The sequence below is a fragment of the Tachypleus tridentatus genome, chromosome 9, assembly GCF_004210375.1.
Source record: "Tachypleus tridentatus isolate NWPU-2018 chromosome 9, ASM421037v1, whole genome shotgun sequence".
Classification (NCBI taxonomy): Eukaryota; Metazoa; Arthropoda; class Merostomata; order Xiphosura; family Limulidae; genus Tachypleus; species Tachypleus tridentatus.
In genome coordinates, this window is record NC_134833.1 from 119,402,694 (window position 1) to 119,691,051 (window position 288,358).

The 288,358-nt window shown below is 33.9% G+C and overlaps 4 protein-coding genes across 10 annotated transcripts; 1 reads left to right on the top strand and 3 right to left on the bottom strand.

Annotated features, from left to right (window-relative positions):
* The first annotated feature begins 4,158 nt into the window (after nt 1-4,158).
* Nucleotides 4,159-22,973, top strand: LOC143226192 (small ribosomal subunit protein uS15). The gene is made up of 6 exons (XM_076456835.1): nt 4,159-4,284; nt 10,174-10,222; nt 11,500-11,578; nt 22,057-22,226; nt 22,522-22,622; nt 22,889-22,973. The coding sequence occupies exons 1-6, from the start codon at nt 4,262-4,264 to the stop codon at nt 22,920-22,922; spliced, it is 456 nt and encodes a 151-aa protein (XP_076312950.1). The 5' UTR covers nt 4,159-4,261; the 3' UTR covers nt 22,923-22,973.
* A 4,039-nt stretch (nt 22,974-27,012) lies between these two features.
* Nucleotides 27,013-167,485, bottom strand: LOC143226193 (MOB kinase activator 2-like). 7 transcript variants are annotated; one of them, XM_076456842.1, is made up of 7 exons: nt 78,023-78,444; nt 77,638-77,742; nt 47,627-47,790; nt 44,932-45,028; nt 44,693-44,817; nt 34,456-36,206; nt 27,013-27,300 (listed from the first exon to the last, which is right to left on the bottom strand). In XM_076456842.1, the coding sequence occupies exons 3-6, from the start codon at nt 47,688-47,690 to the stop codon at nt 35,632-35,634; spliced, it is 861 nt and encodes a 286-aa protein (XP_076312957.1). In that variant the 5' UTR covers nt 47,691-47,790; nt 77,638-77,742; nt 78,023-78,444; the 3' UTR covers nt 27,013-27,300; nt 34,456-35,631. The 7 variants fall into 7 exon arrangements, with proteins under 7 accessions (XP_076312957.1, XP_076312952.1, XP_076312956.1 ...); XM_076456837.1 differs by lacking the exons at nt 77,638-77,742; nt 78,023-78,444 and adding an exon at nt 49,081-49,779 and having other exon boundaries at nt 34,456-34,545; nt 35,262-36,206; XM_076456841.1 differs by lacking the exons at nt 77,638-77,742; nt 78,023-78,444 and adding an exon at nt 167,112-167,485.
* Nucleotides 167,486-180,629: 13,144 nt separating this feature from the next.
* LOC143226195 (armadillo repeat-containing protein 8-like) lies at nt 180,630-225,749 on the bottom strand. Its single transcript, XM_076456844.1, is given in 18 exon segments — nt 180,630-181,247; nt 186,243-186,336; nt 187,441-187,513; nt 192,290-192,481; nt 193,108-193,158; nt 193,160-193,351; nt 194,193-194,444; nt 197,415-197,510; nt 198,223-198,447; nt 198,730-198,790; nt 204,452-204,542; nt 204,870-204,945; nt 209,839-209,919; nt 211,710-211,903; nt 213,590-213,732; nt 217,781-217,852; nt 219,187-219,260; nt 225,594-225,749. Coding segments are annotated over 18 exon segments (2,025 nt in total). The 5' UTR covers nt 225,621-225,749; the 3' UTR covers nt 180,630-181,216.
* A 13,362-nt stretch (nt 225,750-239,111) lies between these two features.
* LOC143226196 (uncharacterized) lies at nt 239,112-277,559 on the bottom strand. The gene is made up of 10 exons (XM_076456845.1): nt 277,233-277,559; nt 273,775-273,869; nt 262,787-262,955; nt 261,242-261,353; nt 252,352-252,494; nt 251,147-251,285; nt 246,955-247,096; nt 246,081-246,186; nt 245,596-245,697; nt 239,112-241,808 (listed from the first exon to the last, which is right to left on the bottom strand). Exons 1-10 carry the CDS (start codon nt 277,417-277,419, stop codon nt 239,245-239,247), a joined length of 3,759 nt encoding a protein of 1,252 aa, XP_076312960.1. The 5' UTR covers nt 277,420-277,559; the 3' UTR covers nt 239,112-239,244.
* Between the last annotated feature and the right edge of the window lie 10,799 nt (nt 277,560-288,358).

Below are 288,358 nucleotides of genomic sequence, written 5' to 3' on the forward strand. Positions count from 1 at the left end.
ATGAATGTGTGTAAGGTATGTAAGTACAAATTATTGTAACAAAAAATAAATTATTAGTGATATGCTGGAAATATTCCAGAATGTTTGTCATTTGAATCTAAGTGATATATACAGGCTAGTTTCATCAGGGTTATTATATATCATACTTATTACCGACCTTGTATATTACACGTTTTTGTTATTTCGCACAAAGCTACTCGAGGGCTATCTGTGCTAGCCGTCCCTAATTTAGCAGTGTAAGATTAGAGGGAAGGCAGCTAGTCATCACCACCCACCGCCAACTCTTGGGCTACTCTTTTACCAACGAAAAGTGGGATTGACCGTCACATTATACGCCCCCACGGCTGGGAGGGCGAGCATGTTCAGCACGACGATAGCGCGAACCCGCGATCCTCGGATTACGAGTAGCACGCCTTACGCGCTTGGCCATGCCAGGCCTGTATATTACACACATATATTCAAGGTATTTTGCGAATGGAGCATTTCTACTTTTGATCACAGTAAATAAGAGTGAAGAAATGCTTATCTAAGCATTTTATGTTGAATTAAAGTAATAGCAATTCATGGCAGAGTTGTAAAAATTTAATAATAACATTTCCAAACAGAATTTTTGTTTCTAAAATTACATGAAATGTGTTTGTTTCGTGTTTGCTTTTGTTAGCTGGTACGTATTCCGTTTCTTGCGGTAACTGTTTAACAACTCACATGTATACACTTACAAGTGAAATAAAAGTTATGAAATTTTAAAGCTTTGTGGATGTTTTGTACTATAAAGAGAACAGAAATAGATTTTTATAGATATTATAGAGATTTTTGGAGACGCATAACTTTCTGGTAGTCATTCATGCCATGAGAGAATGTGATGTCACTTCAGCTCTCTACGGTAAAAACATATTAAAAGTTTTGCAAGTTTTTCAAGATGAATTCTGACCTATAGGAATGAATACAAGCATGTTACAGGAACGACGTTGCAAAAGAAGACATCACTGCTGTAAGAGAAGCAATACTTTTCAACCTATATAATGTGCACCAATACTCGTCTTTAGATGAGTGCAGATATTCTGTTTACAACAGAGTGAAGTGCAAAACTATCTTTTAAAACTAAAGTTGACCTGGTTACTTTGCCATCATCAAGCGCTGCTGTTCAACAGTTTGCCAAAGATTCCAGTCCTCAGTAAACAAAGTATACATACACATATATATAGGTAGTTTTGGAGCGAAAGTTCAGTGAAGTCAGATAGAGTTCAGTAGGAAAGACAACGAAATAAAACGCAAAGTTACCTACGAGTCATTAGCCGCATTAGGCGATACTTTAAAGTGAAGGTCACAGCTTAACAGAAATAAAGATATTAATTTGTCTTGTCAAAAAGTGCTATAAAGTAATTGAACCAGTGTGTATAAACTTCGGCGAAAAGAATACAATTATTTGAAGTTCACGATACAACTGTGGTAACCCACGGGTAGCCTAAGTGAATTATTCACTAATTTGTATTGTGAAGAAAGAAGATAAATAAAAATAGTTCATCTTGTCAATTGAATTCTAAAGTGAGAGAATCAACCCAACTGGACTTTTGGCAAAAAATATACTCTTCAAAAAAAAAAACGCAAAAAGCAAAATTTCAGACATATTGTTAACATGTTTAATCCGGGTAGTTCTGTATGACATGTGTGAAACTTTGCACATTCACTGCTGAACATCCAAAGTCTGCAAAGGCGAAGTCCACGCTCACTAGTTAACGTTTAACGTCACTCAACGTCAATAACGAGTATGCCCCCCGTGTGCATCAATAACTGCTTGGCATCTCCTGCCCATGGAAGCGATGATATGACGAATCACATCCTGTGAAATGGCTGTCCACTCAGCCTGCAAAGCTGCTGCAAGCTGAGGTAGAGTCTACGGTTAAGGTTGTCGCCGTCGCAGACGTCGGTCCAACTCGTTCCAAAGATGTTCGATGTGGTCTAAATCTGGTGATCTGAAGGGCCAGGGAAGAACGTTGATGTTGTGGTGTCTCAAGAAGATAGTGGTGAGTCGGGCTGTGTGAAGGCGGGCGTTGTCATGTTGAAAAACGTCGTTGATGTTCACCATGATGGGTTGCACATGGGGCCTAAGAATCACGTCGACGGTTGCGTACGGTCTGATCGGAAATCCTACGTAGCCATGGTATGGTTGAGGCAGTAAACGTTGCAGTGGTGGTCCTATCCCGAAGGTGACGTAACCGGATGTTGCGATCTTGTGCGGGCATGTTCACACGAGGTCTGCCAGATCGTGGACGGTCACAAGTTGATCCATGTTGTTGGTGACGATTCCATAGCCTTGTGATGGTGCTTGGGTGGACATTCACAGCTCTGGCAACATCTGATCGAGATTCGCCTGCTTCCAAGCGACCAATTGTTGTTGCGTTGTGCTTCAGTCAGTCTTGGCGTAACTGTATTGCGTGTCGGTGGTTTAACCATGAGCTATGGAAACCGAGAACCCGTCACGTTTATAGGGATTTTGCACATGTTGCACTTGCAGAACATGCAGAACTCTGAAAAAAATTTATTGGACACGAATGCGTTTTGGCGAAAAATCCAATGTTTTCATCCATTTTCAATGTGCACAACTTTTATTGTCATTTTGGTCTGACAATCAGTGCCTTAACACGTGTAACATCACATACTCTGAGCTTGTAACGTTATTACATATATTTCTCTTTCAAATAACAAAAATATCCCTTTTGCGTTTCTTTTTTTTTTGAAGAGTATATAAATATTTGAAGTTTTAGTTACAACTGTGATATTCTGTAGAGTAAAGAATTGTTGACTTGTTTTTAATACATAATCTTAAAACAAGTGGAATGTGTGTTGTCCGTTTATTGTTGATATTTATTGTCAACAAATCACATAAATCTACTGTAGAATAATTCAAGAGCAAATATACATACAATTCTGATAACAATCTTGACGAGATTATTATGCCTGCACTAAAAACAGAGTTGACGACGAGATAGGAGAACTTCTTGTAAGAATGCAGAAATACTCCACAGTACTACACAGTAATAATTGCACAAATTTAAAACTTGTTGTTATTCCTCTAAATATAAATAATGAATCCTTTTTTCTTTTATCATTCTTTGGAAGTATTTATATTTTAAATAATACTTTCTACAATAACTGAGTAAGGTAACACGTTATGCTTGTATATTAATAGGTAGGCAAACAATGATTTATAAGTATAAGAAATAGTTTTACTGATGGTGAAACATAGTAAATATTTCGATAAAACAAGTAACTCTTCCTTGTGCTTATAAATCATTATTTGCTCACCTATTATTCTACAATAATATTGTGGAAAACTTCACCCTTTGCCTTATTTTGTTCAGTTAATTGGTTTATGCTTCCTTTCATAATGGTGTTGGATAATTTTAATTGCGAAAATGTTATATTTCATAGATTAAATGCAATGTGATCGTAAGTGTTAAAATTATTTGCTTATTATTAAGATATTCACTAATCATATTAAAGTTCGAATTTGAGGAAGGAATTTTCTAATAATAAAGCTGATTTCTTTGAATTAGAGGAAATATACTGAACAAGTTGATGTAAAAATTTTATATGTAAAAATATTGTGTCTTAGAATAGAACAAAGTACACATATAAAAACAGAGATACGTACATCTCTCATTTCCTTATAGTCTAGGCAAAGTACACATATAAAAACAGAGATACGTACATCTCTCATTTCCTTATAGTCTAGGCAAAGTACATATATAAAAACAGAGATACGTACATCTCTCATTTCCTTATAGTCTAGGCAAAGTTCACTTATAAAGAATTAAATGAATTAATTCTTTATAACCATGCGAATAGGCAAGAGGCAAAACCCTGGAGCCCTCCAGTGTTACATTATTACCCATTTCTTTTATTTTGCCAAAGGTTTAAATTAAATTAAACACAAAGCTATATCATAGGTTATCTGAACTCTGTCCATCACGGGCATCGAAACCCGACAGTTAGTATTAAATTTCGCAAAATAAAATAACATAGCAAGTGAAACACACAAAGAAACGTGTAAGAGAAAAGTTTCAAAGTATAACATTAATATTTTAAATTCATAATTATAAATAGTTTTATTATACTTTTTCTGTGAGAAAAATACGATGAATTTAAAGAAAAAGCAAACATCATTGTAAAATAAGTAGTAATTTTCATGACGGTTTTCTTTTAATCTGGCTATAAGTTGTATGGTGTCTCTTCACAACGTGGCTAGAAAGGTGTTAAGATGGGTCGTATGCATGCTCCTGGGTAAGTTGAGAAAAATATGATTTTTTAACACGTGTATATTTCGTTTTTTTTATTGTACTTTTCTTATTTTTTGTTCTATTTTTTAAATGTAATTTTGTGGGAAAGCTATAACTACATAAAAGAATTTCACATGTTATACAAAATGCCACAGTAGAACATGGTGGTGAAAATGGCCGCCATTTTAATTCACTGAAATGTAACTTAACGTTAGGCTTAGAAATAAGACATGAACACATCGAGGTTATCCTCTATTTAATTACGCTTCAACATAAAATATAACCCTTCACATCAATTATTTATTCATCCAACGAAAGCACTAAACTGTCCCAAGTATTTTAAATCAATATGTATATTGATTTTAACTCTATCCTTATCTGTAGGATTTAGATGTTTTTCTTTTTTTTACGTTTTAATTTTTTCTAATGTGAAATTAAATACTTCAAACATCCATACTATTTTTACCACATTGTCAGTTATACTTGTATAAATATGCTGTCTTAACGAGAACGAGCTAAACATATTGCTCTCTTTAGAGGATAAATATTTTCAAATTTGGAACTGTGGACCTTTATCTTAGGACACTCAGTGTGAAGTTAACTGAAACCTCAGACATGTTATTGCAGATCTTACTTTGGTATTCCTTAAAATTTAGATTCTGGAAATCAAACCGACTTGGAATCAGACAAGCCAGATTAACCCTTTTGCTTTGGGCTCAGTATACAATACATGAGTTCATCTACACGTTTGCACCTTAAGTATTTGCACTATAACTTTTGATACAGTATGTGTATCTTAACAAAATTTGGTAAATGTTTTATAATGATTACAAGTTTTTTAAACAAAAAAAACATTTTTAATGAAATATTTCTATTAAATATTTGTTTGTGAAAATAGTGTTTCGTTACTAGTCTGAATGCAAAGTGATTTTATGTTAGGACTAAGAAAACTATTCTTCGTCTCAGAAATCTCAAATATTATTTGCATAATCTCTAAAACCTAAATACATTTCAAACGTTTGTTTTGAGTAAAACTATATTTTGTTGTTTCCTATACCCTTACTGTGTGGGGTGGCACAACCAGATCACTATCAATAAAAATTATGAAATAAATAATTTTTATGCTTTTTTCATGCTAGAATGACTACATATTATAGCACGAAAATACAAATATTTAGTCTGAGTAGCTTAAACCTCATAACACATTTTTTTATTATTATTATTATATTTACCTTCCAGTCATACCTAGGTAATATTACATGACTTGCATTGATGCAGTGCCCCTGCACTTGTTATGTATCCAATAATATGACTGACCTTTAGTCTTCCCTGTGTTGGCTGTGTTTCAATGGATTTGTATTTTGTAATATACAGTCACATTTCATTTATTATACATTATATATATGTATATAGGTTATCACTATTTAGAAATTACTTATTAAACTTGTTTTTCTTAAAATGTAGAACAATAAATCTAGAAGTGAAGCAAACATTATCTCTTTTTCAGTACAACCCTTTGACTCGGTTGCTGCTGGACATGGGTTGCTAAGTCTTAAAATTTTACATGTGTAGGATGTCAAACAAATTATTTTTTTTTAGGTTTGATATGTATTGTATATATTAAAAAATTACATCCAAATGAACAAAATTATGAGGAAGTACTGTGTTAAAACAGTAAATTCCAACCTCTGAGTCAATATAATATAACCATAAAATTTTCAAGTCATAAACCAAAACACATAAACATGAAATAAAATATGCTTCATATTGTAAAGGAAGGATCCTAGGGTATAAGCTACAATGTGTAATTATAAAATGTATCTTGGGTTTTGGAAGTGACTGTGGACGTAGGACCCACATTTTGGTGGGAATACACTGTTTATCAGTCTCACATAAGAAAATTAGAAATTTGGAGAGCAAGATGAGGATGCTCAAGCCCACAAAGTCCCACATCTGTATCACCCTTCACTCCCTTCAAACAGCTGTGGGAAGGTGACTGCTCTCCAAAGTTAAAATAAGATTAAGATACATAAAACGATGAAAAATAATAAATAAAAATGAAAATAAGGCACTACCATTTGGGGATAAGTAAGATAAAACGTACCTCTTGAAGTTAGCATTCCTGTCCCCAGTATGTTCAAGGCACTGATTAACATGACACAGTAAAGTGGTAGTTTGCTGTGACTGCCATGCTTTTAAATGCAGTTTAAGGTGTATATCTGCATTGTATATAACACAACATTGTATACCATTAAAATATTTAATCTTTGTTTTAAATTCTTTAATAGAGCAATATTGTTATCCTTTTGTAAAACTGGAAAAATGAAAATATAGTTCCAAAAACATAAAAGTTAAGTTTCTGTGTTTATAATAATTTTATATTTTACAATAAATAGGTCTTTAAACAAGTGATAGGAGTTCCAATTGGAGCTAACCATTCAACTTGTGTAGCAAATTTATATTAATATTTCTATGAAAATATATTTATTGTAAAGTATGCAAATTCAGATATTTTTACTTTAACCTACAGATATATATTTAATTAGCATAAATAATTCTGAAATATATAATGTTACTGACACCATTTATCCAACAGAATTATAAGTTGAAAATACTTTAATTTCTAATACAGATGTGCATTATTTAGATTTAGAAGTTAAAGTAATTGATAAAAAGGATATCAGTATAAATATTTTTTATAAAAAAAAATTTGATTTTCCAATTTATGGTTTACCCTCCTTATATAGTAATATGCCATATCCATCTATTATACGAGGGCTGTTCAAAAAATACGCAGACTATTTGAGTTGCGAGGCTCCAATTGGTTCCAGGGGAATCCGCTAGGTTCGCACAGATTAGCTGATTACGACACCATTTCCGATTGCAGATATCTTCATTTGTGTATTAGCTACGCGGTTTTAAGTGAAGTGCGATTTTTTCGTTTGGCAGATTTCAGAATGAATGACCTGAAGGAGCAACGACTTGCTGTGAAATTTTGTGTTAAACTTGGAAAATCTGCGACTGAAACTTTTGCTATGCTTAACTCGGCTTATGGTGATGTTGCTATGAAGCGTACGGCATGTTTCAAGTGGCATGGACGTTTTAAGGATGGTTGACAGTCCATTCAAGATGATAAGCGTCCTGGACGTCCTTCCACTTCAACTGACGACCCACACGTCGACAAAATCAACACCCTGGTGCGGGCAAATCGACGTTTGACTGTCAGGGAGCTTGCTGAGGAGTGTGGGATATCAGTTGGATCTTGTTACGAGATTTTGACCAAAAAATTGAAGATGCATTACGTTGCTGCGAAATTCAGCCCTCAGAACTCGTGAGTTTTTGGCCAAACACTCGATCATTGTTCTTCCCACCCCCCTACTCACCTGACCTTGCTCCTTGTGATTTTTTCTTGTTCCCCAAACTCAAAAGACCCTTGAAAGGAAGAAGATTTGAGACGATTCCTGAGATTAAGGCAAATGCGACGAAGGAGTTGGAGGACATTACAAAAGAAGCGTACCAGGACTGTTTCAACAAGTGGAAACACCATTGGGATAAGTGTGTGCATTGGGGAGGAGAGTACTTTGAAGGGGTCCCAGACCTGTAACTTTTAAATAAAGTACATTTTGTTTTATGATGTCAGTCCGCGTATTTTTTGAACAGACCTCGTAAACATTATAACTTTGCAGCTATTCAGATATTGTAAAATTTGTAATGAATTACAATATCTTATAATTTTGATACACTGATATGAAAATTAATAGCTAATGGATTTAATAAAGAAATTTTAGATAAAATTAATTGTCACTAGTAGGCAAAAGCTCCATTTTATAGATGTCTTTTTCTGGGAGAGTTAGGCTTAGCAGTTCTCTTTCACAGACTGTTTTCAGATAGGTGTTAATACATAAGGAAACAAACTTTTTTTCCCTTTTGTTTTATTTTGTCTACTGAAACATGAGTTCATAAATGTGCACTTTAAAAACATGCAAGGAACACTGTGAGGGATTGGAATTTTAGCTTTTAATTTGAATACAGCCTTCCTAAATTATCATGAATGTGGTGTAATTATGAAATAATTTTTTTTAAAAGCTGTAAGGCACTATTACACAAGTTTCTTTTGTCAGCTAAATTTTACAGTTATGGCTAAATGCTAAGAGTAAAAAAATTGTAGGTTGTGAAAACTTTAAAAATATAAAATGTTTTTAACTTGCGTATTTTTACAGTATAACTTTATTATTCAAAATGAGCTGACAAGTGGTGCAAAATTATTTGTTTTTGTTATAGAAGGAATATTTTTAAAATATTTGTACATGCTGGAATATTTTAATGATGTGGGTAAATAGTATTGGCCTCTTTCATGCAGTGTTGTAGCTAAAATAATACTATTATAAATATACTTGGAAGTGGTAAGGTGCTCCATTAAATAAAACTTAAATATTTCTTCAGCTTTCCATCTGTACACAGTTTTCGTTATTAGGAATTTTAAGAGAACTTGAAAATTAAGGGCAGTGTTTTACATATTATTGTGTACACAACTTTTCTCTCTAGGTTTATAACTGGCCCCTGGGTAATAAATGTTATTTATATTCTTCCATTTTTTTAAATCCACATTAATTTATTATTGACTATATAATGGAGGTTTTGTCATAACTCTTTAATGTATCTTAAAACTAAATGTTATTGGCAATGGTGCACAAAAAGAGATTCTCTTTATAGACTATGTGCACAGCAGGTATGGTAATTGACATTTATGGAAAGTGTTTTTGTATTGTTTCCAAATGCTGTCTAAATTATTGAAGCAATGACAAAAAGGTTTGTAATTGGTATGCAAAAGCTTAATGGCATATCAAATTACTCTTTAGTGCAGCTGAGTAAGAATACTCTTTCAGATTAAGAGCCAACTGGGGGAGGAGAATAGGTACAAACATCAAGTCACCAATGTGTGTTTGTTAGTGAACACTTTGCCTTTTCCATGTTCCTGGTTTAATTTATTTTTGCAATGAAATTTCAGACAACAATTACTCTGTAAACTGCACACGTCAAGGAAACACACAACACTGATATTCTTGTGTGTGGACTGTGTGATCTATACTGTAAATCATTGTTATAGTTAGGCTTTGTACATTCTGATGTTGATAATTTTGTTATCCCTACCTGCATTTGAAGTTGTAATTAGTTAATATTCCATGTCTTTTTCTTAATTAAATCATGGATATGTAACAATGAAAAACCTTTTGTTTTCTTCTAATTTGGAAAAAAAACAAATTGTTACATGTAAGGACATGGTAAGTAAACTGCATACTACTTTATAAAATTTAAAACCATTTAATGTCATAAAATGTATTCTGTCTGGAGACAAAAACTGAGAGAAATTATGATAATTATCAAGATTCTATTTACTGTATGATCAAATGATATATAGCAATAACTTGTTAGTACTTTGTTTTCCTACCACCTGCTTTGCTCAGTACCTTAGATTTTCAGTCTCAATTATTTTGCTCTTACTTCCACCTCTGAATATATCAAAACCACCTAATTGATTAGTCATAATGTTTATAATTTTTCAAATCTGTTATTAAAATCCTTATTTAATAAAAATGTGATAAATTTAGGCAGGCTGAGTATTGTTTCAAAATTTTATTTTTTCTGCTTTATAATTGTTAATTTTTTAATTGGATAATATGTCTGTTCAGGTAAAGGATTCAGTATGTGTGTACAAAAGCTATTCACAAAGTTGGTATGTGTGAAACATCCACTCTTATTTCTAATTGTGCACATGAGGAGCAGTTTTTGTGTTTTAGATAATACCTGTAATTTTCTTTCAATGATGTATACCTTTAAATGATTTAATGTATATTTTGTTTTAAATTTAATATCTTAATTGAATTTTTTTCAGAAAGGGTATATCCCAGTCAGCAGTTCCTTATAGACGCAGTGTCCCAACGGTAAGTTATAATTTTAAATTCTCATAACAGAAGATCATGTCTTAGAATAAAACGTTCTTGCAGTTTGTTTTTTATTTGATGTTGTTACTTTGTACTTGAAAGTGCATTAACATGATTTAACCAACTTGGGAATTTATAAACTTAAAAAAAACAAAAACCCGCCACCAAAAGTGAAGTACGTTGGTGCTGCCGAAGATTTATTAATTTTGTATGTAACAAAACTTGATAAAACAGTGCTATACTGAACAATGTTTAAAAAAGTTTTCATTCTGAGGAGATTAAAGAGAAAATTTTTATTTAGATACAGGGTGTCTAAAAGGAATATACCAAAAATGAAATTGAATAACTTGTTTGATATAACACAAATTGGATATAAAAAGAAATAACAGCTTATAATGTTTATTATGCTTGTTTGTTTGATGGACTGTTACCATAAATTCATACCTATACATGCTACAAGAGCTTGATTTCATGACTCCAAAGAAACTCTTGGCTTGTTACAAATAACTATCTTCCAACATGGTGGAGCACTATCCCAATTTATTCAAATTCCTAAATTTATGGTTAAACCAAACTATTCCAGTGTTCTATTACTATGAAATGACTATCAAATTGCCTTCTTGTTCACCTAATTTCACCCCTTTAAATTTTCATCTTTGGAACTTCTCTTGAAAATAAAATTCTCTCATAACAAACCAAAATACCTTGAAGTATTGAAACACAATTCATGAGGCTATCTTATCCATCCCTACTGATGTGTTGAAAAATGTATTCTTAGAATTTAAACTCAATTAAATTAATTATAGTGAATGATGAAAGACATATAGAAGTCCATTAATTATTAAAACTAAACTTGCAAATCTACTACTTGTATATTTATTCTGTTTTTGTTGTTATCTCAAATAACAGTGAAGTTATTCAACTTTATATTTGGACACCCTTGATATAGTGCAAGACATTAAAAGCATTGAACATTGATAGATTTAACATTTGTGATAAAAAAGCATAACTAGTTTTCGTTACTTTTTTTTTTCTTATACTAAATTGTAATACTCCATTTCAAATTAGAGATGTGTGAAAATAGTATTTCAGGACTACCATTTATTCTTCCATTCAATACCAGTGTATTGGGATTAGTTGGTTTCGACTTGTATGTGTTCCTTCAGATCTGTTGCAATCATTTTTCTTTATTATTATTTAAGCCTACTAGTAAATAAAGACCTAGTTGACCCTTCCTTGTTGTTTGATTTTCAGTTTTGGGGATTTCTTTTTTTCAGTGGTTAAAGTTAACTCCAGATGATGTAAAGGAACAAATTTGTAAATTGGCTAAGAAAGGTTTGACTCCATCTCAGATTGGTAAGTTTCTAAAGATACTTTTATTGATCAAATTGACTCTGTACAGTGGTCAGTTCAGAATAATAATTGTTGTACAAGGTGTATATCAAAGTTGACAATTAAATTTAAATACATCTAACTTTTAAAATAGTTAAGCCTAATAAAGCTAAAAAAAAGTTCTTTATGAATGACTTCATTGAATAAGAAGATTAAAGTTTTTTTTGGTAAAATGCTTAATTAAAAGTTTTCATCATCTGTAGATTATACACAAAATTGCAGAAGTGCTTCAAACATATAATACTTGAATTACATTGAGTAATTTGAAGTTCAATCTTGCAATAAGAACTGCAGAAAATGTTAAATTATTAAAGTTTAATAGAAACTCTGCAAGTCAACCACTTTTGGGACTGAGCTCAAATGTTTTCTTAGGAATCAAAATGTTACATTTGAGCATTGCTGAGGAATTTTATCTTTTTAATTGGCTTTTGAAGTTGGGAATACATGATTCCAGTTATGACCAGTGAAAGTGAACTCAGTGCATGGGTTATATAAATATATAAAAAAACAATTAAAAAAGAAATATAATCTTTCTGATAGCTTTCCCTCAGGTTATTGTAATTATTCATTATTTCTATCCTTTCTCTCTCATGAGAGATGGTGTGATTGCAGAAACTGTAAACTGATCATTTCCATCTTCCTTCATTGGCACCACTTATGTGCACATTTCATTTCGTGTTTCCACTAAGCCATCTTTTTATATAATCCCTTTTTTATATACTATATTCATACATGTATTATGAATAATTACAGAAGTACATTTTTATTCTCATTAATTTTTATTTCATTTGTAGTGTAATTTGTTGAAAAGTAAAGGCATGCTTGAACATGTACAATGAACAAAATTTAAAGTAATTTGTTCTTGAATGTTTATATATATATATATGTATGTATGTCACAAAAAAAATCCCATAGAAATGGGTTTTTACAAATTTCCATGGCACTTAAATTCAGTTTAGTTCCTTTGCAGTGTAAGTAGATTTCATGGACAATCCCCAGTCAATGTCATTTCTCTCCCCTCGGTGTAGATTCCTGTACGTGGTGAGGGGACCTCCCAGGGAAGGTTCTGTTCTATCTGGTTACCTTCTCTGGGATCTAAACATCCACCCACGTGTTTGCTGTGCGTGGCGACCCGTGAAGGGGAGGAGAGGATCCTGGTGGTTGAGGGGTCCAACCCTAACACACCACTTTGGCCTCAATTCCTGTAGGCAGGCGACCTTGAGTGGCCCCTTGGGTCAATCGGCTGGTCCACTTGGGCTAGAGTCAACCAAGTACCAGTGTTGGAAGTTCTCAATGGGTGTTGTGGACATTGTGCCTGAAGCTGGTGTTTGGGTATAGTGCTCACGAAACCCTGGCGTTGCTGCATTGTCCTTGCATGACTTTGTAGTGCATCCCCTTGTAGGGCTCCATGGTGGGTGGGGTCATTGGGTACTGAAATTTTTCCTTTTTCCTATGGATCCTCAAAATAATTTGAAAAAAATTGTAAAAAAAAATGTAAAGGGTAAGTGACCACGTCTTGAATACTCAGAACAGCAATCTTCAACATCAGTACACACGTACCTCATTTTCTTACATTACATTCTCTTTCGGAAAAACCTTTAGGGCAAATGTCCCCTTTTTTTATTCAAAAGGGACTAGAAGGACTTGCTGGTTCTCCAAAGTCAGTAAAGAAACTTTGATCTGGTGACATATTGGTTGAAACATCCACATCCCAACACAGTGAACTCCTCTTGAATTCAAAAGCAATTGGGGATATACCTATTGAGTTTACACCCCATGATACCTTGAATTCTTCACAAGGAGTTATTGTTGAAAGGGATTTGAAGAACGTTCCCGAGTCAGAGATTCTCGCTGGTCTCTCCACTCAAGGAGTTTCTGCAGTGAGGCGCATCTCCACTCGCAAAGATGGAGTTACACTGCCAACAAATACCCTCGTTTTAACATTTACTTCACCACGTGCACCAGCCACCATCAATACAGGTTATCTCATTTGCAGGGTTCAGCCATACATACCAAACCCTCTTCGATGTTTCCAATGTCAGAGATTCGGCCACTGAAAGACATCTTGTCGTGGTTCCCTGACATGTGCTCGTTGTGGAGGCAAGGATTACGATGCCTATGACTGTGACATGAACCCACATTGCGTAAACTGCAATGGTTCTCACCCCTCTTACTTTTATTCTTGCTCAAAATGGTTGGAGGAAAAAGAGGTGCAGCGTTTGAAAACGACACATAACATTAGTTATCCTGAGGCTCGGAAATTGCTATCCACAACTCCATCTCGGACATATGCTGCTGCACTTCATTCCATAACTACAGTGGGAGTGCAGACAGATTTCTCTCTGCCTCCAAGAGAATCGTTTTCAAAACAAATGAAAAGCCTTTTGACCTCCGTGGTTAAAAAGGTTGATCAATCGACTTCCACACCCATCTCTGTTCCTCCCATACCATCCAACAAACCTCAAGATCCACGTCCTTCAGTTTCAAATACAGGCATTTCTTCTGATACATCTTTTTCTCCCACCACAAGAGACAAAACAATTATTCGTTCACGTCCTCAGTCACTGGATTCCCCTTCCAATAACAAAAACCTGCCCACCCGACCCAGAGCAGGATTCATGGAGGTTGATAGACCTCCTCCGACTAAAGACAGTAAATAAAAAAGACGTGGTCGTAAACCGAAGGGTTCTCCAGCCACTTCACCTACCTGTTCTTAAAAACGGGCACCTTGATACAATGGAACTGTCGACGTTTACGTTCTAATCCGGATGATATCAAAAAGCTGATTGCTTCCTACCATCCTGTTTGTCTTTCTTTACAAGAAACATTTCTCAAAACTGCTGATACTGTCTCCATTCGGCAGTTTTCTCTGTACAGAAATGACAGGTTGTGTGATGGTCGAGTACATGGAGGGTGGCACTGTTGGTTGATCAACACGTGCCCACCCTGTCTTTGTCACTCCACCCTTGGAGGCTATAGCCATCCGTGTTTTCTTGGGTCATACCATCACTGTTTGTTCTCTGTACCTGTCCCCTGGAGAGACATATGATCAATCAGATCTTGATGCTCTCGTTGAACAATTGCCATCTCCATTTCTAATACTAGGGATTTTAATGGACATCATCCCCTCTGGGAAGTGCTATTATTGATGGGAGGGCGATCTGTAGAGCAGATGCTCTCTGATCACAATCTTTCTCTTTTCAATACTGGTTCTTCCACTTACTTTCATGCAACTAGTCAGTCCTTTACCGCTATTGATCTCTCAGTTTGCTCCCCTTCATTATTCTCCCATTTTTCATGGAGGGTTGACAGTAATCCACTAGGCAGTGATCATTTTCCGATTCTTTTGAGAGAGACTGGCCGTGGTCGATGCCACCCTACCAGCGTGCCCGGTGGAAGCTGGATCAGGCAGACTGGTCCACTTTCACTGCTCTCGCAGAACTTGATCCTGCCATCATGAATCAGCCATCAATAGAGCGACTGTGTAGCAGCGGTAACTGACTGTATTACACATGCAGCTGCTCAGTGTATTCCTAAAACCTCGACACGTTTTCCACGATATCCTCGTCCGTGGTGGAATCCTGCTTGCCACTTAGCACGGAAGGCTCAAAAGCGGTCCTGGGATACTTTTCGTAGATATCCCACACTTTCAAACCAGGTTGCTTTCCAGCGGGCCGTGCACATGCTAGGTGGGTAAGGCGTCAAAGCCAGAAGGAATCTTGGATTAAGTTCACAACCAGCATATCTTCTACCACCACTTCCAAGATCATATGGGACAGGATTCGAAAGGTTAATGGGCACTACAATTCTGTCCTTCTCTCGATCTTACTCTCTGATGGTCAGGAGGTGACTGATGTTCGGAACATCGCTAACACTCTAGGTGAAAGCTTTTGCGGGTATCTAGCACTTCTGCTTGTTCCTCCACCTTCCTGGCCATCAAGACTCGGGCAGAGCGATCACCTCTTTCCTTTCGAACTGACTGTTTCTTTGACTATAATTATCCCTTTACCCTGGTGGAACTAAAAATGGCCCTTCATCGGTCTGCCAGTACATCTGTTGGACCTGGTGATATTCATTATGACATGCTGCACCATCTATCTCCTGCTTCTCTCGATGTCCTTCTAATTGTTTTCAACCAGATCTGGCAGGAGAATGTTTTTCCTGATGCCTGGTGCCAGGCTATTATTTTACCTTTCTCTAAGCCAGGGAAAGATCCCAAGATTCCTTCAAACTACCGTCCAATTGCTTTGACGAGCTGTCTCTGTAAGACATCAGAAAGGATGGTTAATGCTCGTCTTGTTTGGTTCCTTGAATCAAACAACCTCCTCTCACCCACCCAGTGTGGGTTCCGTCGACAGCACTCCACCACAGACCACGTAATTCGACTTGAAACATCTATCAGAGAAGCCTTTCTCAACCGCCAACATCTTGTTTCAATATTCTTTGACATTGAGAAGGCTTACGACACAACATGGAGGTATGGCATTTTGCGAGACCTCCATACATATGGGTTACGTGGCCATTTACCCATGTTTATTAAAAAAAAAATTTGATGGACAGGAGATTCCAGGTTCTTGTGGGTTCGACACTTTCCGTTCTTTTGTACAGGAACTTGGAGTCCCTCAGGGCTGTGTATTGAGTGTCACACTCTTCAGTATAAAGATATATGCCATCACTGAACAACTCCCTCTCACTGTTGTGAATGGGCTGTATGTCGACGACTTTCACATCTCATGTCAGTCGTCAAACATCAAATATATTGAGCAGAACTACAAACTGCCCTCAATTGTGTACTGAAGTGGACTCTGGCGAACAGCTTTAATTTTTCTCTCTCTAAAACTGTTGCACTCACTTTTGCCGCCGACGGGTATTCACTCTGATTCTGAACTTCATATTGGTGAAGTTTGCTGCCAGTGGTCCCTGAGACCAAGTTCTTGGGGCTTATCTTTAATCGTAAACTGACCTTTATACCACACTTAAAGCAGCTTCGGGTCAAATGCACAAGAGCACTGAACATTTTCCGTGTCCTCTCTACTTCCAGTTGGGGCAGATTGCTGTTCAATGTTAAAGGTATATCGTGCTCTTATTAGATCAAAACTTCGATTATGGATCAATGGTCTATGGCTCTGCCAGACCCTCGGCCTTAAAGATGCTGGACCCCATTCATCACCAAGGACTTCAACTCTGCTCTGGGGCTTTCTTCACCTCTCCAGTTCAAAGCTGATACATTGAATCTCATGAACCTTCTCTGCACCTTTGCAGTTTGCTACTATCTTTACTATATATTTTGAAACTTCATTCCTTACCAAAGCATCCCACCTGGAAATATGTTTTCCTTCCTTAATGGGCAGTACTTTTCAGAACAGACGATCTGTCATTGCTCCTTTTGGCCTTCACATCCAGGCATAATTGGATTAATTGGGTCTGTCCTGGATAACATTGCAGATTCCACAGGTCGGCCCATCCCACCATGGCTTATTACAGCCCCCAAATGTGACCTTTCTTTCAGTCACCTAAAAAAGGCAGATACTCCAGATTGGAAGTGCTGTCTTTTATTCAATGAATATCTTTCAAACAATCATTCAGTTCCCATTTATACTGATGGTTCCAAATCAGGTAATTCAATGGGCTCTGCTATGGTTTGCTATGGGTCAGTAGTTGCGTGCAGAATCCCTTCTGCAGCTTCTGTGTTCACTGCTGAACCGTATGCCATATCTCTTGCCCTGGATCATATTGCAGCTGAGCAGTACTCCAACTGCACTATTTATACTGATTTGCTTAGTTCTATAGCCTTGGAATCGCTACATGTTAGCTCACATCCTATTCTTGCTGATATTCGAAACCGACTGGCCCATTTCTCATTAGCAGCTACTTCAATCTAGTTTTTCTGGATACCAGGCCATGTTGGTATTCGTGGGAACGAGCTTGCAGACATGGCAGCTAAATATGTCTGCTTCAGCGCCATCACTCATATGCCTATTCCGTACATGGACTATGGTGTTGTCTTCAAGGCTCGGCTCCCTGCCAGCTGGCAATCTACTTGGAGTGAGCAATGCGACAACAAACTTTTTCAAATCAAACCCAAAATTGGACTTTGGCATCTAGCTTCCGTAGGTTCGAAGGAGGAAGTTGTTCTCACTAGGCTACGCATTGATCACAGTTTTTTAACTCATCATTTTCTTTTATCTGGAACTGATGCACCAATGTGTAGTTTGTGTAACACTCAAATCACTATCAGCCACGTTTTACTTTCTTGCCATCATTACAATTCTCAATACAGGGTCAGTCTGTAACATTGGACAGAGTTATTGGTGATGGTGACTCTGTCCACCTTGATAATGTTTTTAATTTTTTAATGGCCATTAACCTTTTTAATCTCATATAAGTGTTGCATATTTATTCATTACACCTTTTTAATTGTGGTTCCTTTTTTATTGTTTTAATCTCTCATTCAATTTGACATTGGACAATGGCCAGAACATTAAATAACTCGACACCAGGACTGGAAAGTCCAACTTCAGGTGACTAACGCTACTGTTTTAACTACTCGTTAGTCGTCCTGGCGAGTTGTTATTATACTTTTGCTGCATGTTATTTCACACTTTTACTACTTAACTTTTTAGTACTGGCCATATTGACTCATAACCCGGAACCAGGACTGGAAAGACCAACTTCAGGTGACTGACGGTGGTTCTTGAACTTACCTGTTAGTCTTCTGGCAGGTTATGATCATTACCTTTTTGCTAGAGTAAATACCTTACAACTTCTTATACTCTGCCTTCTATCTTAACATTGTAGACTAGGTGTCAACATTGGCTTTATACTTTTTTGTTTTACCTTCATTTCCATTTATGTCTATTACTACATTTATTTATTTATTTTTTTACATTTTAACCGAATGTCTGGTGCAGATAGCCTCGCTGTTTTGTGCCATAAAACACTAAATCAATCAATCAATCAGTCATTTCTCTATCCAAAAATATTGTAAATTATCAGTATATTTTGCTATATTATGCATTATGATGTCAATTGAATATATAAATTGTTAAAAACACAGAAAATGATGTTCAGCTGATCTTTCTGTGCAAAGGTGGTATGGGTGCCTCACCTTGTCTGCTGACTGGGTCCCTAGCTGAGGGATTGTTTATACTTATATTTCCTACTCACAATCCCAGAAGTCTGCTAGCATGCCTGGTGTCTGGCAGTTGATCCGAACCCAGAGAGTTGTTTCGTTTTGCTATAAGGGGAAGATGTTTTGCCATAAATAGAAGGAATTTAATCTTTACTGTCAATTACAATTGATCTTCCATTAACTTTAGTTGCTTTCCATGGTGAAAGGATTAAGGCAGTAGATTATAACAGCTGAAAATTTTAGTTTTAACAGAAACAAGCTTGCAAAGATTCTTCAGTGTTTGTCAGTGATTCTGGCTTGTACACTCAGGGCTTACCCTGGACTAAATTTTTCTGTAGCCAGGCTATTAGCCAAAGAATTTTTTTGGTAGCCAATTTTAGACAGTGTTTTAGCCAGATAGGTTTGATCCGTATCCAACCCTCCAGCCAGTCACATACGATAAGACAGTCAAAGAATAAATGACAACTAAGTTCTTATCATACATTTTATTTCAATGAATTTATCATTTATCAAATTTATTATAAAACAACAGTTTCACAGTTACAAAGTTCAATGTTTTTCACACACAAATCATTACAATAATGACATGGGAAGATGAGTCACTAAATTAAAAGTAAGTGTTATTACATGCTGCTTAACAGGGGTCTCTCTAGACTTGCAAACCAGGGAGAAGTTTTGCTCTAATTTTCCAAATTATGGAAAAGTTTACAGTCAATAGCATTCTTTTCTTCTATAATATAATCTGTATAAGATGATTTTTCCTTGAGCTAATTAACATTTAGTTTTTTTACAAGTACATGTTTATTATAGTACTAATCCACTAACCGCTTTTAATTAAACTTACCAGCCAAGCCATGCACCATTAGATAACATAATTACACTTGTGAAAGCCATCACAATCGTCGTGGTCGTCATTTAATTATAGTGCTGCTAATCAACCACATATATATGAGTTATTCGTGTCAAGCTGTTAGGTCGCTGTTGATTGAACAATTTTTCACACGTTTGTTGATCCTGACCATGACCTTGCATGAATGCAGACTGGTTATTGATTTTTTATCTGCTTACCTCATACTTGCATTAAAAAAACATTGATGTAGTGAACCAGTCTTGCATTTTGTAAACAAACAGTGTTTTGCCGGTATATTCGCCAATTACAATTTTTCTTTGCCAATAAACAAAAATAATAGCCATTGGCGAATATGGTCAGCGACAGCGTGAGCCCTGACACTGGTAAGATATTAATAGCTTAAAAACAAGTATTACTTACTAAGATTCACACACTGCTCATATACTGACAATGATGTGTTGAAAGAGGAACTTGAAAAAAATGGGGTGATCTAGAACCCTTTGTTCTGCTTATATGCTTTCTCAGTGTTGACTTTAAGCCCTCTAATTTGGTAAATGATTCAATCAAAAAGAATGTTCTAAAGATATTTGTGTACAAATAAATGAAGGAAAGAAACTCTAAGACAGTAATCATCCAATAATAAAAGGGTAATGAATGGAGTGTGAAAGACGAGAGTAATTCCCCAGTGGTATTTTTCTGGAGGCTTGCTTTCACCCACCAAACTACAAAATGTTAATTGTATGAGGATGTTGTTGGTTTTCAACACAAAATTTGTTAAATAAAAAAGTTACACAAAGAACAGGACTAAAATGTACTGATCTTTATGGGAGTTCCTCACTTGTAAGAGGCAGTCATTAGTAGAGGTTCTACTCTGTACTGTGATATACTACTATTTTTTGAGCTTTGCAAGTGTATGTAACATTTTTAAATATTAGTTTATATAGAACATTTTACTACCTGATGCATTGCAGTAGAAAACACTTTGCCTTGAGCTTTTTTTCTGTTAGTTAAATGTTAACATGTGTCACATACATCTTTTAATATGCATTTTAATAAAACTTTTTGTTAACTTGTAGAACTAACTCAAACCACTGAAGATAACATTTTTAAATATAGCTTGATCTTTTGATGTAAGTTTGTACATTTAGTTAATCATACTTACAATCCTGAAATAGAACTTCTCAACTTTTTTGCTTGGTGCTTATTAGGTATCTTGAATGAAATATGTAATCTTAATATGTAGAAGCAGTCACACTAACAATTGAGAAATTCTGAATAGCAGCTCCTTAGCTAAACATAATTTTTCTCTATTATGTTTTTGGTTATTATAGAAACTAGAGATTTAGTTTATGATTTGAAGAAAACAAATTACTTTTTTAGTGTTGTTATGGATTATAAATATTAACCCTGTTGTGACAGGTTATGGATCAAAGGCCATCTCATGGCATCTGTTCACTTGCATTCAAAATTTTATTGAACTATAATTAGTGAATCAGAAACAGTGGCCCCCACTCACCTCTTTCCAATTTTGGAAACTGTCCCTTGTATAACTTTTATAGTGACTTGTGAATAACTAGTCGGAAGCTTAAAGCTTAGAATATCCCAGTAATGATTTTCTCAGCCATTTTCAAATATAATGGCATCTTCTTTTTCTTTCAAGACAAATTTTCATGCTGGTAAGTTGAGTCTAGCCTGTTTGAGATTTCATATTTTTTTAAAAAACAGCTTAGTTATCAAACTTGATAAGCTATAATGGAATTCTTTGGTATCAATGAAATAATTTATGATTGTTTGGTTATTTTAGTGTGTGTGTATCTATGTATACAAAACATAAAAACAAATTTCATTTCACATCCTCTACATATGAAATTTTGTAAGGCTTTAGCAAGCTACAACATGCAACAACTGAGTACATATGTTGTAACTAGAAGATATAATTGTTTGGTTTGTTTCATTATTTACTGTTCTATGTTTTAAGAAATTGTTTGTAAATAGTAATCTATATCCATATACAATTTATAATAGTTGAAATGTGACTGTATTTTACCAAATACTAATCCAACTAAAACAGCCAAGAAATGTCAGTTTTATATTATTGGATACAGTAAATGAATGCATGTGCACCCACATCATTGTAAATTTTGTATTATTAGCTGGGCACAGCTGAAAGATCAATATAATAATAAAAAACATCAGCCTACATTAATATATAATGTTATGAGACTTAGGCTATTTAGTGTAAACATTTATATTTTTGTTTTATAATCTCTAGTTCTAGAGCAAAAAAGGCATAATTTATATTCATTTCTTAATTTAATGTGGTGGTTACCAGATCGGTCAAATTGATTGAACATATATGGAGATTCATAAGTGGAAATCACATAAAATATTTAAAATCTTTTATTAAATTTATAATTAAAAGTCTTTTAAATATGTATAATCACATCTTTAACATTCTAGGTGTGATCCTAAGGGATTCCCATGGAGTTGCCCAAGTACGATGGGTCACTGGAAACAAGATCCTGAGGATTCTGAAAGCTAAAGGCCTGGCTCCAGACTATCCTGAAGACTTGTATTACTTGATTAAAAAGGCTGTTGCTATACGTAAGCACTTGGAGAGGAACAGGAAGGTAAGTACATTCTTAAATATGGGTATTTCTTCAAGATTCTAGGATACAAAACTTAATAATGGTGTTATCAGTTACTTTTCATTGTTTAGTAAGTTTACAACTGTTTTTTGAATTTAAAGCATTAGTTATAATTTTATATTATATTAAATAAAATATGTTTAAATAACTTAATTGTTGTACTCTGTAATAGTTAAAACATTCAGTGCTTTACAACATGATTAAGTTTAAACGTGTCAAATTTATCAATGATAAAATGTTTTATTTTTAACTAATTTTTTATTCATGTATAATTTAGGACAAAGATTCCAAATTTAGACTGATTTTGGTTGAAAGTCGAATTCACAGATTGGCTCGTTACTACAAAAGCAGGAGAATCCTCCCTCCCAACTGGAAGTAGTAAGTAGAATCTTTATTTACTTTCATAAAGTGATATGAAACCAAGAAAACAAACTCTTTATATGAGTAGTTAACAGTTAATATTTTTGTGAACACTGTACAGTTTTACCAACAGATATGTCACTTATTACCTTCTGGTATTTTTAATTCTGTTTGTTGTGCATATAACACTGTCTTTTAGTTTAAATTCCCTTTCAAAAAACTTATATAAAAACATTTTTGAATGCCAGCTGTTTAGAATGATCATTTTTCTTTGTTTTTTTCAGTGAATCATCTACTGCATCAGCTATGGTGGCCTAAAATAAACATGTGTATACTTCTCAAAGTCAAATAAAAAAATCTTTTGACTGATTTGGTATTTCATGAACACAAAGTTAAACTGAGAACAACTGGAAAGTTTGAAAATTTAGAGGAAGTGTTTTATTAATTATAAAATATTTAGCATGGGCTACAAGTAGTTTTGGGGTAAATATCTTTGAATTTTGTTCTTTACCTAATCAGTTACATAGAATGATAATGATGCTAATCATAAAATTTAAATTTGAGGGATTTATAACATTAAAATGGGGTTTCAGTACCCAAGGTGGGAAGACCACAGCTCGGCCAGTGTATAGCTTTATGCTTAACAATAAAAACACGTATCACACACTGTTATTATTTTCTGGTATTTAAATTAATATTAATAAGGGCAGGAATAAAATTATATAATCATTTTGGCACAGTAAAATTAGGTAAGACATATGTGAAGAACTTATGTTGCATATGTACATGTTATACACTCAGTAGGTAATGTGAATGTGTTGCCAATCAGTAATATCAATTTGGAGAAAACGTGTAGGTTTCTCTTTTCTTTTGTCAAGTCAACTATAATTTCAAAATGCCTAACTGGTTGCACAAACCTCCTGTGATGGCTACACAGCTTATCCTTTTAATTTTTACTTGAGAATGTTACAGACCAAGTTATTGAAATAAATTTTAGTACCAAGACCAAAGATTTAACATGATTTTCTGTTTCTCTTTTATACTTTTATTAAATCTAAAATAGTATTTCAGATATAAAGAATTTACGATTAAGAGACAGCTATTGGAGGGAGGTCTTTCTCAGAAGATATACAATCAAATAAGAGAACTCTTAATGCTGACAAAAAACATTCAGCTTCTAGAACTGAAATATTTGTAGTTTTGTTGGTTTTCAACACAATATTAAAATGCTGCTTCAGATTTACACTATAATAAAGGAGGCAAATATTCATTCAACATTTCTGTACTTTAAGCTGTGGGTGCATTATAATAGTGACTGTCAATCCCACTATTCATTGGTAAAAAAGTAGCCCAAGAGTTGGCAGTGGGTGGTGATGACTAGCTGCCTTCCCTCTAGTCTTACACTACTAAAGTAGGGACGACTAGCACAGATAGCCCTCGAGAAATAATTAAGACAGAAGCTTTTAAACTTGGTGAATAATTACTTTAATGGCACGAACTTTGAATTGCAAATCTTACACAAGTACTTTAAGTTAATATCGAGAGAATTGAATTCCGATGTATTAACTTTGATGTTATAGCAAATTTACTTACAAGTAAAAATCATCCTTAAGTTGATCAAACCTAAGTTGCGATAGAAAAGAAGTCTGGCACCATAATTAACGTATCTATTTGTTGTAAAACGCAAAGGGGTACAATTTGCCTGCATTGTGCCTATCCTCTGGATTGAACAACGAATTTCACGGTCACATGTTGCTGTATTTGTCGGTGAGCCATAGAGTGGATATTAATATAATGGCCAAACTTCAAATTGCACAACATAATCCATGGTTTAAATATATATTCGAAATAATTATTGTAGAAATATTTCCCAGAACTAATGGCAGTCGAACTTGGAACAATCATGAAATTTTAAATTCAATAATTTCTAAAGTGCCTGTTGACAAGAGGTGAGCAAAAACGACACAATAAAAATTAAAAATGGGAAAGATAAACGTTAAAGTGAAAACTGGTCTCTTGTTTCATGTAACGTTTTTGCCAAACGATTGTGTTTGACTGAAATTCATTTACATTGAGTAATTTTTATTAACAGCAGAAACTATAAATTCTCATTTTCACTATGAATTATCTTCTAAGCAATTTGTTCTTGAAAAAATAAATGAACTTAAGTGTTGTACACGTTACAACTTACCGATACTTGTATTTATTAGTTTAATCTATTCTACACTGTTATTTTAGCCCTTGTTTGGCGATTTAAATTATATCATGCAGTAACTTGATATATTATTTTACTGTTATATCACTAAAGTCTTATTTTACAGATGAGTGAATCTTACTATAAACATCCATTACGTGTGTTAATATCCACCGCCTAACCGGCTCAATTATGATGACGTTAAGTAAATACTAGTCGACGTTATACGTGGTCTCTTGTTTTAGGAATTTTACTCAAAAAGGATGATAAAAAACACATCGAAATATGATAGTTTTGTTGTTTTTTGTAAACTTCTAGCAAAGCTACACGAGGGCTATGTGCGCTGGCCGTCCCTAATTTAGCAGTGTAAGAATAGAGGGAAGGCAGTCATCATCACCCAACTCTTGGACTACTATTTTACCAACGAAGAGTGGGATTGACCGTTAGATTTTAACACCCACATGGCTGAAATGGCGAGCATTTTAAAGTTGATGATGTAGATTATGGAAAGTAAAAGATGATATCCAGTTGGAGCCATTCTGTGAGCCGCGGCTAAGTCGTTTTCCATTACAGGTACACTACCGATTTTCCGGCCCCTTGGCCCCAAAGCCTTGCCGGATTATCACGGAGGTCACATAATAATAATAATTCAACAATATACCTCTGACCCACTAATACCCCCTCGTGTGTCTCTAAAGCACCATAAACTACTTGAAACTTAAAAAAATAATTAAATGCGAATTAAATGATTGACATACACTAATACAGCATAACTGAAAAAGGTTTATTAACACTCCTACGAAAAGACGTTTCTAGTCCTGATTTCTCCAAGCCCGTTCCCCTGGCTGTGGTTTCGCTAGATAGTAGATAGGGACAGTGGGAATCTCGTTAATCCATTCATTAATGGATTTAAATGGTAATTTCATTTAAATACAAAATTATTAGCCTAATATTAATAACCTTTCAAGTTGCTCTGGGGCCTATTAGGCCCCACTTTTCGTAGGAGTGTTAATTACCGTTCTTACAAAGTGTGTTGTAGTAGTACCGTTTCCAAAGTGGCAAATTTTAGTTTTTTACTGATATTCTACAGCTAGTCACAAAGGCCTGTCAGGATTACTGTATGTTTCATCAAGGTTTTGTAATGTTGCAAGGGAAACATCCGGGAGAGCCCAACTGCTCTGACATACATTCTTCTTGACTGTAGTTTTAAAAATTTCATCCAAGCGAATTTGTTTTATGTGCTTCTATCTTTCGCTGTGTAATTTTGCATACAGCAAAGGCAGAGTCATTAGCTCTTGTTCCTTCATGAGATACGTTGCTGTAGGCCACTGATTATTTCATTTGTCAACTCAATTAACTTGTCCATAGGAAGTCTTTCATCTACATCACTTTTATTGTTTTATCGGGATTTAGAAGAATATCCATAATTTCAGTTAGGTGTTTCTTTGTCAATATTCATCCACTCGGCCAGACTTTCTTCATCAAGCTTACTTGCTATACCCTTGGAAGCAGGTCTCATAAAACGTTTTGCATACTCAAACACCTTTGATATATTAAATCCTGTAAAGTCAGTAAGTGGCCCATCCGGAAAGAGCGCGCGCCCCATGCAATGCAATTTTTGAACGATCACTGAACTAGTCTGACGGTTGCGAGAATTTCAAGTGCTTTCTCCTAATGTTTTTTTCCGGATTAAAGGAGGTGCCGAACCCATCAGTTGCTGGTAACTCGGTGGCGTAGCTGTACAACCTTTGAGCTCGTATTTCTGTGTCATCTCTTGACCAATTTGAGACCTAATTACATTTTATTCAGTCGGTCAAATCCTTTCGATTTATGATTTGAACACGCTCAAGATTTCAAATATTAATTCGCTCTAATCCTCCCTAAGATTATTTAAATTTAAGGTAAGTTTGTAGAGATCTTGACGAGTAATAAAATTAAATCGGGTGAACACCCGCCCCACACTTGGTACACTGTATTGCTGGAGCACAAAAATTCATATTGACGATGACGGTAAACAGTTCTTATGTTAACGGCCAAGAAATCAGATTCACGAATGATGGTACGTGTTTAATAAAAACGGATCTGCATTCCTGGTATAGATAAAAAAATATATAATTGGAAAAAATTAAAGAATGGTAAATTTACTACATAATAGAATTTAAAGGCAATAAATAAAAAGTGTGTGAAAAATAAAACAAAACTCGGGCACTTGTATAATTTCTCTAAATATTTTTATTTTTTCGGTGACTAGCATGTCCTGAAATCTTTATACAAGACAAATACAGTAAATTGCAACCAGTGCTAGAATACAGATACAGCCAGATATAACACCTGAACTAAAACAGGAAGCGTTAACGGTTGACAAAATACTGGTACATTTGTATAACAACTTCAATAATCAAATATTGTTTCAGGTACCAAAACAGAAAAGCTGTGAATTATAAAACATTTCGAACTCTTTTTCAAGGTGATAAACAGAAGTGTGGTCATCGATATCGCCCTCTGTACAAAAAATTAAGAAGTGGTGCTTGTTTAATTTCACATTACAAAAGCTTACATATTATGTTTCAACAGACATTAAACGTACCATACAAATATACAAGGTTGAGTACGTTATATTAATTGAATACGCAAGTCACGCGACAACCACAGCCCACATCAAGTGACAATGCAGCGGAATGTATCAGAGATACATTCTGACACTGTTTGGGGTTGAGTAGGTGATTTGATAACACCGAAATTTTCTTTATTTTTGTGAAGATAATATTCCCTTGTTACACAAAATATTTGCACATTCATATTATAAACTATGCTCAGATTGGAGAATTAAGTTATCAAAGAAATGATGTGCGAAATGACGTTTGAAAACAAAGGAATATGGGTCAAAACAACGCACCAGAACCATCCAAAAAGGGACTTGCAACAAATTTAACATCGTGATAAGCTTCACAGAAAATTTTTTGTAAGCAATTAATACTCATTTTCAACGTAAAGTTGATCAAAGTATTCATTAACCATTGAGGTCCTCATCTCTTCATACTCAAAGGACCTGCAATCAGTTGTACTTCAAGTCATCTATTTATAGGTGAGAATACACGAACACAAAGTTCAGTAGCAAAAACCACTCGTATATCCCAGGCAACAATACACAATATAATAAAGAATCTCTATCTGAAAACGCGATAAATCATGTATACAAGTTGCTTCTACAAATTATGAAATCAACAACCAAGTACTTCAAGCAGCTGAAGAATGAAATGAATATTATGATATTCTATACGAGGACACACGGGTTAGGTCATTAGGATGCAGCAAACATGAATTTGGTTGATTGGAGTATTGAAATAGGTTTATCGTCGTTCTCGTGAACTAAGATGCCTCATGAAAAGCATGCAGTGAGGTATGGTTTGCCTTAAGCATGACATCCTTACGAGCGAGCCTTTTATAATGAAAATAAGTTGCAGTAATATTATCAAGATATATATGGTTGTTAGAGCAGTGGGGCATATAATTTTAAGGGGTATAAGTTGATCAAATTAGCACTTATTACATATAATTAAAGCGTTGTTACGTAGCTAAAATTCAGGAGTTACGAGAGTGATATACATCACTAACGTGTGAGTAATATGTACATATTACCTGTGTAATATTCATGTGTTTGTGTATTTTTCTTACAGCAAAGTCATATCGGACTATCTGCTGTGTCCACCAAGGAGAATCGAACCCCTTATTTTAGCGTGGTAAATCCAGAGACTTTGCGCTGTCCCATCGGGGGACTGTAATATTTGTAAACTTAAACTTATATATGTATAATAAAAAAGTAAAGCTTTTTTCGTTATGCCACTAGGGAACTCCACGTTACCGATTAGAGCATGATCGAACATGACGACCTGCACTATTACGGCGTGGTCAAGCTCCAAAACCGTTTTAATATAATGTACTCAACCTCTGTATGCATTCACGGTTGTTTACAAATTCAGTTTTTTTCGAAATTTGTCTCTGTATATGCTACATAGATTTGCTTCAATTTTGACCTACATTTAAGAACTGCAATAATATCCATCTTCAACAAAGAACAGTCTTTATAAAGTATGTCTTCTACAGTTAGTTAACTTCATATTAAACTAACACATTGAACCAGTAACAGAAATTACAGCCTGTACAGACAAGTCATTCAAGCTATTTATATATAGCTATATATATGGACATTCAGTACTTTTACACTTAACAAAATATCCTCTTATTCAACAAAGATAACTACGTTGCAAAATAAATATTCACTATAAATTTGACCTTCAGGCATCATCAGTTATACCTACCTTTAACACAAACTACGTACCCACATACATTACGTAGTTTCTGGTGATCTAATTCAAGCTTTCTAACAAGTGGTCTTTATACGGTGAAAATAAACAAAAATTACTAAGGTATATTTCTTATTTGACAAATATTACTCAAGGCCTAGAGAAAAAGTGACTAGTTATTTAGGTCACTCTTCTTTGTCAGTCGGTTTATAACACAAAAGGAGCTGTTTTCGAATTGTATCAGGGGAGCTAACTCGTAAAAAAATTCTTTCTGGTGTTAGCATCTATACAAAATCAGACTGGGAGTTAAGATTTTAGTTGCAAGTTTTCAGAAACTAACTACGGAAGAACAGATTACTAGAACAGATGCAAGTACAGAAAAGCAAGGCTTAAGAGTACTGATCCGTTACACAGTCACAGCTGGAGAATGGAATCTCAGTAAATTACAGCACATACGAAACGTCGCATAGTCTTTCTAAACGTATCTGATCTATCATTTAATAATCAAATGAGCAAGAAATGTGACCCACTATGGCAAAAGTTATGAAATGGGCCTAAGTACTGTCACAGTTAAAGGGTTTTTGTTTTGTTTTTTACTTTGGTTAATCTAGTACTGGATATCGTTGTCTTTTCAAGGCGCTTCTCAAGCCACTGAAAGAAGCGTTCTGGTGGTTACATCCCTTGTTACTGACAGAAGAAAGAGAAGTCAGTATGTACGATATGTTGGTGTAACATCAACTGACATTCAAATTTTAATATTAACTTAATAACGTGATTTCTTTATGTACAAGCTAATAGTCAACTATCTATACAAGAAATAACTATCTCTAACAACGCCATCAATGTACACTTCTTTGTGATAAGGCTCTTATGGTTTCTTCATTATCAAGGCAACTTTACCTGGTAAGCATTCTGAAATTAGGTTTACCTTACACCACACTTTAGATTAAGTCCATTATTAAGTTTTACCAGGATGAAAATGTTTACTCTCTTACATAGAACACCTTCTTAAATATGTACATACATCTACAACATACTGGCTCCAGAGACATATTCACATACACAAATACAATCAGTTCGGTTATACAGTTCCTAAATAATAATCACCAGCTTAATAATTTGTTTACAAAATAAAACCTTCTACTTTTAACATTTTCAGGGCCTACTGATATTAGTATTTTACTTATCAAAAGTTACATGAATCACAGTAGTATAGTTTGTAAATAAAAATGTTAACTTAGATTAAACTATGCATCAAAGTTGAAATTGAAGGTGCATTTATACAAGTGCTTTGCTCATTTCCTTTATTTCACTATTTCTCAACTATAATATTTGTTGTATTACAAATAAGAAATTTCTAATTAATTGTTTCTTTGAGTGACACAAGTCCAGTAAACTCTAAGTTTTTTTTGTTTTGTTTTTTACATGAAGACTGGTGTAATTCTGACCATAATAACCTATTTAGGTGCAGGAATGTGAAGGTAATTATACTAGTAATCACAGCAAGAAATGAGAACAACTTGCATCCTCCAAGCAGATTATTAAAACATAAGGTTTTGATCCATGCTGCCTTTTACAAGAATGTGACAGTACAAAAATCTCTCAATACATAATAGCCAGAACAGTCAAGTAATAAAACAAAACTACAGTAGCTACATATTTATAACAGAACACAGTAGCAAAAGAGCTGATGAAATCCCAATCTTTTCAGGATGTGAGACATTAAGGACAGACTTTAACGACAAAACCCACATTCAGTATCACTACAAAATAAATCATTAATTCATTTCTATTGAACTTTGATTTTTAAAAGTACTGGAAGTTACTAAAATAACTTTAGAAGAGTGTTAACTTAGAAACCCTTTCTAAAATATAAGTCAACATTTAATTCATAAAAATCTAACACTGACAACACTTCCACAAAAATGAAATGCCAAAATAAAAATTAACATTCACAGCTAATATTTTTAAAATAAAACTTCCAGGATAGAGAATTTCAAGTCCATTAAAAAAAAACATTGTATTATAAAAAAAATCCTATAACCTTGTCTAGAACTAAGCATTAGAAGTTACAAATAGTACATATTTATTGGAGAAAATTTTCAATAAGAAACAGAGAAAAGCATGTGGTTCATTCAAAATTGCAGTATGTGTTCATGATATGAAGAACACACATCCATCAGCAGTCTATATTACAGGTTCATAGCAAAACCCTTACCTACTGTACATGAAACTCTAAGCTAACATATGAACTAAACACAGTAAACTTTCATTTTTAGAATAAATATTTGTCTAACACCATTCTTACCTTCTGGATTAAACACAAACACTTTACAAGAAAATGTTCTTTACACTTTAAAAAAAAAGTCTATATAGCAATTTGGTTTCTTTCACAAAACCAGTAATTTAAAAACTGTATGTTGCAGCAAGTTGTAAGAATTTCACCAGATGACAAATAATTCAGATCATAAAAGCAAACTAGAAAAATCTGTGTTGCATATGGCAACAGAAATGTCATGTTAATCAAGGTAAGTGGGTTAGGGTGTCATAAGTGAAAGAAAAGTTTGAAAAATGTAGTAGTAAACTATTCAGAGCATGTACACGATTACCATAAACAAACACAAGGTTTATATGGTAGATCTGTTCCTTTCAATGAACTATGTAGGGCCTGTACAAAGACACTACTCATTACCATAAACAAACACAAGGTTTATATGGTAGATCTGTTCCTTTCATGAACTATCTAACAAACACAAGGTTTATATGGTAGATCTGTTCCTTTCAATGAACTATCTAGGGCCTGTACAAAGACACTACTCCTTACCATAAACAAACACAAGGTTTATATGGTAGATCTGTTCCTTTCAATGAACTATGTAGGGCCTGTACAAAGACACTACTCATTACCATAAACAAACACAAGGTTTATATGGTAGATCTGTTCCTTTCAATGAACTATGTAGGGCCTGTACAAAGACACTACTCATTACCATAGACAAACACAAGGTCTATACAGTAGATCTGTTCCTTTCAATGAACTATGTAGGGCCTGTACAAAGACACTACTCATTACCATAACTGTTCCTTTCAAACTATGTACAAGGTCTATACAGTAGATCTGTTCCTTTCAAAACAAACACAAGGTTTATATGGTAGATCTGTTCCTGAACTATGTAGGGCCTGTACAAAGACACTACTCATTACCATAGACAAACACAAGGTCTATACAGTAGATCTGTTCCTTTCAATGAACTATCTAACTACTCCTTACCATAAACAAACACAAGGTTTATATGGTAGATCTGTTCCTTTCAATGAACTATGTAGGGCCTGTACAAAGACACTACTCATTACCATAGACAAACAAAGGTTTATACAATGTAGGTCTATACAGTAGATCTGTTCCTTTCAATGAACTATGTAGGGCCTGTACAAAGACACTACTCATTACCATAAACAAACTATACAGTAGGTCTATCCTTACCATAAACAAACACAAGGTCTATACAGTAGATCTGTTCCTTTCACTGAACTATCTAGGGCCTGTACAAAGACACTACTCCTTACCATAAACAATCACAAGGTCTATACAGTAGATCTGTTCCTTTCAATGAACTATGTAGGGCCTGTACAAAGACACTACTCATTACCATAGACAAACACAAGGTCTATACAGTAGATCTGTTCCTTTCAATGAACTATGTAGGGCCTGTACAAAGACACTACTCATTACCATAGACAAACACAAGGTCTATACAGTAGATCTGTTCCTTTCAATGAACTATGTAGGGCCTGTACAAAGACACTACTCCTGAAACAAACACAAGGTACCATAGACAAACACAAGGTCTATACAGTAGATCTGTTCCTTTCAATGAACTATGTAGGGCCTGTACAAAGACACTACTCATTACCATAGACAAACACAAGGTCTATACAGTAGATCTGTTCCTTTCAATGAACTATGTAGGGCCTGTACAAAGACACTACTCCTTACCATAGACAAACACAAGGTCTATACAGTAGATCTGTTCCTTTCAATGAACTATGTAGGGCCTGTACAAAGACACTACTCCTTACCATAGACAAACACAAGGTCTATACAGTAGATCTGTTCCTTTCAATGAACTATGTAGGGCCTGTACAAAGACACTACTCATTACCATAGACAAACACAAGGTCTATACAGTATCTGTTCCTTTCAATGAACTATGTAGGGCCTGTACAAAGACACTACTCCTTACCATAGACAAACACAAGGTCTATACAGTAGATCTGTTCCTTTCAATGAACTATGTAGGGCCTGTACAAAGACACTACTCCTTACCACAGACAAACACAAGGTCTATACAGTGTACAAAGACACTACTCATTACCATAGACAAACACAAGGTCTATACAGTAGATCTGTTCCTTTCAATGAACTATGTAGGGCCTGTACAAAGACACTACTCATTACCATAGACAAACACAAGGTCTATACAGTAGATCTGTTCCTTTCAATGAACTATGTAGGGCCTGTACAAAGACACTACTTCTTACCACAGACAAACACAAGGTCTATACACAAAGACACTACTCATTACCATAGACAAACACAAGGTCTATACAGTAGATCTGTTCCTTTCAATGAACTATGTAGGGCCTGTACAAAGACACTACTCCTTACCACAGACAAACACAAGGTCTATACAGTAGATCTGTTACTTTCATTGAACTATCTAGGGCCTGTACAAAGACACTACTCATTACCATAGACAAACACAAGGTCTATACAGTAGATCTGTTCCTTTCATTGAACTATCTAGGCCCTGTACAAAGACACTACTCACTACCATAAAGAAACACAGTCTATATAGTAAATCCATTCCTTTCAATGAACTATGTAGGGCCTGTAAAAAGACTACTCCTTAATGTAAACAAACACAAGGTCTGTACAGCAGATCCATTCCTTTCAATGAACTACTTAAAGCCTGTACAAAGGTCTATACAGTAAATCTGTTCCTTTCAGTAGAATGCCCAGGACCTATAGAACATAGCTGTTCTATACTATAAACAAACAAAAAGATCTATAGAATAAGTCTGTTCCTTTTAATAAACTACCAGAATTCTGCTTCTCACAGTAAACAAATATATGGGTTATGAAAAAAAAAAGAGACGTTTTTAAAGAAAACTGGCTTTATGAAGAACTTCTCCTTGATAGCAATTAAGTTTTCTTTTTAAAAGTGGATCTGCTACACACACTGATATGTACACATTAATAGAAACTTGTATATAGTACACTTTACAAATGGCAAGTTATTGAAGTGATATATTATAATTAAAGCTATAATTTTACGTCATAACTGTCTACCTTTTCTCTTAAGCATCTGCCACACTTTCAATCACTGGAAGTTTGATATTTGAAATTTCTTATTTGCATATATGATGTATACTTCATGTTCTAAATAGTGAATAAAAACTGCTGTAAGAAAGCATTAACTAGTATCTTACCAAACTAACATTTCTTACAGCTTATTTAAATTTGTTTTCATATATGCGATTATAGTTACACTAAGTCTAATAACAGACAGTCAATTATAATGTAATGCTCACTGAAGTGAATAATCAGGACAAGAGCTACTTGTTAAAATTTCCAATTACATTTTTTTCTTATACTTTTGACTGATTTTGTCACCTAATCTAGAATTTAATAACCTGTAACACTTCCTGAAATTATATATTTTATTAACCAATTATTTTTCTTTAAAAGGATAAAAGATGAAAAATTTTATTATAAAGTTCTATTCATTAATTGTGCCACTAATTCATTTTCTTAACTACCTACAGCTCAGAAATAGCCAAAGTATGAAGTCCTTTAACACTATTTTTAATTAAAATAATTCAAAACAATAAAATTTCATTCATAAAGACCAAATGGACCATTCTAAAATATATTAATGCAAAGTTCGAGGAAAATTTCTAAAAACCCTAGTTTTCAAATCTAAAACCATTTCAATTGTTTATTATCACAAACAGAAAGGTATGATATAATTAAAAGAAAAAAATTTTCCATTAAAACAAGTATTTTTAGCAGTTGTAAACTAGAATTTTTTAAAAATCTTAACAGGTTTACAGAAGGGTGGAATTGACCCTAATAAATACTATAAACTGGCTCACCCAAATAATCTAAATACTTCACTGCTTCAAACTACAACAGCTTAGTTTTAAATCTGTCAAGTGATGAGTTTGTCACCCAGTTCTCCCAATGCTGTCTCCTGTGATGAAGCTAAACTATCTAGCTTCTAGGTGCAAAATTGATTTGTTAAAGAGCTCCCTGCAATGGGAATGATACAAAACACCAAACTACTAGCACATGTATCTGTCTCCAGATGTAGGTTTCAGTAAAGATTGTTAAGTGTTGACAAACAGTTACTGAAGCATGATCATTTACACTTCATAAAAAAACATGCTTCTGAAACCTGTTCATGGAACTTTTGATGTTGTGATCATCACCACTGCAGTAAGAGTAGGTCCAATAAGGTACTGACTACTGGAACTTGACTGGTGAAGACCCACAAGAAGCTGTGAAGGAAGAACTACCAGTAAATATTGTTGTGTCCATTGCACAAGAATTAGTGTTTGAAGGTCCTCCTGAACTAGCTCGCGTGTGTAAGGCTGTTATAGTTGATGATATAAAGGGAGTAGATACCGATTGGGAAACAATACAAGGAGATGCAGATCTTTTATTTCCTTCTTTAATAAATAAATCATTATCTGGAGCTCCTGCCTCGGCCGAATTTTCCATCACAAGATGCTTGCTTCCATCTGTGTTAATTTCTTTTCCAGTGTCATTCTGTTCATCAGTTTCTCTCTTCTCATTTTCTGAGGGGTAGAGTTTCAATGCAACAGCTAAATCTTGAAGCACTTCAGTCTCTTTTTCATCTACCAGACAAAACTTTTGGTTGAAGATCATAAAGTGAGAAAAGAGAGTGTTCAGGTGAGCATGCAGATTAAGAAGCACTACTTCCTTGATATGAGCCTGGTAAATATGGGCTATCACATGGAACAATAACCTGTGAATTTTCTTCACTATGGATTCAAAAGAAGTTGGAAACTCCTTATCTGAAAGAGAACTTATGACTTAAAACACAACATAATAAACAACTGAAGTTTAACAATGAAAATACACTTAATTAGATACCGAAACAAAATCTTTATGATATATATTAAAACATTATTGTATGGTATTTTTGATAATATTTCTGAAAACTGATGCGAGCTTAAACAATGTTGGAATATGAGTAATATAAAATTATGTGAGCGTTATCACAAAACACTTAGTATTTTACCTGAAAAGAAATGGCACTGCTGAATTTGTTTATTCAATACACACTTCAGATTAAGTCATCAAGCTATTCTAAACTTGTGAATGTTCCTTGCATCAGTTCAACTCATAAAAACAAAGTTCTCATTGGTAATAGATATACTGCATTATATAACATCATGTGATACTTAATGGTTTGTGAACTTTCAGAGCCATCTAGTAGTAGAGCCTTTAAGTTCTTCAACATATGAAGGGTAAACAAATTTGTTAGTAAAGTGTGTGTTTTTCTTATAGCAAAGCCACATTGGGCTATCTGCTCCACCCACCGAAGGGAATCAAACCCCTGATTTTAGCATTGTAAATCTGGAGACATACCTCCGTACTAGCGGGGGGCTGTTAGTAAAGATTCTGAAATTAAATTTTGTATTCTGACAACAGACTTGAAAACATGTTTTATTTAAACCTGTAGATAAACTCTTCTTAATGCTAAACATAACTTTTTATTTTGTAATTTTTCCAAGTTATTCCATAGTTTTTGAACTAAGTTGCATCTGACTAGTTAATCCCTACTTACTGATCCTGAGTAATCATGTTTTGAATTGTTAACTAAAACAGTATTTACTAGCCATAAAGAACAAGGTTTCTAAATTGGATTCCAATAATTCCAAACAATAATGTAATTAAATGAAAATTCAGTGTGTAGAAAAAAACAGTAACGTAACTGTGAACCTAGTGCTTAGAACCAAACAATTATGTAAATTAAATCAACTTATTTTCATGTAACATGGAAATTTCTGTAAGTCTGCTGATGTCATCTCTTATTTTTCTAATTAGATACATAATAAAGTGGAAAAAAAAAGCATTAATATCCAAAATATATTTTGGACTTGCTCATAACACATCATAATTTGACATTCATGTTTCATTACCCTTTCAATCTTGTTGAAACATTTAAAAGACTGACTGTACTGAAGAAAAACTGATATAGTAAAATACATTTAGATTTGTCTGCATTTTACAACTACAAAATTCAAAAAGAAATTCTACAAGACATTCTGAGAAGAATATTCTGTTAAACATGGATAAGATACTACTTTAATTATAGCAAAAGTAATTAAAAGAAATATGAGATCATTTTGGAATTAAAAAAAAATCTAGGTTGAGGAAATCAATATATTAACAACAGTACAAGATTTTGCAAATAAGCAATGATCCACCACTTATAAAGGAAACAAAGTAGCACAATTAATGAGATTTTAAAATCCATTTTAACCACCAATAAAGTAACTCAAAATAATTTAGGTGTTTGAATAATGTTAGAGCTCGTACCTAAATCAGTATTTCACAATATATATCAGGCCAAGTACATGATGATCATATGTATTACAGACTCTCCTTTCAATTTTACTTTTGGTGAAATTGGAAGTAAAATCTGTAACACACGTTAACTAGAACAATACCTATTTCAGTTAAAGATAGACAAAGTATAAACAACACAGTGAACAGAGAAAATAGACTAAGTGTTTCTTGTGCTGAGATAATATATGGTTCCTAAAATTTACACGTAGAGCATTCCAGTAAGAGAAATGTTTAAATAATGGCACTTACAATCACAAACTATCTAGCATTTTGGTTAATGTTTTTTCATGGACATATGAATAATGAATTCAACATAAAAGATAGTATAGAAATTCAAACTTCATTATAAAATTTGAAGTTTAATAACTACAGTGGTATCTCAGTTCTCGAACAATTCGATTTTCAAACATTGTTTGAGAAAAAAATGTCTCAGTTGTTGAAAATAAACTCGGTTCCCAAACCCCTGAAATAACCCGACTGAAGACCCTTCGACCATTTTCGACCTACGCCAAGCTTGCCAAAACATTTTACCCGCACCTGTCGCTAAAATCTGCTGTGAATGTTCTCTTTTTTCTTTGTTTTTTTTTTTCTTCTAAATATTCTGATTAAATAAGCCACCATGGGGTCAAAGAAGGATAATGAAAGCAGCAAACTAAAAAGAAAAGTTGTTAGAGCCACAATAGAGGTGAAGAAAGATCTCATAGCAAAGTATGAGTGGTGTTCATGCATCTGATCTTGCTACACAGTTTGGTATGGCAAAGTCTACAGTCTGCACCATACTGAAAAATAAAGAGGTCATCAAAGGAGCTGATGTTGCAAAAGGAGTGACAGTGCTTACAAAACAAAGATCACAAACAAAGGAAGAGGTAGAAAACTGTTGTTGATTTGGGTAAACAAAAAACAGCTGGTGATAGTATTTCTGAGACCATCATTTGTGAGAAAGCAAAGCAGTTGCATGCTGACCTTCTGAAAAACACTCCTGGAATGAGTGCTGATACAAATGATGCCTTTAAGGCTAATAGGGGATCATTGAAAAATTTTGGAAGAGAAGTGGCATACATAGTGTGGTGAGACATGGGGAGGGTGCCAGTTCTAACAAAGTCGATACTGATAACTTTGTTAGGGAATTTAAGGACTATGTAGAAGCTGAGGGTTTTATTACCCAACAAGTGTTCAACTGTGATGAGACAGGCCTCTTTTGGAAGAAAATGCCAAAGAGGACCTACATCACCAAGGAGGAGAAGTCACTGCTAGGACACAAGCCAATGAAGGACAGGCTAACTCTATTGTTATGTAGTAATGCAAGTGGGGACTTAAGCCTTTGCTTGTGTACCATTCTGAGAACCTGAGGATTTTAAGAAAAATAATGTCCTGAAAAGTAAACTAAATGTCATGTGGAGGGCTAATAGTAAAGCATGGGTAACCAGCATGGAGTGGGCCCATGAAGTGTTTACCCCAAGTGTAGAGAATTACCTCATGGAAAAACAGTTGCCACTCAAGGCCCTTCTTGTGATGGACAATGCACCTGCTCACCCACCAGACTTGGAGGATGGGTTGGTGGAGGAGTACAGTTTCATTACAGTGAAGCTCTTGCAACCTAACATGACTCCTCTCATTCAGCCCATGGACCAGCAGGTCATATCGAACTTTAAGAAACTCTACATCAAAGCACTGTTTCAAAGTTGCTTTGAAGTGACCTCTGACACAAAGTTAACTCTCAGAGTTCTGGAAAAATCACTTTAATTTCCTCCATTGCTTGAGGATCATAGACAAAGCCTGGGGAGAAGTGTCTCTGAGGACCATGAACTCAGTTTGGAAGAAATTGTGGCCAGACTCAGTAGTAGATAGAGACTTTGAGGCTGAGCCTGTTGTTGAGGATATTGTCTCACTAGGCAAGTGTATGGGCTTGAATGTGAGTGGTGATGATGTGGAAGAGTTGATGGAAGACCACAACACTGAGCTCACCATGGAAGAACTCCAAGACCTTCAGAAGGAGCAGCAACAGAAGGCAACTAAGGAAGTGTCTTCAGATGAGAAGGAGGGAAGGGAGGATGTTCCTAGTTCACTAATCAAGGAAATTTGTGGAAAATGGGGAGAGTTACACTGCTTTGTGGAAAAATTTCACCCTGACAAAGCTGTAGCAAACCGCAGCATAAACCTTTTCAATGACAATGCCATATCTTACTTCACAAACATTTTAAAATGCATGCAGAAACAAACCTTATCAGACAAGATTTTAGTGAGAAATAGGTCCAGTGAGTCTCAAGCAGGTTGAAGCAGTGTAACAAAACAGAAGAGAAAGAACCCTAGAAGGAGAGTTACCTGACATTTTAAGGTGACTCCCCTTCCAAACAATAATAACCCTCCTACTCTCCACGTTCCTCACCACCTTTCACTTACGCCATCAGCTCACTTCAGCACAGGTAAAGTACAGTTAAATTTTCATTTATTGTTTTTTTATTGTGTTTATAGTTTTTGTGGTTGACTTTATGCATGTAAGTATACAGGTATAAATAAGCAATATTTTTACTTAAAATGCTTCATAATGCGTAATTTTTGGAGGTCTGCAACGGATTAATTTAATTTACAGTATTTCTTATGGAAGAAATTTATTCGGTTTTCGAACAGCCTTCTGGAACGGATTAAGTTTGAGAACCGAGGTACCACTGTATTTACAAAGCCAGCTTTTATGTGAAGCATCTTTACGCTAACAACCTATCAAAAAAGACTACTGATATATGCTCAGAAAGATGGTTTCTTCTGGCATAGTAAACAACTTTCCTAAAACATTTTCTAAGTTGGCATTAGGAATCACATTGGGTGTTTAATGGAACATTTTATGATCACACTGATAGTGTTATAATACAGGATGTAAATTTTTACTTGTTGTAGTTAAATTTGTACTTTGAGTTTTTGTGAAGTACAATGATTAAATAAATGTTCTTTAGAATTTTAATTTAAGCCATTTTATTGTAGAAGATATATTGAAGATCCATCTACTATTGTTCAAACACAGCCATGGAGACATTTTTCCAGTCTTTGAATATTAAACATTCAAATATAAAATCTGCTGTTAAATATGAACAAAAGTCTAGCTTGCCATTCTTGAATATTCTTGTTAATAATTGAAGAGGTACTTTAGAAATAGACGTGCATTATAAACCAACTTTTTCAAGTAAATTTAGTTAAAATGCTTTATAATTATAATAATAAAATTATAGGTAATTATCACAAATTACATTATGAAGTATACTGTATGAAAGTTTTTGAAATGAAAGGAGTTTGGTAAGACTTGCACTGAGAGCAATATCAATGAGTTTTTAAATTCTTATCACCCCTAAAGTCTTAAAGTCTGATGTACCAAAGAAACCAGAAGTGATATATTACCATATATAGGACAATTGTAATATAAAAAATAGCTTTCATATAAAACAGAGCCACACACTAACATTAAATGTATTTTTAAGTTTAATATGAGAATTAAAACAATAAATTCAAAGGTGTACCATCTAGAAAAACAAAGCCCTTTTTGTAAATCTAAAAATGCATATACCCTTTAAAAAACAACAACTTCATTTCAAATATGTAACTCCTAAAAATAAGAAATAATTTGTTATCTGCAGATTTGTGTTCTCTACTCGTATGGAGGAATAGGCTAATACAAGGTGGCTCTCAATCTGCATAAGATAGCTTATTCCTGAGTAAGAACATTACAATAATGAGCTGAACTGGTAATGAGAAGCAGTTTAATATTTGTTAAACTTAAGTCTGGATACAATCAACAAAATTCAGCACTAAAACTGCTCTTAAAAGTTTCAGTAAAATTTTAATTTTACTATATTTCAAGTTTAATTTGTCATAAATTTCTATCTGTCACAAAATGTGTTTGATTATATTCTTTGTCCAAGATTAATGATGGGCTGTGGAAATTCAACAAACACTTTTAACCATAAAATTAACTATGGTATGTATATACATGCTTTTTGAACACATTTTATTCATCAAGTTGCTTGTGGGTCCATGACTTTGTCCATATATAATAATGTAGGATTTAAAATACTACAATTATTCCCACTAACTACTGATGAATAAAAAGTGAATAATGACAAGTACATTCTTTAGACATGGAAACCAAAGTAAGTATATTTGGAAGAAATCAGGAGTGAAAAAGTATACCAAATTTATTCTCTGTCGGTTACAGAAAGGTGTTAAAACAATGTGATGAGCTTACTGTGACCTCCAACAACAATCTTGTAGTAATAAATATGGCAACTGAAGAAACACAAAGGAGGAAAACATTTAAAATGACAGATCTTAAATCTGTTGAGAGGAGACTTTGGAAGTAGATCAACAATGGAGTAGGTTACCAAATGTATAAAATGTTCAACAACAAATCAAAACATTGCAGACAGAATGAAAAACTAGAAAAAAATGTAATAGTATCACAAAGATCATAAGCAAGTGTAGACAAAGAAGTAATAACAGCTTAATTATCAATAATATGTATCAACTTTAACAGAAATAAGGAATGTGAGGGAAAGTTTAGAATAGTGCATAAGAGACATAAAAGGATAATGAACAAAAGAAAATATTGAGACAGAAGTGATAAGAGATGTTGATGACGTCAGTTCTTAGATTTCTGGAAATATGTAACAACAACAATGGAAGGATTGGAGATTAACAAAGTGAAAGGTGTGGACAGAATGCAAGCAGAGATAAAACTCTGGGAGAAGAAAGAGTATAAGAATGAAACAGTGGCAAATGAAATGTTAAAACCTGGAATAATAAGAAAAGCAAGGAAATTGTGGTACTTATCTCCAGTACTTTTCAAAATTTAGGAAGAGCCAATGGTTATAGAAGCATGGGTAGAACTGGAAAGAAATCTGTTGTTAAAGGTGGAGACATGTGCACATCACAAAGCTCTAGTGGTTAAAGTTTTGATGAAAATTTGAATAAGGTGGGAAAATATATTGGAATGAAACTTAATGTTTAGAAAATGAAGGTATCTAAAAGAAGTGGAAACAAGTAGAAAACTCACACCAAATAAATAACAGTTGGAAGAAGCGAGTCAGTTTATGTATTTGAGAAGTGAAATCATGTTTAGCAAAAAGGAAAAGACAGCTGACCAAGTAAACGAATAAAAGAAATTGTCACGAGTATTTTGTTAGTGTGGCAATGTATGGACCAAAGACACTTACACCAAGATATTAACACACTGGTTCCCAAGCCTAATTTGCTGATACTTTCCAGGTGTACACTAGTCATTTTACAATTACTTTTTTAGGAAGAGTGTGTATATATAATCATTGTGTTCCAGGTAATAAGTGGGCTCTTACAAAGAAAACAGAGCATGACTCAACACTGGGTTGTGTTGATCTTACTGGAAGATTATCACAACCAACTGGTGGGCCATATGGGAACCATGTTAAAATATTAAAGCTCTCTGAATACAAGTTTGGGGATAAATGGTAAAAACATCAGAACTAAATGTGATACATAATGAGTAATGATCGAGATGGCAGAGAACAGGGGAAAATTGATAAGTATAACCTGGAAAAGACAAAAGATAAGAATGGAACACACCACTATTCGAAAAGATACTTTCATGAAAGAGATCCTGGCAGGAAGGATTCATGAAGAGGACAGCAGAGGATAGAAGCTGAGAAGGGGCTGCTGCTATATTAGATCAAAGTTATAATAATCAAAATCTATTTAAATATACTGCAATTAGTTACTGAGGTTGTATGAAAACTTTATAAACATTTCTACTGATTACTATCAAATGAGCCTTTTACAAAAACTTGTAGTTTCAATTTGTGGCAATTATGTTGAAATTAATCACTGTCCTTCCAAACTATATTTGTATACACAAGTACAATGCTCAGTCTTATGTTTACAATACTAGCTTAATTAATTAAAACATTCTCTTCTGAATAGTTAAATAAACCTTAATAAAAGCAAATCTTGATCAATACAATTTACCTCTGAGAAGATATTACAAACTAAGTTTATGCACACAATGGTTTTCTAATTTAATCAGTTTCTGATGACAGAAAGGTGACCACAAACTGACATTTGTAAACATAAATACATTAGGTTAACCAAATTAATTTTAATTTGAAAATGTTTTTTCCCCCTCAGAGTAAAATTAAGTTGGTAACTTTAAAATACACTGACTAAGATTTGATCTTTGAGACTTATCACATTACCCTTATCAAAAATACCCTCTGAACACTAAAACAATGTTTACTGCAAAGTTGAGCTGAAAACCATTACACAAATTTGTAACTCCTATACATAATGAAAACAATGCATTCATTTACAATAACAATACATATTAATAAAACAAACCTTTCAGTAACATGTGTTTATAAACAAAATTCTTTAACCACAGTGTTTATAACAGGTCAGCTATACAATGTTAAAAGCAAACAAAACTGAGAAGTATATGTATAAAGACTACCCAACTTTTAATTAAGAATAAACTTTTACTGGAGTAGCTGATGCCATATCTTCTCACAATAAACTACTAGTGAATATCAGGCACAAGACAAGAAAAAGCACTTGTATAGTTTTTATATACTACTGATAAACATTCAATGTAAAATATAGAGAACACAAAGAAGTGCAAATTAACACTTTCACATCAAAGCAGCTATACATTGTTCTCATGTTCCAAACCAGAGAGTGCTGTTGCACCACCAGCACACCTATTTCCAACACCCTTGTGTAGAACAATCAGTTTGTTTGTACATACTTATGGTATATAACATTACCAAATTAAGCCAATCTGAAGCATAGTTATGGAGCTAGATGCAAGAATGACATATCTGATGGGGCAGCATTTCTCTCGGTTAGAAAATAGAAATAGGTAAACAAGAATCTCACTATTTGCTTTATCAAGAACAATGTGAAGTTAACTTACCGAACTTTGTAGGAAACACAGATTCATCATTCACAGTTTTCTGTGTAAATGTCATCACATAATCTACATACTGTGGAGCTGCAACTTTACATTTCTTCCCTTTCTCATCAAACCACAGATACTGTCTGGTATTTAAAATAAAACAGTTGATACAAATTTTGCAAGTAAAGATTTATGTTCAGAAATTATAAAAACATAATTAGTAAAAAGAAAAATAGAAAAAATAGAAAAACACCTACCTATTGCAAGGACCAATCATGTCTGGACAACCTGACATTGTACAGAATTCTGATACTGTCCCATAGATTAAGTTGACATGGTCAAAAAATGCTAATGCTAAAAAAAACAAAAACAACAACACCATAACTTAACATTGTTCTCATTTCTCACACACATACATCTACTGAAGCATTTAAATATTACAACCAGATGAAACAAAAAACATTAATATTATCTTACAAGACAAAACTTTTACAGTAAATAAGAATATTTTTAAAGCTGTAACTTGTATTAAAATAATACTTATAAAACCAACAACTAAATTCAAAAGAAAACCATTAATTATTATTAGCAGTGGTGGTAATTTACACGGGTTTAGGTAAGGATTTTTGAGACTGCCTAGGTTTGTGGATAAAGCAGATTTTAACATAATATAATCTTAACTAGAATAACTTATCAGTAGCTAAGACAATGCACTAAATTGTAAACTTCAATTGTATAAAATAATCACTCAAATCCAGTATGGAACAAGTTCACTGATATTAAATACCTGCAACTGTTACTAAAGACAGTCTTCAAATATGAGATTTCAAAAGTACACTAAAGATGTCCAGTTATAGCCTATTAATCTGACACTTTATATACTTATATTTTAATTTTTAACTAGTAAAACAAGCTTATGCAATCCACTTCGTTTTATAAATTAGATTTTAACAAATAAAACAGTTTATAGGTATAGAAACTCAGAAAAACAGTGTTTGGCTTGAGCAATTTTGCATCAATTTGAATCCTCTAAAATCCACTCACTCTTTCTTTCAGTGGTTGACAATACAAACTAAAACCATAATATCAGGTGTTCTCTGAAAAAACAACAACAACAGTGTTAGAATTAATGGTAGAGATGGTTTAGAACTGTGAACTTCTGTAACAACATATTCTTACAGGCACTATAGGTATGTAATGGTGTCAATAAATCCCCTTGGCCCACTTCCAAGATAACTCATTAAAAGTACAAAAAAATTTAATGAACTGAAAAATGTGGTTGTTTGTTTAATTTTTTGTGAAGCTAGTCAAAGACTATTTCTACTAGCTGACCCTAATTTTGAAGTGATAGACTAGAAGGAAGACAGTTCATGTAGTCAACAGTAGCCACTGTCAACTCTGAAACCACTCTTTTCAAAGTGAGTAACAGGTTTTGACCATTGTTTACATAATACATCTCAAAGTGTGTGATATGGTTGTTTACTTTTTTGAGGTAAAGCGACATGAACATAGAAATCTTAGAACTAGAGTGTGCCATAGTAACCAGTGTTGTTCTTGCCCTGAAAAATACCACATTTCTTTCCTATTTTTCTTATGAGAAACAGAGAAAGTATTACTTGGTTCAAAGTAATGTTTTTCTTTAATATTCTCTTGCACTATCTCAAATATGATATTGCCTAATTTGCCTGCTAGGGTTTGTAAAAATTGATACTTGTTTCTTGGTTATCAAAGTCTAAATTTCTTGTTTGAAATTTATTGCCATAAAGCTTTCTTCTTTTAATGCATTGTTCCACATGCAAGTAGCAATACAAACTCTAATACTGATGAATCATCAGCACAAAGTTAAACCAAACAAACCAAATGCAATTGATTACAAGTGTACTCTGAGACTGGATAAACACATTACTTATATTCATTGCTGATTTAATTTTTAGTTGTGATATACTTAGGCAAAATGCTGTGAACAGTGGCTAATAATAATAAAAATTACTAGTTAAATACAGTTCACAGTTACATTAAAATATTTTAAAAGCAGTTGAATTTTATTTTTTTGTCATTCAAAACATTATCATAAAATATCAAAAGATCTTTTTGTTTCCTCGTTACATCTGGGGGTGGGATGGGATATATGAATATAAATTGAAACTGGTAACTAGTAACAGTTTACTTGAAGAAAATCTTTTATCAGGGGATGCAACATTTAGAGCAAACATACCATACCTGGTATATAAAGATTTTGCAATTTGTTTTTTCACTGTAATAATGTATTTCAAATAATTTATTACCAGAAGTTAAACTTTTGGTTTTTGGATTTCATGCAAAGCTACATAAGGGCTATCTGCAAGTTAGCAGTGTAAGACTAGAGAAAAGAGAGATAATCATCACCACCTACCACCAACTGTTGGACCACTCTTTTATCAACGAATAGTGATATTGACCATCACATTATAATGCCTCCATGGCTGCATGTTGGTGTGATGGGGAATCACACCTGCAACCCTCAGATTACAAGTAAAGCACCCTACCTTGGCTACGCTGGTTAAACTGAGATGTGGAATAACCGTGAATAGAGTTTCACCTCTTGAAGGTTCAAGCTAATAGTGTAACTGTTTTCTAGATAGGAGGTTCCTCTTTCAAAATCCCAATTTAACCACTGTTTATTACTTTGACCAAATGTTAAAGACCTTGAGATCTAATTATTAGATTACAATATCTTTCTTTTATCACGTTACTTCCCCTAGATTATAATGAACAACCTACTAGTTTAATTTACACCTACTGCATTAAGCATTATTTATAAATAATATAGGTCTGAGTTCGTAACATTTTGGGCATTTTAAGCAAACGAAATTACGTAAGGAAATATGTCAAAACTAAATATCAAAGGAAAAGCTCGAAATCCATTCTGTGATACTCTTTCTTTTCAACTCAATTCTCTACTGAAAAACTTACTGTGAGACGCCAACCATTCAGTGTAATCTAACCCTGACGGAAGTTCGACTACTTCTCGTAACATGTTTTCTTCGACTGTACATTCAAGTACTGCGGGCTCCAGATATAGCTTCGACTCTTCTTGAGAGGGCGCCACTGCATCTTTATCTTTGCGACGAGTTTTCCTATCAAAACAAATTTTGATAATATTGAAGATAGCAAACAGTTTATGTTATGCAACTATATTTGATTAAAAATACATTGTCACCAATCACAAGGTTAAATATGTATTACTTTCTGACCATAAAAGAGGTAGGTCGAAATATTATATCTAATATTTGTGAAAAATATAATATTATGTTTGACTGCGAATGGCCTGTTGGTTTGTAGTGTTTCGTTAGCTTTAGAGGTTTAACAACGAAAAAGTATCTCCCACTGGCAATTTTTACGAACAAATAAATACTCGATAGATAGTTCATGGAAATACAGAATTAAAATTACGTCTGACTTTACTGTTTTTCAAATATTTCCCTTACTTTTGTTGTCTCCCACCACAACTAATGGGATCTGTTCGAAATTTAAATCAATGGTATCTCACACACACACACACACACTTCATATGACCAGCATCACTACTGAAACACTACAGTACAGCAAGGTTCATAAAAGGCATGAGGGATGACTTCGTGTGGGCAGCTAAAGCAGCTAAGTGTGTTAATCCGTCGAAACTAGAAATATCTCACAGAAATTAACAATTTCTTTCACCCTCGAGCTTTAGTGTGCGCTTGTTTCTCTTCCAAATAACTCCTCTGGGAACAAAACCCCTCAAAACATTCATTATCCTAACTACCCCAACCCCCTTAATGAACCTGTAGATACGAATTACCTTACTTTCACTGCAAACAACATATTAAAAAAAAAACTATTTTAAAATTTGAATATAATTTTCCATATTTGATTTTCAATACTTCACGCGAAATTTTCAGTGTGTTAAATGTTCCTGCGAAACCAGTTTAGGAAACCCAAAAAAAGTAGTTGTATTAACACTAGAAGGAATAAATAAACCGACCATATTACTACAAAAATCTGTGTAATTCACTGTCTACAAACATTTTGTAAATAATACAGTATACTACCACAGACTTATTCCAGTGATTAAGTTATTTAGGTGCAATATATGCACCAAAACTACCAAAAGTTCTTCGTTTTCTTAATAAATATATATTTGTTGTTTAATTTCGCTTTAGTATCATGCCTTCGTATCAGGTTTCCTCAAAACTAGTCTTAAAAAGAGACAGGATAACATAACTAACGCTATCGATTCATACCAAAATTTGTTATTTTCATCGATATAATATAACCAAAAGAGAAAACAAATCCGCTTTATATGGTCTACGTTACAATGTTTATTATCGAAACTTGTTGTAGTTTGAGTGACTATCATATTCTTCTGAATAATTAAAAAAGTCATTTACCTTGAGCACAGAACGACGAAAGCAAACTCAACGGATCTTGCCAGCAATCGAAATACGTCCATGGTTTCCAAGGCGCATGCATTGCAATTTTGCACTCAAAACATTGTTGTTATAAATACACGTATGTTTTATCACACAGCCTCGCAGTTTACCAAAACACGACTCAATTAAGAATTTCGCGAAAGAAAAATAATATATCGAAGTGACGTCAGATAGACCCCGAATAGCTTCGTGCGAAGTTAGAAAAACAAAATAATACAAAACTACTAAAATATAACTGGTTTCAAAAAAACTTGCAACTATAAGTACCTGTCCATTATGAGCACACACTACGGTGATATCAGCCTTGCGCTGTTAGCTTCAGAAGCTTAAACTATTCCAGCAAGTTTGCAGATTTCATGTTGTTATGTTTATTAAATTTCAAACACTGTTAGTCAACTTACATTGTTATGGAAAGATGTGCAAATATTTAATACAGGCACACTAGAATAAACGGCCAAATGTTTCGTACTGTTACTTTGTCGGTTTTGATATAACAGTCCACAAAAAAACTGATTTTGTTATGGTCCACTGTGAATACACAATAAGTATTATTTACGTCCTGAACTTTTTTTGCTAACGTTTCTAACGACAGTACGTTCAACTACGCAATAGATTTTAAAAGTCACACAAACGCACTTTTACCGTCGCACGTTGTTTTAAAGTATCTGAAACAAGATGAAATATTTTGGATGCTATTTCCTTTAAAACAGTTACTGAAATATTTTGAGCAATTCAAGTTTTATTTTAAACCGTGCCACAAATAATAATACATTCACAACATATTCCTCTAAGCCTAAAGTGGCGGGAAATGACTTTTGTTGATTAGTATAGAAATTCTATTCTCGTCACCAGTTTATTTTCTTTTTCAGAAACACTTTAGGCTGTCATATAACGATAAATTATCCTCTCACCAGTAGTTGATGAAAATAACTTTTTTATTTGATCTTCGACTTCTCAAATGTTAGTAAGTCAAGCTGTACTTATTTCAAAGTTCCAGTAACATCATACATCCTACACACGTTTCAAAGTATATAGAAGCACAAGAAAGTAAAAATAAAAAATCGAGATACCGCTAAGTCTCAGAAATCTGTGAAATAACTGAAGCTTGATCCATCTAACACTGTTTTAATAGTTATTATTTTACTCGCTTTTGAACAAGTGGTCTAAGGTAATTGGCGTTATATAGTGACACTGCGGCGTAACTCAGACTAAATTAATGAACTTTCCCAAGCATATAATAGCAAACCATTACTGAACTTGCCGGGTTATAAAACTTTAAGAAAAAAAGTCCTTGTGTTCGAACTTCTCCCGAGATAGTACTCCAGAGGTAACTTTCATCACGGTTCTTTAGTTGACGAATTCACTTTTCATAAGTAGACGGATGGCAGAATTAAAAAAACAGTTTAAATAAGTCTCGAGAATGGAAACTCTTTAGTCCTAATAGAGTGCATAATACATAGCCATATTATCAACAGATGGTGATGAAGACACGTAGATATAAACCTAGAGAACTGTACATTTGGGATTATATATAACAAATGAGAAAATACGAACACTTGTAATACAGTCAGTGTCACTCCTAAAACTGCAGAAGAAAAACGAACTAGAAAGTACGACCGCTTTCACTGTAAAATAACATGGAATGCAAATTTTGAAATATGCTTGCCTTCAAATCACTGTACGATAAATGTAAGAAAGGAATACTCTAGCATTATTCAATGTTAAGCCAAATCAATATGGTATGGAAGTACTTGAAATACGGTAGCTTTCACTGCAGAGTCAAACCCTTATGGACAGGGATACTTGAAATACGGTAGACTCCAGGATAAAGGTTGAGTGTTATCAGGTACTGTAAAGAACAACTGTTGTAAACAGAATTAACTCTTTCAACATTTTTAGAAAATGTGCCGTTTCTAAATAAACTTCATAACATACGTTTGCTTCACTGACGGACTGTGACACTATATGTTATAAGTCGAGTTATCTGTTGAAGTAACAGGCACATAGCACAGGTATGGACTTGTCAGAGTAAACCTTGTAGCCAGCGATGCAACAACGAGTTTCCGTTTTTCACAAAGGCTACATGTACGCGCGTACAATGAGGATGAAACAACTAGCAGTTTGATAGAAGGAAACCACTCCACCTGTGGCAACTGTAACACACATGAATAACACGAGGAAATACACACTCACATACATATACCAATAGAAAAATACTAGTAACTTCGGTTTTCCTGAGATGGCACCACATTATTTCGTACATTTATACACAAAAATATGGATGAAAATAATGGTTTTCAAATTTTATGGATTTCAATAACTGTGTTTAAGATATGGTATTGTGAGGACTTCTTTCCACTGATTTCCCAGAGATTCCACGTTTTTTATTATTATTATTACATAAATAAAACTGCGCAAAAATAAGAAAAAAGTGCCCTTATAATGCAATATCAATAACTTCAAATTATATTCCATGTGTTTAAAATATGAGGTTTAAACAAAGTTTATTTATATTTATTTCTGTGGACAACAATATTATAATCAAATGTGTTGTTGCGGTTACTGAAAATAAACAAGTAACGACAGAAATCTAACTTTAACCTTCGTTTTGGGAGGCAACAAGAAAGAACATGAAACATTGAAGTCACCTTATGTATGAAACCTTTCTACTTAAAACTGACCGTTGGATATTCAGAAATTTCGGTTACCTTCGATTTGAAGAGCTTATCACTACTTAAAAAAACAACATCAACAGGTGGAATTTCACACCTGTAATCTTCGATCATGACCGCCTGTCTTCAACTCTTCCCAAGTGTAACAAGTTACAATGTCCAGAAGATTGGCTTTAGTCCCTCTAATCGTCTTACCTATTGGAGTCTAGGAACACAGAACTGAATTGTATATAGTCATTGGTATTCTGACTGAATCGATTACAATAAAAAAAAATGTCGACTTCGAACCTAATTTTGGCGGGAAAGGTTATCTATAACTTTTATTATTTGTTTATGTAGATTTTTACTGACAGAAAACCTCTTGGTCTTTACATTGAGGAAAAATCAATTATTTTTGACGTAATAAGGTGTCCAAGTATTTGCCAGTGAATTACCATTATTTGTAAAGTAAATTTACGCTAGTTCGAATGCAATGCTTTGTCGTCGAGTTTCTAAGATTCAAATAAATATATTCCTCATTTATAAGCAAAATAAAAGACAGTTACTTAAACTAGTCCATTAAAGTACAGCTAAAAAGAACTAATCCTCTAGAAATATCACACAACCAATGATCCTTTTACGTCTTGTAAGTTCTGATGGTGTTAAATGGAAATAAAAGGTTGTTACTTATAAATAGGTGTATTTCTACTTATATTTGATTCTAAAGTAAAACTTGTATAAAAAAAAAAAACAAACAAGAGGAAATCCTCAATAGCCGCAGCTGTAATTAGATCTCAAATCGGTCAAGCCATGGAGCTATGTGATAAAAATTTGTACTTGAAAATAATAGCAACGAAAAAACCAAAGCTACTACAGTTATCTTCAACTGTTTCTAATTTTGAATAACTGATCAAAGGGAAGTCAGCCAATCAGAAACATTTGTTTGGTTTTATTTTTGAATTTCGTAGTAAGCTACTCAAGGGCTATCTGCGCTCAGAAACGCCTTACTACCCACACTAAGAAACTGCATACTACTCGTGCATCTCACCTACAGCATAAAATCTGGGGAATATTTTGTGGTCACAAAACTGGAATTCAGGCTCGCCAGCTCAGAAATCTCGAGTTCTACCACATAACATTCAAATAACAAAACTCGCATTAAACGAGTGGGTTGGGCCTGGCATGGCCAAGTGTGTTAAGGCGTGCGACTCGTAATCTAAGGTTCGCATCCCCGTCGCGCCAAACATGCTCGCCCATTTCAGCCGTGGGGGCGTTATAATGTGACGGTCAATCCCACTATTCGTTGGTAAAAGAGTAGCCCAAGAGTTGGCGGTGGGTGGTGATGACCAAGTGCCTTCCCTCTAGTCTTACACTGCTAAATTAGGGACGGCTAGCGCAGATAGCCATTCGAGTAGCTTTGTGCGAAATTCAAAAACAAAAACAAACCAGTGGGTTGAAACACCAAATAAAAAACTGTTTTGACATTATTGCCTAGGCTAATTATGAATTACAGTTAAGGCTTAAAATGCCTTAATAAATGGAATATTAATAGAAGTGAATGAATAAAAACATTATTATTATTATATGTCCCTGCTTATCATTTCCGGTTTAAAAAGTAAATAAATACTTGGTATCTGTAACCAAGTTTCGTCTGATTAAGAACTTTGTTAGAATTCGAAAGTTTGCACCGGTGATGGATTTAGTAGAAAGGTGGACGTTTTAGTATATACTTGTTTTCATTTTTCATTGTATTAATCTTAGTCATCGAGTGAACATACTATGTAATAGTACAGTGATTGTGCAGTATTAGAAATTCTGTTTTCCGATATAGTATTTCTACATCTAAGAGGTTTTATAGTTCTATTGCTGTGGAAACGAAACAAAAACACATAAGGGAGCCTAAAGTTTTACCACTATAATACGCTTACAGTTTCCAGATAAAACATTCCTTTATAAACAATAAACTGCAAAGTATAATTAACACAAATGCAAAGAGAAAAACATTTCATTCATAATACAATGTAACAATGTTAATGGAATCATTCCTATATAAAAACAAATGCGCGCTAAATATGCTTAATAACAATAAAACAAGAGAACAGCAATAAATACCAGAGTAACCATGGGGTAAAATCAAAATTTTAGAAAGCTGCATCAATTGTTTTGAATTTTCGCGCAAAGCCACACGATGGCTATCTGCGCTAGCCGTCCCCAGTTTACCAGTGTAAGACTACAGGGAAGGCAGCTCGTCATAACCAGCCACCGCCAACTCTTGGGCTACTATTTTATCAATCAATAGTAGGATTCTCATAATAACGCCCCTGCGGCTCAAAGAGTGAGCATGTTTTGGTACAACGGAAATTCAAACTAGCAACCCTTAGATTACAAGTCGAGCGCCTTAACCACCTGACCATGCCGGGCCCTCGCAGTATTGATAATATTATATTGAAATACCCAAACGTCTACCGAAATTAACTCAACATGAACCACGACCCATGGGTAATACACACATAGCAACGCATAGCCTCATTACATTCTTTTTTATTCTAATATTATTTACTCAAACTTGGAAATGTTGAGATAGAAGGCCGTGCTCAATAACTGGTTTAATAACTTCAGCCCCACCCCTCAAAGTACACGTTTAAAACTCATCCGCCTATTTAGAAACAAATGAAACATTATCGATTTTAATAAAAGAATGACGTCTTTTCCGACGTCACTAGAAAGACATGGAGCGTGGCCACGGACGATTTCGTGAAAACCTCGTTATATTGTATCCACTCATGAACATACAACATGCATCTAATTCACCTTACACAGACGAAAGCCTGATATCAGGATGTTGGACTCGTACGCTCAAGCAATTAAGCTTGTGATGGGTTTGGGAGATGATTGAACTCCTAAAATAGACCCTTTCATACGCATTTAAAATCCGTAACGTAAAATTAAAAGACATTAATTGAAATACGTTTTGAAATTCACTGAAGTATTTCCCCACAATTAGTTTTCTTAGTAATACTCACGTAATTAATTTTAATACTTTTGAAAAAAAGTGCTAATTATAAAAAGACAATTATTTTAACTTATTTTATTAAAAATAATTGACACTTTGTACTTTGTATTCATCTAGCTTTCAGACGAAGTCCGCTATATACGCAGTACATTACTAACATCTATTCTTACCTGTCTCGGAAAACTGTTTTTCTTACTATAAAATATTTTAATACATTATGAAAAAAAAAAAGAGGGAAAACCACAGATAACCTTAATAATTCGTACTGAAAGGTATTATTCATATATACAGATACTGTTGCAACGACCCCAAGGAGTAATAAATTTATTGCCTTTTCTTTTTTGAAAAATATTACTTCGTAATTATGAAGTGATAGAGATATTAATCCTATTCTTTCTTAATTTTGTTTGTTTTGAATTTCGTGCAAAGCTACTCAAAGGCTATCTGCGCTTCTCAAGTTTGATTTTACCTTAGTTGTGGGAACAAAATGGAAAAGTTATTTTGACCCCAATAAATAAACTTCAATAAGTTTTTGCATTTTAATTTCATATAGACCCAATAAATCATACTATTATTTTGAACTTAATTTTTGTTTATTATTTTCTTGGTTTATCAAATTTTAAAATCCGTATTTTTTTATTTTATTTTTTTTACCTGTGAAATAAAAACGATTTATTTATTGGAAGAACGTGATCGTTGATCCGAGGAACAAGCGCAGATAGCCCTCGAGTAGCTTTGCGCGAAATTCAAAACAAATAAACCCGAGGAATGAAAAACAGAACTGACCCTGTTTTAAACAACTTTAATTGTCCTATAGTAACAAAGGGCAAATAAAAATTTATTTTTACTTTCTCCAAGCTGTTACTTAAAACTGAATTACGTGTGTTGAATTTATTTGATTTATTAAAATAATAAAGGGAAGAATGTTGTTTTCTTCCCCTCAGTGACACTTGATTATTGTAATGTAACTATGATCTTGATAAAAGCATATTTTAACACAGCCCAGGAAAATTATAAACAATATATTACGTTTTATTTTTTAATGGGTATATGAGGATTCGCAGTTTGTTTTCCGTTTTTTGTCTTTAATTCTGACCAAGGCATATTTTTTACGATTGTGCTTTCTCCAAACTTTGTTAGTCCTTCGCCATGGTTAGACCGTTAGGTTTTCACCCCTGGTCGTACAGGTTCATAAATCCAAAGGTAATGCGCTACTGTAGGCGAAAAAGTAAAAGTTTACCGTTCGTAAATTATTGACTGGTTTTGCTTGTCTCATAATACGAGTTCAAAAATGGGCGAAACAAAAGTCACCAAAATTTGATTGAAATTAGTTTTTTATTATACTACAAATGATGATAACTATAAAGAGAAATTTGTCCTTATCTTTTAACAAAAATGAACTATAAGCACCGTTTCCTACCTTTAAAGCACGTGCTATATGACGTTGAACGGAAAACTGCTACTTTGTAAAATTACACCTGCTTGATAAATACGACCGCTATCCTACTGTGACACATACACAGGGTTAGTAGGTTCAAATAACTAATTGCTACGAAGATTTCATGTTTCGAAACTAACTGTTACAACCTCTGTGATGTCGAGAGACATACTACTGTATGTAGACTTAAACAACATTTATATATGTATAAACACACACAGACAAAGCACGTACGAATAAAACCAAAGCTTTCTTAATACTACAAACATATTTGTAAAAGATAAAAGTATCCGCCACTACTATAGAAAAAAGACAAAAAAAAAAACAAACAATCCACTCATCTACCACAGAAAAACATGAAATGCAATATACACTGGAAGCCTACTTCCCGGGGTATTCGTAATGCAAGAACAGTGTTGTTCAACATGCAGTATAAAATTTCCATGTTTTATGGATCTGGAGTTAAATGTTCAAGCCTATGCTCGCATGAAACAGAAACAAACCACCTATATGTACAAAATTCGGTTTATAAAACCACAACCCAAATAATATCTTTCATTCTAGCAATTCTCACACAATTCTTCATGCTATTTTTAAATTAAGACAAAAATATAAAGTTAATAAGTCTATCACAACTGATTAATGTTTTGTTCGATTACAGTGTCGCGGCACCTCGTGGAAGTTGTGTAAACTTCATATTTTGAGAGAATGTTTAATTTTTACTGGACAATAATCACCCTCATATCTTGTTGATAGATAGATGCACTTTCCACACTAATAAAAATATTTTTATGTACAATCTCTAAATGTTGAATTTTCTTCTTGGTACTAAAATAAATTTTAGAAATAGTACAAAACATTTACCATTTCTTTTTCTAGCAGAACACTTTCTATGATACCTTTCAATTACTGAATTATAAGACTCATTTTTAAGATGATTAAAAGCTTTTCACATAGTAAAGTGAACATCTGTGATACGTTTATTATATATTTACCTTAATCTAATATTACTCGTCCAAGGATTAGAATACCCGGCAAAAAACAGGACTAAAAGTTAGATTGGTTGTTTGTGTAACGTTACATCATCATACGGATTATAATATATTTAAACAAAGTTTTATTTAATGGGCCTATACAAGTTTCACAAATGAATAACATTTTATCTCGACAGAACGCCGGTTACGAAGCGGCATATCGATCGATACCAGTGTTCATCGTCTGTGCATATAACACGAAAAGTCTTGATAAAAACACTAAGATGTATCAGCCTATGGCCCGGCATGGCCAGGTGGGGTAAGGCATTCGACTCGTAATCTAAGGGTCGCGGGCTCGGATTCCCGTCGGACCAGACATGCTCGCCCTTTCAGCCGTGGGGGCATTATAATGTAACGGCCAATTCCACTATTCGTTGGTAAAAGAGTAGTCCAAGAGTTGACGGTGGGTGGTGACGACTAGCTGCCTTCCCTCTACACAGCCTTACACAGCTAAATTAGGGACGGCTAGCGCAGATAGCCCTCGAATAGCTTTGCGCATAATTCAAAAACAAACATCAGCCTATTACAGTTAGTTAAAGATTAAGTGTTATGCAATTTCACAGAAACAACATACAAGCATTGTATACCATACGGATCGAAGGTGGTCTGATATAATTGTACACGTAAGTTAACTAGATGCTTATATTGAACAGATTTCACTGGTCCCAGAATTAAATTCCCCGATAAAAAGTAAAAAGGGTTGATAGATATTGTCTATTAAAAGAGCAATCAAGTAAATCGAAATGTTATCTTCATTGCCAGTTCACAGACATTATTTCAATAACTTTCAACTGTTAACTAGCTGATATGTCTTTTGAACAAGAAAAAAAAAAAATGGTCAGTTAACAATATAGCAAGTTTTACATTTTTTCGTGTACGTGTATGAGATAGAGTAGCAGTACAAAACCAACAATAAGGCGGAAACCTTATTTTGCATACATAACATGGTTTGACTGGATTAACAAATAGCGCCATCTTACCAAGCACAGAAACAATGCCAGACAAATTTTATATCTCTTATATGGTTGACCTAGTTTGGCTAACATTTCTTCTAAAGCAGCTCTTTTTCGGAGATGGAAAAAGTACCACACAAGTTTGACAATCCCTTATGTCCAAACCACTCACAGATAACGGAAAAAAAAAAAACAAACCAAAACAACACGTTCTACTGGAAGATTAAATTCTTGGGACACAATAGAAATAACTGTAACCAGCAAGTGTCGAATAGAAGTTTCCATTGGTAAAACACTATTTGTTATATGTTATATGCTCCTTGCGTTTTCCTTGTAGAAGAAACAAAATGAAGAATTATTGAGAATTATGCTTTGAAAGCAAGAAAACGACACGCTTGTTAGATGCAATGTTACGTTAGGAAAAATTACTACAACTGCTTTCCTTTCCGTAATTTTTACTGATTTCAATGAATGGACTGCAATTAGGTAAGCTAGAAACAGATACTATTAGTATTGCGGCAATTAATACATCCACACTATAAAAAAAATTTAAAAGTATATAATACAGAACAATGAAAATGTCTTCCGTTGTATTGTACTAACGAATTAACGCACGTTTAATGTTTTGCGAAATCGATCTCTTAAAAAAAGTTTGCTCGCGAGATGACCACATACTCAATAATTAGCAAAAGTGTTTTGGTATTAAATTTTACCCATGTTTTTTAGTCATTAATTCATAATATTAGATGTTGAAAGCTCTTTTACCAAGAAAATATAAATAATTAGCAATTTAGCTTTGCAAGTTCAACGCATTATATTCATAAACATGTTTGTTTTGTTTTTACGAACTTTGCGCAAAACTACACAATGGCTATCTGCGCTAAGCGTACTAAATCTAGCAGTATAAGACTAGAGGAAAGGCAGTTAATTACCCCCCTCACTGCCAATGCTTGGGTTGCTCTTTTACTCACGAATAGTGGGGTTGACTGTAACATTATAATGCCCCTACGGCTGAAAGGTACAAGCATATTTGGTGTTACGAAGATTCGAACCCGCGACCCTCGGATTACGAGTCGAGCGCCAGAACCATCTGGCCATGCCTTGCCTCTCAAACATAGCTTTAATCAAGTTGGAGCTGCGATTTCTCACTTCGGATTTTAAATTGTCTTATGTTCTGATACAAATATTTTGAGGGTGTTATTATTAGAAGCAGATATGTGTATCCATACTGAGAAATCATAGCTCTAATCAAGTTGGCACACCAAACATGCTCGCCTTTTCAGCCGTGGGGGCGTTATAATGTGACGGTCAATCCCACTATTCGTTGGTAAAAGAGTAACCCAAGAGTTGGCGGTGGGTGATGATGACTAGCTGCCTTTCCTCTAGTCTTACACTGCTAAATTAGGGACGGCTAGCGCAGATAGCCCTCGTATAGCTTTGCGCGAAATTCAAAACAAAACAAACCAAACTAATCAAGTTAGAAGATTATTTCCTCGGTCATGAAGCCAGATGTTTAAAAGGATAGTCAATTTAAAAGAAAGAACAAAGAAAACATCTGCTCACACACAATCTGAAAATGTACAACAAAGAAATGTGCAATAAAAAACGGGATAATGAAACTAGACCTTCCGTGAAAACATGCAGGCGTTGTAAGGATAACAAAGCACAACGGAGGGAAAGAAGAAAAGAGAACGCGAACCCAATTATAGACAAATAGAAAAAACATGAACACACACACTCGATAAATCTGAACTGACAATAACGAGCGACATGAAGAAACAACTCGCACATTGCAATGAACAAATTATTGTTTCAAATAAAATATTCTGTAAATTATACAATGCAAAATGCTGGGCCGTAACCGAGTTATTTAAAATTCAAATTATTAATTTTTTACTTCTTCAGATTCTAGTCTCTTGTTACTACCAACATTACTTTTCCTCTATTGCTTTCTATATGTATCTTTAAAGAAATACACGTATATGTAGTGCCATCTGGCGTAACCCCTTCATTATTATTGAGCTTTAATATAAACGTCATCTATTTACGATACAGAAAGCAATACCTAATTAAGCAATGGATTTCTTTAATTACGAACGTTACATTTATTCACAAATACAGTTTAGCTCATACCTTCTGCACCAAAACACTATGTACAAACAAAATTTACGATACAAACACGTCCAACTGCTTTTTGCAATTTTTTACGCAGCCACTTTTTACAATTGACCCAAGAAAAACTTTCCTCGTATAGTGATAATTGACATAGAAAGTGACGTCATTTCAGCAGGAAAAAAATAACGTCACAGATGTACATTTTCAGGCAATTTTACAGTCGTAAAGTTTCAAGTCTATGTCTTTATTGTCCAAACAGGAGGTCATAATGATTCACTTTTCTTCAATAACGCTGTTCTAATTTGTTCTGGAAGTATAAATGACCAGTTTATCTTTCTGTAGCTAAGCCTCGAATCACTGTTACAGTCTTGCAGGTACATCCGAAGTCTACTGAGCTATTAAAGTTGCAGGTGATTATCATAAAGGGCAATGAACTCGTTACCTGCTTCACGTACATTTTGGTATTATACAACAGGGTTGCGAGCAAACTAGAGAGAGACAAATAACTTCTATATTTTAATCAAGGTTCAGTTAACACTACACCTACTGTTGTCCTTTATCAGTAGTAAAATTATGTTTAACTTTCTAAATTGTAAAAACTTCCGTAACCACACGAGAAAACCTGACGATAGATCCCTGAAAGAAGTAGAGTATATGTCGATTTTTTTTGTCAAGTTATTACAAGAATCCCAAAGAATAGGAGAGTAAAGAATAAGGAAAACACAGAGACTGAACAAGAAATTAGGATAATGAAAAGAGAAATATGAACTACACCAAAATTAACCGGATGTTCCAATTACAAAATGGGAAAACTAGGATAACGTAGTGGGAAAGACAAACAAAACCATGTTAAACAGTTAATGGTTAACACACTAATACCCAATATCAGATCTACGTGAGAGTTTAATATGTTAAAACACTAACACCAAACATTATATCTAACTTAAAACAGTTAATCTGTTAAAACGCTAACATCAAACATTATATCTAATTTAAACAGTTACTATTCACGACACATTTACTGTAAAGTCACTCAGTTAAAACATTAACATTTGATTACACATGTCACAGTTATTTAACTCTACCGGCTTTTTAAACTACGTTGTAAACTATTTACGCACCAAGTTGTTAAGAGATTCCACACGTTTGGTGTATTATTAGAAACCCTCTAACAAACAGCCAAAGACAAATACCACCTGTATTACAGTCGAACGTACTCATTACTGCTGGGGTGTCCTAGGTTTATAGAACATTGAAAATGTGTGATTTCAGGCTGTACCAAACAAAAGACATTAAATAAACAGTTGTGTTGTGAACTTCATCGAACAGCATAAAATTAAACATGTAATCACTGGATGAAGATGTTAACCTTTGACTGCATATCTAACAGTAGCCAGCAGTTTGGAAATGCAGTGAAACTAATAACAAATGAAAAACGCCACTCAGAACAATAAAAATTACAGTCTTACTAGGTTACACCCATTAGGGCTTTCGTGAATCTATTCTGTACCATTCTGGTATTGTTACCGCTTTCAAAGAGTCAAACACATTGTTTTCAACTCGGAAACAGTACATGCAGGATAAAATATATAACTGTCGAAAAAATAACAAAAAACACTGTTTATAGGAGCTATAGAGCAGATATCGTGTGTTTATTTATACTCTGATAAGCTGGTGTTGACACTTAGCCCTTTTAAGCAGAGAGAGCGAAATGTTGTCCACTTAAGATCACACAGTTTCAGTTTTTAGAAGATTCAGCACCAGTGTACGTGAAGCGTTCCTAGGAAGTTCGACAACCGTCTTTTCAACATTATTCCAGCATTTAACTCGCGACTTTTTCAATAACAAAAATTATACAAAAACACCAACAAGTCCTTTAAGGTTTTGAAGAGTATTTCAGGCAGTCCTATTATGCTAGTTTATAAAAAAAACAACAAAAAAACAAATAAAAACCTAGGAGTTCCCTTCTTTTCCTTACACAGGAATTCAAAGGATACTTATTTTACCTACCAAATTACGTTAAGGAATTACCAGGTTAAACACGTATTTGCATGCACCGCCCACACATTTCTCTTTCCAAGCTCTTAGAGCGAGATTTGCATGAAATAAGGGGAAGGTAAATAATATCCAGATACGAATGCAAATACACTTACCCTGCTGTCCTGGCCCTGGCCTGAAAGAAAATGGAAACGTTAGGAAACAGTTTCATAGTCACAGCTTCAGACAAGTCTCATAAGAGTGATCGAAATACCGTTGGTCACGAACAGCATTTTGCATGACGTCTACCCCGCATGAGAAGTTAAAGCTCTGTCGACTCTATGAAGTTCACGTGCACATACACACACCCCTTACGTGACACCACGTCACAAAACTCACGCATGACAGTCCACAGTTTTTGTTTGTTTATGGTTTTTATAAAAAAACAAAAACAAACCTGAACTACTGAACACCACATGACTCTTCTTTAACTTAGTTTACGGCTGAGGTACGCTGGACAAAAAGAACAAGTGACTTACGACTATGACATAGTTACTCGAGGAATACGGAGGATAACCTGTACTTTAAACTTTTTTTTTTATCTCTTTTGATCCTATCTCAATGTTTAAAGACCGAGTTAATCGTATTCTGTTAACGCAATGACGAGCAGCTATGGATGCGAGCGTGGCAAACATGTTTAACTTTAGCACGTATATACTTCGTTTATAGCGAACTTCAGACCACTCGACAGTGTAATGTTGATATGTATAAGCCTATGACTAGAAGTTATATCGCAAACTTTCTGCGAGAAAAGGCATTCGTATAACGAAATAATGAGATGCAAAGAACGTGAATCATCAATATTAAGATAAATGAAGTTTAGCGCATCCTCACGATGATGCAAAACCATCTAAACAGCACCCAACCCCACAGTAGTACAGTTAGTAATTTGAGAACACTGTTTAGTAATAAAGTAACACGATTTTCTATAAATTAATATAGAAACTGCTCACAGTAGTGAATATAAAAGTATTCTAGTCTAATATAAAGTTCGAACATTGAACATTTATGAAACGTTAGAACTTCAGTACATTTGCTTTTTCGTCGGAATTTGTTTTCGCTTCTCAGTATGTTTTAACTCGCTTTATCTTTACATGCAGTAGTATAAGCAAAAGTGGCAAAAGCCTGGCGCCGATAAGAAGGATTAAGATATCAGAATTTTAAATATGTGCAAGGTCCATTAGAAACTGTGGCGCTCCGTGTGTTGGTGGATGGGTGGATCAAACTGGTGTGAATTTAACGAAACGTTATGGATAAACTGGTTAAAACAACAACAACGTTCGTGTAACGATTATGGTAAAAACTGTTAATAAGGGTTTGGCTTCATCTGGTGGGTAAAAATGTTACTACAAAAAGTCACAAATGAGATTGATTTAGCGTAATGTTGTGGATTATTCCAACTAAAAACCGCAGCTTCATAATGATGAAAAATGTCATTCACAACTATGCAATCATGTAGCGAGTAAAAGTGTTTTATCACAGCAAAGCGAATTTGGGCTATCTGCTGTGTCCACCGAAGGGAATAGAACCCTTAATTTCAGCGTTGTAAATCCATAGACTTACCTCAGGCTGTTCCAGCTGGGTGACTGTTGTGAGTAAACCCACGTGAATAATCACTTAGTCAAACGTTGCACAATTTAGCACAGTGATTAAATAACGAAAAAAACGTACACTCTACTGGCACATGCATATAAATTATCTCACTGACCAGTCTGTAATTACATCAAAATTAAGATATCTTAATAACTTAGCATAAACTCAAACTGAAAACCAACCTTATCAATGACTGATGAAGATATTATTTGGCACGGGGAAAATCAATACAACTTTAACTTTATACATACGCCTCCATTTGCTAAGTGAAACAGTGATGTTTTCGTTCGAATCCCCACTCCCACCTATAGGTACGGTTTCCTTAACAGTGTGAACAAAATGTATATTTATTTTTATCAATGGTAAAACGTTTCCTGTACGTATTATAACTCACCAATGGCCCAAAGTGCAGAGGGCGATTAAAACTACGACCAGAATAAAATATACGTCCAAGTATATTACAAACAGAGTACGTTAACTGTCAAACATACAAGGTTGCTTTAATACGTTACTGTTGTGATATCTGTTTCACGCACTCGTGAGTAATAATATTTTTAAGATAAGTTATGTTGTGATTCAAACGATGCCACAACTACTGTTTGCTGTGTCAGTTGGCTATATCAGTGTAATTACTGGTACCACTACTACTGTTTGCTGTGTTAGTCGGCTATATCATTTAGTGTAATTACTGGTACAACTACTACTGTTTGCTGTGTTAGTCGGCTATATCATTTAGTGTAATTACTAGTACCACTACTACTGTTTGCTGTGTTAGTTGGCTATATCATTTAGTGTAATTACTGGTACCGCTACTACTGTTTGCTGTGTTAGTTGGCCATATCACTTAGTGTAATTACTGGTACCACTACTACTGTTTGCTGTGTTAGTTGGCCATATCACTTAGTGTAATTACTGGTACCACTACTACTGTTTGCTGTGTTAGTTGGCCATATCACTTAATGTAATTACTGGTACCACTACTACTGTTTGCTGTGTTAGTTGGCCATATCACTTAATGTAATTACTGGTACCACTACTACTGTTTGCTGTGTTAGTTGGCCATATCACTTAATGTAATTACTGGTACCACTACTACTGTTTGCTGTGTTAGTTGGCCATATCACTTAGTGTAATTACTGGTACCACTACTACTGTTTGCTGTGTTAGTTGCCATATCACTTAATGTAATTACTGGTACCACTACTACTGTTTGCTGTGTTAGTTGGCCATATCACTTAATGTAATTACTGGTACCACTACTACTGTTTGCTGTGTTAGTTGGCCATATCACTTAATGTAATTACTGGTACCACTACTACTGTTTGCTGTGTTAGTTGGCCATATCACTTAATGTAATTACTGGTACCACTACTACTGTTTGCTGTGTTAGTTGGCCATATCACTTAGTGTAATTACTGGTACCACTATACTGTTTGCTGTGTTAGTTGGCTATATCATTTAGTGTAATTACTGGTAATATCAACAGTTTAAAGAAAATAAAAGATTTTTTTCTCTCAAGATTAATATGAGCTATTTATTGCCAATATACTTGAGGAGAGCCACTCAATCACATAAAATTAACTACAGTAGTTCAATAGTCAGACGGGTTAAAGTTTCAGAACAAACAGTTGAAAGTTTCTTCTCTAAACTGAGCAAAAACGTGACCAAACCAGATATTCTTTAACAGAAATTGACATATATCGATCTTCGAGTACCATGTCTAGGCTTTCGCCCCAGTCAATACAAACAATATGAATATTATGTCACATCATATTAAGTTACCGATGATAGCTAGTGACTGCTTTCACAAATCACAGAAGTTTTACTCTCGACCCCTCGAGCGTACTAAAGAATGATAGAAACCTTGAAACTGTAATCTAAAAATGTAATAACAAACACCGTAAATACAAGAGGAACCTCTTTTATTATTATTATTATTATTATTATTATAGAACGTTTTCAAACTGTATAGATTTTTCCAATCAAAATGTTAGAAAACGAAAACTTCTGCACATGTGTGGAAGTGGGTGGGGAACTACGACTTCGAAACAGCAAAACAGAAATAGCATTTGAAATAATAGTGTTTTAAACATTGGAATTTTGGATATAAAACTGTCCAACGTTCCAGAAATTAATTATACTACTATGCTGTTAAAGAAATGAATTACGTTTCTGAATGTGTGAGAGAAAGAAAACTGGTAAGTATATTATATAGCCCGGTTTCTGAATGTATGAGAGAAAGAAAACTGGTAAGTATATTATATAGCCCGGTTTCTGAATGTATGAGAGAAAGAAAACTAGTAAGTATATTATATAGCCCGGTTTCTGAATGTATGAGAGAAAGAAAACTAGTAAGTATATTATATAGCCCGGTTTCTGAATGTATGAGAGAAAGAAAACTAGTAAGTATATTATATAGCCCGGTTTCTGAATGTATGAGAGAAAGAAAACTGGTAAGTATATTATATAGCCCGGTTTCTGAATGTATGAGAGAAAGAAAACTGGTAAGTATATTATATAGCCCGGTTTCTGAATGTATGAGAGAAAGAAAACTGGTAAGTATATTATATAGCCAGTTTCTGAATGTATGAGAGAAAGAAAACTAGTAAGTATATTATATAGCCCGGTTTCTGAATGTATGAGAGAAAGAAAACTAGTAAGTATATTATATAGCCCGTCTTCTGTTTTCATTAATTGGCGTTTTTAATGTACAATGTATTCATCATCAGACTATGTTTAGTAAATGTATTTGCATACAACTGTATTATTAATTGAAAAGCTACTTAATGGACTATCTGAGCTCTGTGTGTGTGCGTATGTTATAATCTCAGATTTGCTTCTGAGCCACTGAGGACGGAGTCTCAGTGGGGGGAAGACTTCAACGTGCGTTTTTTTAGTATTTAGAGACAAAAATAATTTTATTTATAAAAGTAAATTATCTTTGTTGAGACAAGACAGGTTTGTTTTTCAACTGAGCTTATCCTCATGTCACAGTCGCCGACTTCGAGTACTACTAACAAATTGATACAGTAACAGCTTACGTCGGTGAGAAATGTTGCAGAAGAATTGTTATCAGTATCTCTCTAGTCCGAGCCATTTTCAACAACGTTTGGTTCAATGCTCAATAAAACCACAACCGGAAGAAAGTCCGTCCATCGACCACTGACCATAACATTTCTTCCTATAAAGCTACGTCACGCCATTCGCTGCTGAGAGCAAAGAAAATAAATACTAACCCCCTCTGTTCTGCTTGATTAACAAAGCATATACTGCTTACCTACGTTTATACAAAGAAGGAAGAAATCTGATAAGGGTGGGCACTATTAAAAGGTGCAGAAACTGGAGGAGTCGTATCAGTGATTTTGAAAGCCCACGTTGTGATCGTATACAATACAAATAAAAAATACAGATTTTATTACAAATAAAATTATCCGTACACGATGACGAAAATAAAATTAAAATGTACATAAAAGTGAAGAAATTTATCCTGTTTATGTGTTTATTATTATTATTAAACAACGAGTTAAGCTTAAATATTTTAATCTTCGTTATTATTCAACATCAGCGCGACTACTTGATGCTATTATCTACCATTTGTCGGCCTGCTTCGAGAAAAAACAAATAGAGCAGTTCTTCAAATTACAGGTAAAGTAGCCATATTGTGTAGGTTCTCACGATTTGCTTTGCTTCGAATATTCACACAAAAGTACATGGAGACAACATGTGCTAACCTTACATTATTTGGAGACACTAATCAAATTGTGGGATTTAACCGTCACACTTTTAACGCACCCACGACCTCAAAGTGCGCAATTATTATTATTTTAATACTCTTGCCAATCTACAACAAAAAAGTTTAGTATATTGCGCCTAATCCTTTGTAGGATACTAGATAAGATACTACGAAGTTCGGAGGGGAAAGTCGATTTGTTTCTTCTACGTTTAACCTAACCTAAAAACAACAAAAAAGATAAACGTTGTCATTGTTCATTTAAAACAACAAACTTAAGTACAGGGTCAAACAGGAATTACCCACCAATAACAAGTGAATACTAGATGGCTAACATGTAAGCACTCAATGCTTTATACATTATACAATAGGTGTTTTAAGGAGCCAACCCCTGTATTACGTATGGAGTGAAAATCGTATCAGCTAACTCGCACATTAATCTTTTGCTCATAGTTGAGTGTAGAAAAACTTCAGCAAACAAAGTTGGAGATAAACTACTTACTTAAACTACAAATCCCTATCTACAATTATAGTCAACATTATATCAAATATATTGTGTCAGAGCATTAAGTTGTGGAATTGAATGCAAAGGTGATATATTTGTTTAAACTACTGGTTACAAGGCTCCCTAATAACGCATGAACTACATACAACAAAGTTGTGGACACACAATCTTTGTATTTAAACAGTCCAGAAAACACGTTTCAAAAGCCGATGGATATGGACCTCCTGAGTAATGTCGGAGTTAAAAGGAGTTCATGGTACAATAGCAAAAAGGACATGGTACCAGGAAAACAAGTTTTGTTTAATAACTATAACAAAAGATAATATTCGTAATATGTTTTTGGTAGTTTGGAGACGGCATTTCGAACTAATCCGATGAGGTTACACACTGGTCATGACTAACAGTACTGTTTTATTACAAACCGAATCAGTAGCCGTGCTTCATAAAAATAATGGCATTGTCTTCGAGTCATAACACTTGGAAGAGCATGGAACTAACTTTAAAATGTAAAAAAGAAAACAAAATCTACATTTTATCAATTTTTCAAAAGTTATAAATTGAATAATAACAAGAGATTGATTTGGTTTGTTTTGAATTTCGCACAAAGCTACACGAGGGCTATCTGCGCTGGTCGTCCCTAATTTAGTAGTGTAAGACTAGAGAGAAGGCAGCTGGTCGTCACTATCTATCACCAACTCTTGGGCTACTCTTTTACCAACGAATAATGGGATTGACCGTTACATTATAACGTCCCCACGGCTGAAAGGGCATGTTTGGTGTGACGGGGATTTGAACCTGCGACCCTCGGATTACGCACGAATCGAGTGTCTTAACCACCTGGCCGTTCCGGTCCAAAAGGGGTTGGTGTCAGATAACGTTATATATTAAAGCAGCAACTTTCGGACTTTGATACACATATCTATCTACCTTTTACATTAATATACGTCATACCAATGAAAAGATGTTTTAACTTTTAAATTTATAACTTAGCATGGCCTAATGATGAGGGGCTCGAATTCCAATATGCAGGTCGTGGGATCGAATTTAGTCACAGAACATTTTCAACTTTTCACACGTCGTAAAAAAGTGGCCAAAAAGTAAACTTTTGCATGAAAACTAAACTGTCAATATTTCAAAACAAAAACATATCAGATTTTCTTGAGAATGTCTTGAAAATTCAAAATTAAAATACAAATCAAAACCGTATAATACAAATATAACTTCTAACAATAACCAGTACTAAATCCAATCTACGATACCAACTAAGAAACAGTCCTTCTCGGAACTTTCTTGGAGATAGCAACAGATCAGAAATTGAAACGTAGGATAAATTAAAAACAGATTATTAATAAATAAATAAAAAAGACAAGTATATCATGACAGTGATTAATATCTGATCACCATGTTCTTACCGTAAGGAAATATAAGGTACTGTCACAAATTGAATAACTCTTTTTCTAGTACGTTTATTAAATTGATGTACGGTTGAAAACAAGTTCAGCGAAATACCCAGTCTCTCTTTTAAGTAATTCATGAAAATAGTTCTGAACTTCAGACAGACAGAACAGATTTTTGAACTTCAAATAATTGCAGCTGCCTTATGACAGAAAAGACGAGGACATTTTGCCTTTATTATTTTCATAAGCTGCGCAAAATGCGATCCAGAGATATAAATGACGTTACTTGAAGTACCAGTTACCAACAAAATCAATATTTATTATACGGATAAAAGGACTAATGGGCTTTGATGCGAAATGCGGAAAATAAAACTTATAAATTATGCTAAAACAAGAGAAAGTATCCAAACGATAAATTCTTTAACGTTCCTTGGATGTGGAACTATAATTGTTGTTTTTGTTTTTGGAATTTCGCACAAAGCTTCTCGAGGGCTATCAGTGCTAGCCGTCCCTAATTTAGCAGTGTAAGACTAGAGGGAAGGCAGCCAGTCATCACCACCCACCGCCAACTCTTGGGCTATTCTTTTACCAACGAATAGTGGGATTGACCGTAACATTATACGCCCCCACGGCTGGGAGGGCGAGCATGTTTAGCGCGACGCGGGCGCGAACCCGCGACCCTCGGATTACGAGTCGCACGCCTTACGCGCTTGGCCATGCATGAAACTATAAACACCTCTCTTCAACCACACATCTTCTAACAATAAAAAGAAGACTCTTAATACAACACTTTTAGAGTAATGATTGGTTAAAGAACGAACAAATAAAGTAGAATGTCATATGTATGGAGTTATTATACTGTGCTTACAGGCATGTTAAGAATCTACGCGTGCTTATCACATACTGTAATATACAACTACATTCATATTTTGTGCACAATGGTTAAAATAAAATTTGTATCTTGGAAGTACGTTACTGGTGTTTTGTCCAAACGTTATGAAATGTTGTTGCACTGACATCTTTAGATTTCAATCAACAATAATCTCATCTCTCACAAAAGTGTTAATGAATTAAATGTTACACCTAACATTGTTACTAGTCGTAAATAACACGCTAAAATTCTGGAGTCCCTTGCAAAACATGTACACTGTGAAAGCAGTGTAATTTTTATTAAAATTTGATAAAAACGGTGTGGACTTCTGTCTGTGTGTATGTATAATATATTTACACAATTCTTATGTCAACACATACATACGCCGTCGAAATGTCATAAAGATTTCTCGCAGAGGTTTAATACATTACTTATAAACCAAAAATCAATCTATTGTTGAAGAAGCAAACAATAACAGATACGCAATTATAAAAACAATAAACTTCTCTGTGCGTTAATTGTAGATATAATACTAAAATATAGTCAAGTTTAAAATACCAATTCTCAAGTAATATATCACGATGTCTTTGTTGTTGTTATTTACTTGGGGGTGAGGGGCAAATATGTTACAGGTCAGGGAAGTGAACGAGATTATCAAAAATGGCATAATTCATCTACATCTAAACAGGCACGTGGACTCAGATTTACACACATTCACACACACAGTTAACCTTTCAAATCACGCGTACTCTACAAGAAATGACGTGAAATTGGTTTACTTTCGGTTTCCTTCTGACAACAAACATACTAAGCTGTTAGGAAGAAAATCACCAAAACGGTCATTTTGACATACATGGGTAAAATAAACACATACGTACCGGTCCCAAAACCCACCCATCCCGCTGTAGTTAAGGTTAATAAAACATTAGAAACACGTGCTCTATTTTATTTTTTTTTAACGAATGTATACAGAGATATCACGCCACTGGAAGAGCTAAGCTGTCCCACCAACACTACATTCAGTACACGTACCTTTCGTATATTTTTGACCCCTACTCAGGCTTTATTACACTGGAGGGTCTGTGGTCCTGAGCAGGATGTAGGCGAGGGTGGTGCAGGTGTGCAAGGACATGAACATAAGTGCCATCGCATTTGCAAACTTCATCTTTAACACACTATACACGTACAGCACAAATAAATCTGTGCACGTGTAGTCAAACAAATTGGACAAGGTTTGATATATAGATACAAAGAGCCAACCACGCGAATTTCGTTGCATACATACAATCTTAATTGGCTGACCGAAACATCTGCTATTCTAACATTAAAAACGTATGATAGAATTTCTTTGCATAATTTAGTTCCGACAAAACTAAGAAAGTTTTGAGTCCTATTTTTATTTTCATACGGCTTAATACGTAAATTTGTTATAGTATCTGAAAGTTTAATTTGTTGGTATGGCAGCTTCATAAATCAAAATGTTAAACAAATTATTTTACAAATAAATAAATAACAAAACAATCTAGGAAATCGACACCAAAATAAACTACACGTTTTATATATATATATATATATCTATGTAACTTAATGACACTGAAATGGATATGCAGTTCTCTTGAGCCTGGTGCGATAAATGACAATTTCCTGGGCTAAAAATAATGAAATTATAGCTACAAATCTGATCCACTTCTTTACGCTCACAAATTCTGAGAAATATTAAGTTGTCATATAAAGAAGGAGATATATTAAAATGTTTGTATAATTCACGTTTTACAGTCAACTAGCACAAGAGTTCCTGTACGTCTCAAAACGATCACGAGCTCTGTTCAGTGTCGAGAACATTTATATAAACAGCTCGAAGGACGTTAATATGACGTCACGTATTCACACAAATTCCTCTTCACATTTCTTTTTACAGCGGTCTTATTGAAGCCAACTCTAGACTACAGGATATGGTGTCTGTTTATGGAGAGCAAATAGGTTAATGAAGTTATGTTCACCTTCAACCGACTCGCCTACCTTGGTGGAATTATCGTGGCCTAATACGTGAATTCTGTCCATGAAAGTTAAGTGTCCAAACATTGATAATATTGTTGATAGCGTTACCACGAGCAACTAGGTAATCTATGTAAACACAGCTGTTTTCCTGATAATTTTAAGGTATCGCTCAGTGTTTTAGATTCAAATACGAAGTTGTGTGTGTTTTTAACAGGAATTTCACTTTAGATATTTTAAAATTCTAATGTAACACGCACTATACTTTCTGTTAAGGAAATCGATGTTACGAATTTTGTACGAAATGGAAAATTACCGAAAACTTTTAACAGCAACATATGAATACCTAACCTATACAGAAACCAGTGTGTCACGTCACGCTTTATTTCTCAAAATAGGTGTGACAAAATCCAAAATACATCAATTCAGATAGTCTGTTTGTTTTGAATTTCGCGCAAAGCTACACGAGGGCTATCTGCGCTAGCTGTCCCTAATTTAGCAGTGTAAGAGTAGAGGGAATTTATTTTTGCTATTAGTAATCCTAGCTAATAATGTATGCAATAATGTCTTATTTGTGAAAATCAGGTTAATATTATTTCAGTTTCAAAAATCTTCAATCTTGGAATATGTTAAAGATACAATAACGTGCTCACACTGCAGTCACATAAAATAAACGATCTGTCTCGTACGTTTTATAAATGAATAGTAGCTGCCTTTGTTTCGGTTCGGGAAGAACACCTATATTGGCCCGTCTCTTAGCAACAGTTGAGTCAAAATGAACGGTAGTTAGTGTGGAGTTAATGTCTGCAACCAGGACCTAAAGCATCGTGACGTGACTACTGATTACCCTGCAGTTGTGAAGAACCTTTATTCTTACAAAGGTAGACATAGTTACGTTTGTGTTAATATAATTTATTTTATGAAGTTTGTAACAGTGTAAGTACCACAAAGTGATCAATGTTCGAGAATAATTAAAGACTAGAAGGCATTTAAGATGAAAATGAAAAAAAGTACCGTCTTGTCTCGTGGTGCCTCCTGGCGCATAACAGATTCTGCCGTTACTATTCTTGTAGTGAAAATCACACAATGGGATATCTGCACTCTGCGCACTGCGGGAATCAAATCCCATATTTTCTTGTATGTCTCTAATCCCACCGGGAGACCAATACGTATTGTGTGTTTAAGTTTAGTTAAATCTGTAAAGTGATTTATTGTTAAGAACATTACATATGGCGCCTAATGTTTACTAAAAAAGACTCAGTTTTTGGTCATAGCGCATACGTTCATAAAAACAACACATCAAAATTAGTAGCGATAAAATTAAAACAGAGCCACAAGAAAAGGTAAATAAACGTAGTTTCAAAACAACAATATACATTTTTACCTGAGCATTTATTTTGTTTTTTGTTTTTTTAATTTCGCACAAAGCTATTCGAGGGCTATCTGTGCTAGCCGTCCCTAATTTAGCAGTGTAAGACTAGAGGGAAGGCAGCTAGTCATCACCACCCACCGCCAACTCTTGGGCTACTCTTTACCAACGAATAGTGGGATTGACCGTCACATTATAACGCCCCCACGGCTGAAAGGGCGAGCATGTTTGGCGCGACGGGGATGCGAACCCGCGACCCTCAGATTACGAGGTTGCACGCCTTAACACGCTTGGCCATGCCGGGCCGCCAGAGCATTTAAAACAAGTTTTGTCTCTTAAGATACAGTTTAAATTCTGAAAATTAATGAAGCATTGAAAACGAATATAAGTTTTAGGCATAGCCACTCCTAATTTAAAACTGGTGAGAAAATGGAAGGCCACCAGTCATTGGCCCGTCGTTTCAATGGGAACTCTCAAACGGATGGCATAATGGAATATCGAAGTTATCAAATCGGAAGTACGAAACATTTCTACAAACATTAATTTATTCACAACCCAGCAATTAACGATAATAACCAACTGTTTTATTGTTTGCAATACTAAAAAAGACCATGCAAAGTTTATTAAAATAATGTATACATCACAAAGTCCCACCAATCACGGTGCAAAATCAAAAGTACGCTCTTAAGTATTTTTGATTCACACAATAATATGAACTGTTAATTGATTAAACAAAGGTAGACTACACCCTATACTCGATGGTGTGTATAACATGAACTGACGACAGACGGCTTTCTTGTGATCACAACGGGTGTGGATTTCTTTTAACTGTAAAGCGTAAGTATGGCACTTTGACAATATGAGCGATAAAGACTAAAAAACGTGAAATAGATGGATAAAGGATTTTTTTCATTATGTGACAGGTGTGGTTTATGTAAACATCACACTAGGGGTGCCATTATATTTGTATTTAAAATGACAAAACATAGTGGTCAGGATTTTGTTACCATAACAGATTAAAGACGAATGACAACAAGTACTAAACACACACACGTCAGGATAAGTACCAACACACATTTCCCTTTCATCACCCCAGCTTTTAAAGAACCAACCAATCACGGACATATCTTTAAAGCTCGAATGATAAACGTTTAAAAAGTATGTACTCCCTAAAGACAGGTGCTATTCCGCCTCATTAGGTGGCGTTTATAAAAGTAATTACATTAATTACAGCGGGTAGGATTTCAACAAAAGTATTACAGTTTTCCAGAAAGTACTAAATGGACCATTTCTTTCTGTAGCTCACACTGCGTGTAACAGAAAATTGTGAAATAATTACGTTAGAAGTACTAAATTATTATAATAAAACTCAGACTGTTAAAAATTTAAATTAACTAAAATAATATCAAACAACAATGGTATGTACAACGTTAACTCTAAGACAGGGTCTGCTTTTTGGTGGCGTTCATTCGATTATCTATTGCCATTCAATAATGCTACGGAAAAAAAAATGTTCGTTGTTTATAACAAAGCAAGTTCGTCCTAAAACAAGAAGTCGGAAATCCATTATTTTTTAACACTCCTACGAAAAGACGTTTCTAGTCCTGATTTCTCCAAGCCCGTTCCCCTGGCTGTGGTTTTGCTAGATAGTAGATAGGGACAGTGGGAATCTCGTTAATCCATTCATTAATGGATTTAAATGGCAATTTCATTTAAATACAAAATTATTAGCCAAATATTAATAGCCTTTCAAGTTGCTCTGGGGCCTATTAGGCCCCACTTTTCGTAGGAATTTTAACTATGCTATACAAAAGACCAGTTGTCGCCAGTACAAAAACACAAACAAATAGCAATTACAGGCGAGATGTAATCGTGATATACGTTGATTCTTTACAAATCCAAGAATGACTTAGAAAGTAAAACAACTATTTCCCAAGGTAAAGAGCGCGCTCTCAATCAGTCCTGACTAATTCGGAAATAATGTGGTTAATATTATCACAGTTTTGGTATAATACCTTTCTGGAAGTGTTTTTACATAATAATACTCATACCTGGAATAGGTTATTGTTTATATCAAATTACATCCCATAGAAAATATTAATTACAGATGAAATTCTGAAATTAAAATTTCAAATAAGTTGCATTAAAAACAGCTGTTTAAGTGTCGATAACAAACAAAAATGAACAAATGTTATTTCTTTGTTAAAGAAGAAAGAAATTGTCCATGTTATACGATATTTTGAAAACAAAACATTTAGTATATATAATACTATGGACCGTAGAAAAAAGCGAGTGTCGATAAAAACATACTTTAAGTTTTATAGCTTCAAGCTTCTTTTTAAGTATTCAACCGACTAATGAGTAACGCTTCCCTCCTGACACACGTGTCTTAGTTTTGCTCAACAGGGTTGGCATATTAAGTCTTAAACAAGATCTATGACGTCAATACAGAACTATTACAGGTTGAAACTGAAAAGCATCCTGTTCTCCTTAATTAAAGTGGGACAAAAAATCAAATCTTCCTGTATGAAACAATCATTTTAATATTGGTACTATTGCTAGGTTTAAAAAGAATGCAACTCGATGAAATATACCTGACTAAAATAGGTAAACGTCCGCACACTCAAGTTTAAAATAAGTGCTCATGTTGAGTTCAAAAACGAGCGATACTGCCATACATGCAAACAATGGCAACAAACCGGTTTTGTTCAACGACTGGAAAAAACAATGTTATGAAGTAACAAAGACAATAGTCAAAACTGAAAAATGTACAAGTTAAAGCACGATTTATTTTTTTCTTAATTCAACATTTATAACTCCTCGTAAATACTTCTATCAAAATAAGGTAAAATTTTCAAAATAAACTTGATACTGATTATTCATATAGTGTGAAGAACAAACTAGCAGTATTCATGATAGAAAATTAAAATACTGTCAAATTTGATTGGTTACTACATTTCAAAGTGGTTGTCTTTAGTCTCCGTTTTTTCCTTCTCTTTTTTCTCGTCTACCACTTATAATATTGGTATGCCATTGAATTTTAGGTTATTATAATCATACACATAATCATAGCAAATAAATAACACTAATATACGAACAAATAAATATTATCTCCACAATCCACATATCTATTACGATGTTTAGATACAGTCTCAACAATTGCAATATAATAACCAAGTTTCCTGCTTTAAGTATTAACCAAGTTTTCTGATAAGACTGAATATAATCAGTACAAAAGTTCAGGTTTAAAATTATTTTCAAATAATTAATGCTTACGTTAAGTTCGGTCACGAAAAACGTTGGCTTACGTCGTACCCTAAGTAAATGGTTTAACTATAACCGTCTTACCTTAAACTACTTCATTCTACAACAGAAGACTCACATTTCCTGCTTAAAGTTAAAAGAAAAATGTATAGAACTTTCCAATCCGACACAGAATTGTTAAGCTATGTAATGTATTTCACGGTTCAGGTGTTCTACTTACTTATGAATTTAAAATTAATAAAATAGTTTATTACCATCCAGTAATCTTACACTTTACAGGAAGAGTTCCACTTGATTCACATACTGGTGAATAAATACGCTTACGAACCCAGTATTGATGTTACTCAGTTTAATTACTTTAATTTTAAAGCTATTCTATGACGAACAGTTTTAATTATTCAACAAACCCCAAATTGTTTAAAGGCAATTTTCGACCTAAAATGATTTAGAAAAACAACAATTAAAGAAGTTAAAATGTGATAATTATCTCAACACTGATAACAGTACACGTGAATTTAAATTTTTTTTTTGCCTTCCGTCAATGAATTACCTCAGCTCTTTCCATAGTCTTATTAAAATAAATTAAACGTTTTAATTCATTTTCTTATAAGTTGTAACCAAACCGGAAGTTTTCTCTGTCAACTCACCAACTTTACTGCAAAGACAAAAGACGAACATAAAAATATGCCCAAAAGTTTAGGTAACAACTCGAAAACGTAAATCCAACTCAACAAACTTTCTAATAGAGACAGACTGTCGACGGTGAGTAAATATTAGTGGATATTGATTAACGTGGTAATTTGTCGTCGGTGGGTAAATATTTGTGGGCGTTTACAGACAGGATATTTCAAAATTCAAGTGTATTTCTCTATTGTTTCATGACTGTCTCTCAAAACAGAAAGAAAGAAAATAAAAATAATGCAGAAAGTACTTACCATACAAAATTGAGAACAAACATTCCGTTGAAAAAATGTTTCATGAAGTTAGCTTAAGTACAGAAATTAAGCACCCACGAAGGGGGTGAGCTACTTTTTTGCCAAACTTCCAAAGCCAGTAAAGGCGATGTCCAATATTTATTATGTAGAACGCAATTGAGTACAGCCTGATTTAAAATATTTTGGTTAATCGATCTTTTACGACTGTTGATATTCCTCAATAGACTCGGTTAGTCTCTTCTCATGTGAACGACAAAAAAATTACTTCACTTCAATCAAGATTTAAATCTGTAAATAACAGTGATGGTTACACAAACCAAAACCTCTTACGGTCTTGAGTCACTCTATTCGTTTAACCGTTTTATCAAGCCTTGTTTCTGGAGGAAGTCTCCACTAGCCTCTGACGTCATTGAGACGAAGTAAAATCAAGAGCTCGAGCCAAAACGTGGTTGTACAATAAGCAATCAGGTGATGTGAGTGTGCCAGCGGCAAAATGGGCGGTCTGGACGAGTCTATGAATCATCACTTGAAAGGGAGGCAGGTATGGTTATCGTCAAATCGTAAAGTAAAACGGGGTTGATTTAACAAAGTTCTATTATTGAATTACCAAAAAGACAAGTTATCTTTGAGCATCAGTTTCCTTCAGTAAGTTACTGTATAACTATTAAACTTTATAAAACTCAGCATCGGTTTTTCAAACCTTAAATCTTTAACCGAATGCAAAATTTCTTACACAAATCTAAATGAAATTTCAGATAGCCTCAAGTTGCACATTCATCCAACCTTAGTATCTCACACTTGAATAATAATAAAACCGTTTTATAATAAATATACTAACATCTTCATCACCTAACGCTTTTTTAACAAGTTCAATTCGTTGTTAACTACTTTTCAATGTGACAGGATTCACATCCACTACGGTATTATGTGGAATTATTCACACTTTACTATTCAGAGTTAAAATTATAATTCAATCCACAGCCATCATTACGTATAGTTGCTTTCACTACCACATTTTACCACTGCACAAAGAAACAGGTTTTACACCTACTACAGCATCAGGTGGTAGGCTTCACAGTTACTACAGTAATGCATACGCATACCTGTTAGTTACTACTTTCTTTACTTAAAAAGGTGAATGTTTTAACTTTGAGAACTTTCGATGGTTCTTAAAAACACACATTTCTTTCTACTTTGTGTAGTTATAATTAAATTTTAGTCAAGTTCCTTTCGTAGTAGTGACATTTGTTTCAGCTTATTCGCTTATGGCGTGAGTTTTTTCTTGGGAAAGTGATTGCTGTAAACCAGAACAAGAATCTTTCACACTGATGACTCAGATTGTATCTTCCAGATATATCATCCATTATCGTCTATTAAGAGCTACATACGATAAACTTCGGACGATGTTCAAGAGCCGCAAGACATGAACAAATATTACATACATTTTTTATTGTTACAAGTCATGCCCACTAAAACTAACATTGTCATCACTGGCTTGTACGATTACCGATTCTCCAGCACAATTCCTTTGTAATCCTTGCTGATACGAAATTTCTTTAATTCCCGACTCAAATCCAACATTAAAATTAGGATTTAAATTCTTTAATATATTTACTCACCATGAACATTAAACTTACATTTAAATCCAGTGGACTCTCAGTTTATACCCAGTAAATAGTCATAAAGCTTGAAAATGTTTTAATTTTACTTTTATATTAATTTTGATGCAGAAAGGAGCTCAGCCAACATATTTCCGAAAGCCGCACATTATATGTCAAAGAGCCGCAGTTTGGCCACCTCTGTTCTATTAGAACTATCCTCAGTAATGGGGGTAGTGTAGGAGCGCAAGGAGAAACAGCGTTATAGAACATTGTATACAATGCTATGTTCTCTTGGTCTTAACAGAGTTCTTCACAAGTTTTAATCTTAATTACAGGCCTAACTCTGGAACAGAGAGTGATTTTTAGCGAGATATATTCAGTAAAGGTAGGGTCTATCACCATGTTTTGTCATTTCTTTGACTGACTTAAAGAAATATTACTTTTGTATTTCGCTATTTCTTTATGTTTGATCTCTATCTTCAAATTTAGATAAATTACATAACACATTTATTTGTGGGAACTACTTGAAAGGTGTGCGTAAGAATACTTCACTACTTCTTCAAGCGGCAATTTTCAAACCTTCTTACACTTTATACAATGCAAAATTTGTGGAATCGAACTTATTACCTCACATGTGTTAGTGGCATAAATAAAGATTACCGGAAAAGAAAACCATACTTCATTGTAATCATAAAATGTACATTCGAACGGAACGTGGCAAAATTAAAAAAAAAAATCAAATAGAAAGTATTGACAAGTAATGAAACACACTGTGCCAAATAACGAAACTTACAATCTTGACTTAATTATCGACCATTAGAATTAAGTAACAAGATGAAGTTCAGCCTCTGACGAAAATGTTGGTACATCCTACATGTCTACTATTTTGTTAACATAAAACGAGGAAGAATAGCAAGCTTGGGAAAGGAAAAAGTAGATGTTAGTATTAGGGATTATTTTGTTCTTGCTCTAAGTCACCAGTAAGAGATTGCTTTGTTTTTCCCTCACTCCACATTCTGATTTCAGTTTTACTATAAATTAGTATTGTCACATAGTATATTTAGCCTATATCCCGGGCCGAAATACAAATCTTAAAGTTTAACATTTCATTGAAAGTTTGCATTTCATTTAAAGATTCAATAATAAAGCATATGATCACACAAATAAATGTATGAAGTACACACCTGTCTAAATTTAGCACAAAACTTGTCTTGAATACTAACGGGATTTCTGATGATGTTTGTAAAGCCTAAATATATCAGTTTTTCGCTTGCTGTAAAATACAGTTGTCTTCAAGGTTCTAAACACACAATGCAGCTTTTAAACTTTGACAACCTGAAGCCTTACGGCAAAAGATACGTCTACTTTCTTTTTATTGGTTCGAGAGGTTTGGGTTTTTTGAATATCGCGTAAAGCTACACGAGAACTATCTCCGCTAGCCATCCCTAATTTAGCAGTGTAAGACTAGAAAGAAGGCAGCTAGTCATCACCACTCACCGTCAACTCTTGGGCTACTCTTTTATCAACGAACAGTGGGATTGGCCGTCACATTAAAACGCCCTAACGGTTGAAAAGGCAATCATGTTTGGTGTGACGGGGATTCGAACCCGCGACCTTCATATTATGAGTCGAGTGTCTTAACCACCTGGCCATGCCGGGCGTTTATTGGTTCGAACAAGTTGTATTTAATGAGCGTGTTTTTACTTTGCTGCAAGGAGCTTTTATCTGCAAAGTTTTACTTCGATGTCACGCATACATTGCAACGACTTTGACGACCAAACAATATTGATGTGATTCATTACTAAGGCTTGCACCCGGTTAAAAATAACCGATTAACAATCGGTTAAGACTTGTTACTGCTTAACCGTTAATCGATCTCGATAATCGCAAATAATCGGCTAAGCTAGTTGTATGAGCGATAATGGCAGATCGAGTCACTCGATGGTAAAAAAAAAAATATTGCCCTGCGTTACGTACATAATTATATATTTCTTTTTCGAAGTATTTTCAGGCATTTTATGTGGCATTTTAGTTTACATTGGGAGAATTTGGTGTGCAATATACCAATTATATCATAAAATATTATTGATAGGGGAAAACTTCGAAAACTACGCTGTTGCTACGTCGTGATTAATTATTCTATTATTTACGTCATAATTACTTCTTTTATAATTATTTCTTTTATAACATTATGGCATTATATTATTAAATATACTCAAGGAATGTTCTAAATTGATAAAAATGGTTGTCACCTTCTGAAAGCATTGTAAAAATGACTTTGAAGTGGGGTTCCAAAGGGGATTATTTTCACTAAAAGTCGTAAAAATGTGTGAATCAGATGACGTAGATATATTCTTGCGCAAGTAATTTGGCTCGGGTTTAATCGATAGCTTCTATGATATTGCGCATTGTCACCAAATTTTGAACAGACGGAACTAAATAAATAGCGTTTACCACTGAACTATATTTTTTTTACCACAAAAATGGGGAAAGGTTCTAAAAAAAGGAAATCTAATGTTTGGGAACACTTCGATAAAAATACTGCTGGTGCTAAATGTAAAATATGTACTAAAGAGTTGAAATGTATTGGTGGGTCAACTTTTGTTTTACCATCTACGTGTGATGCATGGTATTGACCCTAACACTGAGGGCACTGTTCAACGACCATTGGATGCTTTCATCAAGAAACCTGACATTGATGAAGAGATTGCGAAGTTAGCTAGTCTGGATGGGCTGAGCTTTAAACAGATTGCATCTAGCCACTTTATACAAGAAAGCCTCAAGAAAAAGAAATATGATAAACCTGTACCAACCAGTGTTTCAGGCGTGAAAAAAAATAGTAGCGAATTATGCTTTACAGAAAAAGCAAGAATTACGCAGTTATTTTCAAGCCCAGGTTGAGTCTGGTGCTAGATATTCCTTGACCATTGATGAATATACGTCAATTCAAAACAGACGTTACATCAATATCAATGTTCATAGTGATGAAAAGCACTGGTCTCTAGGATTAACAAAAATCTGTGGATCTTTAACAAGTGCTAGAACAATATAAATTGTATCCAGGAAACTTGAAGATTTTGGTCTATGCCTCAACCATCATATTGTCGGATGTACAACAGATGGGGCTTCAGTCATGGTCAAATTTGGAAATGATATTAGCCCCTTTCACCAGCAATGTGTCGCACACACTATACACTTGGCAGTTTGTGATGTATTATATGCAAAAAGGAAGGAGGTCAAGGAACATGAGGGTGAGAAAGAAGATGAGAATTTAGAAGCTGCAAGTGACAATGAAACAGAGAGTGATAATGAAGATGTTGAAAGCTGTTTTACTTTTGAACAAATAAAGGATATTGATGATTCAGATGGTAAGATTCAGAAAAATTTTCAACAAGTGATTGACAAAGTCAGAAATATATGCAAACTCTTTAGAAAGTCACCATTAAAAAACGAAAAATTGCAGGACTTCATTAAAGGTGAATTTGGAAAAGAACTGAAATTGTCTCTTGACTGTAAAACAAGATGGGACAGTATATTGATAATAATAGAAAGATTTGTGAAGGTTATTGGATGGGGTAGAATAATTTCTTTTGTTTCATACATTAAGAAAAAATCAAAACATTCGTTAAGTACAATAGTTTATTTCAATCTGAGACGGGTAAGAATGTTTGTCAAGAAGCACAATATTTCAGACCATGAGGAAAGTATAGTTTTGTTTTTTTTAAATTCTTAACTATCATTTTTAGTTGATTGTTCCTTGGTTTAGAATTTTTGCGCAAAAAAAAAAACAATGGGTTATCTGCGCATAGTTTTTCTTATAATTTGGAGATGACAGACTAGATGGAAAGTATAAAGTCAACATTATACACCATCAACTCTTGGGGTACTGTTGTGTCACGTGACCGTCGCTCTTAAGCGCAACAACGGCCCAAAGTGTGGAGTGCGTTTTTGTGACAACGGGTCACAATCATCTAAATTCAATTTCACTAATTATGACACCAATATAACATCAGTATGGCTCGTAAGGGGTGAAAAAGAAAGTAAATGATTATATCAGAAAAACACGTAGGTTCAAGAAAATTTGATAGAAAGTGATAAAAACCCAATAATCCGAGCACTTTCAAAAGGTGGACCTTTCTTCTTCAGGAACAAAGATTTTGGAACTTAATAAACTCCCACTACAATGGTGCACACTCCGCCAAACGTTGTTGTGAAGAAGGGAGTCAAAGGTTTGTAAACGCACCAGCACTGAAAAGGAAACCCTTGTAACTTTCTTCACTGTAAGCGCCACTGGGAATTCTCTGCTTCCCCCTGTAACGATTTATTTTCGTATTCATTTTAACCAGCAAGATACACAAGGTTCACCCTCAGGGACATCCAAATTAGCATATACAGTGGTCTGTGGCTTCAGAAAGTTTCGCTGAAGTCATGAAAACTTCATTCATCCTTCACAGATTACAAAAGAGAGACCATCACTTCTGAGATAAGAGTCATGACAGCCACCTGTCAACTGAAGTGACTGAATCAATCAAACAAAATAAAGTGACAATTCTCATCTTTTCCTCATACTCTAGCAACAAGATGCAACTTCTTGGTGTGGAAATTTATAAATCATTAAAAACCTACTACATCCAGGTCGTAGATCTTTGGATAAATACAATCATGGGAAATCCTTAACATTGTAGGTAGTTACAGGTTGAGTTGATATTCCCTATCATTATAAAATGACCTCAACAAATATCACTGCAGGCTTCTGGAAAATAGGAATATTTCCACTTCATTCTGAAACATGCTGTACACTGTAGTAACTAATTAGAACATCTGATAATTCTTCAGATGCAGCTGTTCTCTCAATCATCCTGGAACTCCCTCCATATCCAGTCAGAAGCTGAATCTTCAATCGATCAACAAACTTCCAGCTCCACCATTGCACAGCATGCTTTTCCTTCTAATCACGTGATTAACCAGAAGAAAATTAAGGAACCGATTCCTGAAGATGGGTTTAAAAGCCCAATAGAATTCAAAAGATACCCAAAAGCCGAAGAGTAGAGAATAAAGAAGCCTGATTCAGAGGGAAAAGTAGGATTGCAGCTGAAACCCCGGAAAACCAAATATCACACACACACACACACACACACAAAACTGAAATAAGCTGCACGTGAGACAAAGAAACCTTACAGGAGACTATTCAGGAAGTACGACAGAAAATATCAAAAGAACACGGAACAAGTAGATGAGGAGGAAAAGGCATTTTCCACCCCAAATCCCAGTTGTCTGTTTTATGTGGTTCTAAATTTCTCTTGTGTATTCATTTTATAAAAATAAATTTGCTTGAATAGAGGCCAAGTAGTGGTCGAAGTATTTATTTATATTGAGCTATTTAATGTTCAAAACCACGAAGTTATGACGAAAAACAACTTTCGTGTCTCATTGTACCCCCCTCTGCCCCCTACTCAGGAGCGATAGTAACAATAAAAGTTTAAGTGGAATCAATCAATTATAAATATGCAATTTAGCAGTATAAAGAAAATGGATTAGAATGAAAGTAAGTGGTTGGTTCATTTACATTTCTCTTGCAGCATTTCTAACGTCAGCTGTGAAGACCTGACTCCTTGCAGGACCATTATACCAAACTACTTCGACAAAACATTTACCTACTAAGTACGAATAAAATGTTGGGTTTCAACATTCATGTTTCACATTTGTAACAGGGAAAGAATGAAACTATCTGGAAGGTAAATGAAGAAAACATTATAAAACAGTCGTATGGGAATGACATAAATGAACACTTATTTTCAAGATATTTTTCATGTATCAATACTTCACACTCACCCATAAATATGTGTTTTCAGACTTTTTCTTTAGCGTTGTTTTCTACTCTATGCATCTTTTAAAATATTATTAAAATTACTGTTGTGAAACTATGTTTTAATATTTTAATTTATAAATTGTGTATTGTTTGTTAGAGGGAGTTCTGCCACGTCATGGTAATGACGTGTGACGCCTAGAAAATTCCCGAGTGTCTGCATCTGATTTGATGTTTTAATTTTTCTCGAGACTTAGGGAAACACAAATATTATAGTGAAACCACGTAGACGTTAATCAGGAAGTTGGCTGGGCAGTAAGGTGATTCAGTGTGCACGTGTTTCTGTTGTAGATACGAGAGGGAAAATTAGCCAGTAACTGTTCAGTTAATTTGTAAGTTAGGCATAGATCTTTGTTTCCTTTAATTCGTAAAACCACGTAACCATAAAGTTTTTATTTGAAGAAATAAAGCATGGTTAAGGCGCTTGACTCGCAATCTGATGGTCACGGATTCAAACCCCCGTCCCACCAATGGTGCTCGTACTTTTATCAGTTGGAGAGTTATATGTGACGGTCAAATCCTATTATTCGTTGGTAAAAAAATAGCTCAAGAGTTGGCGGTGGGTGGTGATAACTAACTGCCTTCCCTCTAGTCTTTCACTGCTAAATTAGGGGACGGCTAGCGCAGATAGCTCTCGTGTAACTTTGCACGAAATAAAAAAACATTAAGTGGACTAAATGTTGCATTATTTGTACAAAATAACCAAAAAGATTGCGCCGAGCGATACTTACCGTCACACCGTTAAAATATGTACACTTGACTTTGTAAAATTTAATATTCATAAGGTAATTTATACATTCGTATATTAACCAACTAGTTGCACACTCAGCAAGTTAAGTCGTGACCCAAACGGCATTTTTGTTGACACAAAAACTTGGTAGTCTCTATCTTTAGCAAATTGCTGCAATTCATCACATACTAAAGCTATTTACAGAAAAAAATTATTATAAGCACACTAACAAAACAGAATTTAAAAGTCATTGCATAACAAATAAGCAAGAAGTCAATGATGTTGAGCATTTATTTGTGTGTTGCTTCAACTGCAGTTAAAAATTTGTGTTTGTACGTTTTGTATGTGTTTTAACATGTTTAACACTACTGTCGAAACCACTTTCCCATCAATATGCTAATAAAGTACAATGTTCATATTTGTGAAGAACATTATGAACATTAAACACATTTCTTATTGCGTTATTTCAGAACAGTGTTTATTTCATTTAATTAATCCTTACTTCGTCTAAACACCTAGGAGATAAAATATCAACTACACTGAATCCGTGATAAAATAATCCTTAGAATACTCATAAAACAACTCCAACGTATACCAAGAAAACCCCTCATAGACGCGGAGAACTGTCTTATAAAAACATTTCTCGACAGGGTATATTACCTTTTATTTACTTCAACTAAAATAAATTATATATATAAATGAAAGTAAAAAACATTACGCCTTGACGAGAGTGAATTATCTTCTATATGTCGAATAACAACTACTGATAGTAAATACATATATACACACAAGTCATATCCCAGCCGACCTGAAGAGCTCTAATAAGTGAAAGGCCTAGAAGATATGTTGGTTGACATATGAACAGTCTTCTTTACTTTTATTCCCAAGTTTTTATTAATAAAATAAAATGGAACCTCAGGACTAATGATTAGTAGTGTTAAAAATAATTCTAATTTATTATATAACTTCCAATATAATTTATACACACAATTAAAATTAAAATACCAAAAGTATAAGACAATTTAACAACTTATCTATGCCACAGTATACTGTCTCATTAACTAATTACCACTAACGTTTTTTCTTAACTTCTTTATCTCACGGGTTTAATCGTGTATAAAAGAAAAACTGAATGTGGACTTTGGTGATGTCATCAACGAGACATAAGAGTGTACTCTCTGCAAGACAAAAATAAAGTTGTGTAAAAATTCCACATTATACACGAAGACAGGTAAGTCGCAATAGGCAAGAAACTAGAAAAGGTGCAAATTAAAATCAAACTTTCGAAAAGCGAACAAACGAAGTTTTACCACCACCACCATCCCTTCTAGTTTCACTTTTTTAGCTTCTTACTAGGTTAGAGTTATACCTAAAAGATAACAGTGCTGCTCAACGCCGTTTGAAGATAATGTTATCATATGTCTTTCCCACGGGAAAGTGAAAACCTGACAAAGTTCCTTCCAGTGGCCACTAAGTGGATTTAATATACAATTTTATAGTTTCACCCAATTCCCAGTGACTCCTCTGCTGTTTTAAGCCAAGCACAATACGTACAAATAGTCCTTGAGATTATCTATTTTCGCTCCACCTCACGAACTGATTACATTACATTGAATAACGATAATCCTACACAACACTCCAAACACTTTGGATGACCTGTATAAACTCAAAGTCGCGGAAAGTAAATGGATAATATCACGTAACTGATGTATGTGTGAAGGTTAACATACACGTGCCTCCCTCTAACCAAGGAAACTTGATCAGTATGTCTGATATAGAAACTGGTAATACTATCAGGCTATGGGTAGCTACTTTGCACTTCCTATAAAATCATATATATATATACACACACACACACACACACACACACGAGTGGTATTAATAAATAAATGTAAACTGATGCATGCGATATCCTACTTTTACGATAAGTCGGCTTGCAATATTATCACTGAAAGTCAAGTAGAAGTAACATTGCTTACAAGGCAGTTTGCACGAAAACCATTAAACGGCAACTGGGAGAAAATTAAACATGGTGGTAATGTTGTTTGGAGCTAGTTATTTCTACCTTTTGTGATTGGGAAGTCTGTCCATGCACATTAATCAGCAACTTTATGTAGTGCACGTTGTTCGTTTTTTTCTTTTCTAAGTATTAAGGAGTATCTACCAATTATTGAACAAAGTGACGCAATCATGTTTGGGACAGCCGGAGCTAATGTTTTTTTTAATCTATCACCCAGTTTCTATGACAATCGAACATTTACATGTCTCGAGACCAAACCGGTGTTTCTCACACGCCAGTAAGGTTACTTCCTTCTTTTAAAACAACGTAAAGTATCTGACGATTGCTCTTTATTATGTGTGTTTCGTTCTCGTTCATATTAATAAGTACGCATTACACACAGTGGCTGGCAATATCCGAGTTTTTATAAAGATTATTTCTATATTAACGACCAATGGTGAATCCAGGGGGAGAGCCCACGACACCCGAGCCCCCCCACACACATTTTTTGGCGACAATAATAAATGTGTATTTACAAATACCCATTTTATGTATTTGCAGACTCATCATGCCCATCTTTGGTTTGCATTCATTTGGTAACTTCATTCTTCCAGCCGTATGCAAATACATGCTGAACAGAGGAAGAGAAAGCTAGTGAAGCCAATACAACTCCTTTTAAATCGATTATGGATCTGCCACTGACGACCTCTGACAATAAATAACCTACTTTACGATGCTTGACTTTATGAATGATTTCAATGGAATCTGGGTGTGATGACGTAACCAGTGATATTATATCAAAGATTTATTTGAGCAAAATATTTCCTACTAAAGCAAGAATAAACTCTCTTGTCATTTCATTTTATATGGAATCCAAAATGCTGTTAGTTGCTGAAATATCCTTTCGTTAAATACGGTATTCAAGTATTTCATTCGAAATCAATTTATCACTTTTTTCGAATATTAAATGCTGTTATTTGTAGACGACATATTTTGTCTTATCTGTAAAACACTAAATAGCTAAACTTTGTAAGAAAGGTAAAATTGCCAAGGTAAAAGACTGTACAAACACGAAAAAAAAAAAAGATCAACAGTCAATCATATCTTTCATTAAAAACCAAATAACACTTTGTAATTACACCCAAACTATTGCTTTGTCTTTCGCAATCACATTGTTATTATTCACAGTGCTGCTGTCACCTTGCATGTGTAGGCTCATACAACCTAAGTAAAAACGTAATTATAAGAAATCATAATTATTGCAAAGTTTCTATTTGCTTGTTTGTAATTTCCACATGTGCAATAACGTATCCATCAGGTGATCACAAGTTTTCGTTCATGAACTGTTTCAGCATGTGCAACAATGCTGCTACTCACATTTATTGATATATTGTTACACGAGCTAATAATATTGTCAAGGTTATTTATTTCCATATTTAACATGGACGACACTATTGCCACCTAGCGGAAGCGTGTTTTAAACTTGATAATTTTATATACCATTACACAAACAGTAACGACAAGATGTAGTGTAACTTCTGCTTGATGGATATTCTTATACAAAACACACACATTAACATGCTACTTTTTGAAACTTCACAATAGAACTTTATGTAATTATTTTTTAAAGACTTCACTCTGTCTTAACTGTGGGAATTCACGTCTTACTTATTAATATAAAAACAGTTCGCGCTCCAGTGTAGAAAACCATTCTGGGCGTTATAGCTTTTAAGATTCTGCTATTGTTACTTCATAGTTCACTGCACACTAGCACTAAACAGTTTCTTATATTCGGCTGAGTTATTACTATTAATTCACACTACTACTTTACACAGTAGAAAACCAGAAAGTGTATTTACATACGGGTACGGTCAATGGTACAAGATAAACATACTCGTACAATACTGAATAAATATAGCATCATGGTTATAAACCATGAAATGTCAGTTATTTAAAAATACTAACAAGGCAACAAAACGAGTATGTGTTTCTTAAGCACAACAACCACAACAGGTCCTATTGATCAATGTTAAGACAAAGCTAGTACGACCACATATTATTCAGCACATAGTAAACAGGCGTAATACAAACAATAGCCGGAAACATCCAGTAATTTGGAGACACGATTCTGGGCACCTCAATAACCACTTTTTCTGGTTGTTACTTTCTAACTTCAAGCACGATAACAAACACAAAACTTTACGTTTAAAATGTAATTGAATATTAAAGTAAGACGTAAATGTTTTGAAGTATGCTTAATATTATTCAATTAAGATAATGGAAATATAAGTTTAAATAAACTTAACTGTGTAACACAACGATTTCATAACACAGCTGTCCAAACTAAACGGGCCTTCCAGTGTCTCAGTGATATGTCTGTGGATTTACAACGCTAAAATCCGGGTTTCGGGTGGTGGACAGAGCACAGATAGCCCACTGTGTCGTTTTGTGCTTAATTCAAAACACCACCACCACCAAAACTAAACGGAGTTATAGAAAAAGTTGCAATTTAACAATATAAAGCGTTTTTTGTGAATTTTTATCAAAAAATTGTTAAAAGAAAATACGTTAGTCATCATTTACTTTATTTGAAAACAAACAAACAAAAGTTTAAAGTAGAGAAATAGCTCACCGAGTGGTTTAATTTAGATGGAATATTTTTTCCATGACACAAGACTTGTTTATTTTTTGTTTATAATTTTCCGTATTAGTACACATACAAGTGTATTAAAATCATCCAACTTAAGATGAATCATCAACACTGCTGTGTTTCTACAACTTACATAAATGGCCTTCAAAATTCAAAGTACAACATACATGAATTTTATTACTTCCTACATACGAAATTATATTTTTCCCCAAGATGTATATTTTAAAGAACTGCATAAAAAGGCAATACGACTAGAATACCTTGCGGGCGTTGTGACTGTCACATTTCTGCATCTGAATACTGTAAACTTCACGTTTTAGAATGTATTTACAATTTCGAAGCGACTAAAACGACACCATGTTTTAAAGAGGAGAGAATCAAATGGATTTTTATGAGTCAAAATAAAAGGTTTAACTTATATCTTTCTTTACATTGTGGTGATAAAATTTTCTTTTTTCCCCAAGAATAAAAATTGTAATAAGCGCAGAATTTATTTACCAGTAACTTTCAGTCTCGAGGGGTAAGTGTATTTTTCATTTGGCAAACATTTCCGACTTAGTAGTTTCAAGAAAAATAATGATCCAGAAATTTTGTATTACACAATAAATAGATGAAACAGACCGTAAATTCTTGGAATAACTGAAAAAGAAACAAATAAAACAAACTTTCATTAAACTTATTTATAACTAAACAATAGGACAAATAAACGTATACAGGCGAAATATTTATAGCTTCCTTATTTGAAGAGAATAGAACATGGCCTACATCTGTTTACACTGACCACAATTCAAGAACCGAAAAAGGCGTTGACAGCTTTAATGAGCAATTTCTTGCTATACTCGAGTGTGCATCCATTTACTGAATATTCCTATAAAAAACACTTGTAAATTTACAATAGCTGATTACCAGAACAATGTGGAATCTGCACTATGTAGTGCAACAGGTACCAACAATACAAACTTACAGAAACCTCTGTGCGTTTCCAACTGTTGAGTGCTCCAAGACGAACATTATTACTAACAAAGGACAAGCTTTGTGAATAAGGACTACACTTCCAACTTCACAAAGCAATACCGTAAACATAAAACATGATTACTTCAACATGCTTAAAAAAACTGCCAGTATATTCTAGAAATAGTACAACAAGATGAAACAAATAACAAGGTAACGTACGTTATATATAGAAATCGCAAATATTTTTACCGTAAATCCATTAAATATATATTTTATCTCAAAAGGTACAGAAAATTTATATTTTAATATAATGGAAAGAAATGACGAAACATTATACAATAATATATATATAAACTATTTATTTATATATATAAACTACTCGCGAATTAGTCATTTTGAGAACGCATTTAGAAAAATATTTTGAAGTTGTTCTATTGATGCGATTATTTTAATGTAAATTATTCATGAATACGATGTTAACTGTTCACGTGTAACCATGGCAACGCATGTTTATTGCTGAGCTTTGCGGAACAAGTCGTGCATTTAATCTTACTTCTTGACAGCTGTATCATTCCCCTAACCACTAAAATTTATACTTTTAGATTTGACAATATAAATTCCTGATTTTTGTTTTAGCGATTCAATAATGACCTATTATTATCCTTGTCGCATGGCATTCTCTAAATACCACGAAATTCTAAACTTTAACACCACGATTCTAGATGTTTAAGATGTTACATTTTTTTTTTTTTTTGCCATAGGTAATTCTCCAAGTATCAATAATAAATTCTAAGCCTGGACAATTAAAATTCCCGATTGGACAGGGCATGATTCTTTAAGCATTTAAAACGTATTCCTAACAACAACAACAAAAAAACTTGGATTCTTAATTGCAAAGAATCCATTCTTACGTGATATATATTACGCACAATGCAATGAAAAACCAGGCCGAAGTTCTAGGAATGGAGAACCATAATTAATGTTTCACTATACGTGTTGTAATTACCGCTGATGCACTATATCTGCAGCTACCGTTGTTACCAAAATTATCTTTATATCAACTTAATGGTTTGACATTACTACCTTTCTAGAATACTATCAATTTCTGTTGCAACATTTTTCCTGTTACAAGCAGTAAAGTCCGCCAATAGGAACTCTGTCGTGGCTGTAAAACGGGACGCCTAGTACAGAATGTTAAAAAATAATTTATGTTCAAACAAATAAAACAGTAGTTTATGATCTAACTTATAATAATAACTTATTCTACACATTACAACGATAAACAATGTTATAATAAAAAATACTGGAGTTCAAATTCTGATGCGAATTCACTTCTTTAGGTGAACATTATTTTAAGAAACATACTTGTAAGGGTTACAATAAAGTAATTTTGATTTCCAAGTATAGACGAGTAATAGCTTGTTTTGTTATCAACACCAGCTACTACAACAAACGTCTTTCAATCTATTATGTTTACAACAGTACCCACCAGAGTGCAAGTACTGCCTAGTCACGTGATGTCATTGTCCTTTGCATGCAGTAAATCACTTAATCTATCTGGTTCACCATAGTTCAAACTTACATTGTATTGCGATGTAAGAAGCTCTTGATTTACAGCGTGTAGGGTCACGAAAACACACTTCTGACCAACTGTGTATTCCTGAAACACGCACGAGAAAAATTCTTAAAGAAAAACAGTCCGACACGCTGCAGTGGAAGAGGCGTCACAGCTTTGTCATATATTCAGTTCAGAATTTCTTGTTTTCAATACATTCTGTTCCAGAAGTTCCAGATGTATGAAGAAAGTATCACAGTTCAAAAATACGACGTTCACAGAGCTCATTCGCATAGTAATTTCTACTTTCATGCGAAATTTATTTATCGATAACGTTCAGTCTCGAGGAGCGAGTTCATATATTTCATTTGACATAAGTTTCCGACTTAGTAGTTTCAAGAAAAATGATGATCAGAAATTTTGTACTTATGAATAAGTAAAGACAAGCTAACTAAAGTCAATGAAGAACCTACACAGTTATTAACTTCTGATAATTAAATCATATAATGTTTTTAGTTAATGTTTGCGCTGTGTTTCACTTCCAGAAAATCATGCACTATTACATGAAATAAATCTTTTGAACAAACTTGATCCTTGACCAATATCCATCTTCGGCAATCAATAACCATAGCAACGATTTAATATATCCTGAGATGAGTGTTTACCTCACACACAATATGCATTTCAACTATAATATATCTTATGTGCTTTGCGACCTACAGTTTACTGCGTGTTGAATAATGAAGCCTGTGTGACCTCCAATTCCTACAGAAACCCAGTACTTATTCCTAGAGATGGTGTTCCCAAACTTGGAACTCGAGAAAATCCGCAAAATACAAACGGTATTTATAAATTTATTAGTCAGGGGATTTAGGGGCTCAAACTGTTCTGGGGATTTATGTACTAAGAAAGTTTGGGAATCCATGCCCTAGAGGGCACGACTTACACTAATATTGTAATAAAAACAATCTCTGACTCAGACAGATAATACACGAATTACAATGTAACACCGTCCAAAAAGACCCCGAGGTGGTATCCTTATTGTAAGTTCTATGTTTACTGAAGTAAGTCCCTATGCAATGTACCATTACGGCAACTTTATAGAATACGGTTACATTTGTTCTTAGTTTTAGTGCTTTAAACAGACTGAATAAAAAGTGCTCTTCACGTTAACTGGAAAAACCTTTTTCTTCAATGTATTTTAGTAACATTTCAAAATGATTGGTAAAGTTTTCAGAAATAACTATTAAATGATTCTACTTTTCTTAATGTTTCCAAGCCCTTCAACATTGTATCAAATATTTTTCAACAACACTGACCACCGATTTGTTTTTGTTTTTTAATTTCGCGCAAAGCTACTCGAGAGCTATCTGCGCTAACAGCCCCTAATTTAGCAGCGTAAGACTAGAGGGAAGGCAGGTAGTCATTACCACCCGCTGCCAACTCTTAGACTACTCTTTTGCCAACGAATAGTGGGATTGACCGTCACATTATAACGCTCCCACGGCTGAAAGAGAGAGCATGTTTGGTGCGACGGAGATTCGAATTACATCTGCTAGTAACGTAATTACTTTAAGATTACGTTAAAACCCGCGACCCTCAGATTACGAGTCCAACGCCTTAACCCACCTGGCCATGTCGGGCCTGACCACTGATTTATCGCTCTATCTTTAGAAAAGTTTAAACCCAAAGAAGATTTATATTTCATCTTAACATATAAATATACAGGGCGTTCGGAAAGTCACTGTGCACTTATATATTTATTAACAGACATGTTTCAATATAGAATACAGGAGGTAAATATGAATGACAATTATAAACAATGTTGAAAGTGACCCCCGTTGGCATCAATACAGGCCTGAATCCTTTTTATTTTGTTTCTAAACACCGCTATCAGTTGCTGGCTTGAAATAGACTGGATAAAATATGATTACAAAACTGCACAGTGACTTTCCGAACACCCTGTATTATCATACTCATAAAACTAAAATCTTTGGAAGGCTGAGAGCTACGTGTGTAAACTCAAGAGTGGAATATAACTTACCTAACCCACAGTTCCCTTCACACAAGTGTGAAATTGACGTTTCGGTATTACCAACTACAAATACTGTATAGTTAAGCATTAAACAACTTACAAAACACTAGGCAAATATAATTTAAAAACCTAGATTAAAAATGTACAACTGATACCAATAATCGAAACGTACAGTCGACCTGCGAATATTGGTTTTAACATAAGCAGTTTTAATATAGTTTCAAACTTTGGTGCTTCAAAAGAATGTTTAATGTTATATATCTAGACTTTTACTAGTTTTTGGTTTAGAATGAAAAACCTGCCTGAATGTCATTTTAGAAACAAGTGTTCATACCTTATTTTACATATATTCTGCATTTAATTTTCAAGACAAGGTTTAATAGCACCGATTTCTTGTTACTGTACGTACCATATAAATTTCTCCGTACCACTTAAGCATACACAAGAGTTACTTGTGAACCATACTACGAGAAACACGGTCCAGTTGCCTCCATATTAAAGACGGCTTTATTGGTGAAAACAAATACCGGATGTAATAAAAATTTGTTCTTCGATGAGCAACAATTGATTCTTACAAAACAAAAATTCTTTTTCGCGAGGATGAACGTGACCTAGTTGCAACAATAACGAAGTTACTATAGCAACCTCTTTGGATGTGGAAACTGAATGTCGTTTTTGTTTCTTTTTAATATATAGGTCGATAGACGCTCCAATAAAAATATAATGAATTTGAATAACATTTTGTTTCAAATTATTCTTGAGACACCACCAAGTTTATATAGCTTACTGAATAACTCATAATTAACATAACTTTGATGGACGTTATCAAAGTTGATTTTTTATCTTTTCTTCTAACGTTCGTTAGAGCTGGTTTTTATTAATATGTAGGGTTACCGCTCATTAGCATCAATGCAATAAATAAGTATGTTTTCGAGTTATATTAAAGCTTAATTAATGTTAATAAATATCTTATTCATTATCAACGTATGATAATTGCAATTTGTATCGTTCATAAAACATATCAAACGTACCAGCCAAAGAAAATAAACTTTGCTTTAACTAAAATAGCAGAGAAACAAAGTAGAAGATGAACAAATTATAACAATTCTTTGAAATTTATGTAAAAGTAAACGGTTGCTTGTGGTTTTTTCTCACAATTATGAATTAAATTCACCAGGGTTGCACAAGAAATGCAGTAATCTTTGCAGAATTCATAACATAACTAGCAGTATGTTCAACAGATGGCAGCACCATGCCAACAAATATAATTTGGCTTAGATAAAATCTAAACAAAATTACTAACTTTTGTGCTTTGTATTAGTTGGAATATGTAATTTCTTAAAATCCACTTGATATATGACATTTTAATGGGTCAGAGACGTAGAAATGAATCTGGGAAGAACTTTAATATCACCTAGTTCTGGTTTATGTCATGATTTTAGACAGTTAAAACCCAGACTGTGGATAAAAAGACTCGGGTGTTTGAGGCATGATGCCATTTAATCCGCTTCGCATATTTAGCTGTGAGTGAGTTATAAAAGTGACTGTGACCACAAATATTCAGTTCAAAAACATATGACTGTACGGCAAGTTCTGATGGCTAGTTTTCTTACTCATCGGTAGCTTAGAATTATGGACGACTTGGGCCATGTTTGAACCAGAAATGTAACCCACGCGCACCGTTTCGTGACAAAAGAAATATATTTTTAATGAAAACTCATGAAAGTTACTTGGTGGAACGACATCCTGCTAAAATTACATACAGTGTTTACAGTTACTTATACTCAGTGATGCACTCTAACAAGTACCTGTGTGGTAAACTAGAAAATACAGTTAAGAGGAAGGAACAAGGAGCGAAGAAATAACCACAGAGAAATCTTGGGGTGGGGGTGAAGTCTTGGTGAAATATATTAATTTTGTTGTTGCTTACTTTGGTTTAAAATATGTTTATTGGTTTATATGGGGTTTTGAGTCCGTTTTACCGCACGATATAGTAACTCACGTTAATTTAGATATGTGAATAATGTTGTGACACTTCGACGAACTCATTATTCGTCATTATACAGCGGACCGACTGTTTAATGATTGTGTATATATGTTAAAAACTTTTTATTAGAGGTCTGCTGGTCCAAGCTATGCTCATGAGCCTTTAATAGGGGAAACTGCAGACCACAGAGAGTATGACCAGTCAACTGATATAGTGGGGCTCCACGTCACAGACTTTTTGAATTTCACCTCTGGTGAAAAAGGAATCTTTAACTGGTGTATATACGATGTTCCTAGGTAGTTGTATAACTCATTTGTAATATCTTATATTTTATATATTTTTTTTACATCTTAGAGCTGGGAATGTTTTCATCAAGAAACACTGAATTACTTAAAACTCAAATATTTATCAATAATAAACTATAATATTTAACACAGTCGCAATGAATTATAATTTTTTTTTACTGCCGTCTTAAATATACAATTTACAGCTTTTTATATTTTATTGACAATGAATAATTTCAAGTAATAGTAGGAGAGAGAGGGCACGAGAAAAAGATATTGGGTGTGGCTGAGCAGTTACGTAAAAAAACAAAAACAGTTGGACAAGGCCTAGAACCAACTGCTTCAAGACTTATTCTGCCTAATTGTTATCGCTTTTGTTTGTTTGTTTTTAAACTTGCAAAGGGCATTTCGAGTTACTCCCTCCCTCGGAAGGAGACGATGGTACTGCAACCAGGTCCGTGCGCGTGTTTCTGCCTGTGTTTCCGCGCGAATATGCCGAAACCTAATACACGAAAACGTATACACGATGAAAAGTTAGAATGGGACAAACCTCCCCAAATTTGGTCAGAATCAGGATTCAAATTCTGGATCACTCTTTGTAATTGGGAGAAGGGACATTCTCGCGATTTCGTGTTAATACCTCTGTAAAGTGTTGAGACTTCTCACCATACTATAAAACATTATCCACTGATTACTCTAGATGTGAGAATAAGCTTCTGAGTTTTCGAAGGTGAAATTGGGCGTTATCCAATATAAACGCGTGTAACCTCGAAGAGCAGCAGCGGAGTTAGGATATGGAACTTCACCGATTGCTGGTTTACATTAGTAGTTAGTTTTCATCTCTGGAATTATGATGTCGATATGAGTATCAAAGGAAAGGTAACATTTTCTCACATGAGTATAATCAAGATTGATGATTTTGTGTATTTTGCATTGTGTAATAACAAACCTTGCACTCTAAAAAACAACAAATGAATTATCATTTATAAGACCTAATAACTCAAGAGTCACATTCAATATATGCCCTACACCTATTACAAACCTTTTCACTTCCACCTATTATTCTCAATAGTGATGTGATAGTCCAGCAGTTACCGACTTTTATTAAACCTTTTAAAACATTTGCTCCATTTATCCTTGTTCCGTCAGTGATTCGGCTGTAAACCTTAAAGATTCGTACATAAATATTCGGGAGTTCGATCTCTGTAGATCCTCCTTGTGCAGCTTTGTGCTTAACAAACAATAGTTTTTTCACCGGTATTTCCGTAAGAATTATTGCTTAGAACACCACACACTACTGCATGTCACAAGATGTCAGGTAGTGTTAATGCTTAGAACACCATACATTCCTGGAAGTAACAATACGTCAGTAGTGCTACTACTAAGAAAACCATACACTGTTGGATGTAACAACACACCAGCAGTGTTACTGTTTAATAGACCAGAAACTCCTACATGTAACAACGTGTCAGCAATGATGCTGTTTAGAAGACACGAAACTTCTAGATGTAATAACACGTCAGCAGTGTTACTTTTTATAAGAGCAGAAACTTCCGCAAGTAACAGCACGTTGGTATTGTTACTATTTAAAGGATGAGAAATACCTAAATGTAATGACACGTCTGTAATGTTACAATTTATGGAATCAGGAACTCCTAATATATGTCATTACAACTCGTAATATGTATAACATTTCTTCATTCCATATATAATACAGTTAATGTTCTTGTGTTATAAGCATGGGCTAACGACTTTGAAAGCTCTTTACGGGTGGCAAACAATACATGCGTTACAAGCACAAACCTCTTACGTAAAGCAGTCTCGTTAAGCTGTATTTTTAAACAACCTATTAGCCATTTCCTCTTCAGTCTGTATGATGGTCAGAACGTTTACCGGAATATTTTTTATCTTGGCCTTTTCTTGAATTTGTATTAGCTTGCAACAAAAAGTCTTTGTACAAGAAACTTATTGATTTCCAATACGTTTCTTACAGATCTCCAAGCCCAGATAAACAGTTTGTTTTAATTTTTTTGCGCGAAGCTACACAAGCGCTAACAGTGCATTGTCATTCCTAATTCTGAACTGATAGAGGATAAGCAACTAGTCAATAGGACTAGCCGCCAACACTATTAATATGACCGAACAGTGGCATTCAACACTTACTACTATAGCGCAATCAAGACTCCAAAGTGCGGAGACCATTTTTACGTCAAAGGGATGTAAGACCACGAATCGTCGGATTCTCAGGTAGGAACGCTAACTACTGGATCATATAGGTTATACATTATACTTAAATTTGTTCATATATATGGTGTAAAACCATCAAATAATCAGTTAGATTTTTTTTTTACATAAATCATTGCAAATTAAACAATTGGGGGGGGGAGACAGCATGGTAAAAAAGGGGAAGGTTCCGTTTTACAATTCCCCCTAAAGTTAAATGATTCTTCTCTATTCATTGACTGCACAAGTCGAAACATTAAATTTTATTAACCCTTCAACTGCAGTTGACATCATGATCTGTCTGTCTGTCTCTGGTATTTGGATATATATAATTTTTTATACCCAGGAGGGTCAGGTACACCGAGACCTCTTCCTCCTTGACATCATGATGAAAGCATGTTGCGCATAATTTGAATGTCCCGCCGCAAAAATTCGCGAATCTTTATGCATAGGGTGGTACGTAGATTTACAAAAGCCCCAAAAGAAGGGTTAATGTGTGTGACAAGTGTAAAGTTTAGAACTTTAAAAATCGAAGCTCATGAAAAATACGCATTTCCTTACGTATTTTACACTGTAACACAAGTAAATTTACTTTTTCTCAAGATCATAAACTAGTTCTTCTAGACTTTATTTTTGAATCAAAATAATGCAAAAAATATTCAAGTAAATTTACTTTTTCATGCTAATAAACTGATCCTTCACGAATTTCTTTTTGGATCAAATTAACTCAGAAAATACGTTAAATTTGATATTCGTCATAACTGGTTCATCATTTTAAAGGTTAAAAATTCTGCAATAGTTACTACAGAGAAAAACTTGAATAAAGTCCAGAAATATATATTATGTGCACAACTCCACGTGTCATGTTGCACGTTTTACCAAACTCAACACCACACCTACATTTACTATTTAATCACTTGCCGGTTTGGTTATTTCTTCTACATAAGCGTGTGAAAATACGGGAAAACAGAAAATCATTAGAAATAAGGTGGAGTTTATTAAAGACGTGAACAGCTCAGTTACCCTGTACACTGGGATAAAGTATATCAAATAATAATCATATCTACACAATCTGGTCATCAGGAATTACAGGTACAATTTTAACGGTCAAATCCCGCTATTCGATCAGAAAGAGTATCCCAAGGGTTAGAGGAGGCTGTTGTGGAATAGGTTACGCGCATTCCCTCTAATTAGGCATATTAATGCGCATATGGCCATTATGTAGCTGTGCATAGTTTTTACGCATGTCTTTATCCTACACATGATAGTTATGGATATATTTATACAGTCATATCTCAACTCAGAATACTATATTCTCTGTAGTCAATCATGTTCCAAGTGTTATAACCACCGATATTTTGTCAATGGAAATAACACTATGTAACAGAAATTTTGTTCATGGGTAGTATGTGTTATTTCTTAATTGCGTATGTTGTAAAAGTACGGAAAATGGTCATTATTCCCTTCAAACTTTGCTTTTATGACCCGGATAATGAAATTTAGAAAGTAACATATTTTCTATGTAAAAATGGTGAAATTTGCACATTTTCACTTACATTAGGTCTGAATAAAACAACATGTATTAATCAAGATTTACATGTGTTTATACTAAAGTTATACACAAATGAACAAAAATGTTTAGAAGTGAGTAGTTTTTCGAGATTTGCGACTGTAATGTAAATCACTTTCATGCATCAGCCCTCAAATATGGCCCCGGCTTGGCCAGGTGGGTTAAGGCGTTCGACGCGTAATCTCAGGGTCGCGGGTTCGAATCCCTATCGCACCAAACATGCTCGCCATTTCAGCCATGAGTTGGCAGTGGGTGGTGATGACTAGCTGCCTTCCCTCTAGTCTTACACTGCTAAATTAGAGACGGCTATCACAGATAGCCCTCGAGTAGCTTTGCGCAAAATTAAAAAAACAAACAAACCCCCAAATATAGTCTCCCATCATGTTTTCGTCATACGCTCCCAGGTCACAAAAGTAAAGTTTGAAGAGAAGAATAGGACTTTTCCATTTACTTTAGGCATAAGCAACTGGGAAATAACACTTCCTGCCCAGAAATAAATAAAAAGCAAAAATTTTGTTACACAGTGTAATCTATCGACATTACTCAAATAACAAATACTACATTACAAGTATACTCTAGTTCCAACTCCATTATTCAACGAAAACACATTTAACAACAAAATCTTGCTTCCTTTAATCGTCAAATAACATACACCTGAAACCCTCAAGTTGATAATATTTCAACTAGCACCTCACCTAAGTGAAATACGCATAGCATTACAATTAAATGAATCGATACAACAATTCCACATTTATTATGAGCTTCACCATAATATACAATTAATTTCTGAGGGCAATTTCATACATACATATGATTACCTTAGGGAGCATGTAATTGCATACGAGCACTTTTAGTCCTGGCGGCCATTATGTAAAATTGGTTAGATTAATATGTTTAAGAAACAACACTATTTGAAACTGTGCTGAATTAACAAATTATAATGACAGAAATGTCTACTGAATGCCTACTAAATTTAGTTCTTCAAATATAATCTACAAAGTAAGATGACTAGAGTTCTGATGCAATAAATTTGCTGTTTGACAAACAGGTTTAATTTACATGATATTAAGATTAAAAATAACAACAACAAAGAAACGATATTCTAATCAAGCCATAACACAGTATGCATGTGCTTTTAGTAAAGCAAGGAAAGTATATGAACATTTATCTTTTCACATCCGGAGTCTGTAGATTCTGGACTGTTATATATACATTTGTACCAAGAGCTACAGACCATGGACGTCTTGACAATTTCCGCTAAAACCTGTTTCAGTTACTAACATACCAAATACAAATACTTACTGCTATAAAGCGATACTTTAATTATCTAACTGAATCAAAACACGTTGGGAAGAACAGATAAGTGCACGTTTCTACTTCTATAACACTAGTAATACTGTGACAAAGTTACTTGTACGTTAAAGTTTGCATTCTGTCTCTGTTTAATGATACGTTAATTTCTGCTTAGCTCAGCGTACAAGCTTCATTGGTATTACCAATAACATTCCCAGGAATATATTTTTTTTCACATACACACACATGCATGTTAACATGCAAGTGATCAGAAACAACGAGTAAAAAATCACCTCTCAACATGCTGGTTTCTTCGCAAGGTTTCAGTTCACATACACTTACTTGGCTTTATGAGTTTAGCGTCCTTCGATTTGCATAACTGAATTCCACGTGCAACACAGAATATACTCTAGCTGCGGCTCGAGCAATATACTAATCTTTAAATTTGGGTGTAATTTATAAAGTTTGAAGTGTCTACCTTGTGTGTTACAATACTCTTGGAATTAGGACAACACATTTTGAAAGGCAGTTTTATGTCGCAGTATTAACTGAATCGTTTGTATACAGTACAGATTACACACCTAAAGCGAAGGGAATAGATCGACTGAGTCTCTATTGTATTTAATACTCTTCGACATAAAAATTCAGTAAACAGAAAAAAAATCCCCTTACAATCATGTTTTATCGTATAACACAGTCGTGAAACAGAGGACCCAACAATAAAGGGGCAACGTAGATGGGCATAATGTGTGTGTGTGTGTGTTATAAAAGCCTCAGATTCTATGCTTGACGGTTTTATAAGAAAATCAGTTAAAGTGAAGAATTTGCATGAATGTATTTACAGCGTTTTAAAATGAACGAATAAATAGAATGAGAAGTAGATACGACGAAAAAGAGTGTTAGAAGGTTTGTTTGTTTGTTTTGAATTTCGCACAAAGCTACTCGAGGGCTATCTGCGCTAGCCGTCCCTAATTAAGCAGTGTAAGACTAGAGGAAAGGCAGCTAGTCATCACCACCCACCGCCAACTGTTGGGCTACTCTTTTACCAACGAATAGTGGGATTGACCGTCATATTATAACGCCCGCGACCCTCGGATTACGAGTCGAACGCCTTAACCCACCTGGCTATGCCGGGTCGGGCCCGAAAATTAGAAGGAATGGAAAAAGGTGAAAACACTGCGAAAACTGAGGCATCCTAAACATAGAAATAAACTTGCAAAAACAAGTTTCAAAGACTAGGAAGGCAGAAAGAAATTAGAAAAAATATCATAAAACAACAAGAATAAAAAAACTCGACACTTAAAATCTGATACTTACTACACTGTAAACAGACAGGACAAAAATTCAATCTATTCTTACCAGTATTTGATTGTGTTTTTAAACAAAATATTTTGTGGTTACTTTGAATATCATAAACCCATCCCGGAACGTATGTAAACGTAGCGTCGTAAAAAAAACAAAAACGAACATTCTACAATACTATTAATACGTCGTAACTGTAATAAATAGTTTATTATAAAGTACAATGCTACACAATGGGCTGTCTGTGCTGTGCTGATTGAATGTGTCGAAACACGATTTTTTTTGACATTATAAGCCCCCAGCTTTATCTTTAAGGCGCTGGGTAAGTTAAAAAGTAATAAACAAAATAAACACGACAATCATTCAGGCAGTTGGTCAACCATCCAAGTATGAACCAGGCTTGATACTGGGTGTTTTTCGAACGTAACCCGGATAAAATAAGGTAAACATTTTCAGTTCTGTGAAAACAAGCAAAATTTAATATATTTTACGATGACGAAGCCTCAACTTATGGATGGGAAAGTATAATATGCAGGTGACACTGATGGGTGGGAAAGTATAATATGCAGGTGACACTGATGGGTGGGAAAGTATAATATGCAGGTGACACTGATGGGTGGGAAGTATAATATACAGGTGACACTGATGGGTGGGAAAGTATAATATACAGGTGACAAGAAGAATGTCAGAAAAAAATTAAAAAATTGTCGACAAGTTAAAAGTGACAAAAGTATTCATTCTCTCAATATTTCGTACTTTGATAAAAAAAAAAAGTGTTCATCATTAGGAAGAAAGCAACCACGGGCAGTGAAATATACTTATTAAAATCCTCAGTCTGCGAGGACTTACACTACATAATAAACAGTAATTGTTGAAAACGTTATCACTTCATTGTATTTATGTTGTTTTTTTCCTGTTATAGTCATGATTTTAACCTGCTTTCATGGACGTATATAAAAACTTTTCCGAGATGTGGGGACAAAGTTGTGTAGTCCTGTTAAGTAAAAAATATATAAAAATATATTAAATGAATAGAAAAATAATTATGTTTCTTATTTTCACGAGGGGGAGGGGCTTGCTCTACCTGCATTTCGTCTGTGCTACATAATATGTAGCTATGATAGTAAAGGTGAAACTAATTCTTCTTTTCCTTTCTTGAAGCTGTGGTAAACGATTACTCAACTAACAATATGAAAACCCTGAGAGTTACTACTCATTTATTATATAATTCTTAAAGTTGGTGATAAATGTGAAGTTTTTGTTGGCTTGTTTGTTACGAAGGCAGTTAGAAAACATTTAGTTGTCAATATAAAATGTGGAATTCTACAAATTAACCTTCAAGCCTCTATAAAGCAGAGGTAAAAACGCTACTGTTTAATTAAAAATTAATGAATATTTTTAACTGCAATATATTTATACGATAAAGGGTAATAAAAGAATTTATGGCTCATAATATAAAGTAGTTTACGGAGTTTACGACAGGGGAATGTGACTTCCAAGTCTTGGAAATGATCCCCTTGTGTTCAAATATTCTCACAAAACCAACCCATTCCCCTACCTTATCCAGAAAAAAGCAGCATTGGGAACTAATGACGATGTGGAGATAATAAACTTAACACTAACAAACTAGTCATAACTGTAAAACTATTACCCAAAGCATTAAACAGTCTCCTAGTGTCAAAACAGTGTGATTAAAAACACAGAGATGCGTGAAAGAAATAACTTTACATGTTACACCCTACGTTTCTGGAAATGTGCTGTACTAATGATTAGCTGCAAGAGCAAACACGTCCTACAGAATTATATGCAAATTAACCATTATACTTGATGTATTTATACACACACACACGAACAGCTTCGTGGAACATAACGACCAGACGAATAAAAGTACTGAACTGTATGTGTGAAAGAAGTTTATATCCTAAAGAGTAAAAATTATGTAATCTAACAAATGCCACACGTGACACAATATTAGAATCAAATAATTGAAATAATATATTTAAAAATATATTACGAGCAGATACAAGTGCTATGCTCCACAGTGCATCTTATCTAAACTTGATTCAACTGAATTATTTGAATCTACATACTATAAAAATGGCATACGGGAGTTTTTACACACATTAACCATGCGATAACTGATGTCTTTACGTTCTTTCATTAATAAAATACTTTATTTACGATTTTAAACTGACTTCCTCGTCTCTGTAGATATTAAAACCGTTCTGAGTTTCTTTTAATATTCAAAAAAGCAATGTGATCGGATGAAACACAATCAAGTTTTCACTTCTGATTGTATTGTATAACTTTTCTTTCAAAGCAACTTCACAGCTGAAGATACTTTATGTTCACTACTTTTAACTTAATTAACAGTTTACCATGAAAACTTTAATTTTATTAGTGCAACTAGAAAAAACAACAACTGATAATTCATAATGTTCACGTGTTCCACAAACTTCACAGTGCAATACGCACACTTTTTCCATCAAGTTTTTCGATTCTATAAAATTTTAAATTCTGAAAATAAAAAACACAACATAAGAATGTTCACTGTCTTCTTCCATTTGACCAACTTTAAGCTTCCCACACAAAAGAAGCATAAGAAAAAGTGCTTGTCTGTTAATCACAAAGTTACAAAATATGTTTTATCCCCAATGGTATCGAACCCAAATTTATAGTGTTATAATTCAAGTTTACCGCCGAACCACTATGGAGCGAAACAAGAGTTCACAATTCAGAATTTCCATATATTGTATTTATATTCTGATTTCTGCAAAGTTAACATTTTCCTTGAATTTGTATAAAATGATAACTTGCATTGATCTATGTTATATAGTACTGTGTAAAAGCGTTAGGTAAACAGAATATTTTGTAATTCTTTACACTTTATGAGGCTAATTCTTCTATGTAATTATAGAATGTAGATTTCAACACTATGGTAATACTTCACTGATCCCTATCGATAATTGAATGAGCCAGGGTTAGAATACTTGTATGTTCTGTTTCATTGAACATACTGATAAAATTTAGGATTTGAAACAACTGTCATGATACCCTATATAGTGTCTTAACTATATAGAAAGAAGCTAGCATATGGTACCGGTGTACACTAGAAGAAATCAATTTAATAGCACTCCACAACCAAACCTTGATATAAACAGTGTTTAACACTATATATATGTGTGTGTGTGTGTGTGTGTGTGTTATAATGTCACAAACAAAAAAGCGTAGGGAACTGTTAATACAGCACAGAAATGCGCCCCAAAGACTGTCAAATACACTCTAGATTCTGAGAATGAGACAGGTAAATTTGAAAATAAGAAAGGAACAGGCAGAACACCTACACACTGATCTTCGTCTATGCAGTATTTAGGACAGAAGGAAGATGGTCGTTTATCTCGTGCTTTAAATCAGTTGTAAAGTTATCAAGTGACAGAAAAATACCCAGATCTACAGCATCAAGAAAACTCAACAAGAATGGAACATTTGGTAATGTAACAGTTTAAAAATATTTACTTCAATCCCTAAATATTGTAAAGAGAAAAAAAATTATATAAAGTGCGAAAACTGGACTGTTGATGATTGGAAAAGGGTGATATAGAAGATTGAGTCCAAGTTTGAATTATTTAATTCAAAGCTCAGGTTGTTCACCGGCACAAGAGGTAAAAGATTCAGTACATAACATGAAGCATGGCAGAGGTAATGGTGGTGGTGGTGTTTTCTGAGACGACAGGAAATATTACAAAAATAGATTGAATAATGGACTAACACAAGTACCATCAGATACTGATCCATCATGGTATACCGAATGGTTTGTGTATTATTGGTAAGGGGTTCTACTATCAAGAAGATAATGACCCCAACCACTCATCCAACCTATGCAGAAATTACTCAGTTAAGAAATAAGCTGCTGGAATAATTAAAATGATGTTATGGCCCCCACAGAACCCCAGTCTCAACCCAACTGAGCAGCTCTGAAATTTGATAGATCAAAAACTTTATAAATCAAAAGTTACTTCCAAAGAAACTTTATGGAAGTGACATTTGGAGTAAAATCCCAAAGGACACTTTGATTAACTATATTGCAACAATGCCTGAAAGACTGTTTGCAGTTATTAAAATACAACTGTTTGCTGAACTCAAGCATTTCCACTGAATATTTGATGTACTAAATCTGAAGATTAATAAAACTTTGATGTTTCACCTGTGATTTTCCTTCCATTGTTCTTTATAAGTAACGTGAATTCTAACTGTTGACTTTGTCCTAACACTTTTGCACAGCACTGTATATATACATTTCAAGTATATGTTGACTCAACAAGTTATGGAATTCTTGTAACAGGTAGTAAACAGGCAGAGGTATAGTGTTAAATTTATGAATGAGAGAAGACAGCTAGTCAACAGCGGACCAATAGCATCGAAGTGCGCTTGGCGTTTCTGTAGTATGAGGGCGCAAATGTGTTATATGAATAAACAGTGATTTGTTTCATTAGATAAACAAGCTCTGTTTTCCCCATTTATTTATTTTTCTCGATCAATGGTCATTCGGTAAATATTGTCATATAAATCTTAATGACAAAACACGATGCCGTGTCTTCGTTTACGGCGTAAACCAATGTCACGTTACTACAATAACTTGAAAATGACTAAGCGTACAAGAGGCTTCATACAACAATTTTCAAATAACATAAAAACTAAGTTGAAACTAGTATACGACTAATTAAAAGGAAGTAAAAACATGAGGAATAACAAACGAACATTAAAGTAGTTCTGTAATAAATTCAATAAAAGAAATAGACTTGTGTACTTTATATTTCGTGTAGTTGATCACAAAGCTATGTTGTAGGGATCGAACCTCAAATTTAGGATTATAAGCTGCAAATTTTCCACCGAGTTAGTAAGAATGGGACTACATTTTAACTATCAGCCGTTTGTTTTGTATAAGATACAGGTACATTTATCATAAATTATTTGTTATTAAGCACAATGGGTTATCTGTACTGTTCCAAGAACGAGTATCGAAAACGAATTTTTAACGTTTAAGCTCTCAAACATACCGCTGAGTTGTTGAAAGCTTTATTATGTATTAGAAATAAAATTTTAATTCAAATATATAAATATAAGATTAAGAAAATAAATAAAACAACAATAAAAAGTTTGTTTGTAATTAAGCATAAAGCTGAGCAATGGGCTAACTGTGCTCTGCCCATCACGGGTATCGAAATGCGGCTTTTAGAGAAGACATACCGTTGTGCCACAAGGTGGCAAAAATAGAGATCGCCCTGAAATAAGTATTTCCTAGACGTTTTGGTTTGGGTTTGAATTTCGCGCAAAGCTACACGAGGGTTATCTGCGCTAGCCGTCCCTATTTAGCAGTATAAGACTAGAGAGAAAGCAGCTAGTCATCACCATCCACCGCCAACTCTTGGGCTACTCTTTTACCAACGAATAGTGGGATTGACAGTTACATTATAGCCCCATACGGCTGAAAGTGCGAGTATGTTTGGTGTGACGCGTATTCGAGACCGCGACTTTAACCACCTGGCCATGCCGGGCCTTCCTAGACGTCTTGCAAAATCGTTGTTCAAAATGTCGCCATACTCAGTTTCTTATACAATAAAAGAAAGACACTTTTGCTGATACTTTTGTTCATTAAATACATTTATTCAATTGCCTTTATATTGTTGATAACGTGAAAGTACTATCTTCACTTAAAACGACGCAGATAACCTAGTTGCTTGGCGCCATAAAACGCCAAATCAACCATCCAACCATAACTTACATGAATGATTTTAATCTTTTTTTTTTTTTGCCTGTTTTCAGATATTTGCGCTAACCATCCCTAATCTTCAACTGTTTGCTTTTATTTTAGCGTAAAACTATACAACAGGCTAACTGCGCTCTAGCTACCACGTGGAATCGAACCCAGGATTTTACCGTTGTATGTTCCTGAACCTACCGCTAACATGTTGGGAGACAATTCTGAACTGACAGAATAGAAGAAAGGCAGCTAGTCAACAATACTCATTTAAGACGCTCTTGTGCGAAAGAACAATGGGAGATCTGTTATCACAATAACAAACTCATGACGAGCATGTTTGGTGTGATGGGGATTCGAACCCGTGACCCTCGGATTACGGGTCGAGTGCTTTAACCACCTGGCCATTCCATGCAGCATGCTTGATGTGACGAGGATTCGAATCTACACTTCTCAAACTGCGAGATATGGCGGGTCTTGCGGACTGAACTCGTACGGAAAACATTAATTACATCCCATATGAATATTTTTTTAAAATTAATTTACCTTAGCTCTATGGCTTACTTAGAATTTACTAATGGCTAAAGAAACACTTATGAACAGGCTTAATAAATAGATCTACCTGTTCCTCCTCGTAGTTCCTTTTTATTATTAATGACCATCATTATAACGTAACGGGAGGGTTGAGGGAGCTGATTTATATTGGAGAAGAGGTACTTTATTAAACTATGTGACGTTTCTGTTTTTCCATATATATATATATTCAGAAATAACAATTATAATAAAAGGTCAAGCACCAATTCAAAACCTATAATTTCATCTTTATCTACAATGCAACTGCTACTGTTTGTTTATCTGTTTTGAATTAAGCACAAAGTTATACAATGGGCTATCTGTGCTCTGCCCACCACGGGTATCGAAACCCGGTTTTTAGTGTATAAGTCCGCAGATATACCACTGTGCAACTGGGGTGCACAAACGCTACTGATATTACCATTTGATTCTAATCGATCTTGAGATATGAAAAATTTTTGAAGAAGCGCATCAACAGCTAATCATTCCATTTACACTGAAAATTTCACAACCCACTTAACTTTCTAAAACAATTTCCAGTTACAATGAGTAAAGCTACCTGTTAACAAGTTATCGCTGTATATATTCATTTACATTTCTCTAAATTTTAAATGTATTTATGCAGAAGTAATTAACTCTCCTATTAATTGTTTTCACATTAATAAAACCTGATTTAAAAACTTAAATAATTAACGGCTTTGTCATACTTCGATTCCTAATGAATTTACAAAACTCAGGTTAACAATCCCAATGGAATAATATATACAATACACAGCTTGTGAATTACTAGCTCATTCAAACCCCAGTAGTTCAAAGCAGTCGCACGAACCTAATGCTTAGTATTAAAGTGTTTAAAAAGTTTCTATTATACTTCATCAAATCGTATCTAACGAACTCAAGTAAGTCCATCAGTTATGATTTTAACTATAAATATCACAAAATACTCCTAATGTTTATCCATATTAACAAGATATAATAGTTCACATTCAGTTAAAAATACCTTTCAAGAAAGACGAAATCAATTTAAACTACGATTTACAATGTAGTTAACAGAGGATTTAAAATTCGCATTCATTAGATTTAATTAATGAATTATTTACCATATTTTCAAACGTCCACCAAGCTTTCGTTAGATCATACTATCTTTGAGATAACTAGGTCAGAAGTGAACCTTTACATTACATATATGTTCAGAAGAAAGTTGGATAAGCCACTGGAACAATATTACCAGAAAAGAACAACAAAAACACGTTTACAGCTTTTTGGTGCGCGTCAAAATAAAACGCCACTTTCTATTATTATGAAGCCACAGTTTCCTAACGTTGAGAATACAAGCCTATACAACGGTATTACGAATATTATGTTTTCCACCAGTTATGACACTAAATTTTGCCGGGAAATGTGCTACTCAATAGATTTTTTTTTTGTACTTATTCGGCATTAAAAGATGTTATACGTCAGCATATAAACTGAAGCGCTTTATGTCGAACTAGCTCACAAGTTATCGTACGGCATAATATTTAAAAAGATTTTTAAACACACAACATTAGTAATACCTTTTTCGTGTTTTAAAGTTGTCAGATGTTCAATAAAACATCAAAATTGTTCCAATTCGAAAGGTCAATGGTAATCTCAAAATGTGAAAAAGTTTTTAATTAATAATTTAATACAAACCTATGAATAGGTAGCGAAAAAGGTTTTACAGATGTTCCACTAGTGATAAACCCACACCTTGTTCCAAGTATAGCAACAGAGCAGTTAGTGTGATCCAAATTAACAATGAAAAAAGAGGCTTTGTTTATAATTTTATTCTGACAGCTGGAGATTAACGATGGGTTTCCAGCTTTACGTAAATGCAGTCCCTCTGTGGGTCAGCAATAATTTCACGGACTTACAATGACAAAATTTAGGGTTAAACTCTCTTCGGTGGACAGAATGTTGACGGACAGAAAATGGCAAAATATAGTTAAAAGCAGATAAGTAGATATATCTGCAGATTCGAATTTGCATTTTAGTGTGTTACTGGATTTCGGGGTAATTTTTACTATAATTAATAATATATATTCGCGAACATATCAAAACTTGACTGTAACGATAAATAAATACACCAATAAAAGCACACCATTCAACTAGATTAGACTACAGGAAAAAATTACCTGCCTTTTTACGAAACATCTTTCACTGAGAACATTCGGAGTAGATTCAGAGGCGTAGCTAGGGTTTTCAGCGCCTGGGGACAAAGTTTTCGCGCCCCCTCGTTACACAATTTTCCTAATTATGTAACATCAATTTGGCCCCCCCAAATGCTGTCCCCCCCCGGAAAGCCACTGAGTAGATTTACCCTGTCTTTTAACCAAGATTAATCCTGGACAAGTCTATATTTGAAATGTTTCAGGACCTCACTTCTACCTCTTCATTTATTGCTCCTTTTTACGATTTTTTTTTTATTTTTATTAAAACCGAGGGAAGATGTTAAAAAATAAATCCTATTTAAGCGTTTTGAGAAAAAATAAATCAAGATAACTTAATGAGGCATTCAAAGCAATTAATTACCAGGTTCACGTCCTATCACAGGGCCGACGATACATATCAGTGTTAATCTGACAAGAGTAAAACGGTCATTCCAGATGTAGATCAGTCGATGAAATACACACATTTTCGAGATTACGTTTTCTTCAAGTGTTTGGTCACAATCCAATAGGCAGCGTGCGTATGTGACAAAAAAAAAAAGTGAATTTCTTGTACTTGGACTCAAAAAAATCCATTCCCGAATCCATTTCTTGGTAATAAACGGATAATTTTGTTTAGAATAAGGATAAACCTATACCAAAATCCTACTCTCTACCTAATCTCTAAAATTCCCATTTATCCACACTAATCATTCTTTTACCCACATCCAATATAACCCATTAAGAAAACAAGAATACTGTGTAAATACCAGTGAACCCATGGGCCAATGACCCATATTTACAGAACAGATATAATGTAAACTTAATGCTTAAAATAGTATTTCGAACTTTTTTTTCTAGTTTTATTATATTTGCTGCTACCTTGTAAATTTAATTTCTTTAATCTAGTTACGAACGCTAATTAGCAGGCCTACTTGTTTGAGTGCTCTAATGTAAATCACTGCAAATTTTGGGGTCCGTCATAAGGAAATCTCCACAAAAGAGTTTTCGCGAAATACCCATGTTCCCTAAGGGGTTGTGTGACAAATTTACCTTTGTGTAAACTTCGTGGATGAGACACTTTGTTTGGCCCCATTTAGAAGTTGATGAGACAAATCCGGAAGAAGGGATTTTCAGGAAATATCCGGGTTTCTTTTTTTTAAGAAGTGGGGTGAAAACTTTCACCTTTGTGCAAATCTCGAGAGCGAAACGACTCGTCTGGTACCGTTAAGAAGGCAGTATGACTAGCAGTTTAGGAGTAACAAACACATCCACACCAAACGTGGATTCAACACGTGTTACATGTACTCTAGGTTAATCGATATCACTGATCACGTTGTCTTTCCTTTCCTAATGTTTTAAACCAATGGCGTTTTATTAGCATATAGGATAAACACATACTCGTACACGTGCGAATAAACAAGTTAATATTATGCAGAAATAAGCAAAATATTTTAATATAAACAAGTGGCGTGACATCTCTAAAAAAAGCACTCTGTGGTAGAGTTTTAATAAACAAGGTTTTATTTCGGCTATCTGCACTAACCGTTCCTAATTTAGCAGCGGAAGGCAGTTAGTCATCACCACTCACCGCCAACTCTTGGGATACTCTTTTACCAACGAATAATGAGATTGACCGTCACACTATAATGCCCTCACAACTGAAAGAGCGAGCATGTTTCGTGTAACGGAGATTCGAACCCGCGACCCTCGGATTAAGAGTCGAGTGCCTTAACCACCTGGCCATACCAGGCCTAAAACAGTTTCAATAATTCCTACATTAAAACTTATAATGGGGTTAACTCTATGAATATACACGATAATTCAAGAAAAATTATTTAACAGTACTCAAGTTCAAAATGAAACAAACAACGACTGATTCTTAAGGATGTACAAAAGTTAAACTTCAAGCCATACAGTTTTATATAAACTACTGGGAAAAATTCTTCCTTAAAGAAATATAAAACATTTATAGTCGCCACACCAAGCATAACAAAAACTACACATTTACGACAACACAACACGCTTGCTGCAGTGAGTTCACGTGGCAAATTAGCACATAAACAAATACGAAACGTTTCCAGTCGCAATACCACACAACACTTTTAAAGAAAATTTGAGTGTGCTTTAAATCTAATTTAAATAACTAATGTATTTCTTATGTTTTGAAATCTTGGTTTATTATTATTTGATTGTCTATGGATCATCTCTCTCTCTTTTATATATATATCTATCAATCTTTTCTTTTTCACATGAAGTACATGTTTTTTACATATATATTTCGATTTTGTCAAATATTATACTTATTTTACGGATTAGTGGAATTACGTTAGCTGAGTGTATGTGTTTTTATTATAGCAAAAGCACATCGGGCTATCTGCTGTGTTCACCAAGGGGAATCGAACCCACTGATTTTAGCTTTGTAAATCCGTAGACTTACCAGTGTCCCACCGGGGGAGTACGTTATCTGAAGTGGAGTATTAAAGCTGGGAATGAGTGCAAAATGTAATATTACAATTTAACTGTTTATTAAATGGTACGTTACGTTGTAATAAATCTGCACGGTTATACACCTTTACAGTGTATTGACCATATGGCCTATCGTGTGATATAACATAGTAAAACTAACTGCTTCTCTAAGTAGCAAGACTAGAATTTATTATATCAGCATGTAAATACAGTATATACCAATAACAAATGTCCGTCGTTCTGTCTGGTGTCAGAAACTGCTGTAAACTACAAGTTTAGGGAAAATGGCCGTTAGTTATAGAACTTGTTCCATTGAATATGCTGTTTGTATCAGGTCATCCCTCAAGTAATGTCCGATTTTAGGTTCAGAAAAAGAGAAAGAATTTCAAACGCTTTTGATGTTATTTAATGATGTATGTTGCATTATTATTAATTACTTTCTGCCAACGATTCAAAACTTCTGAATGCCACTTCTATAATATTATTGGGGTTTGGAGGGAAACAACGTAGAGACGGTAGTTTTGACATTTTCATGTGTTCCAAGTTCTTTTCCATCAAGATAGTTCTGCAAACTTCGTAATGGAATGTAATCAGATGGAACAAGGTTTGAAGAATAAGGAGGATGTGGAAGTTTTTTAAGTCCAGCTTCTCAGTCTTTACAGATGTGATTCTTGATGTATGGGGCCGTACATTATCCTGGTGTAACACAACACCTTTACGATTGACCAAAATAGGCCTCTTTTCTTTCAGTACAACATTCACGCGCTCGAAATGTTGACAACAGAAGTCTGATGTAATAGTTAAATTGAGTGTCAGCAACTCTAAGTGGATCACACCAACAATATTTCACCAAACAATTAACAAGACTTTCCTTGGGTGGAGGTCCATTTTGGGCTGTGTTTTAACCAGTTTACTTGCACTGAGCCATTGTCTACGGCGCTTAACATTTTTATAAAATATCCATTTTTCATCTCCAGTCACTAACCTGTCTAAAAAAAGGTGAGTTACGTTAAAGAAAGTGCAGAGAAGTGCAAATGTCCACCCTTGCTCTAAGGTTGGCTTCTGTCAAATCATGAGTGACCCATTTTTTAAGTTGCAGATGATGGTGAACTGTTGAATGGGTTGAATTGAGCTTCTGTGCTAGTTCTTCAACTGTTACAGCACAATCTCCATTAAGTACAACCAACAGCAAGTCATCATTACACTCAACAGGACGACCTGAACGTGGTGCATCACTTAGGCTGTAGTCACCTGATATGAACTTTTGAAACCACCTTCGACATTTTATTTCATTGAGTAACTCTGCACCATAAACAACTTGAATGTTTCTTGCAGTTTCTGCTGAACTATTGCCTTTTTTAAACTCATGAACCATTATATGCCTAATGTGCTCCTCAGACACATCATCTTCATAAGGGTTTATTTGTTAGTTTGGTTAGTTTCTTTTATTTGTGTGAACATTTTTATACGTGTCCTACTACATATTTTAGTCATTAAAGATTTCTACAAAGACAGATATTATAATCCACTTTCTGTATTAAAGTTTTGGACATTAGTTACGGGATGACCTGATACATACGAGTGTTCCTATAAAAACCTTTTTACGCATGCTTCACTTGTTTGCCCCATTATGCTATTATATGACAATTAGTTGTCTTTATTTGAATTGGCCTACTTTTAAGCAACAAATTTTTAAATAAAAATGGCTAAATCCTCTTAATAGATCGCATTTATCTTTAACCACACAAAAAATACATAAAAAAGCTCTTAAATAAAAATATTACCGGTACTAGTATTAACACGACACACAATTGTCATACAAAACTGAAGATATAATTAATTACGTTAGTTGGCCCTAAGAGCTTCTCCTATCAAGTTAAACGTATATTGAAACTTGAATGTAGATCAAAACTTTTATTTTGAGAATTGATAGACAAACCAGCCGTTGAAAAATAAAGTTGTGTATGATTGCACACGTTCTACTTACTTACAATGTTGTTAGGTTCAACAAAAAGGTGGCTGAAAACGTAGAGACATACCAAATTCTAATGTATCAGAACATGCCTTACATTATTTGTGGCATTATTTATTAACAAATAAATAAATATAGGGAACATAGAAACCTGCAAAGAGGGCCCGTTAAAAAACAATAACAAACAAACAAACAAACAAGACTGGAAATACTTTAGATGTTATTTACCCAAACTACAAACCCCTATTCGGCTTCGAGCTGTTACCTAGAAATACACTTGGAGTTAAAATAGGGATTTGTAATTTCGAGAAATAATGTCTACAGTATCTTCAGCATTTTTTGCTTCATTTTTTTTACGATCCCATATTTGAAGGTTTTCAAATTCCCAATTTTTTATTTATTTGATTTGCCGGTTCTTTTTTTTACGCTCAACTATGTGCAAAAGAATACTTGATATGGCAGCTAACTTTATACATCGTAATAATAACAAACACAGCTAGCCCTTCATGATTTACTGCAGCTATTAACTATTTGACTGCATTATTTCGAGGTGTCAAATGTTAAGCTACGGCTGAGGATTGTCATGAATATTTGTTTAAGAATATGATGAGTGTTTATAGTTTGTGTGTTAACTATATTCTATGCGTATATATATATATATAAATGTACAGCAATGGATAAATATATGCTTGGACTGAGACATAATCCCCATCAAGCTCGTATAAAATATATGTAGTAGAAAAGCAGTCGTTTCAAATAAAATATTTAAAACATCACTTTAAATAAACCTTTGTGTCTTTTAGAGACCGCTGTTTAAAAAAAGAAGACATTAGGAAGCTAAGTTCCGATAATATTGAAAATGTTTTTAACGTTTGTTAGTTTTATTATTTTTATCTTTGGAAATTAAAATTCAATGACTAAAAACTATATTTAGTAAGGCTGGAAACTAAGATGGTGAATATAAGCTTTTATTTTAGATTTTAGTAGTGTAACGTATAGTATAACTTTAGATTAGACTTGGTACGTGTAACGATTTTTTTGGAGTAAGATTCGAGACAAATTAAATGCATTGTTTTATTTAATAAATACAGTCTAAAGACTAATTATCACACTTAGACTTAACAGTGTTAACATCATGCTACTGATATTTAATCATAATACTGAGTGTTTATTTTAATTCTACTAACAATACAACGGTTAAGACTAAATCGGGGATTAAGCGCTCCTAGTTTGTTGGGTGCGATAGATGCAACGAATGGGTTTTATTTGGAACTTTGGACTACTATGCACTTTTAAGGAAGCTAGTAGAGAGATTGCTCAATTTATATGTAGAGCTTGTAAGTTGGAGGCTATCCTAACTAAAGTTGAAGAAATAAATAAAGAGAAGTATAAAGTGTGGGAAATGACAGCAGGGTTTCAAGATTAGCTTAATCTTTTAGATGCATAAGAGGCATCAGTCAAGATTAACAATGACATTCAGTTAGTATTATTAGGGTTAAAAGTAGTGAAGTTAGTTGTAAAGATTATTATGTTGAGCAACACATTTCAGTTTAGACGAAGAACTATTGGAGGGAGGAAAAGCAAAAAGAAGAGGGAAGGATATGGATTATGAAATTTAAAAAGGATATAATTATAGCCGATTCCTTGATATGACTTGTAGATAAAATGGTCTGCTTGGTAGAAAGGGAGAAAAGGTTAGATGATGTTACCTAAGGGCACAGGTAGAAGACGTAACTAACAGAGTAAGAGGTATAATGGAGGGGACTGGCAACGGTGTAGTCTTTGTTGTGCACGTCGGGGCTAACAATATATGGAAGAGTAAATCAGAGGAACTAATTAATAAGTACAAATGGTTGATAAAAGCATTTGATGATAAAGGCTGTAAATTAATTATGTCAGGGATACTGTCAAAAATTAACTGTGGAGATGAAATTTTAAATAGATCACTGGGGTAAAATGCTAGGCTCTAATTAAAGCAAAGGTGAGCAAATTAGCTGGTTGGATGTGTGATCACTTCAATGGAAGGAGGGGACTTTTTGGAATGGATGGTTTAGGTACGAAAAGGTCTGGCAAGTTTGCAAAGGATACATACTCAGTTGTAAGAATAGTTTGTAAACAAGAACTAGACAGTGGTGAGGGCAAAGATGAACTAAATGAAACAGAACTGAGATGGAGAGGAAAGTTTAGCATAAGAAATAAGTATAGAAGTAGGTATAAGAACAGGTTTAATATTTACTATTGTAATACCAGAAGTATAAGAATTAATTAGATTAATTTAGGGCACTGGTAGGAATAGAAGATTTTGATATAATGAGAATAACTGAAACATGGTTAAATGTTGATGATTTTGATGACAGAAATTTCTTTGAAATACATGGTTATAGGTTATTTAATAGGGGCAGAGTAGTAAAGAGAGTAGGAGAAGTGGCTCTATATGTAAAATGCAAATTACTTCCTGTTGATTAAGGATAATAGCAAAAAGACTGAATCTATTTGGATTTCTGTTAGTGGACATTAAGGAAAGATGCTCATAGTAGAAATTTGTTACAGACCACCAGATTAAATTGATGAAATTAGAGAGAAACTTTACAATAAGATTAAGATTTTTTAGCTGTGAATGAAGTTATAATTATGGATGATCTTAATTTCAAACATTTATTGGGAAATGGTAGTCAAACCATGAGAGAAAAGGTTCTCTGAAAACTGTTCAAGATTGATTTCTTCACTAATAGGTCAAGGAACTTGCCAGAAATAATGCTATTTTAGATTTATTTAAAACATAATACAGAAATGGTAAGGAGAGTGGAAATTGAGGAACACCTAGGTAAAAAATGATCATTGCTCTATCAGGTTTGATGTTTTGCTAAATACAAAAATGAGGAATAATTATGTTATGATTCCAAATTCCAGAAAAGCAAATTTTGAAAGGATGCAACAGGAATTACCTGTTGTGAATTGGGCAGCCAAGTTATCTGAAGACACTGAGCAAATGTGGAAAACTTTTAAAGAAAATATTTTCAATATTCAAAACAAATATATTCCTTACAGAAAGAAATGGGCAGTTGCAAGTTAAAAAACCAGTTAGCTAACAAAGAGTATAAGAGATAAAATTAAAGAAAAGCATAACAAATTTAGATTATAGAAGAACAATGAAAACAACATTGGCCACACTATTAAAAAAAAAAGTTTATTTTTTTAAAAATAATTAATTTTTGATTAAAAATTATTTAATCAAAATAATTGCATTTGAACTAACCTTCAATATGAAAATTGATGGGGGTTTTCATCAACAAGTTTCATGAAATTTGGCTTTATATCTATGCTCAGTGAGCATCTGAACTATGCCTCTAAATTTATGCCAGCAAGCTGAGATCTATATCTAGACTTTAGAAACTCTAGAGTAGAAAATGTTGACTCACATACCCATGTGAATCCAAACATGGAAAATAACTTTTAATTTGCTATCTTTAAATTTGGAAGACTCTCCTTTATCAGAATAGTGAGCTACATCTCTCTGATAAAACATTTTTGTTCACCTTTTATGTATTCTACACTTTGCAGGGTAACCATCTCATCTTCAAATCTACACTTATCCAAAGACAAAAAGATGTAATTTCCTTACTGCAATTTCCTCAGTCAAATTGAAATGGACCATGCAAAAATTCAAATTTCTGAGATAGATTTTTGATCCAGTTTACACAGAGATCATCTTTAGCATCAGAGAAATCATAGTCATTTTCTAGAAAACTATTCAACTTTGCAAATTGTGTCAAATCATTCTTTTGTAATTGTCCTGCAAGGAGGTTTAGCTTTAATTGAAATTCATGGATAGACTGTGATTGCTCACTTATTATTTTACCACTCCCCTGAAGCTTCATATTCAAATTATTCAAGTAAGTCATCATGTTGCACAGAAAGTGCAAATCACACTGCCATGACAAAGTTTCAATTTCAGGGAAATTTTCAATCTTACCTTTTTTCAACAAGGTACTATTTTATTTGAGGAAATAAGGAAGTCAGTTGTTCCAAGACTTTTTCCCTACTTAACCATCTTATATTTTCAAAATCAGTAAGATCATCAAAAGTATAGTCACTGCTTTTCTTCAAAGACTCAACTAACTGTTGATGGATGAGAGAGCTTCCACTTCTTATATAATTTACAATTTTTACAACAATGTCCATCAAATTTTCCAATTCATCACTTTTAGACATCTGAACACAAATTTTCCTGGTGCAAAATGCAATGGAAAGATGGCAGCGTGGACTTCGCATTATTTTCAAATAAATGCTGCTTCAAAAGAAAAATAAATCCTAATTTCACCACAGTCATGGCAGAAGCACCGTCTGTTGTGACAGAAACTAATTTTTTTCCAAAAATCCAGGTTGAATTTTTTTGATATTTCAAGAAATTTTTCAAAGATGTTTTTTCCACATGTTCAGTTTCCTAATCTGCAAAGGCCAAGCATTTCTTCCCTCACTTGAAGATCTGAAGTTACATATCGAACCCAAAATATCAACTGTGCAGCGTCACTAACATCTGTTAACTCATCTAGTTCTAAAGAAAAATTGTCTTTTAGCTGTTGAAGCAACTGATTTTCGATGTCTTTCACTAACTCTTGCATTCTGCAGACAATTGTTCTTCAATTTAATTGCAAATTATTTACCTTTTGAAGAATATCCCCTATTTTTGAATCAAAATTCTCCAACAGAGTTTCAATGACCACAATCAATATTTCTTTTACTAGTTCAGCATCAGAAAATGATTTCTTTTTTGAGATAGAATCCAAGCTACTTTATAGCTAGCTAACATAACTAGTTCTACTGATGATAAAAATCATTTTAGGCTTCCTTTTTACTCATGAAGTTGTGCTTTCAGATGGCTAATTTCATTCATACGATTTTTGCTATCAACTGGAAATTTTACATCAAGTTCATTGTGAAAATGGTTAAAGAGTTGCTTAAGGTTGTATACATTATTATTCCTAAAAACTTTGTTACACAAAAGACACACTGGCTTATTATTTGGTTCAATCACTGCAGATTTCAACTCCCAACTTTCATTAAATTCTTGTTTCACATTTTTCCAGTCATGTGCCCTTCTTTTTTTGGCAGTGATGCCAGAATCAATTAAACTGTCTTTATTTTCTGAGTGTTCACCATCATCTGGATTCTTTCATTTTCAAATTATCCACTTATCCATATTATGGGATTAAACACAAAATATATTAAAACATTTGAAAGTTGCACAATAAAAACATATTTGCAAGTGCATGCAAAACAATGCACACTCAATAACAAACATCTAAACCAGATTGACGCTACAAAATGGACGGAGTCTGTGGCAGTAATGAAGCGTGCAAAATTAGCGATGATGTGAGTCAGTGCAGGTGCTTATTACAAAATTTGTGATAAAAAATGATGGAACAATTTGATTCCTAAACTCGAGTTGGCCACAATTGTGCTATCCATTAACGACATGTGGCCAGTGACCATGGAGCTGTCCACCCCTGGGATAGAAAAATAACTTGACAGAGGAAAGCAAAGAGTTTTCATAAATGGAATTCAGTCAAACTGAATTAATGTTGCAAGGGGTGTACCTCAGAATTCAGTCTTTGGACCACTGCTCTTTTCTTTTTTTAATTATTTACATTATTGACATAGATGAAGGAATGGTTAATAAACTACTTAAATTTTCTCATGATATCAAGGTCTCTGGTTTTGCTGGTTGTCAAAAGTATGCTGCTACTTTACAAAGAGATTTAGATCATTTAGTGAGTTGGGTAAATGCAAGATAATGCTTGTTGGTTATTATTGTTTTAATTATAAGTACAATTTGGAGAGTCATGAAAGAAAGGATCTTTCTGTAATGATTCATCATTTTCTTAACCCATCCAAACAGTGGGCTGTTGCTAGTGGTATGGCAAATACAATTTTAGGTTGTACCTACAGAGGTTATAATTTCATTGTATAGGTCATTGGTTAGGCCACATTTGGATTATTGTATTCACTCTTGGGCTCCTTACCTTAAGAAAGACATTGAATTGTTGGAAAGGGTTCAGAGGAGGGTTACTAAAATCATACCTTGGATGAATGGGTTGTCATATGAGGAGAAATTGAAATCTCTCAAAATGTTTTATAGTACACACAAAAAAAGAGTTACAGGGTATATGACTGAGGTGCTTAAGATTATTTAAGGTGTATAATACATCATATTTTTCCACACTTAAAAGTGGGAAAATTAGGACTGGGGAAAATAGATATAAATTTTGTCAGGGCAAGAGTTATTTTCAGTTAAAAAAATTATTTTTTCTAACATTGTTGTTGGGTTTCAGAATGGGATGTTGTGGAAGCAGTGAATTTAAGCGAGTTTAAAAGAAAGCTTTAGAAATATATGAATGATAAGGGCTGGCTTTAAATTTCTTTTATATATTAGGTTCAGTTTGGTTTAGAGGATAGTCCAACTGAAATGGACCAACAAATACCTTGTTTTCCCTAAACATTATATATAAATTAATTCTTCTGCAGATGTGTGTTACAAAATTTAACATTATGTGTACTGATATTTTATAACTCTCCACTTCATACATCATGTTGAAGTTGGCTCCCTAAAGCACTGAATTTATAGTGTACAAAGCATTGAGTATATACGTTACAGTCATGTAATGTTCATCTATTATTGATTGTTAATTCCTGTTTTACCACATATTTAATCTTTTCAAATGAACAATAGATGTAAGAAAGCTAACATCAATGTTAATGATAACATTGTTTACACTAGATTTTGTTTTTTAGCTTAAGTAACATATAAAAGAAACAAATCAACTTTTCAATATCCCTACAACCTTCATCGTGCTTTATTTAGTATTCTACAAAAGGTTGAGGTGCAATATACCAAACAGTTTTTGTTGTAGACTGACAAAAAAATAATAATAATCAAAAACTGGTTATTTCAGACTTTTTTGTTGTCAATCTACCATAAGTTTTGTGTGTGTACAGCCTTAATGGTCAACAGTGAATGTTTTAAAGTGTCATTTGAACTGAAACTCTAAGGTGCTTTTTGCTTGAACGTTCTATTAAGGTTTTGTACAATTTTTTGTGATCCCTATTATGAGCAATGTTGTGTTTCATGATCATTATTTTAAAGTCTCTAACCATCAAAGAGTTTGCCATTAATTTAACGGTTCAACTATAGTTTAGAACGGGTTCTGATCTGTTTCCAAAAACATAGCAGTCATTTCAGTGATGGTCCGTTAAAAGGTCAACAGCTGTTGCAGAGTTGGCAGTGAATTAGACTAGTGGCTGTTTTATTTACAACGTGGAAGCACATTAGCAGTTGTTTGGTAACCTTAGAGACATTACAGTAACTCTTTCAATGACAGCCGTTTCGGTGATATCATGAACACAAATCGCTCCTTGTTTTCCTTAATGTCACGGAAACGGAACACACCAAGTATCAGCGGACACATGGAAACAGCTTACTGATTCTCTCAGTGATGGCATGGAAACGTATCACTTGTTTTCCGAGATATTACCGACACTGAACGCACAATGTTATCAATGATAACATAAAAACAGGTTACCGACTGTTTCGGTAATGACTAAGACAGATCACCCGCGATTTTCCGTGATGTCATGAACACGGGTCACCACAATTACAGTAATAACGTGGAAATAAACCACCTACTGTTGCAGTGTTAACATGAGAAAAAGATCATTCATTGCGATGACGACATGAATACAGATCACCAAATATTACAGTGACGACTAAAAATCATAGGCGGCGAGTTTTGTTTTTCCACTGGGGGAAAGAGAGAGAAATAAAAGATAAATGATATGTGAAAAGTTTAATAGGTCTATATATTAGGTACTTTTCGCAGGATCCAGCTCCTAGCGCCTGTTTTGTAAACCTCACTTAACATTGCAGACAGAAAAGCACAGTCTAATAACAGTTTTGTAATTTATAAAAATTAACTTTCCTCCAGAAATTTTTCGTACACAACAATTTATCACAATAGGATCATAATGAACGAATTTAAAATTAGGCCTACTGTCAGTGTCGACTATTTCCTAAATCTGGTAAAAATACAAATATAAACTGAATTACGATATAACTTTTCTTACTAAATGTATCATGTGAGAAGTTTGTGTTTGTTCGTCTTCTAACTCCTCTCAGGCTTTTGCAATGGAACCTGTCAAATATGGTTTAATCAACTAGGAATGATTCGGGAAGTGTCGAATATTTATTTTACTTGCATAGTTCAAGTGCTGACTAAATAAAAGCCAGTCATTGAGGATGGCCAAAGGGTATACGTACAATCTATTTACTTTTCATCATTACCGATGTATTTAGAACAGACTGTTTGTTTTTAACTTCGCGCAAAGCTACACGAGGGCTATCTGCGCTAGTCGTCCCTAATTTGGCAGTTTAAGACTAGAGGGAAGGCAGCTAATCAGCACCACTCACCGCTAACTCTTGGGCTTTTCTTTTACCAAGAAATAGTGGGACTGACCGCCACATTATGACGTCCACATAATTTGGCAGTTTAAGACTAGAGGGAAGGCAGCTAATCAGCACCACTCACCGCTAACTCTTGGGCTTTTCTTTTACCAAGAAATAGTGGGACTGACCGCCACATTATGACGTCCACACAGCTGAAAGGGCGAGTATGTTTGGTGTGAGGGGGATTCGAACTCGCGACTCTCGGAGTACGAGTCGAGTGCCTTAACCACCTGGCCATGCCGGGCATTTAAAATAAAAACTACTTATATTCATAACTAATAAAATTTTTTCAACAGTTGCATTTCGTTTTCAAATCTCATCAATAATTTGACACTTTTTTCACATTATTTATATAAACTTTCAAGAATGATACACTTACGTTAAGTGAAACGTTTTAAGGTTACATGTCTTTTATTACTTTTTGATAAAACTAAAACAATTAAAATAGAAAATAAAATGTTATTTAAATAACCAAACCAAGTGGACATCAATAACTTTATTCTTATTTACTTTCAATCTTTATATTGTCACTAACAACCTTCGCAAAAATACAACTTTCATAAACCTCTCACGGTGTGTCGCTATGGTACATTTGCCATCTTAATATGTTTGTGCCAGTTAGTTTTGTACCTCTGAACCGGGGTTTATCAAAATTTCGCACTCGAAAGCCTACTTGGTTATTTGGCATAATAGTAAAGGACTGTATATGCAGTCAACAACTCGTTAGTTTAGGTTAATCCAGGGGGTTCCCAACCGGTGGGTCGCGACCCCACAGGGGGTCGCGAAGCCTTGGCATGGGGATCGCGTAGCCTTGTTAGAAGTAGCTTGGGATAACATTAATTTTATTTCATCAATTACATTTTCATGCTCTTACATTTTTTTTGTTTCGGTGCAAAGCAAAACGTGTGCTATGTTAGTTCAATGTCATTAGGTGATATTATGGGTGTATGTATGCGTGCCTGTGAGTGAATGTGCCTGTGTGAATGTGTATGTGTCTGCAACTGCATGTATGTGTGACTAGTGAGTAGCGAGTATGTGAGTGCACGCGCATGTACGTATGCTTGTGTATCTGTTTAGCTGTGATTGTGTGTGTGTGCTCGCTGTCGACACGTGAGTCACATGTCCGTTGCTGATTAGTGGATGACGAATCGCGCGACTGGCCACGCTCCCTTCCCTCCCAATAATTACCCCATCATGACTCTACCTGCACCCCCCACAAGTAGTCAGTGTAAGATCTACAGTTGCTAAAGCGTTCATTATTCAACATTTTCATTTTATTTTAACAAGGAGATAAGTAAGCAGTAGAGGTGAGCTGTGTCCATGGCTAAACGGCGCAGATACTCAGAATGCTACCTCAACATTGGCTTCACCACTGTGCTCTCGCCAACGACGGCATCGAGAAACCACAGTGTGTTTTGTGCCATGCTGTCCTGAGTGCAGAGTCAATGAAACCATCAAAACACAAGCGTCATCTCGAGACGAAACATCCAGAACACGCAAAGAAGGGTTTGGATTTCTTCAAACGGTATGAACGGTGTCTTAAAAGCCAAAGAATCGATAGAAGTGGGTCGTTTCAGCAGCAGAGTGCAGCCGTAGTGGAAGATTCATATGAGATTGCATTCAAAATTGCTAAACAAAAAAAGCCTCACACGATTGGAGAAACACTTCTTAAACCCTGCATGATAAAAACAGTAAATCTTATTCTTGGAGAAGCCAGTGCAAAGAAGATGCAGCAAGTATCCCTGTCAAATAATACTATACAGAGGCGCATTTCTAAAATGTCTATGGATGTGAAGGAACAGGTTTTGACTGAAATCAAGGGTTCCCCTTTGTTCTCCTTTCAGCTCGACGAGTCAACAGATGTAAGTTCATGTTCTCAATTGCTTGTCTTCATGAGAAACATTAATTCAGGTGACATCAAAGACGAATTCTTATTCTGCAGTGCACTTGAAACCACAACAAAAGCTGATGATGTCATGGAAAAAGTTTCAACTTTTTTTCAAGACGAAGATCTTCAATGGGAAAACGTGTGTGGGGTTTGTACGGATGGGGCACCGGCTATGCTGGGATCGAATTCAGGATTCCAGTCGAGAGTGAAGAAGCTAGCACCTCAAGCAAAGGGCATCTACTGCATGATTCACCGATATGCTCTCGCCAGTGAGACTCTCCCTGCCTCTCTGCAGGAAGTGCTTGAAGCTGTAATCAAAATTGTAAATTATGTGAAGACTCAAGCACTCAACACTCGCCTATTCAAAGAACTATGCAAAGACATGAATGCTGACCACGAAGTCCTTCTCTTCTACACAGCAGTACGTTGGTTGTCGAAAGGAAACGTTATTAATCGTGTCTTTGAAATGAAAGATGAAATAAAGCTATTCCTGGAGACTCAAGAAAGGAAAGATCTTGTAGCTCACTTCGAAGATGAAGCATGGAATAAAAGGGTTGCGTACCTAGCCGACATTTTTGACCAGCTGAACAAGCTCAATTTGAAGCTACAAGGAAGGGAAACACATGTTCTCCTTTTTTAAGATAGTCTTCGGGCCTTGGTTTCCAAACTGCAGAACTGGCGTCGGAAAACCAATCTTGGAAACAGTTGGATCTGTTCCTCAAGGATGAGATTACCGAACATCTTCAGTCTCTGGAAAAGAAAGTCGAGCGTTACTTCCCTAAGCTATCACAGGAACAGGAGGCCCTGGTAAGGAACCCATTTTGTACTGAACTTGATGTATCCAGCATCCCAGATGATATCCAAAATGAATTTCTGGATCTAAGGAACGACTCTTCAGCTCGTGATCTCTTCAAGGTGAAATCCGTGACTCAGTTCTGGTGCGCTATGTATCAGTCATACTCCAAAGTCAGCATGATAGCTTTACGTGTCCTTGTTCCATTTGCTTCTACCTACTTGTGTGAGGCAGGATTTTCCACTCTTGTCAATATAAAAACAAAGAATAAGAACAGATTGGATGTTGGAGATGACATGAGACTGGCTCTAACAAACGCTCGGCCACGAGTTTCAAAGCTTGCTGCTGAAATGCAACATCAGGCATCTCACTAGCTGGGTTGGATAGCTGTTCAAACCTATGTTAATATTATTTTAAGAAATATATGTTCTTTTTTGTGGATTCAGGTTGGACCAATGTGATTTAATTTGCTAATAAATAATTACAGAATTTTAAAATATTTTTAGATGTTTCTTTCCCTCTCCTTCACAGAAAATAAAAGAAAAATTAAACTCCTGATAGTAAGCCCTACACATGGGTTTCAAACTTTTAGGTAAGGGATCGCGAGTGCCAAAAGGTTGAGAACCCCTGGGCTAGTCACAATTGTTCCAGCCCATAACCGAGTGTCTCACGGCTCGTCACTCTAAACCTTGTATTTGAGAGCTCTAAGCTTGACTAATATATCTCGAATATGTAACTTTCTACAACATACATCCATGACGAACTTAGAACTGTTTTACAGTATTGCTGAACATATAGGTTACTACTACCACTTCTCTCCCCCACCCCTTTCTGTGGCATAGCTAAGGCTACAAAGTAAGTTTCGATATCTGTGGTGGACACAGCACAAATAGTCCACTAAGTAGCTTGTGCTCAACTACAAACAAACATTTTTTTATGCTGGTCAGTAAAAAGAAAGAAAATAAAACAGACACGCACAATGTTTCCAAGGAAGTATTGGCGCCAAAATAATATAAAACAAAAATTGAATATACATTGAAACTCAGAGCTTTCCCATATTTAGCTTGCTTTAATAAAGCAAGTTAGAAGGCGAACTAGGCCTTATGTCAGTTTGGGTCATCTGTTAGATTTTATATAAAGATGAACATGATAAAGAAAAGCGTCAAACAAAATGTTATCGTCCCGGTTAAATGAAAAGTGACGAATATCAATAACTGGTAATAGATCAGAAAACGTGACCAGAACATTTATCACTATTACCAATGAGAATATTACCAATACTTATTATCACTTCCCAGGCAGAGTATTTGAATATTAAAGCTAGAGTAACTGAAAGAGTTGGATGTTAACATTCATCTGGGATATAATGACAATCACCACACCCTCAGATATGAGCATAGTAAAACTATTATTAGTTTCAACTTTTGGTGTCAAACTTGAAATGTCGATTTCAATAAAATTAGGTATGATTTTCCAAAAAACAAAACATTTATTTCTATTAATTCAGACAAACACTGCCATATATAAACGTACAAAATGAAAACTTGGGTTGTGAAACAGTTCGCGAAAACCTTTGATATAAATACACAGCGCTACATGTTGTACCCATGTTGTTTTCGTTTTTACGTAATAGGAAACCCCAGCATAAAGTAGAACACAAATTGTACCACAGAAATATCCAACAATAGAAAACTATAAGCAAAGCTTTCATATCCTGAAATAATAAACAAACAATATACAATAAATAAGGTAATAATGAAACGATTAACTTAATATGTCCACGTGGAAGACATTAATAAGAACCGGATGAACAAGACATAAAAAAAAAAGTTAAAAGGTTAATCGAGCATATCACTGATCGAGTTCTAATTCTTCAAGATGGATAAGACATGCAGTAATTAATCATAATAATAACGTAAAAACGTTGGATTAGGGGATGATATTGATTGTATAAACAATAATTTTCAAATAAATATCTTAATATAAATGGTGTTGTATACGTAAGTTGCTTTTGTTCGTAGATAATATAAAGCGACAGCAGAAATCCCAATATAAATAATTAATGTTATGGTAGTACCTTACGGCTTCTGTCTAGACGTTATCGAAAGATGGGTAGACATTCAAACCACTGTTGTAATTTGCTCTTCGTCACTACACAGAATAGTAATCCAAAGCAGAAGACCAAGCAAACATACATAAACAAACCTGAAAATAATGCTGTATTTCAATGTATCTACGAATCCAACAGTGTGGTCAAGTGTTGGTTGTACGATACATAAATGTATGTTGTTTTTTTTAAAGGATCATAAAAGTGTATAAAAACCGGCGGATAATTATTGGTTTCACTCCAAAGGGCTATACTGTGATTATATGAGTAAGTGTAACTACTACTCCAAATGAATGTACAGTCCAAAATCTAGCACTTCTAAAGACAAAATAAGCAGATGATATACCATTTCTAGTTAATTTGTAAATGTTTACCATCTGAATTATCAAGTTTAGTTCAAAATGTTTTACAACTACATTGAACCACGTGACAAAAAACGTTTTACATTTATCTCCATTGAGTGAAAACATAAACTCCAAAAATGTAACCATTTGAAGAATGGCTAGGTTATGATATGAAATATGTTAAAAATAAAACTTTAGTTGATCATTAAAAACAACTGAGGTAAGTACGGGTGTTATCCTATCTGTCTGTATGACAGATTAGCTGAGTTATTGGATCTTTATTTTTTTTTAAATGTCTTTTTTGTGTAGGTTCTGTAACAAAGTAAGGTAATGTACTTCTTACTAAAAACAGTAAATTTCTAGATAGAGTACCACATTGCCAGGTTTATGTCCTAAAATTAAGCTATCGTAGTTGTTTTAACCAATTACTTAAGCTATCAAACCCCCCGATGCCACTAATTCAGTCTACACACCTCTGCTTTTGTTCACTAGGTTTAATTTTGATACAAAAAGGTTTCTCTTTCACTAAATGTTCCAAGATGATTACTTATAAAGTGGCACTACTTTAACAACAGGTTTATGAAAAGCTAGGTAATCATCAGATAGTTTCTTTAAGGTTCATGGATGTTTTTATTGTGTAATGACCGTATTAGTTATGACAAACACAACACAAACACTGGAGTATACAGAATCGATCTGATTAGTTATTTCAATAAATGATTCATCAACGGCTTATGGCTGCAAAAATTACAGTAATGATGAAAGCTATATTTTGTTTGAAAATACGTACTATACAAGGCGTCAACATCTGCAGATCTAAATAGACAAATTAACAGATAGCATTCAGACAACAAATGTCTGTTTGGCCTTTCAAGGTTACTGTTTTTGTACATCTACCTTTCAATCAACGTTTTAATTTCACACTATTTTTTCAGGATATCATCGATTTCAGTTTTAAATTTATGCTACTTTAAATATATTCTTGATAATCTTGCATCTAAGCCTTGGATATTGTTCTGTTTTTCATTTACGTATCTAATCCAGAGGTCGCTCTCAAAAGAGCCACTTATCTACTTCTGTAAACGGATCTGTGAAGAAATTGTTTATACCTGTTCAACAGTTCTTCTCGTTTGCAGTTTTCAACATATTTCACTTCTACATGCACTACAAAAGAAGATGAACTTCGGTACCAGAAACTAACCTATAAATAGACTCAACAGACACGATAATATCCTGTGCTTTATAACTTGACAAGTAAATTCTGGTCACAGTACCTTCGTGGTCCTCAAAACAAACAACTTCGAGAACGTTTCTCACTATGTAAACCTCTTGATCAGCTCGTTACCTGGACGGACAGACCTTGTTGACAAATGAAACTTAAATGTTTATACAACTTAACTAAATTGTCAGTACGAAATCGAATGTACACATGAACACACATACATACCTCATACAATTATATAGCAAACCGTGGTGTTTGACCGAGAGTTTGTCTCCCGTTTAAAAACTGAGCACACAACCAAATCTCAACAATCGCTTTTCTAACGAGCAGTGTTGTTGCCAAATTTTATTTAACAAGCAGGATATTCTACTCTAAACTGTTAGTAACTAATCACACTATCATTCAGATTTCAAAATGTGAGGTAACTTAAAGAATAAAAATATAGATTTACCATATGTTATTGTTCGGTGGCTCTTAACATGACTGAAATGCTTAACAATTACTTCTCGCAGTGGGCGGTATTATATAGCACAAAGTTTCAACTCTGAATTAAATCAAGAATGGAATACAAATAACATTTTTAAAATCCACGAAACAAATTGATAGATTGTTTCTGAATGTCGCGCAAAGCTACACGAAGGCTATCTAATTTTGTCATCACCACCCACCGCCAACTCTTGGGCTACTCTTTTACCAACGAATAGTGGGACTGACCGTGACATTATAACGACCCCACGGCTGAAAGGTGAGCATGTTTGGTGTGATGAGGATTAGAAACCGCGACCCTCGGATTACGAGTCGAGTGCCTTAACCACCTGGTCATGCCTGGTCGTAAATTGATAGATTAAACTTTCCTCGTCACTGAGGACGGATACTTTTGCTTATATATTTGTAACTAACACATTCCTTTGTTGTTAAATTTAAGATTAATTTCCTTCAAGCCAATAAACAGTAATGTAGTTAACCAAAAAGCTATTAAAAGAACTTCATAAAGTATCAGGTAAGTACAGCGTCGGTTATAGAAACATCAGCTGTGAAAACCTTTTGAATTAATAAATATACTGGCTTGATAATTCACTAATCTAGTTGTAGTTATCTTACATTCTGCAAAAGTTTTTACATATGAGTAAAGATACTATCTTAGACTGGACGTACTCGATTGAGTATACATCAACTATGATAAATATACGACTCGTATAACCTGCAACGTAAACCTTTTAATCTGAAAGATGGTATGAGGCAAAAATTCTTAAAAGTACACTAGCACAAATCTATAATGTTCTTGACGCTAGATGGCGGAAGGAAATAAGAAACTAATTGCGTTGTTCCAATGACAACAATCCTCAATATCTTCTGTTCTTTTAACTCGTCTCTAAATTTCGATCGTAGCGATAATTAAAGACTTAAAATTAATGAAACCAGTTTCGCGCAACTTTAATAGCTTTTAATGTTAACGATAGTTCGCCCCTTAAATTATCGCTTTAATGAAGGAATGGTTGGCTAGAGAACAAACGAGTTTTCAATGTCTGTCTAACACAATTAAATACCATTAACATCCCATGTAACTAAGCACTCACATTACCACCGATTGGAACAAGTTAATAAACCTAATCATCTATTTTCATGGAGAAAAGGGTGAGAAGGGAAATTGTACACATACATTTGATTTCTTTTTTTGAGAACTAGAAAAATAAATGATGGCTATTTTCAGGTGATTGGTTCTTTCCTTATTACTATTACAGTATAATCCGTCAGGACGATGTAGATCTGTGTACTGAGATAATTTTCAAAAGTGAGCACCACCCCAAAAAATTCTGGATACGCCCCTGGATTTGTTACGATAGAATATCCAAATATTTTAACAAACCCGATCCAATATTTCCGCACAAAAAAGCTTGGAATCAAGTGTATCACAGGAAGACTGCTATATAATGATGAAGAAACTTGAACTGAAATTAATGAACAAGTTTTCAAATCAGAGAATTTATACTAATTTTTACACGAAGCAACGAGAGAAATATACGAATGTACCCTTTGTTGTGTGTGTATGGTTGTATGAAACACACGGAATGGCAAAGACGTTACTGTCAAGTGCTGAAATTGTGAAATACATCGAAGCATAGAATCACACTATTACACTGAAAATACATATGTTACTACAATCAGTGTTACACTAGTGGTGTATCTAGGGCAGCTATAAAGAAAAGTATTTATCTGTGAAAGTTTGGAGGCAACGCCAGGAATTGTTATCGCAGATATTTATCAGATGTAGTAGTTCATGTTGTGAACTTCTAAGAGCAATGTGTAACTAACCTATTAGTGTTTTAGTGTAATATCTTAACACAGAATAAATAAAAACGTGAAATAGACAAGTAACTCGGTTATGTTTACTGCAACATTAACTAGTTAAATTATCGATAGTGCCTTCCACAGTAACAAGTAGCAAAGTTATTCTCTAAATTATAAAAAAAATTTTAGTGAATAGTTCATACTCAAATAATATTACAGCCTTATAAGAGTTACGTGAAATGAATGTTTTAATAAACTAATCATTCATGAATAATATTTGAAACCCTTGCAATTGTTTTAATAAAGAAAAGTAGATCTGCCCGTGCCTGAAAGGCACACACACAGCACCGATGCTTAAGTCCTGTTCTAATGGTCCAAGCGGATGAGAATGGTGACATAATTACCCTGGATGGAATTCCTATCAGCCATATATCCACCCCCAGCTGGTAACCAATTTACAGCCAAATAGACTGAAGCTAATATAAGGTAAAATGTCTTGTTTAATTACACAACTAGAAATGTGGAAGTCTCGAACCCGCATCCTTTTGATTACGGATTAAAAGCACTAAAAACAAGGTCACGCCTTCCCAGTTACTGTAATATGACATCAAATCATTTGTCTATTAAGAGAAGAAACATGAAATGTTGTTGTTTTGTCTAGAGAATAAAAAAGGCGAAAATTTTATCACTAACATGTTCGGTTTCAGGTATTTTATATTTAGCAGCGCACTCCGAAGCACAACGAATACTTGTGTAAAAATAACACCAATGCGCTGGCTAAAGTAATCAGAAATTAAAAACACCTAAGCCTTTCTTATCCTACACAAACACACATCTTAAAACCTATAAAAGTAATAATAACACTCAACTTTTGTCTGTCTAAAAATGCACACGTACTTCATTTTACAGATTTTAACAATATGCGGATATAAATAAACTGTAAAGTCATTTTTTTACAACAATATATTATAAGCTTAATGTTTTTAAAAATATCTAACATTAGGTCTCAGAATCATAAGTTTTTTTATTTGTTGATAGTATTTAGCACGGTGATGTTTAGATTAATTAATTAAACTAAAACAAAAACCTATACAAGTTAGAGTACTAATTTATCTCCATCGAATACTGGCCGTATTTAATAAAGACTTAACTAATGTTAGGCCTAAGGCGAATGAACATGAAGTTTTTGGTGTCTCTTAGTGAGAAATAGTACAGAATTTACACTTCCGATTGAACATAATACTATACAGAATAAACTTAACCCAGTCGCGTTTAATATCGAGGTACCTGCAACATGCTTAAAATATAATTCACACACACAAAAAAGGGTTTCAAAAGTCAACGTTACTCACTAGTGTCAAATTGTATTATCAAATTCACCGTTACATAGTACACCTACCTTGATAGCACCAGTCCTTACAAAATCAATTCTCATCAGAATAATTCATTTTATTTGTGTGTTGTTTAACAATTCTGCATAAATTTCAAATGCTTTTTTTTTTCCTGTTCACTCTTTCAACACCTACTACAACCAGTGAAATAAATTAGAAACTATAATATTTGATTTTTACATTTAGAAAAACATACTTACATATAATAGACACGGTACTAGAGAGAGAAAAAAAAGGGACCGGCATGGACAGGTGGGTTAAGGCGTTCGATTCGTAATCTGAGAGTCAAGGGTTCGAATCCCGGTCGCATCAAACATGCTTGCCCTTTCAGCCGTGGAGGCGTTATAATGTGACAGTCAATCCCACTATTCGTTGTTGAAAGAGTAGCCCTAGAGTTGGCGGTGGGTGGTGATGACTAGCTGCCTTCTCTCTAGTCTTACACTGCTAAATTAGGGACGGATAGCGCAAATAGCCCTCGAGTAGTTTTGCACGAAATTCAAAAAACAAAAACAAACAGGAAAAATTTTGCGAAATTAACTCCTAGCAACTGTGCGAACAACACTATTTGCAAACACTATCACCTTCAACTCAAATACTACCATGACTTTTATTATTAGTTGAAATACTTATATAGTTAAAATATTCTATAAACACTAGATAGTTTTCCAAGTAGGTTTCTGTTTTAGATAGTTCAAGACAAAAACCTTATTTATTGTTTTGATAGCGAGATACCTTAACCCTGTGATTTCATAAAAACTTTTTTAAAAAAGTCACGTCTCAAAAGTTAGAAGAAAACCCTGAAACATATGGTAAATTTATACGAATGTAGATATGAAAAAGATTTATGGGTCGAAACATAATTCAGAGGAACGTGATGCTGTGTGATAAAGATTATGTGAGAGCGAATTTGAAACATAAAAAATACTTAGCAAGCAGGCCCTCCACACGATAGACGTTTTTTCATGATATACATATTGATAGGATTTCAAAGTTATATCTCAAACTGCGAGATTAAAGTTATGTCGCAATAAATCTGAAAATAGCGAACGAAGCTTTACTTGTAAAATAATTACAACATAAAGATATAAAAACTACAATTTCGTATTCTTGATCGTCCGTATTGCTAACTGGAATATGGGGCATATTTCTGTATATCATGAAAAGAAAAAAAATAGTAAAAGGAAACTTTCTTTCTTTAGTTTCCTTTTACTGAATTTGTAAAAATAAGAAAAACTGAATTCAACAACACCCTTACAGAGTTAAAGAAAGACACTTCTAGTTTATGGCAGTATTGAGAACACCATCACTTCGAGCCTGCTTATGAAGTTAAACTAAAGAATTCTGTAAAAATCTCATTTAGATACTGCTAGTTTACCTAAGCTCACAGTGATTTCAGATTTTTATCGTAATTTTTTTATTCTTGTGGAGAGGAATCTAGAAGTATCAGGTCATCCCACAAGTAATGTCCGAGAATTTAACACAGAAAGAGCATCATCGTTTCTGCCTTCTACAAAGACTCCACTTTTTCAGATCAATAATCAAATAAACCCTTATGAAGATGATGTGTCTGAGGAGCACATTAGGCATATAATGGTTTATGAGTTTAAAAAAAAAAGCAATAGTGCAGCAGAAACTACACAAAACATTTAAGGTGTTTATGGTGCAAAGTCTCTCAATGAAAGAAAATGTCTAAGGTGGTTTCAGAAGTTCATTCAGGTGACTACAGCCTACGTGATGCACCACGTTCAAGTCGCCCTGTTGAGTGTAATGATGACTTGCTGTTGGTTGTACTTAATGGAGATTGTGCTGTAACAGTTGAAGAACTAGCACAGAAGCTCAATTCATCCCATTCAACAGTTCACCATCATCTGCAACTTGAAAAATGGGTCACCCATGATTTGACAGAAGCCAACCTTAGAGCAAGGGTGGACATTTGCACTTCTCTGCACTTTCTTTAACGTAACTCACCTTTTTTTAGACAGGTTAGTGACTGGAGATGAAAAAGGGATATTTTATAAAAATGTTAAGCGCCGTAGACAATGGCTCAGTGCAAGTAAACTGGTTAAAACACAGCCCAAATTGGACCTCCACCCAAGGAAAGTCTTGTTAATTGTTTGGTGGAATATTGTTGGTGTGATCCACTTTGAGTTGCTAACACTCAATTTAACGATTACATCAGACTTCTATTGTCAACATTTAGAGCGCTTGAATGTTGTACTAAAAGAAAAGAGGCCTATTTTGGTCAATTGTAAAGGTGTTGTGTCACACCAGGATAATGTACGGCCCCATACATCAAGAATCGCATCTGCAAAGACTGAGGAGCTAGATTTGGAAAAACTTCCACATCCTCCTTATTCTTCAAACCTTGTTCCATCTGATTATCATCTATTACGAAGTTTGCAGAACTATTTTGATGGAAGAGAGCTTGGACACATGAAAATGTCAAAACTACCCTCTCTACGTTCTTTTCCTCCAAATCCTATAATTTCATAGAAGTGGCGTTCAGAAGTTAACGAATCATTAGCAGGAAGTAATTAATAATAATAAAATATACATTATTGATTAAATAACATTAAAAGCGTTTGAAATCCTTTCTCTTCTTCTGAACATAAAATCGGACATTACTTCAGGGATGACCCGATATATTAAAAGTAGACGATCGTGTATGTAATAGCTTAAATTTATAAACAAAATCGAAAGGCTTAATTTTGTAGTATTGCAAGCATACTGGTACTCTTTTTTAATTTACTTACTAAAGTGAATGAACATCCACATAAAATTTCTCTTGCATACAAACATATGTAATTTTAACATAGAATATTAGTTAAGGAATAGAGAAATTCCTTTCGCTCTAATTACTTAAATTCTGAGTCATTCGCCTACGGAATTACGTGTGCTTTCTTGTGGAAATATTTCTGTAAAGTACAGTTATGTAAAAGTAGGTAGTGATCTTTTTCACTGGTGAGTCAGGTAGTATTTTTAGTTTATAACTGCCTTATTTTTCGATGGGAATGACCAAAGTGACGTTTGTTTGTTGTTAAGTGTAAAGATATACAACGAGTTGCCTGTGGTCTACCACCGCGGATGTCAAAACCCGATTTTTAACGTTATGATAACGCAAAATTGCCGCTAAGCTACTAAGTGGTCTAAAGTAACGCGAATAACGCAAACTTTCTATGAAAGAATAGCATTATTGTTTCATTTATATAATGTTGTATTTTATCAAGATTGTACAATTCTTCGAATATTGCACCGACTACAGAAAAACGTTTTCGAAAGTTTTCAGTATCGGACATTCCAGAAAGATGAGTGGTGCGTTATTTCAAGACTACATCGGGATATGTATGTAATCAATGAAATTGACATAAATTTTGAAAAATTCTTTCAAAATTATAATTAAATTGATTTTAAAGTCAACTGGTACAAAGGTTTAAATATGAGTTTTAATTGTTAAAAACTGGCTTACTGAAAACTTCAATGTATACAAATTGCGTGGATGATTATGAAGCAGCGCATTTGTCATGTTCAAGTAAAGGGCATATTCTGATCTTTGTTTATATTACACTTTAAGGAAAGAGGAGAGGTCTACTAAGAACCTGGCCCAATCCAGAGAAAGAAGCAGATGACAAATGTTTATATGCAAAAACGGCTCGTTTGGGTTGAGAAAATATTTTACATAGAAGAGCGAACAACGTTTCAGGTTCACCTGACGATGACCGAAGAAGGTCGAAACGTTGTTCGCTCTTCCATGTAAAATATTTTCTCAACCCAAACGAGCCGTTTTTGCATATAAATTTCTCAACAAGTGGGTTTCTCGACACCACAGATGACAAATGAATGTCGTCGGTGTTTGGGTAATAAAAGTTCATACCCTAGAGGGTCAGGTTCTCTGTGACCTCTTCCTCCTCCCTGTACTTATATTCTTGGCTGATTGATATTTATAACTGTGAACTGAATATTATTTGGTCCTTTTCAGGGCAATGTCCATGTATTTTGGCTCGTATAAGTTATTTTATTCTATTAGCAGAATGTCAAGTTTGCTGGTGGCATTTTTTTAAATACATAAATAAATAAACTATATATTTTTTATCATTTAAAGTTTTTATATTTTTTTCTTTTTATTTATTTTTATATTTGAAATATAAGTTAACTGGGGAGAGATATTTAGGATTAGCTTCATCATGTATGAGGTACCTGTCTAGTTCGCATAGTAATTCGTTTTTCATCCAATTCTTATTAAAGTACATTATTGTAATATGTAGGAGTCTATCTGGTATGATTGGTATGTTCGAGTATTTGTGAATGAATTGAGATGATATTGATCTTGGAACTCTGTATGCAGTTGTGAGGAGTGTGTTTTGGATTGTTTGTAGTTTAGTTTTAATTATTTTATTGCTTACAGTTATCCATGCTGGAGCTGCATAGTCTATTACAGGTCTAATATATGTTTTATAGATTTTTAGTATGTTATCTGTAGATGCTCCACTGTTTTTACCAGTTAGACTCCTAGCATAGTTAGTTCTTCGCCAGACTTTATTTTTAATTTCGTTCACATGATCGTACAGTTTTGTTCTGTGTGCGTACGATCTTCAACCTGCCCTTCCAACTTTCGCTTCCCAAATTTTTATCTTACCAAGATCTTCCACAAAGCTATACAAATGGACGACATTTTTTCTTCGATCACTGCAACACCAGGCAGCACAGCAACGCATTTTCTTTTAAATACTTTTTTGGCAAATTCCACTAATTCCTGTGAATAGAATTTTCAGTGCCTTCGTAGAAAGGGCTGTGTTTACATACCGTGTTAAGGCCTGACATGGCTAGGTGGTTAAGGCACTCGACTGGTAACAGAAAAGGGAATACATTTAACTGATTTTATATAACTTTCTAAAAATATATTTGGAATGTGGGATAAAACTCATCTGTATCGTGGAAATATCCACGGAAGGGTGTTTCAACACAATGGAATTTGAATAGAAAGTCGACAAAAGATACTTAACTCAGTCTAGTGTTATGCTATGGATGTGATCATTAACGTTAACTTTAGACTACGTCTTGCTAATGTTTAAATTTGGTCTGTCTAATCGAGGCTATGTTAAGACCCTATAAATTACAAAGAGTATATCATGCTTATGTTAATATGCCGAAGAATGCTTATGAATAGTTAATACTTTAGCTTAAAGGAAAAATATAGACCTTACATAAATCACACCCCTTGTAATAGCCTTCCGTGCCACTTCATGCAACTATAAGGTTATGTGACATCCTAGTCTCAAAGGTCGTCCCCATCACCTAAGGTTGCCAATCAGCGTAAGGCGGCATCTTTGAACGCAGGTAGGGCCATTCAGCGACTAGTAACATTACATGAATTGAAGTCCGACACTTTACCAGTTTCTTAAATAATTTCTTTCTACTGTGTTTAGTAGATATGGCAGGGTTCATTCTTTTGTGCTTGAAGTTCGCCATAATGGTAAATTTTGCAGTGCAATGATTGGCTGATAATTCATATGATAAAACTCATTCCCAAAGTTGTGAAATTTGGAAAGTTCCGGGAAATAGTAAATCATCCTAAAATGCAGAGGTTGCCTAACTAGAAATAGAAAACGTAGCGAAGGTCATGTTTTCTACGCTCATAACGTAGAACCATTATCTTCTTTTATCGATAATGAAGAATCAATAAATTGATACAAGAATAATGAAACAGCCGTGGGAAAAAATACAGCTGATGCTGATAAGAGGCTATAGAGTTCGAAATTAATGTTAATTCATGGAGTCACAGATGTTGGTTCATGGATCCAAGGCACCACACACAACTTCCATACAGAGAGAAGAATCCACCTCGTACACCTACATTTCCAAAAGTATATTATTTCCCAGACCTCATGAATTTGAGTTTTCAATCCAGAATAATTACTCACAATAAACCGATAAAGATTCTCAAATTAATTTGGTAAATGGAGAAAAAGAATCGAAAATAACAAAATTGGAATATTTCATAAGTTGGACATAAAATTGTTTATTTTCTCATTTATTTCGCATTTTTGATTCTTTCCGATTGCAATCATATTTTGATCCTCACTACATCAAAACCGCTACTGCAGATGTAAAAAAACAAAATCCAAAGAAATGTGCCCCACAATTACCATTAGTCTCCACTTAACTTCGGTTGGCTCACTTCCGATAAACTAAAATTTCCAGCACTGTATAGTAGTTTCATTTCTAGTTTGTTTTTTAGGCGAAGGGGAGTGAAGAAGGCAACTAGAATGGCAAAATGTTATCTGGAATCACAAGAGAAGATAGAAAACCCTCACACACGTTTTTAATGTTAAAACTGCTTCATTTTGGGGTATTTTAGTGTTGCTTGTTAAGAATTCCCCTCCTTGCATTAGTGTATAAATTATCTTAAGTGACCATATCCAATACAGTTAAATGCACAGAACGTTCATACGTTTTCTATTAACACAGTTTATTGTATTTTAAGTATCTGTACAAACGAACACATTTTAATAGATAACTCTTGTATTATCATCCATAGTTATGTTTATGTATCCTGGCTTAGAAGAACACTTCAAACTAAGGAAAAAGAAAGAATAACTTGATTGGTTAAGAATCTTCAACCAGTCGCCTCCTTACTTCGACAACAATACAATTCAAGGCCCTTCACAGCAGATGAAAAACTTTTATATCTTCCCTATACAATGACTTGTGGCGAATGAAACAGCTACAACGGTGCAAGTTTCGATTAGCTTAACACAGGATAAATTGCTACAAGTAGTACAGTTTAAAAAATGGTGTTTATGTAAATAATAAGTAAATTAAGTGAATAGCATATTCGTACGATAAACAGTAAACATACTGATACTCCAACTAAAATTCAACCAAAGTTTATGTAGAAAAATGAAAATAATATATTAAACATACTCTGAGGTGTGCCTAGCACTACGAATCCGCCTATTAATCAACGCCTCACTTCACAACACACAGAGCGAGCAGCTGGAACTAGCAGTGTAATCCTAAGTACCAGCTGAAATGTATGCATGTTAATGAAATTCGAAAAAGCTCACAATAATAAGATTTACACACACAAAAATGTAGGAGCAATAATAAATGACAAAGTAATTAGTTAAACTAATGACGTAATATTAAACTATTTGGAGAAATGCATACGGTGTTCATCAATCACAGTTTTTAACTTCATAAGGTCCAATTGCATCACAAACATTTCCAGAAAACAAAATGGCATTTTTAATTAACACAATGCTAAACAATGTAAAATAAAATACTACACCAGCATTTTATTAGAACATTATGACGAATCTTGCAGAACATATAGGATTACGCAGAGAAGTAATGAGTGGTTGGCCACACCCTCAGCATCACTGATGAACATTTCAGAGTTTGATGTGTTGTGGTTGTCCAACAGATAAACCCCAGTTTGTTGTTGTTGTTGCTGCTTATCTTTTATCTGAATCTCTCACAAACACATACTGTAACACAGTAACAGAGAAGAATAGAAGTCAATAATATACGAACATTACATGACTGTAACATACAGATACTCAATGCTTTGTAAAATATATAATCGGTTTCTTTAGAGAGTAAATCCCTACACTATGTATGAAGTGAAGAAGGGAAAAAAAATCAGTATATGTAACTTTAATTTCTATTATACACATCAGCAGAAAAGTTACTTTAAAAGACACGAACATGTCTTTAAAGCAGTGTTTTAGACATATATGTTTTCTTTGAAAAGAATGCTTTCCTATACACTAATAACATACGCGCTTAGTGGGAGTTGTGTTTTAGTCTAAGCATATATTTGTCCTTTGCTATACATTATATATAGAGAATAGAGTCACACAAACTACAAATGCTCACTATATTCTTAAACAAAATTCCAGCTGTGAATTAACATTTCACATCTCGAGCTAATGTGATCAAATAGTCTATAGCTACACTAAATCATCAATAACCGTACCAGATCGGTACTAACTCTGTTTATTATCATTACAATGTATAATATTAGCTACCATTTCAAGTAACGCTTTGCACATAGTTCAGCAAACAAGACAAATAGTAAATAGGGAATTTAAAAACCTAAAAATAGCAATCATAAGAAAAGGAAGTAAACACTGGAGATACTGTAGACATTATTTCCTCAAAAACAGGCTTTGCAGTTTAAAATATGGGTGCAAAGCCAGAATAACAATCAAATCCCACTATTCAGTCAGAGGCAAGGCGGTTAAGGCGCTCGACTCATAATCCGAGGGTTGCGGGTTCGAATCCCCGTCACACCAAACATGCTCGCCCTCTCAGCCGTGGGGACGTTATGTGACGGTCAGTTCCACTATTCGTTGGTGAAAGAGTAGCCCAAGAGTTGGCGGTGGATGATGATGACTAGCTACCTTCCCACTCTAATCTTACACTGCTAAGTTAAAGACAGCTAGTGCAGATAGTTCTCGAGTAGCGCGAAATTCAAACAAACAAATTATTCAGTCAGTTAAGAACATTTGGAGGGTATTCAAAAATTAACATACCCAATTACCCACACAGAAGCAAGCAAGTTAAGAACACTCAAAGCGCTGACGGCGAGTACTGTTTAGCATCCGTTTTCCTCCAATTTATCAACTGAAAAGTAAGTGCAAATATGCATAAATTGCTCTTGGGTAGCTTTGCACGAAGTACTAATATAATCAATTGTTTTGTCTCCTCAAGTCTGTACGGCGAAAAATATAAATATATGAGATGAACATTTTTGGTAAAAACACCTTAGCTCTCCGATTTCACATTACAGCCTCTAAATGTAGCTTGTCTTCTTATTCATCGTGTTTCATAAATAATAGATTCAAAGTAAAAACGGAAAAGTTTCACCTGTATAAATTATTTATTTCCATTTTAATTCAGATAAGGGACCAGCATCAAACTGCTTCAATTTGCCAATATTATCTTCTGTTTTGACTTTACCGTGCGTATCTAATTATTAGAGTGACAGGGAGAAGTGTACGTACAACAAGTCAATATGAATATTTAAGTTACATATAAATATTTTTGATGTCGTGTGTCTATGATTCTGAATTTATCGTCAGTTTAATAACGAGGTAACTGAATCGAGACAAACAAAAACCAAGCATCAGCAACTTGATATATCATAGACATCTCAACTCTAAATCAATTCTACTGATAAAACTACAGAACTTATTTTACAGCAACACAATTACATTTGTAAGAAATATATTATAAACATAAAATACCTATTTAAGCATAAGATCCACGAATTACATCCTGCAGATAATTTCGCTTACGTTGTAGCACCAACTTTTACAATAATCGCGATTATTACTCTTTAAGGCATACTTTTGTATAAGGCTTCTGAAACAATGCTTCCACCACCCCCTCAACAGCTGGACCAGTTGGTTACAGCAGAAAAGCTGTGATCCCACCTTCCAAATATCTCCTCCAGATAGTCTTCCACGATGTTCTACAATGTTTAGACAAGGGCCTTGGATGAGTCATCACGAAAAATTAATAACTTAGAAACCATTCACGTGTTTTACATGTTTTTGACTGGAAATACCACCAATTCGAAAAGCACACTGAATCTCAGATCCAAATACTTAGGATCTGAGTACAGGCTAACACTGTAGTCATTACCTCTAATGATAGTAACTGTTACCGCAACTAGTCGGCAGAAATATCTAAGGTTTTATTATTCACAATGCCAATAAATATCCTTTTTGTTTTCTCTCTTAATGCGTGTAAGAATCTTTCATCATGTGGGTAAAAACTGTTTTTGGATACTTCTGCAAAGTTACTCAAGGGCTGCTTCTATTCGTTCATAATTTTTAAACCATAGACGAAACCAGTTTGGTTTCTTTTGAATTAAGCACAAAGCTACGCAATGGGCTATCTGTGCTCTGCCCACTACGGGGGAGACGAAAACAGAGGTTCCCAAATTGTGGCCCAATGAAAGTTTTCATAATTACGAAAAGATTGTAGATATCAGAGCAAATCCGACACTCGAAACTTTAAACATTCAGCTATGCAAGTATGAAAAATACCTACAAATTAAGTGAAAAGGTCAATCTCCATACTGTATAACTTTTGGGTTAAACTGGAGTGTAATATAATGACCTTTCTGCTGGTTTCTCTGCGAAAGAAGAGTAGTGCTTGTAGTAGCTTTCTTACGACGAAATATTAAGATCAAAGTTAGAGTTTTGGATTGAGAAAATTGGGTGATTGATTGATTTATAGTGTTTTATGGCACAAAGCAGCTAAGCTATCTGCGCTAAACGTCCGGTAAAAAGGTAAAAACAAATTAAATGTAGTAAAAAACAGAAAAGAAATGAAGGTAAAACAAAACATTATTGAAAAACAGAAAAAGCATAAACCCAATGTTGACACCTAGTCTACAATGTTAAGAAAGAAAGCAGAGTAAAACAAGTTGTAAAGTACTTACTCTAGCAAAATGGTAATGATCATAACCCACCAGGAAGACTAACAGGTAAGTATAGAAACCACCGTCAGTCACCTGAAGTTGGTCTTTCCAGTCCTGGTTCTGGGTTATGTGTCATAGCAGCCATTATCAAAATGTAAAATAATAGAAGTTTTAAAAGACACATAGCAAAATCGTAATAATGAGTAGCCAAATGTCCAGTAAAAAGGTAAAAGTAAAGTAAATGTAGTAAAATTTGTAAAAGTAAATGAAGGTAAAAACAAAACAGCAATTAAAAACAGAAAATTGCATAAAACAGATGTTGACATCCAGTCTACAAAGTTGTAAAGGACTTCCTGTAGCAGAATGGTAATGATCATAACCCGCCAGGAAGACTAACACGTAAGAACCACCGTCAGTCACCTGAAGTTGGTCTTTCCAGTCCTGGTTCCGGATTTTGTGTCATTATGGCCAGTACCAAAGGGTAAAGTAATAAAAGTTTAAAAGACATGCAGCAAAATTGTAATAACAACTCGCCAGGACGATTAACGGGTAGTTCAAACGGATAGTTCAAACAGCAGCGTTAGTCACCTGAAGTTGGCCTTTCCAGTCCTGGTGTCGAGTTATTTAATGTTCTGGCCATTTTCCAATTTCAAATTGAACTAGAGAGATGGAAACTTTGAAAAGGGAAACACAATTAAAAAGGTGTAATGAATAAATATCGAACACTTAAATGAGATTAAAAAGATTAATGGCCATTAAAAAACTAAAAACTTTATCAAGGTGGACAGTGTCACCATCACCAATAACACTGTCCAATGTTACAGACAAACCCTGGGACAGAATATGTTTAAAATAGTGCCGTCGTTGAGAGTCGTAACAATGACAAGAAAGTAAAATGTGGCTTACAGTGACTTAAGTCTTACACAAACTACACACTGGTTCAATAGTTCCAGATAAAAAAAACGATGAGTTAAAAAACTGTGGCCAATGCGTAGTCTAGTTAGAACACCTTCCTCCCTCCGAACCTTACGGAAGCTAGATGGCCAAAGCCCAATCAATATAGGGTTTTATTTGAAAAAGCTTGTTGTTGCATTGCTCATTCGAAGTGGACTGCCAGCTGGCACGGAGCCGAGCCTTGAATACAGGACCATAGTCCATGTACGGAACAGGCATATGAGTGATGGTGCTGAAGCAGACATATTTAGCTGCCATGTCTGCAAGCTGGTTCCCACGAATACCAACATGGCCTGGTATCCAGAAAAACTAGATTGAAGTAGCTGCTAATGAGAAATGGGCCAGTCGGTTTTGAATATCAGCAAGAACATGGTGTGAGCCAACGTGTAGTGATTCCAGGACCAGTATAGAACTAAGCGAGTCAGTATAAATAGTGCAGTTGGAGTACTGCTCAGCTTCAATATGATCCAGGACAAGAGACATGGCGTACAGTTCAGCAGTGAACACAAAAGCTGTAGAGGGGATTCTGCTCGCAACCACCAAACTGCAGCAAACCATGGCAGAGCCCATTGAATTACCCGATTTGGAACCATCTGTATAAATTGGAACAGAATGATTGTTTGAAAGATGTTCATTAAATAAAAAGCGGAACTTCCTATCTGGAGTATCTGCCTTTTTCAGATGACTGAAAGAAAGGTCACATTTGGGGGCTGTAATAAGTTATGGTGGGATGGGCTGGCCTGTGGAATCTGCAATGTTATCCAAGGACATACCCAATTAATCCAATTGCGCCTGGATGCGAAGGCCAAAAGGAGCAATGGCAGATCGTCTGTTCTGAAAAAGTATGGCCCATTGAGGAAGGAAAACATATCCCCAGGTGGGATGCTTTGGTAAGGAACGAAGTTTCAAAAAATATAGTAAAGATAGTAGCAAACGGCAAAGGTGCAGAGAAGGTTCATGAGATTCAAGGTATAAGCTTTGAACTGGAGAGGTGAAGAAAGCCCCAGAGCAGAGTTGAAGTCCTTGGTGTTAAATGGGGTCCAGCATCTTTAAGGCCGAGGGTCTGGCAAAGCCATAGATCATTGATCCATAGTCGAGTTTTGATCGAATCAGAGCACGATATACCTTTAACATAGAACATCGTTCTGCTCCCCAACTGGAAGTAGAGAGGACACGGAAAATGTTCAGTGCTCTTGTGCATTTGACCCGTAGCTGCTTTAAGTGTGGTATAAAGGTCAGCTTACGGTTAAAGATATGCCCCAAGAACTTGGTCTCAGGGACCACTGGCAGCGAAACTTCACCAATATGAAGTTCAGAATCAGAGTGAATACCCCGTTGGCGGCAAAAGTGAGTGCAACGGTTTTAGAGAGAGAAAAATTAAAGCCGTTCGCCATAGTCCACTTCAGTACACGATTGAAGGCAGTTTGTAGTTCTGCTCAATATATCTGATGTTCGACGACTGACACGAGACGTGAAAGTCGTCGACATACAGCCCATTCACAACAGTGAGAGGGAGTTGTTCAGTGATGGCATATATTTTTATACTGAAAAGTGTGACACTCAAAACACAGCCCTGAGGAACTCCAAGTTCCTCTACAAAAGAACGGAAAAGTGTCGAACCCACACGAACCTGGAATCTCCTGTCCATCAAATTTTTTTTTAATAAACATGGGTAAATGGCCACGTAACCTATACGAATGGAGGTCTCGCAAAATGCCATACCTCCATGTTGTGTCGTAAGCCTTCTCAATGTCAAAGAATATTGAAACAAGATGTTGGCGTTTGAGAAAGGCTTCTCTGATTGATGTTTCAAGTCGAATTACGTGGTCTGTGGTGGAGTGCTGTCGTCGGAACCCACACTGGGTGGTCGAGAAGAGGTTGTTTGATTCGAGGAACCAAACAAGACGAGCATTAACCATCCTTTCTAAAGTCTTACAGAGACAGCTCGTCAAAGCAATTGGACTGTAGTTTGAAGGAATCTTGGGATCTTTCCCTGGCTTAGAGAAAGGTAAGATAATAGCCTGGCGCCAGACATCAGGAAAAAATTTTCCTGCCAGATCCGGTTAAAGACAATTAGGACATCAAGAGAAGCAGGAGATTGATGGTGCAGCATGTCATAGTGTACATCATCAGGTCCAACAGATGTACTGCCAGACCGATGAAGAACCATTTTCAGTTCCATCACTGTAAAGGGACAATTATTGTAAAAGAAACAGTCAGTTCGAAAGGAAAGAGGTGAACGCTCTGCCCGAGTCTTGATGGCCAAGCAGGTGGAGGAACAAGCAAAAGTGCTAGATACCTGGCAAAAGCTTTCACCTAGAGTATCAGCGATGCTCCGAACATCAGCCACCTCCTGACCATCAGAGTGTAAGATCGAGAGGGGGACAGAATTGTAGTGCCCACTGACCTTTCGAATCCCGTCCCATATGACCTTGGAACTGGTGGTAGAAGATATGCTAGTTGTGAACTTAATCCAAGATTCCTTCTGCCTTTGACGTCTTACCCACCTAGAATGTGCTCAGCCCCATTGGAAAGCGACGCGGTTCGAAAGTGTGGGATATCTACGAAAAGTATCCCAGGCCCGTTTTTGAGCCTTCCATGCTAAGTGTCAGCAGAATTCCACCACGGACGAGGATATCGTGGAAAACGTGTCGAGGTTTTAGAAATACACTGAGCAGCTGCTTGTATAATACAGCCAGTTACTGCTGCCACACAGTCGTCTATTGATGGCTGATTCATGATCGCAGGATCAAGTTCTGCGAGAGCAGTGAAAGTGGACCAGTCTGCCTGATCCAGCGGGTAGGGTGGCATCGACCACAGCCAGTTTCTCTCAAAAGTATAGGAAAATGATCACTGCCTAGTGGATTATTGTCAACCATCCATGAAAAATGGGAGAATAATGAAGAGGAGCAAACTGAGAGATCATTAGCGGTAAAGGACTGACTAGGTGCATGAAAATAAGTGGAAGAACCAATATTGAAAAGAGAAAGTTTGTGATCAGAGAGCATACGCTCTACAGAGCAAACCCTCCCATCAATAACAGCACTTCCCCAGAGGGGATAATGTCCATTAAAGTCCCCCAGGAGTAGAAAGGGAGACGGCAACTGTTCAACGAGAGCATCAAGGTCTGATTGATCATATGTCTCTCCATGGACAGGTAGAGAAAACAAAGAGTGATGGTATGACCCAAGGAAACACGGATGGCTATGGCCTCCAAGGGTGTGTTGAGTGACAAAGACAGGGTGGGCACATGCTGATCAACCAATAGTGCCACCCCTCCATGTACTCGTCCATCACACAGCTTGTCATTTCTGTACAGAGAAAACTGCCGAATGGTGACTGTGTCAGCAGGTTTTAGAAATGTTTCTTGTTAGGAAAGACATACAGGATGGTAGGAAGCAATCAGTGTTTTGATATCATCCAGATTAGAACGTAAACCTCGACAGTTCCATTGCATCAAGGTGGTCATTTTAATGACGGGTAAGCGAAATGGCTGGAGACCCCTTCTGTTTACGACCACGTCTTTTTTCCTTACTGTACTTAGTCGGAGGAGGTCTATCACCCTCCATGGATCCTGCCCTGGGTCGATTGGGCAGGTCTTTGTTATTGGAAGGGAATTCCAGTGACTGAGAACACGAACGAATGATTGTTTTGTCTCTTGGTGTGGAAGAAAAAGATGTATCAGAAGAAATGCCTGTATTTGAAACTGAAGGATGTCGATCTTGAGGTTTGTTGGAATGTATGGGAGGAACAGAGATGGGTGTGTAAGTCGATTCATCAACCTTTTTAACCATGGAGGTCAAAAAGCTTTTCATTTGTTTTGAAAAAGATTCTCTTGGAGGCACAGAGAGATCTGTCTGCACTCCCACTGTAGTTGTGGAATGAAGTGCAGCAGCATATGTCCAAGATGGAGTGGCGGGCAGCAATTTCCGAGCCTCAGGATAACTAATGCTATGAGTCGTTTTCAAATGCTGCACCTCTTTTTCCTCCAACCATTTTGGGCAAGAACGAAAGTTGAAAGGGTGAGAACCATTGTAGTTGATGCAATGTGGGTCCATGTCACATTCATAGGCATCGTGGTCCTTGCCACCACAATGAGCACATGTCAGGGAACCACGACATGATGTCTTTGAGTGGCCGAACCTCTGACATTGGAAACATCGGAAAGTTTGGAATGTATGGCCGTACCCTGCAAATTAGATAACCTGTCTTGATGATGGCAGGTGCACGTGATGATGTAAATGTCAAAATGAGGGTATTTGCTGGCAGTGTAACTCCATCTTTGCAAGTGGAGATGCGCCTCACTGCAGAAACTCCTTGAGTGGAGAGACCAGTGAGAATCTCTGACTCGGGAACGTTCTTCAAATACCTCCTCAACAATAACTCCTCGTGATGAATTCAAGGTAGCATGAGGGGTAACCTCAATAGGTATATCCCCAATTGCCGTTGCTTTCAAGAGGAGTTCACTGTGTTGGGTTGTGGATGTTTCAGCTAATATGTCGCCAGATCGAAGCTACTTTACTGACTTTGGAGAGCCAACAAGACCCTCTAGTCCCTTCTGAATAAAAAAGGGGGACATTTGCCCTATAGGTTTTTTTGTAAGAGAATGTAATATAAGAAAACGAGGTACGTGTGTTACAGATGTTGAACATTGCTGCGCAGAGTCTTCAAGATGTGGTCGTTTACGTATTGACTGTTTTTTCACTATTTTATTCAAATTTTTTGAAGGAGAATCCATAGGGAAAAAGAAAAATTTCGGTACCCACTGACCCCACCCACATGGAGCCCTACGAGGGGACGCACTACAAATACGCGAATCATGGATCACAATCCCACAGTTTAGTTCGTCAAGATGGAAAAAATAAATGGACTTACGACAAAGACATATATCCCATATCCTAATTTATCAGTATCCCCATACTATAGACTTAGTGGCCTCAAAAGATTTTTAGCCTCACAACTACTTTGCATAATTAATACAATTTTATTTAGACTATACAGTGTCTACAAATTTGGCCTAAAATAAGATTCAACATCCAGATGATAAAGAATGTCAAGATCTTGACTGTTATGCGATATAAATTACTTTTTCTTCTAATACGCCGATTTTAAACCTACTGAATCTCGTAAATCACCAATTTCGGCACGTCTATTGTGCACAGACGCCACAGAGCAATGCAAATGATAACATGCGCAATTCAATGTCACTGGATCTACTTGTCTTAAAAAGGAATACTGTTATGGCCTCAGTAGTTGAATTACTCCACGCACATAACTGAACATGTTGAAAAAATTCCCCTCACCCCAATTAAAAAACTAAATTGGTGGTTTTATTAGCAATGTTCCTTCAAGTAACATCAGGTAACATAACAAGTTGCTCTTTGTCACAGTCTATGTTCAAGTGGAACTGGAAAATGACCTTCTGAGCCGTTGAATTGCCTGTGCAGAACTGTTTTCCTTGCCTAATGCTGTTAGGACAAATGACAGAAGTACACTGAAATCATGAAGGTGAAATGGAAATGGTGTGAAACATGGGGACAGGTAGACTATCATTTACTAAATGTTGCTAGTTCCTAAAGTATAAAAAATCTACTCCCGCTAATGGAAGATTCATGCCCATTGAATTTAGATATGATATTATTGTGTAATACTATGTAATGTTTATTAATGCCGGTAGGTCAAAAAGTGACAACTGGAGTAAAGATGCTCCCGATAAAAATGTTCTTAAACACTCAAGAAGGAACACTGAGTTAACAAAACAATAAAATTTGAGTATTCAAGATATTTCAACCTGTCTTCTGATATCTAAATTCATTATGGGTAATATGCTGAAGGAATAAACATCTCGAAGTAACAATATATCAGCCAAGTTAACCAATATTAATTGCTCTTTAGTCCAAGTGAATGAAAGTATAAATCTGAAATTAAAACCATCCAACACTTTAATGCGTGTATAATACTGAAGATCACCACATTGGGTGGGCAAGAGAAGGTTGTTTGATTCAAGGAACCATACAAATTGAGTATGAACCATTCTCTCAAGGATCTTACAGAGATAACTAGACAAAGCAATTTGATGACAGTTAGAAGGAATCTTGGGATCCTTCCCAGTATTAGAGAAAGGGAGAACAATGGACCAGGTATCAGGAAAAAACATTATCTTGCCAGATCTAGTTAAAACAACCAGAAGATTAGTAGGAGGGGCAGGAGAGAGATGATGCAAGATCTTGTAGTGAACATGATCAGGTCTGACTGATGTACTACTACACCAAAGAAACGTAATCTGGAGTTTCACCAGTGTAAAGGGGCAATTATAGTCATAGAGATGAATAGCCTGAAAGAGATGACTGCTCTGCCCAAGACTTGACTGCCAAAAAAGCAGGGGAAAAAACACAAGCGCCAGATGTATGAGAAGAACTCTTATCAAGAGAACTGATAATACCCTGGATATTAGCCGGTTCCTGGCCAGGGAGAGCAAGATGAAAAAGGGATGGGAAGTATACTTCCCCCTGACTTTCTGCATCTTATCCCACAGGAATTTGGAACTAGTGGTAAGAGAGATGCTAGTTGTAAAATTAATCCAATATTCCTTTTGGCTTTGATTCCTAACTTGCCATATTCTGGCATGGGCCAACTGGAAAGCAATGTGGTTCAAAGAGTGGGATACCTGCAAAAGATATCCCAGGCCTATTTTTGAGTCTTCCATACCTCCTGACAGGCAGATCTCCACCATGGACAAGGATATCATGGAGAATGTGTCTTGGGAACAGAATGAGTAGCTGCCTGGAGAATACAGTCAGTCATCACTATCATGCAGTCATCTATCTATGGCAGACAGATAACAGCAGGATCAAGTTCCAAAGGAAAGCAGATAGAGATCAATGACAATAAAAGACTGACTTGGTACATGAAAGTAATTATAACAACTAGTATTGTAGAGAGCAAGGTTGTAATCTGAGAACATATGCTCTACAGAACAACCCCTCCCATTAATATCATCACCACCCCAGAGGAGGTTATGTCCATTAAAGTTTTCCAGGATTAAAAGGGGAGGCAGCAACTGTTCAACAAGAGCATCAAGGTCCAATTGATCATAAATCTCTCCAGGAAGCAGGTATAAAGAACAAACAGTGATGGTATGACCTAAGGAAAAATTGATTGTGACAGCCTCCAAGGGTGTATTTAGCTGCAAAGAAGGGGTGGCCATGTACTGATCAACCAGCAGTGCCACTTCTTCATGCACACACCCATCACACAACTTGCTATCCCAGTATAAAGAAAACTGCTGAAAGATGACTGTATCAGCAGTTTCCAGAACTTTTTTCCTATGAGGAAAGAAACACAGGACGATTGAAATCAATAACTAAGTCCTTAATGTCATCCACATTAAAACAGAAATGAAGTTCCATTGTATCAAAGTGGTCATTTCTATTTAGTTGGAGAAGAACTAGGTGGAGAGCCCTTTGGTTTACCAGCAACACAATCACACCACTTGTCTTTATTAGAAGGAGATCTAGTGACCTTCATGGATTCTGCCCTGGGTAGAATGGGAAGCTTTCTGTCAGTCGACAGATTCTCGTGATTGAGGGTGTAAATGAATAATCATTCTGCATCTTGGGACTGAAGAAGGTTGACCCAAGCAGATGCCAGAAGTTGGGGGAAAAGGAAGTGGACCTAGGCATTCACTGGAAGGGATGGTGAAGAGTGATACAGGAGTAGATGCTGACTTGTAAATTAGCTTATCCATAGATTACAAAAGACTCCTCATATGGTTTGAGAACAACTCTGTTAAAGGCACAGAAAGATCTGTCTATGCTCCCATGGTAGCAGTGGAGCATAGTGCAGTAGCATATTTTTGAGACAGAGATGGGGGCAATAACTTCCAAGCTTCAGGTAAGAAATACTGTTAATCATTTTCATTGGCTGTAGCTCTTTCTCCTCCACCCACCTAGAGCAAGAATGAAAGTAAGATGGCAAGAGCCACAACAATTAATACAGTGGGGGTCCAGTTTGCACTTGCAGATGTCATAGTATTTGCCATCATAACAAGCACACGTAAAAAAAACACGACGTGATGTCCTCAAGTGACATCAAGTGACACAACCACTGAAACTGGAAACATCTGAAAGGGTTGGAAACATATGGCCATACCTAACTATTCAGATAACCCCTCATGACAGCAGCAGGTGGACATGGTGCTATAAACATCAAAATTAGCACACTGGTAGGCAGAATAATTCCATCCTTACAAGTGGAGATATGCCTTACTATAGAAACACCTTGGGTGGAGAAACCAGCAAGTATCTTTAATTCAGGGATGTTTTTTCAAATCCCTCAACAATAACTCCTTGCAAGGAATTCAAAGTAGAATTTGGAGTCACGTCAATTGGTATATCCCCAATGGCCTTAGAATTCAAGAGGAGTTCACTGTGTTTTGGAGTACATGTTTCTAACACGATGTTCCCAGAACATAGTTTCTTGGCTGACTCAGAAGAGTCACCAAGCCCCTTTAATCCCTTCTGAATAAAAAAAAAGGGAGGCATTTGCCCTAAAGGTTTGTCTGACAAAGACTGTAGTATGAGAAAATGGGGTACAGGTGTTAAAGGAAGTGGAGACTGCTGTAAGAGTCTTCAAGGCATGGTTGTTTACCAATCATCTGTTTTTTATTATATTATTTATATTTTGATTTGAGGGATCCATAATGAAAGAAGAAAGGTTCAGTATCCACTGACCCCACCCATTATGGAGTCTTACAAAGATATGTACTGTGATACCAAACAAGGACAATGAAGTAATGCCAGGGTTTTGTGAGCATTGTACCCAAACACCAGCATCAAACATTATGTCCACAATACCTGTTGAGAATGTCCAACACTGGTACTCAGTTGAGCCTAGCCCAACAAGACAAGCCATCTAACTCTGAGCCACCTGTCTACAGGAATTCAAGGCCAAAGTGGTGTGTTTGGGTTCGTTCCTCAACTATTAGGATCCTCTCCTCCCCTCCCCTTTACAGGTCACCACACATGGCAAACATGTGGGTGGACATTCAAATCCAAGAGAATGTAAACTGGAAAGAACCTTCTCTGGGAGGTCTCCTTATCTTGTACTGGCACCCACATGAAGGGACTTTAGACCTGCATTGAACACTTCTGTAGATAGAACCAAAAACTCCTGTTTAACCTTCCAAAAGTAACAGCATATTATTTGAATGGTTTGAGAGATTTATCAACCAGAATGCAAAGACCTTTTTCTTCCATAATACTGTTAAGATTATTCCCATCAAATATTAAACTTATACTTGAAATTATGATATTCCACAGACATTGTCTTTATTGTAATTAAAAAAGCCATGTCATTTATTCAGCCAATTCAGCAAATAATCCAAATGCTTTTGTTAAGCAACAACCACACCACAAAGTCAGCAACACCTAAATCCTTAATATCATCAGCATATTTAAACAATATATTAATAATTTCTTCATCTATGTCATATATGCAAACCAAAAAGAGTAAAGGTTCTAACACTAAGTTCTGAGATACACCAGTTTTAATATTAGTTCAGTTTGACTGACCCTTTGTTTTCTTCCATTCAGACAGTTTTCTATCAAATAAGACAACTTATCCCACACATCATCAAAATAATTAATTTATTCACAATGCAACACCTTCTCAAAAGTTACACCAAATCTACCCAAGTACCTTCACCTGCATAAACAATTACCTCTTTAAAGAATGTAAAATGATTAGTAAGGCAAGATTTTCCCCAAGTGATACCATATTTACTATCCAACAAATTTTAGGCTTTGCTAATTAAACATTTATTACCACTGATGTAATACTAACAAGGCCAATACCATATCTGCCCAAATATAATGTATACTATTTTTTTTCAAATATCTTTAAAAATTAACTGAGCACTATATTCTAGTATTTTCAGTTGTTTCATATACCCTACTAGAAGCTACCACCAAAAATCAAAGTATTATTAAAAGTTTAAAAAAGTTGCACAGCCAACAAAATGGATGGGATGGATGATGACATGCTGTGAGAAACAAAAGGCTGAAGCAGAGATTCAAGGAAGCAAATCCACATAATGCAATGAATATGATGACAGTGATAATTCTAGCAATGATGAAGATTTGTGTTGAGATGAATGATTAACTTAGTATATTAAAACATATAAATCTTTCAATAAATTTTATAAAATTTACATGTAAAAAATGTCTACAGAAGATTTCCAAAAATGTTTAATGTTTAAATAATTGTTTATTGTATTTAGAAACTATTCAATACATCTTGTGCAACTGGCTTGTTAAAAAAGAAATTCAATTTAACCTTTAGAAATTGAGTGCATGTTATATTTGGGCAAACATGTTAATTACTGTAATATTTGTTTTCACCTATCTTGAAACCAGGTATAAATTAGCTAAGTGTCAATCTTCTAGCACCTTCCAACTATTCAGGTACTTAAATAAAACAGTGTAAAGTAGCTCACATATCCAATCCTTAACCTCCTTCAAAATCCTTGGGTTAATATCACCTGGCTTAGGAGTTTTACCATTCTTTATATTGACAACTTTGTCTCAACTATCTCAGAAGTAATGTAATCAAATTGTTTTCATCCAGAAACTGTTCAGGATGAGGAATATTGCTTAAATCTTTAGTGGTAAAAATTGAAGAAAAAGTAGAATTTTATAACACACCCATTTCATTATCATCAGATAAGAGCCTTACAATATCATCTCTCTTACTCCCATCTTAACATTTGGTTTCTATTAATGTATTTAAAGAAATTATTAGTGTTAATTTTTTCATATTCATTTTCTGATTCCCAACCTTTCATTTTATCAACTCTCTTCACCTTCCATAACCACCCAAGTCTATCATCATAGCAGTCAATTCAAGAATTTTAAGTCTATAATGCTTTTCTTTAATTTCAACCTTTATATTGTTTTAGTACAGCGTGGTTATTATTGTTATTTGTTAGCCAATTAGCTTGTGGCCCCTTTAACCATTAAACAGCAGCCATCATCAACTGATGCTGCTACCTTCAACATTCCTACTGTTTGAGGGTTAATGAATTACAATTGAATAGTACAGTGTTCCTTATACCATGGCATATACAAGAAAACAAAAAATTTGAGAGTGTGTGTTCTCTGCCAGTATCCTTCTCACCAGTCAACAATTCAAAATAAAAAAGTTGTCAGCAAGTTCAGCTAGCCAGCTCCCTTTCCTACAGTCAGATGTACAACAACAACATAAAGTTGTCAGCAAGTTCTGCTAGACATTTCCATTTCCTACAGTCATATGTTCAACAACAACAACAAAAAAGATGACATTAGTGGCTGCCACACAGTTTGTTTTTCCTTTCATCAGCAGTTCATGAAAAAAACAGAAATAATAACAAAAAAATTAGTTTTGAGTACAGCCACAATTGCCTTTCCTCTGGTCAGCAGTTCAAAATTAGTAACAGTGGCAGATAATCTTAGTAGCTTTGCCATAACAGATCACCAAAGCTGAAAAACTTTATATAAAAATACCATGGCCACAAATAGACAGAACACATAACAGCCAATTAAATATCTCTGTTTAACAACAAACATGCATAATAGCAATATTTCAGTTACTTGAATAGTTTAAATAATAAACAATAATAATTGGAAATTCTAGTTTTGATTAATTAAATTTTTGTGAAACTGATCTACTCATAATCTTCATTATCAATTAGTTTATCTAACACTAATTAACGTAATTATTGCTAATAGGTAACAATACATTATACTGACTAATCTATTAAATTGCCCAACCCTATCTGTGAGCCATCCTAGTTTTCATCAATTGAAACAACTTTTTCTTCATAAGAAACATGTCTTCATTGGGCATTTTAAACAAAAGTTTCAAAACTGTTCCACACTTGATCAGTATCTCTGATAAATTGAGATGCCTAACTTACAACAGATAATTCTTGTTGGATCCCTTCAAAACTTGTAATCAAAAATCTCATTATTCCTCACTTCCACATCTAGTAAGACATCAAACTTAATTAAGCACTGATCACTTGCACCAAAATTTTCCTATCTCTATCCTTTAAATAATTTCAGTATTGGAAGTTAACCATAAATTTAAATTAGCATTGTTCCTTGTAGGTTCCCTGAAATATTGGTGAAAAAAACACATCTTGAACATTTTCTGTAAACCTGTCACTGTTAGGGTTTGATTCTAACATTTCACAAATGCCTATAATTAAAATCCCTCATAATTATGACTTCATTAACAAGAGAATATTTTTCTCTCACCACAGAGTTTGTTACTAACTTCATCTGGTGGTTTTTAACAAATTCAAATGAAAAGCAACAAAGCTGTGTTAAGGGATCCTGAGGTAATTTCAGCTTTTCAGTAATAAAAAAAATAAACAGGCAATTTTTAAAGGCAAAAAAAAAAATTTATTTTGTGTTTTATAATACTTGGCTCCCCTTCTGCTTGCCAATTAATTTTGTCTACCTCAAATTAAGAATACTAGGAATACTACAATCTGTTCCCACACTATACTTTTCTCTTCATCTTATTTTTTCTGTATTTAGTTTATTCTGGCCCTCACCACTGCATAGCCCTTGATTAAAGATGCTCTTACAGTTAATAGCAATTACAAACAAGTCAACTCCTACCCTATTTAAATATAAACCATCTTTAGCAAAAAAGATCACTTTTTCTCTCCAAATGATCACAACTCCAATTAAGCAATATACTCTTCCTTATATCTAACCCAAGCCTAGTGACCTACTTAAAGTTTCATCCCTACAACTGAACCTATACAATATAATTAAACTTATTATATATCTCTTTTTAAGGCCTTTACGAATCATTTGTACTTAAAAATTCACTCATTGCACCATTTAATGTTTTGTCCTGAGAAACATTGAACATTGGATGCATTATAATTTATTTTTATTTACCATGCAATAAAGAAATGTGCAAATTCATAGTATCTTATGTTAACTATAGTAAAGATAAAAAAAACATGTCTGATGGAGTACTGAAACTCTTCATTATCAAATGAAATCTAATGATAAAAAAAGAAAACCAAAGAAAATAACTGAGTGCTAGCTTAACAGTTTAATGTACATTAGAGACTCATAAGATATCTGTGTACATCTCGATGTCGCTGCTTTATGACTACAGGTGAAGTATCATGGGCTTGACTTTGCCAAAACTGTATTCTTATACATGCACACAAAGAAAATGTACAAGGTGTACAATGTTACAAAAATATATATTCCCATTAGGCAGAAAAATACATCTTTACAAAATTATCTTATGTCACATACCAAAAAATTAAAAAATAAACTTTACTTTGAATCAGTCTAAGAATAAAATTAGTTCATGGAGACTTTTTTTCTCTACTTATGAGATTCAATAATTTAATTCTCATGCTTCAACAAAAATCATCCCATAGTAATACAACAACACAGATGACCACCCAATCACTTATCATTACCGTATAAGGACATATCTGTATCTTTTCTCTGTTTTATGGAAACTTTTTCACAAATATTCCATAATCACAGGCAAATAATCTCCATTAGAAGAGGTAGAGAATTCTTACTACACTTAGAACAACAACCCAGAGAGTCATAGTCTAAGATGTTACAGCAATGCCAGTTTTTATTTAATCAAGTTATCTTGCTTTCTGTTTTTTCTTTGTATTTACATAAAGTATAGAATACAAAAACACAGACACATGCTTGATAAGATATATAGAAATGCTTGATAACAAAGTACAAGCTCAGAATTTACTACTGTTTCCATAGGCCAAGTTTGGTGAACAGTTTACATGAATTTGAAGAAACTTGGTTATTGACTTTCTTAACATAAGATAAGAATTTTTAACATTTAACTGATATTCTTTTATACTTATTGCACAATTTTCAATACTGCTACTCAAGTTTATAAGGATAAAGTAATTGCTAAAATTATATATATATGCACAAAAAAGTGATGACCCAACCCATCTCTTATAATGTTTAAGTTATCAGATAAGTTATCATAGTGTACATAACATTAAAATGTCTAAATGTTGTAAAGTATATTTATTATTATAATTTCTCCAGTGTATAGGTGTGAAAGCTTAAGCCAGCAAAACATGACACTCACAATATATGTTCTGTTGACATACACACTGTAAATACTAAAAGTTTAATATCTCTAACTTATCCACCTTTAAAAAGTTGATTATTTTGAACAAACTTGTTGCTTTCCTGATTTTTAGACAAGTATAATTAGTTGATAAGATAGGTTTATTTATGGTTGAAACTTTTTTAAAAAGCGTGTTAAAATTTTCAACAAAAAAGTGGCATTCTGCTGTTATCTGATATCAGCTCTTATGGACTGAATTCTGTAATCCCAATATTTTATTAATTTCAGCTCCTAAAACTGAAGACTTTCTCAAATTTGTTTGCACGTAAAACAAAATATAAAATACACAATACATAGAACTCAAATGTACAACAGTTAAAAAAACCAACAAAAAATAAAATACCTATACTGCTTTCAAACAAATCAAAGTTAGTCAGACACAAACCTATTCCAAAATTAACATGTCAAACTACCACCACAATAAATAGACAAAAATTAAAAACAGTCATAAAAATATCTTTATATGTTTAACTTTCTTTAAGTGTTTATTTGAGAAACTCATCTTCAATTAGTTTTATTGCAAGTGTAGTTGAGAGTACAATAAAAAAAACCTTACTATTTAACAATATGTATCACACAACTTTAATATTTTTTTTGCAAGTGTCAACAAAACACAGACACAAAAATGTGTAAATTATGCTGTTATTGTCACTTAATAGCTCAAACACAATGGTAAATCTAAATTAAACAGAAGATTAAGAAGCTAGCTTCGATCTAGCTAGATATTTTGTGTCAATACTCAACACAAAGAAATCATTCAGCTTCTTACAACCAAACAAATGTGCACATTATTTCATAAAATACAATAACAGCAACTCTTACAGTAAGCATGTTTTAATTTTAATAACTATGACACTTCAACCCATGATGTCAAGTCATCACTAGGTTACTCCTATCTGATGATGTCTAGATGCTATTGGTTCAAACACCAGAGCTGTTAAAATCAAATCTTGCTTACAGTAAACTTTGATATTATTGTATTTTTGAATTAATTATTCAGTTTTGTGGGTTCCTCACCACAAATTAAACTTGCACATTGTATGTGTATTCAAACAGGTACCCATAACCTCATCTGTTAATACACACGTGTCCTTCAATACAGCTCACATGACACTTATGTGTTACCTCAGTAGTCACGTGTATGTACTCTACTAGCCAATCATACACATGTAATAAAATACAGTATGTGTGTATTATATACATACACAGACACAGGGCTTACCCTGGACTAAATTTTTCTGTAGCCAGGCTATTAGCCAAATGATTTTTTTCGTAGCCAATTTTAGCCAGTGTTTTAGCCAGATAGATTTGATCCGTATCCAACCCTCCAGCCAGTCACATACGATAAGACAGTCAAAGAATAAATGACAACTAAGTTCTTATCATACATTTTATTTCAATGAATTTATCATTTATCAAATTTATTATAAAACAAAAGTTTCACAGTTACAAAGTTCAATGTTTTTCACACACAAATCATTACAATAATAACATGGGAAGATGAGTCACTAAATTAAAAGCAACTGTTATTACATACTGCTTAACAGGGGTCTCTCTAGACTTGCAAACCAGGGAGAAGTTTTGCTCTAATTTTACAAAATTATGGAAAAGTTTACAGTCAATAGCATTCTTTTCTTCTATAATATAATCTGTATAAGATGATTTTTCCTTGAGCTAATTAACATTTAGTGAACAAATACGTGTTTATTATGGTACTAATCCAGTAACCGCTTTTAATTAAACTTACCAGCCAAGCCATGCACCATTAGATAATGTAATTACACGTGTGAAAGCCATCACAATCTTCGTGGTCGTTATTTAATTATAGCGCCGCTAATCAACCACATATAAAGGAGTTATTCGTGTCAAGCCGTTAGGTCGCTGTTGATTGAACATTTTTTCACACATTTTTCGATCCTGACCATGACTTTGCATGAATGCAGACGGGTTATTGATTTTTTATCTGCTTACCGCATACTTGCATTAAAAAAATGTTAATGTAGTGAACCAGTCTAGCATTTTGTAAACAAACAGTGTTTCGCCGGTATATTCGCCAATTACAATTTTTCTTTGCCAAAAAACAAAAATAATAGCCATTGGCGAATATGGCAACCAACAGCGTTAGCCCTGAGATACATACACATCATAATATTCTGCAAATATACACCAAGTAGAACGTTTTTTTAGAGTTGGGAGCTTCTGTTGCTAAAGCACTTGGACCTAGAATAAAGTGGGAGCTCAGAAAAGGAAGGAAGAAGAAATTGAAAGACACACAGACACAACTGAAGATCTGATAAAAAAAGAAATTGCAGCATCTTTCATTATGTCTGACAATAATACATGGAAATACTGCACCATGCATCAGATGGTCCAATGAACTGCTCAACCTAAATTCTTTATCACTTGTACAAGAACTACAGCCATTAGGAAAAATGAAAGGGAGGGGCACCAGAACTCAGAATTTTCTACTGGGTTTTGTCCAGTAGTCACATACATATATAACATTGTTGATATTTATGTGTTTCAAAAGTAAAAAGTAACATAACATATGAACAACAAGGGATCATCTGGTTCTTCAAGGTTGTCTCTGTACACAGAGGAAGAAAAAAAAAAAGTAAAAATTTAAACTCAGCCTTTATTTTTCAGAAAATTAATTCCCTTTATAAAATTCTGTAACATTCATACCTCCAATATCTCTTACAACAATTTTACCATAAACTAATAACCCTGTTGTAAAAAGAAAACTGCCTTAACTGAAACACAGCCCGCCTTTTTTGAAATCTTAACTTTGTGTCTGCTTCACCTACTCTCTTCAGAAGAAAGCATAAAGAGTTCAGAGGCCTTTATTTCTTATCAATCATTCAGATAATCTTGTAAACTTGAAATAAGATAGCATCTTACCCTTCTTTTCTCAAGATAAAATAAGTTCTTAACCTCATAAGATAACCCTCATTCTTGGAATCATCCTCATAGCTGTCCTCTGAACCTTTTCCAGTAAATCAATACTCTTTTAGATAAGGAGACTAAAACTATACATAGTATTCCATGTTAAGTCATATCTAGTAGTTTGTATAAAGAAATAATTACTTCTGATTTTTAAGTTAAACACATGCCACATCCTGTATCAACTTCTTATATATCTGCACACTATCAGTCACATACATATATCCTTACGGTAACATATATGCTCCACAAGTTACTATTTGCAACCAAAATACTCACATAATTGATCATATCACTAACCGTCATACATGTGTATTAATATTAATTCTTCAGTAGTCATATACAGCAAGCACACACATATATATTTCAATAATAACCTTGTAGACCCTACATCATTGCAGTATATTTTCATTAACAAGTTTCGATAGTTCAAGAGTTGCAAATGTGTAATCAATCGTGTAATGTACAAACAAGATGAATTACATGCTGATTTCACATAAACTTGCATGTATTTTAGTTTAGTGTTACCAGTTTTAAAACATTATGAAATCATGTCACGGTCCATTATGTTTACTCTTTTTAACTTATAAAAATTGTTTTGTGATATAAAAAAAATCATACAATTTTATTCTATTCAGCCTCAAACACTAATACATAACCCTTTTCAGTTCATAAAGAGTACAATTTACAAATTCTGTTTTAATAAGTTACTTATAGTGGTCCCTGTTTATAAAAACTATTTATAAAAGTTGTATCATAACTCATATAGCCAGTCATTGCATATCCTGATGAAGGTTATGCAAAAATGTCTACTATTTCTTTTTCTTTCAAACACTGTGTTTCTTTATATGTTAAGCACGTCTCTTCTATGTATAAAACTTCTGTAATGGTTAAATTACCACAGTTCTCAGCATCTGAAACATTAATGCACAATATAATAGCTGTGTTTCAATAATTCTATTTTTTATTAATTTTTTACACATTTCAAACTAGTAAATCTCCAGAATTTTTTATCCTTTCAGTTTCTGAAAAACATAACAACCATACAAGTAACCTTACGAAAACTAATCCCAATATTTTTGGCATTTAATATACACAAGTTTTCAGGCTTTGCTATCAGATCTTTAATGCTCCTTGAATTTTTCTTTTTTTTTCCAGTATTAAAAAGTATATGATATTCAATTTTCTTTGTGCTACTTTCATGTAATATGCATATTAGGAGATTCAATCTAAATACACCTGTTTGTTATATGCAGAAGTGTTACAAAAAGTACATTTTTCAGTCATAATGCTAATTTGGGGATTAATATTAATGATGCACTTAGAAGAACTTCCACAAAAAATTGGTAGCCAAAATCTCCATACAAACTGCAAGTTTTTACATAATTAAATAATTTATAGCATGTATACAATTAGCAAAACATAAGGTTATATATATATATATATATATATATTCTTGCCATAGAAGTCCATATTAATGAAAAGTATATAATAATACTTCTCACAACCATAGTATCTCTAACTTTCACTAGATACCCTATATTATAAGTAATAAGATAAATATGCACTCTTTAGTTAAGTTTGGTATATAAATTTTTCCTATTTTTGAAACTTCTGTTATTTACGTTAGATAAAAAAATCTGTAAAAGAAACAGGACTAATAAGAAAGTGGTAGGCTGACATCAGTTGGCATTTCCTCATTTCTCTTTTTACATAATCCTGACGCTTATAAAAAGGTACACCAACATAAATCAAGCAGTGCTCTAAAGTTATTTATCACTTTAAATATTATTGTGATAAAAATGCACTTCAAGGCCTTGTTTTTCTTCCTTCAAGCTAAAGTTTAACAGCTTTTAAAAATGTATCACCACTTCTGAAGAATCCTAATATGTGCAAAAAAAAAACATTTGAAAAAGAAACTACATTTAATTTAATAAGCAGATAAAAACAATAATCAAGCCTATATATTTCACACTCAGATAAGATGCTAGAAATTGCATAATAAATTAATGTACTATCTCTGTTCTACCTTTAGCTAGTTACAACATAAAGCCATAAATTTGTGATGACAAAAAACCCACTTGAAGTAAAAATGTATCTCAAGACAGCTGGTATTGGTACATATAAAGCCATAAATTTATTGTTCAGAAAAACCAAAGCAAGAGAATGTGTGTGCATGTGATCAATCATTAACACAAAATAAATCAAAAATATGTTTTATGTTTGTTTCAAATTGGAAACATCATATTTACATGTCACATAAGTTGTTTTTTTGGTTTATCAGTAAATACAACTGAAATATAATTTCATTCAGGTAGTAAGAATACAGAAAAGAACCTATTTAACAAATTTCACTGAACTATTAACAAATGATCAAAATGTTTCCAAAGCATGTTAACAAAATATTTCTAGTAATAGTAGCAATAATTTCAATATTTAGTTTGATTTGCAATTTTGGTAAAGGATGGTAATTTAATAATTATATATTACATTTAGGACTAGAAGTTAAGGCTTACAAGATTTTGTCGAGATTCATCACACAAGTCAACACAAGTGTTACTTCATTTTTCATTCATTTATATATTTAAGTCAACCAAACTGCAATTACATTACCATCATACTGTGGTATAATATAAAATTATGGGATACACGATGCACAGTCAAAATTGTTGAAACGCCAGAATTTTTATATTTTCCCAATACAATTTCAAAGGTCAAAAACAGGTTTTTTCATTTTCACAACATTCTTATAATAAACTTTCATGAAAAAGTATTGTACTATACCGGATATAATAAAACTTTTAAAAGTAAAGATAGTGTCGTTCAGATAACAGAGGTAAGCTTATAAATACAATATCTATAAATGGAAGAAAGGCTGATGTAAGGGTGTATTGTTTCGAACAACAGTGTGTTGCACAGTACAACGATGAATACCGGTAATAACCCCGCCGATTGTTACACATGTCTATACTGAAGTGTGGAATTAAACGATAATAAAAGTAAAAGTAATAATAATAATAAGACTTGCAAAGTTCACTTACCCCATAAACCAGTCCACAGTATCACGAAGATATTCTGGTAACCTGTCCAGCTTGGCTTTTGGGAATTAAAAACAGCGTTTCAAACTCAGAACCTAATCCAGCTGGTTCAGTGGTTGAAAGTTGTATACACTGACGTATTACGTCAACACAAGTAACCCAGCTATTCTCATCGCGCAGTCGAATATGGCCGTCGGCACTTAGTATGCGCTTGGGATGCATAAAAACATGCCGCAAGACGGTAGCACCTTCGAAAAACAGCTGATTTCGAATTATTTTGTTTTTTTGCTTGTCGTAAAGCGCACAACTACACAACGAGCTATTTGTATTTTTCTCATCACGGGTATTGAAACCCATGTTTTAGCGTTATAAGCCTTCATGGTTATGCCTAAGCTACCAAGAAAGAAGCTGACTTAGAGAAAATATAAAGTATACAAGAATAATTTTAATTAGCAGAATTAATAAAGTATACAAGAATAATTTTAATTAGCAGAATTAATAATAAAACGCGAATGAAGAATATATCAGCGTAATCCTATATATTAGTGTACTAAACAACTAGAATTTTACCCATATTAAATTACCTTGTTTTTGTTTTTATAATTTCGCGCAAAACTACTCAAGGGCTATCTGCGCTAGCCATCCCTAATTTAATAGTATAAGACTAGAGGGAAGGCAGCTTGTCATCACCACCCACCGCCAACTCTTGGGCTACTCTTTTACCAACGAATAATGGGATTAATCGTCACATTTTAACGTTCCCACGGCTGAAAAGGCGAGTTTGTACGGTGCGATGAGGATTCGAACCCGCGACCCTCATATTACGGGTCGAACGCTTTTACACACCTTATCATGCCTGGCCTTAAATTGCTTTGGGAGAATACCACTTATCAAGTTTCATATTTAAGTGCTTTAGTGTTAAGGATATCAAACTTTTAAGTTATAAAATTAGATAACATTAATAGCAATTATAATGATTTGGTTAATGATAGCATAACCATAAAATATTTTCAGTGAATAACATTAAGATTTTCCTTACTTGAAAATGTTTTTCAGATAAATTCTCACCCTTTTTCACCATATTCTACCTTTCCACCCCAATTCTAGGTCCTTTAGTTTTCTTTCATGTTAGCAGAGATATATAATCTAATAACGATTATATTATAACCTGAAACAATACGCAATGACAGGTGTGTGAGTGGAAGGTTTGTTCAAGGCTTGCAACATGTGCAGGAACATAAACAACAGTGCCTGAGAGGTTTATAGCTCTTTGTCGTGAGGAGAGGTGAGTATTTATCTGAAATATATTTCAGGTGAGGAAAATATCAAAGTAAGAACGCTACTCACCTCTCTGTTCCACAGAAAAGCTAGAATTCCACACTGAATGTGGTGGAGAGCCGGTACAGAAGAATTACAAATACATTTTCCTTTCTAAAAGTATCACCAAGAGGAGAAAACCCATGGCGTGTGAGATCCATAAAGCGGAGAGGGGGGAAGAAAAGCCTGGTCGAGCAGTGATAGGTGGGAAACTACATCAATTTCAAATATGAGATAATCGTCACCTAATAGAGACGGTAGAAAAAACGATAGTGATAACATGTCTCTAAGCTGGTTGAAATTGGAGATTACTCTATTGTCCATTATGTCACAGATGAACAGCTAAGCATGAATGTGTAGTGTAGCAAGGTATATGAGTCACGCTGTTCCATAATGGAGAAATAGTTATAGGAGATACTCATAAAAAAAAAAAAAGACTCAGTTGCGGAAAGTATCATATCAAACTCGTGTCATGAGGCAAACCTAACACTCATTTCAATGGACCCAACCACCTGAACTGGCTTGGTTAACAATATAGTAGAGTGTCCTGTACTATACTGCCAGGTAACACACCAGCCCTACTTTCTAAATAAGTAGTGCATCCACTGAGTCTCATATCAATAGTATTGTACTGCCTGATAAGGAACTATCTACATTGATCTTTCACAGCTGTTTGAGACTGGTGTTATTCCATACTCTATTAAAAGAAATTGTTGGTAGAAATTAGATTGGGTAGTGAATACAAGGGAGGTATGTGGACCTTTGTTATCACATGATACAATAATCAGGAATTAGATTCTGCACTGAAAAATATAAAATGGGTTACCAAAACCAAAAACAGTAAATAAAAGTCATGTGAAAGGTCAGACACACACCTAATGATTTTTTTTTTTCCAGAAGTGCATAACAGTCTCGAAGATCCAATATACATTCACACCATTCAAGTAGTCTCGTAAAAAAATCTTAATAATAGCCACTGAGCAGAAACAGATAGGATTAACATGTTTCATACGTCCCCTGCTCAATGGGAATTTTGAATAAGTATTCCTTATGAGGCAAAAATGGGCACTTGGTGGGCTTTATCGGCTCCATAATATATATATATATATGATGAAGACAGCTGTTGTGAGATCGGTAAGAAAAACTGTAGAACTCACTAACAGACATCCACTGTGAATATTAGAGAACTGTGACAGGAGGGAGACAAAAACCAGGGTAGACGAAATCTTCCTTTGATATAATTGATAGGGTATTAATGTGTAGGGGATCGTTCAACTACCCCTTGACAAGAGATATAAATTGCCTGTAGAGTCTGTTACTGAATAGTAAATAAATGGAAATAAGGGATGGTAGGGAAGTGAAAAAGCAATGATCATATGATGCCAGTAGTAAGAACAAATCAAATGAAAGCAAATTAGGTTAGAGAAACCACTTAGTTGAAAGGATTATGGACCTAAAACAGGAAGTCTAAAGCCAGGAGAACAGTGGTCCTGACAGCAAGTACTTCCTCGCCAAGGAAAGGAAGAAAGAACAGAGGAGGTGTTTGAACAGATCTTGATAAAAAAACTAAACAGATGAGACAGCAAATAATGCCAAGCCTGCAGAGTAGCGACCAGACTAAGGGTGCATATAATGTATATGGAAAGAATGAAAGAGAAAATCACGTCTCTGGGGACCAAATACTTAAAACAAGCATTCAGAACTGCACCACACTGAAACAGAAGCAGTGAAAAGGTGTGGTCATAGGACTGATTGTCATCAAGCACAAACTCAACACAAAGTGCTATCTGTGTTATATTAACCACTCACCACATATAAGGAAACCCACATATGTTTGTGAAAGGAACACATAAAATGACTTGTGAGGCTTGTAGTTATCCAAATAAATTCAAGTCTAGGTATTTTGGGGTGAAGATAGAAAGCATGGTTGTGTGGGATCAATTGACCCATCATGAGTGCAAAAGGTGAAAAGAACACTGTGTATATCTGGAAATACACAGGAGATAGTTAAAAAATAACTGAAGCGGACACGTCTAGGAACATCAAAGAAGAAAAAGGAGTCAAGAGAAAATAGGGCCTCAAAAAGACTCGCAGGAAATGAAAAATGAGAGTCCTGGTATCTAAAGATCCGTATCTTAATGACACAGAAATAGGCTTAGCCTGCCTTGCACACCGAGAGAGAGAGACTCCCAAGTGAATGAAATGATAAATGGGGGAAGCTCAGATTGAAATGGAAAACCGTCCTGGCAACCCAACGAAGACAACTCCTGAAGGAGTAGGGATGTTGCAACAACGAAAGCCACATTGGAAAACAAAAATCAAACATCCATAGGGTTGTGGAACAATGGGCTTCAAGTAAGTAACCCACTGGAAAAATATAGGGCCATAGTCAACTCAAAGGAAAGGACTAAGAACCAAATGTTTAAACTCTGTAGATGAACCAAAAAAAATGAAGTGAAAGGTAGGCAAACAAACTGGGATATGGAGAAAGTGTATGGCACCCCAAATCAGGTCATATACCACTGGAGAATGAAAAGACTGTTTACCAGGAATTGAAGAAAGACCAGAGTTGGATCAAGTAGACCAAATTAATATCTGGCTGACAATTTTCCATCATTGTGAGAATGATAAAAGAGAAGTAGAATCCCAGAATGGGGCTGAAAAATTGTTCCATGACATTTGAAATAAATGGGGTGGGTTGAAATAAAGGGAATCTATCAGTGAACAAAGTGGAAGAGAAGAACTCTTACAGGACAAGAATTGAGGGGTAACTCCAGAAACAAACTGCCTCCAAAACCTGCAATGGCCAGCGTTTACAAAAGATAAAATATGGATAGTAACAAGAGGACAAGGAACAGTAGAGGGATGACATAATGAAAAACTTGGAAGGCCTCCCTGGTTTGAAGGATAAGAAATAATAGTGAGCACAGATGAATGCTGAAGAGCCACAGTAAGATGGGACAGGCTCAGCTGAAGTTACATAAGTAAGAGATTAGGAATCCTGGATCTGAGGTCAGAATGGAACCAACCATATGGTGATGATATCACTGATCATTAATATCTACAGTCATTATTATTGTATTGGATTACTCCTGAGAAGAAGTGTTAAAAATTTTGAAAGATATCAGAAATCTGTGAACATGAGTGCAAAAGCTGTTAAATCCATGAAATGGATGTTTTGTTTTGTAAAATATTAAGAATACAGTTTTTGTTTGGGTTTGTTTTGTTGTTAGCTAGAAAAAAATGAGCTAGGTATAGTGATGGTGCATATACCTAAAGGTGACCTTGAGAAATATTGGACGAAACTCTTATGTTGGATTAAAGAACAACAAAAGACATTAAGGCACACGTCCTAAAAAGTACAAAGTCGATTAAAAGAAAATCAAATCGAAGGTAATTTGAATGAAAGTTCTGTTTCATTAGCTTAACATTTTGTATGTTATCTTTATATAATGAAGTAAATTGAGGAAAGCATAACCATATAACGAACAGTGACGAAAGCTTAAAATAGTAAATGTATAATTTTGGTTAATTTTAAGAAAAACATTCCTGACGACGAATGGCGCTAGGAATTAGTATATGTTTACGTACTAGTGCTTAAGAGTTCTTGATGACGAGAAACCTACTTGAAATAAAAATGTATCTTAGAACGACTGGTATAAATTAACACTTTTATTGATAAGGAGAGAGCAACGTGTCGACCTTCCTAAGTCATCTTCAGATTAAGACAGAGATAGTTTGACAGTGACCGTTGTCATACATATGTCTTAGGGACGGGAGTATAAACGGGTACGGGATTGTAGGGGGCGTTGCAGATGGATATTAGGTTATTAAGTGCTTTAGAGGATCACTGCATAAGGAGAATTTGTCGCCTTCCTATTGGTGAAGGGCTACAATCTTCTGATTACATCATAGACTGAAGCAACATATGTTGAGACGTATGAGGCAGGAGATTTCTTTAAGGTTTGTGGCATGTATGGGAATTTATAGATCCGTGGGTGCAAAATAACAGCTCTTTGTGGTACAGAGACGTGACTAGTGTTTATGAATATTGATTTACACAATGATATGTACACAACATTTATAAATTGTGTAAAGATCCAGCCATATAAATACAGAGCTGGACATGACTGAGTTGTTAGTGTTTATTAGTCGTTAAATGCGGTTCATATTCCATTGTCACAGAAACACGCTTCATTACTCGAAGTTATTAGTGCACCCTGAAAATTTGATAAGCATTACAGATTGTACAATATAATTAACTAACCTTCAAACACTTCATACAGTATATACAAGGCTTTATAATATATATATATATATGTGAGACTTTTTATTGTTTGTAAATTCTAAAGGTGGACCTCCATATTGCAAGTTTGCTCTGAGTCCGCTGTAATCACTGGGTGGTTCTTGTGTTTACATTTGTGAATAAATGCATTATTGCTGTTGTTGCTGCTGTTCGTTAGTTCTAGACAACGTTGTACTTATGGTTCATTTACTCACATGTTGTACGGAAAAGAAAATAATTAAAACACAACTAGTATTGATTTCTGCGCTAAGAATAACTTAAATGAATTTTGCGTTACTCTGTTTGACTTGAACCGTGCCTGCTACTTTTGAACGTAAATGGAGCTCTCATCATGTGGTTTGCAAAGGGAACAGTGATTTATATATTTGAAGGTTGAAAATTTTGGCATGTTTTCTTAAAATTGAAAAAAAAAGTCTGACACTGGAACCAGAAAAATATTTTCTGGTGTAAATATATCTGGAGAAATATTAATTAAAATGTACCTTGACTCATGCAGTGTTAAATTATCTGAAACAAGATGCTCAATTTATTCTCAATACGTGGGCGGTAGTGGCAGTGGAATCAGGGTAGCAAGTTCAGGATAATTTAATGCACATTACAGCATATTTGAATAAAAACTAACTTTTGTTATTATTTCTGTGACGGATAATTTAATGCACATTACAGCATATTTGAATAAAAACTAACTTTTGTTATTATTTCTGTGATGGATAATTTAATGCACATTACAGCACATTTGAATAAAAACTAACTTCTGTTATTATTTCTGTGATGGATAATTTAATATCGGAATAGTTTTAGCATCATTAAAATGAATTATGAAGCATTAGTTGGACTAGCAGCATGAAACTGAATAAGGATTTTCCCATTGGCAGGTAATAGCTTGTCTATTAATAGACCCTCTTAGACCTGGGACAGACTGTATTGATCCGATTACAAGGCTAGGTTTTTTTTATTAATAATTCGGCTGTAAAGTTCAGTCACCTTGTAATCGCGATTGATCAAAGGGCACTTCTCCTTACTCTAACCTCTCGTATTCTTAAACGTCCAGATAGCATCCTTTTACGCATGCACGCCAGAGATTAGCTTAAGGTCATCGTTAATTCTTATAACTAATCCACCTGCACGTTGTTCAATTATAGGATTGATTTTACTGTTGCATTATTGCTTTGACTGTGTTCGTTTTAAAATTTATGGTAATTGTTGTCTACTAGTTTCATTTTAATGATCAATCCTTGTGCATGAATAAGTGTGACCACATTGAAAGACAGAGAACGAAAAGTGTCAAGTTAATAAAGGGTTACGATGAAGTTCCGATGTAAATCTTAAAATTCTGGTGGTGCGCGAGGAAGAAAAACAAGGAACAACTGTACCGCTGCTAGAAAATTTATAACTGAAAATAAAGTGAAGTGTTAGCGGAAACAATAAACTGAACTCCTTAATTCAAATTCTACAAGAAAGATGCTGCTTAGTGAAGCTGAGTGCACTAATGTGATGAATACACCCATTGCTTCGAAAACTAAATATTTTGTTTGTTTTGGAATTTCGTGCAAAGCTACACGAGAGCTACCTGAGCTAACCGTCCCTAATTTAGGGGTGTAAGACAAGAGGGAAGGCAGTTAGTCATCACCACCCACCGCCAACTCTTGGGCTACTCTTTTACCAACGAATAGTGGGATTGACCGACACATTATAACGCCCCAACGGCTGAAAGGGCGAACATGTTTGGTGAGACGGGGATTCGAACACGCGACCCTTAGATTACGAATCGAGTGCCTTAACCACCTGGCCATGCCGGGCAAAATATGTTGTGAACAAGGAATTGTATTTAGTCTCTTTTGCTTCGAAACAAACACAATGCAATCTTCGTTGGTGAAATAAATGTGTAAGGGTGTTTTCTTATAACAAAGTAAAATCAAGCTATCTTCTGAGTCCACCGAAGGGAATCGAATCTCTCGTTATCGAAATAACACATGGAATGAAAAATACGGCTGTAAATGACCCATTAGAGAATCATACTGCGTATACACTCTAGTCCAACGAACTGGGTTGACTGCACATTTTATACTTATTCGTAATTAGTTTTAGGGCATTTACCATTGAATTGCTTTAAAGGGCATCCGCTAGCGACAAATAGTGTCCAGCTATCACTAAAAGCTATATAGCTGGAAAATTCAATAAAATATACACTAACTTTAAAATAATTAATCTCAGCGTTTCCAAGCCAGTTAGAGCTTTTATTTGAAGTTAGTTTATTTTTGAGAGTCGCGAGTTGCAGTATTTTGAACTTATTTTATTTTTACTTCATTTGCAATAGTTTAACTACGAGCCGAAGTTGTTGTAGGAGTGGTTTCGGTAATTTATTGGGTCAATGAATAGCCACACATCATGACCGTCATCATTTACCCACTCACAATCATGAACTTTCTTGCCCTATTCACTGATACATTTTATATTCTAATTAAGCTACTCAAATCTCCATTTTAAATGTAAGCCATGAAAAGACGTTTTGAAATTTAGTGCCGGTTATTTGTCTCGTGAGACTTGGCAACACTAGTTAACCTTACTGATAAACAAGTAACATAAAGAAAACTACAAAAGAAATAATGTGAACACAATTACAAATAATAGATATTTACTCGTGTGTAGCTGGCTTTTTAAAATCAGTTTAATGGCGTTCATCAATTAAAAGTACCACTATTATGTTATATTCAGCTATGATTTCAACCACTTTACTGTTTTAATAGTGTACACAGTTAACCACGTTCAAGTTTAGAAATTTTCAATAAAACAAGCAATTTCAACTTTGAAATTATAAACTTTCCATTTTCATAAGCAAAATTTCTTTTTGCGCATTTTAAATACAAAATCCATTCTCTTGTATAAGAAATTTTAAAACATTCTTGACGGTAGATTTATAAGTTTAAGAGTTTTCACATCTATATTTTATTTTTTTCGGAAATTTAGTGTATTGACCACCACCGGCTTTACAAACTCTCCATTAAAATTCTTATTCTACAGGGTGGCCCGTAGGCTCCTACCCATCCATATATCCAGTGCATGTGTGTGCTGTCCCTCATTCTCGCTGCATAATGTTATGCGACGCCATGTTCTGCGAGATATTTTCCTCAACATAGCAGGGGTTATTGTTCCAAATGTCGCGCTAACAGCTGCCTTCAACTCATCATTAGTATTATTGAATATAACATAATAACATATGGATGGGTAGGGACTTTCGGGCCACCCTGTACATTGTTAATAGCTACACAACAGTACTGTGTGTGTGTATATATACATATAGTAACATTACGTTATTAACATACATTTCTTTAGCATATTAAGAAGTGTTGTAACTTTACTTTTTAAGTCTTATCGTTTATATTGAACATTCTTGAGTTTGTTACCTTTCCTTTTCGGCCTTTACAAAAAGATTTGATGTTATTTATTACTTCCTGTAGCCAAACATTGTTTGTCAGAGATGAGATAAATTAAGCACGAGAGTTTTAGACAAACCACTTGAAGGCTTACTGTGTTATTTTATAGGTATTACATTTAACATTATTGTCCTTTCGTGGACAGTTTAGATATTTTGTATCTCCAGAAAAATTAGTTTTTGGTTGTATTATAGGAAAATTACTATGACTAACCAGACATAGTAAAACAGGTAACAAGTGTCGTCATGTGTCATGTTCGTTTACCACTCTCCTCTGAAGTTAGACAGTAAGAGTGGTTCAATGAGCTTTCATTGGTTTATAGATGTGTTAGAAGGAATTGAAGGAAAAACAGACATGTTATTATAAATGCCGTTTTTCAAGAAATTTGCCTCTATAACAGTTAACTCATGCTAACACGTTCCTTAAATAAGGTAAACTATATTATTTATTTAATGTTGCTTTCATTTACAGTATTGATTATTCTATTTAATATATCCAATATCATTATTCCTTAAATTTAATTATTACACATTTATTACCGAAATCGTTAACTTTATCTAGTTAGAATTGACCTAAATATCCTAAGCTGGGAGAATGTCGTGATATATTTTTGGGATTATGCCCGAAAATATCGTTAACAATAAGGGTACACAACTAATGAAACAATCCATTCCAATCTTTATAAGTGGAAAGTGAAAAATGCATATCTAACTTGCTATGATGATTGAGTAGTTGACTTTAATTTCGCTGTATGTATATAGCTTACTCTGATTGGAAGTTAACATTAATTCTACGTTACTTAGTTACTCATAATATTAAGATTTTTAATCAATTCATTTGCACTTAAAATCAGTTACAAAACTACTTGTTAGTTCATCAGATATAGATCAGTTCTTACACATTTCAATTCTTCCTTTTTCATTGTATTTTCAATTAAAAACGTTACATGTTAGTTACTAATGCATGTGTAAAACAGGAACTTTTACAGAAGACTCACTGCTTCAGAATATTAAACAAACAATGAAAAATACATATGGAAAGTCTTGATTATAATATGTTGCTTGAATATTGAAGGAAAATGAAATGATTTTGTTTGTTTTAAAGCAATGCCATATTGGGACTACCTACCACATCCACTGCAAGAAATCAAACCCAACATTTTGATGTTGTAAGCCTGCAAACTTACTGCTTTCCCAAGTGGAGTTTGGAGGACAAATTTTGTTACCTGAAACAATTTGTGAACAAGAATGTTGTTTTTCTATATGTATGTTTCTTAGGTTCTAGCTGACAAGTTGCACAACAAAAGGGACAAATACGTTGCACAACTTCTCTTACTTTCATGTGTCGTTTTCAGGTATTTTTCACAATATAACTTAAAATGACAACACAGAATTCTTCAAAAGGCAATACTGATCAACAGAAGTTTTAACTCATCCACGTTAACATTTAAACATTTTTATCATAATAAAGTCAAAATTTATTCTTAATCACATAATTAGAACAATTCAGATCTGTTATCACAACATTTATTTGATCTGAATGTAGCGAGAATGTATTGTTCTAAAACATTCCTTTAAAAATAACCTGTAAACATTATGTATATTTTGTTTCTAGCCTGGTAAAAACAACAACAAAAATCTTACTGGTCATTAGTATGAGATACAAATTCCAATCACAGCTTATAATGAACAAACATTACCATTTAACAGAGATTAAGTAAGTTAAAGTTGTGTTGTTTCCTAACAGTTTGCTAATTTTATATTTTATCTAAAACCTAAGAGCTTACCTAAGGAAATTACAACCTATGAATTTTGTATCAAAAATAAATTCTAGATTAAGAACAAAAATAATGAATATACAAATAATTTTAGCATTAAAAATGTAGAAACTGAATTATTAAAAAACAAAAAACAAACAAACTCCACTGGGCAAAAATCCTGTTTCCAATATTCACAAGATCAGCAGCTACAAGCCATAGTTTTATAAGCCTGAATAATTTCTTTCCTAGAATATGCTAAAACTAATACATACATTATAATATCCTTGAAGTTTTTTCATTGTTCTGATGTTTGAAATACACTGGTTGATAGATGATTCAAAATATATTTAGAACAGAGAAAAACAGGCAATTAAACTGACATAAAAATTTAAAGAAATAAGATTCACCTATCAAAACACTTTGTCATTTAACTTTATCAAAACACTTTGTCATTTAACTTTACCAGTACGTTTACAAAAACAAAATAAATTAGATCGAGACAATAATATATATGTACATATATATATACACACACACAATGTTGAAGTCAATCTTGTATCTCATTTTGTACTTCAAGAGAAACTCCAATGTAAGTATAAAAGTTGGTATTGTATAACATTTAATTCAATATGACAAATTTCAAGGCATTGTGTTACATCTAAAAAAAAGCTTTTAATATAATAACAAAAAGCAAACTTCTCATGAAGTTTTAAAATGCTAAGGTTTAAGATATCAAACAAATTTCTTTCAGTATCAGCTCAATTTTGCAACAGTGGAATGAAAGTGCTGATGTGATGAATTTCCCCATACTCTGGATTTAAAAGTGATTTCTTGCTAAGCTTAATTTGAAACTGATCATTGTCCATGATAGAGTTTACAAGCAAAGAATAAGCCCAGATAAATTATTGCTTTTTAGATCTATTTTTGCAATTTCTGAACTACAAACTAAAAAGGTAACAACTTTTTAATAAACTTATAAAGCATTTTACAATTTCTATTAAAAATGATGTTCTAAAGTAAATATTCCATAATTAGACATTAATAAATGGAAAACAGTTAAGATACTCTGCTTAAGATTAAAAGTACTGTTCTTTTATATTAATGTTTCTACTTCCTATTCAAATAAACAAATCACAATATAAGAAGAAAAAATGCAAACCAAATTTTTAATTTTATCATAGTCAAACTTCATCCTGTTTTACTTTTAATAAAATCCACGCATATTTTACAGATACACACAAGAAATATACAAGTTAAATTTTCCTAAACAAGGTGTTTCAATGTTTATCAGAGCTTTTCATATTCAATCAAGCTTCCTTGTTAAATGTTGTTACTGTAGTTTGAAAGGCAAAAACCAAAAAAATACTGTCATAATTCTTCGAACCTCTACCTACAATAACAAGGAGTATACAAGTACTGCAAAATGAATGACTTGAAAAATATGTGAAATTCATACTGTAAAACACTGAATTTGGGGTAGGGGATAAGACTTGGCTTTAATATTGTTTATTTGGTTTTATTTATCTCACTAGAAATAAGTGTTAAAATTAATGTAGGTGTTACAGTATTACCTTTCTAGTAGGCCTAGTTCTACTTTCTGTTAATTAAAAGATGTTTTATCTATCTTTCACAGATAGACCAAAGTTCTAGCCATTTTGAAACTCAATTAACATATTAATGACAAAATACCAACTCCAGGAAGTCATGTTTGAGCTTCACAATCTTGGTGATTATAGCAGAGGTTGGTTTTTAATGGGAATATAATTGGCATAATAATAAACATTTAACCAGTGTATTTATCTGAATCATTAGGTTATTGTTAATTCTCAAAGTTCAGAAGATCAGAGGAGGGGTCACATCAGTGACCACAATGTTTGTCACTGCAAAATAATTGTACTGAATAGCTTAATCTGTGTATTTAATATTGCTAATTATTTTACTGTTGGTTCTCAAAGTCTGAAATGTTGTATGATATTATGGTAAACATTTAACTTGCATAATTAATTTGAATTAAGTCTGTTACACAACAGGTCACTGAGGTTTGAAATGTCATGAGCATGAACTAATAATAATTTAAAAAGATTTTCAAAATGCTTACCTTATGATTGTTAAACATCTCCAAGGTTTCAACTCTTTAAAATGTGTTTTTCTGACGATGTACAATGAATTACAAAATTGCAGACTATAAGCTTTAAAATCTTGCCACATTGTTATTAAATAACTTTCGTCTTAAGAATTGATACCACCTGGCACAAGAAATCAATTTTTTTTACCTAAATAAACTTGAAATGGCAATATATGCTGTAAGTTAATAAAATTATATTAAACAATTTATATGTTGAAAGGTATCAAAGCAAGTGCTATATATTAAGATAGGTGCTATAAGAATTTTTACCTTAAAGAAGAGAAACAACCTGTCATGAGATAACAGAACTTTCACTGTTCCAGTCCTAATTTACTTTTTATCAAATGTTATTGATAATTAAAAAACAATAACTAGTAGCATGGAGAACCTACTAAAAATTTCATTCAAGAAGTGAAATCAAATATGTCTGTCACCAGGAGTAAAGATCATTACAATTGGTACATTACCATTCATTAATGTATGAAACAGAATTAACTTTCTCTCCTGTACAGCAACCACAGTTAATTTTCTTTCTGTGTATAAACTTAAGAAGTAGAAAAGAAGAAAATAACTAATATCATTTGTTAAAGTTTAATGATATGAGCTAAAATAAATTACAGTAATAAAGTGGAAAATTTACAAAGATTGCAATCAAGTAAGAGTGAATACTCTGTTTTAAATTGGGATCTCTAACTTCAGTACACACTAATAGAAACTGTTAACTTACAGTCACTAACTTATAAAAACATTTGTGATTTCATAGAAAGAAGTAAATTAAAACAGAAAAAAAATCTGTCTAAAATTAGTATGCACATGAAATGTTTACTAAAATATACAACTGATTTGTTAAAAGCAAGAAGTGATACACAACTCATAAAGACAACAAAATACCTGTGGTGTTAAATCTTAACACCAGAAAATTAGCACAAAATGTTTAAAGCATAGAAAATTATCATTAATACCTTTCTTAATATTTTATTACCAATTAAAACACTGATATGTTCAAATTCAACTTATATGTTCAGAATAACAAAAACAAGAGTGAACTGTTTTATAAAGAAAAATTCAAGAACAGCCCTGCACAAGAGATGAACAATTAATCAAGACATCTATATTATAAAAAAAATGTGAGAATTCCTTTGAGAGCTTTTGGTTTGTACTAGTATTTCAAGTGAACTGTTGAAGAGCTGTTTTGACCCTGAAAAACAGAGGAAAGCAATAATAAAGTGGAAGTAATATTGATTAGAAGTAAAAATTGTTGTTTTATCCAAAATTACATTACAAACAGACTGATAATTATTTTAATCAAATATTTCTTCACTGAACCAATAAGCATTTCAAGTATGAAGAACGTAAGAGAAAAAATATTTTAATAAATATTTATTCAATAGCCCTTTTTTGGCTTCCAGTAACAATATGGCAGAAAACACATTTGAATAAACAATTCTTTAATGGCATAATACAAGCTTCAGATAAGATTATGACAAATAAATTCATTTACTATTTTTCTTTATTTGCCCTTTATGAATTTCAAGTGAAAAGAACATAATAACAGACAATTTTTCAGAAATCTTTCTTTATTGGCTCAATACAGATTTTGAGTAAAAAGAATGTATGTGACAGTGTAGTTTAGGGCAAATAAATAAAACTGGCTAAAATGTATAATTCTCCCAGTGATGTGTCATACAACTCACTAATCTATAAACAACAATTTACAAGATAATGTTTTACATATAATAAACAATAAGCATAAAACTGTTGATAATCACATCAAATAATCATAAAACTGGTTTAATTACATCATATTTAAATCAAATATGAAAATTAAATAATTTTGTAACAAGGTAACATGCCCTATTTTATAACAGATAACAGAACATGGTATTTTTCTTCCTGACAGCAGCTTTCTAAGAATGTTGGCTAAATTATAACAAAACAAATACTTAATAAAAAAACACATTTCATCACTCAAACTTTTCAGGACTAGTCCCAAATCAGTTTGAAAAGAGTCTTTGGTTAACTTCTCCACACAATATAAACATTAGAAACTCACAAAAATTACATTATGGTTAGTTGTCCATTAAGAACTGTGAACTTTCTAATTCTTAAACTCATATAATGTTGAATATATCTATTTACAAAATTCAAGGATTTGCAGTTCCAGGTTGTATGTGGACTTTATCTCTCTTAAAGAGCAATCAAGCATTAAAAAAACCCAAAAAACAAAGTTGAGCCATAAAAATTGCAAAACTATAATAAAAAACAGAACAATAAAAAATAAACAATCTTAGTGCTTTAAAATTCTCTTTTTATTGTTATTCAGTTTATATAGTAATTTTTAACATTTGTTTTCACTGTTAAGCCTATTTAAGGAAGTTAAAAGATATAAATACACATTTCACCAGGTTAACCTGTTATATTCAGACGACTGAAATAGAATGGTTTGAAAGAGAACAATCATGGATTTAAACTGACAAAAGCATGTGAGTCATTCCAAGTGACACTTTATTAATTAACTCTCTCAAAATGGACTTGATCAATTGACCAACCATGTGGCTCGTTTGTACTCACATATGAAGTCTTTATAGATTTAATACTTCTAATTTTACATATGGTGTGTGTGTGTGTAAATATTCACAAAATTTGACACTTTTAGTTAACATAAGTATTTCACTTACAAAACATCTTATGTTTTAGTGAAGTATTTTTAACAAACCTAAATAAAGATTTGTGCATACTGAGTATTTGTTTTGAATAGTCTGTGTGCAAAGTAGTTTTCACATTAAGATTAAACATGTTTCCTCATCATAAAAATCTCAAATTTCCTTTGTGTAATCTCTTAAACCTCCTAAATACATTTCAGATGTTTTTTCAGTAAAACTTTACATTTCATTTGTTATTTTTTTACCCTGTCTATACGGAAACAGTCAATTTGACTAATCTTATAATCACCAAAAAACAAATTTGAAATAAATCTAAATTATCCTTTCTAAAATAACTTCAAATTGTAACAAAAAACTACATTCATTTATCATAAGTAGCTCTGTGCTTTTAACAATAGTCACTTATTTATAACTAAATCTTATTGTCCTTCAAACAGTGTTTAACTGTTACAGGTCCCATTACAAGTTGTAAATCACTTGGAGAATGTGCAGCTCACATTATGCTATCAAATTACATGTGCATTTTTCATGAAATATTTTTATTAATTTAGTTTTAATTAACCTAAAAGATTCCTATATCTCTTTTTCTTGCTATCAATTGTTGAACACTTAATCTTACTTTTTATACTAATGGTAGTAATGCACTAAAGAACACAGACTAATAACAATCAATTTCCCTTTACTCTCAAAATTTTTCTGGCTTTATAACTTCACAACAAGAGCCATTACAAATTCATCCAATCTAGTCATCAGCTTTCTCAGATGAATAAAGCTCATACTTTGACAGAAGTTAACACTCATCTGTTCTGAACACAGCATTATAGAATGTCATTTGACAGATGGGAAACTTAATTATCTATTGGTTACAGGTAACACATAATTAAACGTAAAAGACAATTATTAACAAAGCCTGAAAGGGAGGACATTACAGGTGGGGGTGTCAGGATGGGGTCTAATTTTGCATTCAACAGCTCCATACCCAAACAAAATTGAAGGCTATAAAAATTATGGCTTGTCTTTAGCAATGAAAATTTTACAGTGAGTGATTTACATCTACTTTCATTATTGTTTTAAAGGGTGGTGAATAAAATAGAGAAGATGCCTATGGAAAATGCACCATGTGTCACACTAAGGGAAATTCAAGATTTTTTTTATATTGCCTTCTAGAATTAAAAACTTAAAATTTGTAAGCTGTAATAATTTGTATTATTAGCTAATATTTTATGCTATACCAATTGGTATAACAAACAAAAAGTAGTTTAATAAAATTATGAATACAAGAGTCAAACATTGTGTCATGCACAGCGAAGGTTACCCGCAGTTAGAGGGTTAAACAAGATTTACTTTGGCTGATTCTGTTAAATAATTGTTACCTCAGGTTTTGGAATGTTCAAAAACTAGTGACAATTTGTATTCCTTAAGCCTTTTCTTGAAGTTTCTATCAATCTCACTATGTATCACATGTTACAGGAGGGACAAACTATTTGATAGATTACATTCCTTGTGCTGTTATTATTATTATATTTTTTAGTTAAGAAACTACCTATTTTCTACACAGTTTTGTTACAAACTTTATGTTGATATTTAAATAATATTTGTTTTTTGGAAATGTTATCCCAAATCCTTAAAAAATTTTAAGTAATGCCTAGAAAGTAAGGCAGTGCATAGTACATAATGTTTTTATTATCACAATCAGGCTTATAAAACCAAATAATAAAACACACTTTTGTGTAAAATCAAGATATGTTATGTGAATTTTTTAAAATTATTTTTAGCATATTAATATTATTTTTAACTTGTTTAATTTTAATGTCATTGATGCCATAACTGCTGGAATGTCACTTGAATTTCTCATGTGCTTTTGCAAATTCAAATCATGATTGTTTTGTTACAAACTGGAGTATATCAATACCTGAAGATGCCAAGTCATGCTGGCAAAGAATAATGTACTTATGTATTTCTCATTTGTAATAAACTTAAAGCTTATGCCATTTAAGTTAATCCACTATCTCATTGAGTTACCTAAATCTTTCTAAATCACAACCTGTTTGTATATATGTGAACATATATATATGAAAGAGTATAATATGTATAAACATCTATGTGTGATATTATATGCAAATTAAAGCAGAAGAAATTAATCCACCATTTAATTATACTGACCCATTTATTAACTGATTAATAACCTATAAATAAATTAATGACATACACCAACCTAATGAGTTTTCTAATGATATAAGTTTTATTCATATTTGAAACTTGTACTTATTATATAAAAAAAATCTAGGACAAATATGTCAATGTAAGTGTAATTCATTACCTGTTCTTTTTTCATCTGGACCTTATAGGCTTCACTTGAGAAACCTCATGTAGTTCTAAACACAGTTATGTTTGCAATAAGTAATGAACTTTTGTTCCTTAGTGTCACCAAGTTTGGTATTTTTAAATGCTGGTTTCATGTAAGAAACGAACTGACCACACAGGGTACAAAAATTAGTTCAAAGCTGCCAACAAGGCATTAGTGGCATCGATTTCTAGTGATTGTGCAGAGTGGAATAAAAATGTTTAATTTTTATTTTAAAGAAAAACAATATATTTCTAGTGATTGACTCATCATATGTTTAGAAAATATAACCTGATGTTAAAGCAAAAAATGTATGTGAACATAATAATAGGAAGCATTTATTAAACATTTCAGAATCTTCAAAACTCCACCATCAGTAATCTACATGTAAAAATCAAACAAACAGTATTTATAGTTACAACAGAAATACAATATACATAAATAAACAAGTTGAATATACAAAGTATAACAAGAGAAAAAATGTAGTGTAAATATAACAGTTAAATTAAAATAGGTTTAAATCCTGTGAAGAACATGTATTTTGGGACAAGAGAAATTACTAATGTATGTTTCTGTTATTAGAAGTTCAGTATCATGAACAGAGGCGAGAGTCTATAGAAACTGGAAAAGAGGCTAAAATTTTTCCCAGCTCTGTTACTTGTCAACACAATACATAAACAGGGCATGTGATTCCTCTCTCCTAACAGTCCAAATAATATACATTGTTCACAGGATTTGAATTTATCTTAACTATTTCATTTGTGATATATATTTTAATTTTTCCTTGTTATACTTTGAACATTCAACTTGTTTACTTCTTATGTAAATATTTCTGTTGTAATTTCAAATATTGTTTGTTTTCTACCTATAGACTTCTGATGATGGAATTTTGAAGATTTTAAACCACTTAATAAATGTTTATTATTATCACATTTGTGAATTGTTTTATCATTAAGTATGCTTCTGCCCCCCGCTAGTACAGCGGTATGTCTCCGGATTTACAACGCTAAAATCAGGGGTTCGATTCCCCTCGGTGGGCTGAGCAGATAGCCCTTTGTGGCTTTGCTATACGAAAAACACACAAAAACACACACAAGTATGCTTCTACGACACAAATAACAATCAAATTGTGAAAATTACAGATAACACAGCCACTTAAAATAAAAATACTTAAAAGAAAACTCACTTGTCAAAAAGTGTTGTGTCTTTTGTAGTAAGCAGCTGTTGTAGTAGTTTTTGAAACCCCATTTCTCTAAGTTTGGCTTGTCTTTCTAGAGCACCTATAATAATTCAAAAATCAATTATGAAATTCCAATTTTCTAAGTTTGGTTTACATATTTACAACATACGAAAAGAATGGATTAAACTAAAAAAACAAAGATCACTATGTCATATTTAATCAATTCTTATTGGTTGATGTACATACATAAGTAAAATGATGAAGGGTCAATGGGTCACACCACACTCATACTGAATGTATAATGTTATAATGTTTATACACACATACTTCATCATAGAATGAACAGGTGAAACAGAAATTAAAGATAACTATGTCACATTGTATATTAACACTGAATTGTTTATATATATAATTGTAAATCAGTTAGAAATTTTAAATTGGAAATAAAAAAAGAATTAACTGCTTAGAATTACTAACTTACTTTATACACGAACCTTCATATGTGATGAAGAAAACAGTTTAAAATTTGAATGGTTTGTACTGAAAACCTAAAGATTAAATATGAACGTACTGTAGAAGCAGATAAACATAAACTTTTATTTTGCATGTATACAATTCTGAAACAAAATAGTACATTTTATAATACAAAACACTTTGATAAATTTTCTTTCTGGGTTATAAATTGTCTAATTTTAATCTAAAACATATTTTTGGATTTTAAATTATCATAGCTGACTGGTCTAATTATAAAACACAGATTGAACAGATTTTTCTTCTACAATATAAACTTATTAGTATTGGATTTGATTCATATTATAATGACAAATTTAAGATTTTAAAACAAATAAACATTTATTAATTTTTTCATTTTAGTAAAATAAAAAGACTAAAATGTAAGAAAAAATGTTTGTCAGTTTACTTAATCACTTTCTGATATTTACAAACTGTGGATCAAGTTTTACACTTAGTGAAATAAAACTTAAAAACAAAATAGGAAAGTATACATATAAAACTAATTCTTGAAATAAGGCTTAGAGCTAGAAAATGTGTATTTACATTTTTTTCTGTCATGCAATCTTTTCAATTGCTTGTCTTTATAGGGAAGTTTATTTGACATTTATTTCAATTTTCATTTCAATCCAAACAAGCAATGTTTCAATACATACAAGTATTTTTGTTGCAAAACATTGATTAGCTAGCTTACCATCCTCTTCACTCCAGATGAGATTAGACACACAGAACGTTGCAGCAATTTGTAGCTTTACATTGGAATGTTTCTAATAAAAAAATAACCATAAACACAGTTTAGTGATATATATACATAAGAATGATTCTAACAGAAATGACCATAGACACAGTTCAGTGATATAACACTAATGTGAAAGAAATACACAAATTAGGGTAAAATACATCATTTTAAAATATAGTGGCTAAAAAAAACAAACTATAATTTAGTTGACAAAATTACTCAGCTTAGAATAATTAAGATATTAGACACAAGACACAATTAATTAATGTCCATATACCTGAATCATTAAAAAAACAACAAAGACAGTCAGTGATATGATAGTATGTGAAGATGATCATATCCCCTGATCTATGTACAGGACATATGACAGCAACATGAGAAATTGATTGATTGACTGATCCAGGAACCCAACTTCCTATATCATAAAGATGCCTTTGTAATGTAAATCATCACTGACAGGAACTGCCCCATAGCATGATAACATCCTTCATGCAATAAAACCATCGTTGGATAGCGTAACAAGAAAAACCATATTAATCTGCAAGTACCTGCATTTTCACCAACAAGATGGATGGAGGAACAAAAGTGTAATTGAGTGACAAAATAAAGACACATTTAATACATGGGTGAAGATTTAGGTTTATTGGTTCAGCTCTAAATCTAAACCACAGCCATTGGGAACTGATGTCCACATGGGGATAGGATGATGGATTACTACAATTATACATAGTGGAGGACTTCTGATCATATACACCAGCAGCTCAATTGAATAGTATTATCACGTGTATATTTTATCATTATCACATTCAGAAGAATGCCTCCATGGTCCATCACCTCAGTAGCTTGTAAGTGGGGGAAGGGGGGGAAGAGAAATTGCAGTAGAGAGTCCAGAGAAACAACAACACCTGAGAGTAGTGCAATGAGTGACCATGAAAACCATATCTTGCAAGGCAGAGCACACCCAATTTATCCAATCTAAGGCAAGGCAAGGATGGGCAGCTATTCCCTTCTGCTTTACCTATGAAGTCCATGGATAAGTACATTCTGAGATGGGCATATTAATGAAGTAAATATATTGTAAAGACAAGCCTACAAGCAGAACACTATCTCAATGGTAAGCATTCAGTGGCCATGGAAATTATAACTGTTAAGTCATCATGGCCTTACAATGTGGATTTGATTACTTTAAATATGTCTTGTCAGGCAGCACTCACCACAGAGAAAGATCCATAAAGAAAAAAAGGGACATGCTTTTGAAAAATAAGAGGTATCAGTCTCACTAAAGAGCAGAGGATGGCAACAGGTGGATGATGGTACCCTGACAAAGAAAAAACAGTTACCCAAAGCAGAGGATGGGAGGCAAACGTACGAGGTGTAGACCCACTGCTCAGATTAAGTAGTTCCAATAGAGGACAGTGTTGTGACATGCAGAGAAAAAGGAAGGTGCAATATCGGAGTGAAAACACCAAAAATTGATTGAAAGAAGAAGGAGACAAGGAATAAATGGTTAATCAAATAATAATCCAAAACCAATGAGTAAGAGGTGAAGGAAAATAAAAACACAGACAAAAGAATGATGTAAGAGAATGAAACCATGGGAAAATGGATTCAACAAAAAGAAGCCTTCAAAACAATGAAGCAACTCGCAGTATGTAATTGATAGAGAGGATAATCTAAATCTAACTGAGAACAAAGGCAGAAAGTGTCAAGAAACAAAGAAAGAATATACCACATGATCTCCCAAAATGTAGGTTAATAAAATTTATCCATCACAAAAAGAACATATATCAGTCCCAAATAGCTAAAACAAACCAGATCTGTGGTTGGCCAGGAAAGATGAATCAGAAAGACCTGACCCAAAGTAACATAGATGAACAAACATTTTGGGAAGAAGACTGATAGAATGAGAAAAAACTAAAGTATAAATTTTATCTAATCCTGTCTGAAGTATCAATAGACAGGGCACCTGGATGACAAACTAGAGACCAAACTCAACAGAGATAACTTGGAATTGATTAAAGATTTAAAAACTTCCCATGGAAGAGTACCTCAAAGGAGGCAAAGCCACCAAACATTAGAGGATTGAGCAGTTACTATTTGGATAACAGTGTGTCAGGCCTGGAAAGTTAATTAGCAATGAGAACAAAAGCATTTGTAACAAGACATTCCAGGAGACACATGTCAAGTGCATGGGTTCAAAAAGAAAAATCTACTGTTAACCACAAAGGGAACAAGAATGAATGTCCTCCTGGTGGGTGATAGAAGCCTCAACTGTCAAATATTTGGACTGAAATATGACTAGTCAAATTCTGAAAAGAGGAAGAGAATAAACTAAAACATATTGGACTGCTGGATGTGCCAGGGAGTTTAGATGATAGAACTTTTAATCTATAGATCATTATTCTAAAACTTCCTACAGATCAAATGATTCCCCTACCTTTGAAGGTGAGAATCAGGGAAGAGAAACAAGTGGAGGTAAAGTAAATCCAATAAGCATTGGTGATATGTTCAACTACCAACTCAAATAGCCAAATAGAGAAGGATTAAAGTTAAGAAGAAAATCCAAAAGAATCCTGCAAGAGACCATGGATCATGCAGCATCTCCTGAAAAAATCAAAAATGCACTAGACTGAAAGTGCTTTTACACAAAACAAATCCCCCAATGCATTAGGACCTTGTTACCAGTGAGATAGTGAACCATAATGGCTTGGATAATAGAAAACTCCATCATATAAAGCTGAGGAAAAAAATGGATGGTCCTTACAGAGGGAGGTATTTAAAAATACATTTTCCAAAGAGACTAGGAATGTGAGGAATTGAACAGCAAAACTTGTATATCTGGAAAATCCAACTACCTAAGCTGTGGAAGGACTAGATGAGAATATAACAACTACCCCTGTTTGATAGAAGCTACCTGAAACTAGACATCCAATTAATGCAGTTGGTAAAATCTCCCCAAATGTGGAAGTCTGGTAAAATGCAGATGACTTGACAAAAGACATACGGAACCAAAACAAGTCCAAAGGGCAAGGCACGAAACAGGTACTGAGTCAAGTGGTGAAAAAACCTAAGACAGCTTCCTGAGAAATACAAAATAAGAAGATGTACCATGGGCACTTTCAGTCCTGCAGAAATAGCCCACAAAATGTGATTGAAGTAGGATCAATAGATTCAGAACTTCTTCCAACACCAAGAATGCACAGTAAGTGAACAAACTCATAGGCAGAACACATAAAGAACAGGAAGGTGCTAGAAATGTAACATGAATAAAGATGAAAATGTCTCAGAATGAAACAAAAGTGCAACAACAACAACAAATTTGTATACAGTATCACAAGATAACCCACATGATACTAAATGTACAGGAGTATCTCTAAAAAATGGACTGATTAAGAAAAGGAACTAACAGTAAGTCTTTAATAGCAGTAGATGATAAACAATGGTAGTATTTCACCTATAAAATCTCAGAAGCACAGAAGCTATGTGTGAAGGGAAAGATGCCCCAACATGGAGGGAAGGAAGAGGACATATAAGTGGAATACATAAGAAAGGAGGTGGAAGGTAAACATCACCTTTAGGAAAGTCAACAAGGTAATATGAATCCGAAAAACTAGGTTTGGGATAAAATGGATAAGATTAACAGAAATCTGATTGAGACAATCAAAAAGAAAATCTCCTGGAAGGTAAGCTAAGTCAAAAAGAATCAAAGCACAAGTAGTGCGAGACTTGCAAGTACTTATTTCCTGAAAAAAAGAAAAGAAAAAAAGAGACAAATATGATCAATTTAAAACAATGTCAGAAAAAGAATGGGAAAATACCATAAAATGTGTCTTAAAAAAACAACAACAATAACAAAAAACTAAGGGCAAGCAGAGTTTTTATTAGAAGCCTGGAAAGGCAATTCATGATTAGGTGGAGGAAAACTGACAAAATCCAAGTCATCTGAAATGAGTTCAGTTGTTGTAGGAGGAAAGTGAGTTACAGTGGGAGCAGATAGGATGGACCCCAGACCCCAGGGGCCATGAAAAATGAAATCAGTGGTGAGAAGTTTAAATTAGAAGTTAAACAAAATTAATTATAAGTATAAACTATAAAGAATGATGAAAATTAAATTGTCAATATATTGTAAATGTTAATAAACGTATGCATTATATGTGTTGAAGAAAACAAGCCATTTAATCTAATTTCTGATTAACCCATAAGTAAAACAAACTGAAAATAACAGACACTTGTTAAGCCTTATTGAGCAATGCAAAACAAAGTATTTCAGTAAGCTCTAAATTAAAAACCCTAACCTAACAAATAAATAAATATCTAAAATACTAGAAGTTTGTGTGGAACCTGTCTCAAGGGTTCCAAACAACCCAAGTTAATATAAAGTATAAAAGCTAAATTGTAATGAAAATGAAATAGACATTATTTTGTAAAATTAAATAACCTCCAATGTGATAACTTAGAATTCAGTATTGAAAACAAATAACCAAACACAAATGTGTTGGCAGAAAGAAATATGAAGTTATTACAAATTGGAATAACTTAAGTTACAAATAATATTGCTATGTAATAAACAGTAAACTTGTTAAGAGAAATTGATAAATGGGAGCTCAAAGCTTGAGGCATGCAAAAACGTTTTGGCATATAGATGGCAGCACTGAAAAAGAATGTGAGGGGGTGGTAATATATGATATCAGAAATATATTTTAAACTGAACAGTGTGATACTTCAGTAATTAAATATTAGTCTGAATATCATAATTATAAGTAGTGGCGTAGAATAATTCAGTTTCTTTCCAGGGTATATCTACCATGTAACTTGTCAATTCCTTGAGCACATCTTCATTAGACATGATAAAATCCTTGGCAGTGTCACCATCAGCAATGTTAGCAAGAATGCACAGAGCTTGCTCCTTAATGTCAGCTTTATGGTCTCCCTCCAGAATCATAATAACAGCTTGCATGATCTGCTTCCCATGAAATCCCATGATGTGGTCAATATGCTAGACATACACAAATTCCTACTTATTTACTATATATATTCCAATGGAGATTACAAGTTTATTAATTACAGAGAGTATATATTAAAAATAAAAGAAAAATAAATTTTATACTACTCACACAAACCCAGAGAACATACTGATGTTTATGTGAAGAAAGTAATAACTATATTTGTTAATTTTATTAAGTTCGATACTTTTCTTAATAGCACATATTGTGTATTCACCTATAGTTTTTGCATCATATCTTTTTAATTATCATCTGACACAAAGCTTGCTGTTAAAAGAAAGTAATAAAATATACAATCCCACCTGCTAACTTTTAATACTGATTTTGACAGAATAAAAGTGTCAAATGAATGTTATAAATTCCACTGACAGAACATATGTGACATGTAATTCTTACAGCTTTGATTAACAGAATAAAAGTAACAAGTAATAAGTTCCACTGATGGAATCAGAATGACAAGTGAGTCTTACAGGTTTTTACAGAAAGGAGGAGGATATGTTACACATTTTGTTGACAAACATGAGTGACAAGTAATTCTTAAAGGTTTCCTTCAGGAACAAAAAAGATAAGTTAACCTTACAGGTTCACTGATAGGACTAGAGTGAGAAGTGAATCTTACAGGTTTTGTTGAAAGAAGATTTCTGAGTAGACCAAGAGTTTTCATGAGAATGTTGAACATCTGATTCTGAGAGCAGACAAAAAATCTGATCCGTGCCTAAAGTTGCCAGAATCTGAGATTTAATTTTCTCCTCTGCCTGAAAAGCCATGTTCATAAGAGCCCAAACACCATTTAGTTGAAGAGCTGGATCTTCCCTTCTGGTGAGGTTACACAACAGCTCCACTGCTCCACACTCCAGAATTCTCTAGAAACCAAAACACCAAATCAGAATGTAACCAATAATGCAATTATACATACAAGAATAGCATAAAACATATATTGGATTTGTGTGTGTGTGTATAATTGGAGTGTGGCAAAAAAGCCTGATACAATGATTGTGAAGTCACATATTTACTAAATCCCACAGAAAAAAGTGAAGGTACAACCAACTAACATAATCTTAACTACAAGATCAAACAATCACTTCAAGTTTGCATTTGTTCTTCTTATAGAAAAGCCACATAAGGCTATCTGCTGTGTCCACTGATGGAAACTGAACCCCTGATTTAGGCATTATAAATCTGTAAATTTACCACTCTCTCATTGGGGGACCATTCACTTCAATGCAACTCTGAAGTGACAGTCTTAATTTCTAAGCTTCAATTGAATCAATGCTAAAACAATAATATTATATCACTAAATTTGTTAGTTTCCTGCACATTAATTTATTCAGTTATGAACACTAGAAATTACATGGTTCAAAAGTTAACTCTCAAATCAGCAAAGGTGCAGTGTTCTAATTATTTCTTTATTAACTAAATGTAACATAAAAGAAAATTCTAACTAAATTAAACAAATAAACCTCTCTGCTTGGACAAAGAAGTATCAGAACATTGCATACTACAGTGGTGGTCAGTTTTCTAGGTTATGAAACTAACTGAAGTTTAAGGTATTAAAAAACCTCTGTGCTTAGAGAAAGAGAGCTATCAGAAGATTACAGAATATGCTGGTCAGTCTTCAAAGTTATGTTTCTAGTTGAAAGTTAGAACAATAAAGAAACTTTTACATGTTGTAAACTTAACTGAAATTAAGGACAACTAGCAAACCTCTTTGCTGGGAGAAAACTCCAACAGAAGGTTGCAGAGTGTACTTGAGGCTACAGTAAGAATGTCATCAGATGCATTCTGAAGAAGTTTCATTAGTGGGTGCCATACAGCATGATCCTTGAAGGTTGTCCGAAGCTGTTGAACAGAGCGGGAAAGACTATGAAGACATCGAACAGCTGCTAAGCTGACTTGAGAATTGGCATCAGACAGTCCACTCACTAAATGTTCCATCAGAGAATCAGTTTCAATAATCTACACAAATTATAAAAAAAAAAAAAATGACACAAATGCAAAATGATATATATATTACACAATAACTCTATCACTACATATTCAAACCTAATTTAGGGTGAATCCTTTGTGACTACTCAAGTGTACTTCAGAATTTTATTAAAATAATGCCAGTCTTCTGTTCAAAGTGAAGCCTAAATGAATCACAATCATATAAGAAAAATATATTAAAATGAACATAATACATACAAACTTGTATCAAGATCTACACTTTTGAATCTACAATTAAGAATTATGAGAATTAAATCATAATTTTTCCCCAATAAAGATGGGAAACAAGAATATTTAGAAACAACTTTTGTTTTGCATCTCTTGAGAGAAAGTCAATCTTACTGCCACCTAGCAGCAAAGAGTGTTGAGTATGTCATTTCAAAACATTTATAGAGCCTCATCACATCTTTATAATCCATATTGCCACATCTTTTAATGCTCAATCTGATGACAGTGCATCATAACAACAATCCTGCACAGCTTCTATTTAAAAAGACTTCATCATAAGAATATAATGCCCAAAGCACTCACCCTCTTCCCTATTTGTTTTCCATAATTCATCTGGCATACTAGGATGGCAGTTTCACAGCATTAGTTTCAGAGGTTTGGCCACACAAAAATGATATGTTCAGCGACTGGACTTTTATGTTGTTGTATGGAATATCATCAATACGAGGTCTGTTAAAAAAATACGCAGACTGATGTCATAAAACAAAATGTACTTTATTTAGAAGTTACAGGTCTAAGACCCCTTCAAAGTACTCTCCTCCCCAATGCACACACTTATCCCAACGGTGTTCCCACTTGTTGAAACAGTCCTGGTATGTTTCTTTTGTAATGTCCTCCATCTCCTTAGTCGCATTTGCCTTAATCTCGGGAATCATCTCAAATCTTCTTCCTTTCAAGGGTCTTTTGAGTTTGGGGAACAAGAAAAAATCGCAAGGTCAGGTGAGTAGGGGGGGTGGGGAAGAACAGTGATCGAGTGTTTGGCCAAAACCTCACGAGTTCTGAGGGCTGAATTTCGCAGCAATGCGATGCATCTTCAATTTTTCGGTCAAAATCTTGTAACAAGATCCAACTGATATCCCACACTCTTCAGCAAGCTCCCTGACAGTCAGACGTCGATTTGCCCGCACCAGGGTGTTGATTTTGTCGACGTGTGGGTCGTCAGTTGACGTGGAAGGACGTCCAGGACGCTCATCATCTTCAATGGACTGTCGACCATCCTTAAATTGTTCATGCCACTTGAAACATGCCGTACGCTTCATAGCAACATCACCGTAAGCCATGTTAAGTATAGCAAAATTTTCAGTCGCAGATTTTCCAAGTTTAACACAACATTTCACAGCAAGTCGTTGCTCCTTCAGGTCATTCATTCTGAAATCCACCAAACGAAAAAATCGCACTTCACTTAAAACCGCGTAGCTAATACACAAATGAAGATATCTGCAATCGGAAATGGCATCGTAATCAGCTGATCTGTGTGAACCTAGCAACACCAAGTGGATTCCCCTGGAACCAACTGGAGCCGCACAAATCAAACAGTCCGCGTATTTTTTGACAGCCCTTGTATAAATTTTACTATCCAGTTGTTGGTAGTATATATGGTTGAAAAGGAGGTATAACAAGCAGCCTTAACTATACAGAGTTTCCCTTGATATTTGTATCTGCATCTTGCTGAACTCTAAGTTGCCACTGATACTGTATCCAGCAATAATCATGAATCTCTTTGAAAAATTTTTGCAACATGCCATGCACTGTTTGTAAAATTGTTTTCATTTCCTATATGGAAGAAAATGGCATGAGAATTGCTAAAGTTATCAAGTAACATGTATGCCTCCTTCAGTGTCTCCACAAGCTGCTATTTTTCCCAGGCTAGGTGCTATTCACACATTTTTCTTCAGTTGGTCTTCCTTTCTGGGATATCCTATAGAAGCAACTTATGTCACTTTTAGAGACAAATATTCTATTTGATTATCTTACACACTACTTCCTGGGGAATATGGATGAATTTTGTTACTGATCTTCTGTTTTCTAATGTCATTAAGTATAAGGAATATCTCACATCTTGGAAACTCTAAACCTTATCAGAACATATTTTTATGATTTAATTACGCAAATATTTTAAGTCAGGAAGGGTTGTTATATACATTCCCAAAAAGGAATTAATTTTTGGAGCCATCACAGTATTTAAGAAAGGTAAAACAATACCAAAATGTGGTTCTGATACCTTTCATTTCACCATGACTACTGGTTTGCAAATTCAAAATTGTTTCAGTAACACATTCAGCTCTCCATATTTAATGTTAAAAATGAAGAGTATTTTTTTAATGCTTATATTATTAATAAATTGAAGGATATTTCTTTGAATGATAATGTGCGTGTAAGCCAAAAAAAACCAGGGAAGCTTTCAGTCCAAATAATAATTTCACATATTAAAGTTAACTAAAACACAAAAGCCAAGAATTTGGGAATACTGGAATTCAAATTACAATTTAATTAAACAAACTAAAAACCAAACCATTTCAGTTCTATAACTGAAAGTTTGGGCTACTTCAAGTCCAAATTACATACAGTTAATTGAAAAACAAAACACCAACACCTTCATGATGACAAAAATCTACTCAAAGTAAAATGCATTCTAAAGATGGCTGGTTAACACAAAAAAAAAAAAAAAAATCCGATGATGACTTAAGAAGATCAAAAATGTTGTTCTGTACTTTATTTTAATTAAAATTTTAATACCAATACTAGCTGTCTTTAGAGTACACCAATACTTTGTATCTTGTGTAACTAGCAGATAGCTCAAACAGGTTAAACTGTAATATTGTAAATCACACTCATACAATAATCTTTGTTGAATCACCTTTTCCTTGACAAGTACCAATAACAAACAAATAATAATAATAAAAAGAAGACAATAAAGGATGCGAAACTTACTTTCTTCCGAATGTCTTCATCATTAGCACCTAGAGATGCGAAAGCTTTGAAAGCACTTTGTTTCAACTCTTGTGACATTCTCAACTCATGCCCAATCTACATGAATATTTCACAATTAACAGATTTGAGTGTAAATGCATACATTTGTTCATATATTTTCATTCAAAATAAGCCATGTTGTATTATCAGGTTTTATACAAAAAAATACTTAAATACTTGTAACATGTGATTAATGTCTGAAACTCAATAATTTCTTTAACTAATTACTTAAGACAAAAAATACAAAAAAATAACTTTGGTTAACTTTTAGCAGTAAATGTTTTTAAAGATAAGTTATATAACTGTTCATTTTTCTTATCATACAGTGGCATGTAGTTTATAAACTCTCTTCATATTGTTTTTAACAGCTAGTATTTTACAGTCCACAAAATAACTACTTACATAAAAATTTTGTACTTTTATTAAGCAACTATCTAAAACAGCATAAGCTAGTATAAATGCAATAACAAAAAGAAATAATTTAGTATATGTACATTTTAAATTGTGAATTTATAGTTCTAGATAAAAAAACAACACAAAATTTGTATTATGTAGTTTGTAAAATAAAAAAAAATCCAATATTATTATAAGTGTTTTTAAGTGTGGAGTTTCATTTCATGGTTGCCAGTTTTCCTGTTAAGTGGCATTACACCAATTACAGCACATGCCTATATCAGTGGGTAGCCATGATTTGATGATAAAACCATCAGTAGTTATAAAATGTTAGGAAAAAAAAACACCTCCATACAAAATTGCTTAGAGACATTACTTTTTTCATGGTTGTAGCTGAAACTGTTCCTGCAGAAAATGCCCCCGAGGAAGGATGTTGAAATTTGAGGAATTCAGCCAGTGTTGGAATCAGATGATCACTGATGCTGGCAACTCGCTGGAGTTCCATGTTCACCTCTGTAAGGTATGCTAAAGTGTCTGCTCCTTCTGCCCGTTCTTCTGGTGTCATTGTCTTCTTGCACATTCTGACTAGTGTCGGAAGAGTCTACAGAAAGTACAAATCAGTAATGCTAGCTCAAATTTGGTAACTAAGTAAAATCTTGTAAGATTAAACCTTCAAACAAAACTTGACAAAAACCAGATGTTTTATAAGCTCACCATTTCAAATCAACTACTTGAATACTATGATATACAGAGAAATAAGTTACTTCCAGAACAAAACATCTTATTTAAGCTTCCCAATAATAATTATATATAATAGTTGTAAAGTTCATATTAATTTTGTCATTTTACTGGTAAATGCCAAAGAATATGAAACATAACTGACCTTGTATACAATTCTGGGATCTTCAGCAGTGATAGCTCCTGCTCGGCAGAGGTACGTCATACTATTTTTAGAAAATAATACACTTTTTTAATTACAAAAGTATCTTAAAAATAATAATTGTTTAATCAAGAGAGCTACCTATGATACAAGTATGGTCACTCAAACAAGAAAACCATCTTTTATATAACTATCACTTTATTTATTTAAGTCAACAGTTCAGTAAACTTGATCTCAAATTATCCCACCAGTGGTTTTTATACAAGTTTCTATTCTTACCATAACAGATCTTAGCAGAGTTAATGTAACAACATAGCATAATAATAAATGTCCACAACATTAATCTTATGAATCCATCTCTTGAACACAAAATCATTGTATAATTAAGCTGTCATTCAAATGATTTATTTTGTTTGTTTATTTAGAACTTAGACAAGTAAGGACACATCAAAAGAAAAGGTAGGGATAAGATTATGAAAGAACTTTAACTTGATTCAGCAAAACACACAATGACACAAAGAATTATTGTCCTTTTGTAATCTTCAAATGGTTACTTAAGACAAATCAACATAACCTTTCAATAGATAAATAAACAAATACAAAAGTTTCAGGATTACAACTAAAATGTTTCCTATTTGTACAAATGCACACCTAAATTAGTAGCTATATATATATAAAAAAAGTGACAAATGAGAAACTAATATCAGAGTTTGGGGAAATAAAACAAAGACAAATGTGTTTCACAAATCTTTCATTTGTTAAGGTACTGGATGTGTCCACTGTAGAAACCATGGTTGTTTGTATAAGAAATATATGTGAAATGTACCCCTGTCTTTGCTTTTGCCTTAAGTTTCTGGAGTTTTACCAAGTGCCAACAGTTTCAAATATCAGTTACAAGAAACTAATATGCTTTAAACTTGTAAAAAACATGCCTACATCAATCATTTATAATATAAATCCTAATTAGGTGAAACATCGTGGATTTGAAAGCATTAATTACTTTCAGTGATATGCCAGTTCTTTCCACTTAAATCTTCTACTTGTCTGTAGCTATATGTACATGCAAATGAAAAATTACCATTAACTGCTTCAAGTAAAAGTTATGATGTTTCTCTTGTACAAGTGCTCAAAGAACTTAATGTAGTTTTCAAAAACAAGTATTGACTTATGATTTTTTTTATTTCACAAAATCCCCTATAGGTGAATGATAATATGTACACAACTTCTACATTTTAATACTGAACTTGGTTCTTGTCACTCTCACCTAAGAATCACCTTAAATGCTTTTTTGACATTATGGTAAAGGTGGCATGTGTTTTTGCTTTGTATTGCAATACATCTTTTTAAATTCAGATATGAACAATAGTGAAAACACCATAAAACACTGCAAAACCAAACAGTATTTTATTTCCATTCTGATACAAGCAATAGTGAAAACACCATAAAACGTTGTGAAGCCAAACAGTTTTTTTTTTCTCATTCAGATACAAGCAATAGTGACAACACCATAAAACATTGTAAAACCTTTCAAATGACATAAATGTAATTGAATTACTTGTATCTGACTTGAAAAACTGGAAAAATATTTAAACTCCAGCTTTATTATCTTTCTGTGTCTTCACTGTGGTCTCTCAGTCTCTGGTTTTTTGCAGTTCACAAGTGAATGGCATGTTTTAATTCTTATAATCTGTTAATTTATATTAGTATACTAGCCTCATCAGTTCTTCTCATCCAGTTTAACTTTAGCAGTTCTTAAGTAATTTCTTTATTCTAAATAAATTGCTATAATTTCTTCAAAATTTCTGTTCTACTGACACACATTCTCAAAGTAATTAGATGAAGAAGTCCAGGTTTGAACTAGTTCACTTTTCAGGTGATGATTATGAAGTTCACTTGACACCAAGGAAGAAAAACAATACTTTACATATAATGGTTATCTAATAAAATATCCTTTTATATCAGTTACTACTGAGCATTAATAAATAAATGTTTCAGCTTTCAATGGTAAATTGATATTTATGATGGGTAACATGTCTTCTGTTACATGGTCTATATAATTTCACATTTATTGCCTGTTTTTTGAGCACAATAAGCTGAAACTGCTAGGTTCATATGTTGTGACTCAGGCATAGCTTTCCATAGTTTTGAACTATGGATCAGAGAGAAGGCAATCAGTCATTACCAATGGCATCTGAAATGGCTATTCTTAATTGAATAGTTGGACTAGCTCTCATTTAAACACACTCACAGCTGAAAGTGTGAAATGTGTTTGGTACCACAACGTCACAAACCTGAAGCCCTCAGATCCTCGGTGCAATATGTTAACCACTAGAATGTGCTGAGACCTAGTGGTTTGCCATTGAAACCAATATCTGTCCTGAACCATAGGTAATTCTGTAGGCTTTTTAATATACCTTGCAGTAAAAACATCTGTAATTAGCTCAAAGGAATTTGAAAGTTAAGATGTTTTTTTATTTTTCAGTTAAAATACATAATATAAACAGAGAATGTCAGATAATCATAGATCATGTTCAAGGTTTAAAACAACCTTATCTGAAACTACACATATACCTACAACAAATACAGTTAAAGACAACCAAATAACAAAACTAATGAAAAGATTTATTTGGTAATTTTCTACAAAAGTTAAACAAACAAATTATGTGTTAGATGATTTCAACACCGATAGTGAAAAATTCTAATTTTAAACCAACAAACATGAAATAAACACACAATCACATTTTCATATTTCCATTCAAAACTCTCAGAATGTCTAATATGCCTCAAGAAGAGAAAACTAGGGGTGTGAAACATTATATAAGGTAATAATGACCATTAAAGGTAAAAATGAAAAAGTCCAACTAATGAAATACGATACTTAAATCAGGTATATGCTTTAGATTTTTTTCTTTCCATAACAGCCTATTGTTTAATTTTACAGCTAAAAGTACTTATAGTAAGCACACATACAACAGCACTTTTTACCTATCTGGTGTTAACTTTGGATGTAGGTTTAGATAACTTTTTCGTAATGGGCTCAGTATAATATACACCAGTTAATCTACACATTTGCACACATTAAATATTTACACTATAACATTTGAAACAGCATGTGTATCTTCACAAAATTTAGTAGACTCTTAGTAAAAATTACAAGTATTTTGTATACAGAAAAATCAGATTTTTTGATATATTTTTACTAAAGATTTGTTTGTGAAAATATTGAGTCTGTTTCATTACTATTCTGAATGTAGTGATTTTATGTTATGATTAAAAACTATTGTTCATCCCAAAAATTTAAATATTATATGTATAATCTCTGAAACCTCCTAAATACACTTCAAATGTTTGTTTTCAGTAAAACTTTATACTTTATGTTATTTTGTATACTCTAACTGTGTGGGGTCTGTCACTTGACCAACCTCATAACCATCATAAAAAAATTAAGAAATAAACATAAGTTATGCTTTTTTTCATGCTAGAATGACTACATATTATAACATGAAAATACAAATGTTTAGTCCAAGTAGTGTAAGTCTCATAATTCTATATATCTATTATATTTTCTTATATTGATCTTCCAGTCATGCCAAGCTAACATTACATGACATGCATTGATGTGGTGCATGTGCACTCATGTTATGTATCCAATAATACAAAACTAATCTTTAGTCTTTCTTGTCTTGGCTGCATTTAAATGGTCTAGTATTTTGTAATATACAGTCACATTTCAATTATTATACATTATATATGTATACAGTTATTCCTATTTAGAAATAAATTATTAAACTTATTTTTCTAAATATATAGAACAATAAACCAAGAAGTAAAGCAAACAGTTATCTCTTCTTACTACGTCATTTGTACTTGGTTGTTGATGGACATAATTTGCTTGGCCTTTTAAAATTTCTCATGTGGAAGGTATCAAAAAAATTATTTTAGGTTTTACACACACACACACATATATATACATATATACAGTTGAATAACCAAACAATCATAAATAACTGTACTGATACCACAGAATTCCACTATAATTTATTAACCTTAGTAACTAAGATGTATTTAGAAATATATAAAAAATGATACTTCAAGAGAACTCAAAACACAATCTACCTTTTTGAAATTTTTGTTAAAAACCATGGTAGCCTTTTCACAGATAAAAATGGCTGAGAAAACTACTAGAGCAACATTATAAGCTATTAACTGGTTAATCACATTATATATAGAGGTAGTTGTATATAACGAACCATTTCCAAAAATGGGAAGAGGTGAATGGGGCCACTGTGTTTGATTCAATAAGTAAAAAGAAATAAGGTTCTTATTTTATATTCTAGCTTGTTAATATGAGTTTCTAACTTGTACAAAACTATAGATTTAGTATTTTGACATCACAAACATTTAATTTTATGTTGCATTCAACATATCACAACTCACTAAAATCTATTAGGTGCATTCCTTTTAATATTTAAGTTAGCCCATATATAGTGTTTGCATTATATTCCACAATTTGATTCCAAAGTTGCTGACACAAATTCATAAAATAGTAGTTCAATAAAATTTTTGAATGCAAGTCACCAAATGTGATGACATGGCCTTTAACCTGTGATCTATATCAAAAGAGTTAACTATCATTTATACTTTTTGATTTCACTAAATTAAAAATATTTTGGATTTTTTTAAAATAATAACCTACTGTTTAATTTTACAGTTAAAGAACTAATTGTAAGCATATGCTTGGTTTGTTTTGAATTTTCCTGCAAAGCTACATGAGGGATATCTGCGGTAGCTGTCCCGAATTTAGCAGTGTATGCAAGACTAGAGGGAAGGCAGCTTGTCATCACCACCCACCACCAACTCTTGGGCTACTCTTTTACCAATGAAAAGTGGGATTGACAACCACATTACAATGCCTCCACAGCTGAAAGGGTGAGCACGTTTGGTGTGACAGGGATTCAAACTCACAACCTTCAGTTTACAAGTTGAGCTCCTTAACCACCTGGCCATAAGCATATGTAGAATAGCATTTTTTTTTTAGCTATCTGATGCTACCTTTGGGTGTAGTTTTAATTCATTATAAAACTTATATGCTTAGATTTCACTAAATTAAAAATTAACTTTGAGTTTCCTATAAACTTAAGATAAACCTGTATAGATATAACTTGCATTTAATTTTACTTATGCTTTGAAGTTATAAGATTATCATTATTGGTTATAATATTTATAGTAACTTTTATAAATTGATATCTATATTTATGAAGACTACCTTGCACTTTTAGTTTAGTGTATGGACTTTGGACTTGTTAAAATTTATGAGATATTAGTGGAATTACACCTTAAAATATTTTTAATAATAAAAGTACCCAAATGATATTCAATGTGTTTCAACAATTACAGGTTGAAAATTTATCGTGTATTGATTTATGACATTGCACATTTACTGTCATATTGATATACAGAATAGGATCCATTAGCTTATTACTTCCCTTTTACTGAGGATCTATTTCATTTACTTATACTTCTGATAAAGGTATTACAACTTTACAATAACTGTTCTCTGGGCAATGTAAAATGGGGGAAAAATCTTATTAATATCCACTAAAAGAATTAAAAAATGAACAAAAAGAAATTTTTAAAGAGTAAAGTATATTTATCATAGATCAAAAACATATATTCTGATACTTTTTTTTTTCTTCATATCTTTATAGAATAACCTGATTAATACCATTTAGCAGAAGCCAACTGCATCTCTGTTGTTTTGTCTCTGCCCATCAAGGTTACTAACTGGTCAGGTACAGACTTCCCACCAAAGCTTACTGGAAGAGACAAACTTCAGTAAGCAAGTAATAATTAGGCCAGGATTGTTTACTAAATTAGAAGCACCACAGCTGTTACATAAGTCATATTGAATAACCTGTTAAGTAAAGCAATATCAAAAACTGAAAACAAGTTCTTATATTAGACTAGACAAACCATACTGAGACTAATAAGAATAGATATGCTAGAAGAGTCAAGTATTGACTGAATAATATGCAGGTTAAAGCTCGTTCCAAAGATAATGTTTATAAATCAGACTTACTTTTAAAACCATGCTAGATTTATAGTGTAATACCCAGATGATACTGTATTTAAATAGTTTTTACCTGTGCACATGACAGCTGCTACCTTAGGATTTTGATAACACATTTGAGCCATGCACCTCAGACTTGGCAGTTGAACCTACTGGAAAATATTTGATGCTTTCATTTTCATCATGGAAAAGCTACTGAGATTTCAAAGAATTATTTATAAATATAATAAACAAATTAAAATTTATAATTTTCCTATACTGAAAACGTATTTCAGCTAGCTACCTACTTTCTCTCACATAAACATCTATTCTAGTTTAGTGCTGCACTAAAATAATTTTCTATTTGCTGATTCACTTGACTTTGGGGAATTCACTCGAGCAAAGTACTTTTTGCTTAGCCTTTTGGTTTTAGCATTGTCTTTCTTCTTCTAAAAACAGAATACCCTACCTCAACCTCAACCTTTACATTTCATGCACAAAGTATGAATCATCACTGTCACCCATTTCATCAACAATATCATTCCTTCAGTTCATTGGATAAGTGAATAAAATTTACTAATTTCATTTTCATGTGAGCTGTAATAATACTGAAATATTTTATCTCTAAAAACAATGCCTTTACTCTCATTCACATACAGCATGGAGAATAATTATGAAAACAAAAGGGTGATACACAATATGGAGTCATCAACAATGAAAAATTATAAATGATTCATTTATTATTAATATAATACATCATTACAGAAAATAGATAATAAAAACAAATATTATTTGCTAATTTAATTTATCAATATATGATTGTGAAATATTGTCCCTGAATTACTTCCTACAATTCAGCCGAATTGTTTGGTTGCCATTTGGGCTTATGTGGGAAGTTAAAAGCTCATACCAGCCATTTTTACGTATATAATTTAACTGCACCTTTCAGCTTTCAGAGTCCCATCAATTCTGTGTAGGTATTCAGCACCATTTGATGAGATGTAGCTCATACTTGTATTGCAATGAAGTCTTTAGAGGTGCTTTTAACTGACCTTTGACTTGCAAACGTTTTTTTCCTTTAAAAAAATCTAAACGTTTAAAAAAGTGATAATCTGTATGGGAAAGATATGATGAATATGTTGGATGAGGTAGAGTTTCATACTGAAGTTCATTTAGTTTTTGGACAGCATTGTCATGAAGCAATATGGGTCCACTAAGATTGCACTACTGGATATTTCTGCGACAACTTTTGATGCATAATTTCAAGTTCACAACATTTCTCTGTTGTATTTATTTTTTCTAGGTTTAAAAATAAATAATGGATTACACCTGCTGATAACCACCAAACACTGACTACAAGCTTCTTAGGGTGAAGAAGTGGTTTTGGCATAGGTTTTGGTGTTTCATCATAGTTAACTCACTCCTCAGATTGTCAGACTGTTGTAAAGAATCCATTTTTCATCAAAAGTGACAATCCTATGCAGAAATGGATTGAAGAACAAATTTCAACTTGTCTTGTTTGATGGTTTCCATTCAATTCATTAGGCACCCATTTATCAAGCTTTTTCACCTTACCAATTACTTCAAGATGTTGGGAAACTGTTGAAAAACAAATAAAGTTTGTTGACAACTTCTTTCACAGTTTGATGGATATCTGATTTGACTAAGGCCTTTAATTCTTACTCATTACTAACGACCTGAGGGTATCCCTGAGGCTCATTTTCAAGGCTAAATCACCAGAGCTAAATCTCCTAAACCAACAGTGTTGTGTGCCATCACTGAATGCACGATTGATATTACAAGCAATATTATGCAATGCAACCAAGCTTAAAATTACACAAATATCAATTTTATCCATGGTGAAATAAAATAAATTTATGATAATGCTTCTCTTTCAGCCACTAAAAAATGAGTTTCAAATTTGACATGTCACATGCAACAGTCTGATACACCAGTGAATCTTGTTTCTTTATATAATTTCTCTCTTTTTCTTCTTCAAAGAGATAATAGCTTCTTCCAACCTTTCTATCCTTATCTTTTCTAACTATGAAACTATTTTAGAATTTTCAGAGTACATGCACAATTGTTTCCACATTGTTCTTGAAATAAGTTTCAACATGTAAACTGAATGCTGATAATTTAGTTTTATCATTGTTAAATGGAATAGATTTTAACATTATGCATCAACATGTGTTTTCCAGGACATCTTACAATCATTGTGAAATCAAAATGAAATAAATTATAATAATCACAAGCTACAGATGTCTTTTATACACTGCTGGCCAAAACCTTAAGGCCAGTGAACATAAAGAAACAATATGCATTTTGCATTGTTAGACTCATTAGACTTATTTGAATAGAGCTTTGAAAGATGACAATAAGAAAAGGGAAAATAAAAATAAAATACTTTTTAGCATTTAATATGGAAAATGTGAACACTATAAAATTATCCTAAATACTAGCTGGTCAAAAGTTTAAGACCATACTGAAATGAAGCATTAATCAGTAAACACGTAATGAAATTTAGTCATTTGTGTTCAAGCATTAGCATTGTCAACATCTCCCAATGACATCTCCTGTGTTACACTGAGTACAAACATAGCAAAGGCTACAAAGTTGACAGAGTTTGAACGTTGGCAGAATTGTCAAGCTGCATAAGCAAGATCTCTCTCAACGTGCCATCGCTGGTGAGATTGGGCATAGTAAAATTGCTGTTGCAAATTTCTTAAAAGACCCTGAACAAGAATTTCAAGTGGTCAGCCCAAGACACCAGCTGATCGTCAAACCACATTAAGGCCCTTACGGATGCAGAATGCAGCTCAAGAACAATAAGATGGCATCTACAAGAAAAAAGGCTTTAAAAACCGTAAATGTCTTCAAAGGCCTCACCTCCTTCTACACCATGAAACAGCTCAGTTAAACTTTACTGAGAAGCACCAAACATGGGATGTAGAAAAGTGGAAAAAGGTTTTGTTCTCTGATGAGAAAAAATTTAACCTGGATGGTCCAGATGGCTTCCAACATTACTGGCATGATAAGGATATCCCACCGGAGACATTTTCTGCATAACACAGTGGAGGAGGTTCCATCATGATCTGGGGTGCTTTCTCTTTCCATGGAACAATGGAGCTTCAGATTATACAGGGGTGTCAAATAGCAGCTGGCTACATTAGCATGTTGGAGAGAGCATCTTTATTGACTGAAAGCCCTCGCTTATGTGGATATTATTGCATCTTTCAGCAGGACAACGCTGCAATCCACAATGCCCGCAGAACAAAGGACTTTTTCATGGTGAATAATGTGATTCTTTTGGACCATCCAGCTTGTTTGCTTGAACTGAACCCCATTGAAAATGTTTGGGGGTGGATGACAAGTGAAATATATAGAAATGGACATCAATTCCAATCAGTGCATGATCTTCGTGAATTCATCTTCACCACTTAGAATAACATTCCAGCCAGCCTTCTGCAAACGCTTATATTGACCAAGCCAAAGCGAATGTTTGCAGTTATTCACAATAATGGCCATGGAACTCAATACTGAGACCTCTCATTGGGCATTTCCTACCCTGTTTAGGACTTCTTTTAGGTATGGTTTTAAACTTTTGACCAGCTAGTATTTAGGCTAGTTTCACAGTGTTCACATTTTCCCTATCAAATGCTAAAAAGTTTTTATTTTTATTTTCCCTTTTCTTATTTTCATCTTTCGAAGCTCTACTCAAATAAGTGGTTGAGTCTAGCAATGCAAAATGCATATTTTGTCTATGTTCACTGGCTTTAAGATTTTGGCCAGCAGTGTATATATATGTATATTAAACCAAACTAATTGTACATTGAAAATGTACAACTCAGTAAGTGTAAATGGAGATCAGAGAATTTAAGCACCAAAATACACAAAATCTAATAACAAAATTTACAACTATTTGTGCTGCTTGAGTTCACAAGTACATGTGGTGTGTGATTTATGAAAAGCCCTAGACAAACAATCACACATTTCAAACATGAGATGATAATATCATTCATGATTCACTACACAAGATTTAACAACTGAAGTCTTACTGCAGCCTGTTGAATTTTAAGATTTTAATATTCTGCATTATATACTTAACAATTACATTATTTATGCAGCACATTAAATTTACTACTTAGAATTGACTTTGTCTAATTCTTTTGCTTTATTGCTGTACACAATTATCGATAGGGAATGATATTTCCAAAAACCTTTAACTTACAGTATTATGGGTATTACAGACATAAAGTTTCTGTCTATAAACTTGTTTTGTTAGAATGATGAGTATTTAATCAATGTTTCTTGTTTTTTTATATTCAGAAATCTTATTGACCAAAGCTTCAAACAGTGACACTATACCTGGGCCCGGCATGACCAAGCGTGTTAAGGCGTGCGACTCGTAATCTGAAGGTCGCGGGATCACATCCCCTTTGTGCCAAACATGCTCGCCCTTTCAGTTGTGGGGGCGTTATAATGTGACGGTCAATCCCACTATCCGTTGGTAAAAGAGTAGCCCAAGAGTTGGCGGTGGGTGGTGATGACTAGCTGCCTTCCCTCTAGTCTTACACTACTAAATTAGGAACGGCTAGCACAGATAGCCCTCGAGTAGCTTTGTGCAAAATTCAAAAAACAAACAAAAACAAAAGACACTATACCACAACATTAAAGAAACATTCATTATCGTCCTCCACTTACTAATCAAATTTCAAGGCAATGTGGAATTAATCAGAAAGAAATTTCCACTAAATATAAAAAAAACAAAAAAACGAATTTGTTATTTGCATTTTTTGAGTACAATATAGCTAAAATAGTATATCATAACAATTATAAACACAGAAAATTCCTTGTTATGTGTTAGGATATTCTTATTTTTACCTTTGGACATAACCAATGCAAAAGTTTACTTAAAGGCAATAATATGGTTATTTATAATACTTTTCCCTCTCTCTTACTCTAAAAGTTCAGAGAATAACAAACACTACATTGCTAGCAACTGATTCTCAAGTATTCTTATCTACAAAACATCATAACACCCAGAATAACATGCTTTATACCCTGTATGCTGTAGAACACAGAAGTCCAGCTAGCATCTCCACAGCTCCATGATTGCACTGGAGGTTCTGATGCTCAACAGTCTACAACAAACAGAAGTTTTCTATATTTTATGCATCAAAAACACAAATATTCAGTTGATGTCATGGTAAGTAGCCTATATAATTACCAAAATCTAACTATAAGTTAGTGACTTTTTATTACTGCTACAACTATTTATTAACAACTAATTTTTTTCCCTATATTTCAGTTGTTAATCTGAGCCATCTACAGGGAAATCTCAAGATAAAGGTTTTCAATCTAAGTTTGTATAGGCCAGGATTTGATCCTGAGCTTTCCTCATAGAGACTGGTGTACTGTTCACTTTTCTAGTATTCTCCATTAGGATATGAATTAAACAACTTACCAAATAATTTCAACAGGTGTATCCAAGTTTTCATTACTTCATAAAAGATTGACTGAGTGTGCAATCAGTTCATAAGTGGATGCATAAGGCTTAACTTTCTTTTCTTTGTGTACAGTTTATATTCCATTATCTTTGCATTATTCCTGTTTAAAAGAAGGTATTCTTGACTGGCATGATTTTGCAGACAGCCTTGTGCACTTTTCTGTTATTCTAAAATTCTAACTTTTGTTGATCTCATTATTCACCAGTGTGCAAGGGATGGCATAAATTACATAAAAGGTATTTCTGATTTCTAATGCAACCTTTAGGAGGTGGGATGCATACTAACTGTGACTATATTTGTGGTTTCTAAATATTATTCTGAATTTATGCTGTTTACATATCCTCTAATATATTTTATTTTTTTTACAGTAAAACCTTTGAGAATAGGAAATGTAATGTGTATCTGTAACTTTCTTTCTGGTTACTTTTAGTATTTACCTTCTTAATCAAGTGTTACAAGTATTCATTGAAACAAAGGGTTTTAGTGATGCATTTTAATCCTTCATCTTAGCTTCAATTTCTATTACATGTCCTATTCATTCTGGACACTGGTCAGTCTATGATGCACATCTGTATGCTGTTGGGATGGCACAGTTCAAATTTATGGTATTAATCCAAATATGTGGGGCTTCAGTAAAGTCTTTTGATATGTGAGATGTGCATCTTGGTAACCATCACATATAGGAATGGGAATCAGTTATATTCTTCTATTGTTATTGCAAACTCTTATCATGAGATGTTGTCTGTTTAGGTGGTTTGTGAATTCTGGAATAATTTCAGTAGAGTAAGGCCATATCATGAATATATTACCAGATGAAAATAAATCAGTTGATTAAAGTCCTAATGAAGCAAACCCCAGATGAATGTCAAGAAGACACAGGATCAAATCTAAGCCAATAAAGCATAACTGTGAAAATAGTCCTAGGTAGTTCCCTGAAAGTGACAGAAGATTAGCAACCAAAACATAGGATAAAAAAAAAGTTAGCATTTAGTATCTACTAATAATAATAAATTGCCAAATTAATATTCAGACTTAAGTGACAATATAGGATCCTTACTAATTATAGAATTAACTACCATGACTCTGCTACAATATATAAAAACAAGTCAATTTAAAGAGAGAAATAAGTAAACTTTTCATCACCATATGAAAATTCTGAGCTTTATTTACAAATTCATTGTAATTGGATGGAACTATATGAAACAATATTTATAAAAAATGTACATTATCATATTATAAGGTCTGAAAATATCCACTTTGTCTACTTGTAATGCATTACTTGAGTCTAAGTTTATTTAAATTATATTAAGTTCTCTAGCTTTATTGATCTTAACTTACTACTTTATGTTGTAAGGAAAATTTTAAAATAAAAACAATAACTGTTATTCCTTATTATGAACAACATTTATAAGAAATGTACACACCTTACAAGCATTCATAAGTATAGTGGACACACATTCCTGAACTGAAAAGTTTGGTTGAGATGCCATGTTAATAAGATGAGGTATGATAAACTGATCACTGTACAAAATGTCTGTCGGAGCAACAGAACATATGAAAACTGTTCGCAGACACCGAAGGCAAGCCTCCACATACTTACTGTTGCAGTGACCTAGTGCTGGTAAAACATAAAATAAATAAACTGAAGTAAAATCAACTGAATCTTCCTTTAATATTCAAAATAAAATTATATAGTTGTTTGAAGAAAATATGTTTTCAGATAACTTTTGGCTGACAAATATATTTCTTTTAGTGCTGTATTGACTGTATAAAAATAATTTAAGTAATTAAAAAAAAAAGTCTAATTTAATTCTGACTAGAAGAAATAATACTCCAATCATTTCCTCAGTAATATATTATATATATATAAAGTAGTTAAAGAAGAAACAGAATATTTTAATTAAGAGACAAAAATGTAGTTTTTGAAGAATCTTTTCCTACAGAAACAAGACTCTCTCAGAACATTTCTTCAATACTATGTAGAAAGCCTGAAAAATAATGGTTCATGTAACTAAATAAATTAGTTTTTAACTTTGGTTAGGAGAGACTGTGATTTAAGTACTTTGTTAATATTATCCTGAACAATTTAAATGACAAAAGAAATTGGTTTCTGAAACTATTCTGTTTGTTGATTTTCTTACAAGGCTATTTCATGGCTACTTGTGCTAAAAATCCCTAATTTTGAAATGACAGACTAGTGGGTATGGTAGCTAGTCACCACAATCAACTCATGGGCTACTCTAACTGAATAGTAATATTTGACTGTTACTCTTATGATGCCCTCATAACCCACAAGTGCAATTTTATTTGTTTTTTCAATGGTAGTAACAGGTTAAGAACCACAAAACCTCAAATCCAAGTTCACTATGCTAATCAGTGGGCTGCACTATGCTAATTATTTTGGATTAAACAAGTTATTTTTCAATATTTTCTTATTTATATTACAAGGAAAAAAAAAGAAAAGAAATTAAACAATTTAACTGATACACTCAACAATTTTTCAAAAATACTTTTGACTGGGAATGATTACACCATGAACCTTCCATCAATGGATGTTTCAAAATAAACAATTAAACTAAAAGTACATGCAGGGGTCAAGTTGACCTTTGTTCAAAAATAAAGTGCTGTTTTTGAGAGTTAGCACAGAAGAGTATACAACTTCCAACACTATTCAAATTAATAAACCTGTAAAATATGAAATAAAGCACATGGAAAGTTTTGAAACAAACTTTGTTTCAGATGCAACTAAGAGAACGTGAAGTTTAATTTTATACCAAATTTGCCAAGTTGCAAATTTTTCCAATCAAACTTAATTCCTATATATTTTAGTTATTTTCATATTGCTGATGTTTTATCATTTGGAAAGGTCCATCTTTCAGACCTACTTTCAGATTATTTCCATAAAAGGAGGATAAAGGTTGCCTGGAGGAAGTAATTTGTTTTAACCACTCACACTACTATACAGTAGCATGTTGTCAGTCTATCAGCAGATACTAAAATGACACAATATAATTGACACTTAATGTTGCAATTTGTACTGTAATGACATCAGTAAATTGTTCACATGCTATGAATCCCAAGAAGAATTATGCACTCTGTAAACAACAATACAGCATGACATACGAACTTCCAAAGCAAGAAAAAATGTTTGTTAATCTTAATTTCAGTTTTACTTACTGTTGAAACAGAACACTTTTGGCAACCTATGCACATACATCTAATGTGAAACTATATATACACAAGTTTTATGATTCACACCAATGACACACTAGACATTTTAAACTATGTTAAAAGACTGAAATACCCTGCAACATAACAGGAAGGATGCCTGCATCTATTAAGGACTTCACGTGATCATCTGTTCCTTTAGCTAAACTACCTAGTGTTACAGCAGTTTCCACTACCAGCTCATTGCTTGAAGATTCATCTGTTAACATCTGTAAGAGCCTGAGAAAAGGCAAAGAACAGGATATTTCACTGCTCAGAATATCTTTTAAACAAGTTAACTTTTTAGGCTTATTTAAAAAAATACATACTGTATACTAACTAATAACTATAAATTAATTACCTTGAAAGTTTCAATTTTTCTAATGAAGCAATAAGCTTCAAAAATTAATTTAGAAAATAACTAGCCTGCTTACTCTAAAGTAACTGAACTCAAGATACTTAAACTTTTATTATGATAAAACAAACTTTAAAGACTCAATTCTAAAATAGTTAAGTTCATGCAAATACTTAGTAGACATTTTGAGATATTATTTTCTCCTATGTTTGTAAGTTTACAAATGTTTCCTAAATGTTTCTTAGTTTCAAACAGGCATGTACAGAATGTTCAGAAAGTCACTGTGCACTTATATATTTATTAACAAAACATGTTTCAATATAGAATACAGGAGATAAATAGGAATGACAATTATAAACAATGTTGAAAGCAACCCCCATTGGCATCAATACAGTCTTGGATCCTTCTTATTTTGTTTCTAAACACTGCTTTCAAAACTGCACAGTGACTTTCCGAACACCCTGTACAACATATTTACAAAATCAATAGAAACAAGCGGTTAGAAGAATTTGGTAATAAATTAATTGATACATAGACCTTGTCTGCATACTTGTAAAAACAAATAAAAAAAAGAAAGATAAATGTCTGTGTACTATCTTGATGACATATTCAGATGTGTGTGAAAGAATACAGAATATAGAATACAGGAGATAAATAGGAATGACAATTATAAACAATGTTGAAAGCAACCCCCATTGGCATCAATACAGTCTTGGATCCTTCTTATTTTGTTTCTAAACACTGCTATCAAATGCTGGCTTGAAATAGACTGAATGAATGCTGTTATCGCTGCTTTCAAAACTGCACAGTGACTTTCCGAACACCCTGTACAACATATTTACAAAATCAATAGAAACAAGCGGTTAGAAGAATTTGGTAATAAATTAATTGATACATAGACCTTGTCTGCATACTTGTAAAAACAAATAAAAAAAAAGAAAGATAAATGTCTGTGTACTATCTTGATGACATATTCAGATGTGTGTGAAAGAAACTGCAGTGAAATAAAATACTTGGGGAATAAATCACTAATGTCAGCTGATCATAACCTATATTATTTTTCTTTTTAAATATGCAGTAATTTTTCACTAATTCACTGTAAATAACATGATAGAAACACATTTAACTTTTATTTTCATCATTCACTAATAAAATTATGTTTATGCTTAAAAAATTCATAATTATACATTGTTTGAATAACATAAACATAAAATATAATACCCAACTGAAGATTTTAGGCATGAGAACATTTTGAGCTTACCTACCATACACCATGTTTCCAAACAGTAAACTTAACCAACCTTACTTGGCAAATATGAATAAAAAAAACAAACACCAACAACAACTCATGTTTGCAAACATTACAACTCAGTAAAACCATAGTGTATTTATCACAAAGTAAAAACACCATATCTTTAAACACAGAACCAAACATCAACAATATACCTTTATTGAAACATTTTCAAATTACTGTTTTTCATAAAAACATAAAAGTTGCCCAAAATGGTGCAAGCCTTGAGTTCACATCGACACCATTGATCTAATCATAAAGCTTTCCATTAAACAATAAACAAGATTCTTTAATGGTAAAACTCCTACACTTAAAAAAGTGTTGAGTGGGTTTATAATGACAACTATGATGATAAACCATTCCAAAATATGTCTATTTGAGGTTTACCAGCAAAATGAAGAAACACAGTAAGGTATCTTATGATGATACTAATATATTTATAAGGCTTTAAATCAATTTCAACTTATATAGAAATCTGAGGTAATTTAGTTTTGTATATATGTGTAATATTATGGTGTTGCAGTCCATAGCAATGTGTGTAGCAAATCAAAGAATGTTTCAGGCCTCTACATTAATGATTATATTTCCAGTTTGATCTTTAGTTTAAAAAATTTAATCTGTAATACACTCATTAAATAGCTGGCCCACTGTACAACACCAATTAATAAATTATATGCAATGCCATAATACTATTCACACACTTAAAATAATTTAGGTTACTACATGGTATAAAGGGCTCAAAAACATCATAAATATTGCATATGCACCATCATTATGTGAGGCCTAACTGTAATTCTTTGGTTTGTTGACCCAAACTGTGTTGATGAGCCTTGAACAGGTTACACTTCAGTGAACAGTAGAGGATGTGGCAAACCAAAGAATGTATTATTCTTATATGTCACAGATTATATTTTTAATTTTATCTTTCATGAAATTAAAACAAATGTGCAATATAACCACAAAGCCTATACCATTATTTTGATACTCACAATGGGCAGAGAACAAACAGTACATAATGTTGCCTTGCATTTAATAACAAACATAATGGCAGTAATTTGATTATTTTGACAGTCAAAATAAATGGAATCCCTAGTTTTGATTACTTGATTATATTCAAGAATTGTGATGATAATTTATTAAACAGAACAAACTTGGATTAATTGAAAATAATAAAAAATCAGAATGGCAACAGTTTGAGTACACGCAGTTTGAATAACCAGAAACACTAATTTCATTTAGTTGAATATATTCATGACATTAATCAATATAATTTAATTGTGATTACTCATGGTTGGAATAATTGAAAACAGTTATAAACAATTTTTTGTTTTCATGACATTAGTTAATTTAATCATAATTTCAATCAACTAATTATTTCATGTAACAATATAATCAGTACATGTAGGCAAGTAATTTTATCACCCAACTCTACTGAAGTTACTACCACCAACACAGGATGTGTTACTTCAACGTCGGAGCTGTTACTACTACTATCAGATAGAACATGCACTTCAAGATTATGGATGGACAGCCAATAGTGAGAAGTTGCCCTCATACCAGCTTTCAAAGATAAATGGCTACAACAAATGTTAAAGACAATATCTCATATGGGTGCAGCAAGAATGCAACCTAAAACTGTTACTGCAACAAGAAACAGACCTTGATAAGACCAGGACAGATGTATAGAAGGGGCAGAAAAATGCAAACTTCAACACACATGATTATTTTCACAAGTTGAGTGAGTAATTATTCATGCCCAATGACAGTCATCATATCCTATTGTTTTTTCACAACCCTTATGCCAACTTAACAAATCTATAGATAAAAACAGCTAAGTTAATCCTATTGCAACAGGTTTATTTTGTACAATCTTGTTACCATGATATATATACAGTGTGTGTGTATTATACATTTTAATATTATAATATTTAATATTATAAATTTTAATACATCTTCACAAAACCTGACAAACTTTCAGTATACACAGTCTTTTGTACACAAAAAATACCAGCATTTTTAATTCTGTATTTTTACTAAAATTTTGTTTATAATTATATGATGTCAGAGTTGATTGCTTCAAATGCAAAGTGATTTTCATGTGAAGATTAAAAAATACTTTTATATGACTGAAGATTACAAATTTAATGTTTGTTATCCCCAAAACCTCCTAAATAAATGCCACATGTTTGTTTTACAGAAAAACTTCCTACTTCATCTGTTATTTTCTCTACTATAGCTGTATACATGGTTAGTTGATTTAACCAACTTCATAATCACCACAACAAAGAATAACAAAATAATTCTAGCTTACTCCCTTTTTTGTTTCTGGAATGACTGCAAATTGCAACAGAAAGCTACAACTGTTTATCCTAAATATAGATAAAGTTGTATGTTAAAACCTGTATTTTTAATTTTATACCACAATACAGACTAAGTGGATCAAATCAATTGCTTCCTTTTGACCAACTATCTGGATAGAGTGAACAACCTTATGTTCTTCCTTTGGTATACATTTAGACTATTAATGCAATGACTAAATCTGAATACTGAATCTGAAAATGACTACCTAAATCTATGTGGTTATTTTAGTATCTCATGTCTAGATTATTAAAGAGAATGAACAAAGAAATCTCTAAACTTACCTTGGCACTACTCCCATCTGTATAACAGTTCCTTTTTGACGGTTGCTTCCAATGACAGAATTTTTGAGCTGACTACAAATGCAAAATAGGAAATTTATAAAACAACAGAAACAATTTAATTTTTGTCTTGAAAAACAAGAGGTTTATAATTAAAAATGAAAACATAAATAAATTTCAGTTTTATATCCAACTCAACTAAGTAACTAAAGAAGAGACAAAATGGAAAAAAAATGCATGACTCCAATAAAATCTTTAACATTTTTGGATTTGAGCCATATGAAACAATTATTATATGGGCAGTAAGAAACATAATAAAGTAACATAAAAGCTATGTATTAAAAAAGCAAGATACAAAGTAACAGGTTTATGCGACAGAAGCTAACAGCTACTATTGGTAGAAAACACATGAACCATGCCAGAAGTGTTGACACAGAGACAGGAGCCTATGTCCTTCAAGCATCATTGACAACTGTGTCCTTTGGATAATCATCTCACCTATGTGTTCATCTCTCTCACTAAATTTTCATATCATACTGAAACAGTTATACTGGGAGACTGTCTGCTTTAGAATGTTGGCTCACCAGTTCAGTGAGCAGTGGAAAGTGCTACACGTGTGCTATATCACATTTTGCATGTGCTGTAATGTATTTTGATGCTGAATCCAAAAATTCTCTTTTAAGAATTTAGAAAAAAAAATCAAATAGTTTGATATTACATTTACATTTAATTTAAAAAAAACCTGTACTACTGTAGTCACACTCATAATCTGGATCTTAACCCTTTGTACACAGGTCAGTCCAATGGATCAAAGCTACACTGGGCTTGCTATATGTATCTTCATGAAATTTAAACTTTCAGCATAAAATGAATGTTGTATACCATCTAATCAAAAGTTAATTTGATTGGTTTACAAATTAGTCTAAATTCAGAAGAAAAATGCATCTTTTTAGTTCAAATGTACATACAAAGTAAAGGGAACAGCATCATTCCCTTACATATATTTAAGATTATATTGAAAATTTTGCCATGAGCAACCTCATGGTAATTATCAGTTACTTCCCTCATAAATTTTGGATCTTAATATGTAGTACAATTTTCAACAAATTTTTTTGACTTAGCTGAATATAACTATAGTTTGACAAATGTTCACAAAACTAAATATTCTTTTCAGAAAAATATGAAAACAGATTACAGGATTACATTTTCTTAACATACTTGTACTTGTTCTGCAATACTGATTTATTGATTACATTATCATCACCTCTATGTCAATGAAATACAAGGAACTAAATAAAGTTTTTGTAAAACCCTTGTCCATATTATCAACAAATTATAAATAAGGTTTTGCAGAACTAATTTAATTAGTTATTGTCCTCTGGTTTACTTTCTATATAAAATAAACTTACATCACAGCATCAACACATTTTTGTGGATCTGGAGAAAAAAGTTGATCTACATAGGTCCTGCTGCTTTCTACATCCTAAAAAAAACAACAAAAAATAAGCTCAACAATACAAGTTAATTTAATTCTTTCAACTTAATGCTTTCCTTACTTGATAATGTGTTTTGCATAGAAACTAAACTCTCATAAATAATAACCAACAGCTTACACCACTACCCAAAGCCTTTGAAAGAAACTCCTTCCCAACATGTATCAATGTGTAGTGTCAATCTATGATGCAATCAGCATTAGACTATTGTCCTTTTCCAAAAAATTTCTTTTTAGCACTTTGTTTATTCCAAAAGCTCATTCTTGATTAATGTACACATACACACACACACACACTGAAAATGACATTTTCAGGTAAAAAACATGTTACCTTCAGAAATGTTACTTCTCCATAGAGCAAGCAGATAGCTAGAATACCACACTGATAAGATGGTGGAAGGATGAGTGCAGATAGAGAAATTAAAAATATTCTTTCTGAGAATAAATTAACAGAAAAGGAAAAACTCAAAATGGATCATCCATTTGGGAGAGGGGAACCTAGAGAGAACATGTTGATGGGAAACCTCATCCATCTCAAGCACTGAATGTTCTTTGTCCATTACATGCAACAGTGTGAAAGGGTACTGTCAAAAGAATCTTCTGAATGTTACTCAACTACCAAAGAAGTGGGTGGAATTTAAAGGCTGGTCAACTATCTGTATATCTCAGGTTGTTGAAAGACAATGTACTTGTAGTGTGGCTATTGCAGTAATAGATTCAGCTAAACAGTATGCAAAAAGACACATATTTGATATGTTTACTATAATATACAGGTGTATGGATCAATATAAGACCCATCAGTCTCACCATAACCAATAAGAATGGCCCAGCTCTTATTTTCTAAGCATGGAATCAATTATTTTGACAAACATATTAAACACAAAATTATACATATTATGCATATAAATTCACTAAATATATTTTTATAAAAATTTGGAAGTCTGTTGTGTGTTGTTTTTATTCTTGTATTTTGAGGTAGTTGCTTTTTGGATGAATTGACAGCTGCAAGTAAAAACAAATAATCAACAATACACTGTTCCAGACCCTATGGAGAATGGCAATTAGAAGAAGACACCCAGAGGTGGAAGAAATTGCAATATGGTGTAAGGAATGTGATACAATACTCCATCCTGGAAACATCAACAGTTAGTGGTAACAAAAAACCATGAGGTAACAAGATAGAAGGTGACATGAAAAAGATGGAAGAAGCCATATCCTATACATGAATAGTCAAGCTAGATGAGTTGGTTAATCTAAATGGTCAAGACAAAAGGAGAAAAGGCACGAGAATAACCTCATGTCAAAAAGAAGACAATGTCAACTACCTGAAAAGGAACAGTGTGAGACAATTGCAAAAAGAAAGAGAAGAAAGGGTAACTTGTGTAAACATGCTACCACCTTCCTAAGAAGCTGAAATTCTGGAGAACAGTCTAGGAATAAAATCAACTTATTACAGTAGTAAAGAGTATGAGAGTATCCACAAAAGTCAGGTGTAGAGATGGAAGAAATCAGCTGCAAGATGAAGAATTGGTGACTGGGAGTGACAAAGGAGAGTGGAGAATAAGGAAAGAGGTACAGGAGGGAATAACTGGAGTTGGTGTAAACAAGGAAACTAATGTTGAACTGGCCAACAGGAAGCTATCAAAAGGACCAAGCACAGAGTGGTATAAGTTCAGGGAATGACCAGATGAAGCAATCAGATAGAAAAATAAACATATAGGAATTTATTGAACCAATCTTGACTGAAAGCATCAATAGCTAAAGCCTGATTATGAAATACCGAGGACCAATAGGGGTAATTAATGGTTGAGAGCAGTGGCAAATACATCAATGAGGAAAACCCTCACCAACTGTAAAGCCAATGGAAAACAAGATCAAGAGACAATTCCACTGGATAAATCTTGTCATGGTGGGAAAGATGACCCATCATGAGATTGAAAACACCCAGTACATAACACTCGATTAACTGAATGTGGTACATGAAAGCCCAATAGAAGAGATCCAACATACAAAAACAGAAGGATCTTGACTAGTTGCCTCATTGGTTATTGGTATATACCACCACCTTCTAAATCCTTCCAATAAAACTTAAAAGAACCTAAACATCATTGATGGAAGGTTACCATTAATGAAGAAAGGTCACAAGTTGAGCTCACACTGGACTACAGCCCACAGGGTAGTCAGTTGTATTGTGTTGGAAACATGATGTACATTGACAAAGAAATCAAGTTGTGGCATATTGAAAAGGGAGATAGATAAGGGTGGAGAAGAGAAAGGAGAGGAAACTAAAGTGTGCCACACATGGCTCTGACCGAGACAAACAGGCTACCAGATGGGAAAAGGTACACTGTTGTCGGAATGACACTACCCAAGATTAAAGAATTCAGGATTGTATCACAGACCAAATGAAGTAAAACAAGACCTTATGTAAATCCTGGAGATAAGGTGGAGATGAACAGGCTGTTGATAAGACATCGACCCAACTTAGAGAAACTGTGCATATAATCTCAGAGTCAAGGACAAAAAATAAGCAAATGTGGAGATAAGAATGGAGAAGATGCCTCAGGAAACCCCTCAGAATTCCTGTGAAGAGCCTCAAATAGAAGATGAATAGTGGAAAGACACTGCAAAATAGTCAGGAGAGCAAGACTTAGGGACAAAAACTGAGCATGGATTAAAAATAACCCAACAGTTGTTGGTTAAGATAGGGAAAGTCTGTAAGGCAGGCTTATATGCAGCCTTTAGGAAACTAGGCATGTTAACACCATTGTTTAACTACAAGATGCATTGTTCAGCATTTACCTGAATGTCATGGGAGGAGAAGGGGACCAAATATCATTGAGAAGAATGTTCATGTAGTAAGGAAGGACATGGGGCCATAAGAAATATGAAAAGTAAATTCTGAAAGAATTGTGGAAGGCAAAACTGAATACTCAAGATAAGTATGGGAAGGCACAGGAAGATGAGATGGAAACAGGTTCACACATTTATGAAGTGCAAAGTCTAGTGGTAGAGGTTAATCAATGGTACGTTCAGTTTCCCTCATGCTTCAAGAATCAACAAAAAGACAAATGTGTAGAACAAAAGTCAATTATAAAAAGGTAGAATTAATGTCATCCTAAAGAAAACTGGGTAGTTTGTAAAGTATAACCACTTTATGAAGAAACTGTATCCCAAACTGAAACCAGGTCAAAAAAGGAAACATGTGAGTAGAAATGTTGCCAAGTAAGAAGGGATAGTTTGGAAGAGATGCATGGAAAGAGTCACATGCATCATGTGATTATACTATGTTCCTACTGGTGAAGAGATGATGCATGATGATTTACGAGAGATACGTCAGAATCACTTAATCACAATAGGGAGGAGTGGAAGACTTATGCAAAGAATAAAAGTGCACATATACTCTAGGAAGGGAGTTTCTGGTATCGCAGTATTGCTTGGATGCCTTAAAGTCTAAATCTGGCCCTACCCTCTGTATAAAGGGTAAAAGCTTAATTATGGTTAAATTCATTGCCTTATGGACAGAAAGACATAGAAGGTCAGAAAATCAATCTAATTGAACATTAAAATACATAACTTTTTTTATTTTTATTTAATACCAACAGTGACAACTGTTAGAATGTGACACTCAACTTTTAAATGGCAATAAGTAGATATAAATTTTGAACATAATTTCTAAATATAGCAAGTCCTATTCTGAAAACAATACCATAATAAAATATTCCAAATTCTAGACCTGTTTGTGGAAGTAGAAACTACATATTAAACTCAACTAATGTGGATCATCAGAATGCAGCATTTGACATTATAGTAAACTTTAGTTCTCATCTTTATGTAATTTTTTTTGCTATTGTAATAGGAATACTTTAATTACAATAAATTCATCTTAGGGCTATCAAACAATACACAAGAAAGCATACAATGGAAAATAATATAAATGCAAATGAACATTAAAATGTATCTCTAAACCATTTATGCACCAATTTTAAATAAAAATACCCCCAATATTACAATTTATCCTAATTGCTATTGGGATCCCTATGTAGTTTACATAGAAAATGACTAATTTTACCCAATTTCTTGATCAGCTCTTTTCACAGACTGTTGAAACAGGCAAAAATATAAAATTACTTAAAATTATGCAGTATGTGGATCTTGCTGGCAGTGGACAATATTCAAACAAACAAAAAAAAAAGGTTGTTGGTTCGATGGTTAAATAGAATGGTTCTGTTAAGTAAGTTATAGCATAATGTTAGATGCTTTACCTAATTATTTTTAATGGTATGGTTCCCAATTTCAGGTATGTGTAGATCTTTTTCACACCCACTCCTGCTTGCAATCATGTTTATACACACACACACACATATACTTGTGCTGTTTGAAACAAACAGGGTTATTTATTAATCCTATTTATCTCTTGCATATGATTTACACCTATAGAATACCCTACATACTTAATAATGGGAATTCCAGTAACTACAATAATTTTTAATCTGTAGAAAATATTTAAATACCATTTTATTAGTATGCAGTCTTGATGTTATTTTGTGTATGAAAAACTGTTTCTACATTATACCTTAAAAACATAGGGTTTGGTTTGCTTTGAATTTTGTGCAAAGCTACTCAAGGGCTAACTGTGCTAACCATTCCTAAGTTAACAGTGTAAGACTAGAAAAAAAGCAGCTAGTCATCACCACCCACTGCCAACTCTTGCGCTACTCTTTTACCAACAAATAGTGGAATTAACCATCACGTTATAATGGTCCCATGGCTGAAAGGGCAAGCATGTTTGGCGTGATGGGGATTCAAACCCTTAACCCTCAGATTATGAGTTGGGTGCCTTAACCACCTGGCCACGCTGAGCCTAAAACATAGGGGCCTGAATATGACTAGTTGTTTGCAATGTGAGATGCAACCTAGACTGGGATTAATTGCTTTAATTTATTTGTTTAAATATTCTTAATGAACATGAGGTCACTTATACTGTTCAACAGTTACACATATTTTTGCTTTTATTATATACACTGAAACAATAATATATAACCAACATACCCCACATAAAACAACAAAAACATGTAAACAAATAACATTTGTTGCTTTTGACATTAAAGTCCTAATGATGATTACATAAATTACAAAGTGATTAAGTTGTAAAAACAGATTTTCAGTCTTTAATGGATGTTCAATACATATAACCATACGAAGATTTACAAGTAACCAATTATACAATAATAAAAAGAAGTGCAATATTCAGTTAGAAAACTATACCATATAATAAAATAGCCTACAAAACAACAGTGACAGAAGAACATTTAATTCATTAAGGTCAGTTTTTTTACTTATACAAATAACCAACCAAAACTCAAAATCCAAGATTAAACATATACCTGCACACAGTGATATAAGTATGTCAAAAAGGTGACCTGAAAAGCTTAACAAACTTAAGAATTGGTAACAAAGGAAAAAATATAAATTACTTTTTATGCTTGAGGGTGTGGATATTTTGTGGTTATGCCATTACCTGCACATCCAGAAAGTCCATCCAACAAATACTTAAAAAATACATTTTTTGTGATTATGTATTTTACCATTCTTCAGAAAGCTATAATATTACATCCACTACTTATGAAGTAGCCTGTTATACAACATTCAACAAATGTTTAAAGATAATTTAAGACTATACGATTATGTAGTTTACTAGTCTTTAGTCAACAAGCTGCAACATATTACACTCACACGTTATATAATAGCCTGTTATATAAACAAAACTCCCGAAAATATTACTGGTTTGGTTTAAAGGAATAATAAAGTTAAGGAAAACTTTTTATTTACGAAGATATGGGGTCTCACCCAGATCAATAAGTATGTAGTAATTCTGTTTATGTAAAACTAAATTTAAAAGCTCGTAAGTTGTGAACAAACTTTTCATTACTTTATTTTTCATTTAATAAACCTTTTGTTTTACGTTTCTATGAAATTTTATAGTTTGTACCACCCTCTCGTACAAACGTCATACATTGAGCCACAAGTTACGCCACTGGGGCTAACATACCAAAACCATTTTAAAATGTACAATAATATAAATTATTTTGACAGTAAAAATAACTAAACTACAAAAACTTTACACAAGCCAACCCAAAGTTAAAAATATTCAAAAGCCGTAAAACATTTTGTTTTGACTTTGTACATTTGTTGCAACTTAACACTATTGACTTAAAACAGCAGCCTATGACCAACTTTACTGCAAATTTATTGTTAACTCATAATGTTTTGCAGTGTATCTGCTCTGAAAAAAAAATACTTTATGCACAAAGAACTTCTTACCATATAAGGCTGAATTACGGTCACCATTTCATAAAGGTATGTTTACTAATAGTGATACAATTTTCTTTAGTTGTTTCTCACGTTTTCTCGAATACACAACGCTCTGTCTGCTCTTCGTCCACGAACAGCGCTACCTCTGGTATATTAAAAATTAACTTTTCAGTATATTAAAATAACAAATTAGTAGACTGGCATGTAAGAACGCATTAATTTAATTAAAATCTTTTTTTTTCGACTTAAGATCAACTTATATTTTTCTAAAATAGCGAATAATACACAAACTGCTATTTCGGAAACATAACATAAAATCTTAATGGCGTAATAATAGCTTTAATTTTTTTAAACAGTTTTGTGGAATAATACATCATGTTTTCTTTATTTCTTTTTGACAATAAACAAAATTTGAAACTATCATAATTTATATTTTACATGAATGCAATATTCAAGTGCTGTATTTTATGATCTTATTTAAATTTATATAGATTTTGTATTAACAAATTTATTAACATACCAATATTATTGTATCAGTCATATATTAGTAATAATTTATGATATTTTTTTAACATTTATTATCTTTCAATTTCAAAGGTTTGTAGGTATGACAAATAGGCCTGACATGGCCTAGCGCGTTAAAGCGTGCGCTTCGTAATCTGAGGGTCGCGGGTTCGCGCCCGAGTCGCGCCAAACATGCTCGCCCTCCCAGCCGTGGGGGCGTTATAATGTGACGGTCAATCCCACTATTCGTTGGTAAAAGAGTAGCCCAAGAGTTGGCGGTGGGTGGTGATGACTACCTGCCTTCCCTCTAGTCTTACACTGCTAAATTAGGGACGGCTAGCACAGATAGCCCTCGAGTAGCTTTGTGCGAAATTCCAAAACAAACAAACAAAAAGGTATGACAAATAAAAGAAATTTACATTAAATTTTAAGGATCAACTTATTAAAAATACCGTTTTATTCCAGTTTTTGACATAAAACCCTTTAATTTAATTTTATAGGCTAAATTAACCTTCCACCCCAGTATAAATTATGTTAATAAATAAGAAGATTCATTATTTCACGTTCTAGTTGTCATCTGATTGGCTTTCTTTAACCTCAATTTCTAATGAAAAAAAGGAAAGAGCAGCAAATAATAAAGTAAATGACCAACAACAGCAAACTTAGCTTTGTGGAAGTAATAATAAATTATAAACAAGTCACAGAAACTTTGTTTGGCTAAAAAATACAAGATGTAATATAGAAAATTCGTTTTACGATGAACGTATGAGAGAACTAATATTTAGATTTTTTTCTTAATTTCTCGTAAAGCTTCAGATGATTATCTGCTCTAGCTGTTCCTTATTTAGCATTGAAAGACTAGAGGGAAGGCAACTACTTATCACCACTCACCGCCAACTCTTGCGCTACTCTTTTATCAACGAATAATGGTATTGACCGTTACTTTGTAACGCCCCCACGGTATAAAGGGCAAGCATGTTTGAGTATTTAGAACCCATATTCCTCAGATTACTAGTCGAGCGCCCTAACCACCTAGCTATACCCGACTAGCTAATATCTAGAAAATGTACATAAAAATATAAATTTTACCCTTATTGCTGGTTTTGTTTTTATACAGTTTTGCGGTGTATAAAAACAAATGTGGAAGTAATCGACCTAACCGTTCGAAATAAAATAAAATAAATTATTTTAGGTATGTTTATTATTCATCTCTTGTAACATATAGCTACCAAGTGGTTAATGGGTAAGTCTGAAGGTTTATGACACTAAAACCTTGTTTTGATATCCGTAACGGCACAACACGGATAGAATGTTCTGTAACTTTGTTCCTGATTACAAACAAACCTTGTAGCTATCAGGTCACTGTTTCCAGCGGGATGTTGACACGAGTTGTTTTGTAATTTTATAAAAAAACTGAAAAATTAGCCACACAGCAACCAAATGTTGCTGATATACAAACATTAACTGTATCTTAAAATGTGTCATGTTAGTTCGTGTGTTACAATTAATCTTGTTTTTTTTCTTTATCTTAATATTTTATTAAGGTATTACTAAAATGTTTACATAATGTTAAACAGACATTAGTTTACGTGTTATTTATGTGGGAGTATATGAGTAAAAATACGAAATGTAAAAATTAATTTTGGATTACTTTGAAAAGTCTATATTATGCATTTACAAAAATATATTTGTTTATGTGATGTATTCGGTTGAAACTGAATTAACTCTTGAGCTGCACCGAACAGATTAGCTTTATATTTGAAAATTCGATTAAGATATTGATAATGGAGTAATACAAAATCCCTTACTTATTGGGTCTATGTTAATTGAAATAAAAAGACCGGATAGGAAATGTAAAATAAAATGTACAGTCTTTATTGTGGTAAAGGAATACAAACACAATATGAGTACTTGCGCTTAGAATTATTTTGGACAGTTGTTTTTAGTGGGTCTTTTCTTTCAATCATTCAATTGAAATCATACACACTTCTTAGTTTGCATTCACCCAGAGTGACATGTGCAACTCTATGCCTAATCATTCTCACTCCATCATATACAGTTTCACCCCGCTGTCATCAAGTACCCTTTGATTGGAAACCTAAAAGGGGTTCCTACTGGAAAGACGGATACTCCTCTTTCCTGCAGTTAATAGCCATGGCTGAATAGCATGTCAGGCTCTACCAGTATTACTGGTGTTTAGGGTAGTTCTTGGCACCTATGTGACAAGGTGTTCTGAGTTCGTTGTTTGGTCAGCTATCCACTTGAGATGCTTACCACTGGTTACCTTAGAACCATTTTTACAATTGAGTAGACAAGATCTCGAATTTTCGATTCATCAATCGGCAACATATTTTTAGTCATTGATCGTGCTGGGTTAGAAACTTACACCAGTTTCAAGCATAATTTTTAGTCAGTACTAAAGTTCAGGTTCTTGTTGAACAGGTAACACTGAGCAAAGGTTTGGTTAGTATAACTTCTTTCCGTGGGAGCTTTTCACAGAACATAAAGACTTTAGCATACAATAATGACTACATCACTGGCTAATAAAAGAACAAGATAGTCAATATGGCCCAGAGCTTGGTTTTAAATAGCAAAGGTTCAGATTGAAAATAAAAGATCAATGAAATCTAATATGTTGAAAGGTAACCCAAGTATATATGTTGAAAAAGTGTCATAAGTGCCCAATTACAACCATAATCCTCTCTAAACACTACCTTTAGAGGTTTAATAATTTGTGAATCACCTTGTCAAGTGACATTTCTTAGAGTTTACCTGCGTCCACCCTTTCATTGTCCCAAAAATATACACTCCTGGTGTCTATATGAATTACTCAATGAAAAAAGCCTTGTTGAGTCTCTGCTTGACCAATACCATTTTAGTCATACTGCTTTCTGTTTTCATTCTCGTGACATCGCCCTTTCAGCCGTGGGAGCGTTATAATGTGACGGTCAATCCCACTATTCGTTGGTAAAAGAGTAGCCCAAGAGTTGGCGGTGGGTGGTGATGACTAGCTGCCTTCCCTCTAGTCTTACACTGCAAAATTAGGGACGGCTAGCACAGATAGCCCTCGAGTAGCTTTGTGCGAAATTCAAAAACAAACAAAACAAACCAACGAATAGTTGGATTGAGACTGTCACTTATAATGCGGCTCAAAGGGCGAGCACGTTTGGTGTGGCTGGGATTCGAAACCCGCAACCTCCGGATTACTAGTCGAGCGCTCTAATCATCTGGCCATGCGGGACCAAAAAGCTTTTTTCTTCATATATAATTTAAAAATAACCAAAACACCCATACAATCAGTAAAACACTAAATGTGAAACTGTAAATTTGAAATCCTCTCCTCATGGACCCAACAAACATTCCTGTCAAATTTGGTGAAGGTTGATCAACAGGGGCGAAGTAATGGTAGAAGAATCCTGAAACATGCAAAATTAAAAAAAATGTGTGTGTATTTTCTTAAGGACCTAATGAACATCTATACCAATTTTAGTGAAGATCCATTCATACCCTGTGAAGTATTTACATGGATATATAATAGACAGTACTATTATATTTATATAGATGGCGCCAGTGCATTAGATATGCATGTGACATATTTCTGCACCCTGAGAATGGAGAAAAATAAGGTCATCCGTGGCAGGAACATAGACGAAATGAGAAAATCGTGACTCATACTGCAAATATACATGCGCCGAGGATAAATATTTAGCGAAATTTGGGGTTGTATATCGCGTAATCAAAACGTTTTTCCAGCATCATTCAAGAAAGAGTTCCATTATAGTATGATGTGTGTCAAAACAAATGTCATAATTCAAATTTTTAAATTTTAAACTTTTTGCTCTGAACTGCTCATTTCAAATTTTCTTTCTACCTGTATCAGATATTCTAAGTTTTGCAAAAATTACCCACTTATAGTATATATTTATTGCTAAACTACACTGTACAGTTAGAACCCCGATTTTCATCCACATGCAAGTATTAAATTTGCTTTTTTTATGTTTAATTTTATTTTATAAAGTAATTAAAATATTACAAATTAGAAACTTTTTAGGTTAGATAGAAGACTTAGGTTAAAAAATAAATATTTAGTCGTGTAGCAAGCACACACCACGAAATAAAATGTATAAAACATTATTATGATTTAACTCTGCATACTGGTAACTTGAGTCTAGTTAAACAAAACTGCACCACCATGAGAAATAGCTTTCATTGTAGTATGCTAGCTATGGCTCGGTACAGCTTGATGGTCAGAGCACTTAATTCATAATCTGAGGGTAGCGGGTACGACTCCCCGTCACACCAAACATCCTCGCCATTCCAACCGTTGGGGCGTTATAATGTAACGATCAATCCCACTAGTCGTTGGTAAAAGATGGCCCCAAGAAGTGGTGGTTTGTGGTGATGACAAGTTGCTTTCCCTTTAGTTTTACACTGCTAAATTTGGGACAGTCAGCCCTCGTGTAGCTTTGCGTGAAATTCAGGAAACAACAACAAAAATAAACTACGATAATTTCTAACTGCAAAACGTTTGAAAAGTTTATTAATTTTCTGTGAAAGAATAAGAAGTCTCTTATTATATGTTGCAACATGCAGTTATTCTAAAAAGAATGAAGTAATTTATATCACTTTTCCAGCTTTTCATTAAACATTCTAATGCTCGTGGACTCAGCAGATAGTCCAGTGTGGTTTTGCTATAAGAAAACACACACATTCTAATGCTAATTTCCTAAGTTATTGTGAGGGTATGAAAACGGATAGATAAATTATAAAGTTTTATCAACAAATACGTTTTATATTCATTAAGGCGGCTCTGGAGATTATGCAAGTAAAATATAACAAATGTGTTCAGTACTTTTATTCTGCAAATAAATCACATTGCATACAGACTAGTCTGAGTCAGGTTTACTCAGTAAATTCATAGCAAAATTTTTAGTAAAAAAATTAAAATTATTGTACAGCATACTTGTAACTTTTACTAAAAGATTACTAGATTTCGTGAATATACGCTTAGTAAATTCAGAACTATATTAAGTATTGCTATATAAGCTTCAAAGAAACAGAAATGCATTTCACCAATATCATACACATAATGTTAATTAAGCACAACCCTCCTCAATATGCAAAAAAACCTCGCATTTACCCAGTGACATGTAATACTCACATGACTGGCCATTCCCATTACAACGTTTGTTTTGGTTTTTTTGAATTTCGCGAAAAGCTACTCTAGGGCTATCTGCGCTAGCTGTCCCTAATTTAGCAGTGTAAGACTAGAGGAAAGACAGCTAGTCATCACCACCCACCGCCAACTTTTGGGCTACTCTTTTACCACAAAATAGTGTGATTGACCGTCACATTATAACTCCCCAACGGCTGAAAGGGCGAACATGTTTGGTGCGACGGGGATTCGAACCCGCGACCCTCAGATAACGAGTCGAGTGCCTTAACCCACCTGGCCATGTCGGGGCTCATTGCAACGGTAACTGGAAAGGTAACTTCTAGACATCACTTGAAAAAACATTGAAGGACACTGCTGTTGACTTTCCTACACAATAGGAGGTACCAGGTATTATTTACTTTCCACAGCAATAAACGAATAAAGGTAAATTAAAAAAAAAAGAAGAGATAAACTTAATACCTTTTTCGATCAAGTATAATGTGAAACTTGCATATATCCAGAATAAAAAATAAATTCAGCATAAACATCATAATACAACAAGAAAAAGGAAACAGGCATAGATGCGTATATCTTACTTATACTTCGAAACAGCTATGGCTATATCTGTGGTAGAAAAGGCAAACGTGCCCCAAGGAAATTTACTTTAAACTGAGTGATTGCCATAATATCTCAAATTTAAGCCTATCCGCCATCGTATCTAATTTTGAACTCCTGACCAAATAGAAGGCAGCTTGTAAACAGCACACTGCCATCTATACTAAAGTGATTTACTGTCACTGTTATAATGCACCCACAACATAGAGAGATAAAGTGCAGAGATTATTTTGTGGTAATGCACAGATTCAAATCCACTTCGGTAGCTCCAAAATTTAATTTTCTACTACAAGGCTAACCTATGCCCCATAACTTTGTTTATTTAATGTTAGGCATAACTAAAACACAAAACGCACACCTTTTCCCTTTACTTTTGGTTTACGTTTTACCCAAGTTTCTTTGATGATACAATTTTTTAAAATGAAAGTTCACTGACCTTGAGGCATGTTTTTGAACATACTTTTACAGCTATACGAAAAAGATCGCAGATCATAAAATGGCTACAAAGGTAGAGGTAGTATGTCACTGTAGTTGTACTGCGATAGCTAACCTTCACAAATGCATGTACTCTAATATTAAATGCTAATTATGTTACCTCAGATGTGCAACCTAAGAGAATTATCACAGAGTACAAACCTTTTATGTGAATGAATTCAGTTGTTTCTATTCGTTTCACAAAGAGTAAAGTATTTTGTAAATGTTTCCATAGTCTTCGTATAATAGGAGTAGCCAGTTATGAAGTAAGATGTGATAATAACAACAAAGAAAACAATTTAATTCTATTCATTTTTTCAATTTCGTTCAAAACTTTTATTAACATTAATTGAAACAATGATATTTACGAACTTAACATGATCAAGATAATGAATGTTTTTGGTTACCATGGAAAATATTAATTTTATTCGTTCTTCATATTTTCTTGAAACTTAGAATACTAGTTTGTTTTCGAATTTCGAGGAAAGTTACTCCAGAGTTTATTGCACTAGTCGTCCATAATATTGAAGTAATAGTATAGAAGATAGCTAGTCAACACCACTCGTTCTTTGACAATGAATAATAGGAATAACCGTCACGTTATAATATTCCCCACAACTGTGAGGGCAATTTTACGGAGATGAAATTCGAAACGGCCCAGCATGGCTAGGTGGGTTAAGGCGTTCGACTCATAATCTGAGGGTCGCGGGTTCGAATCCCCGTCGCATCAAACATACTCGCTCTTTCAGACGTGGGGACGTTATAATGTTACGGTCAATTCTACTGTTCGTTGGCAAAGGAGTAGTCCAAGAGTTGGCGGTGGGTGGTGATGACTAGCTGCCTTCCCTCTAGTCTTACACTGCTAAATTAGGACAGCCTTTGCAGATAGCCCTTGAATAGCTTTGCGCAAAATTCAAAAACAAAACAAACTTAAAGTTGTAGAGCTTATTTAATATTCATGAAATAAATTACGTACTAGATGCCCGGCAAGAAAGTTAGTATCCATGGGGAAAGTATACACGAACAGTAATTATTTAACTCACTTACCAGATTTTACTTTTCAATCTTGCTTTAACGCAAGATCTTTGTTTCTCACTTGAACTTCATGCAAAGCAATATGCAGCTAGTCAATACTATTCACCACCAATTCCTGACTAATGAATTATAGGGTTTTTTGAGACATCATGACGCCCCACGACTAAAACGGGAGAGCATGTTTGGTGATGGAATTCGAAATCTTAATCCACATATTGTAAGTCAATGTCCTAACGTAGTCTGTGTCAGACCCCTAATAACAGTAAAGTATGTTTTAATAAGGAAAATAAATTCTAATCAACTCTCAATTGAGACATCAATAACAATAATTTGTTTGTTGTTGAAGTGCATGCAAAGTTACCCGAGGGTTACTTTCATTCACGAGGACCCTAGTTATGGAGAGACAGACCACCAACTAGCAACTCATGGCTTACTTTAATCTTATACGACTTAACTGTCACTCTCATAATGTAGTCACAGTCCAAAAATGTGGAACATGATTTCATTTTTCACTTCTTGTTGTTGCTGGGGGATTGATCACCATAACCATCAAGCCATGCAAAATACAAAATCTACACTCAGTGGCCACTTTATAAGGCACACCTATCTAGTACCAGTAGAACCCCCTTTTACCTCCAAAATGGTATGAATTCTTTGCAGCATGGATCTAACAAGGTACTAGAAGTATTCCTTAGGAATTCTCGTCCATGCTGACTCAAAAGCATCACGCAGTTCCTGCAGATTTATCTGCCACACATTCATGCTGTAAACCTTCCGTTCCATCTCATCCCAAAGGTGCTCTATTGAATTGAGATTGGAGACTGTGCAGCAGGTCACTGAAGTTGTTGTCACGTTCGTGGAGCTAGCTTGAGATGATGTGTGCTTTGTGACATGGCACATTATTCTGCTGGAAGTAGTCATTGGAAAACAGGTAGACTGTGGCCATAAAAGGATGCACATGATCAGCAATAATGCTCAGGTATGCTGTGGCATTCAAATGATGCTCAATTGGCATGAAAGGGTCTAATGTATACCAAAAAACATTCTCCACACCATTATACCATAACCCTGTGATGTTCACATAATCACTGTTGTAAAAAGTATTTGTAGTCATTTCCTGTGAAATTTCTCATTAACAAGGTGTTTTCACCCACAGAATTTCCACTCACTGATATTTTTTTGCACCATTCTCTGTAAACTCTAGAGATTGCAGTACATGAAAATTCCAGCAGGTCAGCTGTTTCCAAGATGCTAGAACTACCACACCTGACACCAACAAGCATTCCATGGTCAAAATTGGTTAGATCATGCACTTTCCCCATTCTAATGTTCGGTTGAACAACAACTAAACCTCTTAACCATGTCTGCATGCTTTACATATTGAGTTACAGCCACATGATTTGCTCTTTGAATAATTGCATTAAAGAGCTGGTGTACCTGATAAAGTGGCCACTGAGTGTATATCTCAACCAGAGGCAAAATAATGTTTATGGGTGGTATGGCAAGGAAACAAAGTTTGTTTCTTGGATACTCCAGAACCTTTAGTACACAAATATAGAATCCATATAATGGTAGCAAATTTCACGTGGAAGTTATGAGTATTTGAAAAGATACAGGGTTCAGAATGGCCCTATTACTTTGCTAGCAACAATCACATACATACTAATAGAATATTTTTATTTTTTATTCACAAATAAAATTATGTAACCTTTCTCCATTGCCTGAGTTTTGAGACACTGTTCTTGATTATATGATCTGGCAGAAGGCTACTACTATAAAAATTGCCCTTGTGAGTAACAGAACTATTTTCAAGGGCTACTACAGCATAATTGGACTTAACAGACGGATCTGCCTCAATAAGGTCTGTCAGAAAATCCACTACAATTAGATTTACAGCAGTCATACAGCTTACAAATTGAATATCTTAGAATCTTGCACATGCAGGTAATAAAGACAATTGATAATCACACACCAAAACGAAGTACTGCCAGTAACTATGCAGTTTCTACTGAGGATGTGGCTAGTCATAACTTGATCAGCTTTGTTCGACTTGAAAAGATAAATCCTAGATACTTTACATCCAGTTTCTGCCACTCAGATGCTTCAAGTTGAAGAAAAGATCCTGCGTTAAAGATATTCCAGTTTAAGTTTTGTTAATACGAATGATACCTCTAGTTGTGCTACATTTTGACTATTGAGTTTATATGATTTCTAATTTTTCAACAAAGGTTTTAAAGCCTTCACTGTTTGCTCATTTTAGACATGATAAATTTACCACAGTTCAAATGCAGTGTTAACTGGTTATTGAGCTTTGATTTTAAATTTCAAATTAGGAGTGCCACACTTTTCCTTTAATATCTGTTGCCAAATCTATTATTTTGAAGTGTTCAATGTTTGGCTTCTTCCTTAAGTCATTGTTTAAATTGTTTTAAGTTCCAGAGTTGTTGAAAGGGTTGTTTTACAGAAGCTCCTTGACCCTGATAGCTAAGTTTGTGTTGTTGACCCAATGTATCCATGTTTAAAGCATAGATGCATGTATTAGTACATCAGTGATCTTTTTGAAGGAACTATTTTGTCTTCAAAGAGGAAGAAATTATATATTCATTTGTTCAGTTTGAAGATAACTTTTAAACTGAGTTCGGGATAGTTTGTTTTGGAATTTTGCACAGAACTACATGAAGGCTATCTGCACTGACCTTCCCTAATTTAGCAGTGTAAGACTAGAGGGAAGGCAGTTACTCATCACCACCCATTGCCAACTCTTTTACCAACAAATAGTGGGATTGACCATCACATTATAATGTCCCATGGTTGGAAGGGCGAGCACATTTGGTGTGATGGGGATTCAAACCCACAACCCTCAGATCATGGGTTGAACGCCTTAACCCACCTGGCCGTGTTGGGCCTTGGGGATAAGTTAATTAAAGAATGTCGTTGAATTTTCATTCCAATTTGATGTCTTGAAAATCACTGAAAAGTAACATAAAGGTGAAAGAATATTTGGGAATGTTGAAGTCTGGAACCTTAAGGTTGTAAACTTTAACATATTCAAAAATACTTTTGTTGTTGAATGCTAAATAGAAGACATTTTTAATCATTTTTTAATACTGATTATGTTGTCACAAAAACTACAATGAGTTGGTAAACTTTCTATCAATTAAAATGCTTATTAATTTTTTAACTTAGGTATGAATGTGCTTACATGATATTACAGACGTGATTTTGTGTGCAACCATGTAAATTTTAATATATTTAGTATTTAATTTAGCTAATTATGACATTATTTCACTATAACTCTAATTTTAAGTTTGTATAAATCACAGCTCTTTCATATTTAATTAATTTACATTCAGTTTTAATTTTGTATTATACTTAGTTTGGCATTATTATATTCAGTTTTAATCATTTAATTTACTGGGTTTTGAGCCTGTATGTTTAATATGGTTTTTTTGTTTGTTCACATTCAAACACTATGATACCAGACATGTCACCCAAGGATACGACAAATATTTTTTTCAGAATTACATGAAATGCTAGGAAAGGACTATCTGTGTACAGTTATTCCTAATTGTAAGCAGACAGTTAATATTTCACACTGCAAACTTTTTCTCATGGAATAGTGGGATTTGATCACTTTTATATCAGCTGTTCCAACTGTCGACACAAATCACTCAGCTACATCCAGTTTGAGATAAAGAATTGACATTTTCAAAACTGTTTGTGCAGGTGTTGTGGGTTTAATTAATGCCCTTATAAAGAAGATATAAGTAGCAATACACTTGCTTTAATCATTGCTTAAGACTGTTTTCATAATACAACAAATATTACAAACAACTCAGCCATGCTTCTGTGCCTTCTCCTACCCTTAGATCATGTAAAGAGATAGTATAATGTATGCTGCAAGTTATTACAGGATGAGAGTTAATCTTTCCTTGAATATCTAAGATGAAAGTGGTCACTGAACAAGGTAATCTAAAACTGTTGAATAATGTAATTTGACTTTGCTCTGACTTAAAAGTGCGATGAAAATGCACTTCCCTTCTACTTCATCAGCTAGCAAACACATGTATTAATAAAGATTTCTTCGTTGTTGTACACTTCATCATTTTCCTTTTTTGTCCATGTTTGATTTATTACCAAACAAGAAGCTTTTCCAAATCTTTCATAATTAATACTTACTATACATCTCCAGTAATACCACAGAATTACTGTTTTTGTTCACACTCCAGTCAATAAATGTTATACTTATCACCTTCTGAGGCAATTAAAATGGATATATTAAATGTTATTTATTTTCTAATTATAATAACTTGTTATTTAACGTATGTTTTCATTTCTTAATATAAATGTTGAAACATTTTTGTGCTTTAGAATAACATAAAGGAGACTTAGTAATTGTTTCTTATCAAAGTACAATAAATAACCTTAATATCATAAATATAGTTTCTAATTGTAGATACTTCCATACAAAAAAATTGTCAATACAGTATTTATTATTAATCTACAAGTTTTGGACTTTATATATACTCTTCAAAAAAAGAAATGCAAAAGGCAAAATTTGAGACATATTGTTAACAAGTTTATTCTGGGTTGTTCTGTATGACATGTGTGAAACTTTGCACATTCACTGCTGAACATCCAAAGTCTGCAAAGGCAAAGTTCACGCTCACTAGTTGAAGTTTAACGTCACTCAACGTCAATAACGAGTATGCCCCGTGAGCATCAATAACTGCTTGGCATCTCCTGCCCATGGAAGCGATGAGATGATGAATCACATCCTGTGGAATGGCTGTCCACTCAGCCTGCAAAGCTGCTGCAAGCTGAGGTAGAGCCTGCGATTGAGTTTGTCGCTGTCGCAGACGTCGGTCCAACTTGTCCCAAAGATGTTTGATGGGGTTTAAATCTGGTGATCTGGAGGGCCAGGGAAGAATGTTGATGTTGTGGTGTCTCAAGAAGACAGTGGTGAGTCGGGCTGTGTGAGGACGGACGTTGTCTTGTTGAAAACGCCGCTGACTTGTTGAACATGGAGCGAATCTCGTAGACCATTGAGTACGGTTTGATCGAAATCACCATGATGGTTGAGGCAGTAGACGTGCACATGGGTCCTAAGAATCACACGAGGTCTGCCAGATTGTGGACGGCTACAACCATTGTGCTTCAGTCAGTCTTGCGTAACTGTATTGCGCGGTCTGAGCTTGTAACGTTATTACATATATTTCTCTTTAAAATAACAAAAAAATCCATTCCTCTGTTTTCAAAGTGCACAACTTTTATTGTTTTTTTTTCAGTGCCTTAAGAGTATATATATAATATTATTAATTATCTAAAATTCTTTCCTTTATAATGATTATAGGTTAAGTGCAAAGCATGTTTCACAAAATGTTGCTAACTCCAAACAGTGAATTTTCTGATCTGCAATCCAGCATGCCAATTATTAAGCTATATCTGTCCATAACAGGAACAGAAACCTTTTGATTAACTGTCACTAAAAACAATAACATATCATAGCATTTTAATACTGAAATGTTAAGAAAACTAGTGTCTTCATTCACACCAACAACTGACAGGTAGCAACTGTTATACTGCAAGTGAATATAATTCATTGAAAATAATATTGATATAATACAAGAAAGTGTTTCACCAAGCAACAGTAGAAGTAGTTCAATTATTATTCATAATCAATTGTTGTTTTGAGTATATTTACATAATCTGATATAGGTTAAAAAAAATCATAACATACAGTATCATTGTAATGTAGTTTATTCATTATTCATAACCAATTCTTGTTTTCAGTACTTTTACAGAATATGACATAGGTTAAAAAAATTCATAAAATGCAGTATCATTGTAAAGTAGCTGGAATCATACAAGAATATTTTAATGAATACACTGACATTTTGTACGGTTTCTCTTCCATTTTGATAGTTCTTTTATATAAGCCCAATATGCCAACCACGGATTTATAAAGTCGTAAGCTTCACCTTTCTGACATGGTTGTCCAGGGTGGTGGCTCCTACAGGGATTATTCCAATAGCTGAAAATACTCCTGTAGTTCTTAGATTTCAAATTATTCTGACACTGTTTAACACAATGAAACCTACAACTCTGATTACCAACTTTACTGTTGTAACTACAACATCTGTTTTTTCTGGAAGAGTCCACTGAATGGTAATGTTTAGAATATCTTCTCTTGTCCATTAGACAAACATGATGTCTCTTACCCATTGTACCTCTTTGTGAGTTGTTGCAGGTCTGATATTCACAAAGATGTCCAACTTCTAATGGTCTAGATGCATCTTGCATCTTACAAGACTTACTAAAGTCTGATGCAAGAGAGTGACATCTAACATTTTGTTCAAGAAACTGTCCAGTTTGTATAGGTTTAAATCTTTCATTTATGTTTCCATATGCATACTGTTGATCACTTTTCTGTTTTTGAACAGGTGATTTAGTATCTACCTTCTTGCAAATTGGAAAATATTGCTGAGTCCTATAGATATCAAAATTTCTTCTCCTTTCTTTCAAATCCAATTCTGAAGAACCTTGTTTATCATTCTCACCATGATAATTATGCTCAGAGTATTCTTTAAAACAGGATATTGAACAATTTTTATCTCCAAGACTATTTCTGACCTTACTCATAGAAGCATTTCTTTGACTAGAGGAAGCATAATTAGATGTTTGAGGACACTTATAAAGGTTAACTTCAGGCACTTCCAGATGTCCATCAGTTTCAGAATACTGGGTGTCATTCAATGTTGAGTGCAAAAAAGTGTCAGATATATCACTGTCTTCATCATTTGTGCTTGCTGACAAAACACTTCCTTCACTGAAGCTACCACTACTAGATCTCTTTGCAAAGCCACTAGAGTTCTTAATTAAGAGGTTTTCAGGACTTTTATGTTCATTATTCATTTTGTCATCATACAAATACTGATTTTCATCATTAGTATTATCAGAATAAACTGATTTTGCATCAATACATTTCACCTCTGATTCTGAAACATTTAGAAGAACAGATTCCTTGACACTTGCAACAGTGGTGTGATTTCTATCCATACTAAACTGTTCAAGCTTTAAAGGTTGGGTTTTATTTTCTTTGTCAGCTGGTTTGTCTCCAAGAATGGTTGACACCTCTTCAGTTTTTAAACTGGTAGTATGATTTTCTGAGAGAGAGTTCACAGAACCACAAAACTCTTTGTTATAAATTTTACTTTCACTCTTTTCAGACTCGAGCGTGTTACCTTCTTTGATGGACATGTTTGTAGATTTTTGTTGTAAAAGATTCTGATTTACAGAAGAGATAAAGTCATGATTTTTAAGTTTGAGAAATAAATCTATATTCTGAAGCTGTTCTTCTGAAAAGTTTTCAGATTTTAATTTTGTAACACAAAGATCTTTAGTTTCATTTTGTTGGGTCTTTATAAACTCATCATAAGATGCAACTGCTTCATTATAGGTAAGATATTGGGAAGTTAAATCTGACTTCTGTAATAACCCACTCAAATCTGCTTTACTTTTAACATCTAATGATTCAAGTGAGGCTGGGGACAATGCATGGAGAAAGAATGGTGGTGTTCCTTCACTTGCAGAAGTCACCTGGTTATTATAAGAATCCCCATTTTCTGATTTTTGATCTGCATTTATTAAATTTTGTTGACAATTTTTCAATTCCTGATTATTTTCAACATGGAAATATTGAACGTCTTTATCAGCATAAGGACTATTTTTATCTTCATCCACCTCTGAAACCTTATCATTCAGTACATGTTTTACATCAACAGGAATTTTCTGGGCAATAGTCAGACTTGCTTCTAAATCTGTAGATAATTTGTTTACAGAATCAGGATTTTTATCAGTCACTTGAAGGTTTTTGAAGTCCATTGTACTTTTGCCATTTTCATCTTTTATTTCCTTGGAATGTTCTGAAGAATCTTCTTGTTGGGATTGACAATCAGGTAAGTTTTGGTTAGGAGACGCATGAGGACTTTCAATTTTATCATAAAGTTCAGCACATAATTTAACTTCAGAATGACTATTACAGTCTGTTTTTATCATTCCTTGAACAAATGACTCTTTCACACTGTTATTTGAGATATTTTCTTCTTCCAAAGCTTCTTTTAAGGAAATGGATAGTGAAGAAATAGAGGTAACTTTAGTATCAGAGTGTTTTGGCAATGTTCCAAGTTTTGCAGAACTGCCATCAGAATGTTCAAAAGTCTTTAAAGATTCACCATTACCATCATTCAGAAGATCATTTTGAATTGAAATTTGGTTACCTGGTTTCTCTGTTGTCCTGGCTTTATTCCCAGCAGTAGAGTCATGATTATTGAATTCTTGTTCATTGCTCAACTTATTTAATGAACTTTGTTTGATATGATGCACTTCAGTATTTCTATCAAGAACTGTTGCATAATTCCACAAGTTGTTTGGTATGGGATCTATTTATGAAAAAAAAAAATTTTTAAAAGAGGAACAGCAGCAAAGTTTGTGTACACACATACATATATGTACACACACACATGCATGCATAATCTGCAATGAAAAATAATGAAACTCAAAGAAAAAACACCAAAATGCATAACACAGAACTTACACTGTGCAAAGTGTCATTGATAAATAAAATATAAAGAAACAATTTAACATAACTATTGGAGAGAAAATACATCCTGTTTCTAATCCAATGGTAAAGGCTAGTTAAAGCATACTAAACAATAATCACTGATAAAATGGTTATGTAAAATCTCATGACTAATTTCAGCTACTTTTTTTTGAAGCCCAGTTATCTGACTTTGAGCCTCTACAAACCAAAATACTATTCACTATGTTAGTTCTAAGAATAATAAGCAACTGGAGCATAAAAGTGATGAAATATTTCACCAATAACTGGACTGATAACCCCACTTTGAACTTCAAGCCTGTTCTCTAAAGAAAGTGTGTTGATGACACAACCCTTATTTTTAATCATAAATATCATATTCCACACTTTCTTGACTATCTTAACTTGCAACACTCCTCTATACATTTCACTCGTGAAACTGAGATTAATAGTTGTTTCCTCCTGGATGTTTTGGTTAATTTTGATACTAATGTTTTTTTGTATTTGTTTACTTCTGTGGTCAGATTTACAGGTCTTTTCACCCACACACTGCAAGGTCTCTTACACTGGTGGAGCTAAATGTCACCTTAAGGTATGAGCATTTGAATATATGGTTTTATCTATAAAAACTGGAAGAAGAGTTACAAATCGTTCCAACTCTGTTATTTTCCATCACAATACAAAAAAGGGGCACCAGAAGTCTTTCCTGAACTTTAAAATCTTCCCAACACCTGACATGGAACTGAACTTCTAATAAAAATTCTTCCATCTCTAAACAATACGCATTACTTATTTGATTTAAATCTTTTTTAATATGACTTATTACATATTGTTCCTTCTCTCCTATCCTTTTTTTGTATTCAAATAGTTTATTACAAATTTTATTGCATTACTATTATAATCACTACTATGTGTTTTTATATCTCTACCTTACTGAAGATGGAAGTCTGAAATATCTAATACATGCTTCACGTAATTACCTATTTAAAAAAACAAACTGATTAATAGTTAAACTGGACAAGGTTTTAAGTACACTCTTTACCAGCCTATTACAAGTTTCTAGTGAGAAGAGTTTTTATCATAACTTTTGTTCCACATTTATGGCTTTATTTCTACATTAGGTTAATTAAAAGTAAAAATTTTTAGTTTTATAATAACATTTAATTACACTAGTAACTCTGAAAGATCATATTTCATTAGCTTTGATGTTATAAAGCTTGATTTTGTAAATCTCAGTCAAAAATAAAAATTTAAATGAAAATCATGAAAGCGACAAATTAGAGATTGTCAAACTGTGGTACAAGAACTAATGTTGGTAGTATACAAAACAATAAAAGTAAAAATTATGCTTTTGTAATAACCCCACTTTGCATTTTCCAGGTACATATAACCAACTACTTTTCCAAAACATGTTTTTGTAGTGTTTCTTTAATAGTTTTGGTCAGACATTATAGAAAGTACAAATCAATATCTAACACTGATTGAAAAACATTAAATGCTTTTTAAAACTTCTTACTTGTGTGAATCTGCATTCTCCACTCTGATTTCATGGCAAAATAAAAATGAAGGTTGAATATTGACCTTGACCTTTGCTTTAAATTTACAGAAATCATACCAAATATTTTCCAACATTGACCAAAAAAAAGTATATATCCTTCCCATCAATTGGTAAAACAATTTTTACTTTATTTAATATTAGGCTCGAATGCCACTTGAAAAACAAAGTGGTGTGTGACATTTTAGTTCCAAGTTTATACATTGTCTACTTTTTTTCAGTAAATATGTTTTAACACTAATTAGTGTTTAAAAATATTTAAGGGGGAAAAATTGAATTTAACAGGAAGTGGTACAGTCAAGGTTTGCAAACTGAATATTAGTTTCAGAGTCATACTTGTTCCTCTCATGAACCATAAAATTCTTCTTACCCTCATCTACTATAAAGTTATCAATAGTGAATGCAGTTTTATTATTCTCACAAATCCTCAGTTGCTCCTCATTTTCAGCTTGAGAATCACAAAGTATTAAGGACAGCATTATTATTATCACTTTCACAAATCTTCAGTTTATCATAAAATTATCACTGGTAATATTAATATCACTGTTACAGTTGGTAAAAACATGTAAAGTACTCGATGTACAAGTCATCACCAACCTACAAGCAGAACCCATATATTCCTCTGCACAAGAAATGATTTAAATTAAATTGTGTGCATGTGTGTGCACACACACACTTCCTGTCAGTAGATAAAGACAAACTTTTCATCCTAACTATAACAAATATCATTATGATTGGTTTAGAGTTTTAATTTTAAGCAAAAGGATATGTAAACACTGCAGTACTCACCACTCTGTCAACATTTTAAGGCAATTTGAAATAAGGATGATGAGCAATTAAGGATTTGCGAGAGCCTAATTGCAAAACTGAAAGAAAAACGTTATCTTCTAACATCTAGGTGCATTGATTCCTTGTAACTCTGGCATGTGGTACTGCATTACAAAAACACAATTACTTGATCAAATACTTTGGAGCTGAAACAGGACTTCCAAAAGATTTTTTTAAAGATCTTACAAGTTTCAAGATTCATAAAGGTTTTATTCTGATGTTTTTTTTAAAGAAATAATTAAAAATTCTTACTTTTTCTGGCAGATTTTAATTAATGATTTTTATGTCTTCCTACATTCTTCAAAACTTTCCTATACAATTTTTCATGGTTTCCAATCAATGGCATATGATAAAAGTATCTTTCCATTTACTAATAACTGTAACAAACTTGTAATCATGCTCATTGTTTTCAAACTGTTTACCAGAAGGGTTCATTTAACATACATATTGACTTTCAGGCTCATCTGATAGCTATTTAAATAATTTTTTTAAATTTCTTTTTTGTGATTTTCTCCATCTATTCAACAAGTTAGTTAGGTCTGATGTAAACACACTTAAAATAGTGGCCTTGATGGTGAAATGAAACCTGCTGCAGTGAAGTGCAAAATGACTTAACTGAGCCTATTTCATTTGGTTCCAGAAAAAAACAAAACATTTTTCTCATCATACTACATAATTTAAATAAAACAAAGTGATAAATCAAACATCTTTTTTTCTAGCAACATATTACCAACCTAAGATTTTATAGCTTTGTTCCATATCTATCTGAATTTCTGCTCGATTTATACCGTTTGATAGGTTTGTTTTGAATTTCGTGCACAGCTATATGAAGGTTATCAGCACTAGCCGTCCCTAGATTAGCAGTACAAGACTAGAGGGAAGGGAGCTATTCATCACCATCCACTGCCAACTCTTGGGCTACTCTTTTACCAACGAATAGTGAAATTGACCGTTACATTATATCGCCCCACAATAACAAACAAAAACATTTTTCTCAGTTTAACTGTTTCCAATACTTTTTTCCAGTTTACTTGAAGATAAAAAGTAATGACTGAACAAATTTATTTTCTATAATATTCTAAGTTAATAGTGCAATTTTATCCTCAAGGTTACATTTATATCAGATAAAATTAGCAAGACCATTTCTCCTCAGACTGAAAGCAGTTTTGTATTCCAGTTATTAGTTTGTAACATTTTTATGTGTTATATTTTTATAAAACTAAATGCTTTTGCACATTACACCTACCTGGAAGTTTGTATATATCTAAATGGCCTTTGCTTTGTAAGATCATTAATTGTTCAAGTTCTTTCCCTTCACTTGCTAAAGTTACTGCCAATCCCTGTGTTCCTGTAAAGTTACTGTTTATTATTAATTATATACATAAATTCATAAAAACAGATATGCTGAGAATGAAACTTTAGAAATGTAGAAATACTAAATGAAATACTGCATGATGATTCTCTCACTTTTGTTTGTAGTTTTCAGAGAATTTTTTTTCCATTAAACCATTTAAACTTATTTGTAACAATAAAAGATTTTATCTCATTAGAAATTGCAACTGTATACACACACACACACACACACACACACACACATATATACATACATATATATATATACAGGCCTGTGTTCTTCTGTAGTTAAAATACTAATTTATTTAAAATCTCATTTTTCTCCTTCCAATACGAAGATCAAGAAATGTATTTTCCAACAATAGAAATATTTGTTACCAAAACGCCCTGCTCTGCCAATCCTATGTATGTACGTCTCTACTTCCCAAGGTACATCCAAGTTTACCACCAAGTTCACATTTTCTGCATCAATTCCTCGTGCAGTCTGTGTAAAAATGTAAATTTAAATACTTTGTGTCAGAAACAGCTTAACACTTCAAAATCATAAATTTAACTCAAGTTAAAGCAATATGCTCACTGTACACCTGTGCTTTCAAAATTTTATACATTTTAACTTCAGGTAAAAATATGTTTTGGAAGTAATTAACCTATAAAATTCCTTATCCTGAAAATAAAAACATGTTTGCTTTATGATGGAATGTTTACATTTTAATGTTAAAATGAAAAAAACAAACAAATATTTCATGTCAGAAATTTGCGATCTTAAATTACATGTTTATTGTAATTAAGTAAAGTGGACATGAGAAAACTGTTATTTCATAAACTGAAATAATCTTTAAAAATAATTTGAAATAATAGTATTGCATAATATCATTAGTTTTAAAACTATTTTTACAATATGTTAAGTTATTTTTTGTGCAAATAAGTCAAGTGAGGTAGACAATACAAGTAAAGAGATTATAATTTATTTGTTTAGTATGTTATTTTTCCTTTTAAATTTTTAAATGAACACATTATTGGTTTGGCATAAGCAAACAATTATAGTAAATATCTCTTGCATCAGAGCTTAGGTGGCACAAGTCTAGAATTGTTTATTGTAACAGATAAATCACTGAAGACATACATGTACGTAATGTATGATGAAAAAGTGGCCATGGATTGACCATGTGGTAAAGCATAAGTAACAAAATTCAATTTTTAACTTTTGTGAAAGAATGTCAGAGTTAAATAATATACATTTTACATAGCATACAAGATCAGTTGAAACTAGAACTCGAAGTTTAAAATTCTTAAGCTGGTTCATGGTCTCTAAACGATCACATTGCTCTTGACTGCCACTTATAAATGCTGTTGGCCACCCTTTCTTCAACAACATATCAGAGAGACTCTCAGCCCTAAGAGAGAGAGAAAGAGAGAGAAAAAAAAATCTTTTCAGGATGTGAAAGAAAGTTAAAATGACACTCACAACCAAATTTCAACTGAACTGAAATAATCATTTCATATTATTACAATACAAAAACAGACATAACTTCTGCACCAGAGAAAGTATCCTCTTGAAACTAACTACATTTAGCAAATGTACTGAGTGAGAATGAAAGAAAGCTAAATTTTTAAGTATGAAACAATCAATGTTTTCCTATCAAAACACAAACCATATACCCAAAAGTAACGAGTTATATGTATTTTCTTCTAACAGGAAAAATCTTCATTAACCTCTTCTATACAGCATAAAATGAGGACTACGATCTCAATGTTGGCATGAATTTGGCTATGTATTAGGGAATTTGTTTAAATCTGTCACATTTGGGAATCTTTCCTGAGGTTATCTTTGCCAATCTGAACAAAATTATTGTTTCATGCATATAAATAAATTTTTGCAACCTAAATTGATAGAACTGGGTGATTAGTGATTACTTGATTAAATGACAGGCTGATTAACTGATTATAATAAATTAATCCACCATATCCCTACAACCCATACAATATAAAAGACAGAAAGACAGTATTTGCTACTGTTTTGACATTTTTCAAGTACTAAGTTATTCTAACATTTTATTAGTTTTCCCATTTTATTTTACATTGATTTTTAATTAATTTTTAAATCACCCTTGATTTCATACGATCTTTTCTGAAGGTCATTATTTGAGGATTTGTGAAAAATATCATTTTTTGTCAAAAAACAACAATAGAAAATGTTTTATGGATGTTTCCTAACATCAACTAAACATTAACAGGTAACTGCCATTGCTTGTTTTCCATATATTCAATAATCCCACACATATTTGCTGCAAATCAAATAAAGTGATAACTGATTAATATAACCATATATATGTAAAAACAGCTGGTATGGATAGAGAAAACTTTATGTAGAGGAGCGAACAACGTTTCAACATTTTTCGGTCACAACCTGATGATGGCCAAAGAAGGTCAAAACGTTGTAATTACTTTACACACTGCCAGAAACTTTAATAATAAAGTTAATTAGAAAGCCTACCAAATCATTATGATTGGCTCAGTTGAGTTATAATCCTATGATTTTAAAGCTCGTATCTTTATTTATAATAATGTGATCGATGTGAAAATAAAAACTGTTAGAGATAAATATTTAAAATATTGTGCTTAAAATCAAGTAACAATAATAATAATAATAATAAAAAAAATTATATTTATAAAAAAATGACAAAATTTACTTGTACAGTAATATATTAGTGTTCATAAATAGGATGCCTATTTTCAGTTGCTTTTTGTCTTCAATTACAGTCATTTTTACTTGTTTTGGACACCAACCATACAAAAACATCTTTCATTCAAGTGTTTTAACTTCTAAACAATAAAAAATAAATATTTTAAGAACTATGTAGCAGCTGCAGGTGTCCTATGCAATACTAATTGTAGTGAAAGCAAATCTCTATTTCTAAAGCACACACTTATTACCAGTGTATGAAAAAACTTAAAGCACAAAAATTTATCATGGCAAAGTTTAACTGACATTTATGTCTTGTGTTTATTTTAAAATAATCAGTTATTGGTTGAAAAAACAAATGAAATGTTAGACTCCAGAAAAACTGGAATAAAAAAGCTTTTATGGTAATTAATAGATCAATCAATAAAAAGCTGATATCTAATACTTCTTTCTGATACTACTGGTTGATTTATTATTAATTTCTGAAAATAATGTATAGAAGTGACGAGATGAGACCTTTGACCCCATAAATCCAAAAAAGTCAATCTGCTTGTCCTTAACATATTAAGCATTCAGTCTTTGCGACTTATTATTTCATCCCAACAATTAAGTCTTGACTGTATCCCTAGCAGAATTCAGTTAATACTTTTCAGAACAAATTAATTATCAAATTGATTAATTAATTGAAAATATCAAGGTATGAACTAAATACATTTATTTCCTACTTAAATTGAAATGAATTACTTAATTGTCTTTGCTATTACATTTTGGAACAAAAGTGTTAATATATTATCATCAACAAGAAAAATGACACCACCCTAATCCTACTGTTTGGTAATGTATACTAAATTTAAAAAAAAAAGAAAAAATCAAACTTTTTCTTACTGTAGAACTCAAGATATTGATAATAAGACCTACTTTCTATGATATCAAAGTGTTAACTTCAATTCTGAGAGAAAATATTTTAGTCTTTCTAAAATCACAACTTACCAATGTATGGTACAAATCCCTTCTAGCCTCAGTCTGCTGTATGCAGAATTTATACAGAAATATATTTACTATAGAAGATCCTTCTACTTTCAAGTTTTTGGCTTTGTTGCAATAAAAGCAAATAAGTGTAAATGGTAAGGTCATTGAGTTCAAAACAAACTCATAAGTAGAAATGAAAAAGATTGACACTACTTGATGTTTATACAATACTCATGCAATTATTGACACACATAGTTATGCTTGGGGGAGGGGCATGCAAACCACCTATTTTTTTATTTTTTCCCTAATGGAGCAATGTTGTAAAGGACTGACTTTACTATGAGTAAACACTGATGATTATTAACATTGTATTTTCAAACACAGTAGTAACATTGCAAAAAAGTCAAATATGAATGTTAGCATCGCACAAGTTAGTCAATAACAAGTCCTATGTGTGAATGCAGAAGGATTACTTAAAAAAAAAAATCCATTAATAACTCATTTTCTTGACCACATTATCAGTAATCCTTCCTCCAGATTTGCTGGACATGTAAAGCACAGCATCAAATCACAAACTTATACCATCAAAACTCAAGTTTTCTATCTGTGATATTAGACAGGCTATATATTTTTTTTACAGGGAAAATTTGTCAAATCCCAATATTATTTATGAATTTCATTGATGAAAGACAAGCTAGCTTTCTATACCTTTCTAGGACAGGCCCCAAATATTGAATGACTGTTTAAATACATGCCTCAGTGTACTAAATATCCATGTTACTGAAACTCTTTGCCACACTGAAACTAAGTTCATCTTCATGTGAACATTCAGCACCTGCTCTCCACCGTCTGAATAATTACCCGAGATGTATGCAAACTGACAAAAGACTGAGTGCTCTGGCATTAATACATAATCATTATGGCACTACTATCAACATTAAAACTATAAGTAAATTATTTATGGAAAAGCATCTCAGAAGAATGGACCATACTAACATGCTATTTCAGTAGTGCATAAATGTGTGTTTTATGATAGCCAATGACAGAAACAACTAATATGCTACTGTTGTTTAACTCAGTAATATAATTTAATAATTAATAACTACTCTAGTAGATAGTACTTTATTTTAATAAAACATCCATATTTATCCTAATTCAAGTGTAGCTCCACTTGTAGCATTACAACAGAATGATATGTTTAGTTTTGTTAGATGTTTGTGGATTTTATGAGAAGAGTCATACAGTTGTTTAAACTATATTTCATGTAAAATTGCTACCAAACTTTATCTCATAATATCTGGTTTTTACAAATTTCTGGAGGATATGTCCCCAGACATATATAGTATTAACATGCTTCACATGCTCATTGTACTTTGCACAATATATGTTGATTTTTGATCTCGCCAATTAAACCTCCTTGTACAGGCCTGTTAGAAGTTATAATTTACTAACACAAAATGATAATTATGTCAGAATTTGTTCTAGAAACTATCAGTTTAATTACTAAACAGAGTTGGTAGTTTGAAAATGCCAGAAACTAGGCAAGAAGCTAAAATGTCACTGATCTAGATTAATAGTAACAGAACATCAGAAACAGACTAAGGACTAAAAACTACCAGTTATTAATCTGAGTTTAACTGACAATATCAGAAACTTTTATATAAATCAACAGTTGCTGACCTAAATTGGTAATTTTAGAGCACCAGAAACTATTCTTGTTGACAATAAGTTATTATCTCAAGATAAAAACTATAGAACATCACACACTTTACTAAAAGTATCAGTTACTAACCTGAATTGGTAGTTGGAGAACACTAAACACTGAGAGAATGGTATGGAATGAAACAAACTTGTCAGGGCATCTATTTTATGTTGAAAATTTATCTGAGTCAGTGGATGGTATGGTGTGACCTTGTAAAACTGTTTTAAACCTACATAAAATAGAAACACAAAATCACTGCAAAAAACAACTACATTCTGTTTATTTAAATAACTTGAAGTATGCAACAACTGTTCTTCTGAAGAAATCTGAAAGTAAATGTTATTTTTACTCTTACATTTTTATAAAAAGTTAAAGTATTGACTTTTAAGCTCTAGACAATTATTTGTTTTTGAATTGTGCACAAAGCTTCATGAGGACTATTTGCACTAGCTGTCCTTGATTAAGCAGTTTAAGACTAGAGGGAAGGAAGCTGGTCATCACCACCTACTGCCAACTCTTAGGCTACTCTTTTACCAATGAATAATGGGTTGAACCATCATATTCTAATTCCCCATGGCTGAGAGGGCAAGCATATTTGGTGTGTCAGGGATTCAAACCTGCACTCTCAGAATGCGAGTCAAGTGCCTTAACCACCTGGTCATGCCAGGCTTCCAGACAATTATAGAACTTTTTAACCAACATTTCATCTTTGCAGCTTTTACAGGGTCAATATATACAACTAATCTCTTTATCAAAATATGTAAATTTTTCCACTATGGATTACAAATTTTGAAAGTTGACAAAAATGTCCAACAACTGACCAAATAACGTAGTGCTACAGCAGTATACCTCGCATATAAAAAACAACTGTTACAAAATATACATGTTAAAGATTGTTTTATAAATAATAAGATACTTATCTCATAAATCTATCGAAATTTCGAAATCAGACTTCATCATTTAAAAAGTATGTGGAAAGTTTAAAGTATACTAAATGAAAAGAACTTTGTAATTCAAGATATTCATCTTTATCAAACATCAGTGGTTCAACAACAGAACACAACTGTCTACAAATTAACAATTACTCAATTTTTCTCAATTTATCCACTTCTTCCAACACATTAACTACAAAGATTAATTTTAGCACCAAGCAAGTCTAACCCCCCTCTTCACATACACATAATCTATAAATATTACAGGTACAACCAAGTGGTTTCCAAGTGTAAATAATCAGAATAAATGAGATTTCAAAAGAAAACAAATTTCAGAACAGTAAAGAAAAGCACGTAACTCACCCAAAAGAGTTGGCTTATCAACATTTAGACGACAAAACATAGGATTTCTCATGTATCGAGTCAAGAGTTGAGCAAGTTTTTCTGGGTACGTTGCACTTAAGGCAAGGATTTGTTTGTTTGATGGTAGACAAGAATAAATCCAACTGAGATAAAAATTAATAAAGAAGCTATAAAACACAATCAAACTCTTATAAGTCTGTTTATTATTCAAAACTATTATTATCAGTAAATGTGAACCAACAATACCTTAATATTATTAGGTAAGAATCATTAACTAAACTGCATAATTGTTGTCAGAGCTTACAAAATCACCTAAGTCTAATTATTAATTAGTTTTGTTTTTCTCAAGTTGTTATTAATGATTTTATTCTATATTTCAGCTGCTAATTTGCTGCCACTTAAGGGAAATTCTGCAACAGTAGTGGCTGGGATTTAGCCCTGGGTCTTTTGGAGAGAGACAAGTAGATCCACTACATTATAAAATTAAAAACTAAAATGTAGTACAAAAACTAGTTAGTAATTTGTTTCTAGTATAACAATTGCAAATTGAGTTTATGCAACACTTATGTGCCCACCTAATCTTATATTATATATTTAAAGTCTTTCCAATTTGACAGTGTATCATCTGCTGTATAAATTTTGTCAAATCCATCCATCCTGTTTTCAGATATATCCACAGATTGGATCAAATTTCTTATATGTACCAGTGATTTTTTAACACCTGATTCACAAGCTTTAAAAGGTAATCAGATCTGGAACTTTGTACATAATTCTGTTGTAAAGTTTTATTCAAATTCATCCATCCAATCTTGAGATTTTTTATCTACAGGATTGGGATGGATGAATGGATAGACAGAGAGGCTTTGCAGTGAAGAAATGATAAAAAATAAGTAACTGATGATGAGAGGTGACTATATAGGTTTACCAGCCATGACAATATTGGATATCCAAACACGAAAACCTTATCAAAAGTAGTTATCTTTTGGCATATAAAAATTTTTCTCTGATATATTGCATAAGGAATGATATACATTTCAAGTGTTAAAATTTATTTATTTTTAATTAGAAAAAAATATATTGGCCTTTTATGACATGCAAAAACTATTCTAGTTGAGTAACAGTGGATTTTATTATTATTAATATTTTTGGAATAAGCAACTCAAAAACACAGCTTACAAGTTATGCTAAATTATATTTTTTAATTGTGTAGAATACGTTAGTTACTTTGTGGGGAAAGGATTATTATTTATGTCTTCAAGCACAAAGCTACACAACGGTTAGTCTTCACTGTTCCCACCGTGAATATCAAACCTTGCTATACTGCTTATAAGGCTTCAAGCTTACCACACAAAAAAAAAAAGGAAATTTACTGTTAAGCACAAACTTACATAACAGATTATCTGTTCTATATCCATCATGGATACTGAAATCAAAGTTTTGACACAAGTCCTCAGCCTTACTGATGGAAACACTGGGGTACATAGGAGAGATCAAGTAAAAAGGAAAAGGGGAATTACTTTACTATTTAAATGAAAACAGAAGGTAGGAAACTAATATCATTCAACATGTGAGATAAAAAATAAGTTTCAAAATAAAATTAGAAGTTAAATATGCCAAACATAGGATGAAAAACTACTACATTCTGATACTGCTGTGAAGGGTCTCAGGAGAATAGTCAGACTTTTTTATGAAAAAACAAGCTCCATTCCTCTTTGTCTAATTAAAATTAGCCAGTGTTACACAACTGACTAAGTTAGTGGGTTCTCAGAGAAAATCAAAGGAAGACTTAAGCAGTACCCAGGATAAGTTCAACAACATGAGGGTGATGTAACTGGAACACCAAAACAAAATGAAATAACACAAACTTAGATAATTCCCAACCTGGATGTCACCAATATACCTAGTGCTAACAGTAGGCCCCTCTCAATGTTTCTTATTGATTGATTGATTGATTTAGTGTTTTGGGGGTTGTAATAAGCCATGGGGAGATGGGCTGATCAGTGGATGCTGCAATGTTTTCCAAGGACAGACCCAATTCATCCAATTGCACCTGGATAGGAAAGACCAAAGGATCAAATGGCAGATCGTCTGTTTTGAAAAAGTAAGGCCCACTGAGGAAAGAAAACACATCCCCAAGTGGGATGCTTTGGTAAGGAGTGAAGTTTTGAAGAATACAGTAAAGGTAGTTGCAAACGGCGAAGGTGCAGAGAAGGTTCATGAGATTCCACGTATAAACTCTGAACTGGGGAGGTGCAGAAAGCCCCAGTGCAGAGTCGAATTCCTTGATGATGAATGGGGTCCAGCATCTTTAAGGCCGAGGATCTGGCAGAGCCACAGACCATTGATCCATATTCGAGTTTTGAACAAATAAGAGCAAGATATATCTTTAACATAGAACATCAATCTGCTCCCCAACTAGCAGTAGAGAGGACAAGGAGGATGTTTAGTGCTCCTGTGCATTTGACCCGTAGCTGCTTTGAGTGTGGTATAAAGGTCAGCTTACGGTCAAAGATAAGCCCCAAAAACTTGGTCTTAGGGACCACTAGCAGCAAAAGTGCATGCAAACAGTTTTAGAGAGAAAAATTAAAGCCGTTCGCCATAGTCCACGTCAGTACACAATTGAGGGTAGTTTGTAGTTGCCGCTCAATATATCTCATGTTCGACAACTGACACGAGATGTGAAAGTCGTCAACATAGAGCCAGTTTGCAACAGTGAGAGGGAGTTGTTCAGTGATGGCATTTATCTTTATACTGAAAAGTGTGACACTCAAAACACAGCCCTGAGGGACTCCAAGTTCCTGTACAAAAGAATGGAAAAGTGTCAAACCTACATGAACTTGGAATCTCCTGTCCATTAAAAATTTTTTAATAAACATGGAAAAATAGCCACATAACCCATATATATGGAGGTCTCACAAAATGTCATACCCCCCATGTTGTGTCATAAGCCTTCTCAATGTCAAAGAATATTGAAACAAGATGTTGGCATTTGAGAAAGGTTTCTCTGATTGATGTTTCAAGTCGAATTAGGTGGTTTGTGGTGGAGTGCTGTCGTCGAAACCCATACTGGGTGGGCGAGAGGAGGTTGTTTGATTCGAGGAACCAAACAAGATGAACATTAACCATCCTCTCTAAAGTCTTGCAAAGACAGCTCGTCAAAGCAATTGGACGGTAGCGTGAAGAAATCTTGAGATTATTCCCAGGTTTAGAGAAAGGTAAGATAATAGCCTGGCACCAGGCATCAGAAAAAACATTCTCCGGCCAGATCTGGTTAAAAACAATTAGAAGAATATCAAGAGAAGCAGGAGAGGGATAGCACAGCATGCCATAGTGTACATCATCAGGTCCAACAGATGTACTGCCAGACCGATGAAGGGCCATTTTCAGTTCCACCAGTGTAAAGGGACAATTATAGTCAAAGAGACAGTCAGTTCGAAAAGAAAGAGGTAAACGCTCTGCCCAAGTCTTGATGGTCAAGAAGGTGGAGGAACAAGCAGAAGAACTAGATACCCGGCAAAATCTTTCACCTAGAGTATCGGAGATGCTCCGGACATCAGCCACCTCTTGTCCATTAGAGAGTAAGATGGAGAGGGGGACAGAATTGTAGTGCTCACTGACCTTTCGAATCCTGTCCCATATGACCTTGGAACTGGTGGTAGAAGATATGCTAGTTGTGAAATTGATCCAAGATTCCTTCTGGCTTTGATGTCTTACCTACCTAGCACGTGTGCGGGCCCGTTGGAAAGCAATGCGGTTCGAAAGTGTGGAATATCTACGGAAAGTATCCCAGGCCCGCTTTTGAGCCTTCCGTGCCAAGTGGCAAGCAGGATTCCACCATGGACGAGGATATTGTGGAAAACATGTCGAGGTTTTAGGAATACACTGAGCAACTGCTTGTATAATACAGTCAGTTACTGCTGCCACACAGTCTTCTATTGATGGCTGATTCACAATAGCAGGATCAAGTTCTGCAAGAGCAGTGAAAGTGGACCAGTCTGCCTGATCCAGCTTCCACCGGGGCACGCAGGTAGGGTGGCATCGACCACGGCCAGTCTCTCTCAAAAGTATAGGAAAATGATCACTGCCTGGTGGATTAGTGTCAACCATCCATGAAAAATGGGAAAATAATGAAGAGGAGCAAACTGAGAGATCAATAGCAGTAAAGGACTGACTAGGTGCGTGAAAATAAGCGGAAGAACCAGTATTTAAAAGAGAAAGATTGTGATCAGAGAGCATACGCTCTACAGAGCGACCCCTATTATCATTAACAGCACTTCCCCAGAGGGGATGATGTCCATTAAATTCCTCAGGATTAGAAATGGAGATGGCAACTGTTCAACAAGAGCATCAAGGTCTGATTGATCATATGTCTCTCCAAGGGACAAGAGAGATAGAACATACAGTGATGGTATGACCCAAGGAAACACGGATGGCTATGGCCTCCAAGGGTGTGTTGAGTGACAAAGACAGGGTGGGCACGTGTTGATCAACCAACAGTGCCACCCCTCCATGTACTCGACCATCACACAACCTGTCATTTCTGTACAGAGACAACTGCCGGTGATTGTATCAGCAGGTTTGAGAAATGTTTCTTGTAAGGAAAGACAAACAGGATGGTAGGAAGCAATCAGTGTTTTGATATCATCCAGATTAGAATGTAAACCTCGACAGTTCCATTGTATCAAGGTGGCCATTTTTAATGATGGGTAGGCAAAGTGGCTGGAGAACCCTTCTGTTTGCGACCACGATTTTTTTCCTTACTGTCCTTATTCGGAGGAGATATATCAACCTCCATGGATCCTGCCCTGGGTCGATTGGGCAGGTCTTTGTTGTTGGAAGGGGATTCCAGTGACTGAGGACTTAAACAAATGATTATTTTGCATTGTGGGGTTGGAGAAAAAGATGTATCAGAAGAAATGCCTGTATTTGAAACTGAAGAATGTGGATCTTGAGATTTGTTGGACTGTGTGGGAGGAACAGAGATGGGTGTAGAAGTCGATTCAACCTTTATAACTTTTCATTTGTTTTGAAAACGATTTTCCTGAAGGTACAGAGAGATCTGTCTGCACTCCCACTGTAGTTGTGGAATGAAGTACAGCAGCATATGTCCGAGATGGAGTGGCGGATAGCAATTTCCGAGCCTCAGGATAACTAATGTTATGGGTTGTTTTCAAAAGCTGCACCTCTTTTTCCTCCAACCATTTTGGGCAAAAACGAAAGTAGGAAGGGTGGGAACCATTGCAATTGACACAATGTGAGTCCGTGTGACATTCATAGGCATAATGGTCCTTGCCACCAGAACGAGTACATGTCAGGGAACCACAACAGGATGTCTTTGAGTGGCCAAACTTCTGACATTGGAAACATCAAAGAGGGTGTGGAATTTACGGCCGTACCCTGCAAATTAGATAACCTGCCTTCATGGTGGCAGGTGCATGTGGTGATGTAAATGTCAAAACAAGGATATTTGTTGGCAGTGTAGCTCCGTCTTTGCGAGTGGAGATGTGCCTTACTGTAGAAACTCCTTGAGTGATGAGACCAGCGAGAATCTCTGACTCGGGGACATTCTTCAAATCCCTCTCAACAATAACTCCTCATGATGAATTCAAGGTAGCATGAGGGGTAACATCAATAGGTACATCCCCAATTGCTTTTGAATTCAAGAGGAGTTCACTGTGTTGGTATGTGGATGTTTCAACCAATATGTCTCCAGATAGAAGCTTCTTTACTGACTTTGGAGAGCCAGAAAGCCCCTCTAGTCCCTTCTGAATAAAAAAGGGGGACATTTGCCCTAAAGGTTTTTCTGAAAGAGAATGTAATGCAAGAAAATGAGGTACAGGTGTTACAAATGTTGAAGATTGTTGCTCAGAGTCTTTAAGACGTGGTCGTTTACCTGTTGACTGTTTTTTCACTATTTTATTTACATTTTTTGTTGGAAGATCCATAGAAAAAAGGAAAATTTTGGTACCCACTGACCCCACCCACCATGGAGCCCTATGAGGGGACACACTACAATGTCATGCAAGGGCATTGTAGCAACGCCGGGGTTTTGTGAGCACTATACCCAAACACCAGCATGAGACACAATGTCCACAACACCTGTTGAGAACTTCCACCACTGGTACTTGGTTGACTCGAGCCCAGGGGTTCCCAACCAGTAAGTTGCGACCCCTCAGGGGTCACGGGGCTTTGGCAGGGGAGTCGTGTAGCCTTGTTAGAAGTAGCTTGGGATAACATTAATTTTATTTCATCAATTACATTTTCAAGTCGTGAGTGCCAAAAGGTTGGGAACCCCTGCACTAGCCCAAGTGGACCAGCTGATTGACCCAAGGGGGGCCACCCAAAGGCTGCTCATCTACAGGAATTCAAGACCAAAGTGGTGTGTTAGGGTTGGACCCCTCAACCACCAGGATCCTCTCCTCCCCTTCACGGGTCGCCACGCATGGCAAACATGTTGGTGGATGTTTAGATCCCAAAGGAGGTAAACTGAAAGAACAGAACCTTCCCTGGGAGGCCCCCCTCACCATGTACAGGAATCCACACCGAGGGGCAATGTTTCTTATGTTATGTAATAATATGCATAAGGAGGTGGAAAAGGTGTCTGATGAGGAATCAACCACCAGGTGGCACCCTCTATCCACTTCCAAGATGCCACACCCTTTCATGAAGCTCCACTATAAAGAAGCAACAAAACATGCAAGAGTCCTGAATCAGTGAATCAATATGAACATAGATTCTGAATACGTATGAAAAGAGTACACTTATTTTATTTTCTTGTTTTGTACTTTTTGCATTGATGCTAAAATGATTTACAATCTTAGAGAGTCTGAACATGATAAACAAGAGATAGATTTCACTGTGCCTGAAGAATAACCATAGGTTGAAAATAGAGACCTTAAATTGAAGATGCAGTGATGTGATTCAGAAAAAATAGCAACAAAAAAAAAAATTACATGTATGCCCCCTCAGGCCAGCTTGTAAGATGTCCACAGAAAACCAAAGACATGGACAAATGGCAAATGTGATGAGATGTAGCCTGAAGACCATGTTTCAGGTGGACAGGAATATCTTGATAAACATTATATATTTAAAAACGACTAAACTGTGTAGAGAAGCCACTAATAGAGGAGTGAACAACTCATCTACTTTCTTCGGTCATCGTCAGGTTCACAAAGAAAGAAAGGGTTACTGACTGGTAGCTGACCATATGTTTGAAGGCGGTTGTATAATTGAGTGTAGGAATGTAGAGGGCGTGCTTAGATGTTGGATGCGATCAGCTACTGGTCAGTAACCCTTTCTTTCTTTGTGAACCTGATGATGACTGAAGAAGGTCAAAACATTGTTCTCTCCTCTTTTAGTGACTTCTCCACCCATTCCAGCTGTTTTTAAATATATAATTTTCTCTACAAGTGGGTTTTCTCATCATTATGGATCCTGTGAAACAAAAAAGATCAGCTCTACAAATAAATTTGTTAAAAGTTGACAAAGAAATTTCTATGGAACAAGAATTGTCATGAGGTATAAAAAATTAATGTTGATTTATTAAAAACGATTATGTTTTTGCAATGCAGAAAACAAACAATAATGACTACAAATAGAAAACATTTTGTCAGAAGAAGAATTAGGATCAGTCAGAATTAGTAACAAAATAGTAGAACAAAGTGGTGGCCATATCTGGTAGGAAAGTTTGATCATGACGTAAGTACGGTCTTCCTGGGAATAAAAAAAGAAAGTGAGAGGGAAACGTTAACTATGTGACTTCTGTGGCAACTGAAGGTGGCCAAATGTTCAGTTATATAGCTTCTAATAGAACAGACATGATATAATCATGAATGATACATGAAAAAAAATTAAATTGGAGAAATAAAAAGAAACTTAATTTGACAGTCACTAACTCTGAATGATAAATCAACTTAGACATGTGATGACATTCAAGCTACCAAAGAGAAACTAGCGTCATTAAAAAAAGGACTGCATAATAGCCAGCTGTGAATCTGCAGACAATAAATGTTATTGCAAAAGATTTACCACAAAAGTAATTCAGATGATGGCATAAATACTTGGAAAAAAATTGGTAGTAAAGTTTACAACACAATTTTCATAGAAAAAATCTAAAGTAGGGTTGTAAAATGAAACTTAGATAAAATTCACTGGTGCTTGTGCAACAAGTTAGTAAGGATTATGTGTGACATGTTTGTGATAAGTAACAGACATTTTGGAATTTTTAGTCATATGCTTCACTGAAAATGTGAATTCAAATTCAACAAGGAAAATACTCAGGGCTTCAGAGATAATTCTACCCCACTTAAAATTGTATTTATATATTAATTTGGTTTGATTATTTGATCACTTTTATTTCACTTTAGAGTTTATAAGGTCATTACTAGCCAATAGCATGATGTGGTGCATAAGTAATTATGAAATTTTACTGCACAAATTAATTCAAACTTGGCATAATTGCTTAATAAGCAGCAAAAATGTAATTTATGTAAGTAACTTTCTTAAATATATCATCAAAATTGTTTTTATAGGTGCACCTTATTTATATTGTTTTAAAATTTTAAAGAAGCACATAAAAATAAAAATATTGAAATGAGTATCATATCCATTTTATTAGTTTATATATTTCCCTCCCAGAGCTCCCTATACACCTCATATATAAATATATACAAGTTATTCCAAGATTATTAATTTCCTAGATTGAGTAATAATAATGCATTTGTATGTTAAAATTATATTGCAAACATTTTTTGCTTGAAAAAAACATTTCATGAAAACTTTATTATAAAAGTTGGATTTACACAACAATTTTTATTATAAGAATTTTGACCACATACATAAAAATATTCATGAAAAGAATAAAAACATTATGGAAAATTAGTAACCTTACTTAATGCTCTTTTGAAAACTTTCTTCCAATAGTTTGTCAGCTTCATCCAACACAAAAAGTCGAACAGAATCCGTTTTCAGTAATTCTTCATTTATCAGCTGTTGAATCCTTCCTTGAAAATAAAATTTTCAAATCAATTTTAGTATTAACCAGAATTAAATAAGTTCTATTCCTGTAAATGAAATGTGAAGTCTTAATAATACATTCAATGTAAACCAGGACTAAGCCTTATTCAAAAGCAAGAACATTTTCTGTAACACTAGATGAGTTGAACAGTTTCTTTTACCAATGACTGTATCAACAGACATTTATTCATACTGAATAGACAAAAATTGAGCTAAATATTAAGAGAAATTTCAATTTACTATTTGTCAATTACAGTAGAAAAACTCATACAAAATAACAGAAACAGTCTGATTTCTTTCATTGGTCTAATGTGTATTGATTAGAATGTTTGAAATAACTTGTTTACTAAAATAGAAATACAGTAGATCAGAGTTAGTTGGATAAACATATGAAAAGGAAAGTTAGTGTTGTTCTTATGCTAATTAGCATCAGTAGAAATGATGAATCTAAACTAAATTACTTTAATTTAACCCTTTAAATACTGACATTGGTACAATTTTGCAATCAATCATGTTTTTGGTCTATCACTATAATAGTTAATTAAAAATTACTTAAGTTATTATTTCCACACATCAGATACATTACTTAAAACAAATGAGAGGCAAAGATAAATCATGTTTACCATGTGTCTGTTTAATATCTTCATAATATGATGAGTAATACTCATATTTCATCCAATCACAAAATTATATGACTAATCACAATAAAATAACAACAATCTTGATTTAACATTTATGAAGCAAAAATATACAACTACATGGAATATGTAAGGTAATAAAAGTAACTTTCATATATATATTTTTGGCCTATAGTCTATAAACAAACCCTACATCATACACTTTACTACAAATATGAATAATTAAATCTCTAGCTGGTGATAAACAACAAACATCAATTTAATTAAGCCTGGTTATTTACATGTAAAGGATTATATTTTTAATGACAAACAAATCTAATAAAAAATCTAAATGAATAAACAACAAACATCAATTTAATTCAGCATAGTTATTTACATGTAAAGGATTATATTTTTAATGACAAACAAATCTAATAAAAAATCTAAATGACTAAACAACAAACATCAACTTAATTCAGCTTAGTTATTTACATGTAAAGTATTATATTTTTAATGACAAACAAATTAATAAAAAATCTAAATGACTAAACAACAAACATCAATTTAATTCAGCTTAGTTATTTACATGTAAAGAATTATATTTTTAATGACAAACAAATGTAATAAAAAATCTAAATGACTTTTTCTAATTAAAATTGAGTGTTTATGTAATAAAATTAAATATATTTAAAGAGTGGCTCATTTATTTACTTAGGTAATCATAAGAATTTTGAATTCCAAACTATGGAAAAAATGAGGTTAAAACTGAAAATGTATTTGCTGTGTGCATTTTTATAACTTACCAGGTGTTCCAACTGCTATGTGACATTTTTTCAACTTCAAATGGTCTTCTTTAATAGGCATTCCACCAATAAAATAGTAACTCTTTAAACCAGGGAATTTTCTACCAATTGAAAGAACTGCATCACAATTTTGTACAGCAATTTCTCTGGTGGGTGTGAGAATTAGAACCTAGATAAAAAGAAATTTTATTTGATAAACTTAAAATGTTCATGAAAAATACTGGGCACATTTGTCACACTTTGTTTAAAATATTCTCTATCTTCAGATTTCCCACTTTATACAAGATTAACTGACTAATAAAAGTTTTAAACATCTTAAAATAAAAAAAATATCCAAAAACTTTATCCAACCTCATACCTACTGACATTTGAGTATTTTAAAAATAGATATTACTTAATGATTATCACTATTCAATTATGTATACTAATAATGTTTAAAACCCCATTTAAACAAAAATTAGTAGCTAACCTATTAATTAATTCTCCCTCCAAAGGTAGTTCTATATGATAAAAGTTAAACAATCAAGTAAAATCACTTAATATACTTAAACCAGTAAACTTTCTACCAATTGATAAATATCACAGATTTGTACAGATGGGTTCAAGAAACAGGACCTAGAAAAAGAAGGCATTCTGCAATTGACATTAGTGTAATGTAGATGAAATTTAAGTCTGCACAGTGCTTGACATTTAAAAACTATAACAAACAAGTTATTTTCTCTTTTCTTTATACTTTTTGGAATGGGACTTCATAGTGTTTTAAAGAGGTTTAATTGAAATAATTACTTTTAATCAATTTGATTGAGTAAACTGAAAAAATGAAATAGCTCAAGTAATTAGTTAAGCCTAATGTACAAGGTTGAATCAATTATACTTAAGTAATTTTATCATTTTTCAGTTTATTCTTCTTGTTATTTCACTCAAAATATTTCTAAAACCAGTTGATTCAATCCTTAACCATTTTCAAAACTTAAACTAATAATACTTACTTCTTTGCACATTCTAGCTTTATCCTCACCAAAGTTTCTCTTCTTTGCCCATCTAACCATTGGTAAGAATTATATCTTGCTTGATTCATTCTTTATACCACACTATACTGCTTCTAGCAGTTTTAATTTTGTGATTCTCTACCTATATTAATGTACCTTTCATATCTGATCCACATATAAGCTCCCTGTTATTTTTTCTTATTCACTTTCTCAAAACTTGCGAGATTATCAGACCAAAACGTTGGCTATTGTGGGGAGAATGGGTGGGATAGTGTGAAAGGAAGTATTATCATAAATACATCTTTGGTATAAGAAAATGTAAACTTCCCAAACACACTTATCTCTTCTCCCACTTAAGCCAGAATCTTGCAGTGACCAGGTGTAGCAGTTAATGAGGGATCCACACCGACAGAAACACAGGAGCATAAACTTGAGATATAATAAAGCAAACGAGTGAGAACCCACTTTTGGAACAGGTATGATCTTTGATCAGATAAAGTGAAATCTAAATGTAGGTAGTATAGGCCAATTGGCCACTGTCAACATCATTCATTATTTTGAGATTTGTCCAGGTCAGGTATGATCTTTGATCAGATAAAGTGAAATCTAAATGTAGGTAGTATAGGCCAATTGGCCACTGTCAACATCATTCATTATTTTGAGATTTGTCCAGGTCACCAACACACAAATGATGTTCCACATCCTACTGTTGCAATTACAGAGCTGTGGATGGAAAGCTAGTTTTAATGTGTAGTGACTAGACCAGGGGAACCACAAAATGATATAACTGCATAAGAATGTGATATGAACAGAACCCAACCTGAAAGTTATAGAATGTTGCATGTTAAGCCACTGAAATTATGAAGAGTAGGCAAACAACACCTAAGTGGGCAAACCTTCACCCCAATTTGAAAGGTACAAAATGTTGCACATGAGCCATTACAATTATGAAAGAAAGGTAAGCAATAATGAACTGGGCAAGCCTTCCTCCTCCAACCTGAAAAAAAACATAGAATGCAACAAACTGAAATCAGAATTATAGAGCCAATTCACAATTGCAAAGATTATAAAAAATGCAAAACAGTGTCAGACAAATCCTGGAAAAATGAGATTAAGAAGAACAGTGGCATCTTCTCTACAGTCACAACAAGGAAGCATAAGAGCTAACCACCGAGAGTCCAAATAAGGATTCTGCAGGTGACAGAAAACCAAGGCATACTGATCCAATAAATAAGAAAGACAAGGTATGGTTGCATCCTCTTTTAACTGATCTGCAAATATCTTTGAATTAAAAATAATATTTGACAAAGGTGGAAGGACCAGAAAGTCAGACAAACTAGTTTTTTCCAAAGAAAGTGAAGATTACAAGCCACAGGAGAAATAGTAAAAACATTACAAACATGGCATACTAGTTGTTAAAAGGGATGCAGGAAGCAGAATGCACATTCAAGTTTCATGAATAGCAGTCTGAACAAAGGAAGGTACAGGTAAAACAGCTTAGATTCTCACTAGCCCACCCTTGATCACCCACAAACTCAGCCTTGGAACCAAGAGGAAAAAAATCAGACTGCATGCAAAATTACCACATCTGTACTTTTTATTTTCCACTATGTGAAAAACAGGTATAAATGGGGCATTTAGGTACAAGCGAGTTGCTTAGGTGTGTTCACAATTTAATTAGATAACAATAAGTGTAATGTTTTGGAGTTTGTGTTCTGGGTAGCTGTTCCAGTTTAGAATGTTTCATAAGAAGGAAATATTTTTGAAAAGCAAGGTAAGTCAAGTAAAGATTGTAACCTTTGTCAGTAAACATTGTAGATGGGTACATTTTGTAACTAAACAGAATGAAGCTATAGAACTCTGTGAAATGACCTGTGTCTTTTTCCAATTCACAGTAGTAATAGAAAAGCCAATGGGGTCCACAATAACCTAATATTTTCCTACGATGAAAACATATTTCTGATGAATACTTACAGTTATGCTTGATTTTACTGCTCTCTAGTGCTTAAATGTTTGCTCACCACTAGCCTTCAGACTCCCACTTTTTTCCATGTGGTTCAGCTACATTTAAGCATGCAGATTAGCATGCAACAATCCTTCAATAATAGTAGTTCAACAAACTTTCCTTTTGTAGCTGACTCCCTCTGTACAGTTGTACATTTTCACAGAAAATGACATCTGAACCAGGTATACTCTTCACTCATGTGGAACTAACAGGGGTGTTGTTGCAATTAAAGAGTGGAACAATGTAACATTTCCAAATCCCTAAGGAAGGGGAATATGTGTAGAGTGACTAGGGTGTGTGAGCAGAAGGTCAATTCCAATCCAGTTCAGTGGCACTGGGACAAACTCCACCAGTCCATGGTAGGAGAAGGGTTTTCAATCATTCACCTCAGATGTAGGAACCAGAAGGAGAAAACAGTCTGCAACCTGCAGAAAACAAACAAACCAGGAATGTACACTTGGATTCATTATCAAGTTGAAAATACAACATGAAAGGTCAATTCCAATCCAAAACTGTTTGGCATTGGGGATTTAACATTCAGTCCATGGTAGGAGGAAGTTTCCAGCCACTCATATGAGGATTTATGTTGGTTGGTCCAATTCCAACTGATCACCCAGGAACTGACCATCCAGGAGGGTTTCCAGCCAGAGGAGCAAAGTGCAAAACAGATGGAAAAATCCAGTCCCGAGCAATGTCACCACACTACTTTAGATTGAGTGCAATTGTGTACATTCAACAGGATCTTTCATGATCCACCTTCCAGCAGTGAGGAGCTGGGAGTTGGCAAGGACTCCTGTACTCCAGTGGAAGAACGGGCAAAAATGCATTGGAGAGTCTGGAACAACATATCACTGGAGACAGTGCAATGGGTGACCACAAAACCTTATTTTGAAAACCACACTGTTATGAATTCTGGCAACCTAAGTAACATTACAGATGGACAGCAACCTTTTTCTGCTTTAGTAATATTAGTCCAGTGCACAATCCTGTATAAACATAATTACAATGCAAGATACCATGAGTAAAAACCTGCAAAAGTCTTATGGAACACTCCATCTCAACTGCGAGCGTGACAGAATTTATAGATCTCAGTGGCTTTTTATCGTTAGTATACCTGACTCATCATCACTTACCACAGAGTGGAATCTCTAACATGTAAAGTACACCCTTGAAAATATGAGAAAAAATTACTCACCCATTGTACTAATTTATAGAGAACAGCTACAGGGGGAAGACAATGTGAAGCTGAGCAGAAAACCATCAAACTGTGCAAGCAGTGCAACACAAAGGTTTGAGAAGTGGTCCATATGCTAGCCTGGATAATCTCCACTAAAGGACACTCAAAACAAGCAGCCAAAGACATTGACAGATGATGGGTCTGGTGGGATGAAACATAAAACAAATTGACAAGATTCAGGAGAAAGAAAGTGAGAGCCACAAAAGGGTGCTTTGTATGACACATAGTACTCTAAAGCAAAGACTGGACACAAGAAATGACCTGCATCAGAATGGGATGAAATAAGGGATATGGAAGGAAAGGAAAAAGAGAAAGTAAAATTTCCTTTGCAGGCAATGATGATTATTTCAGAAAGAAGAAAGGATTGGGATATAAAAGAACATAAGGCTGTGGTATGAAAATTGGTAAATGTTGATGGTGAACAAGTCAAACCTATGACATACACAAGCCAAAAGGAGAAGGAAATACATTTAAGGAAAGCAAGAGAGAATTGTTGAGTTGTTGAAACAAAACAATTGTCACACCACACAAACAGAACAGGAAATATGTCTTCAAGGAAAGGTGATATAAGGAAGATCAGATGTCAGGGGAATGGAAAAGGGTAAGAAAAACAACTGTGAGATTCAAATCCACCAACTGAGTGGTACAAGGAGGGGGAGGATGGAAATACACAGACTGAAATAAAAAGGAAATAACCAAAGAGGAAAACATATAGCAAAAGTGAGAAAAACAAACAGCTGCCATTAAAACTCACAACAGTTTAAAAATAGATCTTTGTCAAACAATCACTTAAAAAATCATACCTGAGGAAGTGAAGGAGAGAATCTATACTAGATAGACCAACAATGGAACACTCTCCACACACACTGATACACAGACATGGGTGTAAAACAACAGAAATGCTACATTTGCAGACAAGTCTTAAACCCCTTGTAAAGGACCAAACAAAAGCCACATGTGAAGCTGAAGTGTGGGAACTGAAAGATAAAGCACCCTGAAAGAGGTTACCAGGTGAAAAACTGTGAGAGAGAGGTAATAGAGGTAATTCCTGGAGGAGGAGGGACTAAACCATGAGCCAGCTAGAAAGGAGCCACAAGAAGAAATAAATACAGATTGGATGAGGGAAAGTACTTATTGTAGTAGAAACATGGATAAGTGTATATATAAAGGAAAAGGTCTTCCAAATCCTAGATGAATGTATTCATGGACAAAGAATATGGAACTGGGGAACAAGAGAGAAAAAGTCTGGAATGCAACTCAGAAACAAACAAACAAACAGTTGAGGAATATATCCAACTGACAACATAGTAATTGGAATATCTAGGGGTTGACAAACCACTTCATGGGTTGAAATTTGTCTGGACAGGTCAGACAAATTATGACAAGATTGTGGGCATATAATATATGACAAGCCAACAAATTAATCTGATGGCTATGAGTGCAAAAGAGCAACTTTAGAATGTGGGTGATGCAAGAAACAACAGTTGGGTTGTTGGAATGAATCATAACTACCATACCTTGCCAAGACAACAGAAATTGATCTATCACCTGATGAACAACAAGGAGTTCCAAAAGGCTAATGTGAAGACCTAACTCCTCCTGAGAGTAACCTGAAATCTCTTGTGTATATCAGAATGCACCTCATGTTGACAACGAGAAATGCATGAAGATCTGGACATCTGAACTGAAAGGAGGAATAGATCCTCCTGTTCTGAAAATGTATGGCCCACTGATGAAGGAAAACACAACCCTAGGTGGGATGCTCTGGTAAGGAACGGAGTTTCAAAGTATGTAGTAAAGACAGTTGCAAACGGCATAGGTGCAAAGGAGGTTCATGAGACTTCATGTATAAGCTTTGAACTGGGGAAGTACGGAAAGCCCCAGTGCAGAGCCGAAGTCCTTGATGATGAATGGGGTCCAGCATCTTTAAGGCTGAGGTTCTGGTAGAGCCATTGACCATAGTCGAGTTTCGATCAAATAAGAGCACTATATATCTTTAGCACAGACCATCAATCCACTTCCCAAGTGGTGGATGCCAGAGTGAAGCAGACAATGTCAGATGAGAAGGAGAAAATGATTCAACACTTGAGGCATAATTAGAATGTTTACATGCAAAGCATTACATCCACAGACCAATGGCCCAAAGTTTCTTGGTGTTTGACTCGTAAAACTCAGCCCTGCAGGAATGTATTCATAAAAAGATGTAGATCAGGATTTGGGGGAGGAAATGGCATTCCCAATGAAGAATATTCCTTGTCCAACAACCAGAGATGATCATCTTGCAGGATAAGAGGAAAAGTAACTGGGATAGAAAGTGGATCCATTGAGCAAGGTTTCATTGATCATGAAGAGCTCACTGAAGGAATCTCACATGAGCATGACCATGAGAGCCCAATGATATCAATGAAAACCACATCACAAAAGTGATAGAACCTTGTGAGCAGTAAGTAATGAAACTGAAAGGGTGATGAGAATTAACAATTCCAAATAAAATAAAAGGTTGGGTCTGAGTGATAAGAGTGTTGTAAAAGACCTCCAAATGGAGGAGATATTGAGAAAGTCCAGTTTGTTTAATCAGCCCACCCAAGTGGCTAAAAGAAGCTGCTGAGTATAGTTGGTCAACTCCAGTTCAGAATGAGTCAGAAGAAGCCAGCCATTTGTGTAAAAGTGAAAACTCAACCCCAGAGCATGAAGACATCAAGCAAATACTTGGACTACCCAACAGAAAACACAAGGAGTTGAAACAAGCCTCAATGGTAGGATTTGCAATTGATAAACTGCCCTGAGATGACCAAACTGGGAATAAAGATAAGACCAAGATGATAGGTATACAGGGATAAACATTGGTGACATCCATTTGATTCCTCCATAAACCTGAAAAGGAAAACCCTTTCTCAGGGTGAGAAAAGATTGCATGGTAAACCAGAGCAGGTAAATGAAGCAGTTGAGGCAAGATAAATCTATGATGAGCTTCCAGTCCACAGTTTTCTTGGAAACAACAAAATGTCAGGAATAAATATCAGCTAAGGGATGGTGAACAGGTTCAATGACTTGCTGAGATAACATGGGATCCCAAGGAGGAAGGAAGAAAATGGGGATCACAAGTCCTACTGATAAAACCAGAAGAACCCATTGATCTCCAAAGAAATGCTAGTGATGAAGACATTATGCAAGCCAAACTCCCACTGGACCAGAATCCATTGGGTAGTCACCAGTACTGCTGAGGTGTAAGGTGCATCACTGAAAAAAGAAAACAGGCACCATGAGAAGAAGAGACAGGTAAGAGATAGGAAGGAGAAGAATGGAAAATGGTAATAGGTGACATATGGGGCTCTGACTGAGACAAACATGTAACAATAATGGAAAAAGTAGGTAGTTGTTAAACCAATGCCACCTGTGATTCTAGTGTTTCTGGAATCATATCAAAAACATATTTCTGAAGAAATGGGGCCATATGAAATTACCAAAGATAAGTTGACTGCAAACTCACTCAAGCCAAAATTACAACAAAGAAACCACTGATGCAAAGCCAGGGCCAAAGATGAAAAATAAGTTAGTACGTAGGAAAGAAAGGTACGGGTATCCCCAGAAAACCCCTTAGATTTCTATAAAGAGCCTCAGAGGAGAGGTGTACAGATGAAAGATTTCAGAAAAAAAGTTGTAATAATAAGACACAGGTGAGAATACTGGGCAAGGGTGAGACTGACAGGTGATACAGGAGCCACTTCCACAATTGTTGACTGTCCCTTTTTGGTGTTTCCTCCTCCTCCTGATATTTAGGCTCATGCTGATCAATTTGCCTCACAATTAAGTAATGGAATTAGCATGTCAACAATGGTATAAAAGTGCAAAATGACTGAAGCCAGTAAGGGACAAGGCACACTAATACTATTGCATAATTGTGAGGTAAATTGATCAGCATGAACCTGAATATCAGGGAAGAGAGGAAAATCCAAAAATGGGTGAAAATATTGGTCATGTAGTATGGAAGGATGACTCATAAGAGATAGGAGAAAGGGATAAAATGTCATATACCCAAGAAATAAAATCCAAAAATATTATGTTAGGTCTAAATGATTCCTCAAGTGCAGGATGGGAAGATATAGCAAACTCAGAATGTAGAAACAGACCATCCAAGTCCTCATTAGTTTGGACATATTCCACCTGTTTGGGTGAAACTAGGGCTAAATCTGGGGATAAAGACTAGACCACATAACATTCAATTTCTCACTAAATAAATGCAGATAAACCCACAATCATGTTCATCCATACCTAAGGCCTGAGAAAGAATTCAAGTTGCTGGTGTGGCCACCAAAGTGATAACAAACTTTGGAATTCATAGTAATGAAGAGCCTATCATATTTGAGCATTAACCAAGAAAAATGTAACTGAAACTAGCTAATAAAAATATAAAGAGAAGAAACTGTCTGGATAAAAACTAAATAAAGAAAACTGCTTTGTGAGGAGATTTAAACCAAACATGAATTGTTAAACAAACAAGAAGCATGTGCTGCCAAACAACAAGTGATAGTTTGGTAGAGAAGTACATTTCATGATTCATATCTTTTGGAGTTCAATTTTAGATAAGTGAAGTTTGGTAGAGAAGTATATTTCATGATTCATATCTTTTGGAGTTCAATTTTAGATAAGTGAAGTTTGGTAGAGAAGTATATTTCATGATTCATATCTTTTGGAGTTAAATTTTAGATAAGTGAAGTTTGGTAGAGAAGTACATTTCATGATTCATATCTTTTGGAGTTAAATTTTAGACAAGTGATAGTTTGGTAGAGAAGTATATTTCATGATTCATATCTTTTGGAGTTAAATTTTAGATAAGTGAAGTTTGGTAGAGAAGTACATTTCATGATTCATATCTTTTGGAGTTAAATTTTAGATAAGTGAAGTTTGGTAGAGAAGTATATTTCATGATTCATATCTTTTGGAGTTCAATTTTAGATAAGTGAAGTTTGGTAGAGAAGTACATTTCATGATTCATATCTTTTGGAGTTCAATTTTAGATAAGTGAAGTTTGGTAGAGAAGTACATTTCATGATTCATATCTTTTGGAGTTCAATTTTAGATAAGTGAAGTTTGGTAGAGAAGTACATTTCATGATTCATATCTTTTGGAGTTAAATTTTAGATAAGTGAAGTTTGGTAGAGAAGTACATTTCATGATTCATATCTTTTGGAGTTAAATTTTAGATAAGTGAAGTTTGGTAGAGAAGTACATTTCATGATTCATATCTTTTGGAGTTAAATTTTAGATAAGTGAAGTTTGGTAGAGAAGTACATTTCATGATTCATATCTTTTGGAGTTAAATTTTAGATAAGTGAAGTTTGGTAGAGAAGTACATTTCATGATTCATATCTTTTGGAGTTAAATTTTAGATAAGTGAAGTTTGAGTTATAAAAATTTGGCACTTACTATTAACTATTTGAAAATATAAAATTCTTTATACACACAGAACCAGAACAATGACATTCAAAATGCTATTTACTAAATTAACTCTAAAAAAGTGAAATAACAGATTATGTCATTTTTATAATAATTGAGTATCATGCAGATTGATTGGAATTAAGCACAAAGCTACAAAATGGGCTCTCCTTGCTCTGTCTACCATTGGTAATGAAACCTGGGTTTCTAATGATGCGAGTCAGCAAACATACCACTGTGCCACTTGGGCAGCATTAAGCAGAAGGTTTCAATTTCATCCATTCTAGTGCAATATCAAGACCTATCTCTCCTTTTAGAAACAGTTTTTGTCAGAAATATTGAAAAGCACACACACATACACTTTTAAATAATACATCATTTTTTCCAACTTGTAGACTATGTTGTCAAACTAGAATTCAGTCAGTGTAATGCATGCTAAAATGTACAGATGCTTAATGAAGGGAAACAGCTAGTATCCAATCAAAATTATTTTTTCAGTATTAGAGCTTCAAGAAATATACCTATTGAAGACAAGCCCAGTCTTAAAATAATAAATTTAGTTATGGATATATGAATTTTTTCTGGTTTTATTTTGTAAAGTATGGAGTTTGTTCTGTTAAAACTGGGCTCATGTCCAATAGGATGTCTACCTATTGATACAACCATAAAATTATATGTTGGGAAAATAATTTGTACTGAATACTGGCTATTTATCTTCATTACACTTAATCAAGCTGATAAATTATTTCACAAAATGCACAGTCTTATCAGTCTTATTTACACATTTGAGTATTGTAACTTTGAAAATGTTAAAAACATGCTACTAGCAACATCACTAATTTCAATAATAACCAATTAAGCTTCAAATACAACTACCTATTTAATTCATTTACCTAAATGGCAACCTGATCAATGAAGAAAATTTATCAGTTTCTACTAATTAGTCATTTCAATACTGTATCTAATTTTGAATATGTTATTCTATATCACACAATTCTATCTGACAAATCTTCAAGTCTTCCACAAATGAGGATATTATAAATTATTTGTATCCTTCACAACCAAAATTTTATTACAAACTTAAAACACCTCAGAACACCTTGTTTAAGATTTTCTGTTTCTTTATATAATCAGTAGGTATCTACTAGTGACTAACACCCATTTTCCATTAATTAATATGTTTATTTGGTAGAATTACATTCTATTAAGCATTGAAACCATGTCCTGAGAGTTAAAAGTAGTTACTTAAATTCCTGAGTTCAATTTGTTCAGTTGGTTACTCTTAACAGGTAAAAAAACAATAAATATTAAAACAGCATACCTGAGTTGCAGATGTATCAAGTTCAATGTTTTCTAAAGCAACTACTGTCATGACACAAGTCTTTCCTGTTCCAGATTTTGCTTGTATTATTAAATCTAAAGAGTTAAATAGAAATATTTATTAAAGACTGATAACATAACTACATTAAAACAGCTATCAATTTTAATGAATAATGTAATGACATAACAGCACATACCACTAAATGTAGTGACAGCAAGCTCAACATGTATTTTTCATTTTCATAATGATACATTTACTTATTCAAACTTCCAAAAATTGCAGTGAATGCCCAGTAAAGTGCTAGTATCATCCAAAATATTGTACAAATTATTAAAAAAAAGAAAAAGAACAAGTCATTATTATATTGCTCAAAATTGAAAAATTTTGAATATCGGTGAAAAGAAAATTTAATGTGTTTCATATAAACTAAGAATTGAAAGACTAATCAGAGGAATCGATATCCAAATAAAACATCATGATGGGAGTTATGGAATGAACAGCTTAGAGTTATTGTTTATTGTACACTAAATCATTTGTCTATTTCATTATCTAACACAAAATTTTAGACCATAACTAACTGACCTCATGCAGCATTTCCCAAACTTTTGTTATCCACATCCCCTTTAATAGATGTAGTTTTTTGTGCACACTATCTTTTTCAAAGCGAGTGAAAAATGAATTAAGTGATGAAATACAATACAACAATACACACTAAAGTGCTACACCTAACTTTACATGATTGCACTATTGACTATTCCTCTTTCAGAAAACATTTGCACCCTATGATTTGGGAATGCTACTCTCATGAATTGTTTGAAATTCAAGAATTCTGATAAATATGTGCAAAAATGTGTAACATACGGTATCAGATACATTTTGATAAAACAACTACATATTTTGATATTTATTAGATCCTTCAATAAGAACAAAAATATTTCATTAGAGAAACAGAAGAAAAGATTTTTCAGTACAATGACAACATTTTTAACTACTTTAGCTGCTTAGTTTTGGTTACAAGATTACTGTTATCAGGACTGTCAACATAGGTACTATTTAACCCATTTAAACTAACCATTGGAGTTGAAATAGGCTAAACTATATTTGTAGTGATAGTCCTGCTGATAGTAACTTATGCAAGTTAGTCAGTTTGAATCACTAATAATAAAACTTTTTTTTCCATTTTGGCTAAAATCATTATTTCCACTTCTTTACATAAAATTCAAGATTTATTTAAAATTAGACTTTACACAAAATGTGTGTTACCTTTCCTTCCTCTAGTGGAAATGCTTTGTTTACCCCTAAACACCTCAATAGGTTTAGTGAATAGACAACCATATGAAAGTTAGTCTTAATATCAAAAAGTATAAGACAAGGAATACAGAAATTTGGAAAGGGTTTCATGATTACAAGAAACCCATCTGAAGTAAAAATGTATCTCAGGATGGCTGGTATGGGTATTAACAATTTTACTAATGATGCAGAGAACAACATTTTGACTTTCTTAGGTCAATTTCAGGTCAAAACATTGTTCTCTGCATTATTAGTAAAAGTGTTAATACCCATACCAGCCATCCTAAGATACATTGGAAAGAACTTGTTTCTTACGTGAGAGTAGTGGTAGTGTTACGGAAAAACATAGAAGTAGAATTTAGATGTTGATAAAATCCTAAAGTCTTCTGTTGAGTGCTCAGCAGTTTTGTTTTGTTAAAAATACCACACGTGTGCAAATGAATTTATGTGCAGAGATCGCACAGATGTTTAAAATGATACACCGTGGCAGGGAAATAGTAGGAAAAAACCTACTGTTTAATGTCATAAATATTAAATATTTCCATTATATTAGCAGAGCTATTGATTTTATCAAATAATATATACATATAAAGGATAAATAGGTTTCACTTCAGATGAAGTTCAGATATATTCTCTCTCTTTCTTCTATGGGTTTGTATCCAATAACCTTGAAATGAAAAAGTCAACTTTATTGCCCTTGGCTGCTGGTTTTCTATGTTTAAGGATCCATGTTGCTCAATGCATTTTTTGTAGATAAGATGTTTCCACTCCATTCTGGATAATTTAAAATTTTAATGTGACGTGCAATTGAATATTACCTGTCATGTTTGCAGCAAATGTCAAATAAAAAAAAAAATGTTCACTCATATTGGCTTAAAAAAATCTACATTTGGTTCTTGCTTCCAGATGTACTTGTAGAAACTTAGAATTTGAGAAAATGAATATTTAAAATTTTAATGTGATGTGCAACTGAATATTACCTGTCATGTTTGCAGCAAATGTCAAATAAAAAAAATCGTTCACTCATATTGACAAAAAGAAAATCTATGTTTGGTTCTTGCTTCCAGATGTATTTATAGAAACTTGGAATTTGAGAAAACGAATATTATTGAGGCCTTGCACAAGATTTTGACAGGACTTCATTTGGAGTACTATATGCATTTTTCATTCTTAATTTACAGGAACGATATCAACATGTTAGAAAAAGTCAGAATGATTCTTGTTTTAAGGCAATTAAATCACAATGAGAGACTCACTGGGGTTTTAGATGTATTTTATCTAGACATTTAAGGACTTCATTCAAGTATTAATATTACCAGCCTAAATGGCACCTTAAGCACATGGGCTCAATGAAAAGGTCAGATGCAGACATATACTTGGACAAACAAATTTTCATGGTAAATACTTGAATGATATGGATACTTTTAAGTTTTTTAAAGTTCAGTTTCATTTAATTGATAAGATAGTCTAATGGACCAAAATGACTCTTATTATACTTTAATGTTATATTTTAGATAAAGAATAGTTTCATAGGGATTTTGTTTTTCATACCACGTTTTTCCCTGTAACAAATACATGTTTACTTTCCTTGTTCTCTGCTTGTGATAGTATGTATATTTTAATATTAAGTAACATAGCTCATGAAACCATCCTTGTGTTGTGCTGAAGATTTTACTGACCTGGTTCAGTTCAGCAAGTCATTCTATTGTTACTCTTTATAAAATCAACATTTTATGAGTTCCAGCATTACAAAACTACCATTAACTTCTAGTATCATCATGTTTTAAGGGTCTAATTTCAAATAGACATCTTACTAGTATATAACCTACTAAGGGACTGTATGATCTGGCTGTCCTGGGATCTTCCACTTGCTTAAGGCTAATATACCATTGATTTCGATCCCATTTTGTATATTTAACGCAACTGGGATACTCATATTCACATATTTCTTACAATTCCTTTTAAGTATCATTGTTAATTTAACACTTAAAATGACTGTCATGAAACATTGACACCGACATGTAAAAATATGTGTGCAGCTTACAAGTATTTTTATAAAACATAGAGTGAAGCAGACAACAGTAAAACTACTTAACAACGTTTATCCATCACACATTTGCTTAAAGATTATGCCCTATGAATAAACTATGGTAAAATATAGCACTTACCCAAGCCACATCTTCCAAGTGGAATAGCGTGCAACTGTATCGGCGATGGCCGAACAAATCCAGCTTCTTTCAAGCCACTCAAAACACGTTCAGACAACATCAGCCCCGAGAAATCAATTTGTTCCTGGAGCTTTATGTCATCTGATCGCCATTTACGTTCTATAACGTGAGCTGTAAAGTCACTCATTGAAACTGAACTTAACAAATATAATTATAAAAAAAAAAATCAATCACCAAAAAACTACAATTCGAAACTCTCCCTCCATTATTATCCTGTTTACTGAAACTTAAGTTAAGCGGAGTATTATTCATGTGTTTTATTATCACACTATGCTGCCATCTAGCCATTTATAAAATTTTTATTATTAAGATTGAATATTGGTTTAAATGTAAATGATAAGATTGTGAAGAATGACAAGTACAATAATAACATGAAAAATGCCTATATATTAGGTTGAGGAATAATTCGTGAGCGTTTTTAAATAATTTCATTCAAGCATTACATGCAAGACTATACAATACTTCAATGCATGAACACATTACACCCAAAACATTTATTATGATACTTTATTTCATGTAATACCTAGGTATATTGTATGCATTATTTTAAACAAAATTGCAAGAAATTAAATGCGAAAAGCAGATGGTGTCGAAAATGCTCGATTTTGTCCACTTGACATTCCATTTAATGAGCTGAAAATGAAAGCAAAAAATTAAAGACATATGAAAATCAAACACACCATCTATTAGAGCAAAAAATTATCTACCAACTGACATGAAATATTTTGCGAAAGCGTTTCATTTATGAATATATTTTTTTAACTTGAAAAAAAGCTCACGAATTATTCCTCAACTCAATACAATTATAAATATAAAATTGACATAACTATGTGATAGAATACTAAAACAGTTGTTTGTTTGTTTTTTGAATTTCGCACAAAGCTACTCGAGGGCTATCTGTGCTAGCCGTCCCTAATTTAGGAGTGTAAGACTAGAGGGAAGGCAGCTAGTCATCACCACCCACCGCCAACTCTTGGGCTACTCTTTTACCAACGAATAGTGGGATTGACCGTCACATTATAACGCCCCCCACGGCTGAAAGGGCGAGCATGTTTAGCGCGACTGGGATGCAAACCCGCGACCATCGGATTACGAGTCGCACGCCTAACGCGCTCGGCCATGCCGGGCGCTAAAACAGTTGAAGACACACAAAAATAAATTCACCAGTGTCTCAGCGGCAAGTGTATGGACTGACAGCACAAAAATACAAGGGTGGATTCTACATGGTAGACAAAGTGCAGATAGTTCATTCTGTAGCTTTGTATTAAAAATAAACAAGCACGAAAACAAATAGTGGATTCCGCAATTTTTTATTTTTGTTTAACCAAATGATTGTATGTATATTTGAATTTCGCGCAATGCTACTCGAGGGATATCTGCGCTAGTTGTCCTTAATTTAGTAGTGTAAGACTAAAGGGAACTCAGCTAGTCATCACCACCCACCGCGAACTCTTGGGCTACGCTTTTACAAACGATTGACCGTCACATTATAACGCCGCATTGGCTGAAAGGACGAGCATGTTTGGTGTGACGGCGATTCGGACCCGTGACCCTCAGATTACGAGTCGAGTTCCTTAACCACCTGGCCATGTCGGGCATGAAAGTACGGAACAATGTAAAAGAGAGTTAAGTGTCAAAAATTACCTATAGATGGAAGCACTTTCCTAAATCCAATCTAAAAGTGTGTTTGTGTGTGTGTGTGTGTGCGTGTGTGTGTGTGCGTGTGTGTGATTTTCTTGTGGAAAAGCCACATCGGGCTATCTGCTGAGTACACCGAGGGGAATGGAAACCGTGATTTTAGTGTTTTAAATCCGAAGACTTACCGCTGTTCTAGTGGAGAACAATCTTAAAGCAACGGTGAGCTAGATGTTATGCGTCACAATGATGTATAGCAAAAAACACGTCGTAGTTTGTTCTTACAGTTGTACAGTTATGTATAACTTTTAACCTTAATTTCCACAGAAAAAATTAATATACAGGATTCGATTTTATTACTAATAAGTACCTCTATCGCCTATTTCCAAATTGAAATTGTTTTAGGCAGGATTAGAGAAAATTAATCTATGACACTTTTTTCCTTTTTTATAAGCTATAGTTTTGCGCCCCAGCAGTACTGAGCGAGGGGCATGTGTATACAGGATTCGATGTTATTACCAATAAGTATTTTTACTAGCCTAGCTGCAAATTGAAATTCTTTCGGGCAGGATAAAACTGAATTTATCTGTGAGTCCTTGGGCGTGGTTAAATACATCAACCGAAAAGGTTTGACCTGCTGAGTCCAAAACTGACCTCAAATCAGTCAAAAGATAACGGAGCTATGAGCGAAAAGTTTGTACTTGAAAAAAAACAACAACAGAAAAAACACACAATAATCAAACTCTTACCCGTTCTATGAGCCGCTATACTCTGACTAAAAGCAAACAAACGCCGCCACCACCACCAACAAAATTAGTAACGCTTTATCATCAAATAAATCATTACTGTATGAACGTTTATAGGAGAAGGAGGTCAACGTTGAACCTGAACCTCCAAAACATGGACCGATCCAGATGATGAAAAAGAGAACCGTTGTTTGTAATTAAAGACAAAATTAACAGTAGTATGCAATAAAAAAACTGAAACAATTACTAACCATATATGTATATATGTGCACTGTTGGAAATTATTATGAAAACAAGTGATACACATACAGAAGTCACAAACAATGAGTAAATGCAACTAGATGGTTAATGTATTATTAGTACAATAGTTATTGGAAAAAATACAAAATGAAAACAAGTAAAGTTTAGGATGGAATGAATAGTATTATGTATTTGCATTAAACAGAGAAACACATTTTATTTGTATGCTACTATAAGTAGCTTAAGTTATTTATTGCAGATTGAACTGCCTCTAGGTGACTCAGCGGTAAGTCTTTGGGCTTATAATGCTAAAAATCGGGTTTGGGTATTCGAGATGAGCAAATCACATACTACGCATCATATAACATTGCGCTTAACAATAAATTTTCTCAGTTTTCATATAAGCCCCAACAACATTGATAATACTATTAGAGCTCTGTACAGACTAAGTCGTGACTGTAAGTGTTCCATCTGCTTTCTTCTACCAGGTATGGTTTCACCACATTTCCTGGATGTTTAGGGTCATTGTATTTCTGAAAGATAACTCTCTGATTAACAAGTGTTTTTTTGTGGGGGAGAATGGAGGGGAAGTGAGATTACATGTTGGATAACAATGTGCTTGTACATGCTAGCTGTCAAGGTGCCATCAGTTTTGTGTATATCTTCAACACCATTAGTTGAGATGAAGCTCATACTTGTACTGGTCTGAAAGTACATTTTACTCTAGATGTTGTACGTTCACTATGAAGCTGTCTCTTCTATGCCATATGAAACATCGTTATTTATCGTTGACAAATAGTTTTCGTTTCAGTTTCAGTAAAGAGTTATTCTGTATCTTTGCCAATACCATTTTTAAGGTCTGGTACTCATTTCAGTCTTTATATTAGGTTTTGGTTATATCGTTCAACTTACATATTCATTGATATGACTGTACTAATATGTCCCTTACTGTTGTGGAGGTAACATTCACACCTGTACTTACCCCTATGTCATTGATAAGATCCGTACTGTATTTTGTGTATCGCTTACACTGCATATTCTGAGTTATTTAACATCACATTTGATGATTTTGGGATTTCTGGCGCAATCGGTTAGGTTATTAAGAGTGCTAATTTTACATATATCTTCTTCAAAGTTTTCATTTAGTTCCTACTGAAATACGAAACTTTACTTCAGTCTGTTTACATGGGGCAGCTTTCATCGGCCCAAACTTCTATTTCTACCATCAGCGTAGCCACACAGTAGTGCTGGGAACAAGATAACTGTCTACACCTTAGTTGGCATTATGGTGGTGCAATTTGTTTGTTTGTTTTGAATTTCGCGCAAAGCTACTCTAGGGCTATCTGCGCTAGCCATCCATAATTTAGCAATGTAAGACTAGAGGGAAGGCAGCTAGTCATCACCACCCACCGCCAACTCTTGGGCTACTCTTTTTACCAACGAATAGTGGGATTGACCGTTACATTATAACGCCCCCACGGCTGAAAGGGCGAGTATGTTTGGTGCGACCAGGATTCGAACCCGCGACCCTCGGATTACGAGTCGAACGCCTTAACACGCTTGGCCTGGTGGTGTAGTAGTGTCTGATTAATTGGATAATATGATAGCTCATCAGAATGTAAACTGATTATACGTGAATGCTCTCTAGAGCAGTTGATTTTTGCATAATTAAGGGGTAGTGATCAGGGTATTTTAAACCCATTATATTCCATACTTTCATAATTATTTCCAATAGGACTGTAAAAAAGGCAGCTGAAAATTATAATAACGTAGCAATTGTATTTTGGAAAAAATGAGCAAATACTTAGGTTTAAAATATTTATTATTTTATTGGTAACATGTCTGTATGTTTATAACGTACAATTTGATTAGTCAATGCAATTATTTTATGTTAAAGTTAACATATAAAAGGAAGATACCCATTGTAGAAAAATCACCCTCCATGCGTGAAAAAAATAGTGGTGGTTAAATCTAACAGTTTGATCAGACAAGAGCAAAAGGAACGTTGGCTGAGTTTGTTCCTTCTAGTCTATCAGTTTAAAACAAACCCCGTGTAGCTTTCGCAAACATTGTAAACAAACAAACAAAGCTTTGTCTGAAATTCTGAAAAAAAAATGAAAATAAAATGAATAGTAGCTTAACGCCTAAGAAACCTAGATATATATTTATTAAAAGAACAACACATACAAAAATCATATACAGAATTGTTATTTATTATTTTTATTACGATTGTTTTTACTTTCGTGCAGTTTGTTGTACACTAAAATGATTTTTTTAAATACGATTTAGACAAAGTACTTCGACATGTTTAATTTTTTTAACTTCTGTTTCTAGCTCCATAATAATTTTTTCCTTAACTTTCAAAAAGAGCATTCAATGGAGCTCGGAACCAGAAGAAGAAGCAAAGATTTGTAAGAAAAAATGTCAGCGAATGTTAAAATTACTGCTGTTATGTTTTACTCTCGTTTCTTTAAAACTAGGTCCGGCATGGCCAAGCGTGTTAAGGCGTTCGACTCGTAATCCGCGAGACGCAGGTTCGAATCCCGATCGCACCTAAACATGCTCACCCTTTCAGGCGTGGGGGCGTTATAATGTGACGGTCAAATCCCCTATTCGCTGATAAAAGAGTAGCCCAAGAGTTGGCGGTTGGTGGTGATCACTAGCTGCCTTCCCTCTAGTCTTACACTGCTAAATTAGTGACGGCTAGCGTAGATAGCCCTCGAGTAGCTTTGCGCGAAATTCAAAACAAACAAACAAACAAATCTTTAAAACTCATATTCAAAATTTAAGTCCTGTTTTTTTTTATGTTTGATCATGTAACTTTTTGATAAATACTCTTCCATTATTACGTGACATCCTTCCTATTAGCGTTTGACTCGCAACCTCAGGGTGGCCGGATCGGATCCCCATCACACTAAATGTGTTCGCCCTTTCGACGGTAGGGGCGTTATAATATTTTCGATCAACCTCACTAGTGTGATTCTTTGGTAAAATAGCATCCCAAAAGTTGGCGGTGAGTGGTGATGCCAAGTTGCTTTTCCTCTAGCCTTACACTGTTAAATGAAAGACAGATGTACATCGTGTAGCTTTGAGAGAAATTCCAAAACGAATAAACCTATTAGCGTTCTTTCAGTTAAAATAAAATTTTATTTCCGTTATTGTTAGCAACAAAATATTTAAAGCTGTAACCAGTGTATGGGTGTCTTCAGTTAAATTGATGTTACGAAAAAATAATAGCCAAGAATAGGAAACTTCATCTATTTGGGTTTTCAACTTGTATTTTCGCTGAGGCCTATGTCCGGTAAGACTTGATATCGTGTCTCTTTCGTTTATACTCACTGCTGGTTTACTTCCATAATACGATGATAACCCCCCCCCCCCCTAATCTTCTCGTATTTTGGTTCATTACAGTTTTTCATTTATATATTTATTCACATTTAGTCGAATGATTCCTGATATGATATTTATAAGCGTATAACTAGTAAATTAGTAAAGTTTGCGGATGACATTGTTAACTTAGACATTTCTAGCTGTATTGAAGATATTGAGGTACAACAGAATCACTTGGTTTAATTTATTAGTTGTACACACATTTTCAAGATAACCTTGATCATACATTTAATATAGGTGTTAGCTTACTCAGTAGTATGAATAAAAAGAATAATATTGCCATAATGCATGGTAAATCCCTTGAGCCATTGTTGCAGTGCTCTGTTACCATTAACAAAGATTTAACGGTGTATCCGTAGACATACTAATAGCAAGTCAAAAGATGTTATTATTTTTTTACTACAAATATTTAATTCGGTCTCATTTTAAATAATGAGTATATATTTGGTCTCCTTATCTGAGAAAGGGTACTGATTATTGTAAGGGGTTCAGAAGAAGGATAATCAATAATAATGAAATAGTCTCTCTCTCTCTCTCTATATATATATATATATGAGTGTGTGTGACCGCCAAAACTTCAAGAAGGAAGAGCCTAGGAATCTAAAATTTTGTACCACTACTAAGTGTACCTTGAGGGTGTGTATCCGGGTATTATTACTTATCTTATTCACTTGCGTGTGCGCATTTGTCTAATGAAGCAAACTAGCAAAAAACCACATAGAAAATTTTAAATAGGAATCATAGACAGACACATACACATGTGGGTGTATGCTTACGTGCGTGTATGGGTGACCACCATCGCTCCAAGAGGAAAGAACCTAGAAAATGAAAATTTGAACCCATAACAAGTAGGCCCTGAAGGTCTGCACTTGGTATTATTACTTATCATATCCACGGGCATGTGCGCTTGCGCATCTTTTTAATGAGGCGATCTAGCGGAAACCACACAGAGAAGAAGTGATCCCTTATGTAACAACTTCTAATATATGGAAAATTCAATGCATTTTTGGTAACAATGCGTTTTACTAATGACTTTTATGGCATGTTGCTATAGGCATAACCTAATTTTGTTTATTGTTGTTAGTCTGTGAACTAAAAGCATAAAATGGAATATATAAACTACAAAATGAAAAAAAAAATTCATTTTCGAATTTAAAAGTTCCATTTTTGATTGATTAATTATGTGGAATTAACCACCAAGCTACACATCGGGCTATTTGTACTCTTCTTACCACGGGTATTGAAACCTGGTTTATTGTAGTGTGAGTTTCCAGACATGCCGCTGTGCCATTGGGGCACGAAATGTGAGACTGTTATATTTGGTTTGATGTTTGGTTATCTTTATAAACGAGCCACATCCAGTAAAGGACCAACAAGAATATATACGTCATAATTTTATGTTAAAATGGGTTCAGAATACACAGACTTATGTATAGTCATCTATAATAAATCCATTTAATAACCCGACCGAAGCCGTGTATTTTCGCTAGTTAAATATTTATATGTTGTTCTGGGAAGGTTTACCTTTTGAGAATAGGTTATGATCTCTTAGTTTGATCTTACTGAAATTTACAGGATTGTGTAGTGGATCGATAAGATAAAACTCCGATCCATTAGTTCTGGATTCTGAAGACAATATGATGAGACGACAGAGGTTTAATATTTACAAAAGACAAACCAGGCTCCAGTTAAGCCAATTTAATTTTTCTAACAGGCTGAATGGGTTACGGAATGAGTTGTTGTTGATGGTAGTGAAAGCACTTTGCGACTGTTTAAATTGGGAATCGATAGGTTTAAGAAAAGGTAACCTTGAAAAACCAAATGGTCCCTAATTGTCTGTATATTGTGTTATATTGATTTAAAATACGGTAATGATTTACGGCGCACGCAAGAAAGCGACTGCAACTTAATAGATTATGTGACCTGGTTACCCTGGCGCTTGGGGCCATATGTTTGCTGAGACCGGTGCAAATAATAAATCATAGCAATATGTTTCTTTTACCTATGGCTATTTTAACGATCGTGGTTCAAAGGAAGTATTGTTTTGTTTTTAATTTCTCGCAAAGCCACACGAGGGCTATCTGCGCTAGCCGTCCATAATTTAGCAGTGTAAGACTAGAGGGAAGACAGCTAGTCATCTCCACCCACCGCCAACTCTTAGGCTAATCTTTTACCAACGAATAATGGGATTGACCGTCACATTATAACGACCCCACCTTGCCATGACGGGCCTTCTGCTGACTGAAGCTGCGAGATCATGTTTTAGATGGATAAAACTACCCCATATTGTTTTAGATAATTTTCGATTCCTACTATAAAATAAGTGACGATTGAAGACTGCTATATTATGCTTTGCCCATGATGGGTATCGAAACCCCGTTTCTAGCAATGTGTATATAAAGACATACCGCTGTGCCACTGGGGGTATCTCTAAAGAAGTCCAAACTTTTGGACAGTAATAATTTCTAGATTATGTAGAACAATATATATGTATATATTTCGTTTATAAAAAAATGTGAGTTTGGAAATAGGCCCGGCATGGCTAGGTGAGTTAAGGCGTGCGACTCGTAATCCGAGGGTCGCGGGTTCGAATCCCGGTTGCACCAAAACATCTCACTATTTCAGCGGTGGGGGCATTATAATGTGACGGTCAATCCCACTATTCGTTGGTAAAAGAGTAGCCCAAGAATTGGCGGTGGGTGGTGATGACTAGCTGCCTTCCCTCTAGTCTTACATTGCTGAATGAGAAACGGCTAGCGCAGATAGCCCTCGAGTAGATTTTGCGCGAAATTCAAAAACAAACAAACAGATTTTGCAAAAAAAAAAGTATAATTTAATATTCTGATGAAATGACTTAAATAGGATCAGCGATAAGTATAAACCGATGACAGGAAATATATTGGAAATTGTTTTTTATTGTGGAAACAAAATTTCTTTTTAATTAAAAATAACCTGAAGTTTTTAACATAATTTATTATTTTTTAGCAGCGACACTTTGCAATTTCCAATAATCTGACTCCCCAGTGGCACAACGGTATGTTTGCAGAGTTATACTGCTAGAATCCAGGGTTTCGATACCAATGATGGGAAGAGCACAGATAGAGCTCTGTGTTTAATCACAAACAACAACAATAATCCAATCATCTTTTTTATAAAAGATTCAGATTTGCTATATTTTCAGAACAGCACTCATTCACAGAAAGAACTTTTCCAGTGCAATACAGAACATGCGAAGCTAACAAGATTAACATTAAACTTACAAACAGCAGAGCAGATGCATGATTCACGTTAATTTTAAGTTAGAAAAACGACTTTTACAGACAGTATCAGTTTGTTTAGATCACGCCGATGATTAAACTAAGCAACACCTGTTGTTTAAATAAGTCTTTATGGAATCTAATCACATCAAAAGAGGATAACATGCTTCATGAGATCATGATCTTTTTATGTGTACAAATAAAATAAATGGTACTTTATGAAATGATAAAAATATTTGATTACCTACTTAATGTGAGGTAAATATACACACGTTAGCACGAATAAAGGCTTTATTGTTCTACATACTAACATTGTAAAATTCCATGCTGGTTTATGATGTCCAAATCTCACGATGCACCTGACTGAGGACTTTGGGTAGCACGTGTTAGCCTGGTTTGCATGACTAGACACGTATGTTAGAACATCACTTACACGAACAGTTCCGTTGTTATACAGTGATATCAGTGTTTTATTTTACTTATTTGTTTATCCGTTTGTTCAAGATGCATCGCTTCATCTGGATCACACATCAGATCCCTAGCAGAACAACTTGCAATTTAGGTCGCAGCGTGTGGTGAAAGAGCCTTTAATTAATAACCGTTCTTAAAGACCGGTTTTCCACTCATAAACAGTAGAGACGTGAAAGCCAACTCGAATGCCATGTTCCCGCCGCACCTCCCACAGCAGGAACTCTTAGAAGGAGGTAATCAAAGACCGTAGCAAGTAGGGTCGTGACAACTTCTCTACGATTAGGCTTGTAAAAATATTGTGCTCTTCTTTTCTCAATATTTCAGTTTTATTTCAAACATTTAGTATAAACGTTAACGGCTTGCTCATCCCGCCCATGTATTCAGCATCTACTGCTTTTCTTTTTACATCAACTATGTGCTTTCCGGGAACTTGAAGTAAAGTAAGTAACTGAGCAACTGTAGCCCTCTTCAGTCGCTGGAAATTAAATATAAGAAGCACGTCCAAACCTTGACCAGTTTAAAAAAACGTGTCATTTCGTCATCGCACAAAAATACAGAAAGGACAGTTGTTCAGGTTTATTTAATATCGCACGTAGTTACATCACACCCAACCCTCCCGCAAGTACAGCGGATTTACAACGCTAAAATCAGGGGGTTCGATTCCCCTCGGTGGGCTCAGCAGATAACCCGATGTGGCTTTGCTATAAGAAAACACGCATTACACCCACTATTCTGTTACAGAATGTATTTCGAATGAGTGTTAAGAGTTGGTCAGATGTAGGAAATGGGATAGCGAAACTACTTAAAAACTGTTAAGTTTACAAGTTATCAGAAAATGCAGCACTTTGTTCACAATTTGTTTGTTTGACTTAAGCACGAAACTACACAATGGGTTATTTGTGCCATGCCCACCTCGAGTATCGAAACGTGATTTTAGCTTCGTAAGTCCAGAGAATTATCGCTAAACCTATTGGGTCTCGTCGACGACAATAACGCACCAAACATGCTCTGTATATGCTTTTTGTATGTGTTGTTCTTTTAATAAATATATATCTAGGTTTCTTAGGCGTTAAGCTACTATTCATTTTATTTTCATTTTTTTTCAGAATTTCAGATAAAGCTTTGTTTGTTTGTTTACAATGTTTGCGAAAGCTACACGGGGTTTGTTTTAAACTGATAGACTAGAAGGAACAAACTCAGCCAATGTTTCTTTTGCTCTTGTCTGATCAAACTGTTAGATTTAACCACCACTATTTTTTTCACGCATGGAGGGTGATTTTTCTACAATGGGTATCTTCCTTTTTATATGTTAACTTTAACATAAAAT

Coding starts and splice junctions, on each gene's coding strand:
- LOC143226196 (XM_076456845.1), bottom strand. CDS start 277,419: ATGAGTGACTTTACAGCTCACGTTATAGAACGTAAATGGCGATCAGAT. Junction 273,870..277,232: donor ACTTGGAAGATGTGGCTTGG/GTAAGTGCTATA, acceptor TTAACTCTTTAG/ATTTAATAATACAAGCAAAA. Junction 247,097..251,146: donor TTCTCCAACTACCAATTCAG/GTTAGTAACTGA, acceptor TCTCTCTCTTAG/GGCTGAGAGTCTCTCTGATA.
- LOC143226193 (XM_076456838.1), bottom strand. CDS start 49,142: ATGGACGTATTTCGATTGCTGGCAAGATCCGTTGAGTTTGCTTTCGTC. Junction 45,029..47,626: donor TGAATGGTTGGCGTCTCACA/GTAAGTTTTTCA, acceptor TGTTTTTTTTAG/CATTAGCATTTTTTGACCAT. Junction 36,207..44,692: donor TGTGTTTCCTACAAAGTTCG/GTAAGTTAACTT, acceptor GTTCTCTTTCAG/ATAAGGAGTTTCCAACTTCT.
- LOC143226192 (XM_076456835.1), top strand. CDS start 4,262: ATGGGTCGTATGCATGCTCCTGG. Junction 4,285..10,173: donor GGTCGTATGCATGCTCCTGG/GTAAGTTGAGAA, acceptor AATTTTTTTCAG/AAAGGGTATATCCCAGTCAG. Junction 10,223..11,499: donor ATAGACGCAGTGTCCCAACG/GTAAGTTATAAT, acceptor TCTTTTTTTCAG/TGGTTAAAGTTAACTCCAGA.